The 286906-nt window shown below is 48.6% G+C and overlaps 1 protein-coding gene across 1 annotated transcript; it reads left to right on the forward strand.

Annotated features, from left to right (window-relative positions):
* Nucleotides 1–4146: 4146 nt before the first annotated feature.
* On the forward strand, nucleotides 4147–172031 carry XXYLT1 (xyloside xylosyltransferase 1). Its single transcript, XM_042999008.1, has 4 exons — nucleotides 4147–5338; nucleotides 35238–35385; nucleotides 100210–100342; nucleotides 170374–172031. Exons 1-4 carry the CDS (start codon nucleotides 4499–4501, stop codon nucleotides 170768–170770), a joined length of 1518 nt encoding a protein of 505 aa, XP_042854942.1. The 5' UTR covers nucleotides 4147–4498; the 3' UTR covers nucleotides 170771–172031.
* The last annotated feature ends 114875 nt before the right edge of the window (nucleotides 172032–286906 follow it).

The following is a 286906-nucleotide window of genomic DNA, read 5'->3' on the forward strand; positions in this document are numbered from 1 at the left end:
TTCTATTTGCTGATTGCTTCAATCAGGAAATCCGTTTTGTTTGTTTGCTTATTTATTTATTTCACAGTGCATGAGAGCAGGGGAAGGGCAGTGGGAAAGGGAGAGGGGGAATCTTGAGAGCATTGACTTGAGCTGAAATCAAGAGTCAGAGGCTTAACTGACTGAGCCACCTAGGTGTCCCCATTTTGATCTTTCAAATATTTTCTTCCTGCTCACAGAGCTGTATGCTCTCAATTCACAGCTAAAAATGACAAAGGCTTGTGTGTGTGTGTGTGTGTGTGTGTGTGTGTGTGTGTGTGTGTGTGGTGTGTGTGTGTGTAGGGAGCCCTAATTCTAATTATTTTCCATTATGATTGACATCCATTGAAGCTCCCAGTCTAGGCAACACATTTGTACTCATCCTTTTAGTAAACAAAAGCATGTTTTTATATGAATTGACATAGAAGGAAGGGAGGGTTGAAAGAATAGACCTGGAAGTGAATTGCCTGCTATTGCCTTAAGTTAATTAAAAGCAGACACATAAAACATTTCAATGTGACTTGCTTTATTCCACTTCATTTCATTTTCAGAATAGTTCTGTGAAGAAGAGAACCCGCACCTATAGTCAATAAAATTTTTAAATGAAAATAAGCAACCTACTTTTTCCTATTGCAAAAACAATGCTTTTTCATTGTAGACAAATGTTTAATAATAAGTAAAAAAGATAATCCTCCACAATTCCATCATCTGCCTGTGCTCTCCAATATGGTCTCTACTAGCCACATGTGGCTATTGAAATTAATTAGACAAAATTAAGAGTTCAGTTCATCTGTGGCACCGCTACATTTTAAGAGCTCAGCCGTGTACCTAGTGACTACTGTTTTGAAAAGGACAGATTATAAAACATGCCCATCATTGTAGGAAGTTCTGTTGAATAGTCCTTAGGGGGAAACTGTTCCTTCCTCGGTATTTATCTTTTCAGAACTTTGGGTGTGTGTATTTATGTTGATATACAATGGGATCATACTATTTTGTTACCTGCTTCTTTCACTTAATAAATAGGGAGCAGATTTCTAAATCCTCAAATGTTCTATATCACTTTGGGGAGGATTAAAACATTTTTTTAGAATGGAAAATGTCAAACATATACAACATAGAATAATTATAATAGTAACTCAGGGCTAACATTGTTTTATTAATACTCTCACCCATTTTTTCTCTTCCCCAGATTTTATTTTGAATCAAGCCTCACACATTTCACTAACAAGTCATTTAGTACGTATCTCTAAAAGAGAAAAAGGCAATCACAACATCACACTTCTTTAACTATAAAACTACAGTCAGTATTCATATTATCCCAAATGTATCAAATATACTTTTTAAAAGTAGACTCTTCAAGTCACAACTCACAGAAGTTCCATTCATTGCAGTTGGCTAGTATGTCTCTTGAGTCTCTAAATCTACAAATTTTTCTTCCATTTATTATTAAACATTTCTATTTGCAGTTTGTGAATACATCACTTTTAATGACAGCATCATTTTTGTTTAACCACTTCATTGATGAACATTTGATTCCAATTTCTTGCCATCATAAATCTAGCTCTGCTTATCCTTATGGCTTTTTGCATACATTCTTAGTTATTTCCTCAGGACAGATTCCTAGAAGTTGGCTGGAGTTGGCTGACTCACAATGGGTGGGTATATTTTTGAGTCAGTATATATCAATGAGTCAGGCACTGTGTTAGGTATTGGGGATATTATGGTGAGAAAAAAAAAAAGATGTACTTCCTATTTTCTTGGGATCTTGTCTTCTTGGGATCTTGCCTTTCTCCACCTGCAGTGGAGGAAGATGGGACCGAATAGTTTATAGGTGGCTTTCATAGGATTGTTGGACGATAGTGCCTCACCTGGACACTGGATGGGTTGGTGTTCAGAGACCACTCATCAAGGCAGTGACATGTAAGTCAAGATTGTATGCAGAAAGAGAGTTTGGCTGGGTGAAGATCTAATGCAGTGCTTTACAAACTTTGGTCTGTAAAAGATTCACTATCGAGGCCTGGGCTCATTGAAGACACATAGGTCCTGAACCTTTGTGTTTTTACTAAGTTTCTCGGGTGCTTCCAGTGCCACACCAAATCGAGAACCACTGTCTCCAAGAGAAACACTCATCTGGGCAGGAGAGAACTGAGAGTCTTCTTAGAGGCCAGAAAGATTTTAGCATTGCCAGAGTGCCCTCCAGAAAAGTCCCCTCCCTCCATCTGCTGTAGAGGAAAATGTCTGTTTCTCTGTATCCTTGACAATTTTGGGTACTAGTCAATATGACAAAAATATGATAATCCAACATTACAGATGAAAAAAACAATTCTAATCTCTGGTGAGAAGTCTGAGAACTTGACCGAAGTTACAGTTAGAACTGAAGAGTTCCTGTGGTTACCAAAGTTCTTTGTGTATTTAGCCATGTCATTATATACCCAGCTATGGGCTTAGAAAACAGCCCATGTCACCATCTGACACACTACACATTTCTAATCTCTGTTTTCCCCTGCTAGAATATAAGCTCCGTGAGGGCGGAGACTTCTGTTTCTTTTCACTGCTGTATTCTCAGATGCTACTGTGTTTGACATATAGTCGTCACTTGTTACCTCTTGAATAAACGACTGGCTACCTTCATTCAACCAATTGATTTAGTTTCCAGTCAGCAATATATTTCAGGAAGCTGAAATGTTAATTTTTTTTATGGTTAAATAATTGGAATGAAGAAGCTACAAAATGGAGATGAGACTAGTCTCGAGTATGTTCCTGTGTTTACAGAATTTGTATGTAAAATTTAAACTGTCTTGTTATTCATTTCTTATCCATGAATTCCGGGAGTAGTGATCTTATAAAGGTCTGAAAAATAAAATATTTGTTGAATAAATTCTAGAATAAGTGGTGGAAGGAAAAGCCGTGTTATTGATGGTGTAGGTGGGGGAGGGGGGGCTAAAAGGCACCAAGAGGAATTATTTTTCTCTTATTAATGAACAACAATTACGACAATAATATAGCTGTAGCACACTGCTGTGGGGGTTCTGTGGAGCATATACTAAAGTCTTAATGGAGATTTATGGTTTGGTATTTGTAATTACCTTAGTAAAGCTATGGTCACTGGATTGTATTTTGGCACTTGGATATTTAGACTTCTTGTAGAGTTTGGTGTTTCTAGCATAGTTTATATTGTTTGCTAAGTGTCAGGCACAGTTTTAACTACTTCTTGTGTATTTTCTCTCATAACCCTAGGCGGCGTAGGTGCTCATATTAGCCCTGCTTTACGTATGGGTGTAACTGCAGCTCAGATTAAGTAATTTGCCTGACGTCTAATAATTTGCATTGCTAGAGCTGGACTTCCAGCTTTCTTAACTTGGAGAGCTTGCTCTTGTAACCACAGTGTCTGCTAAAAGCTGTGGTAAAATACAATTAAGAGCTCGAATTATTGCTTTCAGTGCTAATCTTGGCTGAAAACCTGGGCATGAGAAGCAGTTAAGACTTGGGTTGAGATCCGATTCCATTGCTTACTAGCCAACTAGCTTTGGGTAATATACTTCTCTGAATCTCAATTTCCTCAGTTGTAAAGTGCAAATAATACCTCTTCTTAGGGTTGTGTAGATTAAATGAATTCAAGTAAGAGCCTATCATGCAAGTGAGTTAATTCAGGTATCAGGGCTCCGCTCAACACACAAGATGACTAGTATGTATTGAATTTGTTGCTAACCTTGCTTCAGAGCTCCAGTATTTTTTCAGAAAAGTGTTATCCCGATTGAAACGAACAAGAGTTAAAAATGAGATGAATTGTGGTTCTGGGTACCATGCTTTGACCAATAACGGCATGGCACAATAAACTGCTGAGTGAGAATTCACCAGTGCATGTGCATTCGCTTCCACGTCTATCAAGCATGCAGATCATTTGTACATGTTTAAATGCTATGGTATTATCGTCAGTCCTTAGAAGACTGAAGTTAATGAGTTTTTTATGGGGTAGTTGTCAGTGTCCAACTATCTAAGGTCAAAACCGCCACTCTGTGACCTTGGGCAAGTTACCTCAGTATGCCTCAGTTAAAATTTTGAAACACTACCTGGTACATCTTAAGGCTCTTTTCAAGTCAGTTAAAAAAAAAAAAAAAAAGACTTCATCTCTGGCGTTACTCGCCTGGGGCTCAGGAGTCTCTCCCGAAGTCGTGGGCAGCGGGGTCCCCCTGCTGGCCACATCCTTCACATAGCCTTCGTTCGGCCTCAGGTGCCCGTGCCCTGGGCAGGCCATTTCCACCCCAAGGAAATTCCTCATTTACCGTGAATGAGGAAGGAGCTGGCGAGTTTAAATTCCCTAGCCCCAGCCAGTCTCCCAGGTGTGAAGGGAGGGAGTCGGGGAGAGGGCTCAAAGCCTGCAAACATTCGGGGCAGAAACGTATAGAGATAAAATTTTCTCCTCTTTCTGCGTCCAGTTTTGTGGTTTTGCTAACCGAAAGTCCTGCGTTGGGGCGCCTCTATGCCTTTCAAGGCTCAGCTTCGAGATCTAGCGTCTGGGGCTAGATATTTAGGACGGCCAGTTTTAACAGACCTTACAGCCGGCTGGCTTTCTCCAAGTCTGAATACTTACCCGCCGGCTCGGTCCTTCCCAGCTCGAATCGCTCTAAATCTAGGACCCAGCGGCTGCCCGGCGGCCCTGGCTCCGCCTCTCCGCGCATCAGCGCCCGAGGATTGGCTCCGGGCAGCGCGGCACCGCCCCCGTTATGGCCGCTGTCCGCCGCCTAGGCTACTAAGTGGCTGCCAGGGTGCTGGTCTCGGCTCTCCCTCCCCGGCTGCTCGGTCCGCCGGCCCGTGGCGCATGGGTCGGCGAGGCGGGCCCCCATGCCCTCGGGCCATGGCGCGCCTGGGCGCTGTGCGCTCCCACTACTGCGCGCTTCTGCTGGCCGCAGCGCTGGCCGTCTGTGCCTTCTACTACCTCGGCTCGGGCCGGGAGACCTTCTCCAGCGCCACCAAGAGGCTGAAGGAGGCCCGCGCCGGGGCCCCTGCCGCGCCCACGCCGCCCGCACCGGAGGTGGCGCGGGGCTCCGTGGCGCCGGCCCCGGGCGCCAAGGCCAAGAGCCTGGAGGGCGGCGTGGCCGGACCGGTGGACTATCACCTGCTGATGATGTTCACCAAGGCGGAACACAATGCCGCGCTGCAGGCCAAGGCCCGCGTCGCGCTCCGCTCCCTGCTGCGCCTCGCTAAGTTCGAGGCGCACGAGGTGCTTAACCTGCACTTCGTGAGCGAGGAGGCCAGCCGCGAGGTGGCCAAGGCCCTGCTTCGAGAGCTGCTGCCGCCCGCCGCCGGCTTCAAGTGCAAGGTGAGCGGGGCCGCGGCTGAAGGCTCCCGGTGGATGCCCACCACCGCCCCCTCCCCCCGCCATTCTCGCTTTGCCCGAAATGGGTGTTTGCTGTACGCCGGGGGCGACGTCCGGGGGGCGTGTCCGGGAGTCCGGTGCACTCGGCTGGTGCTGGAGTGGAGCCGTGGAGCCGCGGTGTCAACCGACTACCCCTGACCCGGTCTCCCCCCACTAAGTCCCTGTTCCCTCTAGAATTGGCTCGCCCCCCCTCTCTGGTAGCCTTGCAGGATTCAGCACTGTCTTCACTGTCTGCACTTCTTTTCATTCTACCCAGTCTTTGACTTTTTAGGTTGGACCAGGTCATTTGAAGGCACCAGTAGTCATTCTGTGCAGAGTCTGCTGGACAGGTCTTAGGTCGCTTGAATTGCTGAAATCGCAGTGACATTCTCATAGCTCTTATGGTATTTCGGTCAGAACTGTCTAAGCCCAAACCCAGTGTGAACTACCTCATCCCCTCTCTGTCTTCTTCCCTACTCTCGAGGGTCACAAACCCATTTAGAGAAGCCACCAGTTCCTCTCAGGGAGGAAGAGAAAGCCCTAAGAGGTACAGATATGTATGATCTGGGGAGAGCACAACAGAGCTGGCCACCTTGTCCCAGGCGGGACCAAACTGCCTCCGTGGCAGCTCCCACATCTCCCCATCATCTCCCTTGATCTCCTGGCTCTGCTTGTCAGAGATACTGTTCCTGACTTAGTGTTAATTACTTCAGTCAAATTGCTAGCCTCATTTTGACCTGATGGTTGCACAGAGGGGATCCAAATTCTGATTTTTGGGTAGGACTAGTAGGTGATCCTAAAGGATGAAGTCTGATGGTGGGAGAAGGAGCAGTGAAGCAAGAGTAATAATGTTCCATGTGTTTGTGCCCAGTGAGTGACAAGGGGAGCTGCTGCCAGGATCCTGTAGGGTTCCGGGGTCTTTGGTAGCTCTTCGTTACCTGCAGAATCAAGCCCCAGCTTCTAGGTGGGCTGTGTTGTGGGCCTAGCCCTCCTCTCCAACCTGGCTTCTTGTCCTCCTGTGTGCACCTTAGATCTTGCCTGTGCTGAATGTGCCTTTACACAAGCTCTCTGCCCAGGATGTCCTTCCTTTCCTCCTGGACCCTTGGCCACTCTTTACTTAGCTTTCACCTCCCCTGGGAATGTCCCTAGACTTGGGGACAATCTGTGCCCAGCCCTCCACAGCTTTTTGTTCCTGCTTCCCCCCCCATAGCATACAAGGTCTGTGTCCTGCCCGGAGCAAATGAGCCTGTCTGGAGCTCACCGTAATCAGGGAAGGGCACTTGGGCCATGGACTTCATGCTGTAGGAGGCCAAGAATTCAGGTCCTTGGGACCTACTGTCTGATCTGGGGTTTTTCACTCTGGGGCCCATCCCGGTTTACCTAATTGGGATCTCAGGGTGACACTTGGCAACTTGTCCCACGTGATCCCTAGGACTTTAATGCTTGAGAAACTCTGTGTTGGTTCAAGGGAGAAAGCCAAAAGCCTGTGATCAAAGGGCTGTTCTGGGCAGAGCTGGGATTTGACCGCGTCTCCAAACACCACCCTGAAGGCCAGCATTGTCATCTTTTCACTTTACGGAGTCAGAGGAAGCAGACTTCCAGATCTTTACCTGTCCCCTTATCTCGAGCTCCAGCCACAGCTTCTTGTGCACTCAGGGCTTTCCAGCTTCCAGGCCTTTGCTATGTTGTGCTGCGGTCTGTGCACAGAGGCACATTTGGGTGCACAGAGGTAGTTCACACTGTTTGGCCATCTTCAGATGTCATTCCCTCTTTGGAGCCTCCCGGGGAACCCCCATCTGCAAGGCACGTCTTCCTTGCATACCCTGGTGCTATGAATGTATCAGGTCTTATCTCCCATCCCCGTGCATGATGCCTGGTGCATACTCAGCGCCAGAAATATTGGCTTTAGGGCCAGGCTCCCATCGTGGTGTCTGCGTTTCATTCTCCCTCCCTCTGCTGTGCTCAGTTCTGACAGCCACAGGTCACCAAGGCCTGGAAGCAGCTGCGGATGACCTGAGGGAATTGATCCCACCTGTGTTGAGGCATCACAAATGAGGGTCGGGGGGCTTTGTAGCCGGATGGCTGTGGTCAGATAAGAGTTTATCAGTGTCAGCGTAAAATTGTTCCTGTTACTTTTGAGTTCACATTTTATGAGTCTGTTTTCTGTTTGTGATAAAAGGTGCTCTTTTTTTCTTTAAATGTATGGTCCTAAAAGGTTTGCTTCATTTTATTGGGCATCTTAGTTCTTCCTCAGGTTTGGAATATTCCTGAAAGGAATGCTTCTTCTGGCATCATTTCACATAGGCTTTTCCCTCTGCCTGGAGCACCCCTGCCCCCACCCCTACCCTGACCCCTATTCCCTAAATTCTGCTTTCAGGTCTCAGTGTAAATGTTATTTCCTTGGTAAACCTTCCTGAGCACCCATTACACACTCTCATAGCACCAAGTACTTGGTAACATTTATCATTGTTGTAATTATATAATTATTGAATGAATTATTTGTCTACCTTTCAAGACAAAGTAGACAAAGGGCATGGACACTGACTTAAGTGTTGTATCCCCAGCACTGAACATCATGCCTTACATATGGGAATGCAGTTTTTTAAAAAAAATTTTTATTTATTTATTTATTTATAATTTTTTTTTTTTTAACGTTTATTTATTTTTGAGACAGAGAGAGACAGAGCATGAACAGGGGAGGAGCAGAGAGAGAGGGAGGCACAGAATCCGAAGCAGGCTCCAGGCTCCGAGCTGTCAGCACAGAGCCGACGCGGGGCTCGAACTCACGGACCTTGAGATCCTGACCTGAGCTGAAGTCGGACGCTCAACCGACCAAGCCACCCAGGCGCCCCTTTATTTATTGTCTTGAGAGCCAGAGAGAAAGAGTAAGCAGTGGAGGGGAAGAGAGAGGGAGGCAGAGGATCCAAAGCAGGCTCTGTGCTGACAAAGAGCCTGATGTGGGGCTCGAACTTGTGAACCATGAGATCATGACCGGAGCCAAAGTCATATGCTTAACCGACTGAGCCACCCAGGTGCCCTGGAGTGCTCTTTAAAAAAACATTTATATTAGAGGAGAGAGAGAGAGTGAGTGTGCACACATGCGTGTGTGCATGGGAGGAACAGAGAGTGAGGGAGACAGAGAATCCCAAGCAGGCCCCACACTGTCAGCACAGAGCCCAACTTGGGGCTCAATCTCACAAACTAGGATCATGACTGGAGCCGGAATCAATAATCAGACACCCAACCGATTGAGCTACCTAGGTGCCTCTGGGAGTGCATTTTATACTGAGAATTGTCCTTTTGGTATTAATTAAGAAGAAGGAAACTGTAGAAATTCTCACCCTGGCTGCATCAGGCCTGGGACCTTTAAGAGCATATAACGTAATGGGTGAGGAGACTTGCCCAAGGCCACTTGGGGGGTTACTGACCTGGCTAGGACTAGACCCATGTCCTGGGCCACTGTCTCTCCCTTTGTGCCATGTTTCCTCTTTAAGTAGCACTTTATCTTCTAGCAGGTAAGGTGATAAGGACAGTTCACTCCCAGGGAGAGTTGCCTTGAAGTATGTTAGAACATCTTGGGGACAGGAAGGTAGCTCCTTGCCTACCCAACTATCTGGAGATAGCCTCCACCCTCAGGGTGGGCTCTTGGACTCCACCACGTCTGTAAGATGCAGAGCAGAGCTACAGTGAGCCAGCATGGAAATGTTCTCACACCCGGAGGTCTCTTCTAAGGCCATTTTCAAGTGAAACAGAAATACCTTTTAGCTGAGATGCTTGCAGAAATAGATCACAGAACATTATTAGTGGCCTTATATTTTGGGTAATTAAATATTAGCTAAAAAACTATTCACTTAACCAGAAAAATCTTGTGTCGATGATTATTATTTTATTTTAGAGAGAGCACAAGTTGGGGAGAGGGGCAGGGGGAGAGAGAGAGAGAGAGAGAGAGAGAGAGAGAGAGAGAGAGAGAGAGAGAGAGAGAATTTTAAGCAGGCTTTACTCTCAGTGTGGAGCCTGATGCAGGGCTCAATTCCATGATCCTGGGATCATGACCTGAGCCAAAGTCAAGAGTCAGATGCTAAACTGACTGAGCCACCCAGCTGTCCCCTTGTTTCTATTATTACTGAAAGTCTTTCTAAATCTAGTTTGTCCCCTAACAGTATGGAAGTCTGTCATCTGTTCACATATTTAATAAGCATCCAAACCCACTGTGTTCCAAGGTCAGGTTAGGAGCTGCTTCTGGCCTGTGTAACAGCTCCATGGACTGACTGCATCACAGTCAACCTGGGCATGCTTATTAAAAATTCAGGATCCTGGGGGCGCCTGGGTGGCTCCGTTGCTTAAGTGTCTTGACTCTTAATTTCTGCTCAGGTCATGATCTCACCGTTTGTGAGTTTGAGCCCTGCGTTGGGCATGGAGCATGCTTAGGACTCTCTCTCTTTCCTTCTCTCTCTCTCTGCCCCTCCCCACTCGTGGTCTCTCTCTGTTTCTCTCAAAATAAATAAGAAAAAGAAAGGTTCAGAAGCCTGGGCCCTGTCCCAGCCTGTGGGTCAGAATCTCCTGGGTGGGGCCTGGGAACCCGAGTTTGTATAGAGCTGCAGAGGCAGGCAGGGGAGTCACTGCTGTAAGGGATGGAGGAGCAGCTGGGCCGTCCTGTCCATCTGTCTTACCCAGGTCAGGTATGTTCTCTACGACGCCTGGCACATGGGCATTCAGGAAACATTTGGCTGAACAGCTCTCTGTCATCCAGGCTGTCCTAGTTCTGCTGGCCTGGGAAAGACTGCTACATTCATCTTGTGAAAATGCTTTTATGGTATGACTTCCCCTCAGAACCTCCTGACTCCTGGCGAACTGTCATCTCAGGCTTCTCCAAATTCTAGACCTGCTGCAGCTGACTTCGGCTTCCTTCCCCAGCCTTTCCTCCCTAGGCTGGGGGAAAAGCTGTCCCTTCACATGGGGTTTTGCTCACTCTGCTTCTGAGCCATCTGTTGCCTCATTCTGTTTGTCAGGAGGAATCCTGCTCTTCTAAAACTTAGGTCAAGACTTACCTTTCTCATAAGCCTTCCTTGCCATATTGAGTTTCATAGAATATGCCAGAAACCCCAAACTGTTCAGGCTTCAGCAAGATTGAGCCTTATTTCTCATCCGAATGGAAGTTCAGAGCTAGCCATTCTTGGTGGCGTGGGGGCTTCGTGAAGTCATCAGTGTCCTAGGCTCCTTGCAGCTCCCTGTTTCACTGTCACTGGGGAGTGGCCCTTGTCCTTTTGGGCCAGGATGGCTGCTACCGCTTTAGCCATCACATCTGTATTGTGGTAGCAGGATGGAGGGAGAATCAAAGAGGGCTCAGTTAAAAATAGGGGTCCAGTTAATAGGAAGGGGAGGAGAGCAGGTTTCAGGGTAGACAACCAGCCATCCCTGTCCCCTCAGGAGCCCACCTGGGGCATCACCAAGCATGTGTTATCCATGGGACCCTGGGTTCACAGCTATGGGGACACAGACATGGGTCAGGCACAGCCCCTGCCATCCAGGAACCCACATCGCTTAGTGTCACATTTATATACAGCTTATCTTGCTGTAAAACTCAGCAGGTCGGACAGGAGATGGTCCTGAGGGAGTGAGCTCTGAGTTCCAGCCCCAGCTGGCCAGTTACTAGCTGGGTGACGGTGGGTAATCCCCCGAAGCTTCCTCTGTAAGTGAGGCTCACACACCCACCTCCCATGTAGCAGTGAGGATGAGATGCTGCCATTCTGTAGAGCACTTAGCCCAGTACTGCTTTGTCTCTTGCTACGGGGGCAGTCTCCTAGCACGGTCCCACTCTGCTGACTTCTGGGGAGATCACCACGGTGAGCAGGCCCCAGAGCTCCTGGGGACCTCAGCACCGACAGGACCCATGGTCATCCGCTCCTTTCTCTGTGGGGTGGCCAGCTCCCTGCAGAGGCCTGGCAGGGCTCACCAGTATTGCTCACAGTACTGCTGCTTTGTGGTGTTTCTCCTGTTCTGTCACTGTGTCATCCCTCAGATGGTAGCTGCCCAGGAAGGCCTTCCCAAAACCCCTTTTCTAACGCAGCCTCACCTGAGCCCTCATTATCTTTCCCCTCACCTGCCTGGTAGCACATCCTCATTTGTTCATTCACTCAACAAATGTTGAGCGCTTATCCTGTGCCTGTGACCAGTGGGAATGGAACAGAGTTTCTGCCCTGGTGGAGCTTACATTCTGGGGTTGTGGGGGAGCTGTGGGAGAGAGACTTGAAACAAAAAATCAAGTATATATAGAGCCAGTCAGTGAGAAGTTTAGAGAAGGTAAAGGGCATGGGGAGTGTACGTGTCGGGGGTGGGCAGATGGCTGTTTGGTATAGGTGGTCAGGAAGGGCCCCGCCAATGAGGTGACGTTTGAGCAGGGACTGAGGGAAGTGAGCATGTGGACCTTTGGACATCTAGAAGGGAGAACTCTAGGCAGGGAAGACTGCACGTGGGAGTGTGCTCCTCATGTTTGAGAAAATAACAATCCTCACTTATTCGCAGGCTACCTCTCCCTACTAGAATATAATCTCCAGGAAGGCAGGGACAGCACTTACCTTCTTCATTGACGGAGGTTGGCAGGAACCCGGTCAGTGCCACTCCTGCCTGCTTCTGGCCTAAGTTGGAGGTGATAGACTTGGACAGGCAGCCTGCTAACCTGCAACACAAGAATCAGACAAACTTCTGGAGGGACAGGCATCCCTGGACAGTCACTGGCCTCCCTGCGGGGATGGGCAGGCTCTCCGCAGGTAATTCCAGAAGAGGGGAGAGGAAGGGGCCAGGGCAGGCATGCCTTCCAAATTCACCCATCAGATCAGTTTCTTCTCTTGCCTGAAGGGAGGTGTTAGTGTTCACAGTGGAGAGCAAGAGGCCAGGAGCGCAGAAGACACGAAACAGGGGGAACAGAGGTGCTCCCTCTTCCCCCCGTCACCGTTATCTTCTTAGCACAGCTCCTGGCACATTCAAAGTGCTCAGTAAATATTCACAGTTGATGGACTGATGGCTGTGTTAGTTAAACCCAGGAAATCCTACCAGAGTTCTCCGTGATCTGCCCCTCTCCTGTAAACCCCGTCTTCCTCAGCATGAGGCTGGGTTGCTCAGTCCCCAGATGACAAGTTAGGAATAAGAAGCCACGTGCTTTCCGCACTTAAAGCACTTGTTGGATTCCAGGAGGAGCGAATGCTGAGGACTAGGGTGGCTGGACAGAGGCTCTTTGCACACATGGGGGCATTTCCAGGGTTTCTGCATGAGCAAAACTGAGTGGCTTTGAAAAGATGAGCACCTCAGCCCCTAGCCGGGGCTGGAAAGAAGCGTTAAGACCTCCATGCTGGCTGTCTTACTGAGGAAGCTGTTGACAAACAGGTGACACTGAAATGCAGCTTCATCGGCCTGCCAGAGTAGTGGGCACCTTGCATTGGAATGAAACGTGAATAAGTTAGACAGTCTGGGAAGGAGGTGATTGGAAAAAACACATCCTGAAATGAGAGGCTGTTTGGAAAGGTAGGATAAGGGGCACCTGGTGGCTCAGTCAGTTAAGTGTCCAATTCTTGATTTTGGCTCAGGTCATGACCTCACAGTTCATGAGTTGGAGCCCCCCGTTGGGCTCTGTGCTGACAGTGCAGAGCCTGCGTGGGATTCTGTCCCTGCCTCTCCCCTGCTCACGTGTGGGTGTGAGCACGAGCACTTTCTCTTTCTCTCAAAATAAACAAACAAACAAAAAAAGATTGGCTGACATTTTATACTATAGAATTTAGAGAACAGTGTTATCTACCAAACACACTTACTAGTGGAAGTCTTTTAAATTAGAATATGTTCATGAAATAACTAGTATTTTGTGTATCAATGCATGCTTCTCATGAAAAACTTCAGTCATTGATCTGTAAGGAATGTGGTATTATCGTATCCTATACAATAGACTCTGATAATTTCACAGATAATAACATTGATAATGTGTTAAAATTAGAAGGCAAAACCCATAACATAGGTCAGGGATCATCCTCTAGATGAATCACACTGATATATGGGTTATTGGTAAATGCTCTGAAGGCCTCAGTGTGCAAATGGAACGTTCAGGCTTTGGACATCAGTAATTCCTCACTGTGTTCTGTTTTCTGTTCCCATAGATCATTTTTCAAAAGACAGATAACCACATTTTTTTTTTTTTGCAATTAAATGGAGATAGAATTTATATGCCATAAACCTCACCCCTTTAAAATAGTTCAGTGGTTTTTAATATTCATAAGATTGTTCAGCCATGACCACTAATTCCAGAACATTTTCATCACCCCCAAAAGAAGCCCTGTACCAATTAACAGTCACTCCCCGTTCCCCTTTTTATCTCGCACTGGCAAGCATGAAACCGCTTTCTAGTTCTATAAATTTGCCTGTTCTGAACATTTCATAATAATGGACTCATTCGGTGTGTGACCTTCTGTATCTGGCTTCTTTCACTTAGCACGTATCAGTACGCCATTCTTTTTTATGGTTGAATAATATTCCATTGTATGGACAGGCCACATTTATCCGTTCATTAATTGAGGGACATTTGGGTGGTTTCCACTTTTTGGCTATTGTGAATAATTCTGCTGTGAACATTTGTTTGTGAGTTTTTATGTGTATGCATGAGTATATACTCAGGCATGGAATGCCTAGGTCATATGTTAGCCTTTGAGGAAATGCTAGACTGTTTTCCAAAGCAGCTACACCATTCTTCATTCCTACCAGCAGGGTATGAGGGTTCCAGTTTCTCCACATCCTCACCAGCACTTGCTGTCTTTTTTTGGTTAATATTTATTTATTTTGAGAGTAGCGTGGGGGTGCATGAGTTGGGAGGGGCAGAGAGAGAGGAGAGAATCCCAAGCAGGCTCCACATTCACAGTGTGGAGCCTGACATGGGGCTCGATCTCACGAATGGGGAGATCATGACCTGAGCCAAAATCAAGAGTCAGAACTCAACCAAATGAGCTACCCAGGCGCCCCTTGTCTGTCTTTCTGATCATAGCCATTCTCAATGTTGTTAAGTAGCATCCCGTTTTGGTTTTGATTTGCATTTTCCTAATGACTAATGGTGAGATGATTATATATTGATAAGGACAACTGTGTAAATGTATTTGGTATTTTTCCTATGTGTTTACCAAAATGCATTTTACAAGAAAGACCAGGTGTCTTGACTCTCCCCTCCCCACCTGGAAAGATGTTACAGCATCTCTGGAAACGCTTATATTCTGAAGCATACAGTTTAGAAATTTCCAATGTGTATAGTAACGTTGTCCCTAAAATCAATGAGGTGGTGTTACTCGGATGAAGACTTGATTAGGAGAATAATTGTAACATTTGTTCAGTGCTTTAGCGTATATAAAAATGCTTTTACAAACGTCTCACTTGAGCCTTACTGTGACAGGGGAGGAGCCCCCGAGGCTGATAGGTCAGCTGACTTACCTGAGGTCTCAAACAAAGTCTTGGGGCTGGACTGTGTGACATGCTTTAGGGAGGGGTTGATGCCCACAAGAGTGGGAGCCAGTGAGGGCTGGGCCATAGCCCACCTCGAAATCTGTATCGTCCCCCTGCCTGGAGGCCCCAATTACATCAAACTGAACAAAGACCGAGCTGGTAACTCTCCCTTGCCTTCCCAGAACACTGCAGAACCACCAAGTTTTGGAACTGGAAGGAAACTCCGAACCTCTGGGTACAGTGCCCTCCCAGTGAGCTGGCAGACCTGGGGTGGAGCAGGCAATGACTTATTCAGTGCCACACAGAGCTGGGGTTAGAATCAGCCCCGGCCCTTCCGTCTTCTGTTTGGGCATCAGTGTAATCAGCAGCCTCTGCTCCCTTTTGGGAGAGCGGGTTGAGAGCCAGCTCACCCTAACCCCCACCCCCGGCAGAGCTTGCCAGGTGCTGGGCCTGTCTGTGTTCACCCATTCCAAATAGGCCTCACTGCACTGTGTCCCCACGGATCTTTCTGGCTGGGAAGGGGAGGCCAGAGTCCTGCTGGTTGTTGGGGGCTAGCTTTCCAGCAGCCTTGTACCTGAGAGGGACTGAGGGGTCAGTCCTAGGGGAGCTGTATCCCTGGAGTGAACCCATGTGGTGTGTCCATTGCTTGGGGGTATGTGCTGGAGGGAGCTCCGGCGCTAGAATAAGTGCGTAGGTCTCCAGGCCAGGAGGTCAGGAGGCTAGAGTAGCTACAGGAGTGCAGCCCACACTGGGCCCCCAGCCACCCCTGCCTGTCCTGGCCCTGTTCTTGAGACGCAGTAAGGGGGCAGCTGCTCGCCTGCCCAGCAGGGTCCCCTCCCAGGCCCGAGGAGCCGCGTGTGGCTCTCCGCGTGGCCACTGGAGGGCGCCCCTGCCTCGTGTTTGCTTGACTGGGCCCGGTGCCGCGCCGGAGCCGCCCGCCCGCACTGCTCTCCCACCACGGAAGCCTGGGGCGCACGCAGAGCTGTTTTTGTTCTTTCTCCACAAGCGTCTCGCCCTCTCCCCCCAGGTTTTGGAAAGGAAGATTGAAATGAAAGGGAGTCTGCCCGGCGATCGTGGGCAGTCATTTCCTTCCTGTGCCCGGTGTAAACCAGCTTTGATGAGGCCGTTTGAAAAAGGTAGATGAAACAGAAGCTGGATGGTTGCATCCGGATGGAGAAGACATCAGTGTTTCCTGGCGTCGCAGTCCGAGGGACCCGTGTGGATGGGGGCGGTGGTGGCTGGGTGTCTGCGCATCACGAGCCTCCTCCGGCCTGACCTTGTCCCCACTAAGTGACCCTCAGCGGCCCTGCCTACAGCCTCTCAGCTTCCCCGGGTGCATCCACCCAGGATCCACATCACACCTAGCATGGATGGGCCCTCTGGGAGAAGGGGGGCGGCCTGCCCCTTGGGGGAAAGAGCAGTCCCTCTTCCCCACCTGGAGCTCCTGAGAGATCCTTGTGCTCTGTCTGTGCCCCAGGTATCCTGCTTGGCCCTCGGTGGAAAGTTGGGGGAGTGGTGGGAGTCTCCAGTCTTGCCACGCAGACTTGGTGGGGTGAGGGGCATGATCCTCCTGGTGGGGCGGTCACTGTGTCCCTATTGCTTGACTGTGTGGAGCAGGGCTTTTCACTGGAGGCAGCGCTGTGTACCCATCCCTGTTTTAGGTGCTTGTTCTGAGCAGCGGAGCCAGGCCCCGTCAGCTGGCACAAAGCCTGCTGTTAACATAATGTGCTTTAAATTGAAGCCATTTATTTTATTTATTGGGGTGATTACTGTTAAGCAGCCTCATGAAGTGATCCTCCTGCTGGTGGGACAGAGGCTGGAGGGAGCCTGGAGGCTGGCCTCTGTTGCCCTGCGCTGGTCTGGCCAGCCTGGGAGTACACTTTCCGCCTCTGGCCTCCTCTTCCTCTCCTCACTGGAGCTCATCACCACTTCTGCCACCAGCAGAGTCTGTACTGTGCCAGCCAGGGCAGGAGCACATGGCTTGGAGCCCAAGACCTGTGTTCCAACGGAGTCTGTGACATTTGGGAACAGCAGGGCCCCAGATATAATCCCCTGACCTCTTTCCCCTCAGACATGATCTTACAGGTGGCTGTGAGATAAAATGAGGCAGCTGGAGGCCTGGCCTGCAGCAGGTGGCTGGGTAATAAATGGTGACTGCTACTAATGGTTCCTAAGTAGTGTGTTGGGAGGAGGGACTCTTCCCTCATCACTTTAGAAGGCACAATGCTTACTGATTCAGTCGGAAGGCAGTGGAACTGGCTTGCAAAACCGCATTCTGCCCATGTTTATTTCATGATGTCTTAGTCTGTTGGGGCTGCTGTAGCAAAATATTACAGATTGGGTGGCTTAAAAACAAAGGAGATATTTATTTCTCACAGTTTTGGAGGCTGGAAGTCCAAGACCAGGGTACCAGCAAGGTGCCAGCAAAGTCCTTCTTCTGGGTTGTAGACTGCCAGCTTCTTGCTGTGCCCTCACATGGGGTCTGTTTTATAAGAGCACTAATCCCATTCGTGAGGGCTCCGCCCCCATGACCTAAGCAACTCCCCCAAGGCCCCACCTTCAAACACCATCACACTGGGATTTAGGATTTCAACATAGGAATTTGGGGCAGGGGTATAAACATTCAGACTATAGCACAGGGTGTCCTCATGTTCTTTTGAGTCTTCTTCAGTTTCCCAGACTACAGTGTTCTCTTCTTCTCTGATCCTCCCCTCCAACCCCCAACTGCTCTTAACAATGCACTGTGTAGGGGCACCTGGGTGGCTCAGTCGGTTGAGCGGCTGACTTCGGCTCAGGTCATGATCTCGCGGTCAGTGAGTTCGAGCCCCGTGTCGGGCTCTGTGCTGACAGCTCAGAGCCTGGAGCCTGTTTCAGATTCTGTGTCTCTCTCTCTCTGACCCTCCCCTGTTCATGCTCTGTCTCTCTCTGTCTCAAAAATAAATAAACGTTAAAAAAAATTAAAAAAAAAAACAAAACAATGCACTGTGTATGCTCCACTGAAAACACTGGATACTTGCCTCATTTGGTGTTCAGTTGTGCCCTTGCTTTCTCTTTTCTGCTGGGAGGATGAGGCCCCAGTCTTCATCTTTCCCTTCCCCAGCGTGCCTAGCACATGCCTGACTCTGGGTAGAGGCTCAGCAAATGCCAGCTTGATTTGGCCTGTGTTCTGGAGTGGGTGCTGTTGTTTCCTGTTGTGATGATGAAGCTGGAGCCTGCCCTTTATAGTCTTTGTGTAGGCAACATGGATGATCCTCCTGTGTCTTTTGAGGGATGGAGTCTTCTCTGTGAATGTTCCTTTCTAGAAGTTTCTAGAAGGTTCCATCTCAAACTTGTTTATAGTAAACTATAAACAAGCATTATTCAGATTTGTTTATCTCTTTTTAATGGTGTTTGATTTGTTTTCATGGTCTGATTGCACACAGTAATTGTTCATAAAGTTTTTGAGAATTCTGTCAAATAATAAGTGGTTTATTTTATTTTATTTTTTTTTAATTTTTTTTTAATGTTTATTTATTTTTGAGACAGAGACAGAGCATGAACGGGGGAGGGGCAGAGAGAGAGGGAGACACAGAATCGGAAGCAGGCTCCAGGCTCTGGGCCATCAGCCCAGAGCCCGACGTGGGGCTCGAACTCACGGACTGTGAGATCGTGACCTGAGCTGAAGTCGGATGCTTAACCGACTGAGCCACCCAGGCGCCCCTAAATGGTTTTGAAAAGCTAGGCTACTGGAGAGACCTGCCTATCCCCAGAACTTGCTCATATCCCTCGTTCCCACCCATCCCTCCTAGCAGGGTCTTGGGCCTTACCGTTTGTGGCTCATACTCCATTGAGTGTTGTGCAGGGCCCTTGCTCTTGCCAGATCATCATGGTAGTCTGGGATGTAGTTCTGTGAAACCTGCCCAGATGGCCAGGCTCTTTGAGTCCTGGTCAGTGTGGGAATCTGAGGGGCTTTGTAGGCTTTGGCAGATGGACAAGTGGATTAGTCATTGTTTGAAAAACCTGTGCAGGATTAGGCGTGGTGCAAGCTTTGCTCAGGGTGCCCCAGACCACCTGATGTCTGGGGGGCAGGAAGACACAGGGCAGGGGACTCCTGGTGTGCCTGAGACTGGCCTTGTGAGGATATAGGGTCTGTCTGTGGCAGTCAGGGAGCTTTGGGGATGGGCATGCATAGTAAGTTCCCCATCTTACAGAGGGGGAAACTGAGGCAGCTGGGGCAATAGACTGGCCTTGTCTCTTGTACCTGGCAGGAGAGTCATGACCAGAAGGAGAAGGGCCATCTGGCTGAGTGAGTGCTTGGCTTTCTGGCTGGTTGGCGGTGGTCAGACATAGAGTGGGCAATCAGGACTCCAGAACAGTCAGAAGGAGCCACAGAGCCTGGCCTGGCCTTCTCTGACAGTGCTCTACCTTACTCAGTTGTCCAGAGTTTTGGTCCACCCTGAGCCGTTCATGCCCCTGAGACTCTGCTCAGTCACTTCCTCTCCTGGAACGCCCACCCCTCCCTTCTTTATCTGCTTAGCTTTTTACTCTTCAAGATTAAGCTCTGGTGGATTCCAGCCATGTGGGAAGCCAGTCCTGACCATCTCTATGTTGGCCCTTCTCCTCTGAGCTCCCACTCTGCTGAAATCGGCCCCTCTGCAAGCTCCTGGAGGCCAGGGCTGTGTCTTCCTTCATTCTGTGTTTCCAGGATGTAGTATATAGCCCAGGGCTCAGGGTAGAGTGAGGCTGCACAAGTTTGGTGAACTGGAGGAGGTAATTTGCCGGCATACTTGTGCACCGAAGTACAAATGCAGGCTGTGAGGCTGCCTCCTGGGGCCTCTGGGAAGTGAGGAGTGGGCTGCTGGGCATCCGTTTTCCTCTCCAACATTCTGTCAGCACGTGTCTGGCCAACATTTGGAGTCCTTGGCCATCTATGGAAGCCTCTTGATTTAAAGAAGCCTTCCTTGTGCCTTTTGTTATAAGTTCTCCAGACAGGAAGTTGTCCAACCTGAGACCAGCTGGGAAGAGCCAGGTGTGTGTTGGAGATTCTTTTTGGGTTTCAGAACTATCTCCCTTGTATTACTAAGAAGAGATACTGATGCTGGTCTAGGGGAGGTGGAAGGGGCTTGGCTTGTGTTTCTGTCCTGGGGTTTTACTTACCTCTTGCACCTTATGCAGGTAGAGAGGGTAGGGCTGCTGTGGCCTCTTGATCTGCCCAGAGCCCCCAGCTGGTAGGTGGTACCTGGGGCCGACACTTTGAGCTGAGGTGTGGTGGGCAGAGTCCTGCCCAGGTATCATGTTCCTGGGTTCTAGTGCTCTCTCTGACCCTGGATGCCATTGACAAGGCCTTTCAGTGTCTCTGAGCCTCAGTGTCTCATCTGTAAGATGGGGAGGGATGTTTCAGCCCTGAATAATATTCCATGGCTCTCTTACTGGCATGTGGAAACTGGGTGCTAGAAATTATAAAGGAACAAGGTCCTTCCTAGACCTTTCCTGAGTGCGAGGGTAAGAGATCGGGGGTGGGTCTTAAAGCCACGGTTCACCTCTTTCTGGTGTAGTTCCTGGAATGGCTCTGACCAGGTCCTCCTTGCTGACTCTTCCCTCCCTCTCTGGGAGACACTGATTCATATCTCGGCCTTTACCCCTGGCTTGGAGTGTGGAGTCATGCAAGCTCTCTCAGACATTTACCATTGTCATTGTTGATAGCAGCCGTTGCCACCATTTAAGTGACAGGGGCCGCGCCAAATTCTCCCCTCCCTCTATTTAATCCTCAGAGTGATCAGACCTCTGAGGAGGGAGGTATTCTCCCCTAGGCAGAGGTTTCACAGATCCTGAGCCCGAAGAGGGTTTAGTAGCTTGCTCACAGCCATACAGCTAAAGGGGCTGAGCAGTCTTTCTGCCTCTTAAGCACTCTGCCTTAGTGCCTGTGATGTCTGTTTATTTTGGTGGGTCATTCTATCTCTGAAAGGGAGTGCTCTGTGAGGGCTGGGGATCCCAGGAGGCCTGGTGCCCCGTGCTTGCTGCCTGCTGGGGCCTCTTCCCCTTGTCAGTAGGTTCGGGGCCCGCTGGGTGGCTTGCGAAGGGCAGGGGAACCTCAGAGCCTGTGTGGGGCAGATCTCCTCCCTCCTCTAGGTTCTGCCCTGTAGAACCAGCTGGGAGCCTCTGTGAGCATGTAGGTCTCAGAGGACCATGATGCTTGGAACCCCACCTCCCTGGTTTGGCTGCAAGTAATAGGAGGTCAGCGCTGGAGAGAACTAGACAGGTTGTGTAGTCCTGTCCCTTCATGTAACCTATGAGGAAACTGGGGCCCAGAGCGGCCAAGCGACTTGCTCAGGGCCGGAACCCAGGTCTCCTGCCCCTGCCTTCCCTTTTTTGTGTTTCTGAAGCCAGTCCTGGATTGTGCTGGTCTCCGTATGCCTGTTTGTCTTCTGTTTTTGTTCGTAGCCTGACCGATTTTTCGGGCCTCGCCCACCCTGCCCTGCACACGTCTGTGTGTCGTTTACACAGACTGGCTTTGCTTCACACCCCACTGAGCAGCCGCTCCGCGGTGAAGCTGAGTGGGTCTCCTTGGGTGCAGGCCCCAGAGCCGGGGGGCTGGTGTAAGGAATCCCACTGTCATCTCCTGCGGGGTCTGCACCCCATCAACCCCAGTCCTGCTGTGTCTGTCATGAGGATCTCTGGGGGTCAGGGAGCGGGCTCTCCATTACGTAAGCTGATCCGCATGGCACACAGTAGGCGCTCAGGGTACTTCTTTTTCCGCTCTTTTGCTGCCCAGCTTGCCTTTAAGGTGCAGCTCAAGCACCCCACCTGCAGAGCCCATGCTCTCTGAAGGCCTCGTGTGCAGTGCTGGTGAAGCTGCCACATGGGAAGCCTCAAGGGTGCAGTGCGTGTCTGCTCCCCCTCCCAATACAGCCTGGGTGGGGGGGGGGGCGGGCATGTGTTTCTTGAATGAGTATGGTGCTGACTGTGGATGGGTCTGGGTCAGGATGCAGCTCCTCCCTTAAGGAGGCAGTGGGTAGCTGTTTGCCTTCTCTGAACTCCTTCCTTACCTGCACCTGCCTCAAAATGTTGTGGGGATGGAATTAAAGGATCTGTCTGTACCCAACACATACTAGGTGTCTTCTGTGGACCTTGGGCATGGCTGCCCTATTCCCCATGAATCCTGTCCAGGTCTGTGTCCTGACCTCCAGCAGCCAGACCCTGCCTGGGTCCACCCCCCGAATGCCATCTCATGAGCCTGCACTGCTGGTCTGCACCTGCTCTGCTCAGCCAGTGTCACAGGTCAGATCCCGCTGTAGGTGGCCACGCCCAAGTTGGCTGCATGGGTGCTCAGGTTTGTCTCCTAAAAGGGCAAGTTTGGCACAGAGATCCTCTGGCCCACATACTTTATTGTATTCTGTGTACATGCCAAGTAAGAGCAGGATGGTCACTGAGCCCAGTGGGGTTACACCCTGCGGTCCCCAGTTTCCTCCCAGTGGAAAAAGAACAAGCTTTCTGCTCAAGAGAATGGCTCCTGGAGAGGAGACAGTGATTTGGAAATGCCCCAGGAGGGAAGTGGACCAGTGCCCTGTGATTGTTATTTTGGTGGGACTTTGGTCTTGGGTCTCTGGGAATGGAGTGCTGGAGAACTGGCAATCCTTGGTCAGCCACTGCTGACATCTGAGTCATAGCCAAAATCTCAGGTCCCTGATCACCCACTGGGGTCCAGCTGTGCCTGTGGAAAGGCGAGGGGCAATGGCTGGGCATGTGGGCTGCCCCCTGGCAGCGTGGTCACACAGTGCCCAGCCTCAGGGACACTGGTCACCCTGCGGTCTACCATGGAGTCTCCTGGTGTGAGCTGATGGCAGAAACCACTGTGAGTTGTCTGAGAGCATCATTTCTAAGTGTGCCGGTTTAAAACTCAACTCAGCTAGTGACTCCCTTCATTAGTGAAGAGCAAACAGCTAAACAGTTAATTGAGGTTAGTGAGCAGTATTTGCGGAGGACATAAGATGTTTCTGGAGGTTGATTCCGTTTACTTCTTCAGACTCATGGAACAGCTTTTGCTTTGATCAGAAACGTGCACAACTGAAGTTATGAACTAATCTGGATCTCTCAGAAAGTTGTTAGACTGTGAGAACAAATACAATATGAAAACATTTCTCTTTACCTAAAGCAAAAGCTGTGTCTCAAGCAGCTGGCTCTGGGAGATGAAATACGATGACCCTGCTGCTTAACCTCTTGGTTTCCGGAGCTGTTGACTCCCGAGCCCTTTTCTGTGACATGTGTAGCATCTGGAATGGATTTATGGAAATCTTTGCGGGGCTTGCTATAGCCTGGAATTATGGAAGGGGATTCTTACCGCCCCACGAGAGCATTCCGTTCAAGGAATCTGCCTGGTTCCTGGGCTGTGGGTTGTGGGGGGAGAGAGTAAGCGGGTTAGGGGGAGAGAGTAGGCGGGTTGTGGGGAGAGAGTGGGTGGGTTGGCGGGGAGAGAGTAGGTGGGTCGGGGGGAGAGAGTGGGTGGGTTGAGGGGGAGAGAGAAGGTGGGTTGGGGGGACAGAGTGGGTGAGTTGCGGGGGGAGAGTGGGTGGGTTGGGGGGACAGAGTGGGTGGGTTGGGGGGGAGCGAGTAGGCGGGTTGGGGGGAGAGAGTGGGTGGGTTGGGGGGGAGAGAGTAGGTGGGTTGGGGGGTCAGAGTGGGTGGGTTGCAGGGAGAGAGGGTGGGTTGGGGGGACAGAGTGGGTGGGTTGGGGGGAGAGAGTAGGCGGGTTAGGGGGAGAGAGTGGGTGGGTTGGAGGGGCGGAGAGTGGGCAGGTGGGAGCAAGGAGCTGACCCCACTGAGAGCCCTTCATGACCTGCTTCTGTGAGAGTATAAAACTATGCCTCTAATTCTAATAAACCATCTTTATTCTTCCATGTCGCCTTTGAGTCTTGCCCACCCACAGGCATACTTTTGGTACAGCTGGGACATTTGGTTGTCTGCTCGGTTCACTTACTGTGGGACCCACACGTGATGGTGTAGCTCAAGAATGTTTTCCCATCTTTCTGTCTTATCTCGTATTTATTGTTTGTCTGGTTATAGTGCATTATTATATTTCTCTTGTAAACTGTTTTGGGAGTTTCTGATTTTTCACACTCTAAATATGCCACAGAGAACATCTCTGTGTGTGTGGTGTTTTCCTTCTTTTGAATCGTTCCCTGGAGCTCTTCCTTGACTCTCTGTAAGGAATACCTCATGGCCCAGAGTGGGTCCTGTGCCCACAAGTTCTATCTGAAAATCAGGACTCAGCAGTAACGTTCCTCAGTTGCCCACTCTGTTGGCTTTCTATCCTACAGAGTTTTTCAGCTAATTTACATTTTGCAACCCTGCTTTCTTTCCTCTTTGTATTCTGTCTTCTATTTTTTAGTATTTCATTTTTTCATACGTTGAAAATTTATGACACATCAAAACAGAGAAAAATCCAGAAAAAATGTAACAGATTATGTTTATACTATATGGGTTAAATAGGTGTTAACATTTTGCTGTATTTGCTTCAGATTCTTTTTTATTAAGAAATAAAATATAGCTCTACCTTAAAGCCCACTCCTATTTCTTCCCCATCCTACCCCTCCAGAGGTGTTCATTAGCATACATGAGAAGGTGGTGAGCTTTGTGGAATTTGTGATTTTGTACTTTTACCACACATATATGTGTCCCCAAAAGTGTGTATGTGTATTTTTTATTGCTTTCTATATTTTAAACAGTTATAAACATATTCTCTATATATCCTTTTGATACTTCTCTTTTTCATTCAGTGTATGGTTTCGGGATTTATCCAAGTTGATATGCATGGGTCTTGTTCATGCACTTTGACTGCCGTGTAGGATTTCCTTATGGGCAGACCCGTTTCTCCATCTTCCTGCTAGAGGTGGCTGGCTTCTTCCCTTTTTGTCACCCCAGACCTCACCGCAGTGAACGTCAGGTACGTGTCCGCGTGTACAGATGTGCTCGAGTTTCTCCAGGGCCCACGTGTGGACAGGCATCTCCTGGTCAGGAGTCTGCGCGTCTTTCCGAGTTCCGGTAAGCTCCTGCCCCGGGCGGGGCTCCCTGCCCGCTCCACGTTCTCCCGAGCATTTGGTGCGCAGACTCCTTTTCCTGGCGTGGGCCCTGCTGTCTTTGTGTCAGGAGGTAGAACCTTGAGGGCCACTTTCGGAATAGGATAGGAGGGACACTTTGAGGGCAAACCTGAGTGTTCCTTAGCACCACCCCGAGTGTTCTGGTCACGATGAGACTTGGACCAGTGTTCCCCAGCATCTCCAGAATCTCTGTGGCAGAGCGCAGAGAGGAGGGTGCCTCCGGCTAGAGGTGGAGTACCCTTTTCCTGAGTCTCACCTCCACTGCTGCAGTGCTGTCTGAGATGGCACAGGGCCTGGCGGTGGGGCAGTGACCTGCCGTGTAACCTGGGGAGAGCCTCTTTCCCCTCCCTGGGCTTCAGTTTCCCTGTCTGAAACGTGAGGGTTGCATCAGTGACCCGTGTGGCCTCTTGGCTCCACACACGTTGCCCTCCCACTTGTACTTTCGCGATTAGCAAAGTGGTCTCCACTTTTCTAGCCACGGGCCGCTAGGCCTGAGCCTCTGGCAGCTGAGTAGGGGGGAGGGTTCTGAGTGGAGGTTGGGGGCCTGCCGTTGCAGGGTGGCAGTGGCCTGGTGCTCCTTGGTGACCGGTCTTTTCCCTGTGCTGTGAATCCATCCCCTCAGTGAAGTGGTCTGTTATCTCATACAGTTTGAGGGAAGATCCTTGGATCCCAGGGGCTTAGGGCCAAAGCAGATTAATACCAACAGAGGGGAAGCCAAGGGCTGCTGCTGGTCCTTGGGGGACACTCAGGAAAGCCAGAGCAAGGGAACGCTGCTTTCATGGTGATGAGCATGTTTAAGTTCCATATAGCTGCAATGTGGCTGCTCTGTGAAACCTTCACTGAGCCATCCTTACTGCGAGTCCGATAGGTGCCAGCAGTGCCCCAGGACATTGAAACATGCTGGGTGTATCAATGAACAGAAGAGGCAGAACAAGTCAAATGTCCTGCCTTTGTTGAACTCACATTCTGGCAGGAAGAGGATTAAATGAGCTAGTAACATTTGTCTACATTGCTGCCTGGACAGAGGCTCAAAAAGGGCTGGGTTTCATTTCATCTGTTTCTTGTTCCATGATAAGCAAATGAGGAAATTGTGCCATGTTCTAGGAGGTGAGTAAGTTACACAGTACATTAGCAGGATGAGAGGCCTCAGGAGTGTGGGGCAGTCATAATTTCTAGTTGATAGGCAGGGACACCATCACTGAGAAGGTGGCATTTGAGCAGAGGCCTGAAGAAGTGGAGCTGGTCACACAGCCATGAGGAAGAGTGTAGGCCAGGGTGGCAGGTCACCTGGTGTGGCAGTGGGGGAGCAGCTTGGGGGCCCTACGGGAGGAACACAGAAGGGCCGGTGAGGATGCTGGCTTTGACTGGTGATGGGAGGGGCTGTGGCTGGGTTTTCAGTGGAGAAGAGCCACTCTGGCCACTGTGTGGAGGACACAACGAAGGGGAGACACGTTACAAGGCTGGTGTCCTGGCCCAGAGGAGAGAGGACAGTGGCCTGAACAGGCACAAGCAGTGGGGTTGGGGGGAGTGCGGGATTCGGGACCCTCCAGGGAAAGGCTGCTTAGGGGCACGAGGGCCTCTACGCTAGACGTCATTCAGGCACGGCCTTGTGGCTTCCAGAAGGCTGGAAAGTCAGTGGGGCTCTGCCCCCAGTGAGGGAATACAAGAAGAAAGATGGAATGAGGGCAGTCCCCTGTGACTGGCAGGTTGCTCGCATTCTAGGATCAAAAAGGCCTGGGCTCAGATCTGGGCCTCAGCCATCCAGCAGGTGGCCTTGGACAGGCGACGTCCCCTTTATGGAGGGCATGGTCACGGCAAGGGTGGGATGAGCTCCTATTTGTCCACGTTGCTGCTGACACACGTTTCGTCTCATTTCCTCGTGGTGCCACCATGTACAGGTGCCAGCGCCTGGCTGGCAGGTTAGAGGAGTGTGGTGCCCTGACGTGCCTGGGGTGGGGGCGGGGCTCTTGGCTGGAAGTTGCAGGAGGGGTTGGTGGAGGGGCCCTGGAGGAGCCAGGAGATCCACTTCTGACGCCAGCCAGGCCGACCTTGGGGAAGGCAGGCGCTCAGGCTGTGAACGCCTCCGGGCTGTCGGTGCTGTGCTTGGCATTTTAAACACATCATCTCACCCACGAAAAGAGGTGATGCACACGGAGCAGTGTCTCCAGAGTCAGGTCATTGGAACGTTTCCTTCACGGTTTTTGCCCAAATCCCATAACTGCCTGCCGCGTTACCTACTTAATGTGTATTTTAAACCGGCTCCTCCTCTTTACATCTTTTTCCTTTTCCTCTCTTTAGGTGTTATCTGTGAAATCATAGTTCTGAAGTGTTTTCGCTAATTTTCTAGTATTTTACATACCAAAATCAGTCCATAAGTATTAAAGTGAGTAGTCTGCGTGCCCCTTAGAAGCATCTTTTGTACTCCCCTGCCCCTTCCCTCCCACCCAAGGGGTTTGCCACATCTAGGGAAGCCCTGGGCAAGGGGTTTCATGAAACCTAGGAAAGGTGGCCAATGGTGGAGACCATCCTGGAGTCTGACTGGTCCGAGCTAGTAGGGTACCATGGATCCCTGCTTGGGCTCCAGCTGTGTCCCCTGCCAGAGAGCCAAGAGGGGAGTGGGGACCTCGTGGGGCAGGCCCCCTGCCTGGGGCCACTTCCTGCCTGTCACATTGAAGCTGGGGCTGGCTAAGTGCATCCCTTTGGGTGCCACTCTTGGTAAGACTGCGGTGTTCTTTGGGAGGTCAATGGTCATGGGAGATTACCACACAAACAGAACAGAAGAAGGAATCTGGTGAAGAAGGCCCAACTGGTCTACAGTTAGTGGACCTCTCGGTGAGTAGATAGACCAGACAGCACATCCTAAGACTTCACAGCACCATCCTGATGCTGTAGTTTCCTCTCTCTCCTTCCATCTCTTCCATCCTTTGGCTGTTTTCCTTCTGTCTCCTACCTTCTCTTATCTTTTGAGGTGGAAAACATTATACTGTAGAAAATTGGCTCGTACTGCCAGAAAATTTAGCATTAAATGTAAAAAAAAAAACAAAAACAAAACCAAACCTCCTCTTTTGTAAAAGAGGTAAATTAAGGAATGATTATAACCACTATGTAGGGACTGCTTTAAAGAGATCACTAAATGTATTCTTTAGTGAGTGCTGGAAAAAGTGGGGAGTGACTAGGGCATTTGTTTTTGACTGCTAAATGTTGAGAGGAGGGAACTGGGGCCTGGAGGCCGGGTGGCAGGTGACGAGTGGCAAGGTGAAACTGGCTGGATGTATTGTGCTGTAGAAATTAGAGATTTCTGGTTATGGAGCCCCTCAGCCGTGTCAAGAATATCTGGAAGGTCGAGAAGCCACGGTCTAATGTCACTATTAGGTGGTCATGAACACAGAGTCCAGAAGATGGCATTGACCTTTTTATTATTATTTTTTTCATGCTTCCATTTTTCTTTTGGAACCACCTTATGGTTCATTCATAGTCAGCCACGGAGGAGTGTTTGGGCCACTCCTTCTGTCTCTCTTCACTCCTCTCCATGTGTTCGCCTTCCAAGGACGTGGCTCTTTCCCAGTGGTTTGCTGTAGTTCCTTGGGGTCATCCTGGAAATTCCCTGGGAGGGCCCGAGTGTTTGAAGGTCTACAGAGAAGAGCACCTACAAGACACTCCAACCTTCTCCTTGTTATTGTCAACCTCACAATCTGTGTACGTTGCTATGCTATAAGGTCTTTATCTCCTTACCTGCTTGCCAGAGACCCCCTTACCACTGGAGGTGAGGAGGACGTCACAGGGCAAAGGGTAAGACATGTTGGTGCAGCCACACTGGGCACACAGAAGGCACTGTGTCCAGTTCCTTATTCTGGGTTCTTCTCTCCTCCTGTCATGGTGGCCTGCTCTTCCTCGGGGCTGATGCTTGATTCCCTTGTTAGGGGCTCTTGAGTCAACAGAGAATTGAGGTTTGAAAGCAGGTAGGGGTTCACCTTTGACATTTACCCCCTCTCCTTTACAGGCAAGAAAATAAAACATGGTGGAAACATGAGTGAGGAGAGACGGAGGAGCTGGAGAGTGACCTGGCACGTGTGTGAGACTGTATAGTCCTCTCCTCCCTACCCACCGGGGCACATACCCACAGGTCCTCCAGCTGCACCTCAGGTGAAGAGGTTCGGGACCTCTTGCCACCTGGGTCTTCTCCTTTGGACATGCTCTGGGAGTTTGCCCACAGCCTTCCTGCAGTGTGATTTCTAGAGTTGAACCCAACCAGTACCCTGAGGCCATGTGATTGGCACTGAGTCCAGTGGGGCGCTGCTCACACTGAGGACCACCTGCAGTACAATCACTTCGGGGCAGTTTCGAAATGATTTTTGAGCTTTCCTGCAAACTGACTCGCCGTGCCTGGGGCGAGGACCCAGGAGTCTGCACACTGGAGTTGGAGAGCCTTGGATCCCCTCCTGATAGTGGGGCTACCGCTTGCTGGTTGATGTTGTTCGGCCCTGAATCACCTACTGTCCAGGGGTCTCTTCTGTAGGTGCTGGACCTGTTTCTCTTACAGCGTGTTTCCTCCTTGTCCCTCCTTCCCTAGCTGGATCGAGGTTTTGGGGAAATGGACTATGCTGAAATGTTGGGAATCTTCTAGGAGTCCCAGCACGTTAACTGCAGATCTGGTTATCTGGAAACTTCTGATGGTGCAGTAAGTGTGGGGTGGAGATGAGGGTGGGGAGGGAGCCAGACACAATGTTCTGTAGCAACTGTCGTGAGGATGGCAGGAGGGGCTGTAGCTTTTGAGTCGGTAGTAAAGTGGGTCATGAGGATGGATGTTGGGGATTCTTTGGAAATTAGATGAGCAGGCTTCTTTTTTCCTCTTCAGCTGTTTGTGCTTCTGCCTGGCAAAATTAAATTACATCTAGGACATCTTGCAGAAGTGATAAAAGTCACATTAGGGAGGGGCTGGAACTGGGCTCCCATAGCACTGGGGTGTAGCTCTTGGGGGGTGAGTTTGCCCACCCACTGCTGGACATCGGTGCTGGTGGTGGCATGAGTCCAGACGTAGGGGCCGAAGGCTTCCTACCCAGTGCTCTGGGCAGCCCCTTGGGGCAAGCAGACACCCATTTGCTGTTCCTGCGGGACATGGATTCCGGCCTGTGGCAGGTGCACCAGGAAGGTTAGATTTGGGTGGTTTCCCAGAGCTTTGTGTTGTCATTCTTCCCTCCAGCATCTCTTCTGGGGACAGTCTCTGGCTGAGCGCGGGGAGGCAATGTCGCCATCCTGTGGCACCGTGTCTGCGGCTGGAGGAGGTCCTGTTCTTCAGGCAGACCTTGCCTTGGTGTTTCCTGGAAGCCCGGTGTCTGTATGCAGAGCCAGCTGCTGTTACCTCGTTTCTTGGCTCCAGGATCACGGTGTGACGTGACTCCCAGTAGGGCATGCCAAGTGGTAAATGACTTTTCTCCACCAAGTTGCGCTAAGGCGTGGCATTGCTCTATGTCTTCCATGAATGATTAGGGGAGCAGTGACCTGGCTCTTTAGGCCTGTCTATGCCTGCAAGCCCGGGGCCAGGCTGGCAGAGACGCCGACCTCTGCCTGGCACCAGCCATCCTGTTTGCCTTGGTCTCCTCACGTTGGAAATGTCGAGAACATGTTGTGCGTGGTAGATACGAGGCAAGCTTCCCCTCTTCTCGCATCCCCAAATTGCCCTTTTCAAAAGAGTTGGGTGTTTCCAGAGTCTCTTGTATTACACAGCGCTCTCTCAATTACATGCTTTATTTGAACAATAAAGTACAGCTTGAGAACACCTTAGCCTGAAACAACCTCTGTCATTACTGAATTTAAGTGCTTCTAGAAGTCACTTGACAGAATTAATTAAAAATAAAAGGAGGCAAATACATTTAACACAGATTTAGTCATTATTCCTGGGGTTTTGATTTCATAATTACAAGTGTAGAATATTGATACGAGTGAGCCTTTAAGATCACTAATGAAAGGAAGATAGTAAGTGGCTGGAGACAGGTAATTATAGGCTGATAAAAAACCCTTGGTGATATGAACATGGATCCTTGTGGGTTGGGATACCATTTCCAATGACATCATCCCACGTAAAATCACAAGAAGCTGTATTCGACATCTTTTTTTTTTAACGTTTATTTATTATTGAGAGACACAGATCATGAGCAGGGGAGGGGTAGAGAGAGGGGGAGACACAGAATCTGAAGTAGGCTCCAGGCTCTGAGCTGTCAGCACAGAGCCCGACGCAGGGATCAAACTCACAAACCGCGAGATCATGACCTGAGCGGAAGTTGGTTGCTTAACTGACTGAGCCACCCGGGCGCCCCTGTATTCAACATCTTAAATGGATGACAAGAATGATGTGTTCTGGAAAATGGCTCTGGATGACTCAACTCAGGTTGATAAAGGCACTAATATTGAGGCCCATGAAAAGCTTAAAGAAATCATTTTGTAAGTTGGGTGTGGGAAAAACAGTATTTTATAAGTAATGGGATTTTAATTTTAAGTGTGTATATATAAATAAATCAATAAAAGTTACAAATAGTGATTGACTTTTTAATCTAATCTTTAAAAAAAAATTTTTTTTTTAACATTTACTTATTTTTGAGACAGAGCATGAACAGGGGAGGGGCAGAGAGAGAGAGGGAGAAACAGAATCTGAAACAGGCTCCAGGCTCTGAGCCGTCAGCACAGAGCCTGATGCGGGGCTCGAACTCACAGACCGTGAGATCATGACCTGAGCTAAAGTCGGACGCTTAACCGACTGAGCCACCCAGGCGCCCCTGACTTTTTAATCTAAATTCCCCCAAACTATAGAGTCAAGTTTGTGCAATCCATTGTTTGAGATCTCATTGGCCAATTGCCTTCAATATGGGAGTCACTTTATATTCCTCCTGGTTTTCTAGGTTGTATGGTGATTCTTCCCGCAGCCCCTGAGGTTGGGGATTTGAAGGAAGAGAGGAAGGGGTGACGTTTTTTCTGCCCCTCTCCCTCGGTTCACCCTTGCCTCACTGCACCCCTCTTGCCTCACTGCACCCACCCCCCCCCGCCCCCCGCCGGTGCCAGGCACCAGACCTGGGGCTGGACTGGGGACTTTAGAGTGTGCCAGACCCTGCCCCTGCCCTTGGAAGATCACAGTTTGCAAACTGGTGTTAGACCCTGGTAGGCCTGGGTGTTTTGATTCACACTTGTAGTGTCTGTGGTTTGCTTCTTGCTACGTGTCCATGGAACATATTAATTTGTCTTTAAGTAGATTTATTATATGAAATATTCACTGGAGCGGGCTGCTTCACTGTGCAGCATTTGGAACAATGTGCTGAGTACAGTTTGTCCTCATAAATCTATTAATGCTGATAGGAGGTAATTGTCTCCCGTGAAGCTTTGGGGTGAAGTGGGGGCCCAGGGACGGGGAAGAAGCTGGCTGCTGAAACCTGTCTCTCCCAGCCTAGCTCTGGCAGGCTCTCCTCTGCGCGTGTATGTGTGTGTGTGTTTGGTTGTATATATCCGTTCTCTGTCTTCCTTTTTAATGAATACAGAGGCTTCCATTTCCGAGAGAGCCCTCTTGTCAGCTTCTAGCTTCTTGTCAAATTCCTCCTTCCAGCCATGGTTTGGAGGTGTAATGAGGCTCCAAGGGAAAAGCTGGCTTATGAGTTAAGACTGATCTGCGAGGAGAGGGGATTCAGGGGACCGAGGATGTGGACAGGGGGCAGAATGCTAATACTTAGGAGTAAGTGCAATGTAGCAGCCCCTGAGCTAGGTGCTTTATCTACTTGTCCCAGGCAGTCCTAAAAGCCATCCTAGGAGGTAGGTGTTATTATTTCCATATAACAGATACTCTGTTATCCATATTCTGTATCATCTCAGGTTGGTTTAGGGCCTTCATTGCTAAATTAGTAAGTTCATTTAGTTTGACAAACCTCTATGATAGCCTGTCCTGTGGCTAGGGGCTGGGCACGGGGCACAGAGCAGTCATAGCCTCTGGCCCCAGCCCCTCATCTACCAGACACAGAAGCGGAGACCTGTAGAAGAGTCAGATGGGGAAGTGGAACCTCTCTCTGTGTGATAGAGAGTGCAGAGGAGGGCGTGATGAACCGTGGGAGGCTGAGCCAAGGCCAGAGCTGATGTCTGATCAAGGTTGGGAGACTGGGTAAGAGTTTACTGGACACATGGGGGCTGGGAGGAGTTCCAGATATACAAGGATGCAGGACATGGTGGGGACAGCCTGGTTCAGTTCTGCCCAGTCTCCAGAGGAGGGAGGGTGTCATGGGCATCCAGAATCACCAGTGCAGGATCTCTGATGCCTTGCTGAGGAGTTAGACAGTAACCGATGGCAGTGAGCCACTGGAGGTTTTGAAGCCAAGGAGAGAGGAAGTGAATTTGGGTGTTTGGAAAGTTGCTCGAGAGGCACAATAGAGGCTGGTTTGGAGGGGACAAGGGAGGAGGTGGGGAAACCTAGGGTCTGTGGTTGCTCATGCAGCCTGGAAGTCACGGGTGGGGTGAGGGGAGCGCGGGGGTGCTGGTGTAGGAGGTGGAAGGCATCATTTGCCATCTGTGTCGGGGAACAGCAGAACTGGTCAGGATTCCCCATCTCAGGTTGAGAAGTCATGAAAAAGAAAAAGGAGCCAGGAAAAGGATAAAGGAAAATAGTTCATTAGAGGAGAAACGTGAATGCATTTTTAAAAGACTTGCAAAGAGATACAGGAATGACGAAGCTAACACAATCTGAAAGTGTTTCTAAGTTTAATGGTGTTCCGAGATTTAAGCAGACTTACAGACAAAAGCAAACACTTAAGGGAGTTAAGACGAACAGGTTTCTGGCCCAGAGCTCAACCTAAAGTAGGGAGAAGGGGACAGGGCGGTTCGTCGACTACCGCAGGGCTATGACAGGTGGTTATTGTAGCCATCTGGCACCTGAAGGCTCTGGAGATGCAGGCTGGGCAGGTGACAAACTGAGTCTGGGAGAGCAAAGGGAGGGGCAGAGGTAGTTGACGGGATGGAGCCCACCCACTTGAGGACTTCTGGGGCACCACCCACACCTTTTCTCCTCCTGTCTTTTCTCCTGCTGGCAGAGCTGCTGACCAGGTGAGTGAGCCAGTCGGGGGACTCGCCGGGCCTCTCCTTCAGCTCGTGGTGCCCTGGAGTCGGTATAGGGGTGGCTGAGTGGCAAGTGGCAACCCGGCAGGCTTGTCCTGTCCTGTTACCAGGGGAAAGGGGCCTTCAGCAGATCTCTTGTGAGGGCTGAGGAGAGAGGAGGAGGAACATCCAGGCTTCTGGCCTGGGCCGCATTGAGTGCTACTGGTCTGCGGTGAAGTCTTCTATAGGTTGGGGAGCACACGGAGCAACAGGGAGACCGTGCAAGGCCTGTGTGAGCGGAGTGTGTGGTAATTTGGTAGCTTGTGTAAGGCTGGGCTACAGGTGGGACGGATTTATGATCTGGAATGATGTCAAACAAGGAAAAGCCAACTCCTTAGGGCCCCGGTCACGCTGATGCCATCACTGTTGAGACAAAGGATGCATTTATAGTGGAAAGATCGTGAAACTTGGTGGAATCTAGAGACCAGATTCAGAGTTCAAGTTCTGCCCTGCCACTTAGTAGCTATGTGACCTTGGGCAAGTGTCCCTTCTCTGAGCATCTTCTTTCTCATTTGTAACTACAATAATTTGTAATTATAATAGAGCTATATAATAGTGACATCTGCCTCGCTGAAGTCCTGGGTTGTCACAGGCATTGCTGTGTGTGCTCCATAAATTGCAGAGCTCGGTCCAGCAGCTGGTGACCTTTCTAGACCCTAAGAAAGTGGTGCCTGGTTATTCCTTGTACCTCTTACTGTGCCTCCAAAGTGTCGGGGACCCTTAGGAAATGCTGGTTGCATTTATGGATGAGTCTGCTGCAGCACTAGGCATTTTCCGGGGCCGTTTTCCAGTGGCCCTGTCCCCATTCACACTGTGGGACAGGGAGGTAGATCATCTGACACCTGTAGCAGCCACTGGCGGCGGCAAAGCCCAGACTCGCTGCGGGTCCGGGATCTCGGGACCGGACATTTTAACACAGGTTCCAGTTTCAGGGTGGCCCGGCTTGGAGTTCAGAAGCAGAGATCAGAATGGGGACTGCTCCCACTACTCTACTGCATGCCCCCCAGCATGCATGCCTGCACAACTCTGACACGTGGTGTCCCGATCCTCACAGCTAAGTCTTTGCCGACTGGCCGTCATTCCTCGTTTTCTTAACTCTCGCTTGGGACGCCCTGCTCGTGGCCCCTGGAGGGGAAGCAGCGCGTGCCGGGTGTCTACAGCCGGTTTGCTCACTCCTGTGGTTTCCTCGTGTCCTGCCGCAGGTTGTCTTCCATGATGTCGGCGTGCTGACGGACAAGCTCTTCCCGGTGGTGGAGGCCATGCAGAAGCACTTCAGTGCTGGCTCAGGGACCTACTACAGCGACTCTATCTTCTTCCTCTCGGTCGCCATGCATCAGATTATGCCCAAAGGTAACTTGGACTGCAGGCGGCAGCCCTGGGTTTTGACTTTTGCGTCTATTCCCCTGGCTCCGGTGCTTCTCCAGTTTCAGAGAGGAGAGCTCCGCTGAGGCACGAGGGAGAAGACAAGGGTGCCAGGCACACCTTTTGTGTGAGAGAGCTTCCTCCCCAGAGACTCAAGGGCAGGGCCCTGGGTTGCACAGACGCTGCGGCCCATTCACGAGGACAGTGGGAGTTGTGCGGTGTAGTATCCCCAGACTCAGGCAGGACATCTGGGCTCCAGGCCTGACTCTCTCCCTGCACACACACTCTCCTCTGGGACCATGTTTGTTCATCTGTAAAATGGCAGGTTGGACTGGAGAATCCTCCATCCAAATCTGTGATCCTGTTCTCTCTAGTTTTTACCTGTACTCATCTGACTTTAAAATATCCAGTCTTGGGGCTCAGTCAGTTGGGCGTCCTACTTCAGCTCAGGTCGTTAACTCACGGTTTGTGGGTTGGAACCTCGCATCAGGCCCTGTGCTGACAGCTCAGGGCCTGGAGCCTGCTTCAGATTCTGTGTCTCCCTCTCTCTCTATTCCTCCCCTGCTTTCACTCTCTCTCTCTGTCTCTCTCTCTCGAAAATAAACATTTAAAAAAATTAAAAAAAAATCCAATCTAGATGTGAGAGGTGCAAATTATAACTAAGATTTTTCTGAAACTTCGATGCACAAAGGATTTTCTGGGCTTTGGTCCCTCTGGGGCAGAAGAGATTGATTGTCTGGTCTGTGATAGGTTGGGCTTGTGTGGAAATGCTGGCAGGTCTGGTCATCCTTGGATTAGAACCCTTGGAGGGTTCTTGTTGGTGGAGTGTCCCACGCTGCTGGGTTCTCCTCCTCCCAGTGGTCCCTGATTGATTCTGGAGCCCTGAATATTCCCTCCAGTTTCTGGGCTGGTGAACCGTGGCCTGAGGTTTTTGGGATGGGGAGAGGAGTTCCTGGTTCTTGGGGTAGCTGCGACCTGATCTGTGACTGGATGGGTTTCCAACAATCAGACCAGGCAGAACCTGATCCCCCAGGGGACAGCCAGGCCATTTGGTGGAGTCCTGCTGCTCTGGCCCAGCAAACCAGATGTGAAGGCGGGGTCAGGAGCCACCAGTGTTTGAAGGGGCCTGTTGGCCAGGAGCTCAGGAGTTGCAGGTTGAAGCCGGGTTCCCCTTGGCAGTGTGGTGTCCTTGGACTCCACAGGCAATTCTAGCCCACCCACTGTGGCTGTGACTTTGTCTCCACAAGGCAAATCCCTGCACACACAGAGGCCTCTGAGTGTTCTCTTAGCTGGAAGGCAAGGGCTCAGGAAGCGTCACTGAGCAAGAGTCTGATGGAGAGAGGAGGGCGTGGAGGAAGAGGTAACATTTGTGATTCTTCGCAGAAGCCAGTGCAGCTCTGTGAGCCCACCGAGTCCTCCCACCCGCCCTGTGCCGTCATAGCTGGGAGACCGAGGAATTGACTTGCCCAGGGTTAGACAGCCATTTAAGTGGCAGAGCTGGGATTTGGGCCCCGGTCAGTCTGACTTGGAGGGCTGCTTCTCCAAATAGTAGCTCTTTCTATCGCATCCCTCTGGGCAGGACCAGTGCTGGTGCCGTGGGTGATGCACATGGGAGGAAGGTGTGATTCCTGCTGTCCTGGATTCTGGGAAGACACAGACATAAGTGCTAGTCCAGCCCTGCCACCAGCCACTTGTGTGCCTTTGCTGAGCCACTTTGCCTCTCTAGGCCTCAGGCTCCCCACCTGCAAAATGAGGGGGCTGATCTGGTGAGCTCTTTCGGCTTGCATTCAGAGGAGTCCAGGCTTACAGGCATCCCCCTGTGGGTTTCTGCGGTTCTGGGAGGCTGAGGGCAGAGGGGTTCTACCCTAGCCTACCTCTCTCTTCTACCTCCACAGTCCATCCTGATTGCTGCATAGGTGAAGCTTTGGAGCAGGATTCTGTTTGGTAAAGGATTCCGTGATTAAACTAATTTGAAATGTCTTGGCTAGATGGGCCGTTAGGGCCTGGCTCCAGCCCTTTTGTCCTGCATGTGTGATTGGCTCAGCGAAATGCTGTGAGGGAAGAACTGACAAAGGACAGCAGGAGATCTGGGAGGAGGCCTGCCTGACTTTCCCCTCCCTCCATCCCATCCCCCACACCCCCACTCCCTCATCAGCTGGTAGGTCACTACCCAGCATGTGCTGAACTCTAGGCCAGGCCATGCTGTGGGCCACCCAGAGGTAGGGGAAACACAGCTCCTTGGGGATGGTCAAAGCAACGCTGGATGTGCCTCACAGCGCTAGGCAGGACCAGGGAGATGAGGAGAGTTTGGGAGCCCCAGGCTGCCACCCCTCTGCTCTCTGACTTGGCCCTGCCCTAAAGCCTGGCCTTGCCCAGGGGGGCGATGTCTGCAGGGACAAGGCTGTGGCCAGAGCTTTGCTGTCTCTGCAATAGATCAGATTTCAGTTTCCGTCCAAGTGGGATCACGCCTCTGAGGGGCCGGTGTCAGGTGGGGAAGGAGTTGATGTGCCCAAACAGGGAGTCCCTTCTTTAGGTGGATGGTAGTGTGTTGCCAGAGATTCACTTTTACATCCGCCCAGAGTCCACTTCCTAAGAAGAGAGTTACTGGGAGTTACTAAAATCTGATAGTCATAGAACGGAACGAGCAGTCTTGGGAGTTCCTGCGGAGTCCGGGCGTCTCTGCTGAGCAGTCTGGCTGCCACACAGCACTTGGCGGTGTCGCGGAACCCCTGCCGGCCAGATCCTTCGGCACATCCTGCAATTTTTGGAAGGATGCTTTGTTTTCCAGCACCGTTAGTGCTGTCTTGAGTTTGTCATGGCTCCTTATTGCTGCCTTTTTGAAATTCGTTTTTTTTTTTTTTTTAATCATAGAAATTACTGCTGTTTTGTGCTTTGTTGTTGGTTTTGTTCTTGTGTAATTAGTGCATTTTGGCTACTTTGGTTATTTTGTTTCTTTCACAGAGTTCTTTTTCCTCTGGGATAATGAGAAAGGGAGTGCGGTGGGTCATAAGCACTTGGTCCCACCCAGGAAGGCTGGGTCAGAAAAGCTTGTGTTCTTCTGAGTTCTGTCTCAAGAGGTCCTGTCTGGTGCTTGCCCCAGACATGCGGGTTATTTCTCTGTGTTGAAGCCTCTCGTCACCCTCCCCTTCCTGGAGCCTAAGGGTCACCCTTTTGTTCCTGAGCTACGTTTAAAATATGTTTACTTCTTTTTCTAGTTTAAAAGAAACTAGATTCTTTTATTCATATTCTTTTATTCTTTTATTCATAAAAGAATACCTGAAAACTACATTAAAATAGAAAAAGTTACCCGTTTACTACATAAACAGACTATCTTCTAATATTTTCCCAACATGTAGCTTTTTATATATTTTTTTTAATGTTTATTTATTTTTGAGAGAGAAAGAGACAGAACATGAGCGGGGTAGGGGCAGAGAGAGAGAGGGAGACACAGACTCCAACAAAACAGGCTCCAGCCTCCAAGCTGTCAGCACAGAGCCCGACGCGGGGCTCGAACTCATGAACTGTGAGATCCAGACCTGAGCTGAAGTTGGATGCTCAACTGACTGAGCCACGTAAGTGCCTCAGCACATAGCTTTTTAAAAACTTAGGCAAAGTGGGAGTTATGCATATATTTCAAACATTCTCAGTCTTTTTGTACATATCAAAATGTACAATTGAACATTTAAACTAAAAAAATGTAAGAAATGGTACAAGTGTAGCTGTATTGTGACATTTTCAATTATGTCACTCATCACTATTATCTGTGTAATCATAGTCTTTGAAAAATTTTTGAATGGCTCCATTGAGTAGGTGAAACTTAGTTTACTTTATTATTTCCCTGTTCTCGGCTATCTGACACTTTCTATTTTTTTCTACAATCACAAATTACACTGTGATTAATATACACATACATAAAGATTATTTTCTCTAATTAGGATTATTTCCTTATGGTAACTCCCCATGGGTGGAGTTACTGAGCCAGAGGTGATCCTTACAAAGCCAGCCTGTGTCAACTACCCCCTGCCCCGTGTCATCAGCCTGTACATATGAGGGTCTGCATGGTTTTCTATGCCCATTGATGTCTGCCCTCTCAGAGGGACCTTGGGTAGCTGCATACCAACAGGACAGGAAGCAAGGAACTGAGGTCAGGGCACTGCTCTGAGTTGTAGGGCAAGTTGGGCCTCTCAGCCTGGGTTCTGGTGACCGTCCCATGCTTATTCTCATGGCCAGACCTGAATGTCCAGCCTCTTGCACCCCCGCAGCCCCATAAAGCTTATGAAACCTGGTTTCCTCACTGCAGCCTTGTGGAGAGGCCCTGGCTGGGTGGGGTGCATTTAACCCCATGTGTTTTTGCTCTGATTGTCCCCCTTTGGAGCAGTACCCCCCAGACCGTGTCTGCAGAGCGAGGACTGAAGTGCCCTGCTAGCAGAACGTGCTGGCTCTGATTTAGGTCAGAGCTGGTCTCCCTTTCCGTTGCCTGTTGGAGGGGTCACGTGTGGCTGGCTGGCCGGTCCTGCCACTGACCTGCAGCCTCCCTCCGCTCCTCAATCACACCCACAGGGCTTTTATCTGTTGGTAGGTTTGTCACCATTGGAAACATCTTTATGTAATGGAAAAGAAAACAGTTTTTACCCAGCTGGAGCTACAGGGAGTGAAGAATAGGTCCTCGGGGACTGCCGGCTTCCCTCCCCTGTGTCACATGGCTCCGAGGAGCTGCTGGCTCCAGCTGAGCAACATGGGCCATAAAAACAGGCGTCACTGAGGCTGAGCCACGATGCCTGGTCCGTGGTTGTGGTGTTCTCCCTGGGCAGGGAGGGCGGGTACCCAGACAATCAGCAGTGTGTAAGGCTGGCCAGAGACCCTAGGAGTCTCTCTTGGAAGGCTCTCCTGTCCTGTGCTTAATCCTTTGCCAGTAGACGTTCTTTGCCAAGGGTCTAGTGTGTGCGTGATGCGGTGCTGGCCACTCTGGGTGTCTCGGAAATGTTTGCCAGGTTGCCGCTTCATGGGCTCATGGCAGTGGGGGGGGTGGCGTGGTCCGGCAGTTAGGGTGGGATGTGAGGAAAACCACAAGGGAGAGCCACACAGTGCTGAGGGTTTCAGAAAAGGATGAGTCTCAGGCATTTGGCATGAAAGAGGAGAGCTTCATGGAGGAGGTGATCCTTGAGTTGGACTTTGAAGGGTGGGTAAAGGTTCGTTGTTTGAAATGGGTAGCGAGCAGCTGAGGCAACTGGGAAGTTACGGCGTGTGTTTGGGAAATAGCGCCCTGCCTGTTGTGATGAACATATCAGAGCACATGCTGGAAAGTAATGGGAGAGAAGATGGGCGAAGAAATGTTGGCATGTGTCAGGGAGGTTTGGATGCCAGGCTGAGGGGCTGGCCCTTGTCCATAGGAGACGGGGTCTTTGTGGGCATTTTGGACTTGGAGGTACCTGACCAGACTTGTGCTTTAGGAAGGCTGATGTGTCTGAGATGGGGAGTGGATCACTCTGGGAGATAGTGTGCCCGGCTGCACACCTACGCCGAGAGTTGGCTGGGCTGGGCATTATGGATGGGCTGTGAGAGACCCGCAGGTGGACTCCCTGGCCTCAAGCAGCAGCTCATCTAGAGTGTGCCTTTGTATACATGAGTGTGCACCATGCCTACGTGTACCAAGCATATACACATGTGGAAGGCAAGACCTGGCAGGCATCCCCCACCTGTGCATAGCCCCTCCCCCCTTTCCACGAGAGTCCCAGGGCTACAGAGGTTATTATGGTGGCATTATGCTGGCTACTGTGGGAAGTTATGACCTAACTTGCAGCTTTTAGCAGCTCTGTGGGGCCAGAACAAGAGGACGTAGAATTATGAGAGTAGGCAGAGAAAATAGCCTTCCATTTGGAGCTCCAATTAGGGGTCGTAAACTCCTGCCAAATCATGCAGTTATTCCTGTCATGGAACCACTTGCCTGCCAGTCCTTTTCACTTTAGTGTGAATTAGCCCCATCTGATTGCTTTCCTCTGCGCACTGAATTGAGATAGATGCTCCAAGGGAATGAGATGAATAATATATTTGTTGAATATATAAATGAGGTTGAGGGAAAGGTGGAAGGGAAGAAGAAAAGGTATTTTGGAGCCTTGTATGCTCCTCAGCCTTTTGGAGGTAGGCTCAGGCTTATGTTGACAAACCCCTGACTCCAGGCAGAAAGAAGTGGGGAGGAGGGAGACCAACTGTCTCATTCAGACCTTGGTGAGATCTCAGCCCTGGAAAGGTCACGAAACTCTGTTTTTCTCCTAGGCCTCATGTTCTTTCCCCTAGGGGCCCTGGAGCCCAGGCCTGAGCAATAGAGCTCTGCTTTAGCCATGCTGTGCCTCCACTTGGACTCTGTAGACTAGCCTGCACCCTTGACCCTTTTTAACCCTGGTTTCTGTTCGAGTAGGGAGTATAAAAAATTCCAGTTGATTGATTTTCTGACGAGCTTTGGACAAAACCAGCTCCATATGACATAGATGGTTTACACATCTTGGGTCCTAGTGGAGCCTGGGGCCACTGCTCCCTCGGGTCTGTGCCCCCTTTCTGCTGGTTTGCCTCCTAGCAGGTTGAGGCATGGAGAACTCTCCTGACTTGGCCTGTGGTGCAGATTGGCATCTTTGGGGTCAGCGTTCCTACGGGCGTTGGCTGTAGTGTCTAGACTTCAGCAGCACTGGTGTCTGGACTTCTCTATGTGCCTGGGAGGAGTCAGGTGGTGGGGTCATCCTTGGGGCATGAGGACTGGCGCTCTGACCGACTCTGTTTAGGGCACACTGAGGAAGGGGCATCTGAGGTGAGGAAGAGGGTGTCTCTGCCTGTCTGTGCACAAAACACCCCTCAGTTGCAACGCCCCCATCTTTATAAAGGGTGTTCATGTCCACCTGAAGGGAATCAAGGCACAGAGAGAGGGAGAGACTTTCCAGGGTCACAGTGGCTACCCAAGCAAGGGCAGGGCTGGGAGCTGTGACTCCCAGCCAGTGCTGTCTACAGTCCGCAGTTCCCACCCCCCATGTGCACCGAGGGCATCCCTGCACTTCCCTGGCTCAGGCTAGATGCTGGCCCATCTGTGTTCATGTTTCCAGGCTTCCCATTCAGACCTGGCCTCTGAGGCATTTGTGGAAGCTTCTCTCTGTTGGCCTGTGGGTCCATCAACCAAAAACTGAGGGCCGGCTCTGCCCCTAGCCCTGTGCTGGCACTTTGGAGGGACCTAGCCCTGTGCCTGGGGCTTTGGGGTGAGTAGAGAATACTCAGTTTTGCCTCAAGTGAGGCTAAGCTCGATCAAAGCGAGAAGCCAGATGTAAGCCACACAGTTCAGGAGAAATAGCAGAGCTTTTGCCCTCATTGTGAGGAGGGGCTAGTGGGCAGAGTGGAGGCATCAGAGCTCAGCTGCCCCACCTCGTACCCCTCTCCTGCCTGGCTTACCTCATCTGTGAAGTGTGGATGCCCGATCAGTGCCCCTAAGGCAGTGATTCCCCGGCTAGGCCATCTAGAAACACCTCCAGCTGTCCTGGTCACCAACGGCTATCTCCCCCACTTGCCGGCAGGAGAAACCCGGTGCCTAGTTAGGTGGAGAGGACTGTGCGGGGTGGGGTGCACTGCCCCCAGAGGTGGTCCGGCCAGTTGTCATCTCAGAGCTGGAGCGAGACATCACATTGTCCCCTTGCTGTGTGGCACACATACCACAGGGGTTATGTCTGCCCCTGGATAATGAATGACACTGGGTTGCAGGGAGCAGGGATTGTTGAACGGTCGAGCAGATCCGTTATCTGTCTAGCCCCCCAACAGTTCCGTGCGTGAGCAGGAGTCAAATGTGTGAGTTTTGCAAATGGACAACATGAAGCCCGGAGAGGGGAGGTCATTAGAGCAAAGTCACCTAGTGACTAAGAGATTAGGATGTAGGCTGTCCAACTCCACTTCTCTCCTGGCCTCAGTTTCCCCAGCTAGTAATGCAGGTATTGGACTCCATCATCTCCTCTGTCCTCCCGAGCCAGGTATCCTGGGTATTGCTGGATATAACAGGAGCACGCTGGCCTTGTAGGTTGTGTGTGTTTTCTGAAGTTCCAGAGTTTTCAGTTTTGTGTCCACCCTTCCAGATATCTTCAGGCGTGTGCGTGCATGTGTGTGCTTTTGTGCATGTCTTCACCCTGACTTCATAGAGGCCCCTTTGACCCTTGGCACTTTGGGCCTTTGTATATCCTTTACATCTGTATCACTGTTTTTATCAAAAGTGCTGGATTGTTTTCAAAAGTTTTAGATTTATAGAAAAATTATGAAGATAGAACAGAGAGTTGGTATATACTCCATACCCGGTTTCCCCTATTATTAACATAATATCTTAATATGGGACATTGATTGTAGTTAATAAACCAATATTGATCTGTTATTATTGACTAAAGCCCACACTTTATTCAGTTTTCCTTAGATTTAGCCTAATGTCCTTTCCTGTTCCGGGATCCCATCCAGGATACCATATCACATTCAGCCGTCCTATCTCCTTAGACTTCCCTTGGCGGTGGAATTTTCTCCCAACTTGCCTCATTGTTTTTGATGACCTTAACAGTTTTGAGGAGTACTGGTCAGATATTTTATAGAGCGTCCCTCAGTTAGGATTTCTCTGATGTTTTTCTCATCATTAGACTGAGTTACGGGTTTGGGGGAAGAACAACATAGCGGTAAAGTGGCATTTTCACCCCATTGTATTAGTGACACATCGCAGCATATCACGGGTACGTGGTTGATTATTGTTGATGTTGGCCTTGATCTCCTGGCTGAGCTAGTGTTGGTTAGATTTCTCCACTGTAAAGTTCCTCTCATTTCCCCCTGCCCATGCTTACAGACTATGAATGGCCACTTTTCAAAGCGTGTGTGTCCATTGCCCAGACCCTATCCTGCACATCCTGTTGGTGATGTCGGCCTCCTCACGATGCCGGCCGTGGTCTGTGGGAGCCCAGAGATTCTGAAAGACTGCTTCACCGTTCCCGAGGGTAGGCCCCATTCCACTGTGTTGTCAAGAGATGACCGTGCCAGAACTTTCTCGACTTCCAGTGTCACTGTTTGCAGGGAACACTGAGCCAGGCAGGTCTGAAGCAGGCTGAAGGGGAGTTGGCACATCACAGAGAAAAGGAGTGTGGGCTGAGGGTCAGAGCGAGGTGGGTGCAAACTGCTGCTCTGTGACCCACCAGATTCGCTACCGCTTAAAAGAAGCCATATGGTATAGTGGTTAAAAACATGGGCCAGGAGCCACTGTACCTGTGTTCCCAGCAGCCCCATCACTGGCCTGTTGTGTGATTCTGGCCAAGTTGCCCAACCTGTCTCTGTCTTGGTTTTCTCCTCTATAAAATGGAGGTAACAGTTCACATCTCATGGGGCTGTTATGACAGTTAAGTGAGTTCGTATATGCAACGGGCTGAGAACAGTTAGCTTGCCTTCTCTCTGGGTTTCGGTTTCTGTGTCTGTAAAATGGGGATGATTGCCAAGATGGTACCTGTCAACCCTTCGCACTGCGCCTGGCCCTTGGCGAGTGCCCAGTAGTTGTCGGCTGTTGGAGTGATGATGAGGAGTCCTGCCTCCAAACACGGCACCAAGGGTGTGGGGCTGGAGTTACTCTCAGGCTTCTAGACCACACGCTTTTGCCTTCTGGAAAGAGCTTCTGATCTGGGGTATGGACATTTTCTGGATGACCCCGGACAAGTCATGTCACCTCTTGTCACCCGGGTGAGGACTGTGGTGTCTGACTCGCCTTCCTCTCAGGGTTACTGTGAGCTGGACATTGAGTAATGCAGCTGAAAATGCTTCATCTCCCTCACCTTCTGGAAGACCTTTTCCACTGGTTCCCAGAACCTGGTTATCTGGAATCTGAATGGTCATAACACATTATTACCACCAGAGCCCCATCCTGTTCATGTTTCCTAAGAAGATCTATGTGTGCAGAAAGACCAGGGAAGTGCAAGATGTTGCAAATTCCCTGAAAAGGTAAGGCTCAGGGCCTGAGCCTCCTCTGCCCCGGAGTCACCTTCATGAAGCCCAATGACGCTTGCTGTGGTAGAAAAGAATGAAAAAGCTGGCGGGTTTTGATTTTTTTTTTTAATGTTTATTTATTTATTAAAAAAATTTTTTTTCAATGTTTATTTATTTTTGAGACAGAGACAGAGCATGAACCGGGGAGGGTCAGAGGGAGAGGGAGACACAGAATCTGAAACAGGCTCCAGGCTCTGAGCTGTCAGCACAGAGCCCAACATGGGTCTCGAACTCACGGACCACAAGATCATGACCTGAGCCGAAGTCGGACACTCAACCGACTGAGCCACCCAGGCGCCCCTCATGTTTATTTATTTTTGAGAGAGAAGGGGAGAGAGAGAGAGAGAGAGAGAGAGACAGAGAGAGAGAGACAGAGAGAGGCAGAGAGTGAGGGAGACATAGAATCCGAAGGAGGCGCCAAGGTCTGAGCTGTTAGCACAGAGCCTGATGTCAGGCTCGAACTCACAGATCACAAGATAATGACCGGAGCTGAAGTCGACTGAGCCATCCAGGTGCCCCAAAGCTGACTGGTTTGGGTTTTGAATCGGGGTTGGCTCAGACCTCCTAGCCCCCCTTTTTCTGGCATCATGGGTGCCGTCGCCCCAAGTGTCCTTATTTCAGCAATCTGTGGTTGGGGCCTTGTCCTAAGGCTGGAGGCAGACAGCTGGACTCTTTTGAGGACAGTGTTGGGTCCACTTTGGGTCAGTGTCACTGGATAGGAAAGGCTGGTGTGGGTCTTGGGTAATTTATGTCCAGGTGCATCTTAGCCCAGGTTCACAGGCCCATGTGAGAAAGAATGGAGACAGGGCCAAAAAGCCTGTAGGCAGGCCAGAGCCAAAGTGGGGAAATCCAGACTGGCAGCTCTCCATTCATTCATCTATTCATTCATTTTTTCATTCATTCATACTTTGAAACACTGAGGTCAGCGTACAAACTTTAGAAGAAAGCCTTTAAAATTCCAGTTTTTTCTCCTTAAGTGAAATTTGACAAATGTGGTAAAAGCCATATTCCGCTTAGGTTTCTTTATTCTGTGCTCTTTGTATTTTTACTTACTACCATGGGAGGTCTGTAATGTTCTCTACTGTTCTTACATGGCAGTTTTCTAAAATAGAGAAGCCTTTTAAAGATTGGTTTGTGGAACTTCATACTTTTGTTCATTCAAAACCAGATGAGAAATCTATAATCAATGTTTAGTCACCCATCAGTGAGCAGACATGCATCTAACGAGAAGGGTCCTATAGGGACATGAATGTGCATTCTGGAACCTGGGGTGTGGTGGAGGAGTGAGGATTTTGGCCTCTTCTCTACCCCTAACCCCATCAGCCTCAGTATCAGGAGAAAGCAGAAACAAGGGGTCCTTAAACTCATTGACACTGTTTTAAATGGTTTTCTGGTCTCTGAAATCCTCAATGTGGAAGGTACTGGCCAGCATGTGCCTGTACCCACAGTTAGTCCTGTGGCCTCTTTGCTTCAGGGGTAAAGTGGCCTGAGGACAGAGGGGGGATGGTTTAGTGTGGGGTCAGCCACCCTGGGAGTTGTTCTTGCTCTGACCCTTGCTATCCTAGCCGTCAGATGTAGGGGACAGAGAGACCTGCCCCCTTTCCCTGACTCTTCCCCAAAGGAAGGCAAAATAGAATCTGATTCCAGGACCCTGTTTACTAGTGGACTCAGTCACTGTGTGAAAGGTCACATATACGAGTTTGGCTTTCCTTCTCTCTGGAGTTTTCCTCCCACTCTTGAGGCAGGGCTGCCTCAGCAGGATGGGGTGGGGGAGGCCCCTCACGCTTTCTTAGCTGGAGGAGAGCGAGGTCCTGCTGAGACTTTGGGCCTCGGCCATTTTCTCCAGCCTGGCTTGCCAGAGAGTTCTCCATCACACCCAGCTAACAACAAAGTGGTCTTTGACTTTGCCCACCTGCTGTTACTCCTGCTGTCTATCCATGTCTCAGAAACCTCCTCAGGAGCAGGCATCACCGGACTATCCCTGAGTTCTCTGGCTCAGAGGCATACCCAGTACAGGTGGTACCTTGTCTGAGCTGCCAAAGCTTTGTTTAGAAAATGGGGGGTAATGATTGTGCACACATCGTGGGGTTGTGACAAAGGTTGGTGGAGACTGCGTGTGAAGGGTCGTAGTGCCTTGTAACTGTTAGATGGTAGTATGCATCAGCAAAATCAAAAGCTCTAAGTACTGAAGTAAAAAAAGTGTAACTTTGTTCAGCCCAGCATTTCTCAAATACAACTTATCACAGAACACCTTTCTGAAGAATACATATTCACATTCTGAGACAGGGTTGTTTCACAGAACTCACTTTAAGAAGTGCTGCTCTCAATTAAGAGTAATGATTAAAGAACGCTGTGTGGCTCTCTGCTGGGGCAGGGGTACGAAGCCTCAGCCTATAGGGAGAGGCACGTCCTGTCAGTCTTTCCTCTTCTGCCTATAGCACAGCCAACGGAACACGTCATTGGGTATGGCATTTAAAAAAAAAATTTTTTTTTAACATTTATTTATTATTGAGAGACAGAGAGAGACAGACCATTAGCAGGGGAGGGGCAGAGAGAGAGGGAGACACAGAATCCAAAGCAGGGTCCAGGCTCTGAGCTGTCAGCACAGAGCCCGATGCGGTGCTTGAACTCACAAACCAAGAGATCATGACCTGAGCCGAAGTTGGACGCTTAACCGACTGAGCCACCCAGGCGCCCCGGGTATGGCATTTTAATTAGTCACTGCTTCGCTGCTTATACCATGACTCCTCCCTAACCGTCATGCCCAGTGCTTGCCCCAGACCCAGAAGCATTAAGGATTCATAGTGGAGACCCCGGGGACAGAATTGTTTAGAAGGAGGGTGAGCAGGGCACCCTCACAGCATTGACAAACCGGAGTGTTTCAGAGAGGTGACCCAGAGGGCAGCTGACAGATCTTAAAATCAACTCTTGAAGGAACTGGGCTATCCTGGAGAGAGGAAGTGGGCCTGTTCTTTGTGGCCCCAAAAGGCATCACCAGGTACAGATGGCTAGAACTTCTAACTCCATCACCACCTCTCTGTAAGCCCCTGGGCAAGGCCTTTCCCTCCCAGATGATAGGTCCTTATATGTAGATTGAGGAGGGATTGGCTAAAATCCAGTATGCAGACTGGCCACCTAGGGCCATGGACCATAATCCGGCCATTTTATCATTCTTCCAGGGGCTTTCAGTGGAAGTGTTACCTGGGGGACCACCTGTCCCAGGCTTGTAGCTCTTGGCTCCCTGTCATTCTGTTGCTCGCAGTGCATGCTGGGCCTGAAGCCCTCTTTAAAGCTGTGAGGTCGGTGCTACAAACCCCGAGCTCTACTTTGCTTGCTCCCTTGCAGCTGCTCCAGCTTCCCTGTTCCCTCTGCCTGGACCACTCTCCCCATGGATAACTCCAGAGGCTGCTCCCTCGCTTCCTTCAGATCTTTGTCCAGACGTCACCTCCTCAGTGAGGCATCCCTGACCATCCCATGTGAAATGGTACTCATCTTACCTAGAGTGCCCATGCCTTACATCATTTTTCTTCAGAGTCCTTATCACCATCTGCTAGAGAATTTTACTTTTTTTTTTTTTTTAATTGTTTCCTCCACCCAAGTGTAGGCTCCATGAGGGCAGGACATTTTTATGCATTTTGTTCACTGTTGTGCTCCCAGGAATTGCCTAGAAAATGCCAAACACATAATAGGCATTCAACAAATATTTGTCAATTGAATTAAATGAGGGAATTTTTAGGCATGTGTCTTGAACGAGTCTGTTTCACGAGTATGCCGGAGCCGACCTGACTGCCTCAGCGCTGTTACCCATTTCACACCCTCTGGGGATGAACTCCAGCCCCTTCTGATAAACTACACAGAAACTGGATGTTTCTTGTGGATTAGCAGTCACTACTAAGAGCTTGAATTTTCCAGACAACCATTTCTCGGCGGGTCCCCAAAGCCTTGAGGAGACATGGTGGATGCTGATTTCTCGGTCTATCAGATGGTGCCCCACTTGCCAGGGCTCAGTGTGGTGTGACGTGCAGGAGTTCTTGTGTGGAAGAAAGCAAATGGAGAAACAGATATCCAGGAACTTGCCTGAGTGAAAACATCTGAGCAAATACTGAACAAAGGTTATAAACATGTGTCCAGTGATTTTCATAAAAACTATTTTCTGGCAGCTCCATGGAGCAAATTTGAGGCATTTGAGTCCTGCCCACCCCCCCCCCACTCCCACCCTTATTCTGAAGAGGGACAGCTGAGCAAGTTTGTCATAAAATGCTAAAAATAGTAATGTGGTGTAGACCACTTTTTACTGATGCCAGAAGCTCTTTGTAAGCTAATGAAAATAGTTGCCAAACTGATTGAACAGTAATGTCTTCCATTTTGGTCCCCTCCGTTAGATTCTTTTTTAAACCTTTTCAAGATCCTCTTTGAAATTCCTGGCTACCGGTCAAAGGCACCAGCCAGCATTTAGTATTGTCAGGAGGTGAAGCAGCCTTTACTTCAGGCATTTCGTCACCTGCAAAGGGTTGGCTGCTCTCCCGCCGCATGCACCACACCGGGGTGGGTGCTGCTGCCTTGCCCTCGGGGAGCTCACCTTCTGGTTTGGGGGAGAGCCCAAGCGAGAGGACGCTCAACAGAGCCAGAGGTCCGGGTCTATCGCCCTGGGCCTGGACTTAAGGGAGATCGTGTGGGGTTGTTTGCATGGAGAATGGACCAGATACTGTCAGTTCCGTCAATTCAGAGAGGAAGCTTCGTTGAGGAGGATGAGTCCGGTTCATGCCAGCCTTGAAGGCCGAGGAGTTGAGGGTCAGGGAGGAGAAGGGCATCATCTGCTATACCAGGAAGTCAGCCTCCTGGGCGAAGGGTTTGCTGGCATCCTGGGTCTCAGCCTGGGCGGAGGCCTCTTCAACGGTGTGAGATCCCCAATCCCTCAGTCCAGTGTGCTCACCAAGCTCCTCTGGGGTTGACACGAAGTGTGCATCTTTTCTTTGTCCTGCCTTTGCCCATGGTTCCCTGGCAGGAGAGTACTCTATTTCTCTCCTCAAGCCATGTGTGTACTTAATGAGGACCAGGGCCTATTGGTTAACCACCTTGGATTGAGTCTTGGGCCTGCTCTTCCTTTCTTTTCCCCACCCCTTACTGTGGCTCTGGAGATCCTTTGGGGGGATGTTCCTGGCTCTGCCTGCGCCTCCAGAGGGAGAGCTGCAGAGATTGACGCCTTACTCCTCTTGTCTGGCCCGTTTTCCCTCCTTTAGCATCGTTTCTTGCTGCTCTGCACATCTACCTCGTGCTCCAGCCTAAGTGGCTGCCTTAACTGTTCTCGGTCAAATGCGCACACTCTGCTGTCCTACTTCCTGGGCTTGCTTAGTGCTTCCTTTGGCCTGGAAGGCCTCCCCCTGCACCTGATCACAGGGCCCCCGGAGGGCAGGCTCTGCAAGCACCAGAGTGTCAGCGGGGTGGCCTCTGCCTGGTCCTTTGGGGGTGTGAAAACCCCATGAGAGTCCTAAGTCGGGCATGTGATATGGTGTGAACCCTAACTTCTTATAAAATCTCAATGGCTTGGGGGATGGGTGAGGAGGATTCCCATCAGATGTGGATACAAACTCTCAGCAGCCAAGTGATTTTACTAAGTGAATAGACTCAGCCCCGAGGGGGTGGTGTTCTGGTGACAAAATGCTCTTTTAGGAGCTGCGTGTCTCCAGGGGAGCTGTCATGGGCCTCCTTCCTTTCAGCCTCGGCTTTTCGACTTCTCTCCTTCACCCCAGCTTCTTGCCTTTGTTCAGGACTGACTCCTTAACCAGGCTTAGCCGGTTCTTACCCTAATCTCACTCATGTCTGAAGCTCTGGGACATAACTGCTCCCTGAGGTGAGTGGGACGTGGGGTGTGGTGGGTCACAGTCTTCCTTCTGCGTTGAGTTGGGGCAGTCACATACAATATTGATTTTTTTTTTTTTTTAAAGCACCATCTATCACGTAATAAAATTTGTCCGTTATAGTCATTAGTCACAGAGCGGTGAAGTTTGGGGAACTCATAATGCTGGGGCAGCCGTGAGCTTCTGACTGGGCCAGTCTGGTGGCTGACCTTAAGTGAATTCCTTCTTTTGCAAGCCTTCTGGCCCTGACTTGATGTGACCTCTGGATGCCCTCCTTCCCTGCTTTTCTTCCTCCCCTGTCTCTTCTTTCCCTCCTCTTCCCTTATGAGAAAGTAAGACTCTTCGAGTCAACACAAGAGAAGGGATTATTATGGAAGGGTTGGGGACAAGAGGCGTGAACCCTGGGGCAGCTCTGGGGACCTGTCCGTTTTGGTGATTCTTTCTCCTTCCCTCTCTCTGTTGGTATCTTTGTTTCTGTCTATGCTTCTCCATGTTCTCCTTTCTATAGCTGCTTTTTAAAAACGTGTTTTTTTCTGTTCCCACGGAACTGAAGCTTGCATGGGGCTTTGGTTTGTTATGACTTCCCCATATCAGGCATCATCTCTTAGTATTTTCCATTTCAAATCCTGAAAGAGACTCTTCTGGCCTGTCCATAGGCCATAAATTATTGATTTTGTTGTTGTTGATCCATTCAGCTGGGACCACAGCAGGTGGGACCATGTGGTACCAACCCGGCCACTTGGGACTGCTTCTTCAGGAAGCGTGTGGGACGTGGACCAGCATGTGATTGTGCTCTTACGTGCAGTCATCTCCACCTCCCATCCGACAGGAGGGGAAAAAAAGTAGATCTGATGTGGGTGTTGCTCTCATGACATCATTTTCTAGTGGAAGAATTAGAAATTCCTGTCCTACAACTACTATCCATCATGGAGGGTGTTGTAGGCAGCCTCTAAGGTGGCTCAGGGCCATCTTATGGTCCCCACCTTCTGGCATTCATGCCCTTCGCTTGACTGTGGGCTGGGCTTATTGACTTGCTTCTGTTGAACAGAATATGGCAAATGGGTGGCATTAACAATTCTGAGATTATGTCCTAAGAGACTATGGCTTCCACCTTGGATACCTTTTTTCTCTCTCTGGTCCCATGCTCTGAAGGACGCCAGTTGCTGGGTTAGGAGCTGCCGTGTGGAGAGGCCTGCCTGGGAAAGAATTGACATCGCTGGCCAGCTGCCAAGAGGACCTGAGGCCTATCAGCTGCCCCGTGAATGAACTGTGAGGTGATCGCAGCCTGTGAGCCAGCAGCATCTGGTTAAGCTGTGTCTCCGAAACTGGGAGATAATAAATGTTTGTTGTTTTCAGCTGCTAAGTTTGGGGTTAACTTGTTATGCAGCAATAGATAACTGATATAGGGGGCATATAAGCACAGAGCTGTGGGAGTACAAAGGAGGGCACATTTTTGGCTAAGGGACTTGGGGACTGCTTTGAGAAGGATGTGTATTTGAGCAAGGCCTATCTTTTTTCCATAGAGTGGAATAGATTTGGCACTCATTTTGGATGGCCTCTGAGAACCTCCATATCTTCAGTTGAAGAAGGGCAGGATTTGTTATTTGCTTGAGCCTCCTGCTCAGCCTCACGTGTGGTGTCTGTGAGGAAGACTGGGTCTCTTAAGGCCCTGGTGGCCGCTACAACAGCACTGTCACCTGTGTGTGAGGCTGAGCATCCGATATACTGGTTAGAGAATGACAACTCGGGGGTCACAGGCCTGACCCTGTGTTCCTGAGAGCTGTGCTGTCTGAAAGTCTGCTGGGCCAGCTTCTCACAAGCTTAATCATGGGCCCTGCCTTCAATGGCCTTTCCAGAAAGAGGTTGCCTCAGCCTCTGACAAATGAGTCTGAAGACCTGGGTTAAAATCCCATTTCTCTTACTGATGTTGTGGCCTTAAGCAACGTACTGAGTATCCTGTATGGGACTTTTTAAAAATTATTCTCCCACCTTTTATTAATTTCAAATATATACACAAGTAGAGAGACTAGTGTAATGAACTCTTGCGTACCCATCACCCAGCGTCAATAATTATCAGCTCGAATTTTATTTCTACTCCCACCCACCCCCTTTCTCCCTCAACCCTGCGTTTTTCAATGCAATTACCATTTATGATATTATTATTTTATTCGTAAATACTTGGTAAGTATTTTAGACAGATAAGTACTCTTAACATAAACACAGTATCTTTATTATGTTGAACAAAATTAACAATAATTCCTTATTGTCATCTAATATCCAAGCAGTGTTCACGTTCTTCAGTTGTCTTAGAAATGTGTTTTGATTGGTTTGTTCAAATCAGGATCCAGAGAAGGGCTATATGTCTTTGAAGTCTCTCTCTCTCTCTCTTTGTAAATTAAACTTTGATGTTGAGATAGATTAACACGTAGTTGTAGGAAATAATATAGAGATCCTTTACCCACTTTATCCCAACGGTACCATCTTGCAAGACTATAATACAACATGGCAACCATAATATTGACATTGATACAGTCAAGGTAGGGAACATGTCCATCACAAGGATCTATCATGTGGCCCTTTTATAGCCACACCCCTACCAACTCTTGGCAGCCACTAATCTGTTTTCCACTTCTATACTTTAGTCATTTCAAGAATGTTATATAAATGGAATCATAAAGTATATAATCTTTTCGGATTAGGTTTTTTTCACTCAATATAGATCTCTGTAGGATCATTCAAGTTGTTGCACGTATCCATAATCTATTCTTTTTTTATTGCTGAGTAGTATTTTGTGGTATGCATATACCACAGTTTAATCATTCACCCATTTAAGGACATCTGGGTTGTTTCTGGTTTTTGTTTCTTTTGATTAAAGCTGCTATGACATTTGTGTACCAGTTTTTGTATGAACATAAATTTTTATTTTTCTGGAGTAAATGCCTGAAAGTACAGTAGCTGGGTCTTAAAGTTCCATGTTCAGTTTTATAAGAAATTGCTGAGGTTTTCTAGAGTGGCTGTACTGTTTTACATGCCCACCAGCGAGGTGTGAGTGTTTCCTGAGTCTCTCTTAAATCCGTGGGTCCCCTCTCCCTTTGCTTGTGTTTCCTGACCTACCAAGTGGGGATAAAGACTTGTGCTCAGATTGTCTTGCATGATTGAGATGATAGACGTGAAGCTGCTTTATAAATTGTCCCTAATTGGGACTATCGGGGCTACTCTTTGGCGAGGGTATCTGAAAGTGGCATCATAGCACTTTAGGGAAGTCCTGGAGATGTTTATTGACCATCTGCCCCTGTGTTTTCTAGCCTGGCTGGGTCACTCAAGGCGGCTGGGTCACCAGGGTAGCCGCAGGTCAGGCTGGCCCAGCTTGGCTTTTAAAAGGGCAGGACTGGGATACTCAGGTGCCTAAGCAACCCGGGAGACCCTAGTCTCTGCCCACCCCCAGGCAGGTTCCCACATGACCATTCTGGCTGCTAGGACCTGCTTGTTCTTCCTTCTCCTGGCCAGCCGGCAGTTCTGACCAGAACAGGGAGAGGCCAGAATGTGTGGTATGAGAGCGTGCATGTGTGTGCTTGGCCGTTTAACCACAGGTCCCTATCACATTTACTCAAGATGATGTCTAGAGCACTCACTGCGTGCAGCAAATTCCAAGTTCTATTAGAAATAACAATGTGAGGCTTTTTAAAAGCACTTTCCTTGTCTCCTCCCTTGTGCTGTGTCTAACACGACAGTAATTCCCTCAGTTGTCGTCATCCTCCCCTCTCCCTTGCTGAGGTGTTGACTGATGCCCCCGACATTGGTGGCAGCCTGTGTCAGGGACTGAAACAGATGTCCCCAGGTTCGTTGGTGACCTCAGACAAGAAGCACAGCAGTTACCTGGCCTCCCAGCCTCATCAGCATGAAGAATGACAGTCCCCGCATACTGCAGAGGGGAGCTGGGGGGATAGGTAATAGACTTAAAGGAAAAAAAAAAAAACCGAGACGCTTTGCAGAGGAATCATGCTGGGGAGACACCAACACAGCAAAGAGAATGGATATTAGGCTGTTTGCACCTGACTTTAAATGCTGAGTGGTTGGTAGAGCTCTGTTCTTCGTGTTACAGAAAATGAGATTTTTATTTTGTTAGATTTACTTCTGTGGGTTTTCTCTAGTGTCAGCATGCTCTCTTTTTGCATCGCTGTCAATCACAGGCCTGGGACTGGGATTGTGTCTAATGCTCTTGTGAAGGATATGTGGACCCCAGAAGGGTTTTCAGGGAGGTGCAGGGGTGGATACAAGCCACTCAGTCAACCAGTAACAGATAGGAGAAGGTTCAGGAGTGGTTGGACCCTGGCATATGTGTTCATGTTAATGCAAGACCTATGTGTGAGCAAGAACTGTGGCCAGAGGTCAGCCAGGGGTATCTTTTGGGCTGTTCTACCTGGAGCCTGCTAGCTATTTCTGTCTCATTGTCCCTGACATGTCTCTACCCTTTGGGGTGGGGCACTAGTGAATTTCAGGGAGTGAGGCTCTCACTCTGGTGGCAAAATTGGGCCCCTGTAATTGAGCAGTAGCCTTTCTGTGGGCAGTCACCATCAGTGTATCAAGCATGGAGGTTCTGAGGGCTCAGGGGGGCACATTCTTCATCACGCAGTCCCTTTAACTCATTTCTTATATCCTGTAACTCCTTTACTAACACTGGCCATGGACTAGGTCACCTGTGAGAAGTGCTTAGGTGTACCTTCCATGGCTCTGCGCCCTACAGAGCTTACAGGCTCCTTTGGGAGAGACCCCGTTCCCAGTTTTTCTCTCTCGCCTGCCCTCCCTCTTTCCATAGCCTCACTGCCATCTCCTTTGGTCATATCCTTATTGTAAAATGTTATTGTGATAGTGCCACGAGTTAGAGAAGACTCACCTTGTGCCAAGCATTTGCTGAGTGCCTTACTGTATGTACTATCTTATCCCCTGTAAGCCCAGAGGGAGGTATAATTCCATACCTTACAGGTGGGGAAAACTGGGCCTAGAGGCATCAGGTAGATTTCCCAAGGCACAGCCCTGACTGAGGAGCTGGACCAGAACTTGGACTGCCCGACTCAGGCAGGTACTCTCTACCAGGGTAAGGGGGTCAGGTGATTCACAAATCTTGCAGGAACTTAGTTAAATGTTCTTGTAAATAACTTTCAAGGACAATGAATGGTTGTGCAACCAAAAATAACGAAGCACAAAGAAAAACGGGGCAATGAGTGAGAACCAGCAAAAACTGGTTTGGACTTATCAGATACTGATCATAAAAAATGTATGGTGGGCGCCTGAGTGGCTCAGTTGGTTAAACGTCCGACTTTGGCTCAGGTCATGATCTCATGGGTTCGTGAGTTCGAGCCCTGCCTAAGGCTCTGTGCTGACAGCTCAGAGCCTGGAACCTACTTCAGATTCTGTCTCTGTTTCTCTGCCCCTCCCCTACTTGCTCTCTGTCTCTCTCAAATATTAAGAAAAAAAAAAAAATTTTTTTTTTAAATGTATGGTAACCATGTTTAAAGAAACAAAAGACAAGTCTGAAAATACCTGCAGGAAACTGTAAAAAGTGATCTAGCATATTTGAAAAATGACCAAGTACAACTTTTAGAAATAAGGAACATAGTAATCAAAATAAAAAGTAATGGGTGGTCAATTAGAAAAATCTTAAAAATGCAGATGTGTAATGGTAATCAGTGAACAAATTCCTTCATTCCTTCTTTCCTACCCCAATTCTACTCCCCTCTTCAAGGTTCAGCACTGTAAATAGATTATGTTTCATTTTAGGCCTTTTTCTATGCATTTATGAACAAACATATGCCAGCATACAACAAATTCTTTATTTTAAGTGGGATTAAACTCTACAGTTTGACTTGCAACTTGTTTTTTCCTCCCACTTAATAAATGATAGACATTTAGCTCTCGGTACATATAGGTTTACCACATTGATGAAACTCATTAAAATTTATTTATTTTTTTGTCTTATTTGCAACCACCTCCACATGGTACAAAATTCAGAAAACACAAAAGGATATACAGAGGAAATAAGTCTTCTTACCCTCATCCCCTGCGATTAAGTTCTCAACTCGATGGGAAAGTTCTGCACCTTATTTATTTACTTTTCACTTCACAATAAGTCCACTGGTACTTTCAAATCCATGTGTTTAGGGGTGACTCATTTTTTTTTTTTTAAAGCTGCAGAGTATTTAATTTAACTAGTCCCTTGTTGATGTACCTTTAGATTATTTCCAAATTTAGGGCTTAGAAATAATGCTACAATCACTTTCTTGTCATAAGTGATCTTACACATATGCAGGATTTTGTTGGATGCATTCCTAAAGATTTGTTAGAAATGATTAGCTCTCTTGGGGCACCTGGGTGGCTCAGTCGGTTGAGTGTCCGACTTCCGCTCGGGCAATGATCTCACAGTTTGTGAGTTCGAGCCCTGCGTTTGGCTTGCTGCCGTCAGTGTGGAGCCCGCTTTGGATTCTTCCTCTGTCCCCCTCTCTCTCTCTGCTCCTTCTCCGCTTGTTCTCTCTCTCAAAAATAAATAAAAATAAAACATTAAAAAAAAAAAAAAAGAAACGATAAGTTCTCTCTCCAGGTACATAGAGTTCCAAGGTGGTGATGGGAACCCTGAGCAGGCTGGTAAGGGAACAGATGCTGTGCTTGTTTGATCTGGATTCCTCTTCGCGTGCTGCTGAGGCCTCTTCTGGGGGCCCTGCTCTTCCCATCCCACGCTGCTCCCACCCCAGTAGCAGCCACAGATCCCAGCTCTTCATTCACTTTGCAGATGAATTTCAGTCCCTGGTAATGCGGCTGATCAAAATTTATTTCCAAGCAGCAAGCCCACATCTGTTGATTTTTATCGAGATTTGTTTTTTCCAGTGTGCCTTGCAAAATGCCTGCCAGTATTTACTCATTAACTTGATAATTGGTTTTTGCACTTCCATCTGAGGACTCTGCAGCTTTTGTCCAAATTTCTGTGGTGATCAATGTACTCAGTGGAGATGGAACAGGATATTTTGCTTCCCGTGATGGAAGAGTCACTTCCACGAACTGGCTTTCATGAACTGAGGATGCTGTGCCCTTGCGAACACCATGGAACTTTTCTCTGACGACGGGGGTGTTTGTGCTTCAAGATTTTATTATGTATCGCATAATGGTTGAGAGCCCTGGAACAACACTGCCTTGGTTTGAACGTCATTCTGCCACTTAGTAACTGAAAATAACCGTATCTGCTTGTGAGAGTTAATTGAGTTCATATAAGTAATGTGCTCAGATGATAGCACTTGTAACAAGTGTTAAAACTTAAGTGCTTGTTGTCACTGTGCTTGTTAGTGTGGTTTAGGTTGGGGCATCCCTATAACCCAGATCTCCGGACATCCAGGCCCTGGCCCAGTACTTGATAACCTTTTCTTACTGTGGGGTCAACATGGCCTAGAACACCTTCTTCAAGCACTTGGCTTTCCCAAGATGAAGCACCTGGGCGGCTTGCTCCTTATTGACTCGTTTCTAAAACTCCAGGTGGGAACAGAAGTTTCATGTTGGATGACTTCTCTCTTTGAGCCTACTTCCTCCTTCATATTACTCATTCTTTTTGTGAATCACCTTTACCAAATACTGCCTCCTTAGTTTGGGATGTTTTCCTCAACAATTGTGCCACAGTCAGGAAATGCAACTCGTTTTCATAATCCAGGCCAGACACAGTTGGGTGCACCTGACATATATATTGGATATCTCCAAGCCCCCGGTTGAATGTTTATTGGATTACCTGCCATTATGAATTAGTCACACTTTGGTTCGTCTCATTTTACGGACAAGGGAAAGCTGAGGGTGAAGCCTGTGATTAGCACAGGAGCCAAGCACTGCTCAGGTTGGCTTCTCTCTCCAACTTGAGTGGCAGGTAGTGGGTGGGTGGGGTTAGTATAAGCTCCTCCTGAGTCTAGTGCCTTGCAGGGCCCTTGGAGGAAGCCTCTGGGTTTGCTTTTCTATAAGCTCCTGGTTAGGAGGGGAGTAAGCCAGGCCAAGTGAGCAGAACATTTCTAGAGAGGGAGAGGAGAGTGATCATCTGGGTCAAATGCTGATGTAGGTAAGTACAGTGAGGGCTGGATTTAGCAATGTGGAAGTCATCAGTGACCTTGACGAGTAGCTTCTCTGGAGTGTGAACCTAAGTGAGAACCTGAGTAAAGTCGATATATAATCACTTCCTTTTTTGTAGAACATGTAATTTGTGTAGATTGTTTCAATTTTTGCCATTAAACTTTTTTTTTTAATGTGTATTTATTTTTGAGAGAGAGAGACAGAGTGTGAGCAGGGGAGGAATAGAGAGAGAGGGAGACACAGAATCCCGAATCAGGCTCCAGGCTCCAGGCTCCGAGCTGTCAGCACAGAGCCCGATGTGGGGCTTGAACCCACGAACCACAAGATCATGACCTGAGCTGAAGTTGGATGCTTAACCGACTTAACCACCCAGGCGCCCCAAATTTTAGCCATTTTAAGTTATGCTTTTGAACATCTTTAGGTGCATAATTTTTTCCTTTTGAATACTATTTCCCAGGGATAATCATCATGGTAAGATTACTGGATCAAAGAATTAAAACATTTAATACTATGCCATTTATATTTGCCTCTCAGTCTGTTCTTTGCAGATTCTCTAAAACAATTTGAAATAGTATTGTGTTTTGTTATAAATAAATATCCCAAATAAAAATAGAGACTGGCTAGTGTTTTAAGTTAAAAGCTAATTGAGCTGTGAAGACTTGCTGCCAGTTCAGTAGCAAGAGGTGCAGAAAGTAATTGCCTGGATATGTATCGATTTTTTTTTTTTTTCAATCCAAGGTGGTTATGCTGTGAGATAATTGACCAGCCCTGGCTTTTAAAAGGACATACCAGTCCCAAAGCAAAGGATTTTTCTTCCACTAGCTCCCTGTCTGTCTTCAAATGGGCTATTTCTTTTAAAAATCTTTTCCATGAAGTGACTATTAATGACTTGAAACTATAGCCACCTTAGTTTCATCTCCTCAGATATTCCTCGTTACCTTAGTTCCTACAAACGTTTTATGATAATCTCCCTTTACACCTGTCTGATGAGACTCTTAAATTTTGTTTTACGTAATTTGGGCCCGACTCTTACCGTAGTGGTGAACTTATGACCAAATTCGGAGCAGGTTACTTATTCAGACTTAAAAAGACAAAGCAGAGGCTTCTCCCGTCCTTCACGTTTGTGTAGATGTTTGCAGGTTCACAGGCCTGGCTCGTCTCTGTGGTCTCTCCCTCTGTGTTAATTTTCCGTGGGTTGTGTTGCTGAAAGATGGCAGGAGTGGTCCTCAGACCTCTTGTGAGCACACGTGTTGCCCCAGGGGGAGTATTTGTACAGCAGGGGTTGCTGGCAGGGATGCAGAGGGAGTGGGGCCCTTGTGTGCTGTGGGAGAATGGGACTGGGTGAGTGGCATGAGGTTAGGGAGCACCCACCCCAGCTGCCAGCAGCTCCTGAGCTTTGTTGTCTGATACCATATCCAGTGGGTCACATATGGCCATTTAGATTTAAATTAATTAAAAGTAAATAAAGTTAAACATTCAATTCCTTGGTCCCAGTAACCATATTTTAAGTGCTCAATAGCCAAATGTGATTAGTAGCTACCACACTGAATTGTAGAAAGTTCTGTTCACACTGCTCTGGAGGGTGTGGCAGCCTCCTGGGTGGCTTGAGAGGCCAGCATTTAGGGTCCTTTTTGGCCAAGCCCCTTTTAATGGGATTCAGCTTCCTGAGGAAGGAAAAGCAGGCTGGAGGGACCAGTAAGTGCCAGGTGAGGAAACTGAGGCATAGCCTCAGCCACACGCTGCTCAGCTCAGTGAGGAGGAAAGAGGACTGTAACTCTGAAGTCATGTCAAGACCCTGACCCACTGAAGTAGCCTAGATACCTTTGAAGATGGAGTCTAGACCCCTGCAGCAGGGGCTGGGGTTGCTGAAATCCTGCCTACCAGAGGGGTTGAGCCTGCTCGGGGGGGAGGTTCCATCTGCGGTGCAGGGAAGGCAGGGTTCTCAGGAGAGCACCACCCTGCCCCTCACAGCTGTTCCAGAGAGCCATGTGAGTGGAGATGGTGGGGTGGGAGAAAGGATACTTCAGGAGTTGAGGGACCAGGACACAGAAGTCTTGTCATTCTTAAACCTCTTTCATTAATAATATACTAGGAGTAGCCTTTCCCCCAGGTATCTGGATGGTTCCAAGAACAAAGGAACAAATAAGACAAAGATGGTCTTTTTCTTTTTTTAAGCTGAAAGAGGCTCTCTCCAGTGGAAGAAGTGCATAGCCACTTTTCAGTGGGGTCCTTTCTAGAAGCAGTTCTGGCTGGCTGAGACCTCTGGGGAAGGAGTCCATAATGGCCACCTCTAGAAGACCCAGGACCACCTTCTCAGGGCACGTCAAGGCCCTGTGACATTAATAATAATAATGACAATAGTTAATATTTATTTATTTTAATGTTTATTTTTGAGAGAGAGAGAGCGAGACAGAGAGCATGAGCAGGGGAGGGGCAGAGAGAGAGAGAGGGAGACGCAGAATCCAAAGCAGGCTCTAGGGTCTGAGTTATTAGCACAGAACCTGACATGGGGCTAGAACTCAATGAACCATGAGATCATGACTTGAGCTGAAGTCAGATGCTTAACCAACTGAGCCATCCAGTCACCACCTCCCCCCCCACCAACATTTATATGTTTACTAAGATATAGACACTATTCTAAGTGATTTATATAAATTCATTTAAGAGAACATTTATGAGAACCGTAGCAAAGTTTATCAATGGAGAGTTCCCAATGGGAAAGGCCCAGGACCACAGCATCAATAACCAATGTGATAGCAGCTGCTACAGTTTATGATTTAAAAATAATTTTTTGGGGCACGTGGGTGGCTCAGTCAGTTAAGCATCCGACTTCAGCTCAGGTCATGATCTTGTAGTGCGTGAGTTTGAGCCCTGCATCAGGCTCTGTGCTGACAGCTCAGAGCCTGGAGCCTACTTTAGCTTCTGTGTCTTCCTCTCTCTCTGCCCCTCCCCTGCTCATGCTTTGTCTCTCTCACTCTCAAAAATAAATAAACATTAAAACAATTTTTTAAAATAATTTTTATATTCATTGTTTTTTTTCCCCAAACAGCTTTGTTGAGGTACAATTTATGTATCATAAAATTTACCCATTACAAATGCACAATTTCATGGTTTTGGTAAATTAATAGGGTTATGCAACTCTCACCACAATCCAGTTTTGGAACCTTTCCATCACTCTGGAAAGTGATCCTTGTTTGTGCTTGTTTTCAGTTAATCCCTGCTCCCACCCTTAGCCATCGGCAATCATTGATCTGCTTTCTTTCTCTGTTAATTAGCCTTTTCTGAAAATTTCATATGAATTGAATCCTATAATATATAATCTTTTCCCTTCGGATTTTTTTGTACTTAGCATCATCTTTTTAAGGTTTGTTCAGATTGTAGCACGTTCATTCCTTTTCATTGTTAAGCAGTATTCCATTGTATAGATATACCACATTTTGTTCATGTATTCACAAGTTGATGGACATTTTGATTGTTTCCAGTTTGGGGTTATTATGAATAATGCTGTTATGAACATTCATGTGTAGGTTTCTGTGTGAACATATGTTTTCATATGTCTTGGGTAGATTCTCAGGTGCAGTGAACCGAATGTTTGTGTCTGTCCAAAATTCTTATGTTGAAATTCTAATCTCCAGATGTGGTATTTAGAGGTGCCTGGGAGGTGACCAGTTCTAACACTTGTTCTGTGTGGATTCCTTGGGGTTTTTACCATACAGGTTCATGTAATCTGTGAATAAAGACAGTTTTAATTCTCCCTTTCCAATCTGGATGCCTTTCATTAGATGATGATGACAAATATTTTTTACTGTATTGTCTAGGTCTAAATTCAGTGTTCACAACTATAAGTATAATATAGTGTCAAATGGAGGTGGCTGAAGCAGACATCCTTGCCCTGGTTCCCAGTATTAGGAGAATGAAGGTTGGCTACAGGTTTTAAGAAACTGTGATACCCTTATGGTTGAAGAAATTTCTATATTTTCCTAGTTTATTGAGAGTTCTTATCTTGTCTATTGAGATGATCCGTGGTTTTTGTCCTTTATTAATATGGCATTAATTAATTTTGTATGGTATACCAACCCTGCATTCCCGGGCTAAATCCCCACTTGGCTGTTTTTTATCAGGCTCTGTGCTGAAAGCTCAGAGCCTGGACCTTATTTTGGATTCTGTGTCTCCCTCTCTCTCTCTCTCTCTGTCCCTCCCCTGCTTGTTCTCTCTGTCTCTGTCTCTCTCAAAAGTAAAAAAAAAAAAAATTTAAAGAATTAGAATTTTCTTTTTTCTTTTTTTGTATTATTTTTGGTTTCATACAATGAGTTGTGTAGTGTTCCTTCCTGGTGTTTTCTGAAAGATTTTGTGAAGGATTGGTTTTATTTCTCTTTCCTTTAAATATTTGATAAGATTCACCTGTGAGGGGGCACCTGGGTAGCTCAGTTGGTTAAGCATCTGACTCTTGATTTCAGCTTAGGTCATGCTTTCATGGTGTGAGGTTGGGCTCTGTGCTGGGCGTGGGGCCTGCTTAAGATTCTCTCTCTCCCTCTCCTGCTCCTTTCTGTCTCTCAAAAAAAAAAAAAAATCACCTGTGAAATCATCTGGACCTCTGCTTTTCTTTGTGGGAACATTTTAAATTATGAATTCAGTTTCTTGTTATAGGTCTATTCAGATTATCTATTTCTTCTTGGGTCAGTTTTAGTAATTTATGTCTTTCTATACATTTATTTACATTTTATCTAAGTTGTGTAATTTAGTGACATAAAGTTCTGTAGGATTGGTAATGGTGTCCCTTCTTTCATTCATTATTTTTTAATGTGTGTCTCCTTTGTGTCTCTCCCTCCCTCTCCCTCCCCCCCCCCCCCCCCCCCCCCCCACGCCTCTCTCATCAGTCTAGCTAGATTTGTCAGTTTGGTTGATCTTTTCAAAGAATCAACTTTTTTTTGGTTTTGCTTTCTCTAGTGTTTTTAGGTTTTCTCTAATTGATTTCTGTTCTAATCTTTTTTATTTCCTTTCTTCTGATTGCTTTAGTTGTTTTTGTTTCTAGTTTCTTTTTTTTTTTTTTAATTTTGTAGGTGTATTTATTTATTTTGAGAGCAAGCGAGCAAGGGAGGGGCAGATAGAGAGGGAGAGAGAGAATCCCAAGTAGGGGCTCAATCTCACAAACTGTGAAGTCATGACCTGAGCTGAGATTGAGAGTTGGACGCTTAAGCAACTGAGCCACCCAGGTGCCCTTCTATTTCTAGTTTCTTAAGGTGAAGATATGGTTATTTGTTTGGGAGCCTTCCTTTCTGATATGGGCTTTTAAAGCTATATATTTTCCTCTAAGCATTGCTTGAGCTGTATCCCACTTATTTTGATATAGAATGTTTTTGTTTTCATTGAGTTCAAAATATTTTCTAATTTCCCTTCTCATTTCTTTTTGACCAGTGGGTTATTTAGAGGTATGTAGTTTAATTTCTAAATGTTTGGAGATTTCCTAAGTTTCTTTGTATTGTTAATCTCTACTTTGTTTAAAAGAACATACTGGATATGATTCCAGACTTTCTAAATTTATTGAGGTTTTTTTTGAGATTTGTTTTGTGAACTAGTATGTTGAGGCTCTTTTGTACATGATGAGTTTTTTTTCTCATTGCCTTCAAGATTTTCTCTTTGTCTTTTGAGAGTTCAATTATGCTTTTTCTAGGTGTAGATCTCTTTGTATTCATCATACTTAGAGTTTGTTGAGCTTGTTGCAAGTGTAGATTTTTCTTTAATCAAATTCAGGGAATTTTTAGTCATTATTTCTACAAATATTTTTTTCCTTCTTTCCTTGTCCACTTCTTCTGGGACTCTCATTGTACATATGTGGTATATTTGATATTGTCCTACAGGTCTCTGAGACTCTGTTCATTTTTATGCAATTTTTTTCTGTCTATTCTTCAAATTGGATAGTTTCTATTTTTCTATATACAAGTTCACAGGATTTTTCTTTTGCCATCTTGAATCTTCTGTTAGCTCCTCTGGTAGCTTTTCATTTTCATTATTGAGCTCTTTAACTCTAGAGTTTTCATCTGTTCTTCTTTTTTTTTTTTTTATGTTTTATTTATTATTTTTGAGAGAGAGAGAGACAGAGCATGAGCAGGGGAGGGGCAGAGAGAGAGGGAGACACAGAATCCGAAGTAGGCTCCAGGCTCTGGGCTGTCAGCACAGAGCCTGACGCGGGGCTCAAACTCATGAGCTGTGAGATCATGACCTGAGTCAAAGTCAGATACTTAACCGACTCAGCCACACAGGCACCCCTTTTCATTTGGTTCTTAAAAAATTGTTTTATCCTTATTGAAAATATTTGTTGATTCACTGTTATCATACTTTTAAATTCTTTCTACATGATTTTTTCCTAGTTCTTTGGACATATTTATAATATCTGCTTTGAAGTTTTTGTTTGCCAAATCCAACATCTGGGTGCATTAAAAAATAATTTCTATTAATTGTTAGATTCCCTGAGTATGGGTCACACTTTCTTTGCATATCTCATAGTTTTTTTTTTGTTGGAAACTGAACATGTTGATATTGCAGCAACTCTGGTTTTTGTTATTTCTCCCATTATGGTTGTTGTTTATATTTTGTTTATTTCTTTGTTGAGTAAGTTGCCTGGGATAAATCTGTGAAATGTCTCAACTCCAGCGTGTGGCCACTTTTGTCTTTGCTTAGTATTTTTAATTTAATTTGTTTATTTTTAAGACTGGATTCCCAGAGGTTGCTCCTTTGTCTGTGTAGCTTAGCAGACAAGTCACATATGTTCTAGATCTTGGTTTTCTTATGTAAAATGGGAATAACATAGCACACAACTCATAAGGTTTTGGGGAAGCTTCAATTTCCTAATCAATGTAAAGTACTCACCATGGTGACTGGTATGTAGCAATGCTTAATGGGTGTGAGGATCATGATTGTTTAGTCTCATTGTGTGAGGGAAGCAAGGCTCAGGGAGAAGTTGTGACTCAAGATCTCCCATCTGAAAGCTAGAGCAGAGCTTGAACTCGGGCCAGCCTGATGCAGCCTAGTGCAATGGCACCTCCTGGTTCTGAGATGTCCCTGTCAAGTTAAATCCCAAGATGTTTGAGTAATGCTTGATGCTTACGCAAGCTTGATTGTGGAAGAAAATCAACAATTGGAGTGGGGATTGATTGAGATTTTTCCCCTTCAACCCCAAGATTCAATGATTCTGATAGTACTCAATGGACAGAAACGACAACAAGGATTTTTAGCTGTTGAACCTTGAGCTGGATGGGCCCTAGTGCTGCTGATCAGCATTTCAGATTCTTGAGAATCTAAAATGAGGGAGATCATGTGCACCCAGGGGGCACCTTTGGCTCTTGGTCTGGAAAGTACCTGGCATAGCTCATCTCACCAGGGCCTTTACGGGAGTCTGGGTTTCTGGAGAGCTCCCTAGGGCCAGCATACCTTACGTCATGGTCTGCCCAGCTCAGGAAATGAGAGGAAACTACAGAAGACGGTTCACAGATCAGAGATAGCTGTTGGCTGGAATACACAAGCCCTGTCTGTGGTCGCGATTGCTCCACAGCCTACTCCAGCCAGCACAGAGGATTGCTTCAGCCTTGCTTCCTGGATTTCCTTGCCCAAGGAGTAAAGGTCAAGTCATACATGTGTGGTTAGCTGACTAGAGACTATTCCTATTGACCATACCTTTGGGAGGTAAACTAATTTATTCAGTCCCTTAGACTTTTTTCTGTCTAGAAGTGGTATCTCTGGGATCAGACCTTTCCTAGATTCAGATGTTTACTCTTGCATTTAAATTTGGAGCCAAGGGAACGTAAGGCATTAAACTTCTGTCCTTGGGATGCATTTCATATCCTAGTGACTTTCTTTAGTAGAGCCTTTCTCAGAGGGAAAGGATTTGTTTTTGTTTTAAATTGGGGGAAAAGGTTGACAATAAACAAGGACATGTCTTTGATGTATTTAGTAAGAAAGGAAAGTTTTAAATATTTCCTGGCATTCATCTAATTTGCAAGTGCACAACTTTGTTAATCATGTCTAGGCATGTCCTTAGCCCCAAGTCTTCCTATAATATTAAGAGCATGTTCGCTGGAATGCAGCCTGCATCATTCACTTCTGGCTGCAAATGAAAAAAGTTTCAATCAACTGGGGCTCTACTTCCATTTGCACGCAAAGCAATTAAAATCAAAGGAGCTTAGAGGAATGGTTTCCAGAGGCAGAATCCCATTTCTTGCTCCTTCTATATGTTGCAGTTCTTGGTTAAGTCATTCCCGTAAATGTTAGAACGAGATATTAGGGGGAGATTGCCTCTCTGATTGATTGACTATATTCTTACGGTTCCTCATGGCACTACATTTCAATTTCCTGAAAATATTGAATAGAGGTAATGGCTGTGGAGGCAGCTATCTATAGAAGGAACACAGAAGAGAAAGTTGGGGGAGGGGGTCAAGAGCCAAGCTTCAGCCTATATTGCCAGTAAGAGGACTCAGGTAGACGGAGAGTTGTCATCAGCACCTCATTCCCTCATTCATTCAGCAAAGATTTACTGAATTCCACCAGTGAATCAAACCCTGCCCCAAGTGCTAGGGATATGGGGTTAGGAAAGCAGATGTGGTTTTAGTCCTCATGGACTGTATAGTGAAGACAGACATTAATCAGATGATTGAACAAGCAGTTAATTAATAACAGTTGTGATAAGGGCAGCGCCTGGGAACCACAGATGCTGTGTTACTAGGGATTTGGGGCGGGCACCGTGAGGCCAGGCTAGATCAAGGGCTGTGCAGTGGACTAGGGACTTTCTCCTGGGGACAGTGGGATTTGCACCTGCTGATGGAGTTTGAAGCAAGGGAGTAACATGGTTTGCATTTTCATCTAGTGATTCAAGTGTTTCTTCCTGCATGCTTTTGTGGGATGGTCCCAAGAGTGTGGCCTGGACTTGAGGGATCCCCACAGAGTGCACCGAAGTTCAGCAAAGAGTTGTGTTTCTGGGGTTGTGGTGGGGGAGCCAGCTCTGGAAGGTTTTGAAGAGGAGATTGACAGTCTGGGAAGCAGCGGTGGTTTTCAACTTAGTATGTACCAGAAGGCAGCCGAGGACTCTAGGAGAGAAGTGGTTAGGATTTGTCAGTGAGAGGAGAGGTTGAACACCGTGGCAGGTGTGGAGGTGGAGTGGGGAGGCTCTAGCCAAATCTTCAGAGCCAGAGTGCTGAAGGAGGAGAAGGCCTTCACTGGGAAGTCAGGAGGTCACGAGTGGAAGTGGTTGGGAAGAGGTACGGGGAGAAGGGTGGGTCACGGCTTATCGTGGAAGGAGGGGTGGGTTTCCAGGTGTAGGGATGGGTATGACAAACCCGTTTAGAGGAATAAGAGTTAGGGCTCACTTTCAACAGCCAGGAAGGACCTGAAGGAATAAAGTGAAGCCACATCCCCACCGGGTCCCTCGGCATCCAGAGGGTGGGTTGACTTGTCGCCTTGGCCAGGGCAGTCCAATTCCAGAAACCACAGGACCTCAGAGTAGAGGGCTAATATAATTTGTGCCACAGCTCTAAAGTCAGAAAACTGATTTTATAAATCAGCACAAATTGACCTCATTACCCATGCTCATTCAGGGACTTCAGAAGTCAAAGTGAAAAAACAAACGTGGATCAAAAACCTGTCCAGCCTGCAGTTTTGCTCCAGAAGCAGGACCAGAAGATACCAGCAGCTTGTTTTCTGTTTGTCTTTCTGTCTTTGTGGTGTCGGTTCTGGGGCGTGTCCCTTTGGCATCGTTATTCCTCCCCCATTTCACTGCAGATGTGCTCAGCGTTCATGTTCTGCTAATCAGATTATCATGATGGAACATTCCCCAGCCAAGCTGCTTTTTCCATTCTTTCTTTATTTAAGCTCAAAGACACTGAGCATTCCCAAACCCTGATTGTTCTGTTTCACAAAACAGACCTTTCTTCTCAATACTCCAGCGCACCTCATCCTTTCTTCCTTTTTGCCCACCTTTTTTGTTTAACTGGAGGGAAGTCATCTGTGGGGCTGTCACTGCCCTGCAAAAGAGTAGACCTCCAGGATGCCAAGCCCTCTTTGCTACGACTTCTGACTTGTGCTGTCTGTAAAGTGACCCGTATAAAATGCCATCACTGGGGGAGATTGAAACTGAAAGGATTAAGACATAGGGATAAATTATAAAAGTCTTCCTTTTCATGTAGTCCATTTTATTGGTAGAGATAAGAATAACCTGACATGATGGGGGAACTTCAGATTTTTTCCTTGACTGATTAAGTGAAGGCACTTCCTTGAGGATCAGTAATTTCCCAGAATGTTTTCTCAACCCACAGTGTCTGTGCTAATTTGAATATTGGAAGTTTTACGGGCTGTGTGGGAATGGGGAGGGGGTTGTGGTAATTGTCCAGTGGGACACGAAGAGGGAGTGACCTTATTTCTGGTTAAGTAGACCTGGATCAGACACACTCATCAGGTTTCCTGGGGATGGGGAGTAGGAGTTCTTCTGAATCATTTTGAGGATTTTCCTAACCTCCAGAATTAAGAGGCCATTTCTTAAGCTGGTCTGAGGGTCCGATGATAGTGAGGAATGTTGGGATTTTTTAAAACTTTTTTATTTACAAAAAAAATTTTTTTTAACGTTTATTTATTTTTGAGACAGAGAGAGACAGAGCATGAACGGGGGAGGGGCAGAGAGAGAGGGAGACACAGAATCGGAAGCAGGCTCCAGGCTCTGAGCCATCAGCCCAGAGCCCGACGCAGGGCTCGAACTCACAGACCACGAGATCGTGACCTGAGCTGAAGTCGGACGCTTAACCAACAGCCACCCAGGTGCCCCAGGAATGTTGGGATTTTAATCATGTTTTAATTTAAAGGCAAAGGCAGGGAAAATGGATACCATTTTGTTAGCCCCTTGCTACGATCCAATGGTGTTTGACAGTTTGAAATCCAGAAAGAAATCAGAAATACGGAGAGCTCCACACATTGTGCTAAGGACCATTCTTCATTCTTCACTTAACGTGTTTTGGAAGGTATTGTCTGAAAACCTCATGCAGTCTGTCATTGTAAAGGTGAAGCAATGACCATACTTGTCCATTGCACTGAATTAACTCACTGGGAATGGAAGAACGTAGGCAGAGATCTACACAGGTGGCTTTAGTGCAGGGCTCATCTGCGTATCTTGGTCTGACTGTTGCTGGTGGACCTGATAGGGCAATTAAGGGAATTAAATGAATTCGTATATACCAGGAAACTAGGCCACATGCGTTTTTATTTTTCTCTTTCTCTTTATTAAAAAAAAAATTTTTTTTAATATTTATTTTAGACACGCACGCGCACACACACACACACACACACACACACACTCCGTGTGAGTGGGGGAGGGTCAGAGAGAGGGAGACAGAATCGGAAGCAGGCTCCGGGCTCTGAGCTGTCAGCACAGGGCCCAATGCGGGGGCTTGAACCCACAAACTGCGAGATCATGATCTGAGCCGAAGTCAGACACTTAACTGAAGGAGCCACCCAAGTGCCCCACTCCTCTTTTAGAAGATAACTCAGCCTGTCTTCCAACAGATTTTCATTCTGGAATTTGGGACAGTGTTCCTTTCCCCAAATCAGATGTCTTACAGAGCTCTTTCACCCTGGGAAGTCTCAGGCCTTCAAGATTTTTCTGGCCATTCAAAATCCTCATGCTAGTTCCCTTCAAGCCTTGGAGTGTTGAGGGATGGGGTTGAAGGTGGTTTCAAATTACCCCTTTCCTGGGGACCAGGATGAGTAGTAGTTGGGTTCTGGGTCCTGTGGTAATTTCACTTTCTTCTTGTTCACAACCATAGCAGAGCCTTGACCCCAGTCTGGAGGGACTTGAGTCCCCTGGATTCCTGGAAATGACTTGACCTTCTTCCAGTGGCTACAACAACAGATGGAAGCCAATTTCTCTGAGAGCCCAGGAGCAGACCAGTTCTAGCCAGAGTCCCAAGAGTTCAGTGGGAATAGTGATGAAGTTGGAATTCCCGAGCCTGAACCTCATCCCAGCCATGGACTGGTTGTGTGAACTTCATTTATTTATCATGCCTGAGCCTCAGTTTCTTGATTTATAAAGTGAGGATAATAGTTTGTACCTCACAGGATTTTATAGAAAATAAAGGAGATGAAGTACATGAGAACATGACAGAAGCTTTAGGAACGTAGTTCATTTTGTCTATTCTCTCTCTAGATTTTGAAATTCTTTTGTCTTTGGTACATGCTTTAGCACCAGGCACATTAGAAGGTTCTCAGGGAATCTTTTTGGGTTTCAGGAGTTGTTTTGGCAGCCCCGACCTAAGAGTTTAAATTCTGACCTTTTATAGGGAAGTAGTTGTTGTTATTGTTGGGAGGAAAAAATAAATTTCACATAAAGGGATGAAAAATGTGAGGTCTTTTGGGTTTTTGTTTTTTTTTAAATTTCCTTCCTTCTGCCAGTGACTTTTTGTATTAAGATCTTCACCTCTTGATGGTGAAAGCAGACCTTGGCTTATCACTAGGCTTCCAGGAGGGGGAAGGAGAGTGCAAACCAAGCAGGATGTTTTCTCTGCAGAACTGTTTACAAGCTTTTGGCAGTGGGAGGAACACATCCCGCTCATCCAGTGAGGTAGCCAGGAGAGTAGAGGGCTAATTGATTGATTTGGAGAGTGGTTTGAGATTTAAAACCTTTAGAATGGAGATGAGATGCTACGTTCCAGTCCTTTTTTTTTTTTTTATGCTTATTTATCATTGAGAGAGAGAGAGAGAGAGAGAGAGAGAGAGAGAGAGACAGAGCGTGAGTGGGGGAGGGGCAGAGAGAGAGGGAGACACAGAATCGGAAGCAGGCTCCAGGCTCCGGGCTCCGAGCTGTCAGCACAGAGCCTGATGCAGGGCTCAAACGTACAAGCAGTAAGATGGTGACCTGAGCCCAAGTCTGACGCTCAGCCGACTGAGCCACCCAGGAGCCCCTCCAGTCCTTTGCATGGTAGAAGCTACTGTACCTGAACTACCTCAGTAAACAGGGTGCTTCCCTGTCCGGTGACACTAGCCGAGCAGCAGCAATGGCTGACACTAGCCGCGCACTTACTGGATGCCGGCCACCACTCTGAGTGCTTTGCAATGCTAACCCCTAATCCACACAGCCACTGCGTAAGGTAGGAAAGTAGGTACCATAGTTTTCCTGTCTTAAGTGTGAAGAATATCCAGCACAAAGAGGTTAAGTGACTTGCCCATGAGCACACACCTGGTTGAGTCGCTGCATGGTACTTGGAAAGAGAATGATTAGGAATCAGAGGATTTGGATTGATGGGTGAACGTGCCCTTCACAGCGTCTGGCACAAGGTGGGAAGTCTGCCAGTGGCCGTTCTTAGTCATATCGGTCTGGAGTTGGACTGGAGAAGTAGGGTGTCTCTTAGAAAGTGGGTTTGGAATAGCGTGTTTCGCTGGAGAGCTTGGAGGACCAGGGCTACCGAGAAAAACACTGCAACTCATTTGGTGCTAACCTCAGAATTTTGCCAGAGTTTAATCTGTGAGGTAATTAGATAACTCATTCGTCTTTCCCTCCCGTTTCCAAGTACACTGGCACAGGTAAGGGTACGGCCTGTGGAGGAGAGCCACACTGGTTTAAACCCTAGCTCTGCCTGTGGGCACTTACCCACTCCAGGCCCCAAACCCCTTTGTGAAGTGAGAATGATAATAAAATCCCTCTCCCCAAGGTTGTTGTGACAACCAGATGAGTTTCTATACAGGAGGAGTTTAAAACAGTACCTGGCCCTTGGTAAATATTCAAATGATGTTAGTGTACTATTAACTGTTGATATTTATTATTTTTCTGCCTCATTCCTACTTCCTCATAGAACCTGAGGTGTTCATTAAAAACACAAAGTTAGAAAAATAAAAACAAACAGAGGGGCGCCTGGGTGGCTCAGTCGGTTAAGCGTCCGACTTCAGCTCAGGTCGTGATCTTGCAGTTTGTGGGTTTGAGCCCTGAATTCGGCTCTGTGCTTGGAGCCTGGAGCCTCTTCAGATTCTGTGTCTCCCTCTCTCTCTGCCCCTCCCTCACTCATGCCCCGTTTCTCTCTCTCTCTCTCTCTCTCTCTCTCTCAAAAATAAATAGTAAAAAAAAAAAAAAACCCAAACAAACAAATAGAGAGTTCGGACCATGGCTAAATATATAGCAAATGAAAGCATAGGCCTCAGAAACAAAACGTAAAGACACGCATGGTTGTGGAAGGAGCCCCTCAACCCGGCAGCCAGCACAGAAAGGGTGAGTGAGCCATCGTTTACTTAGCCATCATTACCAGAGAGGGGGAAGCAAAAACAAAGCTTTCTCAAGCATTGCTTTCTGAAATATACTAACACCTTTATTTCTTTTCTGGTGGAGAAAAATAGGCTCTAAGTTCTAAATGGCTGGCTCATAGCTGGACTCTGTTCACTGCCCGTGGCCCACTGGGGAAGCCTCTACCCCAGCTTAACCGTGTCTTTCTCTCCCCGCCCCATACTCTCTGCCTCCACGTCTTTTGTCCAGACTGAATTCTTTGCAATCAATTGGGCATTTCATATTTTGATTTGTGGTCAACCCTCCTTAGCCAAGCAGGGATGAAGCATGTCACTGGCTTTTTTACAGCCACAGGTCTTAGACCACTTCATCTTTGGAAACCTCTTAGGACCAGAGTCCTATGATAGCAGTAGGGTTCTCGTAGTTGCTCCTAAAGAGAAATCCTGTATTGCCGTTGTTCCTGGTGAGCAGATGTGCAGTTGTGGGGCGAGGGAGCAGTGGATGCCTTTCCAGTCTGCTCTCAGTATGGGTGGAGCTGTCGGTGTGTGAGCCCAGTCACGTTTGCCGTGGCGCTTGCTGCTCTGGCCACTGGTCACCACTGCTGCCTGGTCTTGTTGGCCAGACGGGGCCATTTCGTGCATTGGGGCCGGGAGGGGCTGCGGGGGCTGGTCCCAGAGGCTGACTCTTATCTGTTTGTTTGCTTATTTCCAAGGACTACAGAGCCAGGAAGAGGAGCAGCCCCCTTAGAAAGAAAAAGGAACAGGAAACTGTTCAAGGGGATGATGAGATGAGAAAAGCAGCAGGAAACAGCTCAGGAATCGGGGGAGGCTGCAGCCAAAGGAAATAAGTCTTGGGGACTGGGCAGGCCAGAGGGATAGACCAGAGGGATAAATCATCTGCGGATCTTTGGGACGCCTTCCTTCTTGGCCCTGACCAGCCAGGTCTGCAGGGTGGAAGTGTCCTAAACGGTTACTGAGGGACTGTCTGTGTCACTCGCATGCCCTGGCTTCAGTGTGCAGGCCTGGGGATCTAGAGTTAGAGATGAATGTGTGCCCATCAGGCCCAGACCCTCCCAGGTGCTGCATGGCCACCTCTCCTCTCTGCACCTCTTCTGCTGCCCCCCTGCCACTGCAAGGTCAAGATTGCTCTCCCGGGGACCCCTGGAGCCCCAGATCACTCTGCGATGCCACTCAGAGGTCACTGTCCCTTGCCAGTGGCTCTGTCACTCCACCTCCCCCAGTCTGGCTCTGTCTGCAGCGTGGAGTCCTGGTCTGTGTGTGAGGGAGACAAAACGGGGGAGAGGGGAAGTGCAACGTGGGGAGCACAGAGAAGGTATTCTCAGAGGTGCACGCTCCAGTCACGCAGCACGGAGGTGTAGACGCGGGGCTTCCTGGGCAGAAGCCACACTCAGGAAATCATTTGGTAACTGTGGCTTGCTTTTCAATTTGTGCCACATTTTTACTACTCTAAGTGAAATTTGGGAAATCACCTTTAAATGTTTCCCTCACAGGAAGGATGAAATTGAGTCCCCAGTTAGCAACTGCTTTCCTCTGGGTGTGCCAGACTAGTTCGTTTCTGCTTCTTGGGACTGATTACAAATTTGTAACCTAACAGTGCCCCTTCTGGAGTTTGTGTCTCATCACCATCCCCATACCCCAACTCTCCACACGTGGCCGCACACACAGATCTCTTCAGCTCCCTGGTTCTTTGGCCGGCATTCAGGTTCAGCTTAAATAGAACGTGACTGCGAACCCATCCTTAAACTTCCATATCCTTTTCTGGTCCAACTATTGAACACCACAGTTTTTAGTGGAGATGAGGGAGTTGTCGGAGCTGTTGAATTGGGTCAGAGAATTTCAGGGTTGGGGAAAACTCGAAGGCGCAATCCCTTCGTCAGTTCTCGAATCTCCTCTGTGGCGACCCCGGAGAGGGAGATTATCCAGTGCAACCCACTGGGACTCCTTATGGCAGGGAGCTGCTGCCGCCATGAAGCAGCCTCTTTCATCTTCGGACATGTTTTGATTCCAGAAACTCCTTTCTTACATAGTCCGAAACCTGCTTTTATCTGTTGGTGCTTGTGCCAACTCTTAACTTCAGTGAAGAAGGCTAGTTCCTTCCTTTCAGAAACTCAAAGGCAGCTTTCAGTCAGGGGGAAGAGCCCCAGTTTCCTCATGTGTTCCCCACAGGAAATACTTCTAGACTGCACACGATCCAGATGCCTGTTTTTTGGGTGTGCCACTGTCCATCTCTGTTCCCCTTAATGTACGGGGCTCAGATTTGAACACAGTAATACTTCCGAGGTGGGTGTCGTGAGAGGGACAGGTGCAAACTGGAGTGTAGGGTGTACGGTGATATTCTCCCCTCCACAAATGAGGTACCATACCTTTGTTGATGTGGCTGCATGTCAGTTTGTAGTTGATGCCTGCATCCCGGTGGAGATGCTTGCGGTTACAGCAATCCTTGCTCCTGCCCCCCACCTGTGGGTGATAGATCGCATAATGAGACTTCCTGGGGCCAGCAGGGCAAGCTTCCTAAACTGGTCTGGAAATGACTTGTGAGAGTAGGGAAGGGAGACCAGCCTGGGGCTCTTATGGTGATTAGGGGTGGGGTCAGGGTCAGAGTTTGTGCAGGCTGGGGCTCCCTGGCTTGAACTTTCTGCTGGCACCCAAGAGGGGAGCACCTAGGCTTTCTCAGTAGCTTGCCCAGGTTTCAGGACAGAAGGAGAAGAGGGAGGCATGGGGCCTGAAAGCTGTCAGTAGTGAAATGTCAAAAAATGGCATCACGCTGTTGTTCTGTGTCTCTGCTGCATGACCTTGGCAAGCTGGTCAGTGAGTTTCTGCATCTTCTAATGCATCCTCAGTGGAAACAGTTAACAGAACAACTCTGAAGAGAGAGTCCTGGATTCATTCATTTGAGTTCATCTTGCCATTGAGGTCCTTCTTCAGATCCTGTTCCCAGGGCTGGAGATAAAAGGAAGGTAAGACCACCTGGCGAGCGGCACAGACAGAGAAACTACTGATGGGATTCTGTGTGGACACGGTAGAATTACGTAAAAAATAGTGGGAGGGAGCGAGTAATTCTGCATGGGCAGCCAGGAAAGCCTATGAGGATGAGGAGTCTGGCAGGAGGACACCCCCTGCGGCCTGAGGAAGGGACAGAGCTTTCATGAGTGGGACCCAGAGCTGGATGTGCTGATGTGCTGTGCACGTGCTGCACAGGGACGTTGGCCGTGTCAGCAGGCCTGGGGGATCAGTTCCCACGCAGGGGTTCAGGAGTTCCCTCCCGTTGCTCCTGAGTGGCCGTGTCCTATGCCTCAAATCCCATTTCAGCAGACTCTGTGGGTATGTGTTCTCTGAGGTAGGGAGTGTTGCTATGGGAACAGTGACTTCTGCATCTTCTGACTGCATTATTATTCACATTGTCGATTCCAGCTGCAGACTTCTGCCTTTTGCCTGTTCAGAGTCCCTAGGTAAGCATAAGGGAGTCTGTGCACGTAGGCTGTTGTGTGACACAAACTAATGTCATACTCCGCTTCTCCAGCCTCTCCGACATTGGTGTATCTCCAAACGCGAGCAACTGGAGACCCTGAGGGAGCTTGACAGACGTGATGAACTAATCGAATAATCCCACGGTGTCTGAGGCGGTACGCGTTGATGGTTCCCATGCGTGGATTGTCGTGTTTGAGACTGAGTATCAGAACTGAGATTCATCTTCAAGATCTGCTTCTCCGTATTTCGTCCCAGTTACTCTCAGATCAAGGGAGGTGGAAGATCGAGCAGATATCAGAGTTACCTGGAGGGGATTTAAACATCCTGTGTAGTCCCCCTCTAACCAAGATTGTGAAATGCACCCCAGGGTGGGGCAAGTGTGCCTTTCTTCTGTTACGGGTCATTACTGCAGTGTGGTCCCATTGTTATAATGATGTCCTATCTTTCACGTGTGGGGGTAGATAAAAGATTCTGCATGCTCGCCTTATCTGGGCCTTGACTGAGCTACTACCTATGTGCTGACAGCATCTGCATCAGTAAGGCTAGGCTGGACTGGGCTGCCGTAACAAACACGCCCTGAAATATCAGTGCTTCCATACCTGTTTTCCCCCCTCTAAGCAAATTTCACTTCGGGTATATGGCGCTCTAGGGTGGCTTCCTTTCAAGCAACATCCCAGGGGTCCAGGCCACTTCCATCCTCTATACCACTTGGGACTCATGGCTCACAGGGGAAGAGGGGATGGGTTTGTGCAGTGGCTTTTTACTGTTACAGTACAGAAGTTACACCCATCGCAGTCCACTATCCAGGAACTGGCTAGTGGCCACCTGACCACAAAGAGCCAGGAGAATGGGGCATAGGTGAGCGCTAGCAGTGTTCTTACCGCCAAGTCGGCCTGACACCTGCTGTTTAGAAAGTCTCTTGGGGCGCCTGGGTGGCTCAGTCGGTTAAGCGTCTGACTTCAGCTCAGGTCATGATCTCACGGTCCGGGAGTTCGAGCCCCGCGTCGGGCTCTGTGCTGACGGCTTGGAGCCTGGAGCCTGCTTCGCATTCTGTGTCTCCCTCTCTCTCTGCCCCTCCCCTGCTCATACTCTGTCTCTCTCTGTCTCAAAAATAAATAAAACAGTTAAAAAGAAAAAAAGTCTCTGTTAGGACCGATCCTAGAAATCTCCATCTGAATGCCCCATAGGTACCTCAAAGTCAACGTGCATCAGGAAACCAATTGTCTTCCTCTCCTAAGTTTGTCTTTTCCCTAGCTTGACAAATCATAGGTTGCCTGAGCCAGAAGCAAAGAGCCCACCTTGGACTTCTCTTCCTCCCCTCTTTCCCCCAGATTGTCAGATAGTCTCACCAGTTCCCACAGGTATCTCGATGGCTGTGCCTTCTGTTCCTGCCCACAGGGCTGGTGCTCAGTCCATGCGCACTGCGTGGCTACCCTGCTTGTAAAAATTTGAAATGCTGACATTCTTGTTGGTAAGTTGACGCAGCTCCTACCACCCAGCACCACTGGTCTAGCCAGGCCTCCAGGATCCTGCTCCAGCGTTCCAGGCCACCTTTCCCTTTGGTGGGCTTTGTCTTGTGCTCTGTTGACTCGTGGGCCCTCTTTTTACGTATAAGGTCCTGCCACTTGTCTCCTAAGTACTTGGGTTAAAGATTACCTCCTAAGTTTCCTTGCCTCACCCTTCTCTCCAGCAGCATTTTCTGTCTGTCTCTGTGTCCCTGAGAGCACAGCCCTGATTGCTCTGTGAAATAGCTGTTTTTCTAGTTGCCCCCATGAGACACTCAGTTCCTTAACTAGATAGCGTCCTTCCAAGTGAATCTGGTTCTGGGAGAGTCTTGTATTTCCTCCTTTTAAAAACAGTAGTTGATCGGGGGGGGGGGGGGGGGGGCGCCTGCGTGGCTCATTCAGTTAAGCATCACACTCTTGATTTCAGCTCAGGTCATGATCTCATAGTTCATGGGATCGAGCCCTGAGTTGGGCTCTATACTGACAGTGTGGATCCTTCTTGGGATTGTCTCTCTCCCTCTCTCTCTGCCCCTCCCTCTCTCTCTCTCGCTCAAAATAAATAAACAAACGTTAAAAAAAAACCCACAAAACAATAATATTTGTGGAATGTGCCAGGCCTGGTACTGGGTGCTAACGTTATAAGCCCTCATAGAGCCTACAGTCTCATAGAGACTGACCATAAGTAAATAAACAAATAAATGTATAATTACAAATTGTGAAAAGTCCTAAGAAGAAAAGAATGGGGTGCCTAGCAAGTCCTTGGACTTGGTCCCTAGGGTCCTCATGCCACGATCCCTCTCCTTAGCCCCTTGTGGAGGGAAGTGAAAGGCGCATCTGCTGAGGGTTTGGGGACTTGATACAAAATGGGGTGGAGAGTGTGATGGTTTCTTGACGTCTGATGGCATGGCTGGATTTCCTGGCTGCTGTGAGACTTGGTTTATAGGACACTGACATGGGATGATCCATAGTCTTCATTAAAAAAAGATGATTGGGGTGCCTGGGGGGCTCAGTTGGTTGAATATCTGACTCTTGATTTCAGCTCAGGTCATGATCCCAGGGTTGTGGGACTGAGCTCTGCTTTGGGCTCCGCACTGAGCTTAGAGCCTGCTTAAGATTCTCTCTCTCTCTCTGTCTCTCTCTCTCTCTGTCTGTCTCTCTCTCTTGCTCGCTCTCTCTCTTCTCTCTTTCTCTCCCTTTACCCCTCTCCCCCACTGGCGCTCTCTCTCTCTCTCTCTCTCTCTCTCTCTCTCTCAAAAAAAAGAAAAAAATCACCAGAGAAATGTCTGCATGTCCTCGTGACCTCCTTGTGCAGTGGACTTCCTGTCCAGCCACCAGCTCAGTGACTATACCCTTGCAGAGTGAGGAAGCCAAAGGCTGTGCGCAGCAGTACTTCTGCTGACACAGGTTCTGTGGGCTCGTCACTTGTGAGAGGCATCTCAGGAGTGACATCTGGTGACTGTCCTCCAGGGAAAGGGGGGTTGTGGCCTCCGATAGAGAACAGGAGTGACTCTCTGGCAGGAGCAGGGGCTTGGTGGGGAGCAGGGCAGTGCCTGCTTTGCAAATGCAAGCTCGCTTCATCCAAAGAGATTCCTTTAAATTTGATTCCCTGAAGCCCGTATTTCACCCTGTTGCTTGACTGCTGTGGCGGGGATGGTGGGAGGAAGGAACTTTGGGGAAATAGGAACCTCTGGCCCTTTGAAAATCGGAAAGGAAAATGAAAGAGCTTTGAAATGATGCTTTTAGTCACTGAGAAAATAGGATTCAGCTAATAAAAATATAGTTTCATGCCAGTTTTTTAGACACATGTCGGGTGTACCCTGGGAAGTGGGTTTTTGTTGTTGTTGTTGTTTGCCAGGTCTTAGAAGACTCACTGTCATTTGGCATTGGGTGCCACCAAGGTCAGTGCCCCCCCCCCCCCCCCCCAGTGTATGTACTGTGTTGGTGGTTGGTTCCGGTTAGAACCGGAAGGGGTCTGAGGGACCCCCAGGCCTGGCCCCTTGTTCCACAGATGAGGAAGTGTACTCAGGGGCCACAGTGAGGCTGACCACGTGTGCCAGGGACCCTGCGAGCCACACCGGCTTCTTGGCCTCACCAGAAATGCTGATGAGGAATTAGGAATGCGGTCTGTGGGGTCACCGGAGTGTGTCCAGTTACAAAACCTCCGGCAGCTCCTCTTGTTTTCCTGTCCAAGCATGGGCAAAGGAGCTGCCCTTCTGTGGGGCCCGTGGATGGTGGGGCCGGGGGTGGCTTGGGAAGCATTGGTTCTATTCTTTGTTTGGTCTCTCTATCCCAGGAGTCAGAGGGAGCAGGGCAGCCCATGGGGAGGCTGATCAGATGAGGGGCAGTTGACTTGAGTGCACCCAGAGAGAGCCCACACTTTTGACCTGTGGATACTCCCTTTGGGGCCCCAGCCCTTTGTAGCCACAAGTGACCGTATGTGGCCCCAGCTCCTAGCAGGGCAGCGACATGCTGTGCTGTGCCCAGACCTCCTCGCCGGGCAGCAGGAGAACATGGGAGTGTTTTTGTCCATGGGACTCGGGCACATTCTTGGTGCCCAGAGCAGCCCTGCATATGGGGACCTCAGCTTTGTTCCCCGCCACCCAGGCTGGGCTCTGGTCAGCCAGTCCCAGAAAAGCTTGAGCTTCTCTGTCTGAACCATGGCTTTAATTCAGAGCCTCCTCCTCTCTTGTCCCGACTATTACGACTGCCCTTTGTCTCCCTCCTCAGCCTGGCCCCTCCACACAGCTTGGGAGGGCTTCACAGGGCACTCAGCAGCTCCCTGACTCCCTGCCATAATTTGCCCCCAGACCACCTTTCCAGCCTCACCCCCCGCCCCCTGAGCCCCTTATAAGTCCTTTACCACAGCCAAACTGGCTTGCCATCTGCTCTCCCAGAGCTTTCTGCTCTCCTAGGCTCACATGGCCCTGCCTTTGCTGATGTCAGGCTCTCCTGTAATTCCATTTCCCACAGAGAAAAAACGCTGGTGTATATCAGGTTTTCAAAGCCTGACATGGACTGAATTGCATATCCCCCCCCAGGTTCAGATGTGGAAGCCTAACTTCCAAGATGGTGGTCTTTGGAGATGGGCCTTTGGGAGGATCTTAGGGTTAAATGAAGTCATAAAGGTGGGGTCCTCGTCAGATGGGACTGATGCCCTTTATCGAAGAGGGAGAGATGCCAGAGTGCTCTCTCTGAGCGAGCGTAGAGGAAAGGCCTGCGGGACACTGTGAAAAGGCGGGGTCTGCAAGCCAGGAAGAAACCCCTTGGAGGAAAGTGAATTTGTCAGCACCTTGATTGTGGACTTCCAGCCTCTTGAACTGTGGGAAAATCACTCTCTTGTGTGTAAGGTAGCCAGTCTGCGATATTTGGTTATGGTAGCCTGAGCTAACGGAGACAAGGCCCGAGCGAATACCAAGTCTCCTCCAGGTCTGCCTGCTCGCTGCGCCCACAGCACTGCCCCTGCACCCCGGAAATGCACCACGGGCTTCCTCGAGTGGTGGTGGCTTGTATTGAATCTCCATCATTAGTCTGTAAGCACTTTGATGGCAGAGACCTTGTTTTGCTTCACCTCATCAGAGAGTCAGATATTATATGTTTATTCAACTAATAATTGAATGAAAATTGAATGAATTAACCCCCAGCCCCACCTTGCCACCCTACATCTTTACAGCTGGCCGCGAGGCTGCACAGAATACTTTTATGGCCACTTTTCTGCTGTCCCTGCACTGGATGATCGTTAACCCAATTCCTCTTGTGTATTAACATGCGGCTGAGCAGGTGTGGGGGGAGGGGCCCCAGAGTGTTCTTTTTTACCCTTTTATGCCCTGATTGGTGCGGCTTTCCCAGCCCAGCTGGTGGGAGGAAAGGAACTGTTTTGGTGATGGCACAAAGGAGAGCTGAGGCCAGGACCAGAACCGGACCATAATGACAGGGAGATGTTGGGGAAGGAGAGCAGGCCTATGTCCCTATGCCTTCCTGGTATGGTTTTCCTTGAGGAGCAGCGGCCACATCCTTTGTCTTTGGACCCCAGCCTCCCAAAACTTAGGTGACGGAGAGAAGCAGCTCCCTAGATGGGAAATCTGTTATGTCTCTCAAGTTGAACATCGTCACCACTAAGAGCACAGCCCCGAGAGCCAGGGTGCCTGAGGGGCACATCACATCAGATACCAGGACACCTGGTTGGGGAGAGAGGTGCCATCTGCGGTGGGGGGAGGTTGCCTAATCAGCTCACCCTCCTGCCCTGCTCAAGTCCTGTGGCAGGTCTGCCCACTGAATGCTCCAGCCATGACTTTTACACCTCCCTCTCCTCTTTCACTCGGCTAAAGGCCAGCTCTGGGTTTTCACCAGTGGCTCCCTTTGCTCTGTGTTCCCCTGTATCTTGGCATTTCTCTTTCCCCATCGTTCACGTCTCAGCTCAAATGCTGCTTGTTTAAAAGGTGTTCTCGGTCTTCCCAACTTCACTTGCCCCTCACCATATCCTATTGCACCCCCTTGCTCAGCTTGCTTCTTCTCCCCCCGGCATTTCCTGCTGTGTGAAGTCATCTTGTCCAGACTGTGAGTGACATGGAAGCAGGTCCCTGGGCTGTCTTCCCTGCTCTATCTGCAGTGGTCAGAACACCGGCCACATAGCAGGGGGCTAATAAATATCTGTTGGATGATCAAAAGAATGCACAGCTGTCCGTCATGAACAGGAAAGGTGTCCTGTGTCTCAGAACTGTGCAGTGCGTTGCTGGCTCGTGTGTGGTTGCTGTGCCTACCGTGGTGCTGCCCTTGGACTTAGGAGAGAACGCAGGGCTCTGCTCACACTGCCAGCTTCAGGGGGCGTGTCTACTCCTGAGTGGTTTACTTCCAGCAACATTGACTTTTTTTTGCTTTTACTATAGCACGTCAAGGCTCTCATTAGATGCAGAAGGCAAATTTGGTGCAGTTCCAGATTTTCCTGTTGGAAAGGGGGCTCCATCTTTGAACAGAAAGTCACAGCTCTGCCTGAGTTAAAGTGTTTTTGGCAGTTTTGGTCTTCAGGAAGACCCTGAGGTTTTAGAGACTGTTTATATCAAAGGAATGAAAGTTACCAGGCATCGCAACTGTACTTCAGATGTGAGTGGAGGTGAAAGTGTTTTAAAAAGAAAACAGGGCTCATCCTGGCTTCCACAGAAAAGGAACATTCCTTTTTCTTCTGGTATGTGTTTCTTGTTCCTATGACCACACAGTCACGCCTCACTTTATAATTGAAATCATTTGGTGATCGTTTTAAGCTTGTTCAATTCTTCTGTCACTGACAGTTATCAAACTCAGTACCTGGGTATTTATCACTAATGACTAATAAGGTCACGATTGACTGTTATATGAATTGCACAGAGACAGCTTTGTCTCTTAATATTGGAGTGGAATATTCATAAACAAATTTGCCCTGACCTAGTATTCCGGTAGCCAGACGATCTACACTGCCATGTGGGAAACTATCTGCCTCAATAGAGGGGAGAACGGGACAGGTCAAGGCCTCTCTGCTGAGCAATGTAGGTTTGGAGAACAGTCGAGACACCAAAACTGTGGACACTATCCTGCCAAGAAAAGGTCCAAATATCATGTTTCCATAGGAATGCTCAAGTTTTTCCCTCATACAGGCACGCAGGAAGTTAAACCACAAGAAAGGCCAAGTCAAAATTTCTTAATCCACCCAAACAATGAAATTTGAAATGTGGGTTTATGGTTGGAAAGTGGCTGGGTAAAAATAGTGCTGAGTGACTCAACAAATCAGCCCCTTAGGCTCCCAGAGCTGCTAATGCTTGTGGGCTTGGTAGCGGATCCCAGGGCTTGGCTGGTCAGAACTTGCCTTCCTTTGGGAAGGCGGGGCTGTCAGAACTCAGTCCCACTCCTGACACCTCTTGCCCGTGTTTCCTTCTTTCTCTGTACTCAATTCCAGAAGTTTTCAGTGCACGCTCACCACTGTCTTTTGGTGCTGTGACTCAGACGGAAGCCCCTTGCCTGCTTTTGGAGTTGGGTTCAGATGCCCTCTATGTTTTGGGACAGTGGCAGCTTTATTGCCTTCAGCCACCATTTTCCACAGGGAGGTTCTTACGGTCACTTACCTGACTGGAGGGACTTGCTCTGCCTACCCCCTCAGGCTATCCCCTTTGCTGCAGAAGGTTGACTGTGCATCGAAGGTTGTGGTCCTGTGTCTTTGTATATCTCTAAGGCTGGTCTGTCTTTTTTTTGGATTCCTCAGGCCTGGAGCTGAGAGAAAGACTGAGAGAAAGACTCCTCATAGTAGACTCGAGGGTTTTTTCTCAGCTGCTGAGATCTCCAAAGTGCCTTCATTTGCCTTGAACTTCGAAGAGGTGTTTGGCAAGAGGAGATGTGGAAAATGTAGCACAAGTACACTTACATAAATGACAGGAAAAAACATCAGATGAGAGTAACTCCCAGCTTGTTCTTTCCTTTTTCTTAAAAAAAAAAAAAATGCATTTGGAAATCCAGAAAGCTACCTTGTGGTGAAGTAAGAGGGAGGCAGATATCTCTAGATGGACTTGATTATAAGATACAGATTATAAAAATGGGTAGCTCTAGCCACCTTGAGAAGGAATCCTAAAAAAACCTAAAGGTCATGGCAAATGCCTTAAATCTGATATGTGTTGCCATAAAATGGGTATATTCTATGAGGTAGTTAATTAATCCCTTAATGAATGTTTTTAATTGAAAAAGTGTTTTTAATTTAAAAGCAATACATGTCCATTTTGAGAAGATGAAAAGTACTTTAAAAAATACACATTTTCTGGGGCGTCTGGGTTGGCTCAGGCCATTAAGCCTCCGACTTGGGCTCAGGTCATGATCTGGCGGTTCATGGGTTCAAGCCCTGCATCAGACTCTGTGCTGACAGCTTGGAGCCTGGAGCCTGCTTTGGATTCTGTGTCTCCTTCTCTTTCTGCCCCTCCCTGGTTGTTGTCTCTCTCTCAAAAATAAACATTAAAAAGAACTTTTTTAATGCACATTTTCTTCCAGTCTTATATGTGTATACACATATAAATACATCAGTAATACTTTGTGTATATTTGACATACTGATAATCATGTTATATATTATAATATTATGTCTTAGAATATTAATTCATTTCAGTGATTACAAAAGAATACATACGTACTGTAGAGATGTAGACTACCATAAAGAAATTTAAATAATCTGTAATGCCACAGTGGGATGAGGCAAAGCAGCCATGCCTCCCGGTAGTCACAGCTTAGTGCAGTTCCCTCCCTTGAATTTGGGCTGGCTCAGTGACCTGTTTTTGACAAATAGGATATTGTGGAAGTGACGTAGCATGACTTCTGAGGCTCGGTCCCTGGGAGCCGTGCACTGTCAGCCTGGGTCTCTCGGAACACTTGTTCTTGGCAGGCTCCCCTTTGGGAATCCAGCTGCCACGCCGGGCAGAGCCAATACCCTAGGGAGAGCCCACAGGAAAGCGCTTTGGTTGACAGCCCCAGCTGAGCTCTTTGCCGATAAGCAGTGTGAGTCACGTGGTCATCCAGCCTTTTGGCTGACGCTGCAGCCTCAGCTGCTATTTTACTGTCTCCACAAGGGAGACCCCACGTGAGGACCACCCAGCCAAGCACAGTTGACCCGCAGATCCATGAGGGATAAGCATACACTATTTGAAGATGCTGACTCTTGGGGTGGTTTGTTATCAGCAACAGATAAACTGGCATGGGGTATGGGTGGATTTCGAAGTGAACGTGTTTAAAGGGAGCCTGTGGAGGCGAAAGAACTCAGACTCTGGAACCACTTAGGCCTGATGTGCATTCCTGCTTTGTCACTCACCAGCTGAGTGACCTTGGGCAAGTTCTGTGGCTACTATAAACCTGAGTTTTCCACCTTTGTTAAATGGGAACTGGGAGATTTAAAAGTTATCCAGTGTGGGGCGCCCGGGTGGCTCAGTCGGTTGAGCGTCCGACTTCGGCTCAGGTCATGATCTCACAGCTCATGAGTTTAAGCCCTGCGTCGGGCTCTGTGCTGACAGTTCGGAGCCTGGAGCCTGCTTTGGATACTGTGTCTCCCTCTCTGTGCCCCTAACCCACTCACATTCTGTCCCTGTCTCTCTCAAAAAGAAACACACATTAAAAAATTTTTTTTTGAGTAATCCAGTGTGTGGCACACAGTAGGTACTACATAAATGTTAGTTTCATATGGTAATACTTATCACCGTGAAGAATGCTCGTAAGGAGGCTTGGAAGCAGTAGTGGCGGCAGCAGAGAATATATAATGAAAATGCTACTAGATTTGCAGTTTTTGAGGCTAGTAACAACGTCATTCATTTCTGAACCTCCTCCACACTGTCATACTACATTGGCACGCAGTAGGGACTTTATGGCTTGTTTGGCTTGGCATGGCTGAGGTCAACACAGAGAGGCCTATCTCCTGTGCCTGATAAATGTGCTATTCTGAGAACAGCCGCTGGGTTATGAGTGAGGGAAAAGGGCCACCTCTGTTCAGAATCATGGGTGGCAGGGCCGGGGTGGGGGTCTTGGAGGACGTGTGTCCTAACCCGCTCGTCTTTACAGTCTGGGAGAACTGATGCCCACATGGGAGGTGGCTTGCCCAAGGCTGGACATAGCGGCAGAGTCAGACCTGTGAGCCAGGCCTCTACCCCAGTGCCCTGTCTACTCACACTTGCCTTAAGTCCTTAAATTCACGTTTCATTAAATAAGGTAGAGCCCATGCATTGCTTGTTTTACGAAATAGAGGAAAGCCAGGGTGGGGTGGTGTTGCCTTCTGAAACTATCTGCAATACGCAGTCATGTCCTACCAGTCTCTCTATTCACTTACTTATTTTTGTAAGAATGCACAGGGGCCTTCTAGCGTGGTACCGCTGGAGGTTTTCCAAGAGGGTCATTTTCCATCCCTCCCGCCCCTCCCACCTCCCACTGGGTTCTTGGAGGATGGATCTGAAGTCACACCGCCAGCAACCCTGATGCTCCCTTGTCCAGTGCCCCTGTGGCAGGCGACCCCGAAGCCTTCCAGTCAGGGAAGAATTTGCCCGGCACGACCTGTTGTAAGCAGGGATGCCAGAAAGTTCTTCTTTACAGTAGAATGTCAGCTAATAAACGTAGAGGGAATGAAGGCGTTCGAAAGTCACCATTTGGTGATAACCATTATAGTAATAATTTATTCAGGTGAGGCGAATCAATGGATACTGAACCAGAGCAAGCAAAAATTTGTTTGGGAATAGGATATTTTCACTGTCTCAAAACGTTTCCCCACATAATGCTGTTGTTACAAAGAACAAACGGTAACTTTACGATTGAAATTAACATCATCAGTAATGGGACAAATTGACATGCTGTGCCTCCTGATGTGACAGCAAAAAGAACACCGCACTGCGTCTGTGGTGTTCTTGACAGAGATGCATAACCTGAATCTAATCGCAAGGAAACATTAGACAAATGCACGTTGAGGGAGATTTTACTAAATAATTGGCCTGTACTCCTCAAATTGTCCCTGGTCACACAAGATGAGGAAAGACCGAGGGACTACTTCAGGCGGAAGAGATGTGACAACTATATTCCATCCTAGACCAGAAGTTTTGTTTTTGTTTTTGGACAATTGACAGATTTTGAATGGGACTATAGATTAAATGGTAGTGATGCATTAATGTTAATTTCCCGGTCCTGATAGTTGTGCTGTCATGAAGTTTCTTAGGAAATACACACTGAAATATTTAGGCCTAATTTTTTTTTTTTTTAAATTTCATCTGCAATTATGTCAGTTCGGCATTATATTTTATGTCTTTAATTAAAAATTAAAACAAATGACTTAAATTTTAATTATAAAATAGAAACTAGTTAATTAAATGAAATTAAGATTTAATTAAAACAGAAATGAATTAATTAGTGCTTAGGTACAGTTTGGAAGACAGAATCTTTTTGGTTATAGAGTCTGGGATGGGAACAGGTTAGGAAGGGGGTTTCTCAGGCACCCTTGCTCCATAGGAAGGCAGATTTATATTTTATTTTTTTTTAATTTTTTAAAAGCTTATTTATTTATTTTGAGAGAGCGAGACAGTGCAGTGGGGGAGGGGCAGAGAGAGGGAGAAGGAGAATCCCAAAGAAGCTTCACTTGTCAGCTTACAGCCTGATGCGGGGCTCGAACTCAGAGTCGGATGTTTAACTGCCTGACCCACCCAGGCGGCCCCAGATTTGTGTTTTAAATGGAAGTTAGAATGGAGTCTTGTGGCTTCCTCAGGTTCTCGGGTAATTCTTAGCAGACTTAGGCTCCTGCGAGGCTCCCCTTAACCTTGGTAAACAGGGGTGAAAGCATTGAAACACCACTGTGTTGGTGGGAGAGTCTATAAAATAGGGACAGTAATCCCTACATGTAAAGATTAAATGAGGTAAAATACATAAAAATGCTTAGCACAGTATGTGGCATTTGGAACCTCATTTTATAGGTGATGATAGATCATTTTTTTTTAACGTAGCATAAGAATCAATAAAACAACATGACATTTTGGCAAGAGGCCTGGCTCAGGAGACAAGAAACCTGAAAAGCTATCTGACCACTGGCCAAGTCAGTTTGCAAACTGTCACGGGCCCACAGGTGTTGCTCCCCAAAAGATTAAAACCATATTTTTTTTCTCCTGCAAAAAGTAAGGGAATGGGTAGTTCTTTGCATATAAGCCTCAGAAAGGTATTTCTGGGCTCCTAACACGGAGAAACTGGTTTTTCCCTTTGACAGTTGCCGTGATGTGGATTTCTGGGCACAAGGAATGACGTGGGGCCGCTCTCTCCTCGGCTGCCCTGCGGTCCTGGGAGAACTTGCTCCTGTGCCCGCGGCCAGGCTGTTGCTTCTCTGAGAGGGGCAGCTGGCTCTTCCCCTGATCGCACTTACCCTCCTTGTGCGGCGTCTCAGCCGTGGTTGCAGGTCCTTCTGCTGCGTTCGCTGCAGAGGGGGTGGGGGAGACCTGGGTAGCGGTAGGCTGCAGGACCCCACAGAGAGGAGGGTGAGTCCACTGGGTGAAAAGGCCTCAGGACGTTCAGGCCCAGGAAGGAGTAATGGGTTCATCATCCATACCGGGAGGAACTGCCAAAATACAGAAACCGTTTCATTAGTGACGTGGAAGAGATGGCCGCAGTGCTAGGACGCTGACTGCAGGATGGTCTGTGCTCGCGTGGGTATCGTCACCAGGGGCCCTTGGTCAGCCTTCTGGCCCAGCACACAACCAAGCAGTGCGTGTCAAGTGTGCTCTCAGTGCCAGAATGGGCGCCTGAGAGGCCTGCCGCCAGAAACTGGGTGAGGAGGTGGCAGCCACCCCCGCATGGTGCCCCCCAAGCGAGGTGTCGTGCTCACAGAACTCCCGTGGCGTCCTGGAGACCGTTTGAAGGGCCTGCCCTGCTGTCTGGGGTCTCACTGTCTCTGGCGTGGTTCACCTTCCTCGTGACTGTGTCTGGATTCCGAGAGACACATTGGGACACAGGGTGGAGAGCCGGCCTGGATGTGACGAGTGAAGCCAGTGATGGAGGAGCCCTGCCCTGGCGGGCACACTCTCAGGGGTGGCCAGCAAGGAGCCGGTGAGGGCCGATCGGAGGTCTGGAAGGTGGGCGGACGGGAGCGTGGCAGGAGCTCACCAGCGGCGAGAGGGCTTCCTGAACAGGGAAGAGGTGTGTGCACATGGGTCAGAGGACACGGGCTTGGTTCCTGTTTTGCCGTTATTGATGATGTGAGCTTAGCAAAGCCTAATCCTTTGGGCCTGTATTTCTTCACCTGTCAAGTGAGTGGAATTACTGTGTGCCAGCTGTGGAAGTACTGCTAGTTGCTGCTCTGTGTCCATTCTCTTCCTTTTCAGTTATTTGTTTGTTTATTATTTTTTAATGTTTATTTTTGAGAGAGACAGACAGAGCAAAAGTGGGGGAGGGGCAGAGAGAGAGGGAGACACAGAATCCGAAGCAGGCTCCAGGCTCCGAGCTGTCAGCACAGAGCCCAATGTGGGGCTCGAACTCACGAACCACGAGATCATGACCTGAGCCAAAGTCAGACGCTCAACTGACTGAGCCACTGAGGTGCCCCTTCTTTTTCATTTACAAGTGAATCCCATTTATTTGGGTGCAGCATTATGCCCCGTAAAATAATTTCATAGCTTCCCTTGCAGCTAGGTGTGGCCATGTGACTAAATTAGGGACTTCCAGGAAAGTTGTTCAAAGGGTCTGCCTCATTGCAGGGGGTAAGGGGAGGGAACCTTTCCCTTTCTTCCCCCGTGTTGCCTGGAGCCTCAGTAGCTCTCTGGCACCATGCAGTGACCTTGAGAATGGAAACCAGGTCTAGGATAATAGAATGGAAAGGTAGGAGCCAGGACCTTTGACAGCTTCATGAAGTGGCCCTACCACCCCTGGATGACTTAGCTTTAGTCTTCTGTGTGTTCAAACCATTGTTACTTTACATCTTCTGTTCTATGCAGCTGGACCCAACCCACATGGATGCCCCTGCCCCCTAGGGTTGTTGTAAGGTTTAAACAAGCTAAAGCATAGCAAAGCGTTTTGTGAGTTGGGAAAGCACTTTGCACGTTGCTATGTGCCATAAAAATATAAGGAATCAGTCCTGTTATTGCCATTGTCATTTGCATAAACCTAAGGGGCAGGCTGCAGTGACCAGGCCCAGACAAGCTGGCTGAGCCAGGGGCACCAGTGTGTGTCAGAACTTGGCATAGGGATGGGGGCTGCAGGCAGTGGAATAAAACCTTTGTTACTTTTCCTTTGGGGGAGTGCAAGCGGGGGAGGGACAGAGAGGAGGACAGAGGATCCAAAGTGGGCTCTGTGCTGACAGGCTGACAGCAGTGAGTCTGATGCAGGACTCAAACTCATGAACCGTGAGATTGTGACCTGAGCAAAAGTCAGACGTTCAGTTGACCGAGCCACCCAGACACCCCTAGTTTTCCTAATTTTACACTGAGTCCATAGGTGTGGCCTGGGCTCAAATGCGAGAAAGAGGGAGAGAGTGGTTGGGGGAGGTAAAGAGTGAGGGCAGATGAGATTAGAAACAGGGGCCCCCACAATTCCGGTGAAGAACCTCAGAGTGAGCAGTTTGGAAAGTTGAGCCGTGAGAGCGTTCGGGTAGACCAGTGGTCAGTGTATCACTATTTTCAGAAAACACCTGTGACTTCTGCCCAAAGAGGACTGTTTTCTCCAGCTGCCATCCCCAGGGCTCTTTGAAAAAAGCCTCCTGGTGAAGAGCAGAGACCTGGCGTCAGTCTCCGTGTTGGTGAACAAAGCCAGAATGTGGTCATGCCCCAGATAGGAAGCAGGGCTTAAGCCTTTGCAGATAAAAAATCAAGTTTCTAGCAGACCCCAGAGAGCTAGAAGCTGTGGAGAGGCCAGCGGGGGCCACGGACATCCATGCCATAGAAAGGAAAGAAAGGCAGATGTTCTGCTTTCCAAATCCAAAATTCAGTTTCCTCTGTAGATTAAAATTCGTAAAGATACATGAGCTATAATTTCATATTGGCAATAGAAGTGAGAGGAAAATTGAGACCAGGTGTTATATGTGTTGTTGTATATTATATACGTCCCTAAAGTTTTTCAGCCAAGTTGGAAATAAATTCTGTCCTATCCTAAAGGATATGATTTATATACCTAGTCACGGAAGGCACTAGGGATGAGGGAGGAGGCTCATGTTACACTGTTGCTAAAGCAAAAACTGTGCCTTTTCATAATAATTTGTTTTGTTTTGTCCACAAAACAGGAGCTGATAGTTATAAAAAATGTGAGCGCGGAGCCATAGCTCACACTCACTTTTCCATGCTTAATTTTGAGAGGGGGTGAGTAGGGCTGGAAGAAAGAATTTGTTGTATAGCTAATGCATAAAACTGACTGTGGCCATTAATTTCAACCTCTTGGCCCCCAAACCTTTTACCAGAGCTGCTAACAGGTTGTATAAATCACTCGCAGGAACTCCATTTCCTCCCTTCGCTCCTCCCCCAGAGGTAGGTGCAGGCTGCTGATGTGGAAAACAGAGATCAGCCTGGGGAGAGTCAGGGACTTCCTGGCTGAGCAGCGTCTGCAGAGTCCAGCCTGTTGTGTCCTGGCCACCCTGGGGAGGGGGCGGGGGGGGGGGGAAGGGACGGGGGTGGTGAAGAGCAAGATGGGCTTTAGAGCCCAGCATTCCCTTGTGAGTCTCAGCCCTGCCACTTTCCAGCTGTGTGATCTTGATTACCATACTTCATTTCCTCATTTGTCAAGCAGAAATCATAATACCAATCTCAGAGCATTTGGATGATTAAATGATTATAATACATTTTCTGCCTGTTGGCTATTGTCATTGAAAACTTCCTCTCAACTTTTGTGGCGTGAAACTCTCCCCCCCACCCCCCCGCCCCCAAGTTTCTCGGTTGGCCTCTGCTCAATGGAAGGGAACTCCAATAGTTTTTCAGCTCACTGAGGGTAAGGGTCTTGAGGGAGGTGGTTGTGGGAGGTGGGAACCCCTTCTCTGTCCACAGAAGCCCCAGCCACTGTACCGGGGTGCTCTGGAGCTGTCTGATGTTTTCATCCTTGATGTGGCAGCATTTCATATGTTTAAAGATAGGGCGATTTTAAAAGGGCCTCAGGGACGTCTGAAGGCATTTCAGACATCTGTGTGTGAAGGCACACACGTAAACCCGTGTGTGGTGGATCAAACGCACTGCTGGGTGAGGAAGTCTGTGATCTAAACTCTGACGCTTCCTCACTAGGTTGCCTTAGACAAGTCGCCCATACTCTCTCTGCCTCTGGTTTCTCATTTGAACACAGGAGGTCCTAATGGCCGCCTGGCAGAAGTGAAGCAGAGGTTCATGAGCTGGCTCGGTAAGTGTAAAGCCCTCGTCATGGCCTGGCACACGGATACCATCTCTCTGCTCCTCAGGAGGGACCGTGTGACCAGGCTGGAGGAGCCCCAGGAGTCTGTACCCAAGGCCTTGGATGCTTGGCATGTCCCACCTTCGTTGGTGGCAGCTCTCCCCATAGTTAGCCTGCCGTCCTGCAGCTGGGCCTTATGCCACGAAGGGAGTGGAGAGGGGGGCTTTGAGGGACAGGGAAAGGCCCAGCTGGGAAAAGACCCAAGTTCTCTGTTGGGTCTGAGAATCACCACAGCCACTGTCAACTACAGACGCCCTCAGGGGCACCGCTGGGGTCTGTGCATTGTGGTGGCCAGTCTTCCATCACAGCCCGAGACCCTGTGCAGCAGGAGCAGCCAGTCTGGCGTGGCTGGTGCGGCACATCAGGATTGGGCCTGGGCCGTGGGCCTCTTACCGTTGGGGGGGGTCCCTACCCCTCTCAGTGGCCTTTGGCTCCTGCAGGCCAGATGTGCCTCCGAGGAGCCATTACGAAGCACCAGAGGAGGATAAAACAGGTGGCAAATTGTTGCAGTGTTTTCCAAGCAGACAGTGAGAAATCAAGCTTCCTTTCCAAGCAGCTGCTTCCAGATTCTCCACCTCATGACACCTCACAGACTCGGGTTGCCACAGTGTCCCCTTCTCCCTGAACCCTCTCCTGGCTAATGGAAAGCTAGGGGTAGTGTTCTGAGGTGAAAGCCCTCTGATGTGTTATAAATATTTATCTCTGGAAAGCTCTGAAGCTTTTTCAAGACAGAAGGAGAAAGGAGGCACTTGCACAGTCAATCTGCCCCCTCGGAGAAGGCCCGTTCGTTGTGCAGGATGGTAGGCCCAGTGCTTACCCAAGCGTGTCTGTCTTTTCATAATTCCCTGATCTATTTTGTCGTGTGGTGTTCTGTGTGTGTTAGGATGCATCTACCAGGAATTACTTCTGGGGCTCGGAGAAGGGAGGGGAGTGGAAAAGAGGCTTCTTTTCCCCTTTTGTTTGTTTTTGGGTATCATTAATTACTCACTCTGGGTTGTAATTCCATCCATGGTCAGATGACATGCCTTGTGACTGGTTTAATTGAAGGCTGATGATGAGCTGTCTCAAGCCTTTCCACGGGGGAATGTTGACTTGGGAAGCGCCCAGCTGGTTCTAAGGCCGCGCATGTTGTCTTCTGCCGTGCACTGGAGCAGAGGAATGGACCCTCTGGCTCAGCCAGGCTGTGCTCGGGGCCTCAGGCGCCAGCAGCCGGGTTGGGCCTCCTGAACCCTGAGTACAGTCACCTGGGCAGTCAATTACTTCCTCTGTGCTCTCCAGGGCCAGGGTGGTCATGATGGTAATGGTCTAGGTCTTGAAAGCTGCATTTGTAGCCAGCACTTCTAGTCCCGTCTTTCCTTTTCTAACCTGTTAGAAACTAGTGGCACCATTTTGTTAGCCTCCAATGGGAGCATGAGAGAGTGAGGTGAGTGGATGTGGCCCCTGTGAAGATGATACCACTACTTTACCCCCTTGAAGTTCAAGTGGAAAAAGGTCTCAGACCAAAAATCCCACCTAGATCCTTAGCATCCTTTCCCACTTTGAGTTGACACATACTAGTGGCTCCTGTCTTATTGTCAGATGTTTATCAGTCCTGTGGTTGGGGGTTTCAGCCAGGACCCCTGAACCGCCTTCTATACCCAGGATGCAGCAATTCTTCCGTTTCCTGAAATGGCCCAGGGTCAGCCTGTCTGATCTCTTGCCAACTACCGTCCCCCGTGGAAACCAGTGTTCAAAGTCCTGAATGCTGATCCATGAAGGGACACTGCTGGGAGTCCCTCTGCATTCTGTCATCTACTGAGGGGTCTGGCCAGCCTGCGTCAGCCCTGGTGCTCATCTGAGGATCATGTTCCTCAAATCCCTCATGCCACACAGGACTTTTCCTAACACATGGGCAAGCTTCCTTCTATCTGAGAAAATGACACACTTCAGTTCTCGGTTTTGTGATTAAACACATACATGACAAGATTGGTAAGTTTGAGGGGCTGGTTGGATGGCCCGTCTTCCGACTAACTGGATGTCGCAGCAAACATGTTTCCAGGAGTGAACAGGTCCAGCTAGAACAGAAGATGACTGGGTGGTGGACCAGCGGAGGTGGGGGGACAGTGTTTTTCTACTGGCTGTTGCAGTTCTCACACCAGGCACTGAGCTTGTGTCTCCATGGGTGACTCCTGGTTGTTAAGTCAGGCTTCTGCCTCCCTTTGAATGTGCGACTCAAGGTGTGTTCTTAGAGAAATTTAAAGATTTGTTGGCTTTGGTTGTTTTCTGACATCCCTGCCTGATGTTAATGTGAGAATATGGAGAGCAGTTTTCCAAAAGCTGGCTATAAAGTATGTGGATCATGGAGGTCTCTTCTTTCTTTAGCTGCGACTATTTATCTTCAGGTTTACGTTTTCATGGTATGATATGCACATCCTCCATGAGCTGCTTGTATTGGGTGCCTGGCAAGTCTTGCGCACAGCCCTTTGGGCCATATTATTTTGGCCACAGTGTTTTCTGCTCTTGAGTTTATGGCCCAAATTGGGAGTGGGTAGAGGGTGGGGGGCACTAATTGACATGAGAGCATTAGCTAGGCAATCAGAAGACCTGAGTTCTGGGACCAGCTTTGCCACTTAGCTCAACTGTGTGACCCCTGACAAGTCCCGTGTCATCCTTGGTCCTCAGTTTCTCCATCTGTATAATGGGTAGATTTGCTCTTCTTTCAGATCTGTTATCCTAGATTATTCTGCCTTTTTTTTTTTTTTTTTACCATTTTCTCACGGGATTCTGACATGGCAGACATTCACCCAGCCTGGACGCTGGCCATTGTTTTGAGTTTTGTAGATGTCTAGTCCCTTTTCTGAGATGCTTTTTCCCATGCTTTATAGATTTCATCTCCTTTTTGTTTTGGAGTCAGTTATCTCACCCATTTATTACTTAAATCTCAGTGGTCATAACTGCTGTCATTACAGCCGTCCTCCAGCCAGCATCCCCTCTGGGCCGTCACCATTGCTGCCACTGCCATGTATCCATCTTATTTCATCCTTAGAAGAGCCTTTCAACATTATAGATACCACCTCCCCTGCCCCAGCCATGCAGTTCCCGCAGAGAGAGGACTACACCAAGGACCAGAGGCCAGAGGAGCAGGGCCCTTTAAGAGAATCTCACCCCAGTCCATTCCAGCCTTCCTAGTAAGCATCTTCCTCTTTCCAGCAGTGACATTTGCAACTTGGCATCTTATTTCAAAATCACATAAAAGAATAACCGTCTGGATAGATGCCCGCATGACATTGCAGGTTGCTCTGAGGGCTGTCGGCTCTCAGAACAGAAGGGAGTGTCCTCCTGCCTCAGCCCAAAGAGTAGTAACTGGGTCAGTCCTTTCACATCAGTGTGAAGAAGTCCGTTTGTGCACACCTGCTGCCTCTTCCCTTCCTAACCAGTTAACTTATTTGGTGAAGTCCCTCTTGGAAGAAGTATTAGCAACTTATAGTAAAATAAGGTACCTTACAAGTGAGGAGTTATAAAACCATAAAAATATCTCAAATTCCTGTGTCTCAGGGCCGCACATGGCATTTTCCAGCTTTACTCCCAGCCAGTCCCTAAAGGGCAGGGAAAGTGCTTAGATTTATCTATGGGCTTCTTAAGACAAGGCCAGGGCTCTGCCAAAATGAAGGAGCTGGGTCTCTTCAGGAGACATCTGATGCCCCTGAACTCCGCTCTCCCAGCACATTCTCACCTTCAAGGAACACTCACTCTGGCAAAGATGGGGAGGCAGGTACCCAGGTGGCAGTGCCCATGACTTTGACCGGGGCCTGTCCAGGCAGGGGAGGGAAGGAGGCATTCGGGCTGCACTTCGCAGAATAGGTTGGATTTAGATGGCCTTGAAAGACCAAGGGGTACACATAGCACGTGGTAGACTCTCAAGGAAGACCAGCTGACTGAATGGCCTCTCCACCACTGGGAGTTCCTTTAATTATATCGGAACTATTTGCATGTAGAGGACTTCCCTTACGTTCTACATTTGGCCAGCTTGTTGCTCTGCTTTTTGTCTGTCAAGGTCTTTGGCTCTTTGCTGTGCCCCTCTATGGTGGCAGGGGGTGCCAGATCTGCCTCCCTGGAGCTTCTCTCTGATCGGAGGGGAATCAGGGTCAACTGGAAAGAGCGGGCTGGGCTTTCATGTGAAGCTGACCAAAGGTCAGACCCCAGCTCCAGCACTCGTTTATTGTGGGACCTTGGGCTGTTGTTTTTAACTTTCCTAAGGCTGTTTCTTCATCTGAACATAGGAATAACTCAACACGTTGGGTGGTTATGAGAAGTAAGCTAAGTGCCTGTGCAATATTGGGTACTTAAAAACCACTCACAGAAAGGGTGGGTGCTTCCATGTGACTGTCACTGGTGTCATTGGAGGTACACCCTGGAGCCATGAGGATGACGTTTCCCCTTCTTGCATAGCCCTGTCAGTACCACACAGAAGTTCCACCATACATCCTTGAGGCCTCCCCATCTTTCGGCCAAACTCCCTTGTTCCCTTCCACCACCTTCCTCGGCAGAACCTGTCGTGATGTGGTTTCTCTCCTCAGGATGATGGTGCCCTCCTGTCCCTGTCTCATTAAGTGCTTTGCTCTACTGTGTGTAAGAATCACCTGAGACCCTGGATGTAGGAGCTTGGGGCACAGGAAGTAGAAAGGAAGGGAGGGAGGGAGGGAGGGAGGAAGAAAAGTGGCTGGAGGGGGTGTGTGTGCACCCCCTCACCATGACTTCTTGATGGCTACGATTCTCATTCCTAGATGTTCTCTCCTGGGACACAGTGTCCTTCCCTAAGGTCCCCATCACGTACTGTGTCTTTGTTCCCCAGGGCCACCTCTGAAAGCAACGGGTGCCCTGAGGCTCTGCCCCGTGGTCTGTCTCTCTTCTCCACTCCTAGTTTAAGGCAGCTTTCTGGGAGACAGCGATGTCAACACAAGGGCCTCCCGACCGCAGGCCCTGAGTCGTCACCTTTCCTGGTTTCTCTGTTGTTGTTGTTATTGCTGTCTTTAGTGCAGGAGGGAGAGCAGCAGTTTTACTCATTGGCGTGTGGGGATGGGCAGTGTGAAGCCAGGCAGGCAGCGGTGTTCCATGGCTAGGCGAGCTCATTTTCCTGCATCCCCTTCCCACAGGGCCAGAGAGGCGTGGCTTTGGTGCCCCCTTACTTTCCTCCGGCCTGGGCAGCTGGGGTCTCACCTAGTGTAACTTATTTTTTTCAGAACGCTCACGTCAAACGTCAACTGATGTGTTGTTTGTTTTGTTTTGTCTTTTTTTTTTTTTTCCTGTGCCACAAAGGAAAAGAGAACAAGAACAAATGAATCAGTTTTTCTGGAATCATAAGCTGTGATTTCTTCATAAACTAATTTCGAGAATGGCTATTGAATTCCACAAACATTCCCGAGTGTTTACTGACCACCAAGGCCTGCCCTATGAAGGGGTGGAGGCTGAGATGCCAAAGATAGGGTCCCTGTCTTCAGAGGGCTTCCTCGGGAAGCCTGTGCTCAGACAGCCGTCATGTCCTGGGGGGAGCCTCATGTTCCGGATGGGTGTTAGTGTGCCTCAGCTGCCCAGGCATGCCCATAGTTCACAGCCCAGCCCAAGTCTCCCTCTTCCATGAAGTCTCCCTTGACTGCATCAGGCATCAGTGAGTTCCCTACTCTCCAGACCCTGGATTCCTTCAGTCCTCTGCAGCCTGAATACAAGATGTTTCCCATCTGTCCTCTCCTCTTCCCAGCACCACAGCCTCCCGAGGCCCGTTGTATCACCCCCACATTAACAAATGAGACAGCTAGGATTTAAACAAGTCATTTTCCCAGGGTCACAGAGTTAATCAGCAGCAAAGCTGGAACTTGCACTTGGTGTCCGATTCCCACCTCAGGCCTCCTCCTCAGTGCAGAGCACTTTCTCTCCTCCATCATCTGACCCTGAGCGCCCCCTCTCTGGAGTCCCTGCAGCCCCTCCCATTTCATGTCCGCACTGGTTCCTCCCCTCTTGGTTTTAGTCACCTGCTATCACTCCTGGGGTGGGGGGCAGAGGCCCCATCAGCTAGGTCCAGTCCCCTGCTGGCACAGGCGCTGAGTCAGGCTTGGTAGGGGAAGGAGGAGAGAACTTAGCCAGTGCCTCCCTCCTCCCCGCTCACCCTGAGTCATCTGGAGGCAACAGAAACAAACAGAGCTTATGTGCCAGGTAATTGTGAGACTCAGTTTGTCTAATTATAGTTCACTTTGTCTTTCAGCCAGTGAAATAAAAACAGTATCTGAAGTCTTTCAGCTGTTCCCCTTTGGGTCAGCATCCCAGCCTGACACACTACGTTTGCAGAACGTGCTAATAAGGGCGGGTTTTCAGCTCTCTCTCCTGTGGGTCGTTTACCAGCTGTGCCCCAAAGAGAAACACCTGTATGCTCAGCACTAGATCCTTTTGAGAATGAAGTGGTGTGCTGTTGACAATGACACCAGGACAGTGGGCCTGAAGTAGGGCACATGGTCACCGAGTTATAAACAAAATGCCTGTCTGCGATTGGAAGGAAAGGTGGAGTGGTTGTTTACGAAGGCTTCTCATGCGGAGTGGGTTGCTGGTGGATGAAGCGCCTCTGTTTCCAGCCATAATTTTGCATCATTCAGTGACTGTAAGAATGATCCACTACCTGTTTCTGCAATTTCCACTCATTTTCTGTCAGTGGCTGAGCCTCCCAGGATGTGTGTCTGTGTCTTATTGTTTTCTTTTTCTTTCCTCCAGAGATCCTGCGGATAATTCAGCTGGACCTAGACCTGAAGTACAAGACCAACATCCGGGAATTGTTTGAGGAGTTTGACAATTTCCTGCCAGGCGCCGTCATTGGCATAGCAAGAGAGATGCAGCCAGTATACAGGTATGTGGCAGCTGTAGGGGACGTGGCCTCCAGGACCCTCTCCACCCCTTGTCCCCTTCCCCTCTCCTGCTACCTACTTCAGACTGGGATTTATCGGTAGACAGTCTTTCTACACTTAATCTCTTAGAGACACATTTGTACTTACTGCCTGTCGTCAACAGTGCGGGCAGGTGGGTCTGCTCCAAAGCCGTAGATGCTGCCTCGTTCTTATTGGGGAGTGTGTGACATTTTTCTTGTAGAAAGGGGAGCTGTTTTGGTTGTTGGTTGTGGTTAAGCTCAGAATTTTAAAATCTTGGGCTTTGCCTTACAGAGGGAGGTATCAGGATATGGCTTTAACTTGCCGGTCTGATGATGAACTAGGTTTTCTTGGCCTCTCGGTCACCAGTGACCGCTCCTCTGTTGAAGCAGAGTGGGTTTCTCAGTGTCTTGTAAGGAGGCAGAGGCAGCACAGCTCTGGAACACAGGTTGGCGTTCCCCGCTCACGGTGAAGAACGCATTCTGCGTCGTGCACGGCTTCATTGTCAAGCACGCGTCGTAGAGAAACCCCAGCGTCTGCGAACCGGGAGACATGTTCAAGAATATCCATTGCAGCATTGCGTGTGGTAGCCAAAAACTGAGAATGACTTAAATGCCGTAGATAGCAGAATGGATAAATAAAATACCTTCATCCGAGTGAGTTCTACACAAAACCAAAAATGAGCACGTGGTACCTACGCACACTACTAGGCAAAACTAAACTGTAATCTTCAGGGATGCGTACCATGTGGCCAAAATTATAAGGAAAACCAAGGAAATGCTGATCCCCAAAGCCAGCACGGTGTTCCCTCTGGAGAGGGTGGGGTGGGGGTGGGGAGGGGAGCAGGACGTAGGTGGAGGTTGCCTCTGGAGTGCCTCAGTGTGGTGTCAGTCCTCTGCCACGGGGGCCGTGCACGGGGTTGCGCGTCGTCCTGTGTGTGTACTATACATCTTACAGTTGAAACAAAGGAGAGTAGAGGCAAAAGCACATACAAGTTTTCGTTAAAAACTAGACCCATGGTTCTGGATCCAGAGAGTTCCAGGTCACTGACTGATCCTCCTCTGGGCAGAGCCAGAGCACCCCCAGAACCGAGCTGCCTGGAGCTGGGATTTCACCGTCCCCTGGGCTGGCCCGCTCTTTGTTCTCTGCGCATCCCCTCCCGCTGGCTCCCTGTGGACATTCTTGGAGCCATGCCGCCTTTGGAGAGCTGCAGAGCACAGGCGACTGGTGACCCAAGAGCCCATGCTTCCCCTAAAAGAGAGGGGAAGAGTGACAGCCTGCTTGCTTGTGGTTATTTGCAACACGCAGATCACATAACAGGAAATTCCTGCGAGGCCTCTGAGAGGGCTGATAACCCCTGGGCCTTGTGGGCTGTTCGCCCTGACGTCATCCTCTCCCACGGTGCCCCCCGCCCCCCCGCCCCATCACAAAGCAGGGCCTAGTACTCCGGGAGGCTTTGGGCAAACACTTGCCACTTCCAGCTCCTAGCAGCCTCCGGGCCTCATTCCCTTACCTTCGCGCAAGGTGTATCTTATGTCAGTGGTTCTCAATTTCACAACTGGAGGCGCTGGAAAGGAGCACTGAACTGAGAGTCCAAAGTCCTGTGTGCTCATCCCTGTGCACAGGGCCTGGGTTCCCCCATGTGAGAACAGGAGCAGTTGTGCTCCTAGACTTCCCTTCCCTGGCTCTGGCATTGTGATCCCTCTCTCCTGCCACTCACCATTTCCTCAGTGTCTTTCCTCAGTCCTGAGGCTGCCTGTCTGTTGCGGGGGTGGGGGGGCTCCTCACTGCTCAGTAGGGGCCAGGGTCTCCTGGATACTTGTATCAGGCTCATTTTTAAATGCAGTCAGAGCAGTGATACCTTCAAGGCCTGATCTGGAATCTTCTCATGTAATATACATGGAAACGTGATCACATTTATATCGTTTTGGCCAGAATTTATGTTTTTTGTAGATCTAGGATTTTATTAACCGTGAAACTTAAATCAATTTAATTGTCTGGACTTCTCAAAAGAAATCTCTGAGAGATTTTAGATCCAAAACGAAATTGAATTTTTCTCACCTTCGGAGTCTTTAATTATCTGAGGAAAATCAGACCTCTGTGGCTGGGCTGCTGAAAGAGGCCCAAACTGCCCTGTCCTTAGGGCTCATGCACTCAAATCAGCAGAAATGAAAACTCCTTTTGGTGCTCCCACCTTCCCCTTCCATTCCTCCCCAGCTGAAATGTTTATAAAGCCTCTAATAATTAAGTCTGCAAACGGCTGTCCTGCACGAATGTGCGCCCTACTGGCTCTGGGTAATTGCCTCTGAATATTTGCAGTCTCGTGCTGGGGCTGGGAATGGCTTGGTGCTGGCTGGGTGTGAGGGGTGGGGGGTGGAGTATGGATTTTTTTTTTTTTTTTCTGTCTTCCACAAGAAAACTGGAGACTCCACTGCCCCCAAAGAGCAAGTGTTAGTTGTTTGCACCTTTGGAGCCTGTGCTTGTGGGGAGGGAGTGGGAGAAGAAAGGGGGGAATGGAAGGGCGGCAAGTAAACCACGTCCACACAAGGACGGATGGAACTGGGCCCTTCCCCTGGGCAGGCAGCCTCAGCCCCACTTGTCTGGACTTGGCCGTCACCCACCCCTGTGGGCACTTGCCACTTCCCTAGCCCTCCTCCAGGAACGAGGAGGTGGTGGGAGTTCCCATAACCGCGTGGCCTCCCCAAGTGGCGGAGTGTGAGGTGGGCAAGGTTTTTGCCATAAGCAAAATCAGCTAGCATCTATGAAAAGAAAGGAAAATTTAGAAACGAAACAGCACAAAAGCAAAGCAAAACTGGACTGATTAACCAAGTATGTTTTTGATCTGGAAATTCACTAAGCAGAAATAAATTTGGATCTCCTCAACTGTGTTATTTTTATAGTCGCTTGTCTGACAGTTACTGTACTTCAAAAGGGCACATCTTAAGTCATTTTTATGGTTGTTTCCCCTCTATTGTGTGCCATGAACGTTAGAAGCTTGGAGGAGAGGGGAGGGAAATGTATTTCTCACTATTCATTTGACAAATAGCTGTTTTGTTTTGTTTTGTTTTGTTTTGTTTTGTTTTTCAGTTCTCCCGCTGCCCCAAATATACATTAACCCCACCATGTGTTCTGGAAAATGATGGATTGTGGGATGCTAGGATGGCAATAGAGGAACCTTTTCCTCTAGGGTCCCCGTCAGGATTCTGTTGAGTCAGATGTTCCATGACCCTTCTCACCTGAAAGTTGGGGAGTCGTGGCCATTTTGGGTGGAACAGTCCTGCCCTGACCCTTTCTCTGCCTCTTTGTCAAGAGAACTAGACTGCCGGACAGGTCCTCATGGGTGATGTGTTTAGTTGGGATACATGGCCAAAAGGAGGGAAGAGGCTTTTGCTTTCTCTGTCAACAGAATGGTCTCTCTAAATAGACAACTGTATTTTGCAAATATGTGTTAGTCCAGGATGCCATTTTGAATTTGCTTCCTGATGAATGTATTCGAAGAGTAAAGAAAACCGTTGGATGCTCTTTATGTACAGCCCATAAAAATTACAAGTGTGTATCAGCAGGCAGAGCCGCTTGACGTGGAAGAAAAAGCATTCGGGTTATACTCAGAAGCTCTGGATTATAGTCCCTGCTTTTCATGAATTACCCACGTGATGCTTTGCAAGCTACTGGATGCTCTGACCCTCTGTTTTGTTTTCAATCTGTAAGTAGGGATACGTATATCTCCAGAATTACCAAAAACTCAAATGGAACAACATGCATGAAAGTTTCTGGAGTGAGAGAGGCCCTCAGTTAAGGGCACTTGCTCACTCTCCTCCCTCAGTCCTCACCACACCTTTGTGTGTTTTCTTTTCAAGGCGATTTCTTCTACGGGATACCCTTGCTCTACCCCACCCCTACCATGCAGGGATACAAGTTAAAACACACGACACTCACTTAAGTTGGATTTCAGATAAACAAATAATTGTCTTGTGTACGTATGCCCCACATATTGCATGGGGACATATGTACACAAAACAACTATTTGTTGTTTATATGAAATTTAAATTAACTGGATGCCCTGTTTTTTGTTTGCTTGCTTGTTTGTTTTGCTAAACCTGGCGGCTCTACCCCTACCCAAGAGTGAGAACCTTCTCTTTTTAGCAGAAGGGGGTGATCTGGCTTTTCTACAAAATCCTCGAGTGAGCAGGAACAAAGTGTTACAGGAGTGGGAGCTTGTGAGGAAAACAGGGTGAGTAAGTGAGGGATGGAAGGAGACAGCTCTCAAAGTCTCCGTGAGGCACCAGGCCTGAGGTCACCACTCCACAGGAGGTAGAGGCCTGCTTGTGATTTGGGCCCTTTGGGGAGGTCACTGGAGCTAGGAGGCCTGGCAGTGGTTCCTGCTGAGCTTGGAATGAGTGTATGAGAGAGAGAGACACAGAGAATGTGTGTGAGAGAGAATGTGTGTGTGTGTGTGTGTGTGTGTGTGTGTGTGTGAGAGAGAAAGAGACAGATAATATGTGTGTGAGAGAGAGAATGTGTCTGACAGAATGTGTGTGTGAGAGAGAGAGAGAGAGAGACAGAAACAGAATGTGTGTGTGAGAATGTGTACGACAGGGAGAGAGAGAGAGAGAGAGAGAGAGAGTGTGTGTGTGTGTGTTTGTGTGTGTAGCTGGGGTCACAGCCCTTGGTTATGGTCTTTCTGTCTTGGAGCTGGCCACCTGAGGAGCTGATGAATGGGAGCTTTGTTGGTGGGGGCCACTGGCTTCCGGTTCATTCTCTGTTGGCTCCACAGGCCAGCTGTGTGCTTGTTTGAGCCCAAACCCACCATGAGATGGAAGCAGCAGGCTAATCCTGTCAGCTGCTGATAAGGCACCACCAGGCAGGAATTTGCTTTTGTGTTAAGTATTTTAATAGTGTCCACTCTTTCACCTTTTTAGGTCACATGGTTTTAATTGATAGCATCTGTGCCAGCCTCGCCTCCTTCCAGATGCTGGAGTGGAAATGTCCAGTAATCTGCAGGCTGCCTTATCCCATTCCTGGGACTGGTGAAGGGCTCTCAGGGGAGCTGGGGAGGAAGTGAAGATTTAGCATAGAGGTAGCACAGAGGTAGGAGAGGAGGATGTGGAATGGCCCCACCTGTGCTACTCACAGCTGTGTGACCTTGGGCAAGTCTCTTGGCCTCTCTGAGCTTCAGTTTCTATAGCTGAGAAATGGGGATTGTAGCACTGTATAAATACTACATATGGTGGAGTTGAATGGCAGATTAAATCAGTCAGTATATTTATAGTGCCTGGCATGGAGTAGCACTCCCTACTGGTCCAGTTCTAGCTTAGCCACTTACTAGTTGTGTGACCCAAAGGAAGTCCCTTAACTTCTGAGCTTCAGTATCCTTATGCGTAAAATTGGAGCAGCTGATAACTTAAGCATAATTAGTGCTAATATTTTGGCTTCTCAGCATCTAAACTGCCTTCCTGTGTTTGAGGAATTCCCTGCCGTGTAAGCCATCCCCACCTTTCTGGAAGACAAAGGGGCTGATACTTTATTTCCTGGACTCCTAGCTGGGATGTTGGTTAACTGGCTTCCCCTCCTTCCCTGCCTCCCCTGAGGAAATCAGTCCTATGAATTTAGTATCTATGCAGGCACGTCTTTATACTTTTGCCGTATACTCTAAACAATACAGGCTATTTGCAAAACAGAACAGTATTGCAAGAAGTCAACTAGTCCACAATGAAGGAGGGAAGTTTTAGTATGCCTCTGTGGGAATCCGAGAGCTCAGACGGGGAGGTATGCACACAGAAGATGCAGTTGTGGCTGCAGCGGGGAAGCAGGGCAGGTACCCCAGTCCCTGCTTCCCAGTGTGAGCCTGGCGGCCTCTTTCCCCTGCCCGGGTATTTCAGTGCCCTGCAGAGGGCGAACTGCTGGCCACACCCCCTGTTTCTGAACTCAGCCCATGCCTCTAGCCCTGAGCGCTAACAAGGTTTGTGTTCCGTTTCTTCTCCTGGAGATATTCATCTTGTTTTTTAACCCTACTACGTCTTTTCCCATGCTGCGCTCCTCGAGTTAGAAAAAAAATCATTATATAAAAATATTTTCATTAAAAATTCAAGAAGTATGTGAGGATTATTTTTCCAGGAATTTTCTACAAATTTATCAACATGTATGTGTGTGTGTATCCGTGGACTCATACTTTATATACCCTTGTGCATCGTTTTTATTTTTTTGTTCACTTACCAGTATATCTTGGCCATCCTTATACCTAACTCAGTATTCCTATATGAAAAGTTGCTAGTCTCCCAGCATATACGCATATATACCTATATGTGTATGCATATATACATGCGTATGTATATATACGTATATATGCGCATATGTATATAGGTATATATATAGGTATATATGTATATATGTGTGTGTGTGTGTATGTGTGTATGTTTGTGTTTTTGTTTTTTGCTTTTCACTTAGGAAAACTTCCAAAATATACAAAAGTAGACAGAATCATGTAGGATGCTGGGTGCTTCAATGTTACAACATTCAAGGAGCCTCAACAATTATTAGCCCTCAGCCAGTCTTGTTTCATCCCTACTCCCAGCCACCTCTCCACTTCTGCCTTCCTTGCTTTCTCTGTTATTTTGAAACAAATCCCAGACAGCCTACCATTGCATCTGTAAATGTTATTTTTAATCTTTTTTTTTTTTTTTTTTTTTTTTTTAAGCATCCTATCTGCCATTGCTGGGTCTGGAGCTGAGGAGGGTTGTGTGAACTCATAGTGGCGTTTTGTCTTCAGGTTCCTCAGTCTGAAATCAATTTGTATGAGGGAGGGAGATGGACAGACCCGTCTCTCACATCTAGCCACCCAGCGTTTCCCATCTCCCTCCAGATTGTCTTGTGTCAGGATGTTACCGTACTACTTCTGTCTGGAAGGGTTTACGCTGATATAAATAAATCCAGGTCCTCTGTTCAGTAGGCGTCAAGCTCTGCTTTGTAAGAGCATGCCACCACCACCATCATTGCAGGTAGTAGCCTCTCTTCTTCCCTCGGACACCTGAAAATGAATTTCTTGGTTCTTGTTCTTGTGTGTGTGTGTGTGTATGTGTGTGTGTGTTTTAAGTAACCAAGATTGAACCTGTCAGTTTCTATTACGGTTCAATCTGAGTAACAGAGAAAAAAAGCTGCCACCTTATACAGCAGTGCCTGATAAAGAAGCTGAGTGTTTCTTCACTCCCTGGGAGTCGGCAGGCTAGACTCTTTGGCATAGCCCATGGGATCTGGAGGCTGTGATGGAGGCCCGGAATTCCTAATGAAAGGGGAGGGAGATACCTGCCCCATGCTAGAGATAAAAATACCTACTCTGAGGCGGTTATTTTTTAATCACACCATTGGGAACATGTGTTTTAAAGGGAAAAAGACGCATGCAGAAGCACTGAAGCGGAATTGTGTTTCCTCTGTGACGGCTGTGCCCTGCTGGGTGAGCTGTGAGTGTCCAATGCCCGCTGAAGGCCGTGGGAGACAGGCTGCCAAAGATGTTGTGTTCAGGCTAAGATGACGTCCTGGTTGAACATGGGAGGGGCTTCCCTTCTCTGAAAGCACACCCGCTTTCTCAGGTTTTTTTTTTTTTTTTTTTTTGCATTACCAGAACTTGTTCCTTTTTGCCACATAAACATCTCATTGAGAGATCCTCATTTGCAATCCAGGCAGCAAAAAAGACTGATCTATAAGCATCTTCTTGGGGGGGAAAAAAGCAAAATAGCATAGTTGAATCACAGTGGCATATGTAGAAGAGGGACTTTCTGTGACAGGCAGCATGTGGAAAGGACTGACTTAGGCATGACTGGCTGTGTGTGAGGGGAATTACAGTGTGGCTCCATGGCCACTTTGGGGACACGTTTCAGTTGCATGCCTGCCTTCCTGCAGGTGACCGAAGTGAAATGGATATTCAGCCCCCATTCCCCTGCCTCCGGTTAGCTGCAGAATTAGCCATTACAGAAATGTCAAGTTTTTACTGGATTTGAGTTTGAAATGAACACCTTACCTCCTGCTCCTGCATTGGGTGATTTCTTTAAATGCGTCATTTACTGTTGACCGTAGAGAACCCCTATGATCTTCCGTTTAGAAGTAGCAGAATCGACCCTAGTATCAAGGAGCTGCCCGTAGGAACACTTATGATCCAGGGACCCAGCCTTCCTAAGTGTCTCTGTCTTTGAGAATTTTCTATCATTTGTAAAAGAGGAAGCTTTTCAGGAACCAGAATTGCTTTTTGTATAATAATTTGCCTTTTGGTCCTGGCTGCTGTAGATGAGCACTCATTATGAAGCTGCTGGTCCTGACGGACTTTCAGAAATATGAAGTCCTCGAGATGCTCATGGGGCCTCATTACTGTCAGTCAGTGTGGTATAGACTACTTCTCTGGTTCCACTTGATTCCCTGTAAGGAAACACTGCCACCCTTAATAAAATGACACCTAGTATCTGCGCAGCGTATAAGCAGGGGAAACCCTTCCCCTGACTCTAGGACCATCTTACCTGGTTTGACCCAAGTATCATGAATTTGGAACCATAAAGAAGGCAATATAATCCTAGCACTCTGTGTGGCTTGGCAGCGAATGAGATTTTCATGTTCTTCATGTAACTGTAGTTCCTTGGTTTTCAGCTTTCAGGAAACCTGGGAAATAGTTTCTAAGCAAGGTAAGGACATAAAGATGAATTTTTTTTTTTTTTTAGAAGGAATAACTAGAGCAGAGGAGAGGCATCTCCATTTTTTCTGCTTGTTCCTTCCTGCCAAAATGTCATCAGGGTTTGAGAAGATGACGGTGTGATCATGGTCATTCAGGCCACCTCTCAACTCACTCGCACCTCACATTCTTTCAGCTGCTGTCAAAGGTTAAAGGCATCCTACAGATGAGCAGGCCATACGCTTTTGTATAAATGGAGTGGAGACAGTCTTGGTCTCTGAGTCCCCAGGAGACAGAAATGGCTTGCCAGAACCTGGGAGGGATTTGTGGGTGAAATGCTGTACCTGGATTGCATGTGACCAGCTGCATATACAGGTGCCCCCCGCCCCATCACCTGCACAGAACAGACCAGGGGAGCCTCAGTCTCCAGTCCACACACCGTATCATATTCAAGACCATATGGAGGTGAAGAGTTTTATAAAAAAGTGTAAAATGAGAAGATACCAGGTAGGCTCTCAAAAGGGGATTATCCAGTGAATGCAGTATATTGTCACAGGCACAAGAAGAGGCCATCTGAAACTTAGGATACAGGCTGTAGCAGTTTAACTTCAGGTAAATGCCTCCAGGAGATAATATAAGTATTTGAAGATTTAAAAATGGATTGTGAAAGAAAAGGAAAGAAAAAGTTCACTGAGGCAAAAACTGACCAAATGCTTCTACAAGTTTGGCCTGGACCTTCCAGAGACTTTGGTTACTGGTCCTTGGATGCTGATGGCGAGTTTTGGGTACTTAAACTTTGTTTTTATCAAGGGTTTTCTCCTATCACTTGAAGTAGTTAATTTTTATTGGTAATTCAAAATTCCATCAGATGTTTTTCTCTCACTAGCCTCAGACTTACCTAATAGTAAAGTGTCAAGGCCAAGCATAATTCTGGTCCAGAAATATAATTTTGGAAGAAAATAAAAAGATCCCCAGACTTAGCATTTATCAGAACTAGCAACCACTTTTAACTTTACTGTGTATTAGAACATCTTTAAACTACTCTCAGTGTCTGAAGATGCTTTTAGGAGATTGAAGGTCTAGACAGGGTGGAAAGGAAGGAGAGAAACCAAAGGGAAGAGGCAAGGAGACAGGAGAGGCCTGGGAGCCATGTGGCTGCCATACATTCACTGCCTCACCTCACCTTCTGTTAGTTCAGTGCTGCCTCGTGAATGAGCCAGGGCAGGGCTGGACCCACGGAGACACCAACCCCCCACCCTTGCTCCCTGCTCAGGCGTGGTAGTAAGGACATTACGAATGACGTGCAGAACGGCCTCTTTGACGGCCCATCTGGAGACCCTTCTCCCTGCTCTGCAAGGCACAAACAGTTGTATTTCTCCTGGGTGATTAATGGTGTTTCCTTCTGTACAACGAATTAGATGCCCTTTTCTTCATTTGATTAATAGAAAATTGAGAGCCAAACTTGCGGTATACCTGTGTCAAGCCTGTGGCTCTTTATAGGATGCATTTTGGCATCTTTGCGAGCTAAGAGAAATTCCTTCTGGAAGAAAATTGGGGATGAAATTTAAAGGAAGGAAGAGAAGGAGGGAAGGGAGATGTGTGCAGTCTGAATTAGGCCCTACCACTTAAGATTCCATTTTCTAGATCTGCCTGACTGTGGTAAGTAAAGGTAAACATCATGAGAAGTAGTCCTGGGAGGAAGTACGGGTGGGGTGACCATTTAATTTCACCATCAGGTTATTGTTTAAACGAGAACACTTGGAGTGTAGAAAGGGGATACTGTTAACAGTCACACTAGGACAAGTGTAAACCAGCAGTGTCCTGGGCCACCCGAGGACATGTCATCACCCTGAGCTGGAGGCGCAGAGCAGGGAAGGGTGGAGGGCAGAGGACTGGCAGGGGCTGGGGCAGGGCAAGGCGGCTCTGAAAGGCTGAGGTCCCTGGGGCCTGAGATACTGCCGGGGTGGGCAGTATATCTGGGCCTGTCATCTGTTAGAACCAGGAAGGGGGTGTCGAATCATACTTGGGCTGCCTGGAACCCAAAGCCTCCAGAGCCTGGAGCTTGCTTCAGATTCTGTGTCTCCCTCTCTCTGTCCCTGCCCCTCCCCTGCTCATGCTCTCTCTCTCAAAAATAAATAAACCTTTAAAAAAAGGTTTATTGGGCTGCCATCTGGCCTTCGACTGGACTTTCAAGGTGAAGAGTAAAGCACCCCGTGACTATAAATGCATCTTACCATGCCTGCCCCCTACATCTCCTGGTAGTCCGTGGTAGCCCACGAGCTGTAATTTGGCCCCGCGTCAAATGGGGAGATTAGGCTTTCTCTGCGGGGTGGTGTTAACACCATGTAGAGACTAATTTGCTACTTTTGAGAGCTCACCAGTGGGATTTGGCCATAATTCCATGCAGAAGGAATCAAGGGAAAGAAGTGGAGGTGAGGCCACTGCCTCTCGGAAGTGTAAATGCTTTGTTTTCACCATTGATTTCTTGCTGGTCTCAGAAATTCCCAAGAGCTGCCTTTAGTGGCCATTAACTGCACGTCAGAGCTTGACCAGGGCTGCGCCCCTTCAGCCTGTGACTGGAAAAGGCTGACTCGTGTGCTTTTGTGCACTCCAGAGGGCCTAAAGCCACCTTCTGCAGGGAGGGCTCTCCTCCCCGGGCAAGGGTGTAGGGCTCCAGAAAATGTTACCTATGCTTACGTCTGGAGCAGAACCTCCAGAAGCTGGCGGGGGGCCTGTCTGGGAGAAATCAGCCTACAGCTGTAGGTGGAGGCAGCCCAGCCCAGCCCAGCCCACCTCTGGGAGGGGAATGGAATTGGAAACTCAGACCCCCATTGAGGATTTGCCCCTGTGGCCTGGCCCTGGAATTGGCAAGATGAAGAAGACAGTTAACATGAGCTGGGCCTCAGTTCGGGGTGTTTTGGGGGAGGTGGCCCTTGTCCCCTTACCTTAGCACATCTGAGCTTATCCAAGCTAACTTGGTGACTAACAGCTCCACTCTTAAGAATTCTACAGGCATTTGTTGAGGGCCCTTCTACTCCATGCCAGTCTCGGTTGGTAAGCCATGGGGTCTGCTCTCAAGAGTCTGGAGAGCTGTCCCCACTGCAGCTGAGGGCCAGAGCAACCTATAGAAGCCCCTATAAAATTGTTTGTGACTGCACTTCCTTAACTTAGAGGTACTTCCAGACCTTGCTTCCTTTTCATTGCTCATTCTGACACAGGGGCCCTCCACACTTCTCACCATTTTCTGCCTCTCAGAAGCTCCTCATCTTGTCCTCAGACTGTTCACTTGGCTTTCTGTTTCATTTCGTGTTGGACACAGTCTCAGCAATGTGTTCTTTTAAACACACACACACACACACACACACACACACACACACACACACACCCCTACATACATACATACATAAGTTCTTTTTTTTTTTAAGGTTTATTTATTTTTGAGAGAGAGAGCATGAGCAGGGGAGGGGCAGGGACAGAGAGAGGGAGACACAGAATCTGAAGCAAGCTCCAGGCTCTGAGCTGTCAGCATAGAGCCTGACACAGGGCTAGAACTCATGAACTGTGAGATCAAAGATTGGAACCAAAGTCGGACGCTTAATTGACTGAGCCACCCAGGTGCCCCTCAGCAATGCGTTTTCCACAGTCAAGGCACACCCTACCCTGTCCGCATCCTCAAATTAACTGACAACACTTCACTCTCTCATACTTTTTTGAGCACTTACTCTATGCCAGGCATTGTGCCAGTTCTAAAGACCACCTGCTGCTTAGCGCACCACTCAGGGACCTCTGCAATCTGCCCTCCCTCGGCTCCCACCTTTCACCTTCTCCCACCAGCTCCCCTGTACCTTTTGTTTCAGCTGCACCGAACCCCCAGCTGTCTCCCAGACAGGTGCTCATTCACACATGTGGCCTGGGGGTATGCTGTCCCTTCTGCCTAGGGTGCTCTCCCTCCATCCTGCCCTTCTGTTTGCCCTACTCATCCTTTGAGGCCCAGTGAGAGGCCACCATTTCTAGAAAGCCTCTGAGGGCTTCCTTGTTCCTAGCCATAACCCCTGCTCCTCAGCACTGACTGCCCTGAGATCATTCAATAGGTTGTGACTTAGAGGACAGATGCTTCCTATGTGTGTGTTTCTCCCCAGCAGGGTTCTGCATCCTTTGGGGACAGGGCTTTTGACAATAAAGACAATAAAAGACAATAAAAGACAATAAAACATTGTCTTTTTCATCCCAGCCTCACAAGTGAAGCCTGGAGCCTTGAACTAGAGCCCTTCCTCCAGCCGTCACCAAGCTCTAGTTTTCTAAGAACAGCTTAGGATTTTAAGGCATGGTTATTTTTAAATAATGGCATGAAGGATCAAGAGGAAGTAGGGGGAACTGGCCTGTACCCATAGGGATAAAGCCCAGTCATTTAGTTTTCTGGGAATATACATGCCCTTATTGCACCCTGCAGGTAGACTAGAATGTTGGGAAATTAATCTTGAAATCGAAGGTGGGTTGACTCCTGGTTCCACCACTTACTGGCCATATTATTTTGCATAACATATTTAAACCTTTTAAAGCTTTAGTTTCCTCATCTGTGGAATGGAGGTTGTCTCCAGCATATTGGTTATAAAGTGACCTCTGCTGCCCCCTTCATGGCATATTCAAGATACATAACTCACATGTCACAATGCAGGCAGAAAGGCTGCATTTGCCCTCCTGGTGATTCTGAAGCTGGAGTTTGTGCCTTCTCTCTTTCCCCTGTTTGAGAATCACTGGCCTAAGTCCTTGTGGGTCCTCAGTAAATAGCTGGGAATGAAATGCTGTCATATACACATTGCACAACACCAGGTACAGAGGGACTTCATGAGAGTTTTCTGCCCTTTCCCTTTCTCCCTGTCCTACACACCCCATATCTTCCCATGGTGCTGGTCAGTTGTGGAAAATATTCCCAGAACACAGAGAGGTTGCCATAGAGCGTTGGTGAGGGGTGGGGTGGGGGGTGGGGGCAGCTTTAGAAGCCAGAAGGAATTTGTCCTGACTTGGAAAGGGAGTGTGCCGTGCAGGAAGAGGCCGCATCCTGCCTTATATGAAGCTGCCACTGGCTTTCCTCTTCACAGTTTATAGGCCAGTGCATGCCCTTGGCCGTGATGAAAAACATGACTTTGCTTTTCTATTCCGTGGTGCAGAAGACCAATGTGGAAAGCCCAATGGCAAAGGTGTAGAGAGTGGCCAGATAGGAGCCGAATGTGAGTAGTGTTTTATAGATTTTGCAAACTGAAAACAGTTTACAGGGATAGGGTGTCAAGGATTTTTGAAGCACCAGTTTTAAAGCGTTTCAGGCTTCTCCTTGTAATGGGCCTGTCCCTGTGTGTCAGTCCATGGCATGCCACAGAAGTGCTACACCCCTCCATCTGTCTCTGTCCACTTGCTCTTGCCACTTTGGGGCCCCTTCTGTGCCCCACCTTCTCCAAGCCGGTCGATGAGAGCACTTTCTCCACAGCACGTGGGCACCACAGTGTGTGGTAATTGTGCGGGATGACCCAGGACTGCCGCAACTGAGCCTAAGCTTATGGACGGCCTCATGCGACTTGACCGACTTGAAGTCTAATGACTTGCTCTCTAGGGTCTTTTCTCATTTTGCGAACCTCTCTTCCCAATCCAGACTCTTGTGATTAAGATCTGCCACTTTGTTCCAGAGGCAAAGAATAAGTTATTTACTTTCTTGGGCCTCCACTTGGTCTTTCTTGTCCCAGCGTGACATCTCCACACCCTTTGACAGAAGTGCTGATGGCTGATACATGAGCATCCCAGGTGTGCCTTGCAGGCTGTGGGCCATTATTTCCCATTTTAGCATCTTTGCTCTTGCCAGCGGTTAGAACGGTGCTGCATTCCCTTAGGCTTGAACAGTGCTCAACTGTTTACAAACTTTTACATTTGCTCAACCTACTAATTCAGTAAAGGAGGAAGGCAGGTAGTGTTATCCCCATTTTGCCAAAGAGACTGTACTCGTAGGTTAGATTTGCCCAGGGTCACATGGTCAGGACTAGGACTGGGTCCCTGGCCCTAGTGCCCTGCCTGTCCCCCAAGCACCTGCGATCCTAAGTGGATGGTTCCTAGCCCTTGCCTTTATAGTTTCTGAGTTATGAAACAGTCAGCCCGGAGAGGTTTTGTGGCTTCATGCTCTGCCACCTCACAGCCCAGGTCACTTAGTCCCCCTTTTCTGGGGATTCATAGAATATGCTTGCATGTTACAGGCAATCCCAGTCTTTCCGTTAAGACATTGAAGAGCACTCAAGTTCCTGCCTTGGGGTTTGACTCCCATGCAAACTGCCTTCCTACCTCACAGCCCACAGTCACATTTGGGAAAGGCTGGATTTCGTCTCCAACGTGTGCAGGTCCCTCCAGCGGAATGGTTTTATCACTTTTCCTCATAGCACAGTGACGTCCCTGGAGGCTGTGATGAGTGTGTAATGAAACAGACTTGTGAGTGTCTGTTCTCAGACTGTTTCTTCAGGTTTTTGATCACTGGGGAACCTTAGTTGTGTAGGTTTTAGTGTGAATTGTGTCCAGCCAGGCTATTCAGGGCTTGTATGCCAGAGGGGGAATGGTTTTAGTTATTAGAGGGCATGGGCTTCCTTTTTTTTTTTTTTTTTTTTTTCTCATAGGTCTGCAGCCTGACTTGGATTAAAATTTCTCTTATGGTCATAGAAGTGTTAAAGAAATGGTTTCCTTCCTTTCTTCCTTCCTTCCTTCCTTCCTTCCTTCCTTCCTTCCTTCCTTCCTTCCTTCCTTCCTTCCTTCCCTGCCATCCATCCATCCGTCTGTCCATCCAATATCCCCCTGAGATGATAGGAAACATATACTGTGGATTTCTTTGAATCTGATGGTTTTGGTATTTACCCCTTAACTTACAGAAATCCTATCCTGCTGTTTATTGTGGAAGCAGCCTATTTCTACCACAGTGTCTTTCCCATGAGTCTCAGCCTCCTGGTGCTGAGCCTCAGGGCTGGGTTCAGGGCCAGTCTGGGGTCCCCAGGGTTGTATGGAGATGGGCAGTGTGTTATCAGCTCTTGGAAATAGGAACCATCAGCACTTTGCCTCTGTCCTCTTACGGAAATCCTGGACAAGCATTCCTCATCTTTCTGAATAGTTTTGTTGAATGCGGAGATGGAGAGACAGAGCTGGCTGGCTTCAGTCAAGTCACAATCTCTCTGTCAGCCTTGGTTTCCTCCTTTATAAAATGAGAAGGATGGATTGGAATATCTTTCCTAACCTTAACAGACAGTCCCAGATTCTGTGAAAATAATTGCAGAATACCAGAGATAGGAGAGACATCTAGGGGCATCTTTTCTCATTTAAGGACATCCCTGACTTTCCAGGTCTCAGCTTGATCACCTCTTGCAATGGGGAACTTGTCACTTCCAAAGAAGCCCATTATTTTATTTTTGGACAGGTTCATTGAGATGTTTTTCTGTATATCAAATTTAAACAACCGGGGACACCTGGGGGGCTCAGTCGGTTAAGCGTCCGACTTCAACTCAGGTCATGATCTCATGGTTCATCAGTTTGAGCCCTGCGTCAGGCTCTGTGCTGACAGCTCAGAGCCTGGAGCCTGCTTCAGATTGTGTGTCTCCCTCTCTCTCTACCCCTCCCCTGCCGACGCTCTGTCTCTCTCTGTCTGTCTGTCTCTCTCTCTCTCTCTCTCAAAAATAAACAAACATTTAAAAAATTTTTAAAAATTTGAACAATCAGCTTCTCTGTGGTTTTTATCCATTTCCCCCACATCTGTACTCTGGGGCCACATGGAATATGTGTATGTACTCTTCCCCCACAAAAGTCCTTCAGATACTGAGAGTTGCAGAGAGGCTCTCATTTCCTTTGAGTCATCTTTTGTGTGGGCTAATCGCCCTTTCCTCACACACACCCCTTCTCCTTCCCCCAAGGAAGGGCATTCCACTTCTGAACGTCAGCAAGTTGGAAGTCTGGGTGGAAGGCTTCCCTCTCGGTTCAGGCACCAAGAGGCAGGAAGAAGAGGCCTCTATGGAGCAAGACTGTGCATACACATATTTCTTACCTGGGAAGCCAGGGTCCTAGTTCATAGCTTTCCCTGAGTCCCATCCAGCCTCCCAAGGGCTGACCTTGTCCAGTGCAGAGACACAGTGCATGCAAACTCACAGCAGAACCCAGTCCCCAGCCTTGCCCTGGGCACACAGCTCAGAAGTGAAATGCAGTGATCAGCAGGGGTCATGTTCAGGGTACAGGGACCAGCCCAGTCTTCAGGGTGTCTGGGGCTGTGAGAAGAAGAAAGAGAAGAGGAAAGCTTCTGGACAGCCCGTATCTGTAGGAAATGTTGGAGTGTGTTGGGAGCCACCTGGCGAATCCTCGAAGGCAGTGACTGCCCAGGATGTGGCCACACAGACCACATGCTCCTGCTTTCCCTCCTCGTTTGTCTTCTCCCATCTCTAAAGGAAGGAAAAACAGGATGTTCTCTGTGGCTGTGTCATTGCTCCTGGCTGATGGGATGGCTTGGCCATCTCAGACCGCAGAACCACTGTAAGATGGGTGTTAGCAGCTTCTAAGAGGGACACAGAAGATGTGTCAGTCTTTTCCAAACCACGGTGCACCGAAGAGCTGCCCTTTCCCTCTTCCCGACAACCCAGGTGGTGGCCTGTACCTTCTGGGTTTCCTGCCAAGTGTAGGCAGTGCATTTTCACATCTGGTGGCTCTAAGGGTCTCTGCTGCCTGGAGCTTCCTGACGGCTGGAGTTCATGACCATGGGGCATCGATCACAGCTTTGGGTGGATTTCTCTACGGCTGCTTTGAGAACATACTGCTTCTATTGTCACCTAAAAATTAAGCTTTTTATTGGAATAAAAATGAATTAAAACCCTAGATGTCTCCAGTGTATACCTAGGATGATCTCCAGGGGTTTTGAAAAACTGGAACTTACCATGGATTTCTGGTGTAGTGCTGTTGTTCTGTGATGGCTTTCAGGGCCCTTAGAGCTTGGCCTGCTGGGAGGTTCTGGGGAGCAGGGGTCCTAGCACTTGCCAAGAGGAAGGGCCCAGCCTCTTGGTCGGGGGAAGCTGGGTCACTTCCTTCCTGTCTCTCCGAACTGGGCTGAGGGTGACTGACGAGGCAGCAGAGTGGTGAGGTTGCGAGCACGAGCTGGAGTCAGATTGCCTGGGTTTGAATGCCTGCTCGGCACTTACTGCCTGCATGACCTTGGGCTGCCCGCTTGATCTTACTGTGTGCTGGCTTTCTCTGTAAAACAGAAACTTCCTCACGAGGTTGGGGGTTGTGAGGATTGAATAAGTTAGTATTTGTCAAGTGCCTGGAACAGCATCTGGCACGAATGCTGTGTATGAGTATTTGCAAAATACGTAAAACAGTTGTGCCAAAAGGTACAATGCATCCTGGTAACTGTCCACCAAGAATATGCATCTGAGAGCCTTTTAAACACCAGATCATCTGCCTGCGCTTGTTTTTCCTAGCCAAGGTGATTGAAATATGGAACATTATCATGTGAGGCTGAACCCGAATTGGCCTGATGCAGGCAAGTTCTTTTAGGGTCCGATAGATGCCGATGCTACTGGGACAACTTTTCCATGTTTGCCTACGTTTCCTTCCTAACTCTTGGACACCTGTTGGATGTGCCAGCGTTTTTCCTTCTTCCTACTTCCTACTTTGGGAGAAAAGTCCTACCCTTCTTTTCCTTCTACAGAGCTGGCAAAGCTGTCCACCTGCAGATGTGGCTGCTGTGACACTAGTGTCATTCATGAATTTTGTGCTCCTCATCAGAGCTTTACAGCCTGGCAGCCGCCTGTTTCTCTAGAACTCAAACAGAAGGCTTGGGTTATAGAAAGTGGCTGCTTGTGTCCTTATTGGCTAGAAAATCCCATTCGTCAGAGTATCCAGTTTGAGAGAAACAGCATTATGCATGGAATTAAGCAAACTGAATTAAAATCTTCCTTTAGTTTTTTCAGTGGTAAAATGAGAGTCACATCGTGTGTCTCAGAGAGACGTTTAAAGATCTGAGTAAACCTTAAAGTGCTGCATACGTTTCTAGAAGATCATGTTTATTGCTAGGCTTGAAGCATTCAACTTCATCAGGCTCTCCTGGATGGTGGGAGTCAGCTGCATATCTCCCAAGTGAACAAATAGTGGGGAGATGTGACATCATTTCTTGACTCTTCAAGTTCTGACATGGTGCATCAGGAAGGCTCATTTGTCATCTCCCCAGTGAAGGCTGATGTTGTTAGTGCCTCCAAAATTTTGTTTTCCTCTGTTGCGGTTTATTTATTTTTTATTTTTTAAAAATCTTTCTTTATTTTTGAGAGAGAGAGAGAGACAGAGCGTGAGCAGGGGAGGGGCAGAGAGAGGAGACACAGAATCTGAAGCAGGCTCCAGGCTCTGAGCTGTCAGCACAGAGCCCAACGCGGGGCTTGAACTCATGAACCGTGAGATCGTGACCTGAGCTGAAGTCGGACGCTCAACCGACTGAGCCACCCAGGTGCCCCTCCTCTGTTGCAGTTTAAATTAATGGAGAACAGAAATATACTTTGTAATAATAAGAAGAATAATAAGAATTTATACTTAATGACTATATATCATGTGCCAAGCAGTCTTCATAGTGCTTGATGTTTAATTCTGGCTCCATGAAGTTAATACTGTTTCCATGCCCGTTTTACAGGTGAGGAAGCAGAGACACAGAAAGGCAAAAACTCATGCCCGGGGTGTCACAGCCTGTAAATGGGGATCCTGAGTTCAAACCTGGGTTCAAACCCACTCCCGATCACTGTGCTGCCCTGTCCCCTGGCTGTACGTGTTGGTGCTGACAGGCTCCAGGCTTGTCCTTCTCTGTGACTGTCCAGCCCCTATAGAAGGAACACTCTCCTGACGCGACTTGACATAGTCACCTGTGAGACTCTCTGTCTCCTGAGGGCTGGGGGGGGTGGGGGGGAGGGGCGCGGAGAGGGGTCGGCATTTCTCAGAGGATAAGGAAGCATTGGGTCTGGTGACATGGGAGCTGTTCAAACACAGGATTGAGGGCACACATTGGCAGCATAGCCCCTGAGAGTCAGCCGCTCGGCATTTCGGGGTTTACAGGCATCCTCTTCACTAACCTATAGGGGATGCCGCCCCATTCCCTGGGGGGCCCCAGTGTTGAGCCACGGCTCCATTCCTGAGTTTCTGCTGCCCTGGCTCCATTGGGTTCCTTAGTTGCTTAAGAGTGAGGCCCTGCCAGGCTTCCCCCAGTCTCACCGGCCGGCTTCCAGCATCTTCCTGATGGCCCTCCCAGATGCTGACTGCCTGCCTGGGCTACTGCTTTATTGCCTCATCCGCTCACTGAGCCCCTTAGGGGAGAGCCGGGAGGGATAGTGTCCCCATTTTACAGAATTTGCCCAAGGTCACAAAACTAGAAAATGGAGGAGCCAGGCCTCAAACATAGTCCAGTATTCTCTTTACGTGTTGCAGTGTTGTATCCCTTGTGGTGAAAATAGCCTGCGTGTGTTGGGGCCCTTGGTAAACACTTACTGTAGAGTTTCGTCCTCCACATCCTGCTCTGCCACCCGAGCCCTAACCACCTCGTGCTCAGGGAACGGTCTCCTTGGAAGGAGGTTCTCATTTCTCAGTTCGGACCACTGCTGCACCATTGACCTGTGGCCACAGCGGAGGAAAGAGAGTGGGGAAAATGTCTTCTTACAGGTGGAGTAGAGCTTTCTGAAGACGCGTGTTCTTGCTGCAGCAGATTCAAAGCCATTCTTTGTGACTGTTGATGTGTACATTTTGCTGTAGTTGCAAAAATAGCCATGCTGTAGCCAGCCAAGTGCTATACATCTAAGCTTGCTCTGGGACAGCTAGCTGCAAAGCCAAGGCCTGCTCTTGCCTGCAACATGTTGAGGAAACGTGGGACTGGGACTGAAAACTCCACCTGCCTTGCGGACAGTGAGTCAGAGCTCAGGCCCTGCTGACAGTGGCCTGTGTGTCCCTTTCATGGGTAAAGACTGTGTGTTTGGAAATGAATGGGGGTGGGGAAGGAGGGGCAGAAGAGACCTACAGCTGGTTCGGATGCTGCTTGTAGGGTGATTGAGCAGCGTGAGGGTTGGCTCTTTGGTACTTTGGTTGCCCGGGACAGAGAGGCTGCTCCTCTCAGTAGTGGAGAAGGACAGGCTGGTGGGACAGGTCAGCATAAGGAAGAACACTTTCTGTGTCCATTTCTGAGGGTGGGCCGCAGGGAAGGGGGCCGGGTGGCATATCTGAAGGGTGGCACCCAAATGTTGCCAGCTGCAGAACTTGCAGGCCTGGCTGTGGTATTGCATTTGCAGGTCCCGAGCTGTGCAGACCCTTGGGGATCCTGCAGCCTTTGAGCCCTGCCCTCCTTCCTTCCTTGTAGCTTGGGAGACAAAGCCACACTTAGTGTGCTGTGAAGGGCCCCTTTGATCTGGCTCCAACCCGATCTTTCAGACCCATTTCTCTCCATTCCCCTCCCTCCCCACACCCTGAAACTGTATGCACATTGAACCACGTGTGGACATTGGTGCATTTGCTCAGAGTCTCAAAGGCACCGGCCTTGAGTTCGGTGCCCCAGATTGCCTCTTGCTTCCACTCCCCTCTTCCTGCCTCCAAAGCTTTGCGCATGCTGATTCCTTAGCTTGGATGCCTTTCCCCAACTCCTGCTGTCTGAAATCCTCCTGTTTCATAAGCTGAGCTCAAGCACAGCTACTTCCAGGAGCCCTTCCCTGATCCTCACTCCACCCCCTAAGCTGGAATCACATCTCCCTTTCCCTTTGTTCGCAGAGCTCCTTGCTTATGCCCCGTTCAGGCATTTATTTACTCTTGCTCTGGTGTCTCCACAGCTTGATTGCAAAGTCCTTGAAGGCAAGCAAGGTCCATCCTCATTCATCTCTGTACCTTTCACACTCCCAGCCCCTCCTCACGTAGCAGTTTCTCGAAGACGACAGGCTGCACAGTCCCTGTCTATTGCGTAGAATCATTGTCACCTCAAAGTCAGCTCCAGAATCCTCTCCGAAGGTGCTAGTGGGTGAGTCCTACCTGTTGGTGGGAAGGCTGGAGCTGTACCCAGCAGTCCTCATAGAGGGGCCCAGAGACCTACCTGGAGCGCCTGGGAATTGAGTGCATTATACTGAGTACTTGCTGGGGCTGGAAGAAAGGCAGGAGAGGTGTACAAATGGCCAAAAAGCACACGAAAAGATGCCCGACCTCCTCCGTCAGCAGGGAAATGCAGCTCACCACCACAGTAAGATAGTACAACCTACTGGCATGGCTGTGACAAGGGACAGGTGGTAACGGCAATGGCGAGGATGTGGAGGAGTGGGAGCCCTCACGCACTGCTGGTGGGAACGTAAAATGGTCCGGTCCCTTTGGAAAACAGTCTGGCTGTTCCTCAGAAAGTTAAACACAAGTTACTATACAATGCAGCCATTCTACTCCTAGGTATACACCGAGCAGAACTGAAAATACATGCCCGCCCAAAAACTTGTCCGAGAATGTTCATGGTAACGAGAATGTTCATGGTAACGTTAGTCACAATAGCCAACAAGTGGAAACAACCCACGTGTCTACTGACAAATGGATAGATACAATGTGGTATATCCATATAATGGAATATTATTTGGTTATAAAAAGGAGTGAGGTTCTGACACGTGCTACAACCTGGACGAACCTAAAAACGTTATTCTAAGTGAGAGAAGCCAGTCACAAAAGACCATATATTCTATGCTCCCATTTATATGAAATGTCCAGAACAGGCCCAGATGGTTGCTTAGCACTGGGCAGTTGGGTTTGGGAGGCTCGTGAGGGTGATGGCTAAAAGGCACGGGGTTTCTTTTGAGGTGATGAAAATGTTCTAAAATTGATTGTGGTGATAGCTGCATAACTCTGAAATACTAAAAACCATTGAATAGGTGAATTGTATGGTAGGTGAGTTATATGTCGATAAAGTTGTTATCCAGAAAAATAAGGGCAAGAGAAGTTATATAGCTGCGGTGTAAGTATACACTTCAACGTGTGTGCTGTTTTTCACGGAAGGAGACATCTTTTAATGCTATCCCTATCTGCCGGTAGCCCGCCACCTTCCCCCCACATGGTAGTTTTTCCAGAATGGAAGAAGCATAAGTACTGACAGATCTGTATAAAGTCATTTTTTTTAAGGATGAAGAATTTTATTTCATTTTTATGATTTAGTTGCCCTTTTACTTTCCCAGAGAATTAAAATGACTCAGCCTGCATTTGGATTTCTTTGTTGGCCACTGGGACAAGACGGCTCACTAATCTTTTAGTGTTGGTGGTTGCTTTCCTTCCTTCAGTCAGTCATTCTTTCATAGCAAACATGTGTTGTGTACCAGTGTTTTAGATTCCGAAGACACAGAAATAAAAGTTTCTCCTGTCAAGGAACTTACAGTGCATTGGGGAAAACATCCAAGTAAGAAGTAATGGAACCATATTATAATGGGGGCTCGGGTGACCCATTAGAGAGGCCCTGAACTCAAACAGGGGTAATCAGGGAAGGGTTCAGAAAGAGGTGACTTAGCGGAAGACAAGCAGGAGTTGGCCAGGAAGAAAGAACATTTGGTCAGGAGAGCTGCATGGTCAGTATCGGGGTGCTTCGGGGAACTGTGAGAGTTTAATCCAGGGTGCCAAGGGTGGGCAGGGTGAGAATCAGGCACAGAGCGCCTCGTAAGCCACACAAAGCATCTGGACTTATCTTGTAGTGGGTGGGGAGGCTTGGTTTCACTTTCCCTTTTGTAAGGTCAAGTTAGCTGCATGATGGAGATCAGATTGCAGAGGAGTGAAGACATGAATGCCTGGGGTGGGGATGAGGTTTAAGGAGGGGGAAGTGGCAGGAGGATGAGGGCACTGTAGGTCAAGGATGCCACTCAGGGTTCTGGCTTGGAGACCCTAGTGGGCAGTGATGCCTGTTTGTGAGCTAGGAGGCACTGGCAGATACAGGGGTGTTGGTTGGCCTTTTACCTCCCGGGGGGAGCCACAGCGAGCGACCAGTCCTGGACCACGTGCTAGAAAGTGACAGGTGTTCCTGAATCAGCCACAACCCAGCAGCATGGCCACACGCAGTCTGCCTTCACTGGCCCTGTCACAGTTCACAGGTCCTCATGGGCCCTGGGCTCCTGCACGCCAGACTGTTTCACTCCTCTGAACTCCAGGTTCACTAACTGTCTGTACGAGGGGCTGGGTTTACTGCTCTTCAAGCTCCCTTCCAGCTCTGATGCTCTAACGTCCTTCATGGTGGGAGATGACACATCTGCATGGTCACCCCTTTCAGTGATTTACACGCGGTCATTTCAGAGGGGCTTCAGAATTTGTTTCTGGTCATCTGTCCGCCGTTAGAGAATTCCAGGAGCATAGCTTTCAGTTTTGGTGTTGTGGCCGCCTTCCCGCAGCCTTTCTTTCGAGCACGAATCTCTGAACATTTGCATTTATGGGGAGCCCTGTTGGAAAAGACTTTTTCTGAATCAGAGGCTCTTCCAGAAGGCGATGCCCATCCCGGTACTTCACATTTCTCCCCACCTGTACTTCTCAGGCCCTCTTCATTTAGTTTTAATTTTAATTTTTTGAGAGAGAGAGCACAAGTCAGCAAGGGGCAAAGAGAGAGGGAGAATCCCACAAGGGGGAGAGAGAGAGAAAGAGAGAGAGAGAGAGAGAGAGAGAGAGAAGTGGGGCTCACCCGGGGCTCATGTTTTATCCAAAGCAGCGCTCGAGCTCACCTGATTTGGGACTTGAACTCATGAACTGTGAGATCGTGACCTGAACCGAAGTCAGATGCTTAACAACTGAGCCACCCAGGTGCCGTCTTCATTTAATTTCTTAGCCTAGTTCAGAAGATCCACAGGGAGAACTTTCTGTAACGTGGCCCCGCTGCTGGCTGTCACACCTGAGTTGCAGAGTGGTGCACAGGAAGCTGAAAGGGCGCTTTCTGCCACTCTCTCAGGGTTTTCGGCCCCTGAGCTGTAAGGCATGTTCACTGCGTCACATCCAGACAGGAAAATCAAATCCCCTCCCACCAGATATACAGCGTTTTTTTTCCACCGGGTGACCAAGACAGAATGAGGGCTTCTGAGGGGCCGCGGCAGCAGATGGCACGGTGTTGTCGTTGAACTGTGTTTCTCCAGCGAGGACAGTGTTGGCATCCGACTGAGGGCAGGAGGAGGGATGCCACAGGGCTGCTGCTTCCCTGTCTCCCCTCCTTCTCAAGCATGGACATTCCGTCCCTGCGTGCTTCCTTCCCCTGGTACTCGCTCTGTCCTGTGGGGTCTTTGCCAAGGCCATCACAGCACTGAGGAATGTCAGAGTTGGTGGGTCCAGTCCAAACCCATGAGCTCCTTCCTGGAGAGCGGGAATTGTGTCTTTTGTCACCTTTATGCCTCCAGCACTCGACACAACGCTTGCCACATGGTCTCCATGGTTGTTCATGGAGTGAACGAAGAGCAGAATGACCCAGCTCGTTTTCCAACGAGGAGATGACCTCTGTCCCGCTTTTAGCAAGGGCACTCAGTTCTCTCCGTGTCTGCATCCACAGGCCAGCCCAGTGCCAAGGGGGTGGGTGGATGGATAAACACCTGACCTCTTTGCTGCCTTGCTAGTGTGGCTTCCTGCGGGCCTTGCCCCGCCTCAGGCTGCACGTCGTGAATTAGGAGTAGAACACGCCTCGCTTGAAAGAAAAGAAAAAGAGAAGCACATGGCCTGCTCAGGGAAGGTGTGTGACAAAGAGAAATTCAAAAATAACCTTATGGAGTGTCTGAGTGTGTGTGTGTGAGTGAGAGATGTGGCTGTCTGTCACTGTTGGGATTTTTCATTTGCTGGGCAGTGATCCCTAGATGTGGTCTTGTGGTGCTCCCCGGTGGCTTTCTCAGTGGTCTCAAGGGTTGTCATGAACTTGCTTGAATCAAAATTTTAATTCACATGCTTTAGTTGATTTATTTAAATTGTGTTTATTGATTTGTTTGTTTATATTTAAATTGTATGTATTGATTGATTTGTTCATTTGTGTATATATTTATTTTACCTCAGCCCCCTTGTACTCGGCAAAGATTTTTAAGGCGGCATCTAACAAAGGAGAGCTAGGCAATGTTAAAATAAAAAAATAAATGAATAAAAGGTTTAAAAGACTTAGGAAGCGCAAGTAAAAAGGAAGAGATTTTAATTGCTTTGATTGAAGATTTAGCTCAGCAGTTAGCTTCTTTGAGGCCAGGAAAGAGAAAAACAATATATATATGTAGTGAAACGTGTCATACAGATTGTGGCAGAAGCCTGTGGTGCCCGAGTCAGAGACCCTCGGGCAGCTCCCATTTCAGCTGCAGTTGGGGTGAGTCCTGTGAGAGCTGCTGACTTGCCCTGGGGACCCCTCCCTACCACCAGCCCAGAAGCGGGAGGGGGTGCTGACCGCAGCCGCCTCCAGGCAGCCCTCACCTGTGGGGCATGGGAGCTGGGGGTGAGTGCTCTGTCCAACCGTGCGCCCCTTTGGTTTGGAGGGCCGTTCCGGGAGGCATCTGCCCATCTGTCTGGGTCCTGGCTGGAGTGAGCGCCCTTGCCTTACAGCAGCTCTTGATAACACACTGTTATGTTGCCTTCTTCTTTTTTGTCTCTTTCTCCCTTCTCCTCCTTTTTAGGATCACCTCACAAGCTATCTTTTCTCAGGCTCTGCTCCAAATCATGCCCCCACCCACATCCCATAGTACTTTGGTCAGATACAGGCAGAAACCAAACCACAGAGAACTGTGAATCCAACCCTCCCACCACCACAGGGCTGGCTGGGACCATGGACGCGCCCCTGCTTAAGAGCACTTTGTTCTAGGAAGGGCCCTTCTCTTCCGGGTCCAGCCTAGGGTTCCACTTGGCCAAGAAAGTGTACTCAGTTCTTGAAAACCAAGGTCGAAGTGTCCCTTTGACCTATACACCTGGCCCCCCTCAGGACTGTTTTCCCCTGGGTCTGTCCCATTCAGGGGTGCTCAGTGTTCATATGCATAATAAAGGCCACCCTTGGTTTAGCCTAAGGGGCCCCAGTGATTATTTTAAACCTTCAAGGAGCAGGATTTCCATTTCTATCTCCAGACATCCTTCCAAGCTGAAGCAAGCAACTCTCCTATATTTGGTATCCCTTCTCAGAAGACACTGTTGTGGCAGGGACTGAAAGAAAAAAACTCACGGACTGGGCTCTCCCTTTGTCTTGCCCACACCGCCCTCTGCCCACTTTCCCGGTTAGTCACACTGTCGTCTGACTGGGGCGTGTGGACAGAATCTGCTGTGACTCCTGGAACTTTCCTCACGCTGGGGCTTGCCCCCCCCTCCCCCCAACAAGATGGGTACCACCAGGGCCTTTTGGTCTGATCCCACTCCCGGCTGCAGATTCTGATCATGGACACCTTAGTTTATTTCAGGCGAGATTTCAGCTGCACAGCAGTGTGGTTTCTTCACTTTGTTGGAAAGACTTGCATGGAGAAGCTTGGGGGCCATCTGGCACTACCCAGGGTTTGACTGCTGGGGCCCTGCCTGGGGATCACACCCACCTCAAGAGGTTTGAATCAGGTGGCCGGGAGGATGGCGGTTGCAGTCCTCTGCTTCTCACCCTGAGCTCTGCCCCTCGTCCTCCACTCCACCCCAGCTTGCATGTCCCCCCCGCCCCCCACCTGCCTTCTGTGGACACTCCTGCTTAAGACACTCCCATTCCACGGGCTGCTTCCTGACTCACTCCTGAGCCCCAGAGGAAAGAGTTGGGAATGAAAGGAGCCCAGGTCCATGCGGTCCTCCCCTTAACCTTGTCCCTCACCTTTCTGGGACTGTTCTGGTCAAAGTTTCGGGAGAAATGGAGGCCAAAAGCATCGTTTTTCAGGACCCAAATTTAATACTTCTGCAACTTTCCGTCAAAATCATGCTGCGTATCCTGTTCTTGAGGAAGAGTTGATCCGTATATCTCTATAACACTGCCTTCCTTGTTATGTGGTTATTTCTCTACCCATCTTTTATCTCACTCTAGGCTATTAGCTTCTTGAAGGCAGGCACCAGGTTTTTCTTTTTTCTTTTAACCCCCCTAGTGGGTAACTACTTAGTAAATGTGTAATAAGTGAATGGATCCCGGGTTGGCCATTAATAAGCTGAGATACCATTTATTCATACTGCATCTGTTTTTCTCCTCCATACTTCACAGAACTCATGGCTGCCTTGCTCACCCTACATCATTGATAGGAAATGCAGATGTGACTTACATCCAGAAAAAGTAGTTCCAGTGCTGGCTCAGACTCCAGCCTTTTTGGAGCCAGCCCCTTCCATACTTTGGTCAGCTCTAGTATGATCTGAGACCCCTAGAGCCTGGCTCACCACATCCCCAAGCGACAGGGGCGGCCCCACAGTGCCGAGGAATGCTTTGTGTCTGTTTCTCCACGGGGCTTTTGCATCTGGAAACAAGAGGGCTCATTTTGAAGGTGTTTTGGATTCCTGGAAGTAGATATTAAGGCATGTGCTTGTTAGTCTATCAGTCAGCAGATAGTTGCCAAGTGCTGTCTGTTTGGCAGGCCCTGTGCCAGGGGCTGGGGACACATTCATGAATAAAACAGATGTGGTCCCTGCACCGTGGAGTTCATAGTCTAGCAGGGGAGAAATAAAAACATTAAGCAAATAATTATCAGGAAAACAAAAGTGTTACTCTGTGCCAAGCCAGAAGGTCTCAGGGCTCTCTCCTGCTGTTATTGCAAACCATTGCCCTCCAGGTGGGTCCTAGGACCTGGACCCATACCCATTCTTTTCCCAGAAGCATTTCAGTCCCCAGCTATCTTGTCAGTTCCTGGAGAAAGCCTTGGAGTTTGCCCTAAAGCACCTAGAACATTACTGATTAGTATGAAGGACTGTGTGCTCTGTCTCACTATGGGACCACTCTGGCCCTCTGTCTCTTCATCTATAAAACGAAGGCTGTGGTCTAGGGCCATACTTTCTTAAGGTGAGTTCCATGGAATACCAATCCCAGGAGATGTCCTAGAGAAAAGGATTTCATGACAAAATAAGTTTGGGAAACTGATTATTTTATATAAATATATAAATTTTATTTTCCTCTTCTAGGTTCCCGGAGCACATTAAGGGTCCTCAGAAGTCCTAAAGTACACAGTCTGGCCTAGCCTTGTTGAACCCAGATCCCTTTTTTCACATGGTACCCATTTTCCTGAGGCTCTGAGACCCCATGGAACCAGCTGGGCCAGAGACCTTTTCTAGCCCTCTGTCATCAGGGCTCTGGTGATGCTCTGGGCTGGGAGACAGAAGTTTGTGTGGGGCGGTGGCCTCAGACCCTGGGGCATTCAGCTCTCCTTCCTCTTTTGTGATTATCACACCAGTGTCCAGGGAGACGGCTGACTGCCCTTCCTGCAGCAGGTTCTGGAGACATTTTAAGACACTCACTGGTGGTGCCACTGCCTCAGAATCCACAATCATTCTTAATTGGCCTCAGAACGATCAGCTCGCAAAACCATCTGTCATGGGAAACTTGAGCCGTATTCAGAGTCCCATTAATAATTCAGCCGGCGAGCTTCTTAAGACCCTGGCCTTCCAGCCCTTGGGACTCACTTGTCTTCTGCCTCCGGAGATGTCCCAGGGAGAGTTCTCTGATACGTTACAGATGTTAATGACTCAGGCAGTGGTATCTCTGTGCTTTCCCAGAACCCCCAAAGCCTCATCGGTTGGAAGAGGGAAGATTGATACAGGTTAATCCCCCTCTAATTCTGTCAGCTCAGAGGCAGTGGGCTTGCCAGCAGCGAGGCTCTAGGGAATGGCTACCGACAGCAGGTTGCTGGCAAGCCCTTTGTGCTGGGGTGACGGAGCTCTCGCCTGTTGTGAATGGTCGGTGGGCCCCCTCCACTCTTTTCTCCCCAAGGCTGCTCTGTATCATCCCAGCCATTCAGAAAAAAATAGAGGATTTTTTTTTTTTTTGCAAGTTAGAGGTACCTAAAAATATTGGTTGAATTAGTTCTAGCTGATTAGATCTGATTCTCATTCCCATTTAGTAGAATTACAGAATGTCACAGCTGCCCGGGAACATAGAAATCATCTCATCCAACTCCATCATTCTTCAGCGTAGGAAAATGAGACCAGAGAAAAGTGACTCTTTCAAGGTCACCCAGCTGGTTCGAGGCCGAGCTGGCCCAGTACCCAGGCCTCCTGGCTCACAGCCCTATGTCCTTTCCAACCTGTCACGGTGCACTCAGAGCACAGCGTGCACGCGTCTTTCTGGGAGTGCTGCAAACGGTCCCAGGCACCGTGAGGTTCGGACACCAGATGCCTTTTCTGTGGCTCTGTGATGCCAGGGGTAGCACATCTGTCCTGGCTGCTAGACCTGCGGGGCTGTGAGGTGGGTTTGTCGTGCGCCATCGATAAGGTGGAAGTGAAAGGGCCGGGGCCTCCTCCCTCTTTCTCTCAGCCTCTCTGCTGATTTGTGGTGATTAGTGCTGGCTGTCATCTCTTTAGTTCCCTCTCCCCTTGGACCGACTACGCTCCACTGGAACCAGCCCTTCACACCCTGTCGTAGACTCTGCTGGGTCTGGCTATGGGGTGCTCGGACGTAGGGCACTTTCTGGCTAGATACGAGATGGCTTTTCTACCTTCCCCCGGAGCCTGGAGAGAAGGGGCAGGGGCAGGGGTCAGCCCACTTCCCATCTGTGTGGAGTGGGGCGATGACAGTCTAAGGCCCTGGAGGCTGGGGTTTCTCATGGAGTCTCAGTGCTACCAGTCTTTTTAGAGATGACTGGGCCCAGCACCCACTATTTATAGATGATGACGTGAAGGCCTGGAGAGGGGGTGGCCCTTGTCCAAGGTCACAGGGCCGGCTGATGGTAGAGATAGGATGAAGCACAGGCTGCCGGGCACCCCTTCCCCGTTTTTCCTGCAGAGCCTTCAGCCGTTCTGGTCTGGGGTGTCATTCTCCAGTGCGGGACCGGTGTGTCTTATAGCTCCAAACCCCAGTGGTTAGAAAAGTATGGAGTAGGTCTAAGGGGCAGAGAACATTCCAGTGTGGCTGATGGAAGTTTTACAGTGAGGTGTGTAGGAACAGATAAGATGGGGAAGTGAGTGGAGGCTGTGTAGCCAAGCAGCCTTCAGGGGCTCTTCAGCAGAGGAACTAAAGCCCAGAGCAACTGTGCTGCATGGGGTCTCGGGGGCGTGAGGGCCCAGGGGAGGTGAAGGAGCAGAGACGGGGCAAGGTAGGCAGTCCCGAATGTCACTTCATCTGTGCTGGACACAGGGACCCAGGCTTTCTGTGCCTCTTCCCTGCACTAGAGGGAGCCTCTTTTCTCTTAACTTTGTATTTTAAATATCAAGCTGGGGTGGTGCTTGTCCACATTTCTGCCCAGGGTCTTAGGGAGATGCAGCTAGACTGGGCCCAGGCTGGCCTGAGAGGAGGGTTGCCCATTCCCTTAGGTGGAAAGACAGTCCCGTGTTGTCCTGGTGGTCTTAGATCCTCTGGGTGACTCCCAAGGCCTGTATGTAACACTGAGACTTCCAGTAAGTGCACTGTCTGTAAGGACAGGTGCTAGCTGAGCTAAGAGTGCTTGGTGGCCTGGTGTTCAGGCCACAGGGGAGGGGCTCAAGGGAGGAGGCGGCAGTAGGCCAGCTTCAGCCTTGGCCACCCCCTGGCAAAGCACACAACCCTGCCTGTAAGCCACAAAACAGGGGAGCACTGCCCAGGCCCCATGGGGGAGGGGGGTGGCTCTGGGAAGCAAGTCCCGAGGGCCCTGACTCTGGAACACAGGCTGGAGAAACGACATGGTGTGAGGAGCTGTGCCAGCCCGGGGCTTCACTCCTCCCCCTTCTCTGCAGCCTTTTAGTACCATGAGCACCCTGAAGGCTGGCAGAGGGTTCACCTCGTCCTCCCCTCCAGGACCCCACCTAGTAGGCACTCACTCACTGAGCCACAGAGAATAGAAATCCTGAAAGAGACCAGAGCGATGAAAGCAGGTGCTAGCTTTGGCTTTAGCAATTACTAAGTGCTTTTCGTGGACCTCGACTCCTCTGAGAACGATGAAGTAACAGTGATGCTCGTGCTAATAGCAATGCGGAGATATCTGAGCCTCTGTCGGTACCAATGGTAACGCCTGTTGGGGTGCATCCTGTGCCAGGCACCCTGCTATGGACTTTGTGTGGAATGTTCTTTAATCGTCACTGCAATTCTATGAAGTCATTATTAGTATCACCCCCATTTTCCAGATGAGAAAACTGCAGCACAGATTGGTTGCACGTTCACCCAATACCAGCCTCCGAGCCAGGAAGTGGTGGAACTAGGATTCCACACACAGTGTGAAGCTCTTTCCCAAGCCCACCCTCCCTGTGGCCCCGGGGGCGGGGTGGGGTGGGGGGGGGGGCGTCTGAGCAACGGAGGGGCAGTAGTGGCGTTTGGAGGGAAGACACCCCAGGATGATGGGACAGCTATGGCGTCAGAGCGGGAGGGGTGAGGCCCTGCGCTGTCCATCTGGGCTGTGCCTGTCTTCAATCAGACCATCCCTCCCGGAGGCCTTGGGGTAGGCCTTAGAAGGTAGAAATCTAAGCTCCTCGTTTTTGAAGGAAAAGAGAGACCACGTGAGCGGTGACTGGAATCTGATCCTGGGGAAATGCAGCAAGTGCCCCAGTCATCCCACAGGAATCCTACGGGCGCAGTGGGAACTTCCCGTCCCAGGGGGAGCATGGGGACAGAGCCCCTGGCCCCTCTCCCGGCCTTCCCTCCCTCAGCCAGAAACCCTCAGTGTTGTTGCTTCAACTGCACAGAGGAGGTTTATCTGCTATTGTGCTTGGAAGCCTTTCTGTGATCTTAGGACCTTTGAGAAAAGAACAAAACAGCTAGGAAAACACAGGGTGGTTAAAAAATGTTTGTGATCTTTGTGCCGTATGGAACAAAGAGGCATTCGGGAGACTCAGCATTGTTCCGGGGAGCGGGGGGAGCTGGCCTCCCCTCCTTTGGGAGCTGATTGTTGTGGAATGTCTCTGGAGCCTTCTCCCTAGCGTCAGGCTCCCCTTCCTCCTCCGTGTGGGGCGTATTTACACTAGTAATAGCCTTTAGTTCTCACTCGGTTTCTAGGCCGAAACCGTTCTTTTCATCTGGTTGGGAAAAGTGGCTCAGTGGCTATGACCCAGTGATAGCGAAGTTGCATCCTTGTTATTAGCTACGCAACTCTCTTTCCAGATCTACCTTAAGTTGCCTACCCTCAGGGGGATTAGTGAAGTCCTCTCTGTGCGGCAATCCATCACGTAGGTAGTAATGTCCCTTTTCAGACCTTTATTTCTGTTTCATTATATAGATGTTATCTCCATGCCCCAGGTTCAAAGCAGAGAAATGACTTATCCAGTGTTGCTCAGCTGACAACTGACAGGGCCTTCTTAGAACCCTACTAAGACTCTTTTTTCAAGGCACTAAATTTGAAAGCATACTACCTCAGCTTCTTTGGAAATTGTAAAACACTGTGGACCCGCTACTGCCTTTGCCCTCAAAAACTATTTCCAGGACTGGGGCTCTAACACTCCAGGCCCAGGTCTCTCTAATTCTGAATGGGTTCATTCTGAACTGTGCCCCACCACAGCCCATCGCCCTTCAGAGATGTTTGTAGGGGAGCCAAGATGTTCATTTGCCTTCTCGAGGACACACGACTCAGTTGCATCTCCCCACTCCTCCTGCCACGTCTTTAATCTTCACGGCCCTCCTTATGTAAGTCACGGCCAGACAAGTGTCTGGAGCTGGGCGTGGAAGCTGGGCCCTACTCTGTGTCAGAACACCAGTGACGGGCTTCTTTTCACATCCTTTAGAGCAGGGCTCTTGGGCAAATGGGGAGGGCTTTGGAAGTGCCTTCCTCCCCTTTCTGCCCGATTCTCCTTCAGGTTTCTCCTGTTAGAGATGATACAGACTTGTTCCTTCAAAGGGTTTGGACATTTGGGGTCTTTCCCTACGTATCCTCTCAAGATCATCGTGTTGCGCTGGAGGAGTAACAACTTGACCTGCCGTCAGGAAATTCCTGAGATGTATGCTCAGCACCAAAGGAAATGGGGATGTTTAGTCAAGATAAGAAAAAAACATGGGGGAGCAGGGGGCATTATCGCTGTCCTCATGTGAGAGAGGAAATACACTTGTTCCTTGTGGCTCCAGAGGGTAGGACTTACACCTGAGAGTAGACGCTCTAAGGGGCTGAAGTTCAGCACAATGTAAAAAAAGGAACCCAGTAAAAGAAACAGAAAATAGAGTATGTTGTCCTGAGCAGAGTGAATTTTCTCTGCAAAGTTCCATTCCTCTGATGGGCAGGCTGTGACATGGGGTCCAGGGAATGGTAACTCTAGTCCTGAGTGGGGAATGAGATGATCATTTCCCTTTATATTTTTGGCCTGTGATCGCGCCCACTCCCAGTGTCCTTTAGAGACAGCTGCCCCCAGGGAGAAATGAGAATTTCTGAGCCAATCCAGAACGGGGTCCTGGGGAGGCACTCCAAAAGATGAAAGGACCAGGGAAAGAGGAGGCCACTGACCACCCTTGCCATGTGGGACCCATGCTTTTGGTCTCAGCCTTAGTTTCCCTGGGTAGTGATGATGATGGTAGCAAAAAGGGCCCCTCAGTGATTTCTGTAGAGAAGAACTGAGTTTCAGTGCACTTTGGCTGTCATGACTGGTGGCACTTCCGGTGGATTCCTGATAGAGGAAAGAATGTATGACATCAAACGTCCAGGTTCATACTTTGTGGGCAATGGGAGCCATTTGCTGAAAACAGCAGACTGGCAGAGTGGTAGTCTTCCCTTCCAGCAGCCTTGTGAGTTGAAAGTGTGGACTGGAGGAGAGTGAGGACTCCCCACACTGTGACCTTCTCATCATTCATCAGCGCAGGGATGGGGGTGTGTGTTTGTGTGTGCGTGGGGCTGCCTGCGTGGGTTTTGTTTTCTTTGTTTCCCTTGCTTCCTGTCTGAGCACCACGCTAAATAACTCATTGTGATCACTTGGAATCCTTCCATACTTCTGTTTATGCTCTGTAAGAATTATACAGTTCTATCACACACATAAACATTAATATGTGTACATGCTTTTTAAAATAAGACACGGTTTTATAAAAATGGGATGTTAGTCATGTTTACTACATACTGCTTTTCTTGTTCATCCATACTTCATAGAAAAGTCCCTCCAAGTCAACTCAAATGCCTGTTATTCATTCTCTTTATTCCATGGAAGGGACGGTCCATATTTTATTCACTCATACTGATACGCATTCACTTTGTCTCAGTTTTTTTTACTTGTAGAGAAGGACCTCCATAAGCTTCTATAAACCTCCTTGTGACCTACCACTTTTATTTCCTAGAGACAGATTCCCAAGAGTAAGAGTGTTGTGCTGAAGGGTATGGTATTTTTTAGTTTTGGTAGATGTTTCCAATTCCTGTTAGTTGATGAGAGTACCCATTCCCGCATACCCACAGCACTGTTACTCCCTCGTTGGTGCTACTCAGTCTGATGGGTAGACCGTGATACCTCATTGTTGCTTTGATTTTCGTTTCTCTGACTCCCGTTGAGTCCAAGCGTCCTCTTATATGACTGTCTGCCATTGGCATTGCTCTTCCATGAGTCACCTGTTTATCCTTTGCCTGTTTTTCTTCCAGGATCCCGGGGGATGGGACCAACAGGACCCTTGTTGTTCTCGTCTGCTGGTTCAGCCAGCAAGCAAGGGTGTTTCCATAACAGACTTCACCTGGTCCTGGTGATGGTTGGTTTTCTGTTCCCCTCCCCCCACCCCTCCCTGCAGCACTGTTTTGAGAGTCCATGGAAATGAGATATTATGTCATATTCCCCCAGGGATCCCAGGGTAGTGGTGAGGGGAAAGCAGAAAATGAAGCTGTAAGCAGGTGAGAGCTGATAGGCTGGCCTGTGGGTTAGTTGTGACATCTCCCCTGTTGGCCCTGGGCAAGTTACTTCTTCCTGATGTGAAATCTGCATCTGTGTAGTAGGGAGCAGACGCTTGGCAAGAGTGGCACTTAGTAACGCATCTGTAAGTAGGTCAGATCTTGACCGATGTTTACGAAGCTTAAAGTCAGGCTACTCATGGCATGGTCTGCCGGATCTTAGACCCCACCCCACACCTACTAAATCAGAAGACCCCCAGGTGATTGGTCTGCAAACTGAAGTTTGAGAAGCAGTGGCCTAAAGCACTCTGATTAGAGCTGGGAGAGAAAGTATCTAGTAGAACTTGCCTAGAAGTCGCACTGCAGTTGTGAATGTTTTAGGTGTGTCGATAGATCAGTCCAGTGGATCTACTCAGCGCACAGTAGGGTGAGTTCTTGTTCCTTGATCCTGGGTCTCTTTGTGCGTGTCACCTAAGAATACTGCACCCCCTCCCTGTGATGGGGACACCTCAGTTTAAGAACAATCAGTATCCCCATATCCAGCTGGTTCTCCCTAAGCCTTATGGTCCCAGCAGGCCCACAGCAGTGAACGACCTGCTCCATCTACCCCAGTTTCATTCGTGGCTTCACACAAATGCTTCAGCTGCCATGACTCTCAGCTCCCCGCCACCTCCCGTGCCCCAGTTCCTCGTCCCTGGTTCTGTCACCTGGTTTCAACCTTTCTCTCTTGAGCCTGGCCACCATCTCAACTTCTCTGGTTTTCCACCACACTTCCCCCATGGGACCTTCTCCCACACTCTGAGGAAACACTACCAGTCACCCTGTGGGTAACTGCACCCTGGTCCTGGCCCACTTGGATGCACCTTCTGCCACCCCACCTCTACCTCTTCTGCCACTCAGACATGCCCCTCTTGCCGCCTCCCCTCTGCTTCAGCTCTAAGTTGACACATGCAGAACCTTCTTCCAGAGCCTCACTGTGGACTTACTGGTCCCCACTTGACAAAGTGAGTTGTGTGGTGCTCCTTTAAATAGCAGTGCTCCTAGGAGCACTTCTACTGCAGTTCCTGTGGCATTTGAGCTTCCTTGGTTTATCGGGTAGTTTATGAACCAGAGGTTAGTGCGGGAAACAGAAACCACTCCAGGTATTTTCAGCAGAAGGGGTTGAATGTTGGGATTAGGTGCTTATAGTATTATTGAAGGAGCTGAAGGGGCAGGTTTTAGGCTGGGCCTTTTGAATGACTCCTAGATCATACAGGAGCAGCTGCTGCTACCTCACAGCTGCCTCTGGAATCTCCAGGAAGCTGAAGGGTGGACACCCTAAGTGGAGGTCCAGGGCTTATGGAGCTGGATGAGAAGCTGCTGGCATTGCCTTGCTTTTCTGATACCCAGGAAGCTGCAGCAAGACATCTGGGTGCAGGGTGACTGTGACTTCTGAATGGGCAGTGACATTCCCTCTTTCCACCCCAGGTACCTTTGACTGGCAAAATTCAGCCTCCACCCAGCCCAAGAGAATGACTGCCTGGAGGCCAGACCTCAGTTTCTCTCCAGACTGGGCTTCTGTGCCTTCTGCAGGGAGCAGCCCCTCTCTGGAGTAGGTCCCCCCTCCCAGCAGATGTGGTTGCACCAGGCTAGCAAGGAGACCACAGTGTCCCTTCGTGTCTCCCTGCTTCTCTAAGCACATAAGATACTGCTCCCTTCCTGAATGCTCTGAAAGCTTTTTATTTTTATGTTCACTTAGTTTTACCTGATTCGAGAGTGACAAGCTTGGTAGAGTGCAAGAAATATGACCATACTAAGTCGTGTTCGCCTCAGCCTTGGATGGTATTTATTTTGGGTCATTAGGATTCCTTGTCCAATCTTGGTCTTCGTGGTTAAACATGTTAAAGGGATTTCTCCCAGCACTGTTTTTAGCAAGAACTTTTTCTTGCTCATGACATGGTTGCTTAATAAGACTGTCTGTGGGCGTTGAGGGGGGAATGTGTTTCAGGTGTTAGGGAAATGGCAGTGATTTGGGCCTCAAGGGGCCCACGGGAGCACTCTCAGTTTTGTGGGTGTGGGAGGCTGTTGGTCAGGGTGGGGCGATTAGTTTGTGGCTGCTCACCTGGCCAGGCATTTAGTGCCAATGAAACGCGTGTTAATTTGTAATGGGATGAAATGGAATTCAGGAGTTGTCACAGGCCCTGGGCCATGCACGTCTTCTGGGTGTCCTGAACAGAGTCCTCTCAGCCTGGCTCAGCAGAGGGGGTATTCAAAATGGTTTACATATTATGTGGAGTGAAATAAGAAGAGATTCAAGGTGGGCAGGAGTTAGGAGACGTGATTCTCAGCATCTCCCAGCTCTCCAGGAGTTGTCAGTCCCTGGACCCTCAGTTTTGGGGAAACCAGTTAGGGCAGCTGTATTCAGGGCTCCATGTGGAGGAGAGAGAAGGTAACCGTCCCCTGCAGCTTTCTTGGAGAGCATTCAGAATGGGGCACCATTTTTGCAGGATGATAAGTTGCCACCATTATGGAGCAGAAAGCAGAGATGGTTCTACAACAGATCATCATCCTGATTGCTTAATTGAATCTTGGACTGTATTCTGAATTTCAATCCCTGGGGCCTGGCACTCAGGGCCCTTGTGACTGTCTCAGTGTGCTCTAGCCAATTTGGATGCTCACGGTCCCCTGAGGCTATGCCACGCTTTTACCTTCTTATCTTTGCTTGTGCTGTCTCGGCCACCGGGGGATGTCTCTTCACCCCTCTCCACCTGGAGAGATCCTCTCTGTCTCTCATGGCCAACTCAGTCATGCCTTCCTCATAGCATTCCTTGCCCACCAGCTGCAGGGCTCCCTCTTGCCCTATCTGATTCCCAGAGCCCTTTTCTGTCCCTTTCTCCTGGCTTTTCCCGCTTTCCGCCCATTGGTCCTGTGGGTGCTCTGCAGGTCTCCCTCCCAGCCAAGGTCTGTGTCCCCATGGGTTATCTTCTTTGTCAGAAATGGACTTGTTGGCTTTTTTTTTTTAAATGTTTATTTATTTTTGAGAGAGACAGGGACAGAATGCGAGTGGGTTAGAGGCAGAGAGAGAAGGAGACACAGAATCGGAAGCAGGCTCCAGGCTCCGAGCTGTCAGCACAGAGCCCGACGTGGGGCTTGAACTCATGAGCTGTGAGATCATGACCTGAGCCGAAGTTGGACACTCGACTGAGCCGCCCAGGCGCCCCTTGTTGGCTTTAAGAATAATTATAACCATCTTTGGGGCACCTGGGTGGCTCAGTCGGTTGAACGTCCAACTTTGGCTCAGGTCATGATCTCACAGCTCATGAATTTGAGCCCCACCGTCGGGCTCTGTGCTGACAGCTCGGAGCCTGGAGCCTGCTTCGGATTCTGTGTCTCCTTCTCTCTCTGCCCCTCCTCCACTCACTCTCTCTCTGTCTCTCTTTCTCTCAAAATAAATAAACATCAAAAATTAAAAAAAAAATTTTTTAAGAATAATTAAAACCATCCTTTTCTCACTTGAGCTGATTTGGTGTGCCAATTTACTGATTGATATTAGCACCCACATCATTTGCATAACAGCAAATTTACGCAGTGACAGTAATGCCAAGTAAACTGTAGAAGAAATGAGTTCCTAAGGCATTTACAGCCCATCTTAATGTACATTTTGCATATATAATATGCACGCTCTATTTGAAGCAAGCTTCCACCACTGGGGCAAGCAAATGATGTCTTATATTTACATATTTTCCCCTAGGAAGCCTGGAATAAGGACACCTTACCTCTATTTTAAGTCTTTAAGCTGAGTTTATATTAAAAAAACAACAACCCTACCCTGTTGTAACAGGTAATATTGCCCCAGGGCTCTCTGAGGACAGCATGTATTAGAAGCCTGTCTCATAGCCTTACCAGCTTGAAGGCAGCCGAATTCTGTTGTATAAATCTGTATGATTTGGGAGTCACTACCAGTGGTGGTGGGTGGGTGGGCAGGCCAGAGTTGGCACCGTGGTATTCAAACTTGGTCACGATTGGCATGTCCCTTACCTACTGCTTACAGATGTTCGCAGTGACAGGTGCCTCTTTATAAGAATCACTGGGCCCCACCCACACCTGGAAAACTGTCCTACCTGGAGGGAGTACATACAGCCCATCCAAAAGTAGCCCAGCCTGCCCCCTTCTCTAATCTCTTCCTCCATTACCCCTCCCTCTCTCTTTCCCCATCCTCTCTCCCTACCCTCACTTCTTCTCTCACTCACTATTATGGGTTGAATTATGTCCCCCACAAATTCATGTATTGAAGTCCTAACCACCAGCACCTCAGAATGTGACCTTACTGAGAAATAGGGTCATTACAGATATAATTAGTTAAGTGAGTTCAGTGGGGTGGACCCTAATCCATTATGACTGGTATCTTTATAAAAAGAGGGAACTTGGACACAGACAGACCCCTGGGGAGAACACCATGAGAAGATGAAGACAGAGCTCAGGCTTTGCTTCTACAGGCTGAGGGGCATCAATGATTACCAGCAAACTATCAGAAGCTGGCAGGAGATGTACGACAGATTCTCCTCTGTAGCCCCCGGAAGGAATCTACCCTACCAGCACCTTGCTCTCAGACTCCCAGCCTCCAGAACTGTGAGACAATAAATCTCTGTCATCGAAGCCATCCAGTGTGTTACAGCAGGTCTGGCGAGCTCCCGCTCACCCCTGCCCACCCACACCCTTTGGCCGGGAAGAGCCTGGCCTGGTTCCTACCAGCTTTTCACAGCATGCTCCTTGAGGTGCTCAGGTGAATGGGAACTCTTTACATAGGGAAGGGGGCTGCCCGGGGTTGGCCTCTTGTGTAGAGGCACTACACGCGGGCCTTCCTCTTAAAAATTGTGCTCCTCTTCAAGAGTGGAGATCTGCAAAAAATGAAAAGGATCCGTTGTAATGCAGAGAGCATGAGTTTAGGGGCAGATGAACACGGGTGATTTAAAATCCTGACTGCCAGTTTTTAGTTGCTTCACTTCCTTTAGACTTCACTGTCTTGGAAATAATAATAGTACCTTTGGAGTGGTTGTCAGAAGTAAAGAAGATATAGGTAAAGCTCTGAGCACAGTGCTTGGCTCCCAGGGTGGTAGCTGCCTTAACTGTTATTATCAGTCAACACCAGGAAATGACTTGAATAGTAGCACGTTGTAGAGGACAGTCTCCAGTTGGCTTTCCTAAGCTGAAATACCCAACTACCCAAGTTCCAGCTCCGTGTGTGTGAGAGACTGATTAAACTGTATGGAGGTGCTGTTTTTTCTTTATGGTTTTTGTAAAATTTTTCAGCCTTTTCACTTTGAACATGTATTTCGGAATAAGAAATTGATCTTTTTTTTTTTTAAAGGGGGAAGTATTTTACTAATCTCAATTAAGTAAAACAGGAGTTAGAGTCAGCAGTTTGATAACAGTGGAGGGTTCTTGAGAAAGGTTCCAATATACCTAGTTCTTAAGATTCTTTTTATATCTTGCGAGGTGGGTATGCTTTTGTAAATGTAGTGCTTTGCATTTCTAATTAGTGTTTGTATTTGGTTGGTTTTAATATATGCAGTTATATTTAATGAAGAAAAACAAGAATGGACGGAAGAGCAAAATAATGTGGTTGGCCCCGCCCAGAACTGCGACTGGGGCCCTCTGCAGGCCACTTCCTCCTACAGGGCTGCCCCCCCCACCCCGACGTGGGGAGCTGGGGAGCGGTGTGTGGAGGTCTGCTGAAACCAGATGAGCTAGGGGAGGGGCATCTTCACCTCCTGTCCAGCGTGACATAGCTCTGCCCTGTGTGAGAGGTGAGTAGTGTTCTTGTGACCTACATAGAATTGTCTTTGGTGGGCAGCTGGCGGTGGAAGCGGGGGTCCCTCTGTGGTTTCTCTTTGCTCACATTTCCATTTTCCTGTTTCCTGAGGCTGAGAGGGTAACATGCTGCTAGACCTCCATCATTTGCTTGAGGTGGGAGACACCCAGAAGGGGTTAATGGTGGGGAGAATACTGGTTGCTTTTGTTAGTGCTGCCCCCTGGCACTTTGTGGACCCCGTTTTCCTTTTGAAAGGAGTTCGGAGGCAGCTTTTAGTCTCATTGAATAAAAGTTGTAAATGGAAGGTCGTTCTAGGCAAAACAAAACAAATGCTCTCTGCACAAGGCCAGGGAGGGAGCCTCTGCGTTTGGGATTTATTTTTATTTTTTAATCCTGTTAGCAACAGAAAAAGACTCTAAGGAGCCTCTGATTTTATTATCACCAGGAGCAGTTTATCTGTCGTCTGTGGGATCCCTGGCCAGATGTCCAGGGCTCCAAGTGTCTTCTTCCTTCCTCTCTCCCTCCCCTCCCTCCTGTCCCTCCCCTCCCTCCTAGGGGCAGCTTTGGAGACTTTAGTTGTGGCCTAGGAGCGCTGATGGTTTGTCTCCCCTCTCAGGATGGAGGCTGCCCAGCCCCTCGGTTGCCCATGGATAGTGCATTATAACCTGAGGCGGAGGTGGCAGTGGGAAGACAGTGGTGAAAGAGTAGAAAGAGGACTTGGCACTTGTTGACTCCTTTGGGTGGCCGCCCTCTGAAGTTTTCTGCTGAGAGGATCCTAGACCCCTCCCGTGCTGGCCTATCCTCCTCTCCTCCTGGGTGGGTGCAGTTTCACACCTCGCCAGCAGGGGTCTCACCTGGGTCACATCCAGGACCGCATGCAGGTGGGAGAATCTTCTCTGGGCTCCTTCCCCTCAACGTCTTAGAATCACTGAGCTCTGGAACGTTCCACCCGATGAGATTTAGACACCATTTTGAGGATCCGAGAGGGGAAGTGGCTCATCCCTTGAGATAGGGTGTGTTTGAAGCCAAGCTGGGGCCAGACCTTCTTGGGGGAAGGATGGGGGTGCAGAATACAGCAAGAGCACTTCTCTGCCCTTAACATTAATGAATGATGGAATGAGTGTATATTTGACTTCCACAAGGAGATTTTATTATTTTTCTCACAGTGATAATATAAAGTAATTTTATTGACTGTTTATCACTTTATTAATGACAACAAGTTGGACACTTGACAAAGAGAGCCCACATTTAATTTAAAAGTTTCTGTAGCAGTCAGTATCTATGGCTTTCAAATAGTCAAGTGCTACACATCAGTGAAATGCTGCCTGAAATTAATCAGACATTCTCACACTTACTGAAATGTAATTACTCCAGGAAAAGGTAAGACTTTAAGCTCATTAAGAAGTAATGGTATTAGGTTAAAAGCGTTTTGATTTTAAATGCTGGTGACAGTCAACGATGTCACCAAGGAAGGATAGGATAAGCCCAGCAAGACTGGAATATCTTGGTTTCCTCAAACTTCACCGACAGTGGCAGAATGACCCGCAGGTGCATTCAGGGTTTCTGCGTTCAGAACTCTGAGTGCAGTGTGTACATGGCACTCACTGATCCTCTGACTCCAGGTGATGGCTGAAACGGGTCCCCCTGTCACTGCTCTGAGGCCTGGGTGTGCACATGGATGCATACACTTGGCTGGAGCTTCCAGGGATGGACTGTGGTTTCTGGAGCTGTCTGAGCTGCCCCTACCACAGAGCAGCACAGAGAGCAAGTCCTCCAGCTGTGGCCCTCGATGCCTTGAGGAGCAGGGCCTTTAGAGCAATTTAAGTGCTTAATATTCTTTGACTACTTCTTTTTATAAAAAATATAAACAAACCACTCTAGAGCCATTAACCTTTTAAAGCTTTGTGTTAGAGAATTTCTTGTTATTATGTCCTATTTTTCTTCCCCACCTAACACATTTATAACACACACTCAATGCCTTTTTTTTTTTTTTTTTAAAGAAAAGGAATTTAAATAGAAGTCTGCTATACCCTTCTTCCTGTGAACTTCATGTGGCATTTTGCCATTGGGCTTGGATCAAATGAAATAATATGGTATCTAGGTATAAGTCTGTGCTTCCCAAGCTTTGGTAAATATCCTGGGGACACTTGTATTTGGGGAGTCCTTGGGACCCTCCAAATCACAAGAATAACGTACTGCATCTCCCTGAAGAGTCCATTTCACTCAAAGATTTAGTAGCAGGGAAATTGGTATGTTAAAACACATATGGCTATATTATAGAGTAGAATATTAAAGCTTTATAAATCTTTTATTTTTTAAATTTTTTAAATGTTTGTTTATTTTTGAGAGACAGAGTGTGAGCAGGGGAGGGGCAGAGAGAGAGGGAGACACAGAATCTGAAGCAGGCTCCAGGCTCTGAGCTGTCAGCACAGAGCCCAATGCAGGGCTCAAACCCATGAACCGTGAGATCATAATCTGAGCTGAAGTTGGATGCTCAACCGACTGAGCCACCCAGGCGCCCTTTATAAATCTTTTAGATAAGACACAATTTTATACACTTGACACCAGCTGTGTCCCAAGACCCTCCATACTGGCCTTTGTTTTTTCCCCAGGGGGAAGTTTTAGACACCTTGGTTAATACTTTTGTGATATTATCATTTTGGTGTTTTTAAAGTTTATTTATTTTGAGAGAGAGCATGAGGAGGGGAGGGGCAGAGAGATAGAGAGAGAGAGGGAGAATCCCAAGCAGGCTTCATGCTGTCAGCACAGAGCCCAGTGCTGGGCTCAAACCCACGAATCATGAGAATGTGACCTGAGCCGAAATAAAGAGTGGGTGGCTTAACCTGCTGAGCGCCCAGGCACCCCAGGTGTTACCATTTTATCATTCTTGTAATCTTATTTCATCATTAAGAACTAGAAGTAGGAGACAAAAGTGAGTATGGTTAAACTTGTGAATACAAGGAGGTTAGAACTACAAACTAGCCAGTGGTCCTCAAATGTCTGTGCAGCCACACTGTGACCACCCAGGGCATCTCTCCAAATGCAGATCTACTCCCAGGAGGAGTCAGTTGCTCTAGGATGGGGCCTCCAAATGTGTGTTTTGAACCTAAGTCCAAAGTGATTCTGGCCTACAGCTAGATTTGGAGACCAAAGAACCAAACAGCTTTCATGACTGTAAGACTCTGGAAAAGGGGCTGCAGACTGGCATCCAACAGACCAGGTAGAAGAATGCTTTATTTTTCCTGTAGCACTTTTTGTTTAATGTGTATTAAATATCATTTAATTTATAATATTAATTATAAATTATAAATTATTTATATATTATTTATATATAATATATAATAATATAAATAATATATAATAATATATAATATATAATATATAATATATATAATATATAATAATATATTATATATAATATATAATATATAATAATATATAATATATAATATATAATAATATATAATATATAATATATAATAATATATAATAATATATTATATATAATATATAATATATAATAATATAATATAATAATATATATTTATAAATTATAAATATATTAATATTAATTATTAATTAATTATTAATTAATTAAAATAAATATTAATGTGTATTAACTAGTTGCCACCATTTAAAACCAGGATACTCCACAGACTTTCTTTACAATGCAGAAGTCAGGACAGTGTTAGGCCTGCCTTCTCTCCGAGGCCCACAGCCCCAGCTGAGCAGCCTGTTTTGGCGTTCCGTGCTCCCCGGGTCTGCGTGACCCGGGCCTCCCCCAGCCAGCTTCCCGCGCTCACATCACTGCCAGGCCGCCCAGACACTCGAGGTTTTGATCCTGCTCGGTGAGCACGCGGTTGTGCATTATGTTCTTGAACAGCTGAGTCACAAATGTCCTTTTGCGACGAGTGGTGGGAGCCGGCCACTGTGTCCACACCCCCTCTGCTGGCCTCAAGGGAACGGCTTGCCTTTGTTCCCACCTGAGAAGTGACTCATTTTAGAGAAGACTCATCTGGTGAGAAGAAGGGACTTCAGCGAAGGAGCTTTTGGGACAGAACCGTCCCCTCGGCTTAGTACTTCCTTTGTCTTTCAGTCGCTTCCCTGTGCTTCTGTTTCTATTTCCAGAGCTCCAGTTTCCTCCCCGGGGGGGCTGTCTTCTTGGGATGGGCCCTGAGCACCCCTGCTCTGGCCAGTCAGCTTCACAGGCGTGTGTGCCCCTCTTCCTTTCACTACGGGTCCCCTTCTAAACCCTAGGTCCATTTGTGTTGAATGTATAAAAGGAAGCTGAGACGGCGTTAGGGGATAGTTACAGGAAAATGTGCTCAGAATTCCAAGCAACAGACTTGGGGCGGTGAGCTGTTCGAGCATCAGACCTCTGTACTCTGTTGGGAGGCCAGTGAGCGCACACGTTTTGGCAGGAACATCAGGGGCTGTCATCCCGTGCGGGCCCTGTTCGACCCCCCTCTGGTTTTCTCCTGAGATATTATGGGGGGCTCTTATTCTGTGAGGTCAGAGGATGCCGTTTGGATTGGTCACTTTCTTTTCCCTAGTTGCCCAAGGCCTGAATCACCATTCCCTTATAGCAACTTCCCCTTGATGGATCCCCAAAGTCTCAGAGCATTGCCTCTCCCCCCATTTATCGGGTCTAGGTAAAGGCACAGAGACGGTGAATGTCAACAGCCTTTAAAAGGCATAGAACATCTTCCCTTTTAAATTCAACTCCCTTCTCGCCTCACCTGGACCGGTTCTTTCTGAGCCCTGAGCAAGTATGACGTAGGCCCACGCAACCTCTAACGATTCCGGAAATGATGCATACTTCTGCTGGGGTGGCACTCCTCTTCTTGGCGACCAAACCATTAGGTGGCCAGCATTGAGAAGGGAGGCCTAGCCTCATGGCCCCGAATCCCAGGCTCTGTCCCCTCAAATGCCCGTTTCCACATAGGATTCCAGCTACACCTTCCATCTACTGCCCACGACACTGACGGTGCCTAGCCCCTGTCCTCCCCATCAGGTGCTGGCTGTGAGTGGAGCCGTGCCTTTTTCGTTCCTTAGAGATGAAGAACTTAGGCAAAATCAGAAAACATTCTTTCTAACCTCACTATTGGGAAATTAGGGACTCAGAGCTGCCAGCCATGTTGTCTGACATATCCCAATTTCATATATTTCATCTTCATAGAGAGCCAGGTGTTCTCATTTTCATTCAGAAAATATGTTAATCAAAGGTACATGTATAACCAGCCACTTTGTTTTGCCCAAATCTCACTGAAATGTATAGTGTACAAAAGGAGTGTGCCAGGGGCTAATTAATGTTTTAAAATGTCTACTTAAAGCAGATGGAAGTTGCATACAGATCTGGAAAAATTAGTAAATGGGAAGGGAATGGTTTTGCAGAAGGGTTTCTGTTTTTGTTTTTCCTTTACCCACTTTCACCATGGCAGTGCCCTGAGAATATAAATGCTAACCTTCCAGGGAGGTTCTGTCTTTTCCTAATGTGGTTTGAGTGGCTTTGGTGAAGGCAGCAGTGCGGCTACAGTGTTTATGTCTGTGCTGGAAAGTAATTAAGTAGATTATGTTCAGTCAGGTGGTGCACGTCCCAGCTCTAAAAAGTGGCACAGCACTGGCACGTGGCCTAGGCAGGCTCTGAAGATAACATGGTATTTATTGGTGGTAGCCTCCCCGCCATGGGCTGCGAGGTGCCTTGGGCTGCCCCACCAAGGCAGGGGCTGCTCCCAGCAACCTTCACAGACACTGGCAAGGGCCTTGGCTGTTTGGCCGAATGTGGAGCCTAGGTGTCTTGGGAAAGGCAGGTTTTATCCTCACTATTTGGTGGTGAGGGTATACCTGTCTAGAATTTACTTTAGTTGATGTGAACTGAGTCTCTGCCTTGTCCCAGGCACTGGGCAGGGCAGCAGGGACTCAGATATGGAAGGGCATGTTCCCTGTCCTCCAAGGACTCATGGTTAATAGCACAGAGGGGCACATGGGATGATTGTAAATATCACAGCCACAGTGCAGTTAGACAGGGATAGGGGCCAAATCGTGAGGTGTCTCATGTGTTATGCTGAGGAGTTGGAGTTAATTCGGTAGGCAATGAGGAGCATGGTGTCACCTCAGTGTCAGGGTGGGAGACTCTGGACACCTGCTCGTCCTAGCTGGATCAATCCGTCTTGTCACCTTGGAAGTCAAAATGCCAAGCTGCAACTGACTTCCATCCCATGTAGGTCACACTTCCTGAGACAAGAGCCCACGCTAGTGTGTAGGCAGGAGTTCCAGACATGCATAGGAAACCAGCGCTGTCTACCTGTCCATCAGACCTCCGCGGGTTGGTGGGAGAGAGAAGGGGACAGACCTGGCTGTCACTGCATGACCTGCACTCATTGCAAGGAGTGATAGCCTATTGTAGGAAGCAGCAGGAACGAAGGCAGTGGGGAGATTCGTTCCAAATGTAAGATCTCAGAAGGCTTTTTGTAGGAGTTGTAAATTCCAGATTCCCCAGAATTATTTACTGTACTTTATTTAGTCTGTCTTCTTCTTAAGTATAGACAGAAGACTTTTTCTCTTCCCTCTTCCATTGGTGTTCAGCGAGAAACAGACCCCCCCCCCGCCGTATTACCAAAGCTACAACTTAAAAATAGATAAATTTTTCGTAAGAACCCCCATACTGAACAAGATTTCAGCTACAGTTACTGCATTTAGTTCATCACGTGGTTCTGTCTTTGCTAAACTGCACAAGGAAAGGGGCTTATGGACCAGTTTGTTACAAGGAACGGATTTTTATTTCAGCAGCTTGACTGTGTCCAGACAGCCAGTGCAGCCCAGATGGACTGGACGGGGGTTTGCTTCAGTGGTGTGGGCTGAATGTGTCTCTCTGGTCACGAGGCCTGGGGTGACAATGGGGGCAGAGCACGGCCTGTCCAGTTGCCGCAGATGTGAATCCGTGTACCTGCACCAGACTCTGCTTTGTATGTTTGAAGCTGAACAGGTTTCTTTCTTTATCTCTCAGAGTTTTATTACTTCTGTCTCTTGGGAAGGGAGAAGGAGAAAACAGTCCCTCCTAAACAGAAAGCCATGTTGCTTGAGAACCTGACCTCTGTCCCACATGTCTTCGACTCCCTCAGAACATTCCACGTTAATTATACAGTATGCTGCAGCCACAGTTTTTCCTTTGGCATGCACAACTTTGGAAAACAGATAAATTGGGACTGCAGAGCGGTCTGAGCTTGGAAGCCACAGCCCTGTGGGGACTGAAGGCCTCAAGGTGGCTTGGAGACCACCAGCCCAGGAGCAGAGGGGCCCAGGGAGCCTCCCCAGAGCAGGTGGCGTTGGGAATGCAGGCAGAGCGTGAGACTTTCTGTCCATGTGATTCTATCACGAGGCACGAGGGCTCCAACTGTCAGATTCCCTAAAGGAAGAAGGGGCTCACTTCTGTCACCTGAGCTCAGCGGGAGGTCAGGGTCTGGGCCCAGTGGCTTCTCCTCTACTGCTTTTTAAAAAACTTGTGGTAGAATATATATAACATAAAATTTGCCGTTTTAACTGTTTTTAATTTTTTTTTAACATTTATTTATTTTTGAGACAGAGAGAGACAGAGCATGAACGGGGGAGGGGCAGAGAGAGAGGGAGACACAGAATCGGAAGCAGGCTCCAGGCTCTGAGCCATCAGCCCAGAGCCCGATGCGGGGCTCGAACTCATGGACCGCGAGATCGTGACCTGAGCTGAAGTCGGACGCTTAACCGACTGAGCCACCCAGGCGCCCCTAACTGTTTTTAAGTGTATGGTCCCTGGTGTTAATTCCATTCACAAAATGCACCCATTACCACTCTCTGTTCCCCAGATATTTTTATCACTCAAACAGAAACTCCGTACCCATCCCCCCCAAGTCCCTGCTACCGTCCAGTATACTTTCAGTCCCTGTGCATTTGCCTGTGCTACAGGCATACACGCGTACCCCTCTGCCTGCTTTGCTGCCTCTAGGCCCCAGAGCACACTCTTCCTCCCCCACTGCGCTTCCTGCAGGGCCTCTGGGGCTCTGCTGGTCCTTTCTTCTCGTTCGTGGTGAGGTTGTACTCTCCATTTGCCCTTCCTGATTGCCTCAGTAGCCCCATCTTCCTCTGTCTGGAGCATTTGGGGTAAAGCGCTCTTTCTGTCCCCCTGACCTTTCCGTGTGAGGTTATATGCGAGGGTCTGTTCTCTGTCCGTACCCCCACGCTGATTCAGGAGCAGCAGGAGGGGCTGCAGGACCGCCTGGCAGAGCAGATGCCCTGGGCTGTGTTTGTCTTAGCATGTGGTCACCGGGTACTCACAGGGGCGGTGGAGGATGACGTTCTAAGAGGAACTCTGGAGCCAGGCTGTCTGCATTTGAACCCAGGCCTCCCCGCTTCCTGGCTGAGCGGCTTTGGCCAAATTCCTTCACCTCCGTATGCCTCGGGTTCCTTGTCTGTAAAATGGGGATAATAACGGGCTTCTCTTGCAAGCTTGTGAAGGTGTGTGGTGTGTAGAGCGCTTAAAACAGCGCTTACGTGTGCTGGCGTGAGCTGCCTTGTAAGTGTTCGCCGTGACTAGTGCCATTGTTGTAACAGCATCAGAGTTGTGAGGATGAAATGAGATAATCCATGTAAATAGTTTTAGAAGCGGCCAGCATGCGCTAAGCATCCAGCAAATGTCGTCGACCAGTATGGATGTATGTGTGTGTGTAAGTATGTGTGTGATGAGTGTGTATGTGTGTGTGAGTGTATGTGTATAGGTGTATGCATGTCTGTGTATGTGTGTGGGTGTAGGTATGTGTGTAGATATGTGCGAATATATGTACGAGTGTATGCATGTATGTGTGTACGTGTGAGTGCGGATGTGTGTTTATGTGTATATGTATTTATGTTTACATCATGATCAGCTCAGCTCTGAGACTCGTTCCCGGGGCTGTCTCCACCCCGAAGTTACGACAGTCCTGCTATAGGAGCCTGGACCTTAGGGGCAGATAAAAACTAACTCACCTGTACTTCCTGTTCTTTTGAAGACAAGAACAGAGAAATAGGAAGACGTTGTTCCAGGAGCCTGGCGAGGTAAAAATTAGTGCAGCCTCCGAGTTCACAGCACAGTCTTGGCGTCTTTACCTGCTTTTTCTTCTTAAGTTTGGAAACAAATTGTGCGAGTTTGAATTCTTTTTAACCTCAGGCAAAAGAGCCTCACATTCCATCTGAATTCGGAACGCTGAGTGGGCTTTACTTGTTTATGTGGGTGCCTGCGGTTTCAATCAAGATTCTCATTTTTTTTTTTTAATCCAGAGAAGAAAAGCTATCCTCTATGAAAACCAAGCTTTACAAAACTTGTCTCTGTGCTCTGATTTTAAGTACCGGTTAAAAGAAACCTCAACCCTGCTTGTTAAAATACGTGTGTGAAATGTTACCACGGCGTGGGGAAGGGCTGGAGCTGAAAAGGGAATGGCCTCCTTACAAATTCTTTCCTCTTTCTGAAGGAGGGAGGACTCAGAACTAGCTGGGAAGTGGAACTTCAGTTTCCCAAAGGCAGAGAAGATGTATGCGTCTATGTGTGTACATGTGGGTGTTGGGGATGCGCTCTGGGAACAGAGCAAGGTTTCTGGGGATCACATGTCACCTCTCCCACACAGAGCCCTCTGAGCTCCACATTTGTACCACCATCACATATGGTGCTGCCTCTGTGGCCACATATGTCCCTCCATGCTGGATGTGGCCTGGGACCATGCCGGAGGGATTCCCCAGTGTCCCCTAGGTGGTCCCAGGCTCAACAGGCATCCCCTACAGTATGTTGAAACACCATAATTTTCTTAGTAAGACCAAAGGGATTTGCTTTTGTATGGGGGGTGGGGGTGGGAGGGTGGGGGCATCAGGATGTAGACCTCCTTGCTAAAGACAGGTTGGCCATTGATCTCATTTTTTCTCTTGCCTTTGCTTTTAGACCCTAGAAGCAACACTACTAGATATTATATATTGAGTGGGGTTCCCTGAGTCCCTAGCCTTTCCCTGGAAGCAAGCAAGACCCTCTCTGAAGCTGCTTGAGTACCTACAGGCCAGGCAAAGGACTGGGGAGGAAGGGTTTTGCTAAATGGTTCTTTCCCAGTCAGACTGGTTAGTGCAGCTTCTGAAAGCACCTAGCTTTCCTCTCTTGAGCTGCTGGCCTGCCGTGGGAATCATACTCACTGAAGGGCATGCACAGGCCTCGGGGCTGGCTGCCCCCTGCAGGCTCTTGCTCCACTGTGGTTCGTCCCTTGTGTGAGCAGCTGCCCTTGCTCACGCACAGACATCCAGATTAACAAAGTCGCCCAAGGAATTGCCCAACAACCCCTTCCCCAGCATCATGCACACAAACACTCAGAACTAGATGTGGAGACCCTTGGCCCAAGAGACAGGATTTCGGGCCCTCCCACCCCCTCCCCCATCATGCGGGCACAGGTTATGCGCCAGACCCAGGACCGGGCACAGAAGGAGAGGAAGAACAGAACTCTCATCATCCGTCACCTGCCATGAGCGGCAGTGTTCCTAAGTTACTTCGTGGACTTCTCTAGCAATCTGTCTCTCCTGAGGCACCCCGTTCCCTACGACCACAGGAAGAGAACTGAAGCAGAAGGAAGGGAAAGTGCATTGGTGAACGCCTGTGACTCCAGGGACCGCCAGGCACTGCATGACGCCGTGTGCTCCTCACGGCAGTCTTTGGGGCTGTGTTGACTGGTTCCGGTGGAGCTGGTGCCAAGACCCAGTTTGACTGACTCAGAAGTCCTTGCTCTTCCCTCTGCCTTCTCACCACCCAAAATGCGTCCAGCGGACCATGGCATCAGCATTGCCTGAGAGCTCTCCAGAAGCGCTGGGTCCCACTCCCGCATCTGCTGAATCCCAGACGTGAGTTGGGTGTGCACAAGAAAGTTCGAGAAGCACTGCCACCCGTGGCACAGTTCCTGTATGAGAGAAGCCCGAGGGGAAGTGGAAAAGAGTGGGGTGGCTGAGAAAACCTTCCTTAGAGGCAGGCTTGAGCTGAGCGACACAGGAGTGTCATGGAGGAGAAGCAGCATATTCTAACCAGAATGGCATCAGCAGACAGACACCTTCCCTGTCTGGATAGAGAGGGGCCCCGATGATGCAGCCTCGAGGTTCCTGCCCGTGTGGAAAAGCAGACCGCACGAAGATGGGGAGAGTGGACACCTGCACAGGCCTCAGGTCCCCGCACACCCAGAGACGGGCTGCGGGAGACGCAGTCAACTCAGAGTGTGCTCAGGGAGACATTTGCTTCTGGGATGCCCTTCTGAGGAGGAGGGCATGGAGCTTGCAGAGCTCGGTTTGGTGAGTTTCCCAAGATCCCATGAGGGGTCTGGCTCTGCAGGAGGTGTGGGGGTTGAGCCAGGTAGTCATTTCCTGTGTCAGCAACCCTGCGCGTTTGTGTCTAAACAGAGTGAGTGGCAAGGAGACCTGGTTGGGCCACTCCGGGCCTGTGTACATGTGGGCAGGTGTCTGTTAGTCTCGGGCAAGGGGTGGTGAGGGAGGAGGCCTTGACAGGATGGGAGTGCGGAGGACGCCGGCCTGCCTAGGGACATGGATGTGGGTTTAAGCAGAGTGCTGACAGGCTGGCAGAGCCGGCTGGTGACACAGCTGTCATGCGGCCTGGCCTGGCTCTCCTGGGCTGGTTCATTTCTTTTCTTCTGAACTTCCTTCCTAGGGTGTGTCCACACTGAAGTTTCTTCTTGCTTTTTCTTAGGCTGGGACCAAGTTGGAAAACTGTAGCCTCCCCATTAAGCCAGCCCTGCAGGTTCCATGTGAAGCAAAGAGTGGAGCAACTCAGCCCCTCTGCTGGTTCCGGGATTTGGGGGATGGGTGCCTCTTCGAGGTGTGGGTGGGTGACGATAAGTGCCTAAGTAGTTTGGATGTGGTTCGGGTCAGGACACAGCTTCCTCAGTCAGTGGTCTGGCACTGCTGTGCGGACAAAGGCAGAAGAGAGGGTGGTTGGGAACCCTCAAGGAGGAGAGGCTACCCCTTGACCAGTCAGAGAATATTCTAGAAGAAGTGTGGCTCCAGGAGTAGTGTCTGACACAACTGCTGTTCTTTTCAGAGGCTCCTAATTACTTTCCTCAGGTAGTGGCTCGGACTAGCATCTAATTTGAATGCCAACTTTTGTCTGGTTTTTACAAATTCCGCTCCTCACGTTCATACAAATCCAGGTTGGCTGCTCTGGTTAAGCCCAGGCCCCAGTTACTCAGAGAAAGCTGAGAAGTCACAGAAGTCCAGGCGGCCCCAGGCATGCCTGCATGGACACCTGAAGAGAGTGCTAAATATGTAGGCTGGTTGTTCTGATTCTTTAATGCCTTTATAAAGAGCACTGCAGACACTGCAGAGATTCTGGCGAACTGTCTGGAAGGCATAGAAAAGAGACTTAAGCAGAAGTGGCCAAAGGAGGGGTTAAGGGGATCACTTTCAGTTTGAAGCGGGGGAGAATTTCTCCCTAGGAAATAAGCGTGATGCAGCAGGGGCAGAGAAGGGCTCACCTGCCCCGGGGTGACGGCGAGGTTGGCCGTTGTCTAGAAGGAGCAAGGGAAAGGCACATTTGCTCCAAGCCATCTAGAAAGAAGTGTGGCTTGTGACAGAGCCACACTGGCCAGCATCTCACAGCTGTCCCCTTCCCCATCCTCCCAGCCTGCCTTCCGTTTGGAGAAATGCACCAGGGCGAGAGTGAGCTCCATGGTGCTGGTGCTGGGGTGGTTATGGGTGGCATGATGTCAGGAACCAGAGCCACAGCCTCTCTGAGCTGGGAAGGTCTCTCCGTTGTACAGGTGGGAGACGGGAAGTGACTGGCCAGTGTCACCATGCAAAAGTCCGTGATGATGATTAAAGTAGCTATTGCCATTCATGTCACACCCAGAGTGCTCAGGACAGAAACCCAGGCACGGGACTCCCTGCCCTCCTCCATCTCTCGTATCGGTCAGTCCTCCGGTGCAGCCACACACCCGACACTGCCGAACGTCTCCTGAATCCTCCCCATCCTTGACACCACCACCTTTCTCCCCTGGGGCCCTGCAGCCGCTCCCGCTTCTTGGTTGCCTCCTCCCAGCTACCCCCACCCCAGCCAGCAACCATCCTCATACACAGACTGCCTTGCTTCAACCCCCTTGTTCCCCTCGGCATCAAGGTCCGTCTCCCTGACTTTCCTCACGGGCCCCTCCTGGTCTGGCCCCTGCCCTGCACCCCCAACCCCCGCCCCTCTCACCACCCCCCGCCCCTCTCACCCCCAACAATGCCGGTGTCCTTTCACTACCACCTCTGTCTTCACCTGCCTGCCTCTTCACTTCAAGTCTGTGCTTAGATGCCGGGTTCTCCAGAGAACCTTCTTGAACCCCCCAAGACTGGGTAAGGAGTCTCTCTTTTGGGCTCTGTGTTCTTGTGCCATCTCTGGTCCCCTGGAGTCATAATTGCCTATTGGCTGGTGTGCATCTTGCTTCCCCAGCCCCTCCCTGATTGAGCTCATGAGGGTAGGAGTCAGTTTCTTTCCTACTTGGTGCTGTCTCCCAGGGCCTACAGCCGTATCTAGCACTGGTAGATGTTCAGTAAGTACTTCTTGAGTTAATAAATATGCCACGCTCTCCCCTGGCACTCTGCATACGTTAACTTGTTAAAGCCTCAACCAATGGGCCCTAGAAAAGATCTCATTCTCTCAGTTTTACAGATGGCCACAGTCGGAGAGTTTAACCGGTTGTAGGTTGTAGGAAGGGGCAGTGCTGGGATTGGAGCCCAGGCCTCACTCCCCTGTGCTCACCCGCTGGGCCCTTGCCTGGAATTGCATAGACTGCAGGCCTGTGATCTTGACTGAAACCTCCGGCATGCTGAGAGACCAGGGGGCCCTCAGTTCTAGCAACTGAGGCACGGGGAGCAGCTGAGCCTCTAAGCCACCTTTGAGGCGTTGCTTGTTTTCTGAATCAGACAGTTCTAGATAAATCCCTGGTACTTTTGCTCCGTGATCCAGCCCAGCACGATTGTGATCTAAGCTGGCCTGTCAGGAGGACAAATTGTTGTGTAGGTTTCCTTCTTTTTTTCCCCTTCTTTAAAAAAAAAAAAAAAAAAAAAAGTGAAGGCAATGCAGTGGAGTGCCATGCAACGAGGCTTCAGGGCACGAGGTGCCACTAGCTGTGCGCGGGCGCTGGGCAGGCTGGGAGCAAGCTGGATGTTTGGGTGGGCTGGAGGCCAGGCATGTTTTGCTCAGGTGTGCTCTGTTTATACAGATGACCTCTAATACACTGCCCTTGGGTGAGGAGAGGCTTAAAAAGTCAAGAACAGGGGCGCCTGGGTGGCTCAGTCGATTGAGCAGCCAACTTCAGCTCAGGTCATGATCTCGCGGCCCGTGAGTTCGAGCCCCGCGTCGGGCTCTGTGCTGACAGCTCAGAGCCTGGAGCCTGTTTCAGATTCTGTGTCTCCCTCTCTCTGACCCTTCCCCGTTCATGCTCTGTCTCTCTCTGTCTCAAAAATAAATAAACGTTAAAAAAAAAAAAATTAAAAAAAAAAGTCAAGAACAGTCTTTGTGCATCATGAGCATCATGGAGTCGTAGGGGGTCCAAGTGGCACAGAAGGCAGAGGATGATGGGGTGCCACCTCAGGGCTCCCTGGGCTAGAGGACACGGCTAGCCCAGCCAGCTCTCTGTGTGCCTCTTTCACAAGCCCCGTGCTCCCAGCGGCTGCATCGTCACCATGGCCAAGGGTGAGTCTCTGAGCAAGAACTAAATGTTGAGCCAGCCTCAAGCAGAGGTCAGAATGTACCCAAGGATCAGAGTGGTCTTGCACATTAGTCCCAGACTCTGCCAGGCTGTCAGCATACCCAGATTATGGGGCTTTGTTGACACATAGAAATGGCTTTTAGAAACAAAAGCAGGTAACGAAAAAAAAATCCACTTGTACTCACACACTGGTGCTACATTTAAAGAAAGATTAATTATTGGAGTTTGGTGATCATTCTGGGCATAGAACTATAGGCTTTCAGAATGGAAAAGGACCCTAGGGCTAATTAATCAATTTGACAGATGAAGTGGGGCACCTGGGTAGCTCAGTTCTTAGAGCATCCGACTTCCGCTCAGGTCGTGATCTCACAGTTTGGTTTGTGAGTTCGAGCCCCACGTTGGGCTCGCTGCTGTCAGTGCAGAGCCCACTTTGGATGCTCTCTCCCCCTCTCTCTGCGCTTCCCTTATTCATGCTCTCTCTCTCTCAACGATAAATAAACCATTAAAAAAAAAAAAAAAAAGCAGATGCAGGAACCGCAGCCTTGGGAGGGGAAGTGACTTGCCCAAGGTCACACTACTGGTTGTTGGCCCCTTGCCTGCCACAGACAAGGTGGGGAAAGCTGGTGTGTGTTCACCGCAGAGAACCACATTGCTTCTCACTGAGTGTGATGTGTGTCCATGGCTTCCATCATCCCGTGTGTTGTCCCATAAAATCCTTCCAGCAACCCTGTTTCTATACAGGAAGCCCGGAGCACAGAGAGCTTTAGTACCTTTTCCGGGCTAGTAAGCAGAGGACCAGGATTTGACCCTGGACTGTGTGCTCCCAAAACCTACATTCTTAACCCCATGGTGTACCTACAGGTACCATTTTCAAGGCAGTGGAAAACTACTGTATACCTGTTTCCCTGCCCTGCCTCCCCCTCCACTCCAGACTGATTGCTAATCCCTGGGATAGAAGGTGGTGGCAGAACTGGGCCCTCCCTCCTGGCACAGTAAACATGCTGCATCCAGGAAACATTTCCCTAGCGGTTCCTCGCCCTCCCCCTGTGGTAAAGTGAGAAGGTACAGAAAAGTATTAGCATAAAGTTTGTATAAAATCTGTAAGAGGCAATCTGTGTACCTGTTTTATGGCCGTTACAGGATAAAGTGATATCATTGCTACTCTCGTGGTTTTCTTCTCTTTATAAAAATAACAAAATTACCATTTTTTTTTCCTTCTGGGTATGATCCTTGGGCCAGCAGCCTCAGCATTACCTGGGAGCTTATCAGAAATGCAGCCTCTGAATGAGACTCTGCATTTTAACAAGATCCCTGGTGAGTCCCTCACACAATGAGGCTGCGAAGGGCTCTTACCCTCTGTATCCTTGCTCTCTGCTTGACAAGTGGGAGGTCCCCAATGTTTGTCAATTGCCAACCAGCCAAGCATCGTTTTTACCTTTGACCAAGACCCGTGTCACAAAGGTATGGGACAGCAAACAGGGGCAGGCCAAGGTAGAGCTGGCTTAAATGAGATGGAAAGGCACACAGATTTTTTCTGGCTTGAGAAGTAACACATTTTGCTGCAGTTCAGTTGCCTTTGTGCCTGGGTCAGCGATGCCTACATAGTCTCCCCAACGTCCAGCTCCTGGGTTGGAACGCCCCCCCTCTGCGAGGGTGAAGGGCGCTGAGCTGGATTGATTGAGCTTAACTGCGGACACAAGGTTAAATTCTACACATGCTGCTCTCTGTTTTCCTTACTACATTCTGCCTGCATTCTGCTCACTGTCCTGGAAAGCACCCCAGCATGTGTCCTGGGCACTTCTCTCCTGTGTTCCTAGTGCCGTGGGCCTGCTGGGGGCAATGAGCCGATTCTGAAGATAACTCTCTGGCTTTGTCTTCATCCTGATGAAAGTCCCTCCCTCTGCCTCAGCTCAGAGGAAGGGCAGGATTGTGGAACTAAGCTGGGGCCCGACCACCCATGCCAGGCCAACTGCTCGTGGGTCCTCAGCAGCCCAGCCTGCTGGCTGCAGACCCTACAGATTCTTGGTTAGGTCTTAGGGCTTCCCGCAGATTTGAGCTTCATCCTAGCAGTGATGTACAGGACCTTATATTTGGAGGCCTGGGGTCTCCAGGGCCAGTACCAGGAAGGGCACTGTCCAGAGGGCTGTGGGCAACTTTGGGTCAGGCTACCATCTGGGTCCCTTCATTGATAGTCTTTGTCACACTGGCACCTCATCACAGATACATATTCCTGGGCTGCTGGGGCCAGCATTTCTTTCTTTTTTTTTTTTTTTTTAATATGAAATTTGTTGTCAAATTGGTTTCCATACGACACCCAGTGCTCATTCTAATAGGTGCCCTCCTCAATGCCCATCACCCACCCTCCCCTGCCTCCCACCCCCCATCAGCCCTCAGTTTGTTCTCAGTTTTTAAGAGTCTCTTATGTTTTGGCTCTCTCCCTCTCTAACCTTTCTTTCTTTCTTTTTTTTTTTTTCCTTCCCCTCCTCCATGGTCTTCTGTTAAGTTTCTCAGGATCCATATAAGAGTGAAAACATGGTATCTGTCTTTCTCTCTATGACTTATTTCACTTAGCATCACACTCTCCAGTTCCATCCACGTTGCTACAAAAGGCCATATTTCATTCTTTCTCATTGCCATGTAGTATTCCATTGTGTATATAAACCACAATTTCTTTATCCATTCATCAGTTGATGGACATTTAGGCTCTTTCCATAATTTGGCTACTGTTGAAAGTGCTGCTAAAAACATTGGGGTACAGGTGCCCCTATGTATCAACACTCCTGTATCCCTTGGGTAAATTCCTAGCAGTGCTATTGCTGGTTCATAGGGTAGATGTATTTTTAATATTTTGAGGAACCTCCACACTGTTTTCCAGAGCAGCTGCACCAGTTTGCATTCCCACCAACAGTGCAAGAGGGTTCCTATTTCTCCACGTCCTCGCCAGCATCTATAGTCTCCTGATTTGATCATTTTAGCCACTCTGACTGGTGTGAGGTGGTATCTGAGTGTGGTTTTGATTTGTATTTCCCTGATGAGGAGCGACGTTGAGCATCTTCTCATGTGCCTGTTGGCCATCTGGAGGTCTGCTTTAGAGAAGTGTCTATTCATGTTTTCTGCCTATTTCTTCACTGGATTATTTGTTTTTCGGGTGTGGAGTTTGGTGAGCTCTTTATAGATTTTGGATACTAGCCCTTTGTCCCATATGTCATTTGCAGATATATTTTCCCATTCCGTTGGTTGCCTTTTACTTTTGTTGATTGTTTCCTTTGCAGTGCAGAAGCTTTTCATCTTCATGAAGTCCCAGTAGTTCATTTTTGCTCGTAATTCCCTTGCCTTTGGGGATGTGTCAAGTAAGAAATTGTTGCAGCTGAGGTCAGAGAGGTTTTTTCCTGCTTTCTCCTCTAGGATTTTGATGGTTTCCTGTCTCACATTCAGGTCCTTTATCCATTCTGAGTTTATTTTTGTGAATGGTGTGAGAAAGTGGTCTAGTTTCATTCTTCTGCATGTTGCTGTCCAGTTCTCCCAGCACCGTTTGTTAAAGAGACTGTCTTTTTTCCATTGGATATTCTTTCCTGCTTTGTCAAAGATTAGTTGGCCATACGTTTGTGGGTCTAATTCTGGGGTTTCTATTCTATTCCATTGGTCTATGTGTCTGTTTTTGTGCCAATACCATGCTGTCTTGCTGATTACAGCTTTGTAGTAGAGGCTAAAGTCTGGGATTGTGATGCCTCCTGCTTTGGTCTTCTTCTTCAAAATTACTTTGGCTATTCGGGGCCTTTTGTGCTTGTTCTAGCTTCGAGAAGAATGCTGGTGCAATTTTGATTGGGATTGCATTCAATGTGTATATAGCTTTGGGTAGTATTGACATTTTGACAATATTTATTCTTCCAACCCATGAGCACGGAATGTTTTTCCATTTCTTTATATCTTCTTCAATTTCCTTCATAAGCTTTCTATAGTTTTCAGCATACAGATCTTTTACATCTTTGGTTAGATTTATTCCTAGGTATTTTATGCTTCTTGGGAATGGTGAATGGGATCAGCTTCTTTATTTGTCTTTCTGTTGCTTCATTATTAGTGTATAAGAATGCAACTGATTTCTGTACCTTGATTTTGTATCCTGCGACTTTGCTGAATTCATGTATCAGTTCTAGCAGACTTTTGGTGGAGTCTATCGGATTTTCCATGTATAATATCACTTTCTCTGTCCTCCCCTTGAGAGAGATACAAGGGTTCAGAACAAGTCTTCTCCAAATGTGCCACTTTGGTATGTAGACTGTTTTGAGCTGAAGGCAATTGAGACCCTGCAGGCTCAAGAGAAACTTTTGCTCCTCTCTTAACTACCTAGAAGAATCTAAATTGGGAGTCTTTCCCAGAATAAGAGTTATTACTGGACATAAATTTTATCTGAATGATCCATCTGTATGGCAGGGCAAACATCTAATTACCAAACATCTGCTCTTTTTATTGCCCTATGAATTGCCCTCCTCCCCTTTGAAGCCCCAGGCCCCTATCCCATTCCTTAGTTCAGGATGGCATCTATACCTCATTTAACCTTTCTGTCTTTGAGCCTCTCAAGCATGTAGAGTTCCCGTTTGTACAAAATTAATGTTGATTTTCTCCTGTTAATCTGTTTCATGTCGCTTTAATTCTCCTACCAGCTGGAAGAACCTTTGAAGGACAGAGGAAAATTTTTTTCTGCCCAACTGAGACCTTTTCTGCCCAACTGAGGTAGAAAAATTTTTTTCTACCCCCAGTGAAGACCCCTGTGGCTGTAGCTCACAGGGCCTGGGGCACACTGTCCCCCAGCTGCCTTTCTGAACCATTGTCCCTCCATCTTCACTCACCATTCTCCTCTTTTAAATTTCTGCCATCTGATTTCCTTTGTTCACTCATTCTTTAATCTGACCATTCATCCATTTGAAACTCAACAGTTCTCAAGGGCCTGCTAGGAACCAAATACCCACGCCAGGCCCTAAAGTCATAAAGAAGAATAACACATTCTGGTTGTCAATCCCAGGGTTCCTGACTCTACTTCTACCTTCCATACACAGGCAAATCCCTTATCCAGCTTTTATTGGTTCCTCATTGCCCTCGTAAACCATTTCTCTCTCTCAAACCCTTATTTGTACCCAAGGCCCTCTGTCTCCATAGGTGACTTCACCTCCTACCTTCCCAAGATTTAGAGTTCGCCATAACTGAGCTTTCTCAGTATCCCCAATTCCTGACTCAAAACCTGCATCTTCTCATTTATGTCCCTTCTCTAGTCTCAGATGTATCCTGGGTTTTCCCACTTCTTGGTAAACTCTTCTGCCTGGCTCCTATGACCATAAGCAAATGTTTCATATCTCCCCACCATATTTTGCTCATCTATAACATGGAGATCATACTACTTACCTCATTTGTGTGTTATAGACATTAAATGAATCAATGCATTTGAGGACTTAAAATAGGAACTGACACACAGTAAGTACTCCCTATTAGCCATCATCATGATGATCATTCCTCAAAGTACCCATACTGCCACTCCCCCTACATTTCTTCCCTCTTTAGTCTGGCATACACATTCCTTTCCCTCGGCGTATAGACTCCCATCCTGTCCACATTCTCCCCAGTGCTAAGTGTCCAGCTCCTTGGTGTGTATCACTCACCTCTGTCAAAGTCTGTTGCCTCCTATAGCATTTCCAAGTTCTCATCCTCTGCAGCTTTTAATACTGCCATATTCTCATATGCAGTGAGAATGACCCCAGTAATGGGGGCAGTTTAGGGTGGGAAGGGAGCCAGGAGGATCCAGGGAAACTAATGATCTAGAGAATAAGGAGAGGTGGGCCCCCAGAAATTCCCAAGGAGCCGGCGAGTTGGTTCTGTGGGGGTACGCGCAGGATGATGCAGTCAGAGGGGACCTATCCCAGCTTCCCATTGTCACTGGAGCAGAGTGCCTTCTGGTGGCGAGGTTCACGGAGGCAGAACTGAGTAGGTAGCTCAGGTGGGGTTTGAAGAACCATGACACCCAAGGTGAGGCCATCATCATGACCAATGAGATTATTGAGGGTGCCCCTAAGGATGGAGCAAGTGGAAGAGGGTTTGGATGGTGGGCATGGCGACGAGCGAGGGGGCAAGGAGGATTCAGGCTGTGATGGATAGGGGACAACTGCTCTGGAAGTGGGGGGTGGGGTGGGGAAGCAGTGTGCATTGCTCCCAGGAGGCCTGGGAGGAGGCGGCATGATTGGTTTCTGCTTGGGGAGGGTGGGGGCTGAGATTCTTAGTACTGTTTGAGGTGTCATTCTGTCCAGATCAGTGAATGAGAAGCAGAGAATGGGCAGTTGATGTCAGCAAAAGGGTTTGGAGGGCGGCATCTAGGGAGAGAAGGCCTGGAGACCCACTGGATTGGTTAGGGATGAGGGGGAGGGAGAGGGGGAGCAAGTTTGGGGACAGTCAGACTAGGTCACAGGGCTGGGGACGGGAGGTTGGAATGAGCACAGAGAGCCCACAGGCCCAGCTGGAGGTCTGCATGGCTCCTCGGGGATTCCCACAGCAGATGGATGGCCCACAGCCTGAGTCGGTACGGGCTGCTCAGGCCATCAGTGTGGGGCACAGGTAGCTGGGCTACTCCAAGGTTCTACATCTCTCCTGGCTCCTCCTCTTCCATCCCCAAAATGTTGGAACTCCCCAGAATTCTGTCATGCTTGCTTCACACTCTGCGCTTGTGACCTGTATCCAGCCCCAGGCCCAGCTGGCATCTGTTCAAGACTGAATGGGTCATTCCCTTTTATCCTCTTAGCCTTGCCCTGGCTGTTAGTGTCCATCACGCATGAAATAGCCCAGGCATGAAGCCCCTCCGAGCTCCATCTGCCTGCTTGAACCCTCCAGTGCCCCTTCCTCCATTGTCTGTCCCTCCCCAGCCTCCCCTCCCCGCCCCATGCAGCCATCCAGGGCCTAAACCAGTTCTGGCACATCGTGCTCTGGAGCTATTTGTCAGAGAGAGTGACCATGAATTCCCCAGCCCACCCACCTGTGTTCACAGCTCTGGGGCAGCAGGTGTGGGAAGAAGCCCACGTGGCCGGGATGTCGAGGCAGGCTGGGCCTGGGCAGTGGTGGGTGGGCCCTTGCATGCTCCTTGGCTGTATGAGAGGAGAGACTGGCCCTTCAGAGAAGGGCATCCCACCCTCCTGTGGGCATGGGGGAGTGGGCAGCCTGGGGCTCTGGCTCTGCCCTGCCATGGGAGGCCTCGGGCTGACCAGCAGCCCTTTCAGAGGTCTCCGGGGGGAAGGAGGACTGTGGGCATTTGGAGGGCCACCTTGTGGCAGGTTAGAGGCCTTCCTGGCAGGGATGTCTGCCCTCCATGATTCCACTGCTGCATCCTGCAGTGAAGACTGGTCATAACTGGTGCAGCTTTGGGAATGAGACAGTGTTAGTCACCTTTATTCTAGACTTCATGAAGCAGGAAGCCATATCACAACAGAAGCCTCTAAATGGTTTCTGGCTGGCGAGGTGGACGAGGGTTGATCTCCAAGGATCATCACACCATGAGAGGAGCCTGGGCAGGGTGGGGTGTCTGCCCTTGTGTGGCAGTCAGGGCCACTTCTCAGGGGCATGGTGCTGGGCATGGTTTGTGCACACATTTGCTCCTAGAGTCCCACTTATAGCCCTGTGGGTCTCACCCCCCACCATCTCCATGCCCTTGCTGAGCAAACCAAAGCCCTGAGAGGCCCAGGGGCCTGCACAGCTTGCCCTTACCCCGGCCTCCTGATTCCAGATGCAGACCCCTTCATCTCACTTCATTTCATGACTGCAGTATTGGTGTATTCACATCGGGGTCTCATCTCCTTGATAGACCACTGGTTTCTTCCTTGCAAGAATGATCTACTGGCCATTGTATCAGGGTCCGTTAGGTGCTCCGTTAATGATCGCTGATTGATTATTCTCTCAACTCAGCGTGTTGTCTGGTGTTCCTGCACGGCTCCCTAAAACTAGGAGACATTGTGGACTTTCGGGCATCTCTCTGCTGGCCAACTGGTGTTACATAAGCTCTTACCCACCCCCCACCACCATACCCACACCCACATTTCTGAATCGCTCTGCTTTTCCCTACAACCTGTGTGTTCAGCTGCAGACATCTACCTCCTCCCTACCTCTCTCACCCTTCTGGACAGACGTGACCCAGCCTGTCATGATGGCCTGTCTCGGCTCCCTGGGAGTAGCGGGAGTCAGGGAATTTCCTGAGGGCTTCTCCAGACTGCACAGGCGCCCTCCTCGTCCGGACAGTGAGAACACAGCTGAAGATAAGATGCACTGTTTTCCTTCATCTTCACTGTTGGGGAGTGTATGCCCCCTTCCCCAGTTTATATGCCAAAGTCCTAATTCCCAGTGCCTCAGACTGCGACCTTGTTTGGAAATAGGGTCGTCACAGATGTAATTAAGATGAGGTTACACTGGAGTGGGTAGGCCCCTAACCCAGTATGACTAGTATCTTAAAAAGGGGGAGATTTGGACACAGACACACAAACAGCAAGAATGCTATGTCAAGATGAAGGCAGATATTGGGGCAATGCTTCTAAAGGAAGCCAGAGATTGCCAACACATCACCAGAAGCCTGGGGAGAGGCGTGGAACAGGGTCTTGCTCAACCCTCAGAGGGAACCAGCCCTACTGACATGTGGATCTCGGATTTCCAGCTTCCAGAACTGGAGAGGATCGGCTGATGTTGTTGAGGCCACCTGGTCTGTGGCACTTTGTTAGGGCAGCCCTAGCAGACTGCAGCAGAGAGCTCAGCCATCTTGTAGTTAAAACTGACGAGCCTGTCGTTCAGGTCATAACAGAGTCCTCCCTCTAGAAAATTTGGCTCATGTTATAGCTACCCCAGTGCGCTGTTGTGACCTCCTCCCCCAGCGAAAGGCTCCAGAATGGCATCCGGAACACACAGATGCTGGGGAGGTATGCTTAACAGATAGGAACCCCTGTCGCCCTCCCCTTGTCCCCCAGACCATCCTCTGCTCATCTCACTCCCGTGAACCCTCATTCTCTCAGAGTGGGGCAGACACTGCAGAAATGCCAGGAGTTTGCAGAGGAGGCTGCATTCATGCCTCTGGTGCAGGGAGAGGCAAGTGGAAGGCCCCAGTGCCACTGCCTTCTGGAGGAGGGCCCCCAGCAAACCCCTACCATGTGGCTCTCCTGCCGGGCAGTCTGCTTCCGACACTCCTGGCTCTGCCCAGGTGCCGCCTGCCTCAACCCCTGCCCTGTCTTCCTCTCTCAGTTCTGGGCATATTGTGGTTGGAAATCCAGTTGCTGGCCCACAAACAGGGCTGGTCTTTGAAAGCAAACATATGTTTCTTGTGAGGTCTGCAAACAAGGGCGAACACATGCCTTCCAGCCTGCTGCCCCAAGCAAGGCCCTTCAGTCATTTAGGTGCCCAGCTCCCCTTCCAGGTGCAGGCGTGTTGAGCTTGGAAGAGGTAGTCCCTGCCAGGTGGGAAAGCGTGAACTCTGCGCTTCTTGAAAGGCTGGCACTAAGTGGCACCGCCCCACCTGCCCCAGGGCTCATTTAGGGCTGGGAAGGAGCGGTTGCCTTTTCTGAGCAGAGGCATTTGTGGAAAAGGAAAATGATTAGCCTGGGATCGTGGGGTTGCCTTTTCAGCGGTGTGACTATGGACAGCGTCATTTCTGAGTTTCAGCATCCTCCTTTGTAAAAAAGGAACATGAGCTAAGAGTCTTTATGTGTCTTCAGGTTCGGGTAGTCTGGTGGTTCCCGGAGGGGTCCCTCTCGTCTCGGTCCTACCGCCAGAAGTCCGTGTGACTTTGGGAACATTTCTGTACAGCAAAGCTAGAGACCTAACTTGCTAGCAAGGGATCCTGATAAGGGTCAGCTATACTCCTGGCAGTAAGGAATGCCCCAGGAAAATGGCCATTTAAAGCTTCATGGTGGGGGTGCCTGAGTGGCTCAGTCGGTTAAGCATCCGACTCTTGATTTTGACTCAGATCACGATCTCTTGCTTTATGAGTTTGAGCCCCACACTAGGTTCCACACTGTTCTGCCTGCTTGGGATTCTCTCTCTCTCTCTCTCTCTCTCTCTCTCTCTCTCTGAAGAGTCTGTGCCCATCTCCCAGAACTTCAGCCCAAGGTAGGACTGAGAGACATTGTCCTTGCTCTGAAATCATCCCCACATCACCCAGAATTGTCACCTCACAGGACCTGGGGTGGATGGAACCCTGGGCTATCACTGAACATTGCTTTTCACTCCTGGCCTTTCCTCTCAGAGGACTGGAAAACAGGGCCCCTTCCAAGTCAAACAAAAGCTAATTGGTCCTGGTACACAAGCATGGGCATAAAGGGAGTAGTGTTTCCTGATTCCAGCCTTCACTGATTAGACAGCATCCAGACAGTATGCTTCCTCCGGGAAGGGGCCCAGCCTTGCTTGCTCATTAGTGACTTTGCCCTTGACTCTGATGAACACTCAAGGGGTGAGCCACAGTGAGGAGAGGTGCCATAGACATTGTTGTCCTCACAAATCTCAGAAAATGGAGCCTTCCTTACCTGAGAATCTAGAGCTTGAACTCAGCCTGAGTCAGCAGGGTCTTCTAGAACCTTCCTAGGGAGCTCTATGCAGACTGTTCAGGCTCATTGTATGTTCCCATCCTTGCTTCTCCCGTCTTGAAAGTGAAAGTGGAAAGCTCTGACCCTTAGCTAAGAAAGACCAGCCCAGGGGAAAATCATGGAGAGATAGGCAGGGCAAGAGAGTCTGTGATTTGGGATGGTGGGAGGAGAAAGGGTTATTCGTGACAATGAACATGTTTCTTTCGCAGGGAATGTGAACTTTAGGCTCTCTGGCCAAGCTCTCTTATTGAGAGACTTGCTGGAGTGACTTTGTCAGTGATCAACAGGGAAGGACTTGAGAGAGGAAATGACTTTGTTTTCAAAATGATTTCAAATACTTCTTTCCATCAAGATGGGTTTTCTTCGTGAAAACTAGTTTACTCATTTTTAATAATGTTTTTTATGATTGTTAGTTAGGACATACTCACTAGAAGAAATTTAGGAAATTCATTGCCCATAACTGGAAGAATGTGCTTGAAGGTTCTTAATTGGTATTTCCCCAGCAAGGCTTGTTGATTTCTAGAAAGACTCAGTATTTACAATGGGCCATCTGCACAGGGGTTTGTTTTGCAGTTTGAAGCCGTCCCTGAAGGGAAAGAAATCTTATCCCCTCTAATGTGGGTCTCCAGGTGACAGTGGAGGATGGGAACAAGCCTCCATAGAGGCCCAAGTCCAGATGACGAGTCAGGGCAACATGGCTGGACTATGGGCTTAGAACTTAATCTGAGAAACTTCTGGAAGCTCCAGGACTTGGAACCAGATACCTACATTCATACAGAGGTTTCCTGCAGCCTCAGCACATACCACTGGCAGTGGCCTGTGAATATATACGGCCAGCCCCAGGCCCTGTGAGGAAGGCGAGGATCTGAGCCACTCTCTGACACCCCTCAGAGAGGCTCTCGGGGCTGACCTCCGGTCAGTGAAGCACCAGCAACCTCTGCATCACCTGTTGGCCTGGTTCCCAGAGCCTGTGGCCTTGGGTATGTCAGCCAAATTCAGAAATGAGATTGAGCTCCAAATGCTGCTCCTGGAAACTCGAGCCTGTGGAATCTGAGCCAAAAGTGAAAGGGGACTTAGGGATCAGAGGCCTCATATTCGAGTCGGGCCTGCCCCTGATGCCCTGAGAACCTCTCTCCCCTCGATGTTGGAATGCAGGCAGTAATGTCCCTGTGTCCCTAGGAGCCGAGGTGGGGAGTGTAAGAGGGCTCTGCCATCCTCTTGGTGCTGTGGCAGGTGAGGAATTGGCAATCCCACCCGGTTAGGCCGTTTCACACGGGGCCAGAGCCCCTCACGTAAGCTTCGTTTGGTAGAAGCTTAGCTGGCTTGCTCCTGGACCTGAAGTTAACCATTTGGAAGAAATATGGTAAAATGGACAAAGTTGTTAGACTGCATTCCACTGCCCCCGCGATCCCATCACTGTAGGCTTTTGTGGCTAGAAGGGCTGCAGCATCTCCCTTTGCTCTAGAAGCTTATTTTTGCCAAGGTTGTTATCATCAAGCAGGCGCCAGACCTCTGTTCCACTCATAGTCCAATTATGGCAAAATTCAAACAATAGACCTGTTATTCCACTTTTAAGAATGTCCAAGGGGAGCGCTTTCCCCTCACCAGGATCAAACTCTCGGTGCCCTTTGTGATATGCGAGACCTCAAGGAAGGGCTCTCCATTCCCAGACATGCAGAAATGTGTGGGAACTGGAAAATGGATCGCTGCAGCCACCGTGGGCCGGGACCCTGGTTTTCTTTCCACTGCGCCGTCCGCTTCACCACACAGATCCTGCCCTGTGAGTGGTCGGGGGAGTGACCTCTGGCAGGCCCAGGGGTGGTATTTCCAGGCTGGGGGCAGACTTGGTTTTCCCTGACGCGTTCCCCATCCTGAGGACTCTGAGGGGAAGGAGTGGGGCTAGTAAGAATGGGGGGGATGTAGTCTGATGTGGAATGCTCCCCTGCCCCTTGCCCACGACACAGGGCCTGCCGTCTCTCTTCCTTCCTGCCAGCCGTGGGCTCCACTGCTGACTGTGCATCTGGGGACATGGAGCCTGGGCCCTCTCCGCCTCCCCCTTCTGCCCACCCCTGCAGCGCGCACGGGAACTTGCACAGGCACTTCAGGGGGTTGGAGAACAGAGTGGCCAGCACTCTAACCCTGTCACCCACAAGGAGGTGTCTGGATCTGTCTTCCCTTCTCCAAATGGAAGCATTTGGATAGAGGACCTAGAAGGGTCCCTCTGGCTCTAACACCCCATGAACTGTAGGCCTAGATCAGATTTCTAAACCCGCCTTGAGAAAAATGGACACTGAGGTGATGTTCTCTCTAAAATAGCCATAATTCTACCTGGCCATTCTGTAGCCACTTTTCATCCTAAGCCATGCACTTGTGCCCAGAGCTGTTTCAAGCCTCCAACCCCTGTCCACCCTTTCAGAAGTGCTAGGCTTGGGGCCTCAATAAATGAGGCTTGTTCTAAAGCAGAAAACGATTTCGTTTCAGCCTGCAGTTAGCTTCCTACCTCTTCACCAGATTCAGAAGCACTCCTCCCCACTTCTCTCCTCTCCTTTTCAAGATCACAGTCAAAGACAAGGGGTTAGAAGGTTCTACCTGGGGCGCCTGGGTGGCTCAGTTGGTTAAGGGTCTGGCTCTTGATTTTGGCTCAGGTCACAATCTCTCAGTTTTGGGAGTTCGAGCCCCACATTAGACTCCATGCTGACAGTGCAGAGGCTGCTTGGCATCCCCCCTTCTCTCTCTGTCTCTGTCTCTGTCTCTCTCTCTCTCTGCTCCTTCCCTCATGGGGAGAGACATCATATTGTCTCTGTCTGTCTCTCTCTAAAAATAAATAAATAAACTTAAAAAAAAAAAGAAAGGAAAGGAAGGAAGGGAAGAAAGGAAGGAACGAAAGAAAAGAAAAGGAAAGAAAGAAAGAAAGCAAGCAAGCTAGCTAGCTCTATCTGGATCGTTTCTGTCTTAAGAAGTGGACTTCAGAGACAGATGCCTGGGTTTATTTAGTCCCTGGTTCTGCAGCGGCTTACTAGCTGTGTGACTTTGGGCAAGCCATAGACCTCTCTGTGCATCAGTTTCCTCAGCTGTGAAGTACCATACCATCCCACAGAGCACCTATGGTGGGGAGTAAATAAGCTGATTTCATGCAGTGCCTGCTGCTTGCTAAGTCCTATACAAACGCTCGTGATGACGTCATCCTGGAGTAGCAGAGGCTGATGGGAAGACCACGAGGCTTGCAGTAAGGAGAGTGCACCGCACGGTGCTGATTCTGAACCTCAGACTTGCCCAGTTTTCGTAGCTGTGAAACTGGAGTGAAAATGGCCTCTCCCTCCAGGCTGGTTGTGAAGCCCCAGGAAAATAGGGCCGGCAGACTGTTTCACCCACCCAAACCGGGTTAAATCTGCTCTCTTTCCCCTTCCCAGGCACACGTTCTGGCAGTTCCGCCATGAGAACCCCAAGACCCGGGTTGGGAGCCCGCCCCCCGAGGGGCTCCCCGGCTTCAACAGCGGAGTGATGCTGCTGAACCTGGAGGCCATGCGCCAGTCCCCCCTCTACGGCCGCCTGCTGGAACCCTCGCAGGTGCAGCAGCTGGCTGACAAGTACCACTTCCGCGGCCACCTCGGGGACCAGGACTTCTTCACCATGATCGGCATGGAGCACCCCGAGCTCTTCCACGTGCTGGACTGCACCTGGAACCGGCAGCTTTGCACCTGGTGGAGGGACCACGGCTACAGTGACGTCTTTGAAGCCTACTTCCGGTGTGAGGGCCACGTCAAGATCTACCATGGGAACTGCAACACCCCTATCCCGGAGGCCTAGGCACATTCTCGTCCGCCATGCCATCGGATCTCTGGATCTCCTGGAAGCAAAGGGGCGCCTCTGTTACAGGCCCCAGGGTGGCATCTGACCCTCCGTGGGGATGTCCTTTGCGATGACAGCTGCAGCTGTCCCACCCCACAGGTTGTTGTCCTGAGGCCACCCGGTGAGGCCTGGCCTACACATTGCTGGTGCTTGGGCCTTTTCTCTCCAGGGGACCAGGCATCGTGGAGGGCAAACACATAGACATCTTCCGTTGGGCTAGGAAGCGGGCATTTAAAGAGAAGAAAGGAAAGAAAATGGCACTCAGTGCCCTTAGCCTCCAAAGAATGGAAATGCCTGGCCTTTTTTAGACCAAATATAAATTTATTTTACATTAACAAGCTTCCATTTTGCAGGAAATAACAAAACAGTACTGCTGTAGATCCCAGGGAGCTCTGAACGAGTGAGCCAGGGTTTTAACAGCCAGCCCAGAGTTTAAGCATCCAAATCAACATCAGCCTTCCACATGTGCACCCTGGGAGGCTGTGTGCTTGTTCCCGCGATGCCCACATTACCTCGTATAGGTTTAAAGGTCACCACCTCTGCGGGGAGAGAGCCTTTATGGCCAGCAGTGGCCCACATGAGGAAACTGGGCTCATTATTTCAGCCTCCACAGCTTTTCTCTCCCAACTACATCACAGAACCTCGTTATCCCTTATTCATCCAAGCCGGCTTCAGGTGACCAGACTGTGCTCAGAAATCAGATCCGCCATCAAAGAACAGAGCTTGGCCACCCCCAAGGACACGCAGTAGAGTTGTCTGGACAGGAAAGACTCATTCCAAAGAGGAGCCCAGCAGTGTATGTGCATAAACGTGTGGCCCGGAAGGGGTGCCGCTCATAGGCTGATAAGCATTCAGTCTCTGTTTAAAAAAATCATCCTGTGACTTTCTTATTGTATCATATCAGATCCTGTACCTTAGAAAAAATTAGGCTCTTCTCTGAATGAGTTCCCTTGTAAGATGCAGACATGAAGCCCCTGGTGGTCCATTTTGTCTACTCTAGCAGAGGTCCTCAGGATGGGGGAACTGCTGTTAGATTTTCATCTCCTTTTATTTCAATTTCATTTACTTTTTTATTTCTTTTCACCATGAGTGAGAACAGCTAATAAATCATTTGAGAACACAATGATTATGCTGTTTGTTCTCTGATCACAGCTTACTGCTGCCTGAAGGTTCCGGATCAAGAGTGTAATCAGTGTCATTCAGAGCCGCCCGCCCCCCCCCCCCCCCCCCCCCCCCGCCAAGTCCACATGATTAAGCTAAGCGTGCTCACTGCGGACTGCAGACCATGGACCACGGGGGAGCGTGTCTGAGGTGGGAGCAGGGAGGGTAACAGTGCTGTGCCACTCGAGAACCATTGCATTCTGGGTATAGGCGGGCCCGTCTGCTCCCGGGAGCAAAGGCAGTCCCTTCCCTTCTCACCTTTCCTAGCCCAGACTGCCCGGTTACATCATCCCCTGACGAAGTGGAGCGTGTCCCTCTCCTGACTCTGCTCTGACAGAACTGGTCTGTTCTCTTAGGTACTTGACTTCCTATTTATAGCTACCAGTTATTGAATGCCTGCTGTGTGCATCGTATTGGGGGATTTATGTATGCTCTTGATAATACTCATGAAAACCTCATGAAGGCAATTCAAATTCTAAAATTTGTAAGAAAATAGCAAGAGATGTGGACAGAGAGTCATTATTTATCACACTGAGTTTTTTTAATAGAGAACAACCGGGAGCAACTTCCAGTGTTGACTAGGGAGTGGATAAATAATGTATGCTATATCCAAGGAATAAAATAATGTGGGCATTAAAATCATATCTTTAAAGAATATCTAATGCCTTGGGAAATGCTTACAATGTACTGTTAAGAATGCAAAATATAAGATTATATGTACAGTGTGATCCTCATTTTAATTGTAAGATTACATATGTGTGTGTATGTGTACATGTAAAAAGAGAAACTGTTCTGCTATATTTAATTAAAACCCATATGTTTCAAACACCACATTAAAAAAAATTATTTCAATGGGAAAAAGATAAAATGCTAAAGAATTTTAGACTCAGAATAACAAAGGTATTTTTCCTACATCAATTTCAATAATTCACATGTTTCTGTAGCCATGAGAGTCTTCTGTTATTGCAAAGAAAAAGTAAACTGGTTGATCAAAATGGGCAAAGGCCAAACCAAATCTCCTCATTTACTTTTGAGCTCACCTACTCCGGAGCTCCCCCTTCCTCTGTCACCAGTGGCCTTGGTGAACAGCAAAATAACACCCAGCGGGAAGTCCAGCCAGCCCAGCAGAGCCAATGGGCGTTCCTGTGCTGTACGATGAGCCACTTTTGGACAGATCTTGGAGGGCCGGTTCATCACTGGAATCCTGTTATCATCATTGCAGTACAAACATAACCAATTGTGCTGTGGTTAATTTGTGTGATGAAAACTTTCACTGCAGAGCATATGTATGCCTATAGGAAGGAGTAAAACAAGACTGAAAAGAACATTTCTGGGAACTAGGAAGGATTAAGGTGCTTTCTATCTTCATCTTTATTTATTTCTGTATTTCTGAATGTTAATTACTTTTGTAATAAACAATAAATGCTATTAAATTGTGGCCGCTGCCACAGGTAATTACAGGTAAGTGTCGCCCTGGCTATTCTACTCCTGGTTGGCCCTGGTTACCATTGACCGTAAGAAAACATAATCTCGGCTAAGTAGGCTCTGGGTTTTCAACTTTCCCTATGGATGCCCTAGTTCTCTAAATAAAAGTGACCTAATAATAGCATCTCCAGCCTCTGCTTTCATTTCTGATTCTATTATCTTTTGGCCTTTGGAAAGCTCGTGGGCTTGTGGAAGAGATTTATTCTTCCATGTGTGTCAAAGCCTCGCTACAGCATCCCCTTCAATAGCATCTCATCAACCCAAAGAGCAGCGTGCTGGGTCAGTGGGCCCCCAGCCAGAGTGCACCAGGAGTTTGCGGGCTAAGGGAGCAAGTTAGCTGTGCCGCAGCCCCTGCTTTGACTAAAGGCTAAACCCTTGCTCATTCTAAGACTTCCTGGCTCGTGTCCACATGCAGGGCCCAGAGGTTTGGCTGAAGGTGGAGTTTGGCAGGGCAAGCAGAAATTTCCAAGCAGGCAGGGTGATATGGTAGAGAGAGCCTCACACCTAAGGCAGAGGCCTGGCTTTGAATCCATGTTGTGTTCTCACCACCTGGGCAGTCTTGGACATCCAAGTTCACCTCTTTCCCCACTTTGAGACACTGGTAACAAGAGCTCCCTCAAAGTAGTGTTGTAGGAGGAAAGTTGATGGTAAGGTCTTGGCAAGCAGATAAATAATACGTAGACGCAAGGGGATTCTTACCACTTAAAATATCCTTTTAAAATAACAAATGACAGCCATTTGGGGCACGTTAAATGTGTTGGTGGCACCTCCCTCAGCCCAGTGGATGACCAGACTCTTGTTTGTAGGCGGTCTGATATTTTTGTTGGCCATACCACTCTGGAGAGGCCCGTGTCCAGGAAGTCAGGGGTCCCTGGATGAACCCTTCCCAACTGGGCTACAAGGGGCTACGGGATCGGACTAGATCTCCAAGCAGCCTCCCTGCCCCCAACACACATTTGTATGCATCTGTCTCTGTTCACATGTGCATGTGGCAGGGAGTCTAAATCAAACACAAGACCTCCAGATCTCATCATTTGCCAACCTGGAATTTATGACCATTCCAAGAGAGACTCACTCTCAAGGTATAGTTAGTGCAACTTACGCCGGAGTCTGAACAGGCAAAGTGAGGGATGCAGACAAACTATGGGAGGTATTTAAATCCAGAGAAACTCATTGCCATCCACGAGCCCCATGCCTCTGCCTACAGCCCCCTGGTAGCAATGGCAGCTGAAGCCTTGTCTTAGCTTTTGTCTTATTTGTCTCCCAAAGAGCCTCCCAGACAGAGCCACTTTGTAGATGGTCCCATGCCCCCACAGGCCTCACCCTGGGCAGTACTGAGTCTGGAGCCCCCAGCCGGGAGGCCTGGTGGAGCTGCCACTCCCTGAGGTACTTGCAAAGGCCAAAAAACCTTCTGGAGTGAAGGCTTCTTTAAGTAGGGCTGGCTGTGCTCCCAGAGTGTCTCCAGGTGTACCCCCAGTCTGTTGGAAATGTGTCCGTCCCCTACAGACAGTCAGCAACCTCACCGAGTGCCATGCATTCTTAGCTGGAAGGGCCTTTGCACGCCTTCCCTGACAGGTAGGATTTGCTGCAATTGTCCCCTCTCCTGGCCCCACGCCCTGAGCAGGACCACAGGAGCAGGGAGCCGGGGGTGTTTTTGGGCCTGTGCGGAGCCAGTGGCCTCACCTCCCTGACGGGGCCTTGCAGACAGCAGAGACCTGGGTGTCTGTGGAAGAAGCAAGATGCTCCCACTCCTTCCTCCTGTTTCACTCTGGGCAGCTTCCAGAACATGCAGAGAAGCCCCAGTCTCAGCTCGAGAGTCTCCACCAGTTTCTGTACTGACTTGTGAGTCCCTCGAGGGCAGGGACTGTGCCATCACCTCTGCCTGTCCCCCAGCACCCACTGAGGTGGGGCATACAGGTCCCCCAGGTGCAGAGAGCCTGGTCTGTTCAGTGTGGATTGTGAGTGAGGCTGGAAGTTCTCAGTATGTGCCTTCCACCTGCTCCGCCATGTCCTCCTCACCATCACTTCCCACCTCAGGCATAGAGGGTGAGTTCATGACACCCCTCAGCGTGTGACCTATTCCCACCACTGCTGCCTACGAGGCCTGTCGTTTCATTTATTCCCAGGTATCACCGTCTCCTACCCCCAGCCCCTGATAGACATCCTCATGTGTTTTCTGTGTGTCTTCTGTGTTCGTGCAAAATGGTGTTATTATTTTGTGTACACGTGTTTTAATTTGGGTAACTTGGGATTCTCTTGCTCTTTCTTTTCCACTCGGCGCTAAGATTCTAAGATCCATCCTCCTTATCATGTACACACGCGAGGGCTGCCTGCGGCCCCACACGTGTTCTCACCAGGTTACTCAACGTCGTCCACACTGACGGGCACCCACATGACCCCCCCCCCACCTGCCTCCTCACTCCACCCCAGCCCCACACAAAGGACCCCACTGTGAGCAACTTTGTCCTCTTCCTTGTGGACCTGGTAGGCATTGCCTTGTGTGGTGTATCCAGGAATAACGCTGCTGGACCGTAAAGTGCACACATACCCATGTTTCTGCCTGAGTGGGGCCCAGAGCGCCCTCCCCACTCTCACCAGTATGAGGCCTCACTTCATCTGCATGACTGTGCTCATGTTCACGTCTCTGTGCATGGACACACACGTGGACCCGTGATCCTATGGGGGTCCTCCAAAACGTGTGGCTGAGTTGGGGCTGCTCTCTGTGTGAGTGGTACGACATTGGCCTTGGCCAGTGGGGGGGTGTGTCTGTGAAGTGGAGAGAGGTCAGCTGGCTCCGGGCCTTGCGACCCCCAGGACGGCTGTGAGCAGTAGATGAGATAACCCACAGAGGAAAGTCCTTCCGAGACCCTAGACGCCCTCCCCTCCTTGCATGTTAGCTGGTCCCCAGTCCCATGCTGTGCCATGGGAGGCTTTGTGGCCAGCCTGAGTCCTGCCGTCTGGGATCGCACCCAGGCTTCCCCACGTGTAGAATCCTGTGCTCCTCCATGAAGGCATCTGGCCCTCTCTCTGGAGTCTTCCTCTCCCACACCTCTAACCCTCGTCCAGCCCGGGCCTGGCACTTCCCAATGCACAGGATGGCACAGGGCCAGGGGCCGGGGACGTGCAGAGTCTCTGTGCTCTGGGGGTATGCTGTCGGGATGTACAGGCTCCTCTCCTGTTCATGCAACGGTCTGAGCGAGGGGGTGGCAGAAATACTGACAGTCTTCTAAGGATCAGTGCACACGTGCTATGAAAAGTGCAGGACCTTTTGTACGGTCACAGGCGGGCAGCTTCTTGGCAAACTCGTGTCCTTCTCATCCCATCCCACCTTTCAGGGGAACTAACCTGACCTCTAATCCAGGAAGCCACAACAACCATCCCCTCCAGGCATCCCTTTCTGGTGCCTCCGTGGGCTTCTGCCGTCCCCAGGAGGTAGGCTCCAAGATGGAGATTTATGTGCAGGAGGCTTTCTGGGAGGTGTTCTGTGGGAGAGGAGGGGAGCAGGACCAAGCAAGGAGGAGCCAAGCTGCGAGGCGAGGCGGTCAGGACAAGAGGCTTCAGCCGGCCCCATGCAGAGTCCCAGAGCTGGGGCAGCCTTGCCCAGGAGCCCTGGCTGGAGCCTGGGAGCTGGGCCTTCAACCGGCTCCTGTCTAGTCACTGGGGATGGGCTTCCCTGGGGAGAGGGCGCCCTTGGAGGAGGCAGCTCCCTTCAGGCAGGGTAGCTCCTGGGCAGGGCCTCAGCTCTGGGCCGCCCACAGCAGCACTCAGAGGAAAATAAGGTCTGGCCCCTGAAGGGGTCTGGGCAGCACATCAGAGCATCTGCCATGGAAGGCCAGGGACCTACCGCCGTCCTCTGCCTCTTCTTTCCTGGCTTTCCAGGCTTCTCTGAACAACTCTCTGTTCTTTCTCTCAAAGTTCTCCGCTAGGGGCATTTCCTGCATCAGCTCTGCCCTCTTCCACATTTCCAGGCACCCTTCCCTGAGCAAGAACCCAAGCCAAGACTCCCTGTGCAGGGTGCTACCTCTCCATGATGACACTGGTGTCACCACTGGGACTGGTCCTGCATCAGGGAAGGTCATCTGTTTATAGGGAGCCAGGCCTGTCTTCTGTCCCTTCCCTCTAGATTCGGATCCCTGCACCAGTCCAGTGGCCCACCTGCCTCTGCCCTTTCCAGGATCTGTGCATAAGATCCTGGACATAAGATCCCGGGGCACACTGACAGGCTGTTGGGACGCCACTCAGCAGGAAGGAGCAGGACCTTGGCCACCTGGACAGACAGGTGAGGTGGTCTCCAGAGGTCAAGAGCCCCACCAAATAAGGGGACATCTGCCCTTGCAGAGCTGTGGAGGTTGTGAGTCTCCACGGGGGTTGCCTACTACTCACTATAGGGGAAAAGATAGGAATTCTGTGCAGAGAGCATGGGCTTTGGAGGAGGGGCACCTGAGCTGACACCCTAGTTGTGACGCTGTTCATTTGTGCAAGTCACAGATATTTACCCTTGCCTTGGGCTGAATTCTGGGGCCACAGTGGTGAAGAGTGTGGGTGAGTTCCCACTCCGACAGAAGTTCTCACACAGTGAGGTGGTCTCTCACTGCCGTGGGTAAGAACTCTGAGAGGGGCCATGGGTGCATCTAGAGGGGTACCCTGGGATCCACGTTGGAGGTAAGGGATGCCTTCTGGAGGATGCAACAAGAACCCTAAGATATGTGCCCCTGGTGAGAGAGAACGTGGCTGTGTGGCCTTGAGGAACATACTTGCCCTCTCTGAGCCTCCCAGTCACACCCATCTGCTGGCCATCGTGAGGACTAAATGAGATAACATATTCTCTGGTCCCAGTCCATGGACTACAGTCCCAACTCATGAAGGCTATCACAACGATAAATACAGGGAACTACCATTTTCTGGAAATGAGGGGATTCCCTGAGCTCTGGGGGTAAGTGTGAACTAAAGACTGTTCCATCCAGCATCTGGGTGGGACTCGGATCACTAGGATTTCCACCCTTGCCCTGTCACTGCTGTGCGACCCTGAGCAAGTTACTTTCTGTTTCTTGACCTTACTTGCCTCCTTTGTAGCAGAAAGGAAGCGGGCCAGAGTCTGAAATTCAAGGCCTAGGGAGAAATGAACATTTAAAAGCCCAGTCAGCATCATCAGGTTCTAGGGAGTCACCGAGGGGAGCGGCAGCCTTCCGGGCGTAGTCTGGGTGAAGCAAGTGGGGTCTGGGTGATTGCCCTTGATCTTCTCAGGCAGGGGAGTCAGAAACTTGTGGTCGAAGCCACTTGGTGTCGAAAGACCAGGAAGTGGGAATTGTATGAAGCGCAGAGAGCAGCCGCTTGACTTGAGTCTGTGTGATGGGCCTTCATGAGAAGACCTTCTTCCATACAGATCCAGTCGTCCTATTCAACAAGCTGTAAGGACGAAGGAGCAACTACTGGGCCCTCGTGTTTTCCCTCAACGAGCACAGACTCTCCTGCAGCCCTGTCTGGGCCACCCTTCCTGCCACGGCCTCCCCTCTCTTTTCCCACCTCCTGCTCCTCTGGGAAGACTCCTCTGTCACAGGCCACACTTGTGCATCCCTCTGCAACACGGTGGAGTTTCGTGTGGCAAGCGTTTCTTGTCAGAGAAAGCAGTCACACTGAACAGGGAGCTCTGTCTCCTGAGCGGCCGGAAGGGTCCAGAGTGTTGGGCTCCTGGGGCCTCTGACTGGGAACATCTGGTAACCCCTGGCTTGGACTTTGAGGGAGGCAGGGGCCCCTTGGCCGGAGGCTGTGAGGCTGGATGACAGGGGAGGGGGCAAGGAAAGAGAAGTGCGAGGGCCTGTTTTAAGAAGAGTCGTGAGGGAGGGTCTCCGAGCACGAAGGGCTGTAACGTACAGGCATGAGGGCATTTTGCAGACAGCGTAATGCGGCTGGGGCTGTGGATGGGATCACCTTTACTCTTTCAAGTAACACAGATACAGACTGACCTTGCTGTTTTGTGTAGTCGTGACGACCAGGGTATGTTTCATTGGATGCCACAAAGGCTGAGACAGGGTCACACGAGGCCCCGGGCTTTGTCGCATAGACACCCCTGTAATCCTACTGCCTCTTCCATCATCTGGCTCTGCCTGGAGCCTCTGTACTGCTTGAAAGTGGGTCTCTGGCCTCCTCATGGTCCCAGCATCCTACACAGTGCCCGACACGTTGTGGGTGCTCGTTGAATCTTTGTTGTTCGACTGCATGAATACATGGAAATCAGGCCACGCCTTCCCAGGGAAGAAAAAATGACACCAGTGGGTTTGGGGAACAAGACAGCAGGGTGGAGACAGGCCCAGCGTGGTCCATCTTACAGAATCTTAGTAAGGGCCAAGGGAGGGGTGGATGGGAGAGCACTGGGCAACAGGGAGGGCTTAGCATTAGGGCAGATTTGGGGGAAATGGGTGGAGGCCCAGAAGCAAACACTCATGGAAGGAAAGCTCCCTCTGTGTCCCCATTTAATGAATATCTGGCGTTCACATTCTTCCTCTCATCAAGCTTAACGAATTCCAGGGACTTGACGTTTCCTGTGATGATTGGTTTGCATAAAATCTCCAGGATCTGGTTGGGGGATGCCCTCAAATGTTCTAATGGCCCTGCTGAGTGGGACCTGGGTGGGGGACGCTGAAGCACAGGAGTGGGAAAGAGCTGCTTAGAAAGGTAGTGAGCTGCCCATCACAAGAGGTGTGCCAGCAGAGGCTGCACAGCTTCTTGGGAGAAGGCTCGAGATGAAAGGAGGTGTGATGGCCTGACCTATGTGTTCCTGAGGTTCTGGATTCCCAAGCCCATTTCCCTCCCTCTTCTCTACAACTAACCCCTCTGGGAACCATTCACTCTCTATACCTGAGCATCTTCAGGTCCCGGTTCTAGAGGATCTGCCTGCTTCCAGGAAGGAGACTCGTCTATGAACAACTGTAGGACCAGGATCTTGTGTAAACCCTTCCACAAGCACTCTTCCCCCTGTTGTCTTCCCCCTCCAGGGTTCATCCGAGTGTTCTGTCAGAAGTGCTGCCCGAGGCCGCACTGGGCCTCCCACGGGCGAGCGGAGGTGCCAGGAAGGGAGAGATTCTGGGAAGGGGCACCGGCAGGCCAGCCTCAGAGGTGACATCAAGTGGCTTAGTGGAAACACATGGTGCGCAGGGACTTGATTCGTGGTCTGGTCCATGTGCTGGTCAGTCCTCAGACAAAGCCACACGTGTGGTTGGGAAGGGAGAGGGACTAATAAAGGGAGCAGATTTCTTTTGGATGGATGGACGGGTGGCTGGCTGGCTGGCTGGCTAATTGGCTGTATGGTTGGAAGCCCCCTCCCTTCCTGACAGTCACTGGAGCCTAAAGACTGTGTTCCTGGTGTATGAACAGCAGAGCAGCATGAGGACGGCCGGACTCGGGGCTGCCAAATGTCTGTTCTTAGCTGAGCAGGATTATCCATCTGCTCGGTCTTGCCTGAGCTGGAAAACGAACAGCTTGCTTTGAGAAGTGGGGCATCTCCACCTAATTGTGGCCGGGGCAAGAGAAGCATTCCGTGCAGAGGGAAGAAGATACCTTTCGTTCTCCCGTTCATGCCCCTAAGTGGCCTTCGCGTCAAGCTGTCCCCTGCCGTTTCTCTGCCACCCCCCACCCCCACCCCCAGCAGTACAGGCTGGTAGCAACTGCTCCTCCCTGATGACTTTTCCTTCTCATGGAAACTTTGCAGGCAGCTGGGCTGAGGGAGGAGCTAGGGACACAGCTCAGATCATACAGAAGTTGCTGGTGAGAAACTCAGGCAGACACCAGCGCAACAGGTTATGAAGGGACCAGCCTAACCGGGAGCTCTCTAATGAGAGAGCAGTGGGGTATTGTGTGGGCTGGTTGCACCCCAGAAGCACCGCAGGCCGCCTCTTACTTGCTAGCATCCTCCCCCATCGGGCTCAGGCAGCTGGGAGGAAATACCTCCCACCATTTTCTGGACTCCTTGAATTGGTGAGGAACCCAGCTCTATTTCCGTGTGACCTTGAGTATGTTAATTTATCACTCTGGGCCTCAATTTGCCATCTGTAAAGGAATGGAATGAACTTAGATCAGCATCTCTCAGAACATGTTAATAGCTATTTAAAAAGAAGAAGAAGGATTTGTGGTCAGAAGTCAAAAGGTTTCTTGGGCAAATGTTTGGAAAACCCGGTTCCCACACTGATTCCCTTTCTTGGAGATTCACAGTGCTCCTCAGCATATTAATGCTCCTGAGAAGTCCTGCGGGAGAGAACCATGCTTTATTTTTATTCTAGGACATCTCAAGTTTATTTCACTACAGATTCCTTTTTAAAGAATTGCTGTTTTGGGGGTGCCTGGGTGGCTCAGTCAGTTGAGCGTCCAACTTCAGCTCAGGTCTTGATGTCACGGTTTGTGGGTTCGAGCCCTGCCTCAGGCTTTTCACTGACAGTGCAGAGCCTGCTTGGAAGATTCTGTCTCCCATTCTCTCTGCCCCCCCCTTCTCTCTGCTCCTCCCCCACTCACTCTGTCTCTCGCTCTCTCTCTTTCTCTTTCAAAATAAATAAACATTAAAAAAAATTGCTGTTTTGGAGTATCTTTAAGGATGGGTAAGAACATTGTGCATGGAGGGTCCCTTCCTGATTCTAGGGGTAATTGTGGTCATTTCATGTTAATTTCCAAGCCACTGGCCACAGGGTAAACTGGAACCTGATGACAAACATCATGGGCCTACTCTGTTCCAGGTGCTTTTTACGTATATCATGGTATTTAAACCTAATACAGGGGCGCCTGAGTGGCTCAGTCGGTTAAGCGTCTGACTTTGGCTCAGGTCATGATCTCACGATTCGTGGGTTCGAGTCCTGCATTGCATCGGGCTCTGTGCTGACAGCTCAGAGCCTGGAGCCTGCTTCGGATTCTGTGTCTCTGTCTCACCGCCCTTCCCCACCCCCCCCCAAAAGAAATAAATGTTATAAATAAACAAACAAACCTACTGCAAAACCCCAAAAGGAGGATATATTGCACCCATTTAATAGGCATGGAATATGAGGCTTTAGAGATGTTACTCACTCAAAATGACATAGCCAGCGAGTGGTGGAACAGAGATGTGGCCCAGAATGTCTGATTCTGAGGCCTCTGCCGTTTCCTCTCCACTGTGCGTCTCCCAGGAGGGTAGGGAGGCCTGGGCTTCTCTTGTGTTCATTCTCCCTTTTTTGGGTAAGAGCTGCCGCTGTTCCTGCTGCCTTCTGGGCCCGGGCAAGCCCTCCATACCCATGGAGCTCCCCCACTCAGCCACCCAGCACAGCTGCCCCTGGAGGGCTAGAGGGCTCCGGCCACATGACCAGCTCTGGCTCATGTTTGAGCCGTGGCTGCTCTGTGGGCTGGCTGTGGCCTTCCTCCCTTGCCACCCCACACTCCCGGCTCACCACGTATTTGCTCTTCCCTGGGGTGGGTCTGCTGTCCTCCAAGATATCCCTCCACACCCCCACCGGGTTCTCTGTGCCCCTCCCCTTTCTGGTTCCTGGCACCCATCACAGTCGCCCTCGTATTAGAGATTTTTCTTGGAGAACGGCTGTGGTTCCTGAGCTGGCTGCTGGCTCTGGGGTTACTGTGAGAAGCCTGCAGTCAGCTCAGCTCTTCCTTGAGTGTCTCAAGGAGTTTCTGGGACCCTGCTCCTCACCCCTCTTTCTGTGCACCCCCACTTGATCCTACTGATCCTCGTGTGTGTGGGCATCCCTGGGAGACAGGAGGTGAGGTAGATAGAAACTCTGTAGATGGAGAGTGGTACTGGCATCAGGAAGAGCAGCCGGGTCCCTCACCTTTGCCTCTCTGAGCCTCACCTGTAAGACAGATCCCAGGGCGGTCTCAGGAACCGAATGGAAGGATGCACTTGGAGTTCTCAGCACTGAGCTCTACACACAGGGAGTGCCAACACACGGCCATCATGATGAAGATGCTGGTGCTGAAGGTGACTCAGAGTCGGGGCCCTTCGAGGCTGCTGTGGGTTGGGCTGTCTGGGAGATGGACCCCGGGATCAGCACGAAGGGCACACGCATACTGGGGAGTTCTTGGGACCAACACCTGTGGGAGGGAAAGGAAGGACACAGGATGGCATAAAGGAAGAAGCTGAGGCCTCAGCTGACTCCAGGGGGCACTTGGACCTGGGGGCACCCTGCAGCATTGTCCTGTGTTGGGGTGAGGAACTAACACTTAACCCCCTAAGTGGATCACTCACTTACTGTGGGATGCCCCCGGAAGGAGGCGAGACCTTCCTCCACACAGTTTCTTCAGCCCAGGCCAAACCCGTGAGGGCTGAGAGTGGGGGCCTGGCTTCTGGGGTGCTCCCTGCAGCAGGGATGGGAAGCAGTCCCTCTCCAAAGGAGGTCTAAGCAACTCATCAGATGTCCTCTGGTGCAGGGGTTTTCAATCTCGTATCACCTGGAGGGTGTGTTCAAACAGATTGCTGGAACTCCGGCCCCTACAGTTTCTGATTCAGTGGCTCCAAGGAGGGGCCTGAGAATCTGCATTTCTAACAAGCTCCCAGGTGCTGCTATGGCTGCTCCGGCGAGCACATTCTGAGAATGACTCCTCTAGTTTAATGCCCTCACATTCTGCAGATGGGAAAGATGCAGCCTTCTGGAAAAGGACCTGCCCAGGTCACACAGAAGCCGGGACAGTGCAGAACCCCCATGTGCTGACTGCTAGCTTTGCAATCAGGGCTGAAATGACAAAGTCAGGCTAACCCTGAGCTCCTGCCTTTTGAAGGGGATGGAGGAGGGGGTGGGGGTTGGGCAGAGCAGGTGCACGCTGGGATTGCACCTTGCACCTGAGTGCAAGTGTTGAAGTCCCCAGCCTTTCTCCTTCCCTGCTTTCTAGGGACAGGGGAACCCAGGAAGACACCTTACCTAAGAAAGATGGGTAGCCACATGGATAAATAAAGACCTAGCTGGTAGAGGGGAAAGATGAGTAGGTGCAGTGTCGGGGTTGTTGGGAGGGGCGCATGGGAGGGGTGTGGGAGAGGTCTGGCGGGCTAAGCTGGGAGGGAGCCCGAGAGACTGGGAGGCACTGGTCCTGCCCCTTAGGAGGCTTGGGAAGTAGGTGGGTGAGAAGGGCCTTTACGTGGTTTTCTAGGTCATGTGTGGTCACCTCCTGACCCACCCAGAAAGTAAAGACCTGCACGACCTGTCAGGGCCTTTGGAGTCGTGTTTCCCTCAGAGGTGCCCAGCCTCCCAGGTGACAGCAAGATGGCTAGCTAGGTTTGAGGTGGTGGGTGGGGGCCTCCCTGCTTGACTTGTTCCCCAAGATCAGAATCAAGGCTGGCGCCAAGGGCGTCAGAAGAAACTGACATAGAATAAAAAACACAATTTAAAACCAGAGAGCGCCAATATAACATCATATATCATATAATAATATATATAACATACATGTAATCATGTATAATCATATAAGTCATATGATATAAATCATAGGATTATATATAATACAGTATATATAATATAGTATATAATAAAAACATAAATATGTAATAAAATACCTAATAAAAATAAACAATATAATATAAATAAAATAAAATAATATAATATAATAATTCTCTTCTCTTCTCTTCTCTTCTCTTCTCTTCTCTTCTCTTCTCTTCTCTTCTCTTCTATATATTACCTTACCAGCCCAACCTTCTTGCCTCACCAACAGAGAGAGCAGAGGAGAGAAATGATCCCTTCAGGGTCTGAGAGCCAGAAGCAGAGACAGGATTGGACCCCTAGCTCCTGACTCCAAATCCAGTGCCCTCTCTACAGAGCAGGTGGCTGCACCCCCAGAGAATAGTCCAGGCCCTGTATCTCAATCTCCCCACCCTAGCCCAGAGCCTCCTGGAGAGCCAGCAAGGGAAGCCAGGCTTCTTGGATACTGGTGAAGGCAGCTGCTTGCAAGAGCCTCCACGAGACTCCATTAGACCGGCCTCCTTTCCCCTGCACCTCTGCCCTCAGCCATGACATGGGGTCCTAGCATATCCTCTCCTGCATCAGAAAAAGACTTGTGTCTATCGTGTTTCCATGCAGAGGAATAATCATAAAGTCAGCATAGGAAAGAGACCTAAGAAGACCGAAAGAATGTGAACAAAACCCAAAGCTTGCAAAGGCCCAATGCTGGCGGGCCTGAATGTGAGTGCATCAGATTTTCCTTCCAAATTCCAGACATCAGAATTGTGGGGGGAGGGGACATGGGGCTGGGAACAAAGGGTCACCTTAGAAAGCCTTCTAGGTCCAGTTTCATCTTCCACGGCTAGCCAGCGGCTGGGGTGAGCAAGTGGGTTGGAGGACACATGTGGAGCTTTCATGTGAGTTGGGTCAGCTGCTCCAGCTGAAGAGGTGCTCAGGGGGCGACCAAGGGCCCATCCAGCAGCCTCAGAGTCCACACCTGTCCCCGAGGGCAGGCAGGCCCAGACCGGAACCGACAACCTCAGCACTCACTCTTGGAGGGCTCTAAGACACCCTTTTAGAGGAAGCCAGGGCATCCCGGGAATAACCCTAAGGTCAGCTGAGAGCTGTCTTCTCAGATCTAAACAAAGCTGCCCTGTACCCCCTGGCCCACAGCCCGTGAGGTCCGGTACCCTTGCCAGGACTTCTGCAAGTCCCCAGGACTTACACGGTCCTGTCCTGGGGGCCCGTGCGAGGCCCTGCTCCTTGAACTCACCGCCTCCCTCGCATGTGGCCTCCTGGACCAGCTGTTTTGTAGAGGCCCACAGTCTCGATCCGTCAGATTAGATCCATGTGAACACAGCTGGTGATGGGTCCTTACCTTCGTATCACATCTGGAGGCCAGTGATGTGATCCCGTCCCACTCTGGTGGTACTGACTTCAATAACCTGGTTAAGGTGAATCAGCCAAATCTCTAATGGAAAGGTCTCCTTTCCCTTTGTGAATAATAATTAATGTGTGGGGAGGTCCTTGAGACTGTGCAAATGTCCTGTTCCCCAATAGCCTCTCATCCAGTGGCTGTGGCCTCCATGGACTTGCTGGTGTCACCCATTCTTTCCCTGGTGGCACAGTGATTGACTACTTCTCTAATTCCTTCTGGACTTGTTAGCTGGCATTCTGCTGAAAGAGGGGCTTTCCCTCTACTCTACCCTGGAGCCAGAGGCTCTAGACCCCGGCTGCATATTTGAATTACCTACCGGCTTAAAGAAAAAAAAAAAAAAGGACCGGTGTCCTCCCCATAAATTCTGATTGATTGGGTCTTTGCGGGGGCTTGAGCTGGGATGTATTGTTAAAGCTCCAGCTGATTCTGGTGTGTGGTGGGGCTGAGAGTCTGCTCCCGGGTGCCCGAGAGCCACGGCAGAGTGTGGTGCGGAGTGAAGGTCCCACCAGAGTTTCAGGAAGGTCCCTCTGGTCACAGGGCCTTGGGTAGTGAGAATGCTGTTGCAGTAATCCTGCGGAAACAGCACGGAAGGGAAATCTAAGGAGTAAAGCGTGTTCAAAAGCATTTAGATGCTGTTGTCCTGGGAGCCACTTTTGAGAAAGTTGTGGGCTAAAGACAGTAAGAAATTTCATAGACAACCTCTTTAACCTCGGGGCGTGACCCAGCGTTTCAAGCATTTTCACATCTCTCAAAACTCCTACTGAGAACCGTGTGGGAGGGCAGAGAAGGGCTGAGGGGAGGAGAGGGGGGCGGCGCCTCGACCAGGTTGGCTCTCCTCTTCCCAGAGAGCTGAGCAATGGCCCTCTGGCCCCTGGACAGTGACTTCTTTAGGTCACAAGAGGAAAAATGCTCCTTTTGACTTACGGTTCTCATTAACCATAAGTCATTTTTAACATTACTCATTGTGGTTGGCTTTATCGTACTCTTTATTTAAATTACACACATGTATCGATCAAGACTAGTGGGCAGATGGGAGCCCAGAGGGGTCGTGGGTTTGGGGGAGGGCATTCCACTGCTCAGTGCCCTAGCAGAGTGTGACCAGACAAGTGGGGGCTTCTGGGTCCAAACCCATCACCCTGGGCAGATTCCAGGGCAGCTCAGGAAGGCCCATCTGGAAGATATTGGGGTCTGGCTTGCACCTCTCCTTGGAAGAATGGGGGGGAAGGACCTTTCCTGGGGCATCGGAATCCTTCCCCCCTGGCAGGTCTCTTAAAGGGCTACAGCTATAGTCACAGGAATGCCAATCCTGGGCTTGTTTCATGGACCCTTCCCCTGGGCTCTGCAAACCCCTCTAGAGCATGGCTGAGAGGCTGGCCAGTCCTCCTCATCCTCCAGCCTTCAAGATTTCCCTCCTTGGGACTGCCACCCAAGGCCCAGGGCACATGACCACAGACACTGAGCAGAGTCTGGCCCAGCGTCCTACAGCCCTAGCTCACCTTATTCCACAAGGGAGCTTCTGTGACTTCTCTCCCTCAGACCCAAGGAAGCTGGGGGGCCCAGACATGGGGGTCATGCCCTGGGGTGCACCCAATAGCCGTAGAGCTAAGACCTGGGTCAATGATTACATGTGACACGAATGAGGCCATGCAAGGCCGAGACAGGGCGTCACGGGGGGAAGGAGGCTGAATGGCAGCCCTTTGGAGGGAGTGGCATCTGAGTAGGCTCTTGAGGAGATGGATAGTTAGGACTTTCTGGGGGAGGGCAGGGAACTCCAGTACCAGGGAAGCTAGTCTCCTAGGTGACTCCCTGTCAACAGGAGTGTGCCGGAAGAGGGGTCCAGAGAGTCAGGTTACATCTGTGCCTGGAAAGGGGTGCCTGGTGCAGGCAATGGCCCTTCTCCAGTGCTAACATGAAGAAGCAACGATAGTCCTGGTCTTTGCACTCGCCTCGCTGTGTGACCTTGGGTAAGTCCCATCCCTTCAGTGGGGCCTCAGTATCCTCACTTTCTATTAGGCCTCTGGGCTGTAGCACATCATGGTCCTGGGGTTATTGGTGGGGCCTTTAGGCTTCTGTTCAGAGGGGCAGAGCTGGCTTGGGCTCAGCCCAGCACGACCCTCTCCCCTCCCCTGAGGCCTGTATTTTGGGTACAGCAGGAGGTAGCAGCAGGGTTTTGCAGGCTGGTGAGCGGAGGAGGTCTACTGCTCCGTCCAGGTTCGTCTACAAGGTCCCTCTGTAGGAGCTGCAGCAGTGGGAGGGATATCTGGCCTCTAGCGTTGGTCACTTCCCCCCTGGGTTTCCGGTTCCTCATCTGTTGAAAGGTGCAAGGCCGGCCTCCCTCCTCAATGTCTGGTTGGGAGGAGCAGACCTGACGGCCTCTGAGCCCAGGGCAGAGCCATTGGTTGGACGTGGAGGATGAGGACAGCTATTTCCATCAGGAGGTAGAATCCTGGGTCCCTCTGCCTGTAGGGTCGTTGCAAATCTGGAGCAGTAGTTTTTCCTCATCGCAGGGCAGCAAGGTTTCATTTTACTTCTCCTTCCTCAGCTCTGTCTCCATCAAAAGGTGAAATCGCCTGCCACCCGAACTTGGGGGGAATGCTGTGAGGTTGTTAATGAAGTCATACTTGGAAAAAACAGTCTGGCTTTGGAACTGGCTCCTTTCTTTGCCATCCTGGGGCTCTACAAGTCCCTTGCCCCAGGCGGGGAGCTGGGTGGGATCCTCCCCGAGCAGAGGCCCCTCCTCTGACCCTTTGCTCTCCCAGCTGTAGCTGGCGGCACAGGCTCAGCCCCCCAGGGCAGGCTCCTCCGCACGTGGCCAAGCCCCGGCCATCTGACCTCTGCAGGCCACGGATCCACCCCAAAGGCCCAAGCTCTCTGCTTTCCTTGTCGTTTCCGCCCCCCCGCCCCTTTCTTGGAGGGTGGCAAACCGAGAAATACTGTTTAGAAGAAATCAATATCATTGGATGGAGGAGAACTTACTGCATTTACAGCAAATCAATTTCATACAAATTTTCAAAGTGGCTGTTGTGGGTGGGGCCTCCACCAAGGCCTTCTGGGGGAATCAGAGTTGAATCAGCCCCTGCTGGGCCGTGGAGGAGCTCTAGGGCCCGAGGGGAGGGGCGGGGCGGTGGAGGCAGGTACTAATAATCCCTATTTAAGCTGAAGAGTGTTGCCTAACCAGAAAACCATTTACTCCTTTGAGCCGCTGCCTGTTGTATGCTGGCAATAATACCTCCCTAAGGTTGCAGTACAGAAAACATGAAATGAATAAATTAATGCATATGAAAGGGCTCTGTGAGCAGCAGTACCCAGTGTTAGGACGGCGGTCCAGGAGAGGGAGATGATGGTTCCAACTGCAAAGTTCTGGGCATGTTTCTTGGAGGAGGTCGGATTTGCACCTTGAGAAACAGTGTAATATTTAGTATTAAGTTTGACTGTTAAGACCAGGGAAATTCAAGATAGCAAATGGCTTAAGCAAAATACAAGGCTACTTGTTTTCATAGAAATATCCAGAGGTAGATGGCCTAGGGTCAGCATAGCAGCTTCATGGGGTCAAGGAGCCATGAAGACTTTCAGTCTTTCAGTCTTGTTGCTTTTCTATATATATCTTCAATCCCAAGATTACCTCATGGCCCAATATGGCTGCTCCAGTTCCAGCCATTATATCCACATTCCAGCCACCAAGAAGGAGAAAAAGGGAAGGAAAAGGCACGTCCATTCCCTTTAAGAAAATATCTTTGAAGGGGCACTTATCTCTGGACTAGATGTTAGTCACTTGGCCATATCTGAAACGCTGTGAAATGTAGTCTTTATTCTGAGTGGCCCAGGGAACAGAGGAGGACAGATCCCAGGACCAACAAGCCATGGCCGCCACAGCTGAATGCTCTCCGGCTCTCATTCCTTTTTGCTTTTAGGAGACCTCTTTCTGTCCCTCCCATCTGGTATCCAGAAGAATGAACCTGCAGGGGATGGGCTGGCTGCTCTGAATTCTGACTGCCCTGGTTTCAAGCTGGACCCTTTCTGCTCCCCCCACCCCCGCCCCAGGAGCTGTAGTGTGCGGTTGTATGCCGGTACCCCTGTCTGAACAAGTGTGGGTCCATTGCTCTGAAGATTTTGCCCAGGACAGGAGGAGTCCTCTCTCTCTGAAGCTTCTCGGAGGCCCCAGGCAGTCTTAGGTGCCGATGCAGACTCCGCCTTCCTTTCCCCAGCAGTGGGGAAGGGGGCTCTCGGTCTCTTGGATCTACCTGGAGACAGGTGTGGCCTCGCCAGGCTCTGGGCTGCTCCACCTGGGGAGGAGCAGCAAAGAGAAGTGCTGGAGGGATTCCACCTGTTTCCATCCCCGAGTGTCCCGGCTGCAGGAACACGGATGTCCTGTGAGCCTCTTGGCATTCATGCGTGGCTCCCGACAGCGGTCTCCTCACACAGCTCAGGCCTTGCCCTGGCCCTGAACCTGCCTTGCCCCTCACCCCCGCCCCCACCATACCTTTGCTTACACTGGTCCTTGTCTTGGAAGACCCTCCCCACCGCTGCCTCTCAGAGTCTAGCCCATCTCCAAGAGCCCCTGTGCCCTCTCTCAGTGTCCTTCTTCCGCCCCAGTCGTCGGCGTGCCACCGACAGTTAAAAGGGATCCCCTTTAACTGAACACACTCTGCTCGACACACTCAGCCCTGCTTAGGGCATGGCTCGCGTGGGTCATGCACACTGAGTTCCAAACAGCTTGCTTTCAAATAAGCTCAAGGGAACAAGCTGTCTTTGGTGAACACAGGGACTCGCTGCCTTGCCACACACCAGCCCGAGAGCTGAAGACTGGCCAAGATGGGAAGAACGTAAACCTTCTGAAGTGGAAAGACGCAGATGTGAAACGGCAGGTCCTGCAGCCCCTTGTCCTTGTCCTTTTAAACTATAAAGGCCTGAGAGCCGTCTCCCCGCTCCGCCGCCCTGCCCTGGTGAAACACTAGAAATTCCACTGTCTGGGATTTCAGCTGTCGACTTCACTGTGTCCCAGACACGCGTCTCTGAGCCTTCAAGGTCAGTATCACAGCACTTCCTGGATCAGAAGTGGAACGATCGATCGTTAGATCCAATTAGCCAAGGCCCACCTCTGAGTGCGTGCTGAGGACCTCACCACTCACCCCTTCCCTCTTTAGCCCGCGTCGATCTCTGCATAACCAGCCCCATCTGACTCAGTGTTTGCTCTGCCAGCTGTGTCTGTCCAAGGCCCAGTGGACACCCGCCCCGGCCCCCTCATCATCACTGCTCTGCTCATAGACTTTTATTTTTCCAGCCCTGCTGTTGCTGGCAAGTACCTGTCAAATACTTGCTTCAGGGAGAAAAGTATATCCAGGATGCTTTTTATACCCTCACACCCTCCCATGCTGAAGCCAGAAATTCAGAATTGAAAGTGACCTACCTGAGGACCTTTCCCTAGGACTAAAATCTTGGATTTGACTCAGCCATTTTTTTCACCATCTCAACTTTTTTTTTAATTGACAATATTTTCGATGCCTAAGAACATGTTTGGCGTTTTTAGTTAGCTTTTTACGACATAGACTTTACGTACAGAATAGCGTGCTTAAGTATATGGCTTAATGTGCCTTCACAGACGGAACATACTTGTGTAACCTTTTCAAAGTCCCGATTTATCAGGATAAAATTCCATCCCGAGGGGAAGCCCCACCCGTGGGTACGGGGTCAGACTCTGTGTTAGACTCACCAGGTCTCACAAGAAGCTGGAAAGCAGGCTTTAACTCTCCATTGTGCAGGAGAGGAAATACAGGCTCTGAGAGGTGTGGCCACAGGGCAGGGGCTCAGCTGCCCCCGAACCCCAGCACTGAGTCTGTCCTCTTCCTACTCTCCTTCCCCCCTGCCCTTCCTCCAGTGTGCCTTGTTGTACTGCATGACCTCTCTGGCCTTCCTGGAGCTGATGTACCCGAAGTGTGGTACCCAAACAGTGGATGGATGAACAGATGGATGGGTGGACAGGGATGGGGGCCACAAGGACTGCATTTTTCCTTCACCTGGCGGTGTAGAGGTCTGTCCAGCTGGGGATCCCATACACGTGTCTTCTCAAGGTCGGGCAGCATTCACTGCCCACTTCCTTGCTGAGAGCTCCCTGAGTCCACCATGAGACCAGAGCCTACAAACATCAATTCTCACATAACAGCATTTAACCAGGCACCCGCTGCGTCCCCCATCATCTGCATCTGGCTGGCCCATCATTTAGAGATTTAACAACATACACTGACCAGTCAGAAGGTTGGAGCTGGAGCGGAGTCCTGGAGGCCCTGCCAGGCCGGGGATCATCCGTTAGCAGCCAGACGGTGGGGAGGGGGCCCTGGAGGAGATGCTGGGAACCTGGGGTGGGGGGCTCTCCGGGGCCCAGACAGCCACTGCACGAAGTATTTCAGTACTTGAACAACTGGCCCGGGCATTCCAGTGCCTTCTGGCTGACCAGCAGCCCTGCTTGGAGATCCCATGAAGAAAAGATCTATCGCTCGCTCCCAGAGAGCTCGCATCCCAGCTGTGCAGACAGATGAGAGGTTCACAACTGGAGAGAATCAGGTCTCGACTGCTCAGTCCACTTGTGTGTCCAGCCTCATGGGACCACAGGCCAGCTACCTGCCCGGCACTGGAGCATGCGGACAAGACGATCCCTGCCCTTCAGGAGTGCACCGTTTGTAAGAAGAGGGAGGCAGCTAAACAGGTGAGCATGGTGTCATCTTTTGAGTGGAACTACTGAGTCTGTGATCACTCTAGAGCATTTCGTGAGAATTACAAAGCCTCGGAGCCTTACGGAATTCTCTTTTCTAATTACCTATGTTTCAGATGAGGAGCCGGCACACGGTAGGTTGAGGACATTAGGGTGGAGGACGAGGGGCAGAACCACACCCCCTTACCTCCTTCCCAGCCCCCTCAGCCACTCAGCCGTGTCCCACATTCTTGCTTTGTCCTGGAAGCGGTGGAGAAATTGCTGTGGGGTGGCATGGTAACAGGTTGACCAGGGGGCAGGTTGCAAAACTATTAAAAGTTAATAGCCACAAGAGCTCTAAAGCACGACCCTCTGTGGGGAGGGGAGGGACACCTGCCCTACCATCCCTAGCAAGCCTGAAGGTGACTGTCACAGCCCAGATCCGGTGGTCCCCGTGGTACCAAGTGATTTGCAATTGATTTGCTTAAGGACATTAAGCTGAGTGCAGTGTTTTTAGGAAGTTTTACAACCAAACTAGTAAAATAAATTATTATTATTTTTAAATGTTTAGTTATTTGTTTTGAGAAAGAGAGAGAGAGTGCAGGGGAGGGGCAGAGAGAGGAGAGAGAGAACCTTAAGCAGGCTCTGCACTGATGTGGGGCTCGAACTCACAAACCGTGAGATCATGACCTGAGCCAAAATTAAGAGTCAGATGCTTAACCAACTGAGCTACCCAGGTGCCCCATATTATTTTTTTAAGCAGGCTCCATGCCCATCATGGAGCCCAGTGCAGGGCTTGAACTCATGACCTTGAGATCAAGACCGAGCTGAGATCAAGAGTCAGATGCTTAACAGACAGCCATTTATTTTAGGCGCCCCTAAAATAAATTATTTTTTAAGTTTGAGTTTTGGAATGATTTTCAATTGCTCAGCACAGGCATTTCTGTGGAAGCCCCTGTTTCCTGGCAGCATCTGATAAGGGATTTTCAGGAACTTAGTAGAACTTCTATGAGAAGTCACATGAGAAACCTTGTAGTCAGTTCTAAAGGTCCAGTTACAACATAGCTAAAGCAGCGGCTTACCCAGTACATGACTGCCTTCCCTTCCTTCAGCCTGGGCACTGTTTTTTTTTTTAATCTTTTTTTTTAACGTTTATTTATTATTGAGAGACAGAGACAGAGAGAGACAAAGCACGAACATAGGAGGGGCAGAGAAAGGAGGAGACACAGAATCCGAAGTAGGCTCCAGGCTCTGAGCTGTCAGCACTGAGCCCGACTCAGGGCTCGAACTCACAAACTGCGAGATCATAACCTAAGCTGAAGTCGGATGCTTAACCAACTGAGCCACCCAGGCGCCCCTAGCCTGGGCACCGTTTTGAAGGAAAGTGGATTTGGGTTGTAATTGTCTCTATGATTGTTTCATGTTCCTGCAACATAAGACCCTCAGGTTTCTTGAAATCAGAGATTCAGAAACTGATGGCCAGGTTCCCCAAACAGCTGGAGGCCTCTTCCTGCCCTGAGAGGTGCCCCACTTGCTAAGGAGTCCTGGGATGCTGGCAATCCCCTGCCCTGGGTGCCAGGAGATCCTGCCTTTATTCTGTCACACTATGTCTATAGGGAAATTCCAGGCTTCTCCGGAGACCATCTTGGCTGCTTGGAATCCTGCCCTTTGACCTGCCCAGGCTGGCTCAGGCTTGGGAGGAAAGGAAAGTAAATAAATATAAATCTGTTTGATCACAGTCAGAACATTTATCTTCCGACAGGAAGCTTCCTGAGGAAGAGCAGCGAAAGGTTTTGGAATGAGAGTGTACTACGTAAGCGTCGGCCTGTCCGTGCCTTTACTTGTTATGGTTAGTGCCCGGCGTGCCCTAGACAGAGCCTTGCTAGGAGTGATCTCAGCCATGCCGGCACCAGCGCTGCCCCTCTCACCCTCCAGGGGCGCCCCTTCCTCTAGACCAGCAAGAGCGGCTGATGGGCCCAGCCCAAGCAAAGGAGGAACCATTGAGCTGGCCTCACCCCAGGGGTGGGGTCTTCCTCAGGGCTGAGGAGGCAGTGATAGGGGGAAACCAAACTCAGGCGTTCCCTGTGCCGATGTCTTTTGACCCATCAGAATCCTGGAAGGGAGAAGGTATTTGTCCTCTTCTGGTTTGGGCTTTGAGAATCACTTGCCCGGGACATCTGAAAATTCCCCTTTACATCTCTGTCCTTGTCTGGCTCTGGCCGGAAACGTTGTGTGGCCTTTAGATTGTGAAAAACAGTACAGGTCCCAGAGCTGCTCTCCTGAAGCTTAGGGAAATCCAGTGGTCTGTGGCCAGAAGCCCACTTGCTAATCAGCTGGCAAAGTCATGGGTCTCTCTCTCAAATCCTACCTCTGCATGTGCCAAGGGCTCCTTATACCCACCGTGTGGAAAACTACCTCCATACTCTTCCCCTTCCCTCTACCCCAGCCTTCCTTCTGTTGGACATCTGAGGACTCAAAGGTATTCCACATCCCCCAATCCGTTTACATTTCAAATCAGAATCCAGGTGAGTTTCTGATGTCCTTTGTGATGAACCTGGTTTCACTTGATTTGGTTAACTTGGTCTCTCTTCATTCATTCATTCCAGACCCTTCTGAGGTGCTGGGCACCGTGCCAGCACTAGAGTCACAGAGGTGAGGAGGATCCAGGCTGTGCCTGCAGGGACAATGGCGTGTACATCTAACACCCACACAAGGGGCAGGAAGAGCATTGTATGCTGGCTAGAGGGCTCCTCACTGGGCTCCATACTTACTTCATGCCCACATCTTGCTCCATGCATCAAAAACCCGGATAGTTGGCAACAGAAAACACAGATCACAAAATAATGGATACTGGCTACAGAAGAGAATCAGGAGGAGGTAGGAAATGGAATAAAATGAGCTCTGCAGGTGCTATATATTTTTAGAAAATAGAGTTCATTCATTCAGGAAGCTGGATGGATAACTGAGGCAGGTCAGCCAGGAAGAATACAGAGAACGGCAGCCTCCTTCATGGAGTCGGCCACACCCTGTGCTGACACATCACACACATCATTACATGTAATCCTCAGGACAGCCCTGTCCAGTAGGTGCTCCGCGCATTCCCATTTTCCAGATGAAGAAACAGGGTCAGAGGAATTATGTGGCTCGCCCACAGTCGCAGAGCTAGATCCGGGATTCAAACACAGGTCTGCCTGACTGCAGTGTTTCTGCTACTCATGGCATGGAAGTGATTCCTTGTTTCCACCAGCTTCTTTTTAACCAAGGCCATCTAGGCATTCATGCATTGGCTGATCTAGCCTTTGAGCACAGCGATATATATTTTGCAATTATAAAGCAAGATTAGCTGTTACATGTATTGTTGGTATTCTGGGAACTGACCGTTTGCAATTATCAGCCAGGCTTTATCTCAGGTTACTAGTTGAAATCTCAGCCCATATTTACCTTGCTTGCAAAATGGCTCTGGAAATGGAATGGACTGGAAGTCAGGTGGCTGAAGTTGTAATCTGAGGTTTGCAGGCGATTAGCAATGTGACCTTAGAGAAGTCACTTTTCTCTAGTTTCAACTTCCCCTTTGAAAATGAAGGAATTGCAGCAATTCTACTTCTAGGGCCAGGAGAGAAGTGCATGTGCATCAAGAAGCATGGCCAAGGGTGTTCCTGGCAGTGTTGCATGTGATCAGGAAGACTCGAAGACCACCATGGCAACCCATGGTAACCATGCAATTGTCAACCTTCAAAATGGCCGTCAATGAGTCCTGCATCCCGGTATTCCCCCAGGTGTAGCCCCTTCCCACAGTGCACCAGGGTCGGGTCGCATGATCGATAGTTAATAGTGCGTGGCAGAAGTGAAGGCAGGCTACTCTTAAGCTGAGATTATAAAAAAGCAGCGGCTTCCATCTTGAGTTCTCTCTCTCTCGCTCACCACTGGGGAAGCTGCCTTGTAGAAAGCTCCATGTGGAGGAGAACTCAATCCTCTTGCCGACAGCCCTTCAGAGAAGTGTGCCACCTTCTATGCCCGTCTTCTAACCCCAGTCAAGTCTTCAGCTGCATACAGCCCTGGCCCCAAGCTCAACCATAACCTCTTGGGAGCCTTGGATCCAGAGCCACCAGGATGAGCTGTTTCCAGGTTCTTGACCTTAAAAACTGTATGAGATGATTCGTGTATGTTGTTAAATTTTGAGGGGTAATTTGTTATGCAGCAGTACATAGCAAATCTATCCCATACTATAGAATATTATGCAGCAGTTAAAAATGGAGTAGTTCTCTGTGTATGATATGGAAAGATTTCTAAGACGTGTTGTTAAGAGAAAATAATAATTATGAACAAACACATAGAGCTGTGTCCCTCTTATGTAAAATGCCATCAGTGCCCACTTTATTTTATATGCATGTACAGATGCAGTAAATGGGCCATCACGAAATACCCACCATTAACATCAGTTTATCTCCTAAGATGGGGATCAGAGAGGACATAAAAGACTTTTGCTTTTTATTCAACACATTGTAATTTGTTTTCAGTTTTCACGGGGCGCCTGGGTGGCTCAGTCGCATCTGAATTTGGCTCAGGTCATGATCTCACAGTTCGTAAGTTTGAGCCCCACATCAGACTCTGTGCTGACAGCTTGGAGCCTGGAGCCTGTTTCGGATCCTGTGTGTGTGTCTCTCCCTGCCCCTCCCAGATTTGCGCTCTGTCTCTGTCTCTCTCTCAAATATAAATAAACATTAAAAAAATAATTAACAACAATACTTCGATTTTCAAATTTCACCATGATAATGTGTCCGTGTATTATTTATATACCATAAAAAGATTCTTCAAACAAAGGGGTTGGACTCTATGATCACTGAGGTCTCTTTCAACTCCGGTGTTTTATTAAAGTAGTTCTGTTTGGTATTTTTTAAAATACTGATATTTATAAAAAGGCTTTTTAAAAATAGGTGCTTGAATGCAAATGAAAAGAATGCCACATCACGTACGGCCTCTTTGTTGGCAAACACAAAAAAGTTCGGTGAATCTCTAGCACTGGCAAAGGGGAACTCGGCGCTCTCGTACCCCGCTTCTGGCAGAAGAAGTTGAAAATCGGCTGGCAAAACTGGTTGGGATGTGACAGTAAGATGATATCCACAGAGACAACACATGCAGACCCCCGCAACGTCTGAGGTCTGGCGCTTCTGCTCCTGCATACCTTTCCTCTTAGAGACGTGCAGGAAAGCAGATGGCGCTGCGTTTAGGTGCATAGATGCTACGCGTTTCGGAGCACGCTAACACCTGATGCTCCCACACCTAAGGGCGCTCGCTGGTGGTGGCAGAGACTTGCAAGAGCAAAAACTTAGAAATAATATCGGGTGAAAACACACATTGCAGACTGTTACATACGTGATGCCATTCGGAATACAAACACACGAGGCCACTTCATTTCCTAATGTTTTCGTGAAAAATCAAAAAGGGTCTGTAATGTACAAGCCAGTCAAAAGGGCGAGTGTCTGTCTCTCTAGAGAAGGCAAGAAAATATAATCGAGGGATAATTAAAAGGGACTTAACCTTTATCTGTAATGTTCTGATTTGATTAAATAGTTATAAGGCACTAGTAAGCACTGTGTAAGAAATGTATTTAAATATTCATAGGTCATTAAACATTTATTTAGAAACAGTCATTTGTCCGTACCAGGAAGGACTTTGGCTGGACGAGTAGGAATTCTGATGTTTGAGTGTATCTCAACTCTGGCTGGCCGAGTATCAGAATGACCTGGAGCTTTAGGAAAAAACGATGCTAATTCTGTTTGAACCCAGCAACTCGGATGCGATGGGTGCACGGCTCGGCCTCGGTGCCTTTTAAAGGCTTCCCAGGTGATTCTAGTGGACAGACGGGGCCGAGAAGCCCTGATTTAGATTAGCAGGCACTGACAAACTGTCACAGACGGTAGGACGCCGAGGAGCTATAATGAGGTGGTCTCCTGGCCTGCATGCTGGAATAGAAAAGGGACATTAGTGGAATCCAAATAAAGTCTATAATTTAGTTAATAGTATGTGCCAACATTGAACTCTCAGTGTTGATAAATGTCCCCTAGTCACGTACAGTGCAAACATGAGGGGAGCTGGGTGAAGGGAGTAGGGGAACTCTGTACTATCTCTCCAACTCTTCTGAAGTCTAAAACTGTTCCAACACAAAAAAGCATTACATACCTTGGCTAATTATTCTGGTTATATTTTAATTCTTGCTCAATTAAAAAAGAATCTTTCAGGGGTGCCCAAGTGGCTCATTCAGTTAAGCGTCTGACTTCGGCTCAGGTCATGATTTCACTGTTTGTGAGTTTGAGCCCCGCGTCGGGCTCTGTGCTGACAGCTCGGAGCCTGGAGCCTGCTTCGAATTCTGTGTCTCCCCCTCTCTTTGCCCCTCCCCCGCTTGCACTCTGTCTCTCTCTCTCTCAAAAATAAATAGAGATTAAAAAAAAAAATCTTTCAAGTGTTTTGTGTTTTTGAGTTTCTACTTTAAAATGTTGGGGGTGGAGTTTTTGCCAGATCTGTGCTCACAAGGTTTCTGGGTAAGGACGGCGTCCTAGCCAGAATCCCAGAACCTTCCCTTCCAACTGGAGCCCAGAACTCATCACACGGGGGAAGGCCCGTGGAGCCACACCCTTTCCTTCAGGGTCACACTTCTGGCAATGAAGAGATGCTAAACAAAGCTCAGATTCTCCAGGGGACATGTCTCCGCGTTCACAGGGTTTCTCAAGGGTAGGTACTGTCCATGAATCTTGCTGGTTGTTCCAGAATGAGTAGGTGGGAGAGAAAAGCTCCCTCCCACGGGAAGGGAGAAATCCCAGCACCTTGGCGCGGGGGGCATCTCAGGGCTCATGGTTCTGATATGCTCATTGCAGATTGGGAGGAAAAGGCCCGGGAGATGGGGAGGCCTGACCATACCTTCAGGGAGGGAGGGGAGGGCAGCACTGGCCTTCACATCCGTTCTCTCGACCTGCAGGTCTAGGGCCCTTCCTGTTGTTTCACCTGTGTCCTGTACTTGACAAGCAGCTGTCTGTGTAAGGGGAACTTCTCTCCGGGCTGGATGGAGCCCAGAACTGAAATCATGGCTCCTTGTAACTCCCTTCATTTCTGTGGAGGAAAATTTCTCATTTTCCATTACTTATAAGACTCTGGGAGAGGACTCCGATCTGCCAGGTGCTAACACTGCACAGGAAAAAATGATAAATTCTGGAACTCCTTCCACTCAAGCGCTGGGCCCTGTCCCCGCCTGGACCACTTGACTGATGAGGGTTTTCTGCAGCAGGGCCGTGGGCCTCACTTAGCTGGCGTGGGTGTTTGGGAGATGAATGGGCCGTATTGCCATGAAATTTCCCCAGAGTTTGTACCACACCTCCCCCTTAGCCTGCCAGACCACTCAGGGGCCTGAGGATCAGGCTGCCCAACCCCCAACATCCCATCTAGGGCTGGTCTGGGCAAAAATGGTCTTGGGAAAATCAAGTTCTTCTAAAACCATTCACAGCAAAGTGCATCTGATTTCCTTTGCTTGAGGAGAGAAATAAATCGTCTTGGCATATGGCTTTGAGCGGGATGGTAATGGGGAGACTGAACAGTGGTTCTCAGACTGGCTGTGCACAAGAATCACCCGATCCGCACCCCCATTCTGATTTAATTGATTGGAGGGCCCAAACATAGGTATTTTTTTTAGAGTTATTCAAATGTTTTTAATGAACAGCTAGGGTTGAGAACTTCTGAATCGGAAGGAAAGGGAGAGAGAACACTGAGCAATGCATCGTGTTTCATGATGCTTGCTTAGTCTAGACATTTTCTAGAGACGAGGGGGACTTGCCCAAGCTTTGCATACTGTTGGCAAATTAAAGTCGAGTTTCAGCTGAACAGAGATCTGTAGGCACCCTAGTCTATGCCGGGTGTGGAAGGAAACCGGGATGTAGGGGGGAGTCTCTCGCAGCCACCCACTGACTGTCACCAGAAGCAGAAGAGGAGAAAGGCCAAGTCCAAACCCATGGCTCTTGTGACAGAAGCTGGGGAAGGTGGCGGCCAGCTCCCGCCGTGCCCTCCTCCCTGCCGTCTCCTCCTGCGGGTGACCACAGAGCCACGGTGGTGAGTGACTGTCTCCTTTGGGAGGGAGGATAGCCCGGTAGTTGATCGCATGGGCTCTGGAAGCAAATTGCCCAGTGTAATTCCAGCTCCAGTGCTTCCCCGCTGTGTGACCCCGGGGGTATTACACAACCGCTCTGTGCTTCAGTTTCCTCATCTGCCAAATGGGGATACTGAGAGAATACACGCCCCAGAGCCGGGAGGGTTAAATGAGTTAGTGTGTGTGTATGAAGTGCTTCACACAGTGCCTGTCACCAAATACACACTCGTTAAATGTTAGCGGTTGTTAGCAGGCTTGTGGGCTCGACACACACGCCTCTGGTTTGAAGAGAAGAGAAATTTCTCTGCGAAGTGACTCTGTCCTACTGACGCATAAGCAGCCTTTGTGTCAGGGTGAGACACACAAAGACTGCTTATGCGTCAGTAGGACAGTACTACCTTTAGCTGCCTATCTTCTTCTTCTTCTTTTTAAAAATTTTTTAATGTTTATTTATTTTTGGAGGAGAGAGAGCCAGAGCATGAGTGGGGGAGGGGCAGAGAGAGAGGGAGGCAGAATCCGAAGCAGGCTCCAGGCCCTGAGCTGTCAGCGCAGAGCCCGACGCGGGGCTTGAACCCATGAACTGGGAGATCGTGACCTGAGCCGAACTCAGACGCTCAACTGACTGAGCCACCCGGGCACCCCAGCTGCCTCTCTTCTATACCCTCAACCACCTGCTCTCAGAGTACCTGGCCCACCCCTGTCTACACCCGCACCCCCTACCATCTGTGCTTAGCTCTTACCCACACCCAGATTCCCTCTGTGCCTGGCTTGTGTCTGAGCCCCTGTCCTCCTGTGCCCACAGACTCCCCTGCCACCACCTGGAGGTCAGTATTCCAGAAGCATGCTCTTCTCACAAGTCAAGGGCAGGGATGTGTGGAGGGAGCGGACTCTAGCAGGAAGGAGTTGGAGGTCTTGCAGATTCCTTGTGCCTGAAGAGGGAAGGCACTGATGAGCCGGGATGGTGATGTGTTCACCCAGTCAAGGGAACTGCAATGAGCACTTTGTAGTGATGTGGGGAGGGGGGTGGCTCTGAGAAGCAGCAAAGAAAATCCCCACAGAAGCAGGGGAGTGAGAAGGTTTCCACTCTTGCTGCCTCCTCTCTCTCAGCCCACCCTGGGGAGATGAGGAGTAGCCGTTAGCAAGATGGGGAGGAGGCGAAGATGCAGTAAAGACTAGAAAGGGAGAAACTCACCTGTCTGTTACGGGCTGAATTGTGTCCCCCAAAATCACATGTTGAATCCCCAAACCCCAGTCAGTACCTGAGGCTGTGACTATATTTGAGGTAAGACTATTAAAGAGACGATTAAGTTAAAAGGAGGCCATTAGGTTGGGGCGTCTGGGTGGCTCAGTTAAGTGTCTGACTTCAGCTCAGGTCATGATCTCACGGTCCATGAGTTTGAGCCCCGTGTCCGGCTCTGTGCTGACAGCTCAGAGCCTGGAGCCTGCTTCGGATTCTGTGACTCCTTCTCTGCCCCTCCGCTTCTCACGCTCTCTCTCTCTCTCAAAAATAAATAAACATTAAAAAGAAACAAAAGGAGGCCATTAGGGTGAATCCTACTACAGTGTGATTGGTGTCCTTATGCGAAGATGACATTTGGATACACAGAGAGACAGTAGATGTGCACAGAGGACGGCCATGTGAGGGCAGTGAGAAGGTGGACCTCAGCAAGCCAAGGAGAGAGGCTTCAGAAGAAACCAAACCTGCAGGCACCTTGACCTTTAAATTCCAGCCTCTAGAACTGTGAGAAAGTAATTTGTTGTTTCAGCTTTCCAGTCTGGGGTATTTTGTGACAGCAGTCCCAGCAAATTAATGCACTTCCCCAGCTGGATGCTTTCTTAGGGTTAATACACTGCGAGTTCTTTCCGTGTTGGCCATTTGCATGTCTCCTTTGGAAAAATTTCTATTCAGAACTTCTGCCCATTTTTAAATCAGATTGTTTATTTTTTTTATTTTTTATGAAGTTGTATGAGTTCTTTGAATATTTTGGATATTAACCACTTATCAGATACATGCTTTGCAAATGTTTTTTCCCATTCCACAGGTTGCCTTTTTATTTTGTGAGGGTTTCCTCTGCTGTGCAGAAGCTTTTTAGTTTATTGTAGTCCCACTTGTCAATTTTTGCATTTCTTTCCTTGTTCTTTTGGTGTCATATCCAAAAAAATCATTGCTACGACCAATGTCAGGGAGCCTTCCCCCTGTGTTTTATTCTGAGAGTTTTACGGTTTCAGTTCTTGTATTTAAGCCTTTGATGTATTTGGAGCTCACATTTTTGAGCAGTGTAAGATAGGGGCCCAATTTCATTCTTCTGCGTGTGGTCATTCAGGTTCCCAGCACCATTTATTAAAGAGACCAGCCTTTCCCCATTGAGTATTCATGGATCCTTTGTCAAATATTAGTTGGCTATATATGCAGAGGTTTATTTCTGGTCTCTCTATTTTGTTCCACTGATATATGTATCATTTTTATGCAAGTACCATTCTGTTTTATAGCTTTATAGTATAGTTTGAAAGCAGGAGCTGTGATGTCTCCAGCTTTGTTCTTTCTCAGGATTTCTTTTTAATTTTTTTTAATGTTTATTTATTCTTGGGGCGCCTGGGTGGCTCAGTTGGTTAAGCGTCCGACTTCAGTTCAGGTCACGATCTCACGGTCCGTGAGTTCGAGCCCCGCGTCGGGCTCTGGGCTGATGGCTCCGAGCCTGGAGCCTGCTTCCAGTTCTGTGTCTCCCTCTCTCTCTGCCCCTCCCCCATTCATGCTCTGTCTCTCTCTGTCTCAAAAATAAATAAACGTTAAAAAAATGTTTATTTATTCTTGAGAGAGGGAGACAGAGCACAAGTGGGGGAGGGGCAGAAAGAGGAGACAGAATCTGAAGCAGGCTCCAGGCTCTGAGCTGTCAGCACAGAGCTCGACATGGGGCACAAACTCGTGAACTGTGAGATCGCGACCTGAGCCAAAGTCAGAGGCTTAAACTGACTGAGCCATCCAGGTGCCTCCTTTCTCAGGATTTCTTTGGCTGTTTGGAGTCTTTTGCGATTCCATACCAATTTTAAGATTGTGTTTTCTATTTCTGTGAACAGTGTCATTGGAATTTTGATGGGGATTGCACTGAGTCTATACATGGCTTTGAGTAATATGGACATTTTAGCAATATTGATTCTTTCGATCCATAAATACAAGAGATCTTTCTATTTGTTCATGTCCTCAATTTCTTTCATCAGAGTCTTGTAGTTTTCAGTGTACAGATCTTTCACCTCCTTGGGTAAATTTATTCCTAAGTATTTTATTGTTTGTGTGACTGGGATAGTTTTCTTTCCTTTTCAGATGTTTCATTTGCTAGTGTGTAGAAACACAACTTGTTTCTATATGTTGATTTTGGAACCTGAAATTTTACTGCATTCGTTGATCAGTTCTAACAGTTTTTTGGTGGAATCTTTAGGATTTTCTATATTAAAGATCATATCACCTGCTAATGCAGATAATTTTAGTCCTTTCTTTCTGATTTGGATGTCTGTATAAGTATTGGTATTAATATGGATCATATGGTTTGGTTCTGAGTTTTTGGAAACCAGGATAAAAAGCAAAACATGGAACATTATAGAAAAGATGTGAATATATTTTCTTAGGAGGGATGGTACTTAGTTGACCCTAAGCTTTAAACTTATCTTTCCCTTAGGATTTACATAAGGAAAATAGGGGCATACGATAGACTAATTTGTCAGTAAAAATTTCATAGTCAGTGCAGAAAATTAATTCTGGTTGTTTCTTATAGTGACTGTGAACAAAAATCCAGAACAAAACATTAAAGCATAGCCCAGCGAAGCAGGTGCTACAGGAGGCTGAGTTCCTGTGACCCAAGTGGGAAAAGCCAAGATTCTAAGTTTCACCACTGGTCAATGGGAGAAGAAGTATTTTCTGTAGAGAGTGGGGCAGAAGCCATTTTCAAGGATTAAAGTACAACTAGGAAGCAAGGAAGTGGACTTGGCAGACACTGACTCTGTATCCAAGAAAAGTTGGTGAAGTTATGGTAAAAACCTTCTAGTGACTTTCTATTTCCATTAATTCTGTCCTTCCCAGCACACAGGAGGAACGTTTCCTATTTCCACAGAGATAGGAGGGGGATTTCTCTCCTCCTGCTGTGGCAAGTGGGTTAAGGAGAGGGGGAGACACAAGATTAAAGCAGCCTGCTTTGCTGGGTCCCTGCTTGGAAGATGGTTGCTCTAGAAAGTCATGATGACCTGTAGTGGGCTTGGCCTGAGTGAGGAAAAATAAACCAAATCTTTGTTGTGTTAGCTTTGGAGCTGTTTGTTCCTGCAGCATAACCTAGCCTATCCTAACTAATACAAGAAGGATGAGGCAAGAGAGATGAACGGGGCAGCCAGTGAAGAGAGGCTATTTTTAAGTATAGGAAAAATATGTACAGGCTGAGGAGAATGGTTCGGAAGAGGTGGAGAAGTCGGAGCTATGGGAAAGAGGGCATCTGCCTGGTCGTTCAGATCTAACACAGGACTGTAGGTGTGCGATTTCCAGCAAGAGAGGAAGACTTACTGGTTCTGGTCCAAGATGGTGACTTAGGAGGCTCCTGAACTCACCTTCTCCCATGGACACACCGAATCTACAGCCACATGTGGAGCAATTCCTTCTGAAAAAAATCCAGAAACCAGCTGAGCCACTCTTACATATCGGGCGGATGAGAAAATACCCACAGCACAACAGGTAGAAAAAGGCTGAGACACACTGTCTCCATAAACCCCACCCCCGCACAGTGAGAGGAAGGTTTCCCTTGGGACAAGAAGAGAGATGCTTCTTGCTTGAGCACAGGGAGAAGGAAAAACATAAGCGATGAGGGAGAACTAAAAGGAAGGGGGGCTGATGGTTTTTGTCCAGGGGTCTTGATTTCCTCAGTACATGTAGAAGTGAGGATGCCTGGTGATAAGTGGGAAGAAGTGGAAGGATGGGATCTGAGACAAAGGGGACAGGTTTGGGGAGCTCCTGAGAGGTGAATCACAGGGTAGTGAGGGAGCCGAGGAGTCTGCTACACTATAGTGGGCTTCGTATGAATTTGTAGAAAACTTGGTTTTTTAGAAAATGGTGACCTTCCCTGAGAAGTCTCTTTCTCCTCACAGCAGGGAAAGGATGGTCCCTTTAGTCTTCCTCAAGGAAGGCAAGCTCCCTATCGCTGCAGCTTTCAAAACAGAGCTTATGTAACCAGTTGGCAGGGATATTATGAAGAGGACCCCCGAACTGGATGAACTAAATAACTTTTTTAAATTTTATTTTTTATCGTTCATTTTTTTTTTTTTTTAATTTTTGAGGGAGACAGAGCATGAGCAGGGGAGGGGCAGAGAGAGAAAGAGACACAGAATCTGGGGCAGGCTCCAGGCTCCGAGCTGTCAGCACAGAGCCCGACGCGGGGCTTGAACCCACGAACTACGTGATCATGACCTGAGCTGAAGTTGGATGCTTAACTGACTGAGCCACCCGGGTACCCCCGGACTAAATAACCTTAAGTTCACTTCCAACCTTGAGATTTTATGATTCTGTAATTCTGTGTTTTGAAAGAAACGTAACAAAATCAAATTACTTCCAGCCTATGCAAATGGTAGTGGCCTGTCTTTCAACTTCCCCAAGGGAATGGAATTAAAAATGCTGTGTACTCAGAATGGCTCACGCTACTCTTGCACTCGCCTTCCAGGTCAGTTCTAAGTATCAGAGAATTATGGTGGAGCAAATGCACCATCGTGCTGACTGAGAAGTATTCATCTCTCTTGAGCAGGCACGATGGAACAGCTGGAAATGCCATCTCATTTTGACACATATTCTTTTTGTTTGTTGGTGACTTTTTGAATTTTCTCTTCCTCAACTCAGCATTTCCCCTGCTGACTCTGGGTTATCAAAGCGTTCTCCTTAGAGAATTTTATTTCGTGTTTCTATCTCAGAAGAAAATTTGCAAAGGGGGCAGCAGGTGAGAGAGGAGATGTCCTGACTGGTTCTAGCTCCAAGGGCATGACCAATCTTGGACGGACGACAGGACCCCCATGTGGGCACTGGTTACTCTATGTGTCCTGGAATAACATTGAAGAAAGACTGTTCCAATGCCACGATGCTTGCTTTGTATTGGGATGGAGCTTTATGTTCCCAGCCTAGATCAAAGGGTAAACTTAAAAAAAAAATGTTTATTTCGTTTTGAGAGAGAGAGAGGGAGAAGCAGAGAGAAAGGGAGACAGAGGATCTGAAGCGGGCTCTGTGCTGACAGCAGAGATCCCAACTTGGAATTCGAAACCCACCAACTGCAAGATCATGACCTGAGCCAAAGTCGGAGACTTAACTGACTGAGCCACCCAGGTGCCAAAGGGTACTAACACTGGACTTGAGGGGGCCTTTTGAACAAGGGTAGCCTTTTGAACAAGGCTTATTATAGAAGACACAAAACCACTGAACGTTTTGCAGTCCTGGTCTAGTTCTATTGTCTGCTCCCCCCCCCCACCGCCCCGCCCCGCCCCACTTCCATCACCATAACAGCCCATTCAGTGACCAGCAGCAGACACATTTTTGGGACAGCTGCAAGGCATGAGCTTATCAAAAGGACCTCCAGCCCTAATCTGGAGATGTTTGTCCCAGGAGGGCTCCTATCTCCCACTCTGCTTGTAGCATCTTGAAACATAAATCGTTTGCCCCGAGAACTGAAGTATTTCCATAGGGAATGGGGATTTATGCTACTCTTTGGCATAAGAAATATTGCTTGGGCCCCGTCAAGTCCAGTGTCAGTAGATTAGGGAAGTATCAACATTACGTAAATCTTACATGTCAGGGAAGAGGTAGAGGGAAAATATTCTAAGATCAAAGGGAGTGCAGATTATCACCCTGTTTATAGATAATAGGCTGACACTGAAAAATAGCTTCTTAGTGCCTTAATGATAAAGAACAAAAGGGCAGCAATGTTAATAAAAAAAATCCCACTCACTGCTTGTGTGGGGAGTCAGAAACAGCCTTTCACTCCTGGTTAAAGTTTTCCTACACGTGCAGCCTAAAGTAAGTTGGTTAAACTCTCTTAATTTCATGTTCCATCTGAAAATACTGGGATTAAAATGAGAATCTATTGACACCATCCTTGGCCGTTTCCAAAATAGGTATTAAATGGTTTTGATGAAAACTCTGTAATCTATATGACTCTTTAACCAGAATAGGAGAACCTTGGCAACAAAATGGAAAGATGAAAGGATTGTGCCAGAATCTTAGACCAAACAGAGATACTGCAATAGCGAGTGGTGTTTAGCCTGTGAAGGCCTTAGAATCCATGAGATTCTCCACTAGCTCCTCATATCACAGTTCAAAGAAGTAGTTGCCTGTGTTTATCAGACAGGTACTGTGGTAGGTGACAGTGTGATGGGCATCTCTGTTAAGGACCAGGGAGAAAATGGACGGTAAGAGAATGATGGATAAACATCCCATCTTCTGCCACAAGCACCTGGATAGAATATAGCAAAAATGATTGTAAATGAATATCCAAGTGTGCCAGCAAGAAAGGAAAATCACCAGGCCCCAGGAGTAAGGAGGGAACTAAGAGCTCCAGTGGGGTGGATGAACGCCTGGTGTGGGCTTCTGGAATGGAGGTGGGGACGGTTGTGGGGAGTGGTAGCTGTCCAGGCAGGCATGGTGGGCACGATGTTGGCAGCTCCAGTCATCCACGTGGGGGCAGGACCTGAGACCTGGGGCCACGCAAGGCAAGGAGTTAGAATGAGACCCCTGTCTGAAGCCGACATTCTTGGAGGGCCACACCCTCAGGGAGAATATGGATCAGGAAAAAAATGTGTCCGCTGGCTCAGCCAGATAACAAGAAATTAGGTCTGTCTCTGCTTGGGCTCAGAGGGAAAAATCCTCCCCCGGGAAATAAAAACTCAGGGCCTGTGTCTCACATAGATTTACGTTTGAGTTTATACTACCCAGAAGTCTAGAGAAATCCCATGCCAGAAACTTTAATAAAAAATGGGTCCCGGGCTGCTGATACTTTTGATTTGCCTGGGAAAGTAAATACAGCAATACTCTGGAGGGGCTAGTCCATAACGAGGTTTGATGGAACACACAAGACCCACTGAGGATGAGGAAAATACTCACCATGCACAAGTGACTGAAGACATAATGAACAGAATGCCCGGAGTTCCAGGAAAGTGGGATAATGGAAAGTCAGATCAAGAATGCAAGTGGGTCTGAAATTAATAAAGAACTTGCACATGCACAAAATGACCTAGGGGCACAGTTATTTGTGGCAGATGATTTGTAATACCAAAAAAACTGGGAACAATCCGTGTCCTTCTTCAGAGGTTTGGTTAGATAGGCTGTGGTATGTCTACCCAGAGACTGCTATGCAAGTCAAAAATGAAGATGCTCTTTAGGTACTGCCGTGAAAAGATATCCAGGATATATTGTTAACTCAATAAAGCCAGGAAAAGTCTATATCAGTAGCTACCTTGTATCTAAGGAAGACTGTGATAATAAGAATTAATATCTTTGTCTTCGTGTATTTGCATTGACATGGAAAGAATATGCAAAAAATAACTATTGTAGACCATAGGGATTGGGGTATGGGTGTGTAGAAGGGACGTGGGTGGGGATGAAATATACTTTTATGATATATTTTTTTACTTTCAAACCACGAGAATGTATTAGCTATTAAAATTATTAAGAATAGAGAAGATTTATGTAATATAATTAATAAGCTTGATCAAATGGGATATATGTGAACCGTATACCCAACATTTAGAGACTAGATATCAAATATACACTCTTAAAACATACATGGAGGGGCACCTGGGTGGCTCAGTTGGTTAAGCGTCGGACTTTGGCTCAGGTCATGATCTCATGGTTCGTGGTTCGGGCCCCGCATCAGGCTCTATGCTGACAGCTCAAGGCCTGGAGCCTGCTTCCGATTCTGTGTTACCTCTCTCTCTGCCCCTTCTCCACTTGCACTCTGTCTCTTTCTCTCTCTCAGAAAGAATAAACATTAAAAAATTAAAAAATAAGAAATATGCATGGAATGTTTACAAAAATTGAACTCTCGTTAGGTCATAAATAAATCTTCCAAAAATCCAATAAGATTTAATATCTATAGTCCTCATTCTCTGACCATAATATAATAAAACTAAAAATCTCTATATGTAATCAGTACACCAATATTCTTTGGTTGTTTAAGAACTGACTTGTAAATAATCCATGGATCAAGGAAGAAATAAGATTGAAATTATGAAAATATTTAAAATTGGATAATAAGTAATACTTTACATATTAAGTGTGTGAGATACACCTAAAGTGATCCTTAGTGGGAAATGGATAACCTTACATAATATATTCAAAAAGTAGCCCCTATAGATCAATGCAATAGAATTGAGGGTCCAGAAGAAGATCCTTACATATACTGTCAGTTGGTTTTCAATGAGAGCTCCAAGACAATTCGATGCAGAAAGAATAGTCTTTAGTGAATGGTGCTGGGATGATAGGTTATCCACATGCAGAAGAATGAGGTTGTACCTTTACCTCACACCACAAACATAGCTCAACTCAAAATCGTTCAAAGACCTAAATGTGAGAGCTAAAAATCTTAATCGTTCAGAAGAAAGCATAGGTATAACTATCATGACCTTGGATTTGGCAATGGTTTCTTAGATATGACACCAAAAGCACAAGCAACAAAAGAAAAATATTGGACATCAACAAAATTAAGTTGTGCTTCAAAGGATACTATTAAGAAAGTACAAAGACAATCCACAGAATGGGAGAAATTTTTTGCAAATCTTATATCTGATAAGGGACTTATACAAAGGACATATAAAGAACTATTACAACTCAGTAGTAAAAAGAAAACACCCAACTTAAGAAATGGACAAAGGGCTCGAACGGATGTTTCTTCGAAGAAGATACACAGATGGCCTGTAAGCACATGAAATGGTGCATGATGATGGCTCAGCATCATTGACCACTGGGGAAATACAAATCAAAGTCACAATAAGATACCACTTCACACCCACTAGGATGGCTACAATCAAACAGATAATAGCCATGTGGATGACAACGTGGAGACACTGAAGCCCTCACACACCACTGGCGGGAATGTGAAATTGTACAGTCACTTTGGGAAACAGTATGGCAGGTCCTCAAAATGTTTAGCAGTTACCATCTATGAGCATGCAATACCCCGCCTAGGTATACACCCAAAAGCAATGAAAACATGTGTCCACATAGAAACTTGTACGTGAATGTTCATAGCAGCGTTCTTTAAAATAGTAAAAAAGTAGAAACCACCTGAATGTCCATTAACTGATGAATAAACACACTGGGTTGCGTTCTTACAACAGAACGTTATTGGGTAAGGGAAGGAAATGAAGTATTGATACATGCCATGACATGGATAAACCTGAAAATCATCACGCTACGTGAAAGGAGCCCACCACAAAGACCACGTATTGTATAATTCCATTGATAGAAGATGTACAGACTAGGTAAGTCCATAGAGATAGGAGGGAGATTTGCGGTTGCCTGGGGTGGAGGGTGGAGAAGAGAAAGAGTGTTGGGACAATGGATGTATGGTTTCTTTTTGGGGTGATAGAATGTTCCCAAATAGACTGCAAAACCATTGAATTACATACTTTAAGTGGGTGAGTCAACATGAATATATCTTATAATAAAGCTGTTATTTTTTTTAAAGTAGCCCGAAAATGAATGGGGTAAGCCTATAACTCAAGAAATCAGCAAAAGTACACGAGTATGCTTAAAGAAAATGGGAAGAAAAAATGATAGGGGCGCAAATTAATGAAATCGAGTGATCTTTGCAGAAGTTAATAAAATAGACAACCCTATGGCAAGGCTGCAGAAGAAAACCGGAAAGAAGGCTCAAATACCCGTATCAGGAACGGAAAAGGTGCCGTCACAGTGGATGCTGCAGACACTGCAAAGATAATAGGAGGGTGTTGGGAACACACATACGGCAATAAATTAGACAACTTAAAAAAAAATTCTCCCCAGAATTGTATCTATCATCTGAGAGATAACAGGCCGTTCAGGCTTTTCAACATGGATCAGGTTAACTTACAGAGAGGAGGGTGCTGAAAAGATGGAGACAGAGCACACCTGGATGAGGGAAGAGGCAGGGACGCCCCGGTCCACTGGGCAGGCCCGGGCAGAGTGCCATGGAGGGCGCTAATTGGCCTGCGGGGAACCAAGAGGGTACTGGGGCCTGAGAGAGAGCCCCACGAGGGCGGGTCTGTGGTGGCCACTTTCCCAGGGCCGCAGTGTTGCTTCAGGAGGGCCTTCCCCCTCCTCATTTGGTGAGGACACCTCCTCTGCCCTGGGTTTCTGTCCTGCTCCCCTACCACCTTACATGGGTTCTTTCTCCTGTCTGGTTTTACTGTTTCCTTCCCTGGTAAGTGAGAGAGTCCGTCCGGATGATGCCTGTGGTTATTTCCAACGCCAGAGTTCTCCGAGTCCCAGTTCTCCTATCTGCTAGTAGCTGCAAGAGCTGTGAGTTAGGAATTGTTTGGCTTTTTTGCTGGTCCTGCAAATCCGAGTTACAGGGCGAGAGCTGGAGGGGTGGTTCTCACACTGTTCTGCAGCACCGGGGGATACCCAGAAAGATTCGCAGGGGCCTCTGAGGCGTGAAGGGAAGCTCAGCTGTGGGGCTGAGGCCTCCTGCCAGAGTGTCATTATCAAGCTTGCCGGAGCTGTTTTATATTCTTGTGAAAGCTCATTTACAAAAAAGGCTCAAGTCTAAGCAATGTTGAAAATCCCGCACCATCTAAGCGGCAGTCAGAAAAGAGGCCTCAGGGCCTTGATTGTTGATGCCTGGGGTTCCCTGCTGAGGCTCAGGACCAAGGGGATGTCTGTTATGGGCTTATTGATCCACCACAGGGTGTGTTTGGTTTGCATTTGCTATGAGGCCTTTATAGCACTTGATGTCTTTTGAAGATACTTGCTGATCTCTTCAACATCACTCAAAAAGCCTCAGAAGAGCGCGGGCCATCTTTGCTGTGGCTTTTTGGCAGAGGTTTCTGGATTTGCTGGGCATCTGCACCATCCGTGTCTACGGTGTGCTTGATCTTGTACAAGCTTTATGGCGAGAAGGACGTGGGAGCTGGAGATGGGGTGGGAGGGGGGGCACTCAACACAACGGAAGAAAAGCCCAGCTCCTGAAGTCCACTAATAACCTGAGTAACTAGAGAAGAATCAGTGACGTTTTGGGAGTAAGAATTGTGGAGAGAAAAGGAGTCGTGTAGCCAGGGCCCTGGAAGAGTTGTCAGATAGAAGGGTCAGGACAGTCACGTGGCTACCAGACGAGGAGCTATGAGCCGTGAGTGGAAAGGAGATGTTGCAAAGCCAGTCCCGACGGTGAGAGCTGCCTGAGGACTGACCAAGCTCCCTCACAAGGTCTAAGCGACCCCCTGCCCCCGCAGCTGTTCAGAGTCTGGGCAATTCCTGGCAATATTGAGGAGAGAATGGGTGATGGAGGGTGGGGTGGGCAGGCGAGCTGTGTGGTCCCCGTGGCCCCTTCTAGCCCTCCTAGCTTCTGGTCAGGAGCTACAGTGTTACATGAAGACTTGGGAGCAGTAAAGGTGCAGAGAAAGAAGCCTGCACAGTCTGGGCTGGACAAAGGGGGCTTCCTCGGGCCTTCGCAGTCAACCTTGGAAACACCAAGTCTGGCAGCTGGGTTCTGGGGGGCAAGGTGAGGAAAGGACAGTACATAAGACTGTGGTGAGATCACGGGTAACTCTGGGCACCAGATACCATCAGGAGACGAGGCTGGGCACTGAGGCCTGGGGTACCCGGTAATTGGGGCGATCACAAGGGCCTGGCTGCCTTGGCTATGTACCTTCCAAGCAGCGCTCTGAGTGAAAAGCACATTTATGAAATGCCCCATTCATTTCCTGCTAGAGATCCTATCTTAATCCCGAGTTCTCGCCTCCTGGAGAATTAGCTGTTTCCCATGAAGCCTTCCCTCTTTCTAAAGATGCTGAAGGAGACTTGGGGAGAGGCACAATGTCCATTTAGCAAAGCAAACTCTGTGTTCTCCCTATATTTTCTTAAGTACGCTTCTTTCCTTGTTTAAATATCTGATGTCAGATATCGGGCCAATTCAACACCGCATCATTTCCTAGCACATATTGTGGTTGGTCTGAGAGAATACACTTAAAAGCTGTGACAATGATCTGAACCACTGTCAAGGCTGCACCATCAGTGATAGAAAGCAGCTCGATTTTGATATCGCAGATGTAAAGCCGTCTGAGATACTTTTGTCTGCTATGGCTGGGTGCTCCTGCTGAGAGAGATCGGAAAGTCCCAGGAGCACAGAGACAGGGCGTCAAGTCATTTCTTGGCTCCTATAAGCCCACCAGCCCACAAAAATGGTTGACGGGATTTAGTGCTGCTTTCAACCCTTTGTGCTACAAAGAGAGGAAGGTCGGTGAAATCCACCATCATTTTGGAATAGGGTCATCGGCATTGTCCTGGGCCCGGACTCAAGGAAATTCTTCACTGTGTAAATCTGGCTGAAATGCTGAGTGTCCTAGGAAGAGAACCAAGGCTTAGAAGTAGGAGCTTTGATCCATATTCCTGCAGGGCCCCCGAGTTTGGGTGCAATGTGTGATTGCTGGCTTGTCGGTGTGCTTAGCAGCCTTAGACTGGCTGAGCCCCAGCTGGGGGACAGATAGTGTCCTTGCTCCTGCTGCTTCCCCGAGGCTGTAAGAGTGGGGCGGGACCTAGATTTCAGGGCCAGGATGACCACCCCTCAGGACGGCTTGGGAGGCTGGCCGTTGAAGTGGCCTGAGCACAGAGAGAAGATGATGTCGCTGAAATCACAGCACAAGTCCTGGGCTGACAGCAGCCTTGCCCCAGAACAAGTTTCTCTGGCCTCAGAGAAGCCAGGCCAGCTTTACTTCTTGGCTGCCTGATTCGTCTCTGTTCTCCTTCCAACCCGAGGTCCTCTTTGCTCCCATCTCACAATGCCTGGAACCCCAGACTCCGTCTGCACCACAGTGGCCCTTACTCTCAACCTTGTATTCTAGGCAAGGGTCCGGAACTGCCAGGCTGCTGGTGGCTGGAGGGCAGAGATGGATGTGTCCTGCTTGCCTCTGCATCTGGGCTTGGGGTGGGGGAGGGGGGCACGCTGAGTGCCTGACCTCAGGAGTAAGGGCCTGTGTGGCTTCTATCCTTAGCACCTGGCCAAGGCTCAGTAAGTGCTAAATAAAGGCCTGGGGTTCCAGAAGGGGAGAACTACCTCATTATTCTCCATCTCTCAAGGCCATTGCAGGCCCTGGCATCCAGTGGGTACTCAGCGTGGCCAACTTCGGGTTGGCCTGGTTTCCCACGGTCCCTCACTTCAGTGGGGACAGGCAGGCTCTGCGACCCCTCTGGGATGGTGGTGTTCATTGCCACTAGGTTCCTGGGTATGCTGGGAGGAGGCGGTCTCCTCGGGCCTGTGAAGCGGGGCTGATTCGCCTTCCTGAGACTGTGGGGAGTCTGGCTCTGCAGCTGCCTGGATTGCTCCCGCGTCACACCCTGTGCCAACACTTCTCTCCAAGACTGACAGAGGGGAGGCTCACGGCCCAGATGGCTGGACCTCGGCCCCCTGATGTTTCCCTCCCTCTGAGCAGAAATGGAGAGCCAGAACAGCCCACCAGTGTCCCAGGGAGGAGGGACTGTCAAGAGTGAGTGCCAGTGAGCCAGGGCCAGGAGCAGGTGTCCAGCTGTGCCACGGGGTGGAGAGCGTCCTCCCTCCAGAGGGGCTGGATGAGGCAGCTGTGGAGCCCACGATGACCTGGGAAAGAGTGGGGATAGGAGGGGACACTGGGGAGGAAGAGTCCCAGGCCCCCAGCGGGGCATCCCTTGTCACACTGGAATAAGCCTGTGTTAGTACCCTGGCTGTGCTGGGTCTCCGGTGGGTGCTGGGGGGGGGGGGCGGCCAAGGGGAAGTGAGGCCTCCACTCCCCTCTCTTGCTGCATATCTCCCGAGAGTCGGGGTCCCTCTCCTTCCCAGGTCAGGCCTGCACTGTGGTGAAAAGGGTCTCCCCCATCCCTGGTGCTCTCCTTTTTATTGTTCACAGACATTTCCCCAATAAATCTCAACGTATACACTTGTCTTGGTGTCTGCTTCTTAGAGGACCTGAACACTTGCAGTATGTGTCCCTGTGTCTGGTTCTTTTCCGCATCATCTGTCAATGAGAGCCACCCAAGTCACGGAGCAGGAAGGCACTGCTTTGGATACAGCTGGTGTCTTCTTCCACATGGTAAGAGACCTGACAGCTGCCAGAAACTTCAGCGGTCATGTAGCACCACATCTCACCTGGGCTGGGAGCCCATGCAGGTGGTCATCCGGACTCTGCTTGAACATCTCCAGGGGCAAATCACTGCCTTCTTCTGTGAGTCCTAAGAAGGCAATAAAAATTTCTAGAAAATTCTTCCTGCCATCGGACAGTCCACAAGATACCTAGTTCCCTCCTCAGTGGTCTGATGGACACAGATCATTCATTCATTTCTTCTGTTTTAAAAGGACCCGTGGCCTGTCAATGGTGGCCTGTGTGAGACCTCACCTCAGATGGGGCAGGTGATTGAGACAGGCCCAGCCCAGGGCTTTTGCTCTGTGCCGGGGTGGCTTGGCAGAAGTGAGCCTAGATTTGGGGATGGCAGGAGGTAATGAGAGAGGAAGAGTACCTCCACCAAGGTTTCTTTCTTTCTTTCTTTCTTTCTTTCTTTCTTTCTTTCTTTCTTTTTTTAATATAATTTATTGTCAATTGGCTAACATGCAGTGTATACAGTGTGCTCTTGGCTTCAGGAGTAGATTCCCATGGTTCATTTACATACAACACCCAGTGCCCATCCCAACAGGTGCCCTCCTCAATGCCCATCACCCATTTCTCTCTCTCCTTTGCCCCTCCCCATCAACCCTCAGTTTGTTCTCTGTATTTAAGAGTCTCTTACGGTTTGCCTCTCTCGCTGTTTGAGACTATTTTTCCCCTTCCCTTCCCCCATGGTCTTCTGTTAAGTTTCTCAAATTCCACATTTGAGTGAGAATGTAGGATATGTGTCTTTCCCTGACTGACTTATTTCACTTAGCATAATACCCTCCAGTTCTATCCACGTTGCTGCAAATGGCAAGACTGTGTTCTTTCCCATTACCTAGTAATATTCTGTTGTATGTATAAACCACATCTTCTTTATCCACTCATCAGTTCCATCAAGGTTTCTGTAGCAGGCTCAGTGCCCCAACTGTCTCCTTGGAACTGAAACCTCTCCCTTTCACTAAAGAGAAAAAAGAATCTGTAGGCTCCTGCCACATGGGCCAAGGTTCAAGTCTGGTTCAAGTGTCTAACTCCCAGTTGTTTGATCTTGAAGTATCACTCAAATTCTCTGGGTCTTCATCTCCTGTTGTTTGAAACAGGATGATATTAAATACCTCACAGATCTCTTTGGGGATTAGACAACTTGATGTCTGTGAGATGTGCTTTGTGGAACCAACCATGAGTTAAATGCACCCCTGCAGCAGCCCAGCCCACAGCTGTGACCTGTTGGTCTTGGATGTGAGTGCCGGGCTGTATGTGTATAGAGGGTAGAACGGAAACCCCTAAAAAGATAAGTTCATGTGCTAATCCCTAGAGCCTGTGGATGTGACCTTATTTGGAAAAAAGGTCTTTACAGATGTAATTAATTTAGGGATCTTGAAATAAAGTCATCCTGGCTTATCTGGGTGGGCTGTACATCAATAACAAGCATCCTTACAAAAGACAAGAGTTGTCCCAACCCAGACCTCTGCCAGGTGACAGAAGGAGCTGCAGAGGGTTTTCGACCCCCCTGAACCACAGAGCTTAAGTGTAGATGAGCAATCCTAACAATCCAGTCCTTCCTGCCAGCCCCGTGGCACAAAAGCCCTGTTTGCTGTTGATATTCGTGTCTTAGTAACTGGAAACACCACGTTTTGAAAGTAAAAATAGTTGTAAAATGAATGAAACATTATGTAACATCTTGTATGTGTGAAGAAAAAAGGAGAGCTACATGGACATTGACAGACACCTCAGTTTGGAGAAAAGTCCCATTCATGCCCGAAAGATCAAGAAAGCCTGCCCGCCGGCCTTCCCCCTTCTTTTCTTCAAAACATATTTGTTAAGCTTCGAGTTTGTGCCAGTCATTGTATTAAGTGTGAGGGACATAGCTGTGACTAAGAAAGGCCATCTTCCTCCTCCCTGGGCAGGCAGCCTAGGAGGGGAGACGGGCGTTTGACAAAAAGTTAAGACGCATCATTTTAAGTGACGATAGCGCTGTTATGAATTGCCTTGGCGCCTTTGCCAAAATTCAGTGACCAAACACATGTGCGTCTATTTCCGGGTTCTCTATTTGGCTACTGATCTGAGTGTCCTCTTTTACCAATTCTACACCGTCCATCTACCGTGGGAAGCCTTGAAGGCGGGACTGTACCTCCTCCAACTTTGCTCTTTTCCCAAAATCACTTTGGCTTTTCTGGTTCCTCTGTCTTCCTAGCTACATTTTAGAATCGGCTTTTCAGAATCCATTAACCCTGTACCAAGTGATAAAGGAAAAGTCCACAGAGCTAAAGATTTTCCATAAACCAAGTGCTAGCAATCTAGTCCTATGTTAGGCTGTAGGCAAATAATGGATGACGTAAAAACTAGTTTTCTTTTATTTTTTTTTTCGGTTTTGTTTGTTTGTTTGTTTTGGTTTTTTTACGAGGCACCCTGAGATCCTATGATCTTTTCACAAATGATCGAGATGGCTGGATGGTTGGATGTGGGTTAGAACTATTTATAGCTGCCCAAACCATCCTTTGTATATTGTTGCTTCTTTTTACTTGACCTTAATGACAAAGGTGTAAACGAAGCTGGAGACATGACGCTGGCCTCCGCGACAGAATTTTGAGGAGAGTGGATGAGAAAGAAACCATGTGGGCCGCTGTGGCCTCAGACCATGTGATGCGAACCTGCAGGCTTTAGGCTGAAAGATTCATAAACCCTGAGCACCTCCTCTGTGGGCCGATGGCCCAGGCCTAGAGCCGTAATGTCCATGCAGGGATCTAGGGGACAGAGGGCCAGTCATGTGCGGTGGATCCAAGGATGAGAGAAGGTGAAGTGGCCCTAAATCTGGCAAGGCAGGGAGGCTGCGTCTGGCCCCGGGAGCCTTAATGGGCCATGCCACGCTTGGAGCCGGCAGGAATCTCCTGTGTGCAGTCAGCAACAGCGTGGCCGCTCTGGGTCTGCCCTGCTTTGTTCAGACTGTGTCCCGCTCCCGCTGGGAGTGCGTGGGTAGTCAGGCAGAGCCCACAGGCTGCAAATCACAGCCCCCCCCCCCCCAACACACACTGAGCCTTCGCCCTTAGGAGACATGCAGCAAAGGACAGACATGTGGAAGCCCAGGATGTCTGGGGCCTCCCAAGGGAGACAAATGAGGAAGCCGAGGCTAGCATGAAGCCACCACATTGGCTAGCAGGCTGACCTGGGCAGCCCAGTTCTCCACCCCGAGGGGAGGGGGAGGCAGGAAGGTCCTGAGGCCTGCAGGACAAGCTTCCTGCCCTCCAGAGTCCCTTGCCTTGCTGAGGGAAGGAGAGGGGGCCTTCCCAGATGCCCCCAACACACACAAGGTGGCAGCAAGGGGTGAGGGCCAGGGCACTGGCCTCGGGGTTGAGATGGCCTCTTAGCCTGCCTCACCACTGCCTGGTTCTGTGACCTGAGATGGTCACATGATTTCCCTAAGCCTGTTTCCCGTCACTGCAAAATGGGATGGTCATTCTGCCAGGCTTTCATGCCAGTAGAAAATCAAGTAAATAGTAGATAGAAGAAGGGGTGAACAGTCAATCCTAATAGTGGACACTGATGTGGTGCTCACTGTGTGCCTGGCATCGGTCTAGGTCCCAAAGCCTGGAATCATATGCATGAAATCACTGAATCCCCATAACACCTCCATAGTGGATGTACTGTTTGTTATGAGCCCATGGTACAGGTGAGGGAAACAAGGTTCAGAAAGGTAATGAACTTGCAGAAGGTCAAGTGCTGGGGCCGGGATTTAATTTGGGTCTGTCTGAATCCAGAACCTTTGCTTTTGACCAGGGCACTCATGCTGCTGATGGAAACACTCTGGTACCTGCAGGGTGTTGTATAAAACCAAAAGTTATTTGGTTTCAAGGTATTCAATTAGTTTTACTCCCACTGTCCTCATCTGTACGCGTCTGGAAATAAGCTGTGTTGGACTAGACTGTCTGCTAAGAGCCAGCAGCAGGGGAAGGTGCAGAAGAGAATGTCCCCATGGGAGGAAACTTGTCAGTGCACTCAGAGGGCTGGGCAAAGCCTCCTCGGGGGCAGGAGAGAGAAGGACACAGACCCACGAAGCGGTCCACCCCTGGAAGGCACTTCAGGAAAGACAGGCTCTTTCCTGAATCCAGTCTCATTCTAGAACCAACCTCCTAGGGGTCAGTAGCCTCGATGCAGAGTCTGGTGAACCAGACGTGGCTCCTTTGGTGACTCAGGAAGCCAATGGGCAGTGTTGTGTGCCTGTCAGAGTTTGTCTGAGCCTCACTCCATGAGGCCCAAGGCTGCCAGATGATAGAGACTTGAATGGGCCTTGATCTGGGAATGCACAGAGTTGGGGAGCAAAGGGGGCTGGGAGAGGTTGGTGAGCAGAGGAACTGGCAGCAGGGTCCAGAGAGACAAGGGGTTGGAAGTAACTGTAGTGCTCTTTCAACCTGGCCCTCCCATCTGAGCCCGAGCCTGGGTTGTTTGAGAGGGCCTGGAAGGACCGTCACCCTAATTATCTCCTTCACTGACCCGTCTCACAGGCCTAAGCTCCCACTCTCAGAGCTTCCTTTTTTTTTTTCTCCTTAATTTTTAAATGTTTATTTTTGAGAGAGAGACAGAGTGTGAGCAGGGGAGGGCCAGAGAGAGGGAGACGCAGAATCCGAAGCAGGCTCTAGGCTCTGAGCTGTCAGCACAGAGCCCAACGTGGGACTCGAACTTATGAACCATGAGATCGTGACCTGAGTCGAAGTCGGACAGCCAACCAAATGAGCCACTCAGGCGCTCCTCTCAGGGCTTCCTGCCTTTGAGTTAAACATTGCTGTCTAACAACTTGTTCATAATGCAAACTTATCTGGGTCCGTGGAGTCACCAAGACCTTAGTGTGACGGAGTTTGTAGCTGGAGAGGAGCAGGGGGAGGGCCCCGGTCTGGGAGAAAATGCAGGAAAGAGCTTTGACAGTGGAGAATTAGGAAGAAGGAAATTTTGGCAACCTGCTGGCTTTGCCTATAGCTGAACCTCAGAGAGTCAGCCTCCATGGAGACGTGGGCTTACCGGGGGCCTCAGATCTCCGGATTTCTTAGGAGAGCCTTGCTGCTCTAACAGATGACCCTGAAATTTCAGTGGCTTGAACCCCAGACAAATTTATTTCTTACTTATGGTTCAGTCTAATGCAGGGTAGGGCCTCGGCTCCACACGATCACTCAGGGTGCCAGTGTCCTTCCTTCGCGGGGCTCCTGTCCTCAGGCTGCTCAGGGCCCTCTCCATCAGCCAAAGGATGTGGCACGAGAGTGGATACTGCAGACGAGACATTTGTGTGTGCCGGGCTAAGAAGTTCTCGTTGCTTCCACAGGCATTCCATTTGCCAAACTCAGTCACCAGGCCACACCTTATTATGGGGCTGGGTGAGGGGGGAGGGGGGGAAGGACTTCAGCTGTCTGCCTGGAGGAAGGGGCAAACACAGCAGTTTCTGCCCCACTGGAAACCTTCTCCTTCCTTTCAAAAATGGACCAGAGCCCAGTTTGGGCCACCAGGAAGTCTCCATTGAGGAGGTAGCATTGGCTCTGGGCCCGGAAGGACGGTAGGCTTCTCCCTGAGAAGGGGTGGGTGTTGTGTACAGAGGGACAGATGTGTTCTCTACATATGGCCCCCATCCCTACCCCCCCCCCCCACCTCCCAGGGCACAGGGAGAGCCGATCCTACCAGCTGACGCAGGGTGGAACAGTGTCGTTGGGGAGGACCGGGAAGGGTAGCTTACCCCAAATGTCCCGGGCTGCCCAACCGGTACAAATGACCACAAACCTCATTTCTTCTCACAAGGACAAGAGGTGGTCATTTCGTGAGTCAGGAAGGTGCTTTTATAGCTGATAATTACATACTCATTGAGGAAAGGTAATAAAAATCATTCCTCTCTTCATTTACTTGGATGTGATTTTTCTGTCGGCATTATGTAATTACTGGTCTTTTTCAGTAGCGTTATTAAGGACAAATGGGCCGCCACATAAATTCAAATGCGAGAAGTGCCTCATTAGGGAGAGTGGGGAGGAGACGGGCCGTTTGCTTGGAGAAGACTCTGGCAGTGCTCAGGGCACGGTTGTCGGGTTGTTGGGAACGAATCGTTCGTTCACAGCTGGACTTCAGGGTTGGGCTCACTCTCGGAAGCTTCTTTCCCACCCCTGGACACCAAGTGTCTCAAAGACGGTGTCCCCTATGCCTGCCTGCAACCTGAAATCCTGGGGCAGGACCCCCCAGGAGGGGACAAACTGAGTCTGTATTTTAGACTTCTCCTGCTGTGTCTTTCCCCCAGCTCTTCCCTCTCCTAGATGGCTGGGATGGAGACTGATACTCTTTTTCCCAGAGTATCAGTTAAAATGGCAGGGATCGTCTCAAAAGAGCAAGTCTGTGACCACTTTGAACAGTCTGTGTCCAAGTAGTCACCAGGAACATGGCATGAATTGCTGTGGCACTTAGGGACAGGAACACTGCGTACATCCACTCAGGTTCTTCCAGGGGGCTGCTGCTCACACAGGCTACCGTGTGTTGTAGCTGCATGGCTCCAGGCGGGTGGCCCTGCTACAGAATCCTGGGCACAACTAAGGAGGCAGCCAGGAAGCCCCGGCTGGTGCTGATAGGCTTTCTCTAATCCAGTGGTGCTTCCGCGCTCCACACTTGTCAGCTGCCAGCACGGAGGCCATGGCATGTCGGTGTCAGGACCTGGGAGCCACCCAATGAGCAAAGCCCTGCACCCGCTCCTCAGATAAGCTGCCCCACAATCCGAAGAGGCGCGTGGATGGGATAGTCTTCTCCTGAGACAAGGCGGAACGCCTCCCGAGGAATACAAATCTGGGGGTCCCATGGGGAGAAGGGTTTTTGGTGGGCCTAGAGGGCCAATATGGGAACTTCAGCCTCTGATGCCAAGAGCCCAGGCTTAGAGCTTGCAGGTGGAGCTTTGTTCCAAACTCCTAGGTTGGACAGACTTAAGCAAGCTGGTGAGAAGAGTTTATTATTTCACTTCAAATCATTTCACACGCATCGGGCCCTTTCCTTGTGCCAAGTACCGTGTCAGTGCACTATATTATCTCATTAACTCCTCCCAGGGCCCCTCGAGGAAGGTCCTCCTATGACTTCCATTTTAGAGGTGAGGAAACTGACATGTGATCCGGTCCGGCATCACCAGCCTGAGTGTGGGGAGACCTGCGATTTGAACCCAGTCTCTATGGTCCCAGAGGCTCATTTCAACCATCATGATCCTCTGTGTTCAAGGTTAACTGAACAACAGGAGAGTGAGGTTAAAGGAGGTGGGTGTGAAAAGGCTATAGGTTCATCTGTCCCGAACACCCTGATCCAGCCATCTTTCGATTCCTTGACATCCTTCCTTCCCTCCCTTCTTTCCTTTCCACGCTCGTCTCATGTTTCTTCATGCCATTCCCTTCCCTTCCAACCAGGCTAGTCCTTAACCCCCTGCCTCTGAACAGGGGGCACTATTTCCCAGACCCCTGCTGTTTTCTGTCCATCAACATCAAATCTTCCCTTTCAGATTTGTTGCCAAGTTCACTGCACAGGCTCACTTCACTCACTCATCAATTCAGGACCTGCTGAGCACCTATTTTGCATCAGGGGCCATTGCAAGCCCTGAGATTCAAAACTGAATGAACTGTGGTCTTTCCCCTGAAAGAGTTCACTGGTCTCGTTGGGAAGACAGACCAATGACTAGAATAGGATAGACTAGGTGCCCCTAGAACAGGGCTTTCAAACTCAGTGTGCCAGTGAGGCACTTGAGGATCTGGTTAGAATGTCTGGGGAGGGACCTGACCTTCTGCCTTTCCAACAAGCTCCGGGCAATGCTACTACTGAGAACCACTCTTTGTGTAGCAAGATCCAGAAGACTTCAGATGCTGCGACCGGAATGTAAGCCCGGTGCTGGGGGAAGGGACTCAAAGAGAGATGGGAGTCTGGGAAGGAGCTGAGGCCTGAGCTAAGTCCTGACCAAAGCTAAGGGGACGGACCAGAGCTCTGTCACCTCTCAGAAATGAAATGCATTTGAGATAGCACCAAGGGGTCAGATTGGTTCTAATCTAGCCTGGAAGAGATATTGTGTCCACTCAGCCCTACCTTGCTCTGAGCAAGTCGTTGGCTTCCGAGAAGTATGGAGGTTGGGCTAGGAGGTGAGCTAAGGTCCCTTCCAGCTCTGAATTTTTAGTAGTCTAATATTTCCATCACAAACAGCAGAATAATTCCATTTTGTGGAGCAGTCCCTGAGCTTGGCAGGCAGAGGCACCTTAGAAAGGAGACACTCAACTCCTTTGTTTTGCAAATAAGTAAACAGTTCCCGAAATGAGGGAGTTTTCTAAGATCACAGAGTGGGTTGGGCCCACACCCCAGACCCTAGAGGTCACAAGTGCCTGGCCTGGGGCTCCTTCCCTCAGGGCCCCTGCGTCCTCACAGTTTTAGGGGGCTCCATTTCTTCATATTTTATGTAAAAGCCTTCCCCACAGAGTTGTGCCCCAGGGGCCCTGCCTTCCCTGGTCCAGAGCTGCCTTTCAGAATGAGACAAGTAACTAAATAACTCGTCTGGGAGAAGTTAACGGAGCCCTTCTGTGAGGAGCTGGTGACAATCAAAATAAACTATTCCCAGCCTGCTGGGTTGGGCTCTCAGGAGAGAAATTACAGAGTCCTGGTAATGATCATCACGAAGACTTTCGCTGAAACACAGTCTCTTTTTTTAATCTCAAGTGATCCATGTGAGCAGAACGGCTTCCCTGGTGCTTTAAGTACAACAAAGAGAAAATGGAACCAGTCCGCCCTCCCAGTGCGTTCGCTGAAGGTGTGCCATTGGGTGCCAGGACCTGTGAGTTGTACACACACATGCACATGCACCTACATGAACAAGCACAGTGGCTCATGCAAACTCACACACGTATATCACGTGGACACCACCGCACATACCTGCACATACACCTCCGTACTTGGGGATGCTCAGGAACCCAGCAGAAGGCCCTGGGCACAGCGGGTGCTCAACAAGTGCCCACTGGGCACCCTGAAAAGCAAACCAGCACACCCTGTAAGCTGAAACCTTATCCTTTTAAAAAATAGGCCCTACCTCTTCCCCAGAGGATTAACTGGGCTCACCTCCTCTACTGTTTTAATGAATACAGGGGCACAGCTGGTGGATGGAAGGCTGAAGCTTACCTTGCACGAAGGCAGGATTTCAAAAATGTCATCAAGCCTCGATGGCCACTGCGATCAGAATGCTTTGGCTAAATGAACAGATGCAACAAGAAATGCCAGTGAGTGCAGAGCATGCCAGGCGCTCATTTGCCCGGGAAGCAAGCACCCTGCCTCTCCCACCTTTGGCTACTGTGCAGGCCGGCCCTGCTGTGACAGAGGGATGAGAAGGCCCTGCTCCTCCCCAGCTCACCCAGCTGGCAGTCCCACTGCCTGCTGGCTTCCTCCCCACCCATCAGCCAAGGCACCCGGAAGGTATCCCCTCTCCTGATGCAGCCCTACTATGCCCCTCTCTCCTGTATGTGAGTTCTGCGGATACTTACTGGACTGTTGCTGGGGGGGTGGGGAGGGCTGAGACCCCAGACAGCTGAGACTTGCAAGCTAAGACCTTTGCCCTTAAGAAGCCTCCAGTCAAGCTGGAAAGAGAGGCCTAAACCCCCAGAAACTCAAATTCGTCTTGTGGGTTGAGGGCTGGCAGGATGCTGGAACAAGGGTTGTGTGGATGAACGTGGTGTTGACCAAGTGTTATGGGAGAGATGGAGGTCATATCTGCTGGAAAAGTAGGGAAGGTTTGGCTTTGATGGTCCTTGAGCCAAGTCTTGGAAGGTGGGAGAAATGTCAAAAGAGAAACTTACTAGGGAGGAGAGAGGCAAAAGGTACGCACACAGAGGTTGGAAAGTGTCAGCCCAAAGAAAGTCAACTGACTGGAGTGTTAGGGGCTTGACTTGGGGATGGGGAGGGCAGGAAGTAACTCTGTTGAGGCCACAGGAGAGGGTGGGATGGATCGCATAGAGCCTTGAACAGCATGTGGAGGAGTTTGAGCCTTATTCTGTGGGGCAGTTGGGAGCTGTTTCATCCAAACCAATCCCAACTAGTCTTTAGCTTACCATTGTCCCCAGGTAGCAAGGATAGCAGCCGAAGCAAGGAGGCGTATGTGGGGGGCAGGGACGGATGGAGTAGGGGTTTGCTCAAGGGACACCCACGTCCTATTATGTTTCTACTAGACTGACACTATGGGGAGATGACCTTTGGCCCGTGTGGCCCCTGGGTTATATGCACTTCTTTTCCTCTGCTTCTATTGGAATCCACATGAAAATGATTGAAAAGTGCTGCCTGAAATCAATGTTATTTGTCAAACTCAAGAACAGGCCTGAGAAAACCCGCCAGTCAGTGGGCCCTCAGTTGAGAGATACTGGTCTAGCTACCCTGCCGTTGTCCTCTTGGCTCATAAAGACCACCAGAGAACTTCAGATGAGGACTGCAGGGTTTTGATCTGGTTGAAACTGTGCTATGCACAATTCACGAGCCAACACTAGGGGCCCTTATAAGAAAATTAATGTATTTCCTGAAAAGACATTATTGAACATGACAGAGTGGAAGTTCTTTTTTTTTTTTTTTTTTGTAGACCTAAGTCAGAAATTTCTCTCAGACCTTAGAACCAGGAAGAGTTGATCTCCTATACAACTGGTTTATCCTCACTGTATGCTTTTAGTCTTGTAACTGATTGTATTTCTCTTCTTGAATTCGCTGCTAGGAAGCTCAGGGGCAAATTTCGGCCCACTCCTAACAAGGAATGTAGTGTCCTATTTTACTCTACTTTCCTTTCCAGTTTCCTCACGTAAGTTCTTTAAAAAAAATTTTTTTTTAACCTTTATTTATTTTTGAGAGAGAGAGAGGGAGAGACAGAGTTTGAGCCGGGTTGGTGCAGAGAGAGGGAGACACAAAATCTGAAGCAGGCTCCAGGCTCTGAGCTGTCAGCACAGAGCCTTACATGGGGCTCAAACTCAAGAAACGTTGAGATCACGACCCGAACCGAAGTCGGACACTTAACCCACTAAGCCACCCAGGCACCCCTCCTCACTTAAGTTCTTAAACTCTTGTGCCAAATTTATTTTTGTAAGCCACCACAAATCATATGAAACATGGGGCACAAAAATTGAAAATATAGTCATGGACATTAAACTGGAAACATTTAAGAGAAGATCTGGTCCTGTTCCCTAAATGATAGAGAATATATTTACAGCTTTGAGGAGAATGAGTGTCAGGGTGCCTCAGTAAACTGGTGGGAGAACTCTGCCCAGGCACACCATCCCAGCCATTCCTCCTTCTGCTGGGGCACTGAACCACCACAATCCAGAAGAGGATTATTTCAACCCTTCCCATGCCATCTCACAAAACCATCTTTGAAATAATCAGCCCATCTTACTGCTCTGGCTTCCCCTAAGGGAGTCTCTTGGCATCCCCGGTCAGGGGAACACGCCCAGGCACTCTCCATCCAAGATCAAGGGGAAGTGTAATCTTCTGCACCACAGTGGGGTGGACTGTGGGCATCTCGGCAACCAACTTGTTTTAAATAAGATCGTTCGGGTGTGAACTCTAGACCCTGAAGTGGGCTGGCTGGCTGTGCCGATTAATAATCAGAGCAGTAGATGCTCCATTTTGCTGTGCAGGGGAACATGAAGAGCAGAGTCTTTTATAACAATTCTTGAGAGAGAGATGAGGGTGACAGCGTGTCTCCTGCCGAGTCCCAAGCAGGGATGGATCAGCCCCTCCGCCTCCTTTGTAGACTGTAAATTCCTGGGGAAGAGATCTCTAGTCTGAGAAGTCAGCAGTGTTCCCGGAAAGAAATGATTCCTCTCCTTTCTTCACAGCACTTTTAAAACAAATCAGACTGTATCTGACTAGATGGCCAGCTCGCTAACAGCTGATCTCCCACTGGAGTTCTCTGGGGCTCTCTGCCTCCGAGGTCTTTAGTCCCTTAGCTATAGAAGCTTTCACTAGGTTTTTTTGGTCTTTTTTTTTTTTTTAATGTTTATTTATTTTTGAGAGAAAGAGAGAGAGACAGAGTGTGAGCAGGGGAGAGGCAGAGAGAGAGAGGGAGACACAGAATCCGAAGCAGGCTCCAAGCTCTGAGCTGTCAGCACAGAGCCTGATGCGGGGCTTGAACCCACGAACCACGAGATCATGACCTGAGCCAGAGTCAGGCACTCAACCAACTGAGCCACCCAGGTGCCCCTGGACTTCACTAGTTTTGATGGCGGCTGGTGAAAGGCTTTGTCCTCTTGAGACCTGAGGTGCCTCTCGGGCTAGGATGCCAGGCAGTGGGTGCTCATCCAAGAGGCTGGACAGGGGCCGGGCTTATGTCTGGGGTCCCGGCTCAGGCAGCCCTGCTCTCTTGGCTCTGACTGTATACTCAGAGCTGTACAGGAAAGGCCAGGTGGGCTATGGGCTGTGGGGACTCTGTGTGGCCCCTGGAAAGCACTCCTCTGCTGCCTCCAGCTGTTTGTTGAGTGATCACATCCTTGGGAAGCCTTCCCTGAGCTCCTGACCAGTCTCATCATGATATCAACTACTCCTTCTTGGCTCTAATCATTGCAGTTTTAGGTGAATTTGTGTAATTCTTCATTTAATGTCTCTCTTCCAAGGAACTGTGTGCTCCATGAGGGCATGGTAAACTCACCATTGTGCCAAACCCAGTGTCTGACACATCGTTGATGCAATAAACATATTTCGGGGGCGCCTGGGTGGCTCAGTCAGTTGAGCGTCTGACTTCGGCTCAGGTCATGATCTCACAGTTCGTGGGTTCGAGCCCCGTGTCGGGCTCTGTGCTGACAGCTCAGAGCCTGGTGCTTGCTTCGGATTCTGTGTCTCCCTCTCTCTCAGCTCCTCTCCCACTTGTGCTCTCTCTATATATAAATAAATATTTAAAAAAACAATAAACATATTTTGGTTGAATGAATAAATGATTGAATGAATGGATCTCTGAATTTGTCAAGTTCTTGATCTCTTGAGTTAGGCCTGGTGCCCCATGGGGCTGGCCTGGGGAGAGAAGTTCTCTCTGCTGTTAACTGTTGAACAGGCATTACCAATTCCCAGGCAGATGGGCTCAGGATGGGATGGCTGTGGTTATGGGAGGAGATGGGAGCCTCAGCTCAGAAGGTGGCCTTGAGAGAGGCCTGACACTGAGATCAGAGCCCAGGGTGCAGGGCACTGAGTAGGGATGTGTCTGTACAGCCAGACACACTGGAGCTTTGGTCCAGGCTTCCATTTCATAAACATGATGATGAGGCAAGTAGGTACAGCTTGAAGTTTGTATGTATCTTTTTAAATCTGTGGTTTTAGATTTTTAAATTAATGAAGGAAGAGAAGAAACCTGAGTGGCCAGTAAGCATTTGAAGACCTCTTTAGTAATCATAGAAATGCAAATTTAAACAACAAAGAGATACCATTTCTATCCAACAGCTGGGCAAAAAGGAAAGGGCCCAACAGTGCCAATGGTGCTGGTGAAGAGGTGGGGAGAACTCCACAGGGCAGGAGGGAGGATGTAAATTGCATTGAGAGCTCTTTGGGGGCATATGGTTGATCCTAAAATGTGCACACCTGAGGACCCAGTGATCCATTTCTAGGTACAAGCTCTAGTCTGGAGCAGTGGTTCTCAAACTTTAGTTTGCATCCAAACCACCTGGAGGGTTTGCTAAAACAGATTGCCTGACGCCAACCCCAGGGTTTCTGGTTCAGTCTAATGTGGGGCCTGAGAATCCTCATGTCTACTAATTTTTCAGGCAATGCTGATGCTGTTGGTCCTGGGACCACACTCGTTGCACACTCGTGCACGTTCCATTCTTGCTACGTGCACAGGAAAACATGCCTAGTGATGTTCATTGTACCATTTCTTATGGCAAATCTTAGAAACAAACCCAAACTCCATCTGTGGAGGAGAGGAGAAAGATACCGTGGCATATTACACAATCGAATTATTATATGGAATTTAAGTGAATGAAACAAGTTTATTTCACCATAGATAGTTCTGGAAGGATATAAGTTGTAGTGGGTTACATATAGTATAAAACCATTTTTTTGATAAGCTTAAAAACAATGTAGACAATCCAGTTCTATATAATCAATATAATATAAATACTACAACACAGGTTGGATGCGTGTCTAATCTATACAGCTGCTGTTTCTAGATAGGGAGGGGGATACCAGGACCAGGATAAGAGGATGCAGGGGCTTCTAGCCGGTCTGTTATTTTATGCTTAAAAAAAGGATCTAGGGGCACCTGGGTGGCTCAGTCGGTTGAGCCTCCGATTTTGGCTCAGGTCATGATCTCACGGTTTGTGAGTTCGAGCCCCATGTTGGGCTGTATGTATACGTGACCCGGGTCTGTGCGAGTGTAGGCCTTGGGGACCTGTAAGTTCCTGGAGCCCTGAAAGTCCTGAGCAATGTGTGTAGCTCATAGAGGGGACCTGCAGGGGCCCCCTTCCCCCACCCCCCCACAGGCTTACTTCCAGCATCCCTCTGCTGTGCAGGGCCTGTGTGACCCTGGGGCTGGGACTGAGGCAGTTAGAGATGACGAGGCCTGATCTAGATGGAGATACACGTGCAGCCGCAAATATTACAATTTACGGTGTAGTGTGGGAGCAAACCCAAGAAAAGGCCAGTGGAGTTCTGAGGAGGAGTGGTCAGCTCTGTGCAGGGAAGGCAGCTAGGGAGTTTTCGGGAAAGAGATTACATCGATAGTAGGTAGTTTTTCGGTTTTGTCTTTATTATTTTTTTTTTTGCCATTTTATCTTTTTACCAGCTTTATTGAGGTGTATTTCACACACCACAAATTTCAGCTGTTACAAGTGTATAATTCAATGATTTTTAGTAGCTTTACTGAGTGGCACAAGTATCAACATAAATTGGTTTTAGAACATTTTCAGCCTCCACAAAGATCCCTTGTACCGTGTAGTCAGTCCCCACTCCCACCTCCCTCCCTAGGCAACTCACCTCCTCTCTGACTCCAGATTTGCAGGATTATGTTTTGAAGGATGGAAACCGGACCTTAAGTTAATCACAGGGCAAGTACAAGACCTGGGGACATGGGTGGTTCCCTCTTTATAGCAGAAAAGCAGCTCTGTAGACTCTAACTTTGCCATCTGGGGTGAAATTCTGAACTTGGAAGCTTCGCACCCTTGAGGCTCTCTGCCTGCCCCAGAAGCATGGCTTTGGTCAGGGAACGCCTTTCTTCCTTATACTTTTGGGTGGTTGGCTTCCTGTTCTTCCCATATCCCTAAACTTGCTCGGGGGATGCAGTGCTGCCCTTGACTTTGAAAACACATTTGGCTGTGGATTCTCTGGGCTGGCAGTCACAGACCAGCTGGCTGCGAAGTCCCTGGAGGCCATCCGAAGCTCCGGATGATGGGGAACAGCCTGTGTGAACAGCACAACGAGGGTCTGTACTTGCCCGCTGTCACCTGCTCTGGTTCCGCTGTGATGAGGGTCCTTGTGGTCTCTGCCCAACTCAGACCCAAACATTTTTCACCCTGAAAATGCAAGAGGTGTTAGCAGATCATCTGTGTTTAGTCTGTCTTTTTATGATCAGGTGTGTTTTGACATGCTCTGGGTAGTAGTCTTGAAAATAGCATTTCCCCCTAATTTCAAAGTAATGTAAATTCAATGCAGAAAAATAGCACAGTAAAATAAAAATCAGGTCACCCTTATGGTCTTACCTGAAGATCACCATTGCTGCATTTGGGGCGTATGTACCTGCTGTCTTTTTTCCCCACCTGCCTGGCATTTTGTTGGCTTCCATTAAATCCCCAAGGTGGCTGAATAGGTGCTTCAGATGATCCTGTACCAGCCGGGCTCTTACTGGGCGGGGAGGCCCCGGCCCCGGGTTTTCCACTCTGGCTTGGACACCAACTGCTTCTGGCACTTTAAACCAGCTGTTCAATCTTGATCTTAGTTTTTCCCTCTGACAATGATCCAAATACTTGGCTCTGGGGAGAGAGTCCCTCTGCCTGAAGCATTATCTGCTGTGTGAAGCAAGAGAGTCAACCTGAAGCTGTTAATAGCTCTGAATTCTCTCCAGAGTCGCTGGGCAGCTGAGAGAATTCAATTTTTACGGAAGCTATTTCCATTAATCATTTATTAATGACTCTCCCAACTGACACAATTAAGTAGATCTAGGATTAAAAAAGAGCCCTGTATTCATTTCACATCTATCTAATTACCCTGAAGTTCACGGTCCTGGAAGAATGTGAAAAATGGCCTCCATTCTTCTCCTTTGTACTTTGCATTTCTCTCTAGATTTGGCTTCAGCCCCAAAGGGAGGCAGCCTGGTGCGTGCGTGTGTGTGTGTATGAGCGCGTGTGCCTGTGCATGTACAGATACAGGATCCCGAGCTTGAGCTGGACAGCAGAGGACAACAGCATGGAATCGATGTCACAGGGCTTCAGGAGAAGTCTCAATGTTGGGAACTTTAGGTGTTTTGGACTCCCATTTAATCCTCCTCAACCTCCGTGAGTTAGATATTAACATCCACATTTTGGACATGGGAAATTAGGGGCTCAAAGAGCCTGTGTGACTTACTCAAAGTCACACAACTGGTGAGGAGGAGAGCGGAGGCTGGAGTCCAGCTGTCGTGACCTCAGTGTCTTGGCACTTCCCCTAATCCACACTGCCAGTAACTCATGCAGCCCAGCCTGGCACACTCCAAGATTCTGCCATGGAAGTAGAAAGGCCAAACAGTGCGGATTTTCCACTGCTATGGGAATAAAGCACTCCCTTTTTTTCAAGGAATAGAGATGGTCATTAAAGATCTTCTGGTCCCAGAAGATCTAGTGGAGCTGGGAAAGTCTTGCCTACTGTTCTTCCCTAGGGCAGGTAGGTAGGAACTGCCTCCTGCTCTCCAGCAGCCCTGCCCACCAAAACACCTGGGTCCAGGGAGGTTATGTTCAGCCTGTACGACCTTGGACATCGGTCATCTTCCTGCACCAGAGGGCTGGGAGGTGGCCTCAGCCTGGAGCAAAGGACCGAGGCAGAAGGTGAAAAAGCCGAGAGTGTGAGTAAGCCTGAGGCAGCACGAGCGACTGGATCTAGAAACACAGGTGGGGCTGCTCCATGGGGACCAGACTGAGGAGTTTGGATGGTATCCCGTGCTCTAGGGCAGAAGCGTTCAGAGTGAGGGATGCAAATCCCTGCACGTAGCAGATGTGGCCACAGGGTCTCGAATATCACATGTTTGAAAGGACTTGGCGTCCAGATGCTCAGTTTCCCATGATACTCTCCTAGAGCTGACGTCCCTGGGATGCACCTGGCTTCACTCTAACCCTCCCTACTGAAGGAAAGCACGAGATGCCCTCACCCTTTGAGGGGTGTGAAACCTCCCAGGTTATAATCAAAGGAGAGAATTAATCAAACCACCCCAAACCATCAGGGCACAAAGCCTTCCAGGTCCTACACACATTTCTGTTAAAGGGTGAAGACTGGCATTAGAATCAGGGAATCAGGGGCGCCTGGTTGGCTCAGTCAGGTCTCCCGGTTTGTGAGTTTGAGCCCCGTGTCAGGGCTTTGTGCTAACAGCTTGGAGCCTGGAGCCTGCTTCGGATTCTGTGTCTCCTCCTCTCTCTGCCCCTCCCCTGCTCATGCTCTGTCTCTCAATAATAAATAAACGTTAAAAAAAATTAAATAAAAACAAAAAAAGAAACAGGGAATCAGGGGCATCTGGGTGGCTTAGCTGGTGAAGCCTCCGACTTCGACTTAGGTCATGATCTTGAGGTTCATGGGTTTGAGCCCCGCGTCGGGCTCTGTGCTGACAGCTCAGATCCTGGAGCCTGCTTCAGATTCTGTGTCTCTGTCACTCTCTGCCTATCCCCTGTTCACACTCTGTCTTTCTTTCAAAAATAAATAAATATACTGACTTTTTTTTTTTAAAGAAAGAAACAAGGAATGCGGGCTCAGACTGAGAAATTCTGAATCCTGATGCCATAGAGAAGAGCATGGTGGTGGGAGTACTGACAATTTTTGTTTAAGACTTCTAACCCCCAAATATAACTGTAAGCTTCCTGAGACTGTCATGTTTCTTGAGATACACTTAAAAAAAAATACAGGGGCGCCTGGGTGGCTCAGTCGGTTAAGCGTCTGACTTCGGCTCAGGTCATGATCTGCGGTTTGTGAGTTCGAGCCCCGCATCGGGCTCTGTGCTGACAGCTCGGAGCCTGGAGCCTGCTTTGGATTCTGTGTCTCCCTCTCTCTCTGCCCCTCCCCTGCTCATGCTCTGTCTCTCTCTGTCTCAAAAATAAATAAAAAATTTTAAAAAATTTAAAAAATACAGATAAAACTCATATGTTGTGTCTTTCAAATTTGTGTTATGAAAGTAGTTCATAACTACCTTATGAATTATATAGTAGTTCATATGTAGTTAAAAGTTACTTTTATCAAATTATATTATAAATTACTTATTTCAGATATAGACAATCTTCTCATTTCATCTTGTAAAATGTTCAGATTTTTCTACCTATCATTTCAAATATGCTGACTGTGGGCCAGTTATTTTTCAGTGACATTTATCTTTTCCTTTTCATTACATACATAGAAAAATTTGATCATGATAACCAAAGAAATTAATGGAATTGTTTCTTTAATTGATTCCCAAAACCAACAGGAGAGGTCAAAAAAGTATGTCTTTTTACCATACTTCTCACTTAGTAGATCAAATAATTATATGGGCTCAAAATCATGTACATCTTGGTCTGACTATTTTTACGGCACCATCTTACATGATTTATTCCAAAATTTATTTTCCAGTAGATTTTATGATATTCCTTGAAATGCACATTACTTTTCTGCTAGAAAGGAAGTCTGGTTTGGTTGATAGGTTTCATAGTAAGGCCTCGTATGCCAATTTGGGTGAGTGATATTTTTCAAAGATTGATGAACTAAATTTGCAGTTTCTAGGTATTGTGAGACATATTTAAAGCAGGTGATAAAAAAATTATTTTATTAAAAATATTGTATTGGCAAAAGTTTGATTAAACTGAACCAACCCTATCTGAAAATAATGGGTTAAATTAGGTGCCTCTGAGGGAAAGAGTGACAGGTCTAATTGATAGTCATTTCATAAGTCTTATTAGAATCTTTTTGGTGTGCTTTCCAGAAAATGGCCAAGTGCATAACCTGAAGGACTGGGTAACAACCCTTTTGGCAAAAGACGTGGTTTCCAGTTTTCTTGTCTCACGTTGACTCCAAGTCAGGTGTTCTGGAATCAGTGGCATTATTTAAATTATCTCTCTCTCTGTATCTACCTGCCCCTGCACCCCCTGCCCCCCGCCCCCGCCAGTGAATTTGTGGATTCCGTAGGCTACGTGTGTATATGATGCAACCATGTTCCATCTCGAACCTGACAACCAGACAACTATTGCAGAGGACACATAGAGTTCATTAGTCTGCCTAGAATACACCCTCTCCTCCTCTGACTATGCTTTTTCTTTTCCTCCAAACATGTGTATAGATTGCTAGTGACCACAGACCCTTTGCAGCTCCTCCTATCAAGAAGTGAAGTCTGCCTCCCTACCTCTTAAAACTGGTCTTGCCTGGTGAGTTGCTTTGACCAACAGAATGTGGCAGGAGTGATATAGTGTGGGCTCCCAACCTAGGCCTCAAGAAGCCTTGTGGTATCTGTTCTTGCTACCTCAGAATTCTGCTGTCCCGTAAACAATAACCTGCTGGAGGGGCTGTGTGGCAACCAAGATACCCTGGGTGAGAACATGCTCAGGGCTGAATGTGTGTGTGAGGCCATCTGAGACCATCCTGGCCCAGCCGAGCTGTGCAGCTAATTGATGCTGGGTGAGTGAGCCCAGCTGAGACCAGCAGAAAAACCACGGCTGATCCCAGCCCAAATTATTGATGCATAGATCGTGAACCATTGAATGGTGTCTTAAGCCACTAAGTCTGGGGATGATTTGTTAGCTGTTGCAGAGAAGTCTATTCACAAAATCTGTGCTCCTGTTCCAGATCGTGGGCTTCTTAACTGGGAGGTGGCCACTCAGCCAGGGACGACACTCCCCAACTCCCTCTGCACTCAGGTATGGCCATGTAACTGGCTCTCCCTAAAGGAGTGTGTATAGAAATGACGGGCGATGCCTCTGGGCTGAGGCTTTAGAAGTTGGTGGGGCTACTTTGCATCCTCTTTCCCCTTCTGTTGGCTCGTCCTGGGGGATGGTGAAACCACAAAACCCAGTGAGCCTGGGTTCCTGGTCACCATGTGGGAAATTGCCCACCAGTATGGAACACCTGCATTGGAGTATCACAAGTGTGATAGACAAACTTCTGTCGTGTCGTGACTTGGAAATTTGGGGATATGTTTATTAGAGCAGGCCACTGATGCAAGAGCCCACAATTATAAATTACTCTGTTGGATGCTATTTCAAGGGTTTCACATATATTCGCCCACATCACCCTCCCTACACCCCACAAGGTAGTACTATTTATTACTCTCGCTTTAACAGAGAAGGAAGCTGGGACTCAAAGGGGTTAGGTGACTCTCCCAAAGGCACATGTCTGGGATCAAGTGGGGCTGCGCTTTGACCTGGAGAACAGTACCCCAAGCAGGGTGCTCAGGTCTGCCCTGTCACTGACTCACTGTGGGATCTCAGATGAGCCCTTTCTCCTCTCTGGCTCCCCGATTTCTCATCTAGAAGATGGATGGGGAGTGAGGAGGCTAAAACCTGTGAGCTCTCTTCCATAGCTCTGACACACTGGGTGTCTTATGATTTGCAGCTTTGGAAGTGGGACACGGGAAAGGTGAGTCAAGCTAAGAAGGGAATTCATAGCAGAACGGGAATGAAAACCTCTGCCTCTCAAGCCCAGATCCACTCTGGTCTCCCAACTCTTACGTGCAGTCATAGGGGTGATTGCCAACGCCGGGCTGACTCGCCAGACCGCGTGTTGCAGTTTCTGTGACTCAGAAGACAGGAGTGCAGGTGTGTGGCACCAGTGAATGTCTGTTTCTCAAGCGAACCCCGGGCCCAGCACGCCCCTCTTCAGTGCTCTGGAAACCTCATACCCGGCGATGGGCCTGGTTCCCGTCCTGGGCAGGGGGCGCTGACTGAGGGGCTGGAAGGGTCAAGGCAGTGTCTTAGGATGAGGGAGCTGTGGACAACAGCCCAAGGAAGCAGGAAGGGCAGGAAGTATATTGCCCTTCCCCTCTATGTGGCAGATGCGGAAGCAAAGGCCCAGAGAGGCCAAATGACTCACCCTCAACTGTCCAGTAAGTTATGGGCCAGACCTAGGGCCCAGCTTTGGCTGCTGGCCCAGGGCTCTTTTCTGTCATCACACTGTCTGCTGGGTCTGGGTTGGGGTTGGCACATTGGTGCCATTGAACTGTGTTTTTGTTTAAGTTTCTAGTGCTGAGAAGAATTTTGCAAACATACCTGGAAGAAGCCCCTACTTTGGGGAAATCTCACAGAAATGGCCACAGCTGGAGAGAAGGGCCCTGCAGGCCTGGTGACCCCAGGGTCTTCAGCCGCCCTGTCCCTCCTGTGAGGGTCTTGCAAAAAACCCTGTCAACTGACGTTGAGGGGTGGTGGCTGCAAGGCCCCTGCCTTCTGTGAGTCTCTGTTCAGTCAGACCCCTGACATTCTTCTTCTTTTTTTTTTTTTTAACGTTTATTTATTATTGAGAGACAGAGAGAGACAGAGCATGAGCAGGGGAGGGGCAGAGAGAGGAGGAGACACAGAATCCGAAGAGGCTCCAGGCTCCAAGCTGTCAGCACAGAGCCTGATGTGGGGCTTAAACCCACAAATCATGAGATCGTGACCTGAGCCGAAGTCAGTCCCTTAACCGACTGAGTCACCCAGGTGCCCCATGGACCACTGACATTCTAAGAGAAGATCCGGGCTCTGCTCCTGACCTGGAGAGTCACCAACTACGTGATTCAGTGGGGAGCCTCCTGAGGGGGTGGGGATCAGGGAGTGAGGAATGTAATACTAAGTGGTCCCTAAGGTCCCTGTGGTCCTGTTCCTGCAGGAAGGGGAAAGATATTCTGAACTAGAATTATCTTCATCTCAGCAAACTTTGAAGCCTAACATTTCCAAAAGGAGCCTGACAGGGCAAGAAGGGATGCTGATATGATCCTGTAATTACATAACACATACAGGAGAGACAAAGCTGTCTACGGCAGGATCATGCCCTGGATCCCAGGATGGAAGTTGGGCTATATTCTTGGTTTCTCCCAGATTGTGCTTCTTCAACTTGATCCTGGCTCAGCCATGACTAAATAAGCATCTAGGCCCTTTGCTAGGCACATTAATAAACAGGATCTCAGGTGGCTCCCTTTGTGCTCTGGTTCATGTTGTTCTCCAGAGCGTCTTTGCTTCTGTCCAGAGGGATGAGTGAGCTGTGTCCCAGCATCTACAGGCTGTCGTGCGGTGGAGACTCAGCACAGGGGTTGCTGCACCTCCTGAGGAATTTGACTAGACGAGGTGCTGAGTCACCTTGACTCGAGACAGCTCAGATCTAAGGAGATTTGCCTCAGCCATTAGTCGGGACTTTCCTGTTGAATGTGACAGAAACCCAACTCACACTTGCTTAAAAACAAAGGGGGACTTCTTGGTTCAGGAAATTGGGAAAGACAGGGTGGAGTGGACTTTGGGCACGACTGGGTGGAGGGCTCAGCTGTGTGGTCAGGTCCTCCCTTGCCAATGCTCAATTGTTTCTCTCCTTGTGATTTGTCTTTCTTCTTTTCTACTATGGATAGGGATGTTTTGTGTGGGGGTGCAGAGAACACAGTCTGATTCACCCCAGTGAACCCACTGGAAGAAGGAGACCTCAATGTATACAGGTCCCAGGGAAGGCTCTAATTGGCTGCCATAAGCCACATGCTCACCTCTGGGAGCAACAGCATATCCAGGCCACCTTAGGGCCACAGGGGACTGCCACTGGCAGTCCAACAGAATCATAGGGAATGGGTCATGCGGGAGAGGCAGTTTTGTAAAGGAGGGGGATATTATTACCAGGGAAGGGTCATAGGGATACTGTGGGAGAGACCAAAACAACAGATGTCCTCTAAAGATATTGTACCAGGCAGTGTCCAGAAAGGAGAACAGAGAGGATTTAACAGAAAGGACTGTTAAGTATAAAGCTGTGAACCAGGTAACTGGAGGGTAAGAGGCAGACCACCGCCCCCCCCCCCCTTCCCGCCTCGCTCCCCGCCAAGGTGGAACAGAAGTAGCAACTGAAGGAAGTGGCCACCATTCCTGTGGCTGGGTGAGCAGAGGGGACCCTGAGAAACCTGGAGGAGGTGCCCTGCAGAGCTGAAACTCAACTTCGGGGGAGGGAGGTCACCCGTGCCAGGGGCCCAGACCTCCAAGCAGGGGGTTCCGGCCAGCTGTTGACAGCGGCTCTTGGGGGGCAGGGTGGGGCAAAACTGGTTCCGCCAGAGTCGGAAAAACAGCAAACTGGATTCAGCTGTTGCTTGGGATCGCCGGTCCGGTGGTCGGCTGAAGAACCGCGGTTGGGACGGCGCTCACAGAAACAGGAAGCCCACAGGAAGCGGAGGAGGGAACAAACAGGAAGAGTGAGAGGGGTCCCACTCCAGCCGGCAGTCGCCCTGGAGCGCCTCCTATCGGTGGAGCCGGCCGGCAGGCCAGGTGGACAAGGGAATGCGCAAGGCCTGCTCGCGCGGAGGGCAGAGGTGGTGACTTGGTAACGGACCCACAGGTCTTCCTTCAGGCTTCTGGTCGGTGTGGCCCCCCAGAACAGCGGTCTGTTTCCCGCAGGAGGCCATGAGCTCCTGGAGGTCAGGGACATGCCTGATTTGTGTGGCTGGCCACTAGCCCTGCAGAGCAGCACTGGCCAGCGTGATCTACGCTGAAATGAGCGTGCGGCAGGTGTCCTGGACACCTCCACAGCCCTTCCTGCCCAGCCTTCAGAGTTCCTGTTGGCGGGGGTGGGGGTGATTCTAGGCTCTTCCTGGAGCCCTGCGTGGAGCCGGCGGTGAGGCGGTGTCGGACCCTGGACCGTGAGCAGCCTGAGGCAGGGTCGGCCCAGGCCCGGTTGGCTGAGCGCACCCCTCTCCTCATCCCCGTCCACTTTGTGATAAAGCCAACAGCCGGGTCCCAGCCCCACCCCTTATTAGCCAAGTGTCTTTAGGCACGTTATTGGACCGTTCTGAGGCTCAATTTCCCCAAAATGATGTCCCCTTCAGGTCCTCAGTCCCAGCACCGGGAGACAGGAAGAGACCCCCAGTCCTTTCCATGCCGTGTCCATCCCTCCCTCGCCCCGGCTCCTTACCTGACTTATAATCTAGCATAGTAATTCATCACAGTTCTACTTGGAAAGGCAGCAGTATTAGCAGGACAGAGATCTGGCTAGCTGAGAAAAGAGAAAGATCCAGGACCCCCTGGGGGGTGGGGATGGCACAGGGACTCCTGGTGTGGAGACAGGGAGCAGACAGGGGAGGGGGAGGGAGAAAGGGCTCAGCTCCAGCCTGGAGAAAGAACAGATGAGCACCATCCTCTGACTCCCGGTGAATTCCAGATCATTCCAGATCAGCTGAGTGTGTGAGCAGGACTTCACAGGTGAAGGCCTGAGCCTCCCAGCCTCCAGCTGCTTCAGGGCAGAACAGCAGGGAGACAGGCCCCGTGGGGGTAAAGGGCCTGCAAAGACTTAATGCGGCCCCATGTTCAGTACCGAGAAAACTCTCCAACAATAAATGGTAGCTCTTAGCTCCGTTCTGGCGCCTATCACATTTCGGCCCGTAGTGAAGGTTTTTGTGCTCGAGTTTATCTCCCTCGTTAATCCTGAGTTCTTTCAAGGTAGCGGCCATGTCTCACTTGTCTCTGGTGGTGCTGTGCCCAGAGAATTTGCGGGGTGTATCTGGAGACCATGGTCAAGGCAGGGTGAGCATTAGGGGAGCCTGCGGTGGCAGCATGGCCTATGTCATGGGAGAGCAGCTGGCCTGTGAGCTGAGGCAGCAGTGTGAGTGGTGGCAGATGTGACATTTCCCAGTGAGAGGCCCTGGCAGGAGGAGATCAAAGCTCTGGGCCCTCTTTCCCAGCCTGAGAAGATCAACAAAGAGCCCAGTGCCCCAAAGGGAGGCTAACTGGGTCCTGAGGACTGACAGGGCTTCCGGGACCCATTTGGCATCTTCCCAGCCAAGGAGCACCTGCTTCCTTAAGAATTTTCTTTTCCCTTGTTGAAGGCATACCTCAGGTGGGGAATGGTTTGTACCCTTTCTTTCTTTCTTTCTTTCTTTCTTTCCTTCTTTCTTTGTTTCTTCCTTCTTTTCTTTCTTTCTTTCTTTCTTTCTTTCTTTCTTTCTTTCTTTCTGTGTTCCTTCCTTCCTTCCTTCCTTCCTTCCTTTTTCTATTCTTATTTGTACTGAGTCAATCTTGCAGGAAGATTCCAGTGCCTGGTGACTTGTAAAAACTAGGGCTGGGATCCGGAATGATAGTCAGCACAGTCAGCAGCTGACTGCCTCTGTCTGTTTGCCCATTCATCCGCCCATCCATCCATCCACCCTGCTCGGTACTGGCGCAGGGTTTACCTATGAGCCAGTCCCTGGGTTGCCTTTCCTTGGAACTGGCGGGTAGGAGGCTGGCAGGGGGAGAGGTGTCTGAGTCCAGGCTTCTAATGCTTTTTCCTGGGGCCCAGACACACGATGAACATACCTCCTCCCTTTCCTTCCGGCTTAATAACCTTCCCTGCTGGGCCACCTGAACTTGAAGTATGGGACATGGTACTTGTAAAGCAGGATGACTGGGGAGTTGGCCTGTCTCTGTCTGAATCCTGATTCTGTGTCATCCTGGGCAAGTCAGTTAACCTCTTCATGCCTCTATTTTCACACCTGTAAGTTAACTACCCCACAGCGTTGTTGCAAGGCTTAAATGAGATAATCAGAATCGAGAAAACTCTCCAACAATAAATGGACTCTGTAATCAGAGTCACAGGGCCTGGCACATAGTAAGCGTAGGGAAAGTGATGCTTTTATGAGGAGGAGGGTGCATTGGTTTCCTGTGGGTGCTTTAACAAATTACTGTAAATTGTGTGGCATAAAATAACGGAAACTTCTTCTCTCTCACAGTCCTGGAGTACAGAAGTTCAAAATTAAGGTGTCAGCAGGGCCTCATCCCCCCTGGAGGCTCTAGGGGGAGAAACTCTTTCCTTGCCTTTTCCAGCCTCATGTCGCTCCCAGCATTCCTTGGCCTGTTGCTCCAGTGTTCAAGGCTGGTGTCTTCAGATCTCTCTCCCTGGTCTGCCTTTACCTGGCCTTCTCCTGTGTGTGTGTGTGTGGTCAAATCTCCCTTGGTCTCCCTCTTATAAAGTTAGATGTGATGCATTTAAGGTCCATCCAGATAATCCAGGGTAGTTTCCCCATCTCGTGACCCTTAATCTAGTCACATCTACCATAGAAAGTGACATTCGCAGGTTCCAGGGATTAGGCAGTTGATATCTTGGGGAAGTGCAATTTCAGCCTACGGATGGGTGACCAGCGAGAGGCTTGATGCCTTCGTTTGCTGTCCTAGGACAGGTTCCTCAGTAGCAGACCTGGCATGAGGATACAGTGTGTGCTGTGTATTTGGGAGTTCTCCCCAGAAAAACTGGTAAGAGAAGACCAAGTGAGATTTGAAGCCTCAGCTTCAAGCCAGTCTCATGGGAACTTTAAAAGCAAAAATCACTGATGACATTGAACCTCACTTTTATCCTTGCCCAATCCTATTTCTCCCCCTTCTTTCCGAGGAAATTATTGTCGTACACACAGCTGTATAGCACTTCTTCAGAGCATGTTGATTAAGTCAAGTCCTTGGCTCTCTTATTCTTCTTTAGAATTGCCTTGGCTTTTGGGGAGGACTCATTGAGGGGGAGCCTGGAAAAAGTGCAGCCATTTTGCTCCCAGGGGGCTCTAGCCTTAGAACACAGTTGGTGCTATGGACGGGAGGCCAGAGATGGGAAGGTGCTGGGTCCTTGTTGGCAATGGTCCTCAGTAATCCTGCCTTGGGAGTTTCTGTGTATGTGAGCTGATAACTCTATTGTTAACCAATGTGAGTTGATTTTTCAATGACTTGTAGCCAAAGTATCTTTTTAAAAAAATGCTTATTTATTTATTTTGAGGGAGAGAGAGAGGGAGAGTCAGAGAGAGAGAGGAAGGGAGAGAATCCCAAGCAGGTTCCACACTCAGTGCAGAGCCCAACATGGGGCTCGATCTCCTGAGCTGTGAGATCATGACCTGAGCCAAAACTAAGACATCATGACCTGAGGGAAAACTAAGGGTCAGACCTTCAACCGACAGAGTCACCCAGGCGCCACATTTGTAACCAAAGTTTTTAACCGATACGATACGTCTGGTGTATCTTTTTCTAATTCTTTTCTGACTGTGTCATTGTGTTTGGCAGGCTTCTTATAAACTGCATCTATCTGGATATTTAAAGCGTAGTCTAAGTTGTTGATCTTTTTAAGGCAAGATTAACCCATTTATGATTCATGTGATGACTGTGGGTTATCTGGAGTTATATGTATAAACTTATTTTACAGTTTCCACGTATCACTTCTTTGCTTTACCTGCTCACTTTTGGCCATTCCCAGTGAGGCTGATGAGGTTTCCTTCCCCCTTAGGCCCTCTGTTGATTCGGTAGTTGTGCATTCTATTTCTGGTCTTTGTCTTCCTGAAGTTTTTAATATACACACTTCACTTCACTTTTCTAACACAGCTTGAGGTAGATCAGTGTCCTTGTCCTCCTCGTAAATTAAATTAGGAACTGTATTCTCTGTAACTTTATTCCCTTCCCCACTCATGTTCCCAGGCCTACTGCTGGTATTTCAACTTTTCAGTGTTTCCAAACCTCTTCAGAGGATGATGATGCTTCAATACTTGTTTAGATCTTACTGATTTCTTAAAATTGTTATAGTCACCCCGTTTTTCTGGGCTCATGGTCTTTTCTTCTATTTTTTTTTCCTGAATGAAATTGTTTATTATTTCCAATTCCTTCAGGAGACAATCTCTGGGTTCAGACTGTTTCCATATATCTTTTTATTTTATTGTCAAATGTTTATTTATTTATTTTGAGAGAGAGAGAGAGAGGAAGGGGCAGAGAGAGAAGGAGAGAGAATCCAAAGCAGGCTCTGTGATGTCAGCACAGAGCCTGATGTGGGGCTCAAGCTCATAAACGGTGAGATCCTGACCTGAGCCAAAGGCAAGTGTCAGACGCTTAACTGATTGAGCCACCCAGGCACCCCTGTTTCAGTATATCTTTTTAAAAGTATTTCTTTTGCCTCACTCTTAAATGATAGTTTCATTGGTTCTAGGATCCTAGGAGTAAGTCATAGTCCCAAGGTCATCTGGACTTAGCAAGCCCCATTTCACCACACCCCACCCCTCACAGGAGGGCTTCTCTTAGCTAATTTCCTCAGAGAGACACGCTGAAATCCACGAGCACAATTTACATTGTACGTCCATACTGTAAGCCTAAATGTATTAAGAAAGGAGAAGGAAACGTTCCCCACCAGGATCCCCCTGGAAGACATTTTTCCTCAGCACTTGGAAGATACAATTCCATTGTCTTATGGTGTCTCTGTTGATGATGGAAACTCTGCTGTTTATCTGATAGCTATTCTTCTGTAGATATCTCTATTTTGCTAAGCTTGCTTTTGTAATGTTTTGGCCGCTGTGGATTTGTGTTTACCTATCCTGTTGGGGGCTGAGTGTGCTTACTCCGTGGAAGGCCTCATGTTTTTCCAAAGTTCTGGAGAAATCTCGTGGGTTGGATCCTTGCTGCCACTGGTGAGGGTGGGCTCACCCTAAGATCACTGTGTTGCTGTGGTCAGTGCTGCATTCATCCCGTGCTAACTGCCTAAACGAATCGCCACGGCTTGACTCAGCATCCACAAAGGCATCAGTCCTGGCATCCACTTCAGGCGCATGCTAGTTGCCCAGTAATTTGGGCAAGTAATGGTGTTCCGTTTGGCAAAATTAGAAGCTGTGTCACTGAAAATAACCCAGCTCCAGGAAGTAGCACTTCTGCCTTGATTATACACATCGGCTGATGAAGTAGGCTAAAGTTACTAAAGTCCAAAATGGATTAAGGAGTGAAGTGGTTAAGAAGTTACAAATCCTTCTCTATTCCACTGAAGATGAGCTTTCCAAGCCTCCAGCAAAGAGAAATGGAATCATAAAAAAAAGAATAATAATAATTAGAACGTGTCTAACCAATCTATTACTTTCTCAAAGATTATAAAAGCATGTTTACAAATTTACAGTAAAAAGTGTTAAGGTTTTTGTAAAACATACACAGACAGATATGAGAGCAAGGGGAAAAGAGGGAGGAAGGGGAGGAAATTTTCAGAGCAGAAAGAACCCCCTAGAAATCATTCCGTTTTACGGCCCAGGAAAGCGTGGCTCAGAAAGGGAGAGTGATTTATCCAGGGTCACACAGCCACCTAGTAGGTCAGTACAGTAGGTCAGCAGAGCCCAGGTCTCCCAAGTCCTAGGTTAGGACTGGTCTTGGCCTTCCTGCCTTGAGGTGTCAGACCAGCTGTGAAGGTGGGGATTTTTGGGGGGGTCTGGGGAACAGTGATCCTGGAAGATTCCCTGGGGCTGAGCCTGAGGGAAGGAGGAGGAACGCCTGGATGCGAGGTGCGGGTGGATGAAGGCACCGTGGGCACCAGTGAGCCTCTGGCCGTCAGAAGGAGAAAAGGGGGCGTGTGTTCCCCTGGGCCCTGAATGTCTGCTGACAGAAAATGACAGGGGTCCCAGTCACCACACTCACTAGCGAGGCTGCTTTAACAAAGGACGTGGGGCTGAAGGGGAAATGATCACTCCTGTGCAGCCTGACACATACTTCCATCTCAGCATCTGGAACAGGCCATGGCCCTTCTTCTGTTTATGGATTCATCTCCTCCACTGGATCAGGAGCTCTTTCAGGTTGGAGAGGTGTGGGTGTAGCGAGGAGAGAGGTCCACCCCAGCTGGGAGCGCATTCTATCACTGACACTGTGCAGAATTGCCATATATGGTGACAGGAGGAAGCAAATGGACTTTTGGTCATTTCTGCCACCATCTTAAGGTCTCTACAGACAGTGCACCTCCTTCCTTTTGTACCCACGGGGGACCGCTCTTCACTGCCACAGAACCCCCTTGACAGATCTCTGTGTGGTTGTCTCCTGACTGCAGGGCTGGGTCCCGTGGCCACCCCTGGATGAAAGGGTGGCTGGGAAGGCAGGCATTTCTCATTTCCAGGCTCTTCAGTGGATGGTGGCAAGGGAGGGGACTTCCAGGCCACCTTGCCCTTCAAGCCTGTTCTTCCTACGGGTGGGGCCTTGGCCTAGTAGCTGGTAGTCAGGGCCCAGCTGTGGCCCAGCATCTTGGGAGTTTTCTCACAATCAGTGGAGACCCCTGGGCCCTCCCAGAGCTGGCTGTTATTGGACAGCTGTTGCCAAGACCCGCCTTGAGACAGTCAAGGGGTGCAGGTGCTGGTGAGGCAGACCACACAGACGTGAGGCGTGAAGTCATGTTTCCGGATGGGCTCTGTAGGCCCTGAATGACTCCCGAGGTGGATCCGTGCAATGCATGGTAATACAAATTTCGATTCAAAAGTGTTTGAGGGAAGTCAACATTAGCCGAAAAATCTCATCCAAAATACCAGTAACAACTAAAGAGTTCCAACAGAAAAATTGACGTCTCGTGGGTGCTGTTGAAATGTACTCTTCCATGTCTTATCATAAGTTACTAAAACCTAACTTTCCCATTAGCAATGCCAAATATTCCCGTCAAACATTCCAGTAAGTAAATTAAATAAATTTGGCGAAGGGTTTGCTCGGCAAGTTGAGTTCTGTGAATCAGTTCTCAGTGAATTAGGCTCTCAGCCTGGCATGTGCCCGGTTGACCTAGACTCACCTTGTGGATGGAGGGGTAGGGGCTGGAATTTCTGAGTCAGAGTCGTGGAGGGTGAGAGCGGACACCGCGTCTAGAGGGTGGAGGAGTGACCGAGGCTCAGAATGGGCCTCGCACTGTTGCAGCTGCCGGGATGAGTGTGCACAGCTTGGCTGAGGTGAACTTGCTGTTTACCTTCCAAACGATCTCATTGCGGAAACTCCCAACAGGAGACACTTTGGTGATGCTTGTCCTTGACGCATCAGCCGCTTTGAAGGGTTCAGAAGCCTGAGGGTCTTTTCCTTCTCAGGAAGAAAAGGGCTGAGTCTTAAGAACCTCAGTGAAGACGAGTTATAAAGGTGTTGAGGACTCGAGTCCGGGGAAGACATCCAGGTCCTAGAAAAGGCCAGAGCGAGAAGGAGGCAAGGCAGCCACACCCATTGGCTGTGGCTGGTCTTGGGGGGAAAGATGTGAAGCTCTGGACCTGTTGTTCTGTTAAATAGATCCGGGAGCAGCTGCAGATGGGTGGCAGGAAAGGGGGTCATGCAGCCGGCAAGAGCCGACTGTATGCAGCATATCCAAAGTTCACTATCACATCCAGTCCTTGTAGAATCCCAACACTGTAGGCAAAGAATTTGTTTGTTTGCAAATGATCGCAAAGGGTTAGGTGCGTAGGGAGTGGGCCAGCCGGGGTGCAGTGGAGATTGAAGAGGATCCTTTGCCAGTTTTAGAACACGGCTAAACTGGTCCATTTCTAAACACAAAACACTTATTTGTTGATTGACTTGATCATCGATTACAGTTTTGCCTGTAATTCTGGACAACTGCCTGAGTACAGCATAGGACGTGCTTAATGATTGTTGACATTTTCTAAGTGTAGTGTTGGCAAAGGTTAGAAGTTTTATAAATATTTTTTTGTGGGTAAGAGGATCCTTCAGGCTGGGGATGGGAAGTGGTTTACAGTGTAACGAATCTGAGAACAGGGTTAAGGTGTGCTCTAATGGGCTAAGAAGGATTTTATTAATTAGCTGTCTCTTCGTAGTTGGAGCAGATTCAGGGCCCTTGAGATAGACTCATGGTGTTGTCTGGATGTCTGGGACCGCTTGCGTCTTGGCCAGGCCCGAGATCCTGACTGGTTAAAGTGGTTCTCACACTTGGCCTTTGCTCTGGCTCCCCGTAATGTCTTTTCATAGCATCCCTCAGCTCCATCACCAACCGGGAAGCAGCCCACGTACCCTGGCCCCTCCCCCCCAAAAAAGGGAAACCCTCCAGAACATCTCCAGCAACATATGTGGGAAATAGGTCTGATCTTGTTTTAACAATTTCACACCGGGCAGGAAACGCTAGTTCTGTGGAGGAATATACCACACTGGAAAGACGGTGTTCTTAAATTTACAGATTGGCTCCAAGAGTGGTTATTGGAGTGGCCCCATTGCCTACCCAGTGGCAGGAGGAGAGGAGGCGTGTGGACTGTCAGTGGGTACATCATCTATCTGCGGCTGCAAAACAAATCGCCCAAACCTTAGAGGCTTAAAACGTCAACAATCATTTAAAACCCCTCATGTTTTCTCTGGGTCAGGAAGCCAGAAGCAGGTTGGTGGGGCAACTCTGGCTCAGGGTGTCTCCTAAGGTTATAGTCAGATGTCAGGTAGGGCTGCAGTCATCTGAAGGCTTGTCTGAGGCTGAAGGCTCTGCTTCCCGTTTGGCGCCTGCAGGGGTTCCTCAGACAACTAGTATATTGCCCTGGGGGTCAGCCAGGGCACAGCATCTGTTTAAACTTCTCACACTTTGGCCAGTCCCGGGTGCTTGTCATCTCATAACCGTGTTAAGTGTTCTATTGCATGGGAGTTAATGGTAAAGGAGACATCGCTCAGGAAAAGAAACATCATCTTTGGCTCGTCAAGCTTCTTAATTGCAACAGCGCAGAGCGATTCCACTAGTTTAAACCAAAAAGGAAACTTACGAGCTTGGAAAATAGTCTGGGACAGAGAAGACGAGGAGTGCTTAATTTCACAGCCAAAGTGCAGCCCAGAACCAGGCTGGGGAAGAGGATGTTGTCACATCTGCTGGGAAGCATCATGCCAAGTTGGCATCCCTGCCACCCCACTGCCATCACCACCCGCAGGACGTCAAGCACTCCCTGCCGCCGACACTGCTGCCCCTGCCGCCTTCCTCAGTGCTGGATGTCATGGTCACAGATTCTGCCATTGCTGGAAGGCTTTTTCTGTTGACCCACCTGGTTTTCATCATCAGACCCTGGCTCATGTCTGAGGCAGGTGAATCTGATTGGCTGTGTGCAAACCATGTGCTCCTGTCCTAGCTGGAAGGGAGGCTGGAAAACACAAGTCCGGCCTTCTTGGCTCCACAGTGGGAGGAAGGCTCTGCTTACTATCAAGACTCATAAGGTGGCAAATTCACAAGCGTGGGAAGGGATCCAGATGCTGGGCCCTCGGTACAATAACAACAACAACAAACAGACAAACACTCTACATCTGAAGAATAACATTAAACAACAGCAACAACAAAATCTGGATGGGGCGCCTGGGTGGCTCTGTCGGTTAAGCGTCCGACTTCAGCTTAGGTCATGATCTCAAGGTTTGTGAATTCGAGCCCCACGTCGGGCTCTGTGCTGACAGCTCAGAGCCTGGAGATTGCTTTGGATTCTGTGTCTCCCTCTCCCTCTGCCTGTCCCCCACTTGTGCTCTGTCTCTCTCTCTCAAAAAAAAAAAAAGCAAATAAAATAAATGTAAACAAAAAAATTGTTTAGAAAAATACCTGGAAAGCATGTGAAAAATTGACCTGTGCTGCCTTGTCAAAAGATCAAAGGAATGCCAACAAAAAAAGCCCAATGAAAAATAACATCAAAGCAAGAAGAAATGTTTACAACTCAATGATGAAAAGACAATCAATTCAAAAGTGGGAAAGGACTGGAATAGACATTTCTCCAAAGAAGATCGACATGGCCAATGAGCACATGAGAAGATGTGCCATGTCGTTAGCCATTGGTCATCAATGAAAATCAAAACCACAATGCACTGCCCCTTGACACCCACTAGGATGGCTAGAATCAAAAAGATAGATAATGACAAGTCTTGGTGGGAATGTGGAGAAATTGGAGCCCTCACACTTTGCTGGTGAGAATGTAAAAGGATGCAGCCATTTTGGAAAACGGTCTGTTCTTTCAAATGGTTGAACATGGAGTTATCATAAGATGCAGCTCTCCTAGTCCTGGGTAGTACTCAAGAGAAATGGAAACATATGTCCACACAAAAGCTTGTGCATGAGTGTGTACAGTGTCATGATTCCTAATAGCCCAAAGGTAGAAAGAATCCAAATGGCCATTAACTGATGAATGGATGAACAAAATGTGACATACACATACAGTGGAATATCAATCGGTCATGAAAAGAAATGAAGTGCTCATATGTACTACAACATGGATGCACTATTAAATCATTATGCGAAGCTGAAAGAAGCCGGTCACAAAAGACAATGCATTATATAATTCTAGTCCAGAATAGGCAAGAGATAGATAGATTTGTGGTTTCTTAGGGCTGGGAACGGGTTGGGGGCCTGGGGGAGGGTGGTGGTGACAGCTTACGTGTACCGTATTTCTTCTCGATATGATGAAAATGTTCTAAAATTGACTCTGGTAATGGATGCATATATCTATGAATATACTAAATATCATCAAGTTGTACATTGAAATGAGTAGATTGTATGATATATGCATTATTTCTCAAGAGAAGTGTTATTAAAGACAAATACATGCTCATTATCACAAAGGAAAGGAAGGGAAAATGGAACTCTACTCAATGTTATCATTTTGGGGTATTTCCCTTCATCCTTTCTAGACGAAGTTTTTTTTTTTAATTATTTTATATGTCTCTGAGAATAGTACATATTTAATTTTATCCTGATTTTTTGTTTAATGCAAATACTTTCCATGTTATTTTCATTCTTGGTAAACGTCCTTTTAATGATTGCACCGTGTAGATGTTTTGTATGCTCCCTAAACATTTCCTTACTATTGGATATTCCATTTTCTCATGATCATAAATATGCTTTGACAAATATCTTTGTGAAATTTTATTTGAAGTTTTAAGATTGTTCCTTAGGATGGGTTCAAATGGTGAGATCATCGGGTTAAAGAGTTTGAATACTTTTAAGACTTTTAATGCTTAGCACCAAATTTTTATGCAGAAGAAACATATCAATTTGCCTCTCAAAAGATGTTGTTTTGCAAGAAAAAAATCTCGTGCCCCATCCCCTGATGTCTTAAACTAGATGCTCTTTTCCTCTGATCCCCTGCTTTATTCTTGGAAATGGATTTTCACTGTAATGGATGTAGTTAACACTAACTTTGTTCCCCATCTGGGTCCCTGAGTTGATTGCTATCTGGGACACATTCAGGACAACATATTGGATTATTTAAAGGGATAAATGCAGTAAATAGCACAGGAGAGGAGGCTGCAGCAACAAAATCTGGAAGCTGAGAAGCAGCTAGACAAGTGGTAACTTACTCAGCAGATACATGAAAGCTGAGTACTAAGTCAGTAGTGGGGGAAGCTAAGAAACAATCCGATCTGGGGATTCTGTGGGGTACTCAGGACGAGGGACACCCAGTTCTTCTGAATGGTGAGAGCAAAGTAGCACCGAAGAGAGCACGATTCATTGCAAGTTGACTTTTAAAGCGAATAGATCCCAAGATCACTCCCTCACTCTGTGCAGTCAGACACCTGTCTGTGCACTGACTGAAGACTGTTGTTTATCTCTGGAAAGGATCACACAGAGAGTCTGGGCTGGGAAACCCCAGGCCCAGTGACAGGCAGGGGTGCCATATTGGAAACACTAGGAGTATGGGAAGGTTTAGGTGGAGAACGTGAGACACTCCAACCTTCTTCCCTCACTTCGCTCCCAGAGCACGGGCAGCCAGCTGAATACACTCCAAGCAGGAGGCCGATGAATCTTCTCCAGGGCCCTACCAAGAGAAAATCCCCAAAGATAATGATGTCAGGCTTGTTCCATGAAATGGCCTGGCCAGATCATCCTACAGTGATGCCCACAGCCAACTAGCCACACACACTCGGCATACACACTTTGGGTCAGCATTTTCCTGCTTCACCCTTGGCTATGATCAACAGTCAAGGACTATTTAATCTTCCCATTAAGAAATATGGTCTGTCTCAATGTGTCTCCAACCCGTTTAGGGCTCTTTGTAAGGTTTTATACTTTATTGATATCTTACACTTGAGTATTAACTTCTACAGTTTGGTCTTATTTTTGTTGTCATACGTGAAAGGAAACATTCCTCCACGTATTTCCTAATTGGTTACTGGGTATGTATGTATGAAAGGTATTGCTTTTTCTGGGTTTTTTTTTTTTGTATTCCACTACTTTATTGAGCTTTCTTAATTATGCCAAACATTTTCAGATGAATCTGGGATTTTGTGAGTTGACAATTACATCATCTGCACATTTTGAGAACGTGTCTCCTCTTCCTTTTCTATAACCATACTCCTTAATTATTTTTTTAAAGCCTATTTATTTATTTGAGAGATAAAGAGAGAGGGGGAGGGGCAGGCAGAGAGGGAGAGAGAGAATCCCAAGCAAGCTCTGTGCTGTCAGTGTAGGGCTCAGTGTGGGGCTTGATCTCATGAACTGTGAAATCATGACCTGAGCCAAAACCAAGAATCGGGTGCTTAACCGACCAAGCCACCCAGGTGCCCTAGCTTATTTCTGATTCATATACATTGGCCCCCAATTTAAAAACAGTCTTAATTAATGATAGTGGTAGCAGACATTCCTGTCTGTCCTTGACTTCAATAAGGTTGCTTGTAACTGTTTTGTCATTAAGGAATTATGTTTGAAGTTGGTTGAAGAAAGATACTCTTGGGGCGCTCGGTCGGTTAAGCGGCCGACTTCAGCTCAGGTCACGATATGATCTCACGGTTTGTGGGTTCGAGCCCCCGCGTCAGGCTCTGTGCTGATAGCTGGGAGCCTGGAGCCTGCTTTGGATTCTGTGTCTCCCTCTCTCCCTGCGCCCCCCACCCTCAAAAATAAACATTAAAAAAAAAGACACTCTTTATCATATAAAGAGAATATCCTTTTTTTTTCTTTCGGAAATGGATATGAATGGTATCAAATGTCTTAACAGCACTTATTGATATGTGCATGTAGTTTTGCCTTTGGCCTACTATCAGTGCTAAATCCTTAATGTGCTACGCTGCATAAATTAAATTGATAACATGCCTTCAGTAACCTCCTGAATGGACCAGTTAGACATAGTGGTAGAATCGTGAGAGGACACAGGCCCTCTGGATGTCCATCCTCAACAGGTATACTTCTTTAGGCTCTCCCACCCTGACTACTTCTGCCTCTTCCAGTAGTCCGTGAAGACCCCCCCCCCCCCCCCACAGGATGGAAAGGTCATTCTAATCTCTTCTATTCAAAATGCGGCCCATGGACCAGCAGCTTGAGCATTGCCAGGGAGTTTATTTGAAATGCAGAATCTCAGACCCCACCCCAGACCTACTGAATCAGAAGACCCGCCCCCCCGCACCCCCTAGGGTCTTGTTAAATGTGAAAGTCTTAGAAACATGGCTCTGATATGGTGGTGCAGTGGCTTCTCCTAGTTTCTCTTTTACTGACAGAGCAGCCTTCTAGTCTCATCCAAGAGCTGTTGAAAGAAGTGCTAGGGTGTTTTTCTCTGTGTGTAGAGAAGGAGACAGAGCTAGAGACAGAGAGCAGGCCTGGGAACTGAACCCGTGGGCCTGGGCCTTTTCAGCATCCTTGGGCAATTATCACAAGTGATCTGGCACCCGATGTAAGTCAAGCTCTCAGTGCCCGTGCTGGGAAAGAGAGGGCCCTGAGGTAGTACAGGGAGGAGAGCAGAGCAGAGAGTAAAAGAGAGTTTCCTAAGGAAGGCCACCTGGTGGTTTGCTTCAACCAACTACAGGTGGTGGCTCCTAAAATGCCTAACTTGTAGGGAAGGGGCCCACCGGCTGGTTAATTATCTCCAGACTTGATGGTTAGCAGCTGTTGGAGGCAGGATTTCCTCTAGTTTTCTTGGGATGCTGAATCTGGTTAAGAAGCCTTAGGCATCATGGCTCTGTGTGCGTGTGTGCGTGTGTGTGTGTGTGTGTGTGTCTTCTTTGAAAAATGTCCCAGCTTTGGGGGATCCGGGGTAGTGAAGACAAATTAGGAAGCCCTGGAGAAAGTTCATTGTGAGCTCCATATGAGGAGTTGGTGATGAATCAAAGGTGTCCTCAACATGAATCACAGCTACAGGATGGCGTCATCATCTCCTGACACAGAATCGATTTCCCATGCTTCTCCGGGGAACTCCAAATGGAACCAGGGAAAACGGAACCAGCAGAGCAAAGAGCACAGCTGTCTTTTCTACTAACACTTATGGTTCCTAAGTGAAAGAGCCATGATGCAGAACATCGTTTTATCTCTGGAATATAGATTGGGTCAACTTCAAAGAAGTTCGCATAGCAAAAGCATTTTGCTGCTAAGTTTTACAAGTGAGACCAGAAGCCATCACTTAAGACAGTGCTATAGAGAGTGACTTGATGGTACAGCTCTGACGGTACCAGAGGGGGAAAAACCAGAGTGTGATTAAACAGCTGCTTTATAGACAGGGAGGAATGGAGGTACAGGAGAAACATGTCTGCTGAAGATTCACAGACCTGGGAAAGGATCTTTGAAGACATAGATGAGAAACAGAATAACGTTTATTTAGCCTCTGCCACTGGCCAGACACTGTGGCTCTAGAGCCACATTTCTCCAACTTTAGTGCGCTCATGAATTAGTTACTCATGAACTAATGAATTGGGCCTCAAGTTCAGATTCGTTGGACTCTGGAGGTCACACCCCAATACACCACGCTGCCTTACGATCTCCCATGAAGCAGTGCTCCTCAAACTTTGATTGCTTACCAATCACCAAGGATCTTGTTTAAACATAGATTTTTGATTCAGAACATCTGGGGTGAGTCCCAAGAGGCTGCATGTCTAATAAGTTCCCAGGTGCTGCCGATACCGCTGGTTTTACGGGCCACAGTTGCAAAAGCAAGACCTTAGAGATAGTTTGTGCTAGTGATTCACAACCTTCACAAGCTTTATCTGGGGTTCCCAGGCCCAGGTGAGTTTTGGAAGCTCTGTAGTTCGTTCTGTTATTCCACCAAGACTAACAATTGCTGACCTGGTCCTCTGGTTCTCAGTCTGGGTGTGGGAATGGAGATGGTGTGTAGGTGCGGGGGTAGGACATTACTTGTAACAGAACCATCTTTAGAGTTTTTCAAACTGTGGGGTATGTTTATGTGTCGATACGTGTAATTTCCAAACTACACACGCCCCTCTGTTTTGAGATTCAGTGTCTTTTCTGAACGTACACCCTCTGCTTCCTTCCTCTTGACATTTGAGGGACACTAAAGTCATTCATGATGGCCAGCTAGCCTTGGAAGAATCAGACATAACTCAAGAAATGAGTAAGAATATTTTGAAAAATTGTAATTAGTGTCTTCGGAGAGATCAGGAGGATGTGAAGAGTAGACTTGATGCCCAGATGTGAAATGCCATCTGAAAATAAAAACAAACATATTTTAGAAATTCAAAGCATGACTGATGAGATTAAAAACCTAGTGGGATCGTTGAATAGTGTAATGGACAAGACTGAGGACAAAATAGGTGATTTGGAAAGGAAATCTCCAGGATATAAAGCACAAGTACAAAGAGATAAAATATCAGATAAAAGTCAAGAGACAGGGAAGACAGATCAGAATCTGCCCAATAGGAGTTTTAACAGAAAATGGATATTTAAAAAAACTAAGGGAGGATTTTCTGAGCTGAAGAAAACAGGAGTCTTCCTACTGAAACAGTCCACAGAATGTCAAGAAGGGTTTATGAACTAAAGGGCAACATTCAGACACATTTTTATGGAATGACAGAACACTAAGGATTACAGAAAAAAAGATCGCAAAAGCTTACAAAGCAAGGAAAAATTGCTACCTTGCAAAGTAACAAGAATCTAGACTGACATGAGATTTCTTCTCATCAGCTCTACTGAATGCTAGAAGCCCACGGTGTAGTGTCCTCAAAATTCTGAGGGAAAATAGCTTTCAGTAGAGAATATAGAATTTTGTACCTCACAAGAGGGGGTACCCAACAAGAGGGGGTACCCAAAATAGTCATTCTCAGTATGGAAGCAATTACGATATTACTCTATTAGTTTCCTGTGGCCATGGTAACAAATTACCACAAACTGGGTGGCTTAAAACAAGAGAAATTTATTCTGTCTCTGTTCTGGAGGACAGAATTTTGAAATCAGTATCACTGGGCTGAAATCAAGATGTTGGCAGGGACTCACTCCCTCTGGAGGCTCTAGGGGAGAAATTGTTCTCGTCTCTTCCAGCCTCTGGCGGTAACTGGCGTTCCTTGGTGTGTGGCTGCAAATCTCTGCCCCATCTTCATATCTCCTGCTCTGCGTCCGTGTGAGAAACGTCCATCTGCTCGGCTCTTACAAGGGCACCTGTGACTGCCTGTAGAGCCCATTGGGATAATCCAGGGCAATTGCCCCACCTCAAAATCCCTAACTTAATCACATCTGCCAAGACCCCTATTGTGATGTATCAGGTAACATTCAGAGGTTCCAGGGGAGTAAGATAGCTTTACCAGTTACCAGTCATACACACACTAAACGAACACGCCTCTAGCGAAACGAAAAAAGAAGTTAAAAAGAGTGACATGAGACACACAAGAAGGGGCGGGGGGGTTGGGGGGAGGGAAGGGAAACAAAGTACAGCTGGAATGGACCCAGAAGTGAGGAGAGCTGAGAGGCAACTCTGAGCCTCCACTAGACTCTACTCCATGGAGGAACCTCCTTGGAGAGGCAGGCATCGTGGCAGTGACTCGCATTTTCCTCTTCTTTGTAGACCCAGTCACATTATGTGGCTCTGCAGGGAATGGTGTTCATATAATCACAATGCCGTTTATCGGTCTTCAACCTTTAGAATTACTTTATGGACAAAATGTGGAACACCCACTGATGGCTACAGAACAGAGTGCAAATGTTATAGGCCTTGACATTGTGAATATACATATATATATATATATAGTATTCTAAAATTGAGAGTTCATGAAAATATATATATATATATATATAATATTCTAAAATTGAGAGTTCATGAGAGAGAGGTAGAAAAAAAAGAGGTTCATTGCTTTCTTCAGCTTCCACGGTAGGAAGTTAATGAATGAGACAGATTTTTTTTTTAGGTACATTATTTATAGTAATAACAGGAACTGCTAAAAAAAAAAACAACTTTAGAAAGTAATGTAACTAACCACAGCGGGAGGTCAGAGTGTGAGGAGAGGTGAGAGGTGGTGTCAGGGGCCTGCCTTCCTAATCCTCCACACCGGGCAGTCGACAGAGGCCGTCTAAATATGAGCCAACAGATCAAGTTCTGGTGGTGTTTTTAAAAATTGTAATAGAGGGGCGCCTGGGTGGCTCAGTCGGTTAGGCGGCCGACTTCGGCTCAGGTCATGATCTCGCGGTCCGTGAGTTTGAGCCCCGCGTTGGGCTCTGTGCTGACAGCTCGGAGCCTGGAGCCTGTTTCAGATTCTGTGTCTCCCTCTCCCTGACCCTCCCCTGTTCATGCTCTGTCTCTTTTTGTCTCAAAAATAAACAAACGTTAAAAAAAAAATTAAAATTGTAATAGAAATTACCACAAGAAATAAAAATAGAAACCATCAACAGAAGTGTCCTCTGGGGAACTGCACTGGGTTTGGAAGAGAATGAGTGGGGGAAGATTTTACTTTTTGCTTTAGATTCTCTTCTGTTATTTTGAATATGTTAAACGAGGTCCATGGGTTACATTTACAGTTTAAAAAAAACAAGTTGGCTTCTTTCTTTCTTTCTTTCTTTCTTTCTTTCTTTCTTTCTTTCTTCTTTCGAGTAGGCCTGGAGCCCAAAGCAGGGCTTGAACTCACGACCTTGAGATCAAGACCTGAGCTGAGATCAAGAGTAGGATGCTTAACTGACTGAACTACCTAGGTGCTCCTGAAAAGCAAGTTTAATAATACAAATAAATATAACACTTTAAAACAAAGCAAGTTGCCTGAGAGATCCCAAGTCTTTTGCCAGATGGCATGTTCTGGGACTCTTTCTGAAGGGCACAGGACAGCGATGCCCAAGGGCAAGAAAGGAGGGTAGTGGAGCGTGAATTCATGTCCCCTGGGGAAATGCGAGAAGCACTGGAGGCAGGTCAGCCTAGAGACCAGAAGCCCTATGGGGACTGAGAACCTTCATCAGACATTTGGAGGATGCCATGAGGCCAGAGGCCACAGATTTTGTTTTTTGAGGCCCCAAAGGTTGGAATTAGGACCAAGTAGGGGGACCTTAAGGAAGACGTTAGCTCTCCGTAAGGAGCACAGAGACAGAATGAGTGTCCTCAGGATGTAGTGAGTTCCCCATCACCAGCGGTGTTTTAGACCACTATGTGGAAGGCATGTGTAGAGGGGCAGTAGGACAGATAGGAAGAACATGAATTTGGCAAGAGATGACCGTGGAGTCTAGTCCTTGTCAGTGCTTTGCCGTGGCGGTGTGACATTGAGCAGGGCCAGGGCCTTCACCTCCCTGAGTCCCAGTCTTCCCCAACTGAAAACAGGATTAATAACTGGTAGCTTATCATGTTGTTACAAAGGCTTAGTGGGAAAATCAGCCAGTACAGTGCCTGACATTTACTAAGCGTTGAATAAATGGCAGATGTCATTACGGAGGGCATAGGATGGCACGTGAGAGAATAAACCAGATCACATATATGTCCCTCTCGCTGGAGATTCATGGCCTTTGGAAGGAGACTGGGCCTGGGCACTGGGTTCAGAGGGTACCGGCTGAGAGCCGGAGCCCTCTGAGCCCTGAGCCCCTCATTCCTCCTCTATTGTGGGGACCACAAGGCCAGGTGTGGGATGGCCTCTTTCCCACCTTGCCAACCAGCGCCTGAGGAAGTTGTGGATATTACTGTGAGCCAGGGATTAAATAGGAGAAGGGGCTCGTTTGCCAGGTGGGTGACAATGTGATCTGGGGTCCCCCTTCCAAGGACCGTCAGGAGGCTTGAGAAATGACTGTGACTTAAGACCTCTGAAACTCTTGGGCAATAGCACCTCTGCGGGTGGCAAGCCAGCGTGTGGTGGCGTTCCCGTATCTGTGCCCCTGGGATGTGCAGATCTCCAGCCCAGACTGTGTCCCTCTGCCATCCACCCCAGCGGGCAGCGTGGCAGGTACCCAGGATCGTGATGGTGCATTCTCAGCCACGGGCATCATGGCACAGCCCTGATGGATTCTCTAGCCCAGACATTCAGCCAGACGCCTTGCTCTCCCAGGGCCATGACCATGAACCATTTATAAAGGCAGCTTCTACATAATCATGCCACTACCCCTGCAAAGGCACGACCTGCCACACAGCCAGAAACCTACACCCCCCTTCCTTGGCCCCACAGCAAACCTCACACTGGAAGAGAAGATGATGCGATGCTTTGTTTTCCTTCTAAGACATTTAACTGAGAGTAGACCTGTTTCAGCAGGGCTCTTTTCCTCACCCGGGAAAGCGATGCCGTCCTTGTGAAGGCAAAATCCTTGGTGCCAGGGCCTGAGATGCTCAGCTAGGGCCCAGCCCATTCTCAGAAGCCTTGGCCATGCCTGGCAAGGGCAGGCCTTGGGCTCATCACCACAAGAGGTTTTGGGGAACTCAAGGAGCACGAGTGTCCTCCTCTAACCCAACCAATTCATAAGCGAAGCCTTTAAAAAAACAACAACCCCAGTAACAGAAAATGTCCCTTATTTGCTGTCACTCCCTGGAGACTGAGGTGGTTCAAGCAGATGTCAGGTGACCCTGACTGCCTTGAGGGAAGGGAGAGAATGTGGATGCTGAGATTGAAGGAAGCTAGGAGGCTTTCTGGTTATTTCTTTTTTGTTATTTTTCTGAAATGCTGTAAATTTACTGAAGGTCAGACACCCCACATTCACGTTTTCACTGTGCATGATTGGGCTAAGGGAACTTGGGGATTTACACTGTAGGGGTCACCCCTGCATGGCTCCTTCTCATCAAGGACAGTCTGGACAGGGAGTTTGCTTTCTTCATCCTGCTATTGGCCAGCACCCCTCTCCCTGAGTTTATGTCTGAGGGCCTTCCCTAAGTGGTAGTGTGATATGTGTGGGTCTCATGGCCCCCACCAGATGGTGGGGGCTGGGGGTAGTCCTGGAGGGCAGAGATCACTGGGTGCCCTTCCTGCACCCCCACCAAGAACTAGCCCAGCAGCTGACACAGTTTATTGAATAAGGGTTAAGAAGTAACAAATGAAGGGGCACCTGGGCAGCACAGTTGGTTAAGCATTGGACTTCAGCTCAGGTCATGATCTCATGGTCCATGAGTTTGAGCCCTGCATCGGGCTCTGTGCTGACAGCTCAGAGCCTGGAGCCTGCTTTGAATTCTGTGTCTGCCTCTCTCTCTGCCCCTCCCCTGCTCACACTCTGTCCCTCTCTCTCAAAAATAAAGAAACATTCAAAAAATTCTTTAATTAAAAAAAGGAGTAACCAATGGACGACATTCCTTTTCCATGGTCTTGCGGAGCACAGGGACAGGGAATCCCACGGGTGGCTGAGGGGCAGACAAATGCCTGGTGCTCTGAGGCCAAGCATAAGAGTAGTGGTGAACTGGGGGCGCCTGGGTGGCTCAGTCGGTTGAGCGGCCGACTTCAGCTCAGGTCATGATCTCACGGTCCGTGGCTTTGAGCCCCGCGTCAGGCTCTGTGCTGACAGCTCGGAGCCTGGAGCCTGTTTCGGATTCTGTGTCTCCCTTTCTCTGACCCTCCCCCATTCATGCTCTGTCTCTCTCTGTCTCAAAAATAAATAAACGTTAAAAAAAAAAAAAGAAAAGAGTAGTGGTGAACTGTACAGGCTCTGGACTCAGCCAAGCCTGGCTTTAAACCCTGGCTCTACACTCAATGGCCATGTGACCTTGGCCATGATACTGAATGGCCCTGAGCCTTCGTTGCCCCATCTGCAAGGTGGGTCTAGTAATAGCTGAGAGGTGAAGTAGGAAGAGCATGGTGACCAGTGCCACTGGACTGTGTGGTGGGATTTGGACACACACACACACACACACACACACAGGGTTTTCAAAGTGCTTCAGTAAAGAAGTTAGGAAAAATAAGTATTACTAAAAGACATTTAACTAATTAACTTGTTGGTGGCATTCAGTCCACCGGCCTCTCAAAAGAGGGGGTGAGGAGCTGAGGGGTGAGTAGCAGCAGCTGTGAATCTTCAAGAGCTGAAGCTTGAATCAGAGCGGATGTCGCCCACTCACCCCTCGCTACTCTCCTTACACACGTGTCTGCTGACACAAGAGCTAAAATGACACAGTCAGGCTGACAGTAAGAGAAGTGAGGGGCCAGTCCACACCCACACTGTGTATGCTGTGTGGGGCTATCCCCAGGAATGAACCAGCCGCCTCAGACCCACTTGAACTTGAGTGGGTGTGGTCTTTGGGGACCACAGAAAGAAGCCTGGGAGTGGCTGGTCAGAGTAGGAGTTGCTAACTACACGCGTGGGGCCTCAGACGAAAGGGTACCTGCTAGCCGGGAGCAGAGCCTGTGAACCAGCATGGGGGGTGTGGTGAAGGGGTTGGAGAACTGGGAGAAGTATCCGATCCTAGCATTGGGGCTGAAAATCATGGGATTTGGCTATTTTGTCCCATGGTACGTCCTCGACCACAGGGACCACTCTGCCACAACCTTATTTTAGGCCCTCATCTCCTCCCCCCTGGATTGACAACATCCTTCTCACTGGTCTCCTTGCCTCCAGACCAGGCCCACAGCTCTCTCTCTCTCAGCAAGCCCTCCAGCTCCCATTCCTGTTCTCACGGACCTGACCTGATCCCTCTCAGACCTTCAGACCTCAGTGTGCCCCTCTCCTTCAAGGAGACTCAGGAAATGGTCTTGTACACAGAAGTAGGGAGTTTGGACCTCAGATGTTAAGGAGCCAGGAGACCTGTAGGCAGGGAAGGATACAGTCAGAGGTGTTTGAAATCAGGGACTGAAGGTAGAGGAGGAGGCCCTGAAGTCAGGAGACCTCAGTTCTGATCCTTTGCTCTGTGACGGGATTCCAATGATGGCCTCCGCCCTCTTCCCTCTCTGGAGAGAGGTGTTATGTGAGCTCCTTCCCTGTGCGGCTTTCTGGGCCCTACTGAGAATCAGTGGGGACGTGGGTTGTGAGTGTTGTGACAGCCCAAGCCCAATGATCTACAAGACAGGAAGAAAGAGGCTCAAGAAACCCCAACCAACCTGACTCACACACACACACATTCCTGTAGAAGTGTCGCGAACCCACCGGCCCCAGTGCGGCCCCTTCTCTGGCACAGCACAGGAAGGCCTCCCACATGCCTGAGCTCAGATCAGCCGGGGTTGCTAATAACAATGTTAAAAGAGGAAGAAGCTGCTTCCTCCTCTTCAGCAAATGCTACAGGAAAACTTGCTTAGAATCTTCTTTCCCGGGGCCGGGATGGAGCTCGGCAGCTAGACTGTCGCCCACGCCCCGGTCAGGCCATTTTGTTAGGAGAAGACGAGCAAGAACAGGACGTGGGCAGAGACTGGGCGTCTCTTCCGTCCAGGGCCTTTCGCGTCTCCCCCAAATGTCCCTGTGTTGAGGCCTGGGGCGGGGGGGTAATGGCCTTCGTCTAGTGCCTACAAAGGACGGGCCCCGGGCTGAGAGTCCCCTGCCTAAGACAAACCTCTACTTCATTTGCCGACTACCTATTTCCATATCATTATCATGTGACGTAAGCATGATGGTTTATTGTTCAAGATTTTCAACGGCGAACACACGTAGCGTATGTTAAAAACTAGTAATTCAAAGTTCACTGATTGATCACATATACAGTTTATATAAAATCAGCAAACATGATGTATTGAAGTTAAAGCAATGTGTTTGGAATAATAATTGGGCTAGAAATACCAAGTTGCATCACATGCGTGCTAAATGTCCGTTGAATAAAACAGCTCACCAATGTTTTCAAAGTCTTGAATGTTTCCCTGTCTTGAAAGCCCAGGGAGAAGAGGACATTTCCCAGAATGGAGGCTGGGTGGTGTCCATGCAGACGCCACGTGGTGACATTAGCTCTGGGTCAGAAGGACAGTCCTTGATGGGGTCTGAGAAGAAGGAGAGGAACACAGGCAGGAGGGCCCAACAGCCAGGGGACAGCAGGGCCGCAGACAAACCCATCGACAGCCGAAGCCTCGGAAGACAAGGCAGAAGACGGGGAGGAAGGAACACTGAACTCAGCAGAAGCTGACACCGGCTCCCACCTGAGTGTTGGCTCTGCACTAGGCACCTGCTGTTTCCACGTGTTACCTCGTTTCATGCTCATCCACCTCTGAGGGAGTCGATGCCACTGTCACCACCACTTCTATGTATCCATGAAACAAAACCTGATGCTCGGAGAGTATCTTCCCCAGGTCACAGGTGGGTAGGCAGAGTTTCCAAACCCGGTGGTCTGACTCCAAGCCCATGTGACCGACCACTGTGCCACATGTCCTCTGCCGGGTACTGGGCATTGGGACGCTTACTTTCCTTCAGTCTTGCTCCATATCGTGTCCTCCATCAAGTGATTTTTTTTTTTTAAGAAGGCAAACATTGGTAATGTGTGTTTATTTATGTATTTGTGCTAAAATAATAAAGATTTCCATTCATAGAAAGCATACTTGACTGGAATTGCTTGAGGAGATTGCCCTTGACCTCTGCAGCTAGAACCCTGGGGACATGTCTCAGTTCCAGGCTGAGTATCCAGGAGGGATGGTTCTCCTCTATAGCATCAGCCTTTGAAGACAAACCAATAAAGTGATAGAAACTTCCCTGAATGCTAGGAATTCATCATTACATATGCATTTAAAACTTTTTAACCATATTTTGGATATTAACCCCTTATTGGCTATATCATTTACAAAAACTTCTCCCATTCAGTAGGTTGCCTTTTTGTTTTGCTGATTTTTTTTTTTCACTTTTTATTTTGGTGTAGTCCCAGTAGTTTCTCTTTGCTTTTGTTTCCCTTGCCTGAGGAGACGTATCTAGAAAAATGTTCCCACAGCTGATGTCAAAGAGCTTACTGCCTATGTTTTCTTCTAGGAGTTAAATGGCTTCGGGTCTCACATTAAGTCTTTAATCCATTTTGAGTTTATTTTTGTGTATGTAAGAAAGTGTTCCAGTTTTCCCACCAGCATTCTCAACATCAAAAAAACAAATAATCTAATTAAAATGTACGTTTAATTTATTTTCTAAATATACGTTTAGAAAAGTGGAATAGACATTTTTCCAAAGAGTTACAGATGGCCAACAGAAGAGATGCCCAACATCACCAATCATCAGATAAATGCAAATCAAAGCGATAATGAGATATCACTTCGTGCCCATCAGAATGGCTAGAGTCAAAAACACAAGAAACAACAAGTGTTACTGAGGATGTGGAGAAAAAAGGAGCCCTCACGCACTGTTGGTGGTAATGCAAATTGGTGCAGCCACTATGGAAAGCAGTATGGAGGTTCCTCAAAACATTAAAAATAAAAATACCATATGATCCAGTAATTCCAGTACTGGGTATTTATCTAAATCAAATAAAACCACTAACTTGACAAGATATCTGCACCCCCATGTTCATTGCTGAATTATTTACTAGAGCCAAGATATGGAGACAGTCTAAGTGTCCCCTGATGGGTGAATGAATAAAAAAATGTGTAACGTAATGGAATATTATTCAGCCATAAAAAAGAATGAAGTTTTTCCATTTGCAACAACATAGATGGACCTTGAGGGCATTATGCTAAGTAAAATAAGTCAGACAAAAACAACTATATGACCTCAGTTATTTGCGGAGTCTAAACAAACAAACAAAAAACCCAAGTTCACAGATACAGAGAACACATCGATGGTTGCCAGAGTTGGGGAATGGGAGGTGGGCAAAATGGGTGAAGGTAGTCAAATGGTACAAACTTCCAGTGATAAAGTAAATAAAACTTGGGGATGTCACATACAGCATGGTGACTATAGTTAATAGTATCGTACTGCATATTTGAAAGTTGCTAACAGAGTAAATCTCAAAAGTTCTCATCACTAGAAAAAAAATCTGTGATTCTGTAAGGTGACAGATGTTAACTAGACTTACTGTGGTGACCATTTTGCAATACACACACATATTGAATCATTATGCTGTACATCGGAAACTAATATAATGCTGTATGTCAATTATACCTCAAAAGAAAAAAAGTTAAAATGAGGCCATTAGAATGGGCCCTAATCCAGTCTGACTGGAGTTCTTATAAAAGGAGGACATTGTTGGGGCTCCTGGGTGGCTCAGTCTGACTCCTGGGTGAGCGTCTGACTCTTGATTTCAGTTCATGTTATGATCCCAGGGTCATGGGATTGTACCCTGGGTCGGGCTCCAAGCTGAGTGTGGAGCCTGCTTAAGATTCTCTCTCTCTCTCTCTCTCTCTCTCTCTCTCTTTCTCTCTGCCCCTCTCCTCCACTCATGCTCTCTCTCTCTAAAAGAAAAAAATTAAAAAGTAATTAAAAAAAAAAAAAAAGAAGAGGACATTTAGACACACAGACACGAGGGACTCAAATGCACAGAGGACAGCCATGTGAGGATGCAGTGGAAGGTGCTATCTCCAAGCCAAGGAGAGAGGCCTCACACGAAACCAGTAGCCCTGCTGACGTCTTGATCTTGGACTTCTAGTCTTCAGAACTATGAGAAAATACATTTCTGTTGTTAAGCCACCTAGTCTGTGGTATTTTGTTATGGCAGCCCGAGAGAATGAATACAATTTTCTAACAGCGTGAACCAGTGTAGGAGAGCACTGGCAGTTTCTACCATGGACTTTCCATTTGCTCCTCCTCCCCACTCACCCATCCCCTCCCGCAGAGGGCATAAGCCAAGTCCCATCCAGTCTGCATCTAGTTCAAAATTTAGGACCTTCACATGCATTGGAGTAGGCAAAGGTCTTTTGTATCCAGGCCCCCGGCTCCTTTGGAATATGATTCTCTCAAAAACTTAGGAGGTTTCTGTTCTGTTTCCTTCTAGTCAATTCCGTGTGCCAATAACTGTACCCTAATTTTCTTTTCCAAGTCACAATTCTCAATCCTGTCTTTTTTTTTTTTGTTTACTCATGCCATTATTTTCCAACTTAATGGTGGCTACCTTGTGGCTGTCAGGCTTTGGTAGGATTGATTTTTGTGACTCACTGTGTTTAGCTGAGAAGATTCACCGGGTCTACATTGCTGACGTTTGTTTTTAAATTCAGACACTGGACAGTGTCTGAGAATAAAACCTTCAATGTATTAAACCTTGGAGGTTTGGGGATTGTCTGTCATAGCAGTTAGCAGACACCCACTAATACAGGTTAATTTGATCAGATTAATTTGATCTGGGACGTAGAAGGACAGATGCCAAAGGGACAGATGGTTTCCTAGAAGAGGAATTTTTACAGCTTGATTGGGGTTATCATTGACAAATAAAATTGTAATGTATTTAAAGTGTGCAACGTGATGGCTTGATCTATGAATGTACTGTGAAAGGAGGCCCCCATCAGGTTAATGGACCTATCCATCGTGACAAGGTAGCTTTTTCCCACTGCTGCAAGGACCTGAATTTCTGACTGTATTTCATTTCATTTCATCATGCAAACTGGCCGGTTCTTTCCTGATCTTTTTGTTGTGATATCTTGTTGAACGCAGCCAATAACAGCCAACACACAGCGTTAATATTCTCATTTCCAACCTCTTTTTCTAAAGCATGTGTTTTTGACTTCCCAGTTATCATAGGCAACAATTTTTACTAAGGGTTTTGTCTCAGCATAACATGGGTCTCCAGTTACCTAACCTGCTATGTCTCTTTCTTTCTTCCTCAGCCAGGGTGTCTTTAGTTTTTGTTATGGGAGTGATCCCACTTCCAGAAACTTGTCATAGTCAAGAAAACAAACAGCGTCCAGAGCTGGGTGAATGTAGTAACAATTGATATGAAATGTCAATGTTCTTTCTCATGTCCCAGGACAGTGTTGACTGACTGCAGGGTGGGGTGGGAGAAGGGACGCAGCTATGCTCATGTTGCCACTTAGGGACCCAGGATCCTCTTACTGTGCGGCTCAGGTATGTGTTAGGACACTGGGCCACTTCACTGGATTGTGGTGTTGGCAGGTGAGGGAAGCCAATTATGAAAAGCTTGTAGGGAGTTGTGTTTGTTTGTTTGTTTTAAGTTTATTCATTTATTTTGAGAGACAGAAAGAGAGAGAGAGAGAGAGCAAGGGAGGGGCAGAGAGAGGGAGAGTGAATCCCAAGCAAGCTCCGCACTGTCGGAGCAGAACCCGATGCAAGGCTCGATCCCACAAACTGGGAGATCACAACCTGAGCCGAAACCAAGAGTCAGGCACTTAACCCCCTGAGCCACCCAGGTTCCCTGCTTGTGGGGTGTTTTTCTGGCAAGTCTGCACATGCCTGTCCGTTGAAGAGAACTCGTTACATGTTCCCACTAGATGTAAGAGCTCTTGGAAATTCAGTCTTCTGGTATCCCAGGAAGAAATGGAGACACAGAAGTCAGTGTACCGGAGCATTCTCTTTCCATTTTTTCCCTCCCTCGTGCTCTAGGTGTGATGGACACAGGGTACACACACAAGTCTCTCTTTAAGGAAGCACCTGTGTCCCCAGCTACAGGGCAAGCTACCTGCGGACAGCCTTCAACTCATGGCCTCTTTAAGAGTTGCCTCAGCTGCAAAGAACCACCTCCTCCAAGGTTATGATCTTCTTGAGGTGGCCTGCATTCAGTGAAGGATCGAGGCGGGGGGGGGGGGGGGGAGGTATTACGGCCCTGTCATTTTGACCTCAAACAACACAGCTCTGACATGGAGTACATGAGCTCCAGTTCCCTTGGGGTTGGCCAGTGCCATCGTTGGGTCTGTTTTGTAGCTGGACTTCTCCCTCTCTCCAATTGAGCTTCCCCCACCCCCTTTCCACGGGTATTAATCCCAAGAGTACTTCCTGATAAACATCCTGCACACTAAACTCCATCTCAGAGTCGGCTTCCTTGGAGAACCTAACCTGCAACAATATATTATAAGTACTTCTGTTGGGGTTCTCTTTTATTACTGTACCATTTTGCTCTTTTCTGCCACGGCCTCAGAGCCTTAACGGTCACCGTATGTGCTCATTAAAATATATTTTTAAGTGAATGCCTATCTCAATGTATCTGCATGTTTGTTATTCTCCTGCCAGGCTACCTCCTCCTCAAGGACAAGGCCGAAGTGGTTACCTTCTCTGTGTCATTAGCCTCTCACTAAGTGCCTGTCACTGAACCATTACTCCAAAAAATATGTGCTTTTTCTTTGGTGACTACATAAATATTATGAATGGTTGGAGAATGGAGAGAAAGATCTTTCTAGACCAGGAGCCATCTCAGTATTCTTATGTTGGAAAGACTTGGGTGGAACACTGGTAGTGAGGGGTGTGAATGCCTAGTGATTTGTCTGGAGCTGATATTTGCTAAAGGGGTTCTTTTTACTTAGCGTATTTTTATTTAAAGTGGACAACGGTGATTTTTAGAGGGTAAAGCCTGCTCGAGCCACCTTGGGCTGTGCCATCATTGATGCTGAAGGAATTCCTCTGGGCAGTGAAGTCTGGAAGCCTCTGTGAAGGTGAGGGGGGACATCGATCTCTCCACACCTGTTTACAGAGCACCGGCATCTGGAGCCTGGCAGGAGGGGCCGCGAGGGGAGTGGGTCCCAGAGGCTGTGGGACTGCTCCTTAGGACCCTTACAGGGAAATTGAGAGGACCAGATAAATTCATCATGAAAAATCAAACACCACTGGGTCAGTGAAACAAGACAGTACAAATAGATAAGACACAGGCCCCATTATAGGTCACCTCAGAGGCCAAGAAGAAAAGTACAGAAGGTCTCTGCTTTGAACTGAAGCAGTTTGTCATCCATTCAGCTTTCAGCACCCCAGACACACAAATAGAGATGGAAGGCAAGAGAGAAAAGGGGATAAAGAAAGGTTTTAGTCGGAGTTAAAATAAACAGAATAGGTGATTGATGAGAGAAAGACTAGGAAACCAAAAGACACATGAGAAAATAGATGAACGAGACTTTATAGAAAGCGAGGGAGAGAGGAAGGAGGGCGTGAAAGAGAGATGCTCTAGCTGGACCTCAGGTTGGGTCCTCTCCAACCTTTCAGACCAGCATTATTCCTCACACATCTTCCCCAGCCTTGTTTGGGGCTTCCAAAGGTGGAGCATGGGCCCTACCCCAGTCTCTGTCCCCAAGAGCTCCCCCTCCTCCATGGCCCCAGGCTCCCTCCTATTCCTGCTGGTTCTGCTCCTCGCTGATCTGAGAGGCCGGGGCTGAGGAGGTGCTCCAAGATGCCTACCCTTCTCTGTGGCACTTGATCCTTCATTTCTGCCTTTCTCCATGCTCTCCTATCCCACCCACCCAACCCTGTCCTCCTGAAAAGCTCCCTGGGGAATCAAGGAGCCAAAGTGTTCTCTGCCCCTTCTTCAAATGGTGAGCAACATCATGTCCAAGGTTGAAAGCAGGATCTAATAGGCCCAAGGCCTCATGGCTGAACATTTCATGGTGAGATGATAGGGAAAAGTGAATAGGAAAGTTTAAAAAGGCTCTGCAAAGACAAAATAATACTTATTAATGGAGTCGAAGGGTTTTTTTCCTCAATTGCTCTCAAAATAGTAACATTCTCAAACAAGAATGACATCACATAGTTATGTATTTATTTTTTCAGATAGAATCCAACACACTGGCCTAATGTAAGCTAACCAGAAGCCTTGGGTAACGTGAAAATTTAACGTACTGAGGGTTTGGTTAAATGCCTTTTCTGGTGGGATGGAAAGAGGACTGGAGAAGAGTCAGGAAGACCCCCCCCCCCATTCCACCAACTTGGGGTAACCTAAATAACCCGTTCCCCACTGGTTACAATTTCTCTGCCTCTTGGAAGAAGGGATTGGTCAACAATTTTCAGAGTCCTCCCTGTTTCACTGTGCGAGCCCAAAACAAGAAAGGGGGTAAAAAAGTGATTCCAGCCTGATGAATGTGCAAAGATGATCCCCTCAGGTGGGAATCCACAGGGGCACCTTCTGTCAGTTCATCAGCACAGTGTTGCTACCTCCTTGGTGCGGTGCTGGCTGCCCCCAAGCTTAAAGTGGGGGACATACAGGGTTGGGCAAACAAGTGCAGTCGAGATGGAAATGCAGAGAGACCAGAAGAAAAGGGCAGTTAGGCAGAGTATGTGCAGTTTGCCACCAAACTCTTTGCTCTGGACAGAAACACAGGAATTAGGCTCAGAGGGCAGCGTGTCCAGGGCTAGGGTTCCCCCCAATCTCCAGTCTGAGGCCCTCCCCTTGGGATCGTAGATCGATTTTTCGTATCGGTTTATTGAGACTCTACATACTTATAAAAAGCTACATGGAGCTCTAACACTTTTAAATACATTTGTCTTACAATAGCATTTGTGTTCATTTGAAAAAAAAAATAGTAGTGCATTTATACCTAGGAAATATTTATTCAGACTTCAGGTAATGTACATGGATTCGGGAATTCCGAGTTCCCATAATTTCCCTGGTCTCCCAGGGCTGTTGGGAGCTGAAGGTCTAGGCCAGTCGTTCTCCAAGTTGGACCCTGGACCAGCAGCTCGTTAGAAATGCACACTCTTAGGGGCGCCTGGGTGGCGCAGTCGGTTAAGCGTACGACTTCAGCCAGATCACGATCTCGCGGTCCGTGAGTTCGAGCCCCGCATCAGGCTCTGGGCTGATGGCTCGGAGCCTGGAGCCTGTTTCCGATTCTGTGTCTCCCTCTCTTTCTGCCCCTCCCCCGTTCATGCTCTGTCTCTCTCTGTCCCAAAAATAAATAAAAAACGTTGAAAAAAAATAAAAAAAGAAATGCACACTCTTAGGCCCAACCCTGGACCTACTGGGTCAGAAACCAAGCGCTTCTGCTGTGAGCAGATCCTCTGACTTCAGACAGGCACGTGCCTCCTCCTGGGTCAGAGACAGAGCACCGACGTCCCAGAGATGCTGGGGAAGCACCAGAGTCGGCTCAGTCCTGCTGGAGAACCCTCCTGATAACCAGACATTTGGATCTGGCAGCTAAGGACACGAGGTCTCACTAATCATATTTCCCTTGAGTGTGGAAGGTTGAAGCCGATCCCTCCTCCCCTGGGCCCTCTGGGGATAGCACCAGACACAGCTGTCGGTAATGGCTGTAGAGCTTGGGCCAGATCCGGGGTGGGCATGTCTGTCTTTGTGCTGGAGGGGTGAGGAAAGGTGTTGTGACGGGGTGAGGGACTGAGTACACGGCCTCGGGCTTACACAAGGATTCCGAGGTCCTGCAGGCCTGCTGTCTCCCACCGATATCAGTGTCATCTGCCAGGGTCACCTGACCAGCACCCAGTAACCCAATAATCGAGACAAGGGGATGATGGTACTTGAATTTACTGTAATCCAACAGATGGCCTGCACTCTTCCAGTCCAGGACCAGCCCACCCTTCCTGCCTCTCGCTATTACCTCCCGGAGAGCGCATGGTTTAGACTGGCATTCGGCACTTGATCTCTGCCACTGACTCACCAAATCCCTTCAGGCACCTACCTTCCAGCCAAGCTGGACCACGTCCTTCTTCCCACACATCTCTGCCCCTGTGCTCATGCAACCTGGAGAGGCTTTCCACTCTATCCCAGCACGTCCCAATTCTGCCCTGCCCAAATTCCACTTTCTCTGCAAGACCTTCTGGGCTCTCTACAGTTAGAAGTCATGTGTCCCCCCGCTCGCTACTCAGTTGGTCTGATCAACCCAGAGGGGTGAAGGGAAGGAAGCCTGCCCCACACCCATCCCACCTTTCCCTTCCACCTCTCAACGCCACATCAGCGCAATGTCTGGGCCGTGCCGAACACCAGTTAATGTTGAGGTGAGCACTGGAGCTCAGCACTGGGAGCCCGGCTGACCCAGTGAGCCCACCGGCATTCGGGAAGGCTGCAGAAGACAATTACAGAAGTGTCCTGTAGTCTTGAAGTCCTTGTCATTTCCCAGAGGAGGCAGAGACCTTACGTTTAGGAGAGCAGAGCAGGGATGATGCACAATGTTCTCTGGGCTGCTGGCTGTCCCCAGTGGCAGTGCTTAATCCCTGGAAAGGCTGTGTTTAAGTCATTTTTCGGAGGAAAATGTATAACCCAGACCAAGGCTGGCTCTTGGCAGAAGTAGCAGCTAGAAGATGCCAAGGGCATTTGTTGGGAGGGGAAGCAGCACAGGAAGCCTTTTCACTGCTTCTCCCCGGGGATCGGCAGCTCTAAACTCCCACCTTCAGCTTCTCTTGCTTTCCTGTCTGCCTTGAAACATCTCCATTCTGGGCAGATGCTGGACCTCAGCCACCCGACTGAAGTCTGACGGGGAGCAGGGAGCGGCCCTGAGGGTCGGGGAGCCTGGGTGATGGGCATCCACGGGATGGTGAAGCAGAGAGCTGGTCTTGTGCGGCACCTCCTTGGGGGCAGAGCTCTTTGCACTTTCGACTTGTGAAGCTACTCTTTTCCCTGCCAGTACCCAGGGCATCTGAGTGACATGGGTGCCCGTGAGAGTAAGAGCTATGACTCCCCAGCACCTACCGTGCCCAGTCACTGTCCTAAGCTCTGCACATCATTCACTCATTTCAATCCTCTCAGCGATATTGTGAATTGATCTCTGTTTTCATCCCCACTTAATAATTAGGGAATTTGAGGCACAGAGAGATGAAGTAATCTAAGATCACACAGCTAATAGGTAAGATTTGAACCCAGGACTGTCAGTTCCATGGCAGAATTTATTCTGCTGTTTCTGCCCCGTATTCAAAATGCCAATGATGTCAGCTGGGAACACACTTGTGCCACCCTGGACAAGGCACTTCACCTTCCTGGTCCTCCTTCCTCATCAGTAGGAAGGAGGTGATGTTGGCAAAGCAATTGAAGTAAGAATGCATCAAGAGCATTTTGCAAAGTGCTTGGAGGAGGGTGAGAGTCAAAAGACATCTGCATAGAAGCAGCCTGGGCAAGGGACGGTACCAGACCCCACAATCACTGAGATGTTCCCTGAAGGCTCCGTGAATAAAGAAAAACGTGATGACAGAGCTGATGCCAGAGCTGGGGACTCGGTGCTGGCACGCTGACGAATGAGACCTTGGCTTGTTCCCACTGATGTTGTCAATGGGTCTTCCTCCTCGTCTCCCAGGACTCAGTGCCCAATTTTTTATGAGAAATTAAGCACTAAAATGAGGAAGTCCAAATTTCATTAGCATTTCTGAGGAGAGGGAATCACTCTCGTGGACAAACTCCTAGACCCCTGTAGCTTTCCCCCCAGCATCTCACCACCTCATTTGGCTTCTCACTACTAAATTGGACTGCTGGCTCTTTCCCAACGTCCCAGGCCTGGCCCAGAATTCCACTCTGGATTCCTGAGTGAGGCAGCTGGGTGCACCAGTGACAGGCAGTGGTTCCTTTGGGAAAGCGTCTGACCCAGTCACCACCTTCCTGCCTGTAAGACTCAGAATTGGTGACCATGGGGGAGGGGAAGGAAAAAGAAAAAAAAAAAAGAGAGAGAGAGTTAGAGAGGGAGGCAGCCAAACCATGCTCTTAAAACCAAGAGACTCTTAAAAACTGAGAATAAACTGAGGGTTGATAGAGGGTGGGAGGGAGGGAAAAGTGGGTGATGGGTATTGAGGAGGGCACCTGTTGGGATGAGCACTGGGTGTCATATGGAAACCAATTTGACAATACATTTCATATAAAAAAAAAAGACTCAGGTTTGGTTTCGGTCAGTAGAAATGCTTCCTTGGCCTGGATGGACAAATAGGTACGTAACAGACTGACTGACTCATAGCTTTTCTAGGTGACCACGTTTCTAACAGCAAAGCCCAATCCCAGAAGAGTCTAAAGCATGTGACTTCCTATTTTTTGGAATGATGGGAGCTTTGAGTTGGAAGTGATCCCAAACTTCATGTAGTTTGACTCCCCCACTGACATCTGAATCTTTTCTATCCCATTCCCAGCAAGTGGCTGGCCAGCTTCTCCTTGGATGCCATCACTGATAGGGAACTCACTATATCTCCAGGTCAGCTCAGATGGAGAGGGCAAGTCTTTCGTGTTCTCAAGACCCTAACTGCTCCAGCAGAAACTCCCTACCTTGAAGATTAAGGCTAGGGAACTAGGACCATCCCGATTAAGTAATCCTGCCAGGGGCTCAGCAGTAACCCCTCAGATGTCAGGTCTGAGGGGCTCTTGCAGATGCTCTAGGATGGCTGCCTTATTTTATAGAGATAGAAGCAACTCCCCTAGGAGTGATCAGCAGCAGTACGGTCTTTCTCTGATTACACGGACAGCGAACACTGGCTGAGCCCTTATTACATTCCAGAAACTTTGATGATTGCTCGAAGCTGCATGGTTTCATTTAATTCAAGTCGTTATTATTAGGCACTTGCAAGATGGATATTACTCATGTAACAAGTGAAGAGACCAAGATTCAAAGAGGTGAAGTAATTTGTCCAAAGCCACAGCAACTAACCCATGGCAGAGGCAGGACTTGAACCCAGGCTATCCTGCTGGTCACTTGGTACTATACCAAGCTTCGTGGAAGTTAAGAGTATTGGACTTTCTTCTGTGGAAGAAATCGACTGGGACTTATTATAGGAATATAAAGATGCATGTTGAGCTCTAAGTTCATGTATAATGTTGAGCTCGGGCCTATGCAAGTCAGAAAATGATGGGAAAATATATCATCGAATAATAGACATCTGATCCAGTCAAAAATGTGCTGCTTGTCTACACATCTAGACAGTTCCTCCCTAGCTGGTTTGTATGTGTAGTTACCCTCTGAAGGCCAGAAAAGTACCTGTTATTCTCATCAGGAGAGTAATTTGTTTCATTTCCTGACTCATTTGATCTCCAGGTGAGATCATGAGATGTTGGAGATGCCTAATATTTAGCTTACAAGCACAGAGCTCCCAGAAGATTTTGCTTTTTTTTTTTTTTTTTTAAATTTGGAGCGAGAAATTACTGTTTAGCTGGAAAAGAAGTTAACATGATCTTATTTAAAACAATGGAAAGAACTTTTTAGCAATTATTTAAAATTAATTTTCCCTAAGGCTGAAACTTCTGTTAAATCAAAGCTACAACTTGAGAATTTGGCTGTGAGAATTGATCTATTATGGAGAGACCGCCTTTGGGGACTTGGGTTTTTCGGTGCTGATTTAATTAAGTTTTAAAGCATCCCAAGGCACTTGTCAAAGCTCTTGTGTCCTCTCCCATCCCTTCCCAGAAAAGGCAGGAGAGGAAGATGGCAAAGCTTCTGCATTTCCATTTGGTTTCTCAAACAAAATCTGCTGGGTTGGAAGGTGGGATTTCTTATTAGCTAGAGGCCATTTGACTAATAATTCTTTGCCTTGCCCTGAGGTCACATCACCCTTTGCTATTGACTTTCCTGCTACACCCTGATGGAGCTACCCTTTAGAAAAGAGAATCTCCAGAATGCGGGAAACAGAATCTCTTTCGCCTCCTCCTGCCATCTTGGAGAGAGTTTTTCACCAACGCTCCATGTCCCTTTTCACACAACTCTGGGCTGGAGATACTTGGAGATGCTGCTAGGCTGGAGGTACTTGGTCCTGACCAAGTGTTGGAGCCTTCTTTCATTGGCATTCTGGCAATTTGGAAACAGATTCAACAGATTGTATGTGTAATGAATACCCACAGTACATACATTCATGGATATTTATTTATAGCTATTTCCATGAATCTTTGGACTCTACAGATGTATATTCATTGGTTAACTATGTAAGGGTGAAATTGATAAGTCAGATGGCAGTTTGGTTTTTTTCAAGTTTATTTATTTGTTTTGAGAGAGAGAGAGCAGGAAAGGGGCAGAGAGAGGGAGAGACAGAATTCTAAGCAGGCTCCGTGCTGTCAGTGCAGAACCTGACGGAGGGCTCGATTTCAGGAACCATGAGATCATGACCTGGGCTGAAGTTAAGAGTCAGATACTCAGCCGACTGAATCACCCAGGCACCACAAATGGCAATTTATTTTAATAATTGTGATATAAATCAAATTGCTGTCTCAAAAGACTGTGTAAGTTCAAACTCCCACTAAAAGTTTCTTACTCTAGGGTCTATTTTCCCTCTAGCTTTGTCCACACTGGGTAATATCAGACTTTCTCAACTTTGCCAATCAGAAAAGTGAAAAATGGTGTTGGGTTGTTTAAACTTGTACTTCCTTATTTAAGAGTGAGGTTGAAAATATTTTGATGTATTTATTGGTCATCTGTTTTTATTTTTCTGTGGACTTGTACTTGTGTCCTTTGCCCATATTTTTTGGTATGTTTTTATTGAACTATAAGAACCACTGACCTATGAATTTGATGTGTGAAAATATAATGTGTTAATATTAATGCCCTCCTTCTGGTTCCTTTCTCTGTGACACATGTGATGTCCACTGACCTGAAATGAAAACAGGCAGAGGAGAACTCTTTAGTGCCCCTTACCCACAAACTGCTTTTGAGTCTTGATTGTCTATAACCAGGAGAATTCAGTGTTCCGGATGGTCTCTGGTTCCAATGGAGACAGACTAACAAAAGATGGAAAGCCTTAAAAGAAGAACGTGAGGTGCTCTGAAACCAAGCCATCCTGGATCCAATCTGTTATGACAAGAATGTGATCCATATCAAAACCCTCTTCCTTTTAGCATCTTAATCCAACTGGGAGAAGTCATTCCTGTTCATAGCTCCTTGGGCTGGCTAGAAAGTGTAACCTCAGAAGCAACCTTGCTTTGTATTGCTCCTGGGGTTTAATATTCAGTATCACACACTCTGCTATATTCTGAGAAAATCAGACCATAAATATGATGTGTGATCTGCAGCTAGCTGAAGATCTTTGTACTGCTTACTTGAATTTGGATAGTCACCCCACATGTCCAATAATACCAGCATAAGGATCCTTCATTGATTTCTCAATTAAGTATATTTCTCAATGCATTGTGATTGTCTTATCATCCTCCTCACCCTCTTTCCCCGATGGAAACACATACATCCTTTGATTTAATCATCTGTGTTTTCAGAACAGGAGATTTGAGTACCTGATTGAGAATTGAGATACCTGGATTTCCTACACACACACACACACACACACACACACACACACCCCTGATTCTTGCTGTGCGCTGTGCCGGTGAATGCATTACTGACTGTATCCATGTCTTGTCTGTCAACTTCTCTGTTGTTTGGGAGATAATATTTAATGAATTTATAGCATTTGTAATATAAGGCACTGATGAGGAAAAAATTCACTATATTCTTCCTCCCTACTCCCTGCTACTGAAACCAAAGATGAAGAGGAAATATTGAAGGAAGCAAGAAGAAAAGAGACATGAAATACAGAGGAACAAAGATAAGAATTACAGCCAGTCACTCACAGACACTGTGCAGGCTGGAACACAATGGGGGGCATCTTTAACATGCTGAGACCAAACTGTGCATTCAGAATTCTAAACCTAGCGGGAAAAAAATCTTTCAAAAACGAAGGCAAAAAAAAAAAAAAAAAAAGACTTTTTAAGACAAACAAAAGCCAAGAGAATTCATGACGAACTGACCTGCACGATAAGACCGGGCAAAGTTAGGTGCTTGGAAAACTCATATTTGCTCTGCTTGAGGTTCTTGCAGATTCATGGATGTGTGGTTAGATATATTTCTTTTTTGGAATTTTTTTGGCTATCTCCTCAAATATTTCTCCTGCCCTATTATTTTTCCCTTCTCCTTCTGAGATTCCAATTACTCATGTAAAAGATCATTTGATATTGCCACACAGCTCTTAGATGCATTCTTCTAATTTTTTCCTTCTTTCTTGTCTGTTTCTGTTTCAGTCTGGGTAATTTCTATTGGCCTCCGTTCGAGTTCACTGATTCTTTCCTTGGCTGTGTTTAGTCTATTGATGAGCTGTCAAAGGCATTCTTATTGTTTATTTATAGTATCTCCAATTGATTCTTTCTTAGATTTCCATCTCTCTGTTGAAATTCCCCACTTTTTATGCAGATTGTTCACTTTTTCCATTAAACTCTCTAAGTTAATCAGTCGTAGCTATTTTAAATCCCTTGTCTGTTAGGTTCAACATCTGAGTAATTTTGGAATCTGGTTCTGTTGATTACTTTGTTTCTTGACAGTTTGTTGTTTTTGCTTCACAATCTTTGATTAAATGCTGGACATCCTGTGCAGGACAAGTAAATATGAAGGTAGATTATATTTATTATCTTTCTTCATGCTCTTGCTCCCTGCCACCGCCCCCCCACCCCCCACCCCAGCAGTAGACTGCTGTTGCTGGTTATTTAGTGCCTCTTAGCCCAGATAGGAGGCTGGTGGTAGGAGCAGGGTGTTTTTAGTTTTCTTGATCAAGCCTCAGTCTCAGGGAGGTTCTAAGTGTCCCTTGATTTTGACATTCAAGCTTTCTCAGTAATCTTGCTTCTCTTCTCTGTGGCAGCCAAACTCTATGTATTTTAGGCTGTTCCTGTTCTAAAGAGAGCTTCCTGTTCTCCTCCCATGGGGGCAGAAGACCTCTAATCATCTGGACCCTCAATGGTTTCCTGCCCGTCCTCAGAAGTAGAGGTTTTCATCTTGTACCCTTTCCCCAGTTACAATAGGTTCCCTGGGGTGACAGGATTTGCCCTTCCCCTAGGGAAGAAGGTTCTGGACTGGGCTTTATGTTTTTTCCTGCGGCATCAGCTGTTCCTAACTTCATGATTGCACCAGTGAGTGAGATTTCCCCCTTTGTCCCATCTGCCCCCTCCCCCATCTTTCTTGAGAGCATCTGGTGGAGGTTCTTAGAGAAAAATCTATGAATATGTGTGAACTCCTCTTGTTTCTGTGGTTTCGAATGCATCTGCAACTCCCATGCTTGCCCACACTCAAGCTCCAGTGATTTATTCAAAATTTTAGCCGAATTCGCTTACACCTGGTATCTCTTCCTCCCGTGCTCTGTCACAGACAAACCAGTGCCCATATTGGCTCTTCTCCAAAGACCCTGTGTTTTCTTAGATCTCAGGCTACTTTGTTGCTTTGAAACCTCAGCTCTTTGATGAATTCAATAAAAGTTATAATTTTGGAGTTTGGCTGGCTTTTTGTTGTTCTTAGGGTAGGAGCAACACTATTTCCAGCTCCTCGGCACAAGTCAGCAGTACTCAGCCTCTCTAGAACTTCATGCTCATGCCCCCCTCGCATCTGAACGTTCCTTGGGGAGCCATGTCTTAGTTATTGATGTATCCTCAATACTTGGCATGAAGAGGGTATCACTAAATGTGGAATGAAATGGGCTTTGCAGCTGGCAGCAGTGAGGTCAGTGAGGCAGCTAGAATTGCTGGCAAAGGGAGGGTGTTCCAGGAAGGACCAAAAACCATTGCAAAATTGTCGTTGGAAAATTTTGTGCCTCAGATTCCTGTATCTGTGCCCATTTACACTTGCCTTCCCTCACACGCCCTTCTCTAAAGTTAGGATCTAATTTGAGGCTGTGTCTATCAGAGGTGAATGGATGACTGTCACTTAGAGACTCTAGTAAAGTGTTGCGGACCCAGAGAATTTTGATTTACATATCCACCAAGTGTTTACTAAGCTCCGTCTTTGTACCAGGCACTTCTAGGTCCTTGATCCTAAGTCCATTTCGGAGGCTCTAAATGAGTCCAGCTGGGTTTCTCTGTGAGTTGGGATAATCTAACTCAATAAACAACCTCAAATTTTCAGTGGCTTAACCCAAACAACATTTATTTCCCATTCATAGCAGAGTCCAATGCAGGCACCTGTGACAGCCTCCCAGGCTCTTTTGATGTTGAGCTCTTCCCTCTGCTTGGGCCTCTCCATGCATCTGGTTGATGATTAAAGAGATCATGGAGAAGACATACCTATTTCTTAACCATAGCAACACAGAAGTGAGACATATTGATTTTATTATCTTACTGGTAGATGTTAGTCACCTAGTCCCTTCCTAGATGAAAGAGAAACTGGTGAATACCGTCCCTAATAGAGAAACTGCTTTGTAGCAGCAAATTTACACCTCAGAAGGAAAACATCGATCTTTGGTGATGTTGGCTGTCTTTGCCACAGCCTTGGAGAGATTGTATGGGCCCATCAATGCTGTTTATCAGTTCGTTCCAGCAAGGATTAGGTCTTAAAAGACTCCATAGAAATACTTCACAATTATCCTGAGCTAGAAGATATTTGGAGGGTGGCCTGGGGAAGTTTGGAGTGTGAGATGGGAGAGACTCAGGGTGGGAGTAGAGAAAGATAGGTGATGTGTGCATTGGGAGTTTGGGGAATATGAGCTAACCATTTCCTATGCTTTGGCTAGGGTGTGTGCCATAGTTTGCCATACCAAATGAAAATTCTTCTGTCTGGCACTTAGGATCCTTCTTAATCCTGCCCCAACATACTTACCTGGCCTATTCCCACTACACCTCTGCATGTCCTCTGCTTGCTTGCATTATATATTTCATCCTCTTTCTTAAAGAGCAGATCATTATTCCTTCATTCCATTCATTCATTGATTAAACATTGTGCCACTCTCCAGAGAGGAACATAAGAACAGATAAGTTAAGTGCCGATCCTCAGAACATTACCTTGCGTATGTGCTCTGACCTTTTCAGAATGAGCCTTGGCTGGGAACTCAAAATGCTGATGCCAGAACACTTCCTTCCATGGGGAAATATCCTTTTATTGCCCTACCTTTCCCTGAGTCAATACTTACTATAGATTCTCTGATCTGATTCTGGCATCAATACAACACAAGTGCCTCTTATACAGCTTTCCAGAAGAAGCCATCCAGTGTTTGATAGTGGCTGGGGTTTCACTACTTCCTGAGGTGCCGGGTAATGAGAACTAAATCCTCTTTCCCTTTTGGTCTTTCCATGTTCTTCAGGGGACACACAGTACTGATCTGCCCCTTTGCCCAGAAGGGAGGTCTTCAGAGATTGATTGGGTCTTCCCTTTAGAAAGACCTCTCACCAGACAACCCCTTTGTGATCTGAGACCCCACCCATCTCCGGTTTTATTAAGTACATTGTGCGGGTTCTCCAGCTTCCCTGCCCCCAAATAACATGCCCGTTGCTAACCTAGGGTGCACCTGTTCACAGACCCCTGTTCGTGTTGAGTGAAAACAAAGTTCTATATTAAAGTACAGCCTGGCTTGATCTGATAAGGCCAAAATGGAGTAAGAGAGGACTGTAAAAGTTTCCTTGCAGATTTTGCCCTCTTGCTCTTGATAACTTTAACAAAGATTTTGCCCACATTTGGGCATATTCAGAAACAGGCCTTGGAAAATATTAAATTGAGAATTTTAGAAGTTTTTTTTTAATGTTTATTTATTTTGAGAGAGAGACAGAGTGAGAGTGAGCAAGGGAGGACCAGAGAGAGAGGGAGAGAGAGTATCCCAAGCAGGCTCCTCACTGTCCATTCCAGTGCAGAGCTCTATCTTACGAACTGTGAGATCGTGACTTGAGCCAAAACCAAGAGTCAGATGCTTAACCAACTGAGCCATCCAGGTGCCCCGAGTTTTTTTAGAAGTTTTAAATTTGCTTTCCTCCCTCTGTTTTATCAGTTTGAGAATTCTCCAAATGATGTTCTTTTAGGAAAAAAAGTTGGAAACTTAGTAAAATATACTTTAAGCTGTTGCATATGTTTAACTGATTATAATTCCCATGGGAAATGTGTGTGAGCAGGATTTTAAAAGCTCATGCTTTGCCTCTGGTTTCTCTTTGTGTCCCCATTTGAGTAATTTCCTCTCACATCCTTCTTTCCCTGCCTAGAAGCCTGGTAAATCAGCAAGCCTCGGAGAGATCTAGAGAGCCAGCAACATCCTGGAAATCTGAGGCCATGAGGTTAAGCACAAAAAATGCTCTCTTTCCAGGAAGGAATGACTGAATCAGACCAATGACCTTGGCTTTTAATTAGTCCTCTTCCAACTTTTCCCACTGTTTTCCTTCTTCCCCCTCACACCCACGTGCCGCAGGCTGTGGAGGGGCTGGGACTGCCCCCACGCTGTCCCACACAAGTCTATCCTGCCTTTGGCATGTGCCTCAGGACTTCATACGTCCACAAAGCTGAGCTGAGCCAAGCTTCCTGTCCAGCTCCGAGAAGAATGCCTGTCAGGAAGCTCAATTATTTCGAGAATGTGAAATACAGTATTTTAATGGAGCCATTTTTCACGTCCCTCCAGAAAAAGGATGTAGATTTCGTTGTTGGTATATCTACAAATGAGTCTTGTTCACACTAAAGCACCTTCCTGATTTGGACACAACAACCTCTTGGTGCTTTTCTCTGCCACAAAGAAATTTTGGCTGTGGCGTTCATCTCCACAGGTGCGGTCCAGTGAGACAGGCTGTTGAAATGGAAGCAATGTTGTTCGCAAAGGGCCCTGCCTTTGGACTTCATCCTGTAGTTACAGTGCCAAGCCAAGCTACAGCAAAACATCAAACAGGGTGTTGAAATTTACTTCTAGATACTTCTAGTGCCTGGTCTTAAAACGAAACCATGATGTTAGCAGCAGGGCGGAAGAAACTCATGCCTCCTGTGCTTACTTGACTCCCACACGAGTGGATAAAGTATTTGATAACATTTTACTTTTGATTGATATTCTTCTCGTGATAAACACCAAACCGTCCAGTCAGTAGCAACAGAGAGTTCTTGGCAGTAGAGACTGTTGCCCGGAGTCAAATTCGGTGATTTTCTCTGTCTAGGATGGACCATTGGATCCTCTTTGTTGAAATAGGTTTATATTTATCACAATAATGATGAATAAAATGAACAATTAAAAAGACAGAACTGAGAGCATAATTCACATCTCCAGGCCACTGAGCTCCAAGTACTTCACTACTTTGGAATTAAAAAAAAAAATTCTCATGTAGCAGTTGTTGGCTTTTCCAGATAAAACCAGGCTATATAAATATACTTTGAGTATGTGTGATTTCACTTAAAACATGTCTCCTGGCTCAGAGACCTAGTGCCAAACCCAGTCAATTCAGTGAAATGAATAATCCTTACTCTTTGATCATTTTGTGAAAGAAGTTTCAGTTGTATTCAAAGCCAGAAAAGAAATGGTTTTTGGAATCACAGTTTCCTGTGCAATGTTGAGCCTTAGTATTACTTCACTGGGAAGTAAAGGCAGGAGCAGGGAACATGGTAGGAAAAGCCAACTGACTGGACCAAAGTTCAAGATTCTTTGAGGCTCACCTTCCCATCTCTTGCACTGGCTCAACGCCAGCTCTTCCGCTTGCCCATCCACCAGTGGGGAGAGAGCGAGGAGGACTGTGTAGACAGGGAGAAGGGAAAGTGAGAATGTGAACACATGTCCTTGAGTCGGTGTGTGTAGGGGCATGTTTTGCAGACGAGGAAGAGGTTTCTAACATTTCTTTGACTTTGAAAATGGCTTTGACCCTTGCTGTACAAAAACTGATTTTATCAGCTTGGAAGATGAATGTGACTACATCTGTTAGTAATGTTCAAACTAATCCCTTCAGCCAGCCCACACGCACATTTACAGGAAGTCCTATTCCTCTCAAGGACTTCCCTTCTGGTATGATCTAGGAATTCCCAAGCACCCTCAGCCTGAAGGGCCCTGGTGTGGACTGAAGAGGGGGAGGAAGAATAAACCTGCAGGGTTCTTCCTGAGAAGACCCTGCTGTTCCTCCTCAGTCTTACAAGCCGATGGCCGAGAGGGTAGATCTACTCAGAGTCCTTTCCTGCCAGCTGGCCCCAGACTCAGTCATCTCAGACCAACTTTCTAATAATGTGGATCTTCAAAGGAAATGGTCAAGTGTTGCTTTGGAGATCTTCCTCCCAAGAGACTCCTTGACCTCTACAAGTTTACCAGCCCCTTCCCAGAGGAGGGCAGTGGGGTAGAAGAGGGACATGCTTATGCTTGGTTTGGAAAATCTCCAAGTCTGTGAAAAATTCTAGGTTTAATCCCCCCCCATTCCCAAGTAGAATTCCATGTCCGTGGTAGGAAGGTCTCACAAGGCACAAGGAGAGATGAGACGTTTCCCTGTGTCATTTACTAGAGAGTTCGAGGCTTGTGGCAAGTGCTATAAGACTCAAAATTTATTCCTAAGAAACTTACCTCCATCTCGGATATCTGCCCCAAGGGTATGAGACACCCAGGAGTGGTAAATTAATTTTAGCTCTGCTCACCTAGGCCTGTGCAACTAACTCAGAGTGTATATAACTTTCTTTTTTTAACAGTATATATAAGTACTTTTGTTTTTAGTGTATATAACCCACTCTGATTGCTACTTTTTCTTCCAATCATTTTATTTTAAAATTTTCAATCCCGTAGAAAAGGTGCAAGAATAGTACAATGCTACAATGCTGTATATGTATGATACTTTTCTGTAATACTCCAAAAAATGAAGACTAGTACAATGAACACCTATATATCCTTCAACTAGATTCACCAATTTCAAAGTTTTACCGTATTTGCTTCGTCTCTCTCTCTCTCTGCACACACACACACACATACACACATTTACATATATTAAAATGTGTATATAAATACACACACACACAAACACACTTAATTTTGTCTAGCCATTTGGGGGTATGCTGCAGACATCGTGATTCTTCCCCCTTTATACTGTGTGTCTACAAAGAGAACATTCTCCTGCATGACCAAGATTACTCTGAGGAAACTCAACATTGATACAACAGTATTTTCAGATGTATAACCCATATGCAAATTTTCCCCATGGCCATTATAGCTGGATTTAAGAAATATCTAGCATAGAACCGAGGATCGTACCTTGCATTTTGCTGCCATGCTCGTCAGTTTCTTTTTATTTAGAATAGTTCCCTTGACGTGGTTCTTAATCCTTCATGATATTGACATTTTTGAGGAGTCTAGGCAAGTTGTTTTGCAGAATCTGAATGTGTCTGATGGTTTCCACATGATTCGTTTGATGTTGAACCTTTTCAACAGGAACAGTGCATAGATGATACTGTTTCCTTCCCTTGCATTGCATGAGAGGAGCAGCGCGAGGTGTCCGTCTGTCCCATTATAGGGGATGGTGACAGGTGATCGTTCACTTGTGGTGTTGTCAGCCAGGTTTCTCCTCTGTGACTACTATATATGTCATTTGGAAGGAGTATATTGAGAAAATATTCTACATACTAATAACTAAAAAAATTACCGCTAGTTACTGGCTCACATAATGGTCCCCTTTATCTCTTCTGTTCCCGTTAGTTTCCTGACAGGATTCCACAGCCATCCATCCAAAGCGCTGCTCTGGCAAGAATGCACTAGTCCATTTATACAGCTGCCCAGCATTGATAGCCGTCTGGTCGCTTGTCCACACTGACTCACATTGGATTGAACGGCCCTCATTACCCTCACCGGTTTAAAGATGTTCTCTGATTAAGCTGGGCTGGTCTGCCAGACTCGAGAGAGCCTCTGTGGGCTTTTCCCGTCTCTCTGGGTAGGAACAGACGTGTTGCTCCAGCCTCTTTCAAAAGACTCCTGCACATATTTGTTTTCCTCCCCTCCCCTCCCCACCCCCCGCCTTAGAGACTGCTAATGAGTGGTCCAAAAGTTCAACTCCTCTTCCAAACCGATCTCATAAACACAACATGTTAAAGACACACAAAAAAGACAGAGTTTAAAACGAGGGAGATTATGATGTAGAAGATCGGGCTGGGAATCAGGAGATGTCAGTTCAAGACCCAACTCTTGGATTCATACACGTTATGATTTTAGGCAACTCCATTCATTTCTCTGAATTTCAGAATTATTATCTCCAGAAATAAAATCCTATTCATGTCTGTCTGTTAGTACATCAAACAAAAGAAACCAGCTCAAGTCCCACTGAAATGGGAGGATCGCTCAGGGCATGTAAGAACATTTGCTCTGGGTGACCCTGGGGAGCACCTCAAAGAGATAAGCAGTTTGTATCTGTCAGGGTAGTCCTGGTTATGCTTTGGTAACAAATAACTCCCAAACCTCAGAGACTTAATACAACCAAAACTTCTTTCTTTGTTTTGTTATACGTTCATAATAGGCTTGCTATGGCCTTGTTTTGCCATATCTTTACATGACTTAGGCTGATAATAAAGCCCTTTTCTGGGACATTGCTGGTCTTGCGGAAGAAGGAACAGAGATGTGGCAAACCACATCCTGGGTGTTAGAGGTTTTCATTGGCCCAAATAAATCATGTGACCATGCCTGCTGTTACTAGGGAAGGGGAGTACCATCCTCCTGCAGGGGGAGCATTATAGGGAGGGGCCGTGAAATGTTTGGTCACCTGCAGAACTCATCCCCTGAAAACAGCTGAAACAAAGTTCAGTGATAGGCCTTGGGGACCATCTCTATGGAAATATTTCCTCAGTATGTTAAGTCATCACAAACAAATCAATCAATCAAATATGAGCTCTGACTGTAAATCTGTAGCTCAGCTGCCTCTCACATGGCTAACTCTATGTAGTGTGCTCCAGGCCAACAGCAGCCGTGAAACACTGATTTAATGATGATTGAAGTTCTCCAGACAACACTGGGGAGACCAGCAAGTCCGGTATGCAGGGAGTGAAGTACCTGCTCTGTGAATTTCACAGGC

The sequence above is a fragment of the Panthera tigris genome, chromosome C2 (assembly GCF_018350195.1).
Source record: "Panthera tigris isolate Pti1 chromosome C2, P.tigris_Pti1_mat1.1, whole genome shotgun sequence".
Taxonomy (NCBI): Eukaryota; Metazoa; Chordata; class Mammalia; order Carnivora; family Felidae; genus Panthera; species Panthera tigris.

Coding starts and splice junctions, on each gene's coding strand:
- XXYLT1 (XM_042999008.1), top strand. CDS start 4,499: ATGCCTTTCAAGGCTCAGCTTCGAGATCTAGCGTCTGGGGCTAGATAT. Junction 5,339..35,237: donor CCGCCGGCTTCAAGTGCAAG/GTGAGCGGGGCC, acceptor GTCCTGCCGCAG/GTTGTCTTCCATGATGTCGG. Junction 35,386..100,209: donor GCATCAGATTATGCCCAAAG/GTAACTTGGACT, acceptor TCTTTCCTCCAG/AGATCCTGCGGATAATTCAG.